Below are 264,242 nucleotides of genomic sequence, written 5' to 3'. Positions count from 1 at the left end.
GCCAGGTAAAACAATCGTTAATTTCTAACGATAATTTGTTTTCCCTTAGTCCTAACAGTGGCACATATGAGGTATTTTGCCCCCGTGGAACTGGTTAGGACCTGTGGAATTTTAATGACATACCAAGTAATTAAGTTTTTTAGACCCTCCCACCCTCTCCATATAAGGAGGAGAACACCCAGACCCCTTGTGTTGTAGCAAGTAGAGAAAAAACATATAGGGAGGGATTGTTGTGCCACTGTTAGGACTAAGGGAAAACAAATTATCGTTAGAAATCAGCAATTCCCTTACGTCCTAACCAGTGGTAAATATGGGGATTTAGCAAGCAGATATCCCACTCATGCCTGGCGGAGGATAGAACCGTCCGCCCAAATGAGGAATAGCTAGCTATTCTGGAATCCACTCTATAGTGTGAGATAAAGGGGGAGTGAGAACTCCAAGAAGCTGATTTAAAGATGAGTTCCAAAGGAATCGAGCTTCTCTCTGCAAAATAAGTAGCTACTGCTCTAGTAGAGTGAGCTTTAACAAATTCAGGGGGCTCCAGACCCTGAGAAACATGAGACTCCCAAATAGCTTCCTTAATCCAGCGACTGGTAGTTGGTTTGGAAGCATTTTGGCCCTTATGGCTACTAGAAAAGAGGATAAGAAGGTTTTCATCCTTACGGAACTACTTGGATCGATCCAGGTAAATCCAAAGACATCTTGATAGGTCGAGGCTATGAAGGCCTCTGTTTTCTTCCGAGGAGGGTAGTGGAGCTAACACAGGAAGAGAAACAACCTAGTTGATATTAGTAAAAGTTGGCACTTTAGGAATGAAGGATGGCAAAAACTTCAAAAGAACCCGGTCCGGGAGGATCTGAGTGTAGGGCTCAAATGCTGAGAAAGCTTGGAGTTCTCCGACTCGTTTTGCAGTGGTAATGGCCAACAGGAAGGTAATCTTCAAGGTGAGATATTTTAGATCCACCTCCTCCAAAGGCTCGAAGGGGGGAGATGATAATCCCCTGAGCCCGACTGATAAATCCCATGCAGGGATAGGTTGAATGATTGTAGGCTTGATTCTAGAAGCTCCTTTAAGGAATCTTTTTTTTTTTTTTTTTTTTTTTTTAATCAATTCTTTATTTTCAAGTTTAAAACAGTACAAACCAACAAACGATTCACAGCAATATGAAACACACGTTAGGAGAATCATGTACGTCATATGATATACAAGGAAACCCTCTTGATAAACATTTGGCATATATAGTAATTTAACGGTCAGCCAAAAGAAAATCTGAGGAGGATTATCAAACTCAAGTGGGAGTAGAAAAACGAACCGTTAACTCAGTAGAAGGGACCCTTTAGGCAAATAAGAAAAAGCAAAGCATACACGAGGACTTCTAAGCAGAGTGAAGTAGCCACCCCCGCCTTCCCAGCAGAACAGGGGCTGGCTGTGGTATAAATACCGGTCGAGCTGTCGACCAGCTAGAAAAGGAAAGGAACCAAAGAGGGGTAAGAGAGAGTAAGAAGTAAGAGGGGGAGAAGGAAAAGAAAGCGGACAAGAGAGGAAAGCAGTTAGGGGCAAAAGGAAGAAAACAGAGAAAACATTAGGCAAAAGAAAAGTAGAAGTACATAAAAGGTGAAGGTCAGGAGAGGAGAAAAGGAATAAGGATAAGTGGGGGGGGGGGGGACGTTAGAAGAAGTAGGAGCAGAGAGATTTGGCCAGAGCAGAGGAGGAGAAGGAAGGGGGAGGGGAAAGGACGAGAAGAGGTTGGGAAGGGGAAGAGGAGGGTGGCCGAGAGGGGGGGGGGGGCCTTGGGGGTAGAGCTACCCACTAATATAGAATATCTAGAATATCCCAGTAGAGTTTTTTGATACTTCAACCAAAGCGACCAGATTTTTAGAAAGCTGGCATGGTAGTCAGTGCTCCAACTCGCCATCTCCTCCATTCTACATAGTTCGCGTGCCTTCTGGTGCCACTGTGGCAGCATGGGAGCATTCGCCTGCAACCAGTGTAGTGGGATCAAGGCCTTTGCTACAGAGAGCAGGTGTGCAATCAGAGAGTTCTTGTGCATATTACAGCTAGTAGTGGAGAGCCCAAGCAGCACCAGGACAGGCGATAGTGTAATGGTCGCACCCATGATGAGAGATAAAGTGTTGCCTACCTCCACCCAGAATGGCGCTATAACCGGGCAAGACCACCAGATATGGAGGTATGAGCCAACTCCTGTGTTACACCTCCAACATTTATCATTGGTCGATAGACCCCTATGATATTATAATTCTAGTGTACGATACCACCTGGAGAGGAGCTTGTAGTGGCCCTCCTGCAGTCGAACACATCTAGAGAAACCGTGTGAGTGTCTCAGCAACTCCTCCTGCTCCCCTGCCGTTAGAGAGACTCCTAATTCCCTCTCCCAGGAGAGCAGGAAAAGTGGAGTTAACGAGCCCTCCTCTTTCGACATAGTTTTATGGATGAGATGTAAGGTTCGGTTCGGAGAGGGGGCCACTAGTGCCAGCCTCTCCAACCAATGTAGTTCAGCAGCCAGGACACACACCTGGAGCATCGAAACATGAGCTCTCCTGATCATGAAGCAGTGGAAGAAATTTGGTGGGGAGGATGGGAACAGAGCCTGGATATGTCCATTCGAGGGGGGAGTATCATTTGGACACAGGTCCCCAAGCGGGATTCGGTCCAGACGCGTCCAGACGTCATCAACTACCGTCGACTGTGGGTGGGAGAGAAAGGGAACCAAGGAAATAGGCCTACAGCTATGCGAGTCCCTCTCCCCTTGTCTGTCAAAAGACCGTTTAAGAGTAAGTGTGGCGTTCGTCAGTGGGTTCGTCACCATCTGTGTCCAATGTTTGGAAGGGAGCCAAAGAGCTCGGGAGGCAAGGCCAACCGTCTGTCAGTTTGTGTAATTCTAATGACCCCGGTCCACAGGGGACCTCGACTGCGCTATCAGTTCTGCCCTCCTCTGCAACTGCACCTCTCTATGTAGGCGAGAGACGTCCGGGACCCCCAGACCGCCCTCGCCCTTGTCTCTAAGAAGGAGGGGATAAGGTAGGCGCGGCTTCTTGCCCGACCACAGGAATGCACTGAACAAACGTTTCCACTGAAGAAGGTACCCCTGGGGGAAAGCTATCGGGACCATCCTTAAAGTATATAACACTGTCGGAAGTATGTACGTTTGTAGTAGGTTCCTCCTGCCTATCCAGGAGAGATAGGGTAGCTTATATTGTTCCATCTGTGCCCGCAACTTGGCAAGAAGAGGAACATAGTTAACCATAAAGAGGTCATCTAATGAACTAGAAACTGTGATCCCTAGGTATTTTATCCCAGACTGTGGCCAGCTGACCTTAGAGAGTCTGCCACTCGCCTGGGGACCAAAATGTTCAGTATCTCAGATTTTGTGTAGTTTACTTTAAAGTTGGATAAGCTGTCATAAAGTTCTAGAAGCGATTGTATTTTAGGGAGGGAGGTGCAAGGGTTGGATGTCATGATCAACAGGTCATCTGCGAACGCCGCTATCAAATGTGTGCGCCCCCCTATGGTGAGTCCTTCAATGTCCCTGTCTTGCCGAAGAGCCTGGAGGAGCATCTCCATAACTAGGATGTAGAGGGTCGGGGACAAGGGGCAACCCTGCCTCGTCCCATTCCTAATCTGGAAGGGAGGGGACAGGGTGCCGTTTACTCTAACTCGTGCTCTGGGGTCAGAGTAAAGTGACAGCACCGCCCCAATAAACGCAGGGGGGGAAACCAAATTTCTCCGGCACACCCTGTTGACTTTCTTCTAGCAGCAGTAATGGGGTGTTTGAGTGGTGAGCATGATGAATGAGATGAAAGACCCTATGTGCATTATCTCTACCCTCCCTCCCCTTCACAAAACCTGTATGATCTTCATGAATGAGCCGGGGCAGTAGCGACCCAATACGAAGTGAGAGAAGTTTAGCCCACACCTTGGGGCGATAACCTATGGGGCGATAACCTATGGGGCGATAATTTGAGCACATCGTCGGGTCCTTGCCTTCCTTGGGAAGAACCGTGATTTGAACCTCCAGGGACTGGGTTGGCAAGGGCGTCCCCTGCAGCAGGGCATTACACCACGCGGTCATCCAGGGGAGGAGGGTAGTCCGGAATGTTTTTAAATATTGAAGGCTTAGACCGTCTGGCCCTGGGCTCCTTCCCACCGAAAAGGAAGTGAGAACTTTCCCAACCTCCTCATCCGTACATGGGCGAAGAAGATTTGTCCTCTCCTCCACCGAGAGACTGGGCAGGTCCAACCTGGACAGGAAGGATTGGATGGCCCATGACCTATCTGGTGGATTCATGGCAGTCGGATCGATGTTGTATAGTGAGGCATAGTAGTGTGAGAAGGCTCTCAGTTCCTCCAAGGTCCCTAGCAGCCAGCGAACAGTGTGCTTGTTGGGAGGGTATAGTGAAGCAAAGGTGTATATCCTGGCGCCAGGAGGCGGAACGGGACATCCCTGTGGAAGATGATCGAGACATCTCTAGAATAGGAGTTACCGCTGCCACTGTGATACCAAAGAGAAAAATAATTAGTAGACAATTTGGGTATACGTCCAACTTTAAAATGCGTTTCCTGCAGGAAAACCACTGAAACCCCATCCCTTCGCAACAAAGAGAATACACTGTGTCGCTTGGCTGGAGAGTTAAGGCCTTTTACATTGTATGTTAATAATTTCAAGGAGGCCATAGGACACTAAACGGATAGCACAAGGGAGAACCCCCAAGGGAAAGGAAAACGGGTGAGGGAGGCCGGGCCAAATCAGAAGGAAGCAGAAAGAGTGAAATGAAAAGCAAGGAAAAGCACAAGGGAAAGTAGGCAGGAGGAGGAGGAGGGGGCAGGAAGAAAAGAGGGGGATAGGTAGGAAAAAGATCAGAAACAAGTAGAGGGGGGAAGACAAGAAATGGAGGAAAGAAAGGAGAGCAACCTGCGGCTAGGCAGCCAAGCAGGCAAACAGGAAGGTAAACAAATAACCTAAAGAGTGCTAGGGAAAAGGGCACTCAACGGTGAACGGCTGTAATCCCGAACAGACAGCCACCCCGAACCTGCCACAATTAAAGTAGCCCAGGAAGGGTTACATTAGGAAACATGCCACCACCCACTAGTAGAAAATATTCACGTAGAAGGGATAATCAGGTGAATAGGGTAGGAGGGGGGGGGGAGGAGGGTAGGGGGGTGAAGAAAAGAAAGGTGGGGAGTTGCAGAAGGGAAGGAAGGTGGGGGAGAGAGGTAGTGGGAAAAGGGGCAGGAGGGGGTCAAGGGGGGGGGGGAGAATCATGGAGAAAAGAATCATTAACAGTAAACGATTGAAAAACTACAATCCCTAGAACATCATGCCTCCCCTCCACACAGCCTATCTAATCAGAATTGCAATAACAAATTGACTTTAAAGAAATCAAGGGGCAGCCGGCCCACTGGGAGCATGTAATCATGGGCACAAGCACCAGCCAGGCCGCAGTCGGTCTCTTCGGGGATCATCACAGACAAGTTTGCAGTCCACTCTCCTGCAGATAAACCCCAGCCATCAGCATGGACGTCTCCACCTTAGTCACTGTTCACGGGTGACAGGGGGGGGGGGGGGTCCCCGCCAAGCAGCATCGTGAATCTATGTAGAACTGTCACCGTCCAGGAGGGGGGAGAGGCAATATAGTAAGCAACTTGGGATCTCGGGATAAGGGGAGCGATGTGGGGAGACGGTCGGGGTCAGGGCAGGGGGGGGGGGCAATAGCTAGTGCAGTCCATGTGAGTGGGCTTAATGGGCAAAACAAAGTCCATAGAACTGATGAGGAAGATAGAAAACTAGAAGTGAATGGTCAAGGGGAGCTCAGGGGCTCCAGTGTAACAGGGACATAAAGCAACAAGTCACCTCAGGTCGGGTCCCTCACCGGGTGCCCCTGGTTCTTCTTGCAGGCTTAGGCGACTTCTGCTTGTCCAACGTGGACCATGGTGTTAGAGTAGGCAGCGGAGGCAGGGAGCCCAGCTGCATCGGTAGCCAGGACGAGATGTCCATCGGCGGGATGCCCAATAGAACCCACAACTTCTCGAGGTCCTCCGGAGATCTAATAGCCAGGCGCATACCCTTCTTATTGCAGCAGTGTCCACAAAGCTGAGGAGGCCGCAGATCACGTCTCTCGGAGGTTCCGTAGGAGATGGCTTTGGCCGCAGTGCCCGTGTACTCGTTCGACAACAATGGAGGCCGCTCTGTCAGAGCCCAGAAGTGAAGCGAAGAGCTGCTCGTCACAGACCGCCTCGGGAGTGTAGGACTCAGGTAGGCCTCGGATGCGCACATTCTTCATCCTGCTGCGTTTCTCCTGGTCTTCCAGGAGGAGGAAAGCTTTATTCAGGTGTTCCTCATGTTGCTTCATCTGTTGGGCCGTGGCACCGCAGAACGCCACCGTCTCCGATATGGCGCATTCCAGAAATTCTGTGCAATGTCCAGTCTGCCGGATATCGGCCTTAATCTCAGCTAGTTCTTGTAACACTGGGGTCAGGGCCCCCTGGAGGGCCTTCGTTACTGCCTGCTGGACCGTTTTCTGGATCATGGAGCGGGAGAAGATGCCCCGGGTCTCCTCACCTCCCGAGTCCACGCGGCTGCTAGGCACACTCTCTGCATCTGAGTCTTCTTCTCTGTCGGCCGGCGCCATCTTGGGAGCGCGCGCTGGGCTCTGAATACTCTTTCGGCCGAAGTATTGTGCCACGTCCGCCTGATTTTTGGGAGTTTTCCCTTGACCTGCAAGTTCCCCTGCCTTTTGTTTGTCTTTGTTGCCCATTTTTAAGTGGGTGGACAGGTAAGATTAGGCAGGAAGAGGTCCGGCTGTGGAGAGCTGCTCTCTCAAGCTGCCATCCAGCTCAGCGGTCAGGCTCCGCCCCTCCTTCTAACCAGGGGATCTTGAGAAAGAGACCTGTGGAGAAAAGCTGAGATGGCAGTTGCACTCTTAGGGTGGAAGGAGATAACCCCTTGTCTAGTCCGTCTTGTAGAAACTGAGGAACTGCAGAAGTGGCAAGATTCTTGGCAGACACTTGGCATAGCTGGCACCAGGATGAGAATATATTCCATATTCTTTTATAGGATCTTGATGTAGCTTCAGATCTAGTGTGCAACAAGGTCCTCAAGACAGCCCCTGAAAGTCCTTCTACATTTGGAAGGGACTGGTCAACCTCCAGGCTGTCAGGTTGAACATTTGGAGATTGGAGCAGCTGTGAGTGTCCCCCGACACTAGTGCTTGCTCTGGGGGAAGCCTCCAAAATTGACTCCGACTCATCTGAATGAGCTGGGTGAACCAAGCTCTTTTGGGCCAGTATGGAATGATGGCTATGACAGAGACTTGTTCTTGCCTGATTTTCATCAATACCCTCGGAATCAAGGACATTGGAGGGAAGATGTAGGCCAGCCTGAACCTCCAAGGGATTGACAGGGCATCTACCGCCACAGGATTGTCCTCCCTGTAAAGGGAGCAAAACCTTTGCACCTTGGCCTTGAACCTCGTTGCCATGAGATCGATCTCTGGCATGTCCCACCTGAGCGAAATCTCCTTGAAGATGTCTGGATGGAGAGACCACTCTCCGGTAGGAAGACCTCTGCTCAGGCGATCCGCAATCACATTGTGAGTGCCCCGGATGTGGACGGCCGACAAATGGGTGAGGTTCATTTCTGTCCAATCCAGAATCACACCTATCTCTCTCAGGAGACTTTGTGACCTCGTGGCTCCCTGCTTATTGATATATAGAACAGTCGTCATGCTGTCTGATTGAACCTTCACCGCCTTTCCTTGGATGTAAGGCGCTAAGTGGAATAGGGCTAACCTGACTTCCCTGATGTCTAGGAGATTTGAAGACAGCATTTTCTCTTGGGGTGACCAGGACCCCTGGACTGTTTTGTTCAACAAGTGCGCTCCCCAGCCTACGAGGGATGTGTCTGTGGTAAGTATGATCCAATCGAGTTTGATCAGGGATCTGCCATCCTGGAGATGACTCCATCTCAGAGAGGACCGGACTAGAGGAGGCATGGAGTGCAAGGAATTTAGTCCCTCCGGACTGTGATCCCACTTGGCTAATACTTCCGCCTGAAGCGGACATAGGTGCCAAAATGCCCAAGGAACCGCTTCCGCGGTTGCTGACATTAGTCCCAACATTCTCCTTAGATAACGGAAGGTTACCCTCCTGGGAACTAAGAGAAATTGGTCTGTTTCCTGAACTCGCAGCTTCCTTTCGGGAGTTAGATGAATAGTCATGGCTACCGAGTCTATCAGGAACCCCAGGAATCCCACTGAGGTGGCTGGTTAAAGATTGGACTTGTTCCAACTGATTATCCATCCTAGTTGATGGAGGAAGGAAATGAATATGTGGGGACAGGATCGCTTGAGAAGAGGCTTTGAGAAGCCAATCATCTGGATAAGGGACTATACATAGTCCCTGAAGTCTTAGAGATGCCACCACAGAAACGACCACTTTGGTAAAGGTGTGTGGGGCCGAAGAAATTCCAAATGATAGGGCAATGAACTGATAGTGCTTTAACACTCCCTAAATTTGGACAGTGATCCTTAAGAATACTCTGGACCCAGGATGGATGGGAATATGAAGGTAAGCAGCCTTGAGGTCCAAGGTTGCCAGGAAGTCCCCTGGCATGAGAAGATTGATGACAGACTGTATTGTTTCCATCCGGAAATGTTTGCGTCTAGACCGACTGAAAAACCTTAGGTCTATTATCATTCTCCAGTCCCCAGTGACTTTGGGGACTAAGAACACAGGAGAATAGATTCCTGCCCCCTACTCCTGAAGAGGAACCTCTTCCAGGGCCCCCTTTTGGAGATATTCTAGGATGTAAGCTTCCAAAACTATTTGTTTGTTGGAAGGTAAAAGTCTGGTCCTGACAAACTTGTCTGGAGGAATGCTGTCCAACTCTACCTTGTACCCTTCTGAAATTATCCAAAGGACCCAAGGTCCCTGAATATGAGCTTCCCAGGAAGACAGGAAATGCTGAAGGCGACCGTCCACAGGAATGGAAGGGAAAGGGAGTTGAGACAGAACAGGAGCACTGGCAACAATCCAAGAGCCTCGGACAGGGCGCCGAGGACTTTCCGCCCTTGGAACCCCTGGAGCGTCTGGCGCCCCTTTGTCTTTAGGACCCCCAATCTTTCTGGGTTTGGTTTTGGGAGCCAGACCTGGCTCTGTACAGTCTTCCTTGCCCACGAAAGGACTGCTGAGACAGAGATTTCCCCTTCCTATCAGACAGCTCCTCCATAATACGGTCAAGTTCGGTTCCAAACAGAATGCCAGGCTCATACGTCATAGCAGATAGAGTATGCTTAGAGGAAGTATCTGACCTCCAAGGTTTAAGCCACAGAGGGCGACGGCCCGCGACAGAGAGAGCCATGGATTTGGTGGCCAGCTTTAATTGCTGAGGAGCCGCATCACAAAGGAAGTCAATCGCTAAACTAGCGGTCTTACAGGAGGCAAGGATGCCATCTCTTGAGACCCCTTGGTCTAAGTCAGACTGGATTTGAGAAAAACGGTTTCTCAAAAATCTAGCTACCTCAGTAGAAGAAATAGCCACCGGAGCAGCAGATGAGGCAGTAGAGCAAGAGCGCCTAAAGGCACAGTCGGCCTTACCGTCCATCGGATCCTGGAGACTCGAGCCATCACCAGATGGCACCAGGGTCCATTTGGATAGTTTAGAGATGGCCAAATCCACCTTAGGAATAGGTCCCCAGGAAGACACCCGGCCCTCCTGAATGGGAAACATACTTTTGAACTGTTTGGTTAAAACGGGACCTTTCTCCGGTTTCTTCCACTCTGTCTTCAAAGACAGGAGGGAATCATCTGCTTTAAAGGCCCTAGGCCCCTTAGAGGCAGAAGTAGAGGCTTCACCCCCGTCAACATTATGGTCCCCCCGACCTGATGGACCTACGTAGCCGCTGGGTATTTTTAGGAAAGAACATATATTGGAATTTATCCTCTTCCTCAGACAACGAAGACTGGGAGTCTTCTAGAACAGCTTCCCCCAACACCTCCATGGACCTAGGTGGAGACGATGGTCTGGCACGCTTGGAGGACACAAGTTGTTTCAATTCTTCAATGGAGGCCCCCATGGTAGACATGTTGGATGAGACAAAGTCTTTCACCCAGACGACCATATCCTGCATGGTCGGCTCCTGCTGGGCCTGATTTTTAGCATGGCAGGACAGGCAACGGGAGTATTCATAGTCTTCCTCCAGAAGCCCCAGGCAGTCGTGACACTGGAGATGTTTCCTCTTAGAGGTAGCTTTCCTAGAGGAAGCATCCCTAGACCCGTCCGCAGAAGACATGCTCTGAAAAGAAGAGCAAGAATGGTTAACAGGGAGAAAAGAAACGGAAAAATATAAAAAAAAATTCCTGAGAAAAAAGTTTTACCAAACAATTGTACGGAAAAATAGCACACAAGCTACTATAATAGTAATAGCAAGGCTACAGCACTAAGGACTCAAGGTAAGTGACAACAAGAAACTTGCAGCACCGCTCCAGGAGACCTAATGACTGCCTCAGCAGGTTTAAATAGCCCAAAGTATAGGAGAGGCTCTGAATCACCCAGTTCCCAATGACCCGAGCAACCCAAATGGCACGTGATTACCACGGTGTGAGTTGAAAATGAATAATGGAAATAGACATTGAGGCTCAGGGTCTTGAATATTTGGTTAAAATAATGTATTAATTTATTAAACATATATATAATGTATGCCAATCTCACAGGGCCCTTGTGAGTTAGGAAATATACAATAAAATCAAGATTATAACATAGATATTGCAGAAGGCAAAAATAAAACTAGTATATAAGATAAAATAGATAAAAATAGGAATAGTTAATATATAAATGAGGTATATAATTTGCATTCAAATAAGGTGCATTTAATCAGTGACTTCGCATCTGTAATCCAGCCAAATGTGCTATGCGCATATGACTGCTTTCAGCCGGTAAGAGGCACTAAGTGCCTGACTTTGATCTATTTTCCCTCCTGTACTTTGTCCCTGTGCCGACGGGGTATAGAGGATAGATCTTTAGCGCTATTGCGCATACAAGTATACTCAGTGGGCTCGTAACTACAAGCCTCCAGCACTGCAAAAACTGTTTATTGGATATGTCCTATTACATACATTGGACTATAAACCCCCACCATTGTCCCACCGTTTAAGTGCAATATTTTAATGTCATGTTTTAAATGTTTAGAACTAACTTTTACCATTCTATTTTAGTGAACTGTCTGCGGCAAGGGCCCTGCCTCAGACCTCACAGTATTATTCAATAAATGTAATTATATTTTATATCTTATTATCAGACACTTACTTTATTTCTTATTTATCTCTATTTATTCTGCCTTATTCTAAATTTTCTTCCTAGCCTAGTGGCACATGGGTATGTGCAACACAGTATCCTCGGTTTAGGTCTCTTATATTTTACGTAGAGCTCCCACACTTGTACATTAAACCTTTTTTCTTATTTTAATGTTCATACAGTGAAATATGGTGGAGGTTCAATGATGTTTTGGGGTTATTTTGCTGCCTCTGGCACTGGGTGCCTTGAATGTGTACAAGGCATCATGAAATCTGAGGATTACCAACGGATTTTGGGTCGCACTGTACAGCCCAGTGTCAGAAAGCTGAGTTTGCCTCTGAGATCTTGGGTCTTCCAGCAGGACAATGACCCCAAATATACGTCAAAAAGCACCCAGAAATGGATGGTAACAAAGCGCTTGAGAGTTCTGAATTGGCCAGCAATGAGTCCAGATCTAAATCCCATTGAACACCTGTGGAGAGATCTTAACATGGGAAAAGGTGCCCTTCTAATAAGAGAGACCTGGAGCAGTTTGCAAAGGAAGAGTGGTCCAACATTCCAGCTGACAGGTGTAAGCTTATTGATGGTTAAAGGAAGCGACTGATTTCAGTAATTTTTTCCAAAGGGTGTGCAACCAAATCTTAAGTTAAGGGTGCCAATAATTTTGTCCAGCCCATTTCTGGAGTTTGGTGTGACATTATTTGCTATTTTTCCTCCCTTTTTTGGTTTAGCTCCAATACACACAAAGGGAATAAACTATGTGTATAGAAAAACGTGTTACTGCAATTCTTTTCTGTGAGAAATACTTTATTTTCGTTAAAAATTTCAGGGGTGCCAACATTTATGGCCATGACTGTATAGTATGAAATAGGTTCAGTGAGCCTGCCCCGGACTTTATCAGTGTCGTTTTCAGTTATATTGGTGGCACAAAAGTATTGGGCATTGATCAATTGATATTACAGCAGGGCATAAGATACTGTTACGCTGAGCGCTCCGGGCACCCTGCTTACCTCTGCTCACAGCGTGTGTCCCCAGGCAGCGCTCCGGTCACCCGGTCTCAGCGTGCGCGTCCCCGCTCTATAGGGCGCGCGCATGCCGGGACTCTTAAATTTAAAGGGCCAGTGCACCAGTGATTGGTGCCTGGTCCGAAGTGGTTTATCTAGGGTTAAAGGTTCTGCTTTGACTTAATTAGGCCTGCACCTGTGCACTGCCTATAAGTACCATCTCCTCCCACAGCTTCCTGCCGGATCTTTGTTGCCTTAGTGCCCTAGAGAAAGTGTTTGTGTGTATTCCCTGCCTGTTGCTGAACCTGTTGCTATTGACTACCGCCTGAGAACCGTTGCTGCCTGCCCTGACCTTTTGCTGCATCTGACCTCGCCTCTGCCTGATCCTCTTGTACCTTGCCTCATCTCAGCAGCCAGAGAGGTTCAGTCATTACTGGGTGGAACGACCTGGGGGTTACCTGCCGCAGCAAGACCATCCCGCTTTGCGGCGGGCTCTGGTGAAGACCAGTAACTCCTTAGACTCCGTTCCCCTGGTACGGCCCACGTGATCTCCTCTTTGGCACAGCGGATCCACCTCCAGCTCCTGCTAGCTCCTGCCAGTCCGGATCCTGACAGTAAGATCCGGCCATGGATCCCGCTGAGGTGCCTCTACCTAGCCTCTCAGATCTCACGTCCATTGTGGCCCAGCAGTCGCAGCAGATTACCCAGCAAGGTCAACAGCTGGCTCAGTTGACCGCCATGTTTCAGCAACTCCTGCCAGCTCAGCAGCAACCGTCACCTCCGCCTGCACCTGCTTCACCACTACTGCCAGCTGCCATCTCCAGAGTCCGCTTGTCCATGCCGGCCAAGTATGACGGTGATCCTAAGCTGTGCCGCGGATTTTTGTCGCAATGCTCCCTCCATCTTGAGATGTTGGACGACCAGTTTTCCTCTGAGCGTGCCAAGGTCGCGTTTGTAGTCAGCCTGCTTTCTGGGAAGGCCCTGGCCTGGGCTACACCGCTTTGGGACCGCAACGATCCTGCCACTGCAAGTGTCCAGAGTTTCTTCTGGGAATTCCAGAGTGTCTTTGAGGAGCCAGCCTGGGTTTCCTCTGCAGAGACTGCATAACTGAACTTGACCCAGGGGAGTTCTTTAGTGGGCGATTACGCCATCCGTTTCCGTACCCTTGCTTCTGAACTCTCCTGGAATAATGAGGCGCTCTGTGCCACGTTCAAAAAAGGCTTATCCAGCGATATAAAGGATGTCTTAGCCGCACGAGAAATGCCTACCTCCCTGGGTGACCTCATCCACTTGGCCACCAGGATTGATTTGCGTTTCGCTGAGAGATGTGAGGAACTTCTTCAGGAAAAGGGAAGTGTTCACCCCAGACGCTCTCCTCGTTTGGCTCCTGTTCTCCTGCATCCACCGCAACCCTCTACTGGGCCTCCCGCCGAGGAAGCCATACAGATGGATCGGTCTCGCCTGACCACTCAAGAGAGGAACCGCAGCAGAAACGAGAACCTCTGTTTGTACTGTGCTAGTACAGAGCACTTCCTAAAAGACTGTTCTCTCCGTTCACCGCGCCAGGGAAACGCGCGCACCCTAGATAACGTTGGAAAGACGTTGCTAGGTGTGAATACCACCTCTCCACGGCTTACTGTATCCGTGCGGATTTCAGTATCTTACAAGAGATCCTTTGCTGCCACCGCCTTTCTGGATTCCGGCTCCGCTGGTAACTTCATAGACGCCTTGTTGGTCAGCAAGTTCAACATCCCTGTGGTTTGTCTGCAAAAGTCCTTCTTCATCTCTACTGTCAATGGAGAGAGACTTGACGGCACTGTGCAGTTTCGTACTGAGCCCCTCCAGATGGATATTGGAGTCCTGCATTCAGAGAAATTGGAGTTCTATGTGTTACCTCACTGCGCCTCTGAACTTCTTTTAGGACTGCCTTGGCTCCAGCGCCAGCGTCCCATTCTGGATTGGTCCTCCGGAGAGGTCCAAAGTTAGGGCTCTTCTTGTTTCGGCAGATGTTTCAAGCTGGTTCAAGCCAAGTTTGCACCTGTTGTCTCTCCTCCTCCAGGCCTGCCTGAACCATATATGGACTTTGCGGACGTTTTCTGTAAGAAACAAGCAGAGGTGTTGCCTCCACACAGGCTATATGACTGCCCCATTGACTTGCAGCCTGGTAACACTCCGCCTAAGGGAAGGATCTACCCTCTTTCTCCTCCAGGGACTCTTGCCATGTCTGAGTACATTCAGGAGAATTTACAGAGAGGGTTTATCAGGAAATCCTCCTCTCCAGCCGGAGCTGGATTCTTTTTTGTTACCAAGACAGACAGCACTCTTCGGCCGTGCATTGATTATCGGGGACTTAACAGCATTACCATCAAGAACCGTTACACTCTTCCCCTGATTGCTGAACTCTTTGACCGTCTACAAGGCGCCAAGTTCTTCACTAAGTTGGATCTTAGAGGGGCCTACAATCTTATTCGGATTCGAGAGGGTGACGAATGGAAGACCGCTTTTAATACCTTATAAGACCTTTTGCTATGTCTGACCTCGCCTCTGCCTGATCCTCTTGTACCTTGCCTCATCTCAGCAGCCAGAGAGGTTGAGTCGCTACTGGGTGGAACGCCCTGGGGGTTACCTGCCACAGAAAGACCATCCCGCTTTGCGGAGGGCTCTGGGGAAGACCAGTAACTCCTTAGACTCCGTTCCCCTGGTACGGCCCACGTCATCTCCTCTCTGACACAGCGGATCCACCTCCAGCTCCTGCCAGTCCGGATCCTGACAGATACCATGTTCCTCTGGAAAAGGTGCTTTCTAAGTACTGGAACGATTAAGATTTTTTAATAGAAGTAATTTACAAATCATTTAACTTTCTGGCACCAGTTGATTTAAAAAAAACATAATAATAATAATAAGTTTTCCACCAGAGTACCCCTTTAAGGGGTTACATATAAAAACTTACAATGCACTGTTTCAAATTATTACACACAGTGGCCTTCATTTACTAAGAATGGAGTGTCGGTTTGTGTTTTTGCAAGTCCTTTACTCCTTTTTTTTCTGATGCTATTTACTAATCTGTCGCCCAATTTCCCTTTCTTTCTGTCGCAGGTTTCTTTTCTGTCGCACAAAATGTATTCTGTGCGACAGAAAAAAGTCTCTGCAGGAGATGGACGCGTGAGCTGCAGCTCTCCGGCTACACGTGGGCGTAGCGCTTATATAGCCAGCATCTATTACCCGAAAATGGGGAAAGTGGGTCGCTACATCCCAGAGGACCCGGTGGATTCGCCCAAAACCACTAAAGGTCAGGCTGGAGTCGCCACTTACTTCAAGAAGAAGGGTGCAGCTTCCCCGGCGCGAACCCACAAGATGGCGCCTGAAGCGAGCCTACAGCGTGACTCTGAGGACGAGGAGGATCAGGGAAGTGAGGAAGGCTTGCCTCAATCCCCGGCTATTACACAACAGTTTCTCAAAACTTTCTTGAAGAAAGCCTTGTCCCAAGCCATCAAGCTGGTTGTGCAGGAATTGGCGGAAATAATGGCTGAGGTACACTCCATAGGAACCAGAACGGAGGCCCTGGAGAACAACGTTGCCGACCTTGCTTCTTACTCCGCCGCACATGCTATGCGGACGGAGCTGCTTGACGAACAACTCAACACAGACTTCTTCCTTATAGAAGACCAAGAACACCGTAGCAGGTGTAAAAATGTTAGATTTAAGGGCTTGCCTGAGTCCTGGGCGCCCTGCCACGCATTGCGGGTGAGATCTTCGCGGGCCTCCTAGGAGCTGACAAAGCGAAGCGCATCATGATAGAGCGCATTCACAGGGCCTTACGCCCGAAGCCCAAGCCGTCTGACCCGCCGAGTGATGTGATTTGGGCCTTCTCTCCTTTGTAGATACAGCTGCAATCCTCCAAGCTGCTAGGGAGAAGAGGCCGATCCGCTATGATGAAGCTGAGGTCTCTCTATATCAGGACATTGCCCCGTCCACCCTGTCAAAGCGACGGGTGATGAAGCCGCTGCTGGAGCAACTGCGGGAACGAGGCCTACAATATGCCTGGCTTTACCCATTTGGAATCTCTATCAATAAGAATGGCAGAGGCATCATTGTTTGCTCACCTGACGACCTGGCTGGGGCGTGGAAGGCTCTCAATATCCCGCCAGTTGAGGTACCGTCCTGGATGCCCATGTCGGCTTTGCCGCTGCTGCCTCCGGTTCCGCGATTCCAGGAATGGTCGCAGGTTGTCCGTGGCCGACAGACTGAGGCAAAGAAGACGCCGACCAAAGATCCTCCACGTTGATGTCCTCCAGAGACCCCCTTCGGGATGTTGACTATCCACTGTGAGTCTTGCTAACCCCCCGGAGAATTTTCTGTTTTGACCCCCGGCTCTTAGTCACCTGCTCGGACCCCTGAAGTCCTTCCGAGCAGACCCCTTGTTTCTCGCCCCAGCTGAATGGTTTTTGTTCTAGTGGCCCCACAACACCGGAACTGTTTATTGTGCTTACTCCACTGGTGGTTCCCTATCCAGAGCTACCCGGAGGACATTGCTTACTTAGCTTGTCCGCTCCCATCCTCTGCACTGGCTTTCGAGGATTCCGCTGAAGCGTATGCTGGGGATCTTGAAAGGGATCTTTGGCTTCCCCAGGGACCCCGGTTGCGGAGGGGAGGCAGAAACGCGCTTTTCTCCGGAACTCTATCTGTATGGCCATCTCTATCTCCCACTCTATCCCCCTCTGTTTCCCCTCTTCTACCTTCTAGCCTTTTGCCTGTGGTCGTGGGGTGTGACGAGGCTACGTATCGCCCTATGTGGGATCGATTGAGGAGGATCCCTCTCTCCCAACTGATCTCGGTTGGACGGAGACTCACAGATGATGAAGTAAGAGCACTGCTACCCAATTGCCCACTAACGTTCTTACATCTCAGGCACTTTCACAAGTGCTGCTCCAAATTCTTGGATAAATATTATCCTATGAGATCCCCTACGGATTTTGAGATCTCCCTCCAGTCCCTTTCACCTAAGTCTAGGAAGCTATCCACAGTTATGAAGCTTCGAGTCCCCCTTGCTGCGGTGACGCCCCTGGGCTTCATCGCGTCATTGGAGAGGGAACTGGGGCGTACTTTCACGGATGACGAGACCTCTATTATCTTGAAAAACTGCCATGGTGTCTCGAGATGTGTGCGACTCCAGGAAACACAGTACAAGTTAGTCTCACGGTGGTATAGAACCCCAGACTTTCTCCATACACATAATTTGTCTTACTCTAATTTATGTTGGTGATGCGGTTCCGCTGTTGGCTCTCATTTGCATATATGGTGGACGTGCCCATTGATTGTGCAGTACTGGAAAATGTCTCTCGCGCTATAGCGCGGATGGTGGGGGTGAATTTGCCCTTTTTGCCAGAAATATTTCTACTAGGCTGTCCCTTCTCCTCTCTGAGACGTTGTCACAGTACATTAGTCGCCCATCTCCTGGCTGCTGCTAAGTCCCTAATACCCTTGTACTGGCTGCAATCCTCCCCTCCTACCCTGAGAGAGTGGATTAGTAGGGTTAAACAGATCTGCAGATTTGAGGAACTTTTAAGTAAACCTACCAGAACATATGCACAATTCTCTGAGACATGGTCCCCTTGGTTAAGCTCCACTCTCTCCTCAGCATAGTTATACCCCCCCCCCCCCCCCCGACTTCATCCCCACCATTGCCTGGCTACACATCTGTACTTTGGTTTATTATTCTATGCATATACGTTAGGATTGTCCTGACCTTAAGGAGAAATAACTGCAGGAAGAGAACAACCATGATGCTTACTCTTACCTCCACCCTACCCTCTCTTCACTCCTCATTCCCCCCCTCCCCTCCGTTTTCTCCCCATCTACCCCCCCCCCCTGCCTCCTACTCTGCTGTCACCTCATTTTCCGCTCCCCCCCTTTCCTAACCTTTCACCCTTTCTGTTGCTTCCCCATGATATACTGTTTTCCATCGGACCCGAATGCTGAATCACAGCGCTGTTTACCTTAGATGCCTGCTGCGACAGGCTCTTGACTTGTATCTTTTGTTTCTTCATCTTGCTATATGGGATTTTAGCACTGTTTTGTTTTATGTGAGTATTGCTAAAAACTAATAAAATTTTTAAATAATAAAAAAAAAAGAAAAAAGTCTCTGCAAATTCTGACTACATTAGTGCTTGTACTACTACCCACATCATGGAACAGGGTCTGTTCCATGTTGGGGGTAGTAGTAGAGGGGCTGAGGGATTGATCGCACCGGGTTTCACTTCTGAGACCCGATCCGATCAGATGTTATTAAGCAGGGGAGCGGGCGGCATGTTCCGATCCCCTGCAATGTACAGTAAACTTTCATTTTTTAATTCCCCACCAGGAGCCCTGAATGGCCGGGACCGAGGAGCCAATCAGGACTCCTGGCAGGGTTTTAATATAGAAGCGCTGTGGTGGGCAAAGATATATAGAATCGCGGTGGGGGGGGGGGGGGGGGGGGTATATATCTGGCCCCTCCAGCTTTTGTATATATTTTTCCCCCTGCTGCGCTATATCAAACTTAGTGCCCGCTGTGCTTGAATAAATGTACTGCCCCCCCAGCACTATTAAATATCTATACTGACCCCAGCTGCGCATAATATTAATATTCATATTTTCTCCCTCCCCTGGCTGCCAATGAATGAAAACTCTATTAGCGGCGGAGCCGGAGGCTGCTTCCCGCTCACGCTGCTAAGAGTTTGTCATTCATAGTGGGCAGCAGCTGCATATCATGCCGTGGGGGTCAGACATATGGATATATGTCTGACCCTCACATCATACATATACAAATGCCGACTCACCGCTATGAATGACAAGTAAGCTATAAGGAGCAGCAGCGTGAGCCTCCCTGCACTGCTTTACTTGTCATTCATAGCGGTGAGCCGGCATTTGTATATGTATGATGTGAGGGTCAGACATATATCCATATGTCTGACCCCAGCAGCATGATATGCAGCTGCAGCCTTCCGCTCCGCCGCTAATGGAGTGTTCATTCATTGGCAGCCAGGGGAGGGAGAAAATATGAATATTAATATGCGCAGCTAGGGGGGATCAGTATATATATAAATATGCGCAGCGGGGGGGGGTCAGTATATGCGCAGCAGGGGTCAGTATAGATATATAATAGCGCTGGGGGGGCAGTACATTTATTCAAGCACAGCGGGCACTAAGTTTGATATAGCGCAGCAGGGGAAAAATATATATAGAAATGCTGGAGGGGCCAGATATATACCCCCCCCCCCGCCCCCGCCGATTCTATACATCTTTGCCCAACACAGCGCTTCTATATTAAAACCCTGCCAGGAGCCCTGATTGGCTCCTCGGTGGGGAATTTAAAAATGAAAGTTTACTGTACATTGCAGGGGATCGGAACATGCCGCCCGCTCCCCTGCTTAATAACATCTGATCGGATCGGGTCTCAGAAGTGAGACCCGATGCGATCAATGCCTCAGCCCCTCTACTACTAACCCAAACATGGAACAGACCCTGTTCCATGCTGGGGGTAGCAGGATTCATTCCGTTTTGAGGAATTTACCGAAAGCTCTGAGCTGTCGGTTTTCTGTGAAGCAAAACTCATAGGTTTTCCTGTGAGTTTTCTTCACACTTGGAGTGTTTTTTCTTTTTTTGTCAGGAACACACCCCTTTTGTCGGGAAAAATGCCCCTTTTGTTGTTTTTTTTTCACTCTGAGTGATTTTGATTTTGTCGGGTTATGCGCCAGATTCTGGCGCAAATTCTGGCGCAGACAGAATTCTGGTGCAAAACCCGACAAAAAGTGTCGGGATCCTGTTAGTAAATGAGGGCCAGTGAGTTTCAAAACACATTATAGGTTGTAAGGAACTGAAAATTGTCATTTGTCGTGTTTGCAGCATATTTACTGATATCAAAAGCTATTTCAATCAAACTTTCAACAACATTTTAACTTTTTAAACATTTTAACAGGTCACATTACATTTTAACATAGGACCCCATATTTGATAGCAGCTCCACAAGTCTTGCATCCATTGAACTTGTTTTTGGACAGTTTCTGCTTGAATTTGTTTGCAAGATGTCCAGAATAGCCTCCCAGAGCTGCTGTTTGGATGTAAACTGCCTCCCACCTTCATAGTTCTTTTGCTTGAGGATGCTCCAAAGGTTCTCAATAGGATTGAGATCAGGGGAGGATGGAAGCCACACCATGACTTTCTCTCCTTTTAACCCCATAGCAGCCATTGATGCAGAGGTATTCTTTGCAGCATGAAATGGTGCATTGTCATGCATGAAGATGATTTTATTACGGAAAGCATAGTTCTTCCTTCTGCACCAGGGAAGAAAGTGGTCAGTCAGAAACTCCACATACTTTGCAGAGGTCATCTTTACATCTTTGGGGACGCTAAAGCGGCTGACCAGCTCTCTTCCCATGATTCCAACCCAAAACATGACTCCACCACTGCCTTGCTGACGTCGCAGCCTTGTTGGAACAGGGAGGCCGTACACCAACCATCCACTACTCCATCCATCTGGAACATCCAGGGTTGCACGGCACTTATCAGTGAACACAATTGTTTGAAAATTTGTGTTCATGTATTTTTCTGCCCAATGCAGCCGTTTCTGCTTGTGAGCATTAGTTAGTGGTGGCCGAATAGAAGGTTTATGCACAGTTGCAAGACTCTAGAGGACTCTACACCTTGATGTTCGTGGGATTCCAGAGGCACCAGCAGCTTCAAATATCTGTTTGCTGCTATGTAATGGAATTTTAGCAACTGCTCTCTTAATCCGATGCATAGATCTGGCTGAAATCTTCCTCAATAAGCCTTTATCTACACAAACCCGTGTGTGCTCTGAATCAGCCACAAATCTCTTAATAGGGTGATTATCACGCTTAAGTTTTCAGGAAATATCTAATGTTTTCATATCTCGCCCAGGGCATTGGACTATTTCACTCTTTTCGGCAGCAGAGAGATCCCTTTTCTTCCCCATATTGCTTGATAATGGTCCTCTACTTAATAATGTGGAACACCAACCTTTAGTAGTTTTTCCTAAAATTGGGCTCACCTGGCAATCTAATTATCACAGGTGTCCGAGATTGTTTTCAGTGATCAAAAGAGCCCTGTGACCCAATGCCATCCAAGAGTTAAAATTGAAAAACAAAATAGAATTTGCATGATAATTTGGAATAGGGTGTAAGAGCTCCACTACATAGAAGATCTTCCCACAGAGAAACAGAGACAGAGAAATCTGCCAGATGTAGCTTCCATCTTCACGATGTCTCCAGCTTGTGGGGACAAGAATCAGGAGTTTTGACACCGCCATACCAGTTCCAGGGGTAGGAGCCAGATTCTCTTGTTTTTCTGCGATTTTTCTCACAACCTAGGACTCTTTGATAAGCTACATCGTTACCAGGGGCTCCTCTCTCTGGAACTGGCCAAGCTACCCCTGCATGTTTTCTTCCTCATTGTAGGCAGTCCCCAGGTTCTTTCTGTACCATCTGAAATGCTCTGGAGTCTACTCCAGACTCTTTTCAGATCCAAAGAAAGAAGGCTCATGCAGGTTCGTTATAGACCTGACGTGTTTAACCCAATATCTGCACAAAAAGAGGTTTAAAATGGAATCCATCCAGTATGTACTAATTAAAAAAAAAAAAAGCCTCTGAGAAACAATGAATGACAATCTCATTGGTAGCTATTGGCAGCTGCACCCCTTTTTTCTCTGCACAGGTTTTGAAAAATATCCCTTTCCATTTTGTCCCTTGGCAGCACACTAAAGTGTTATCAGCTCCTCTTTTTCTACAAGGTACAGAAGAAAAAAAACAACACAACTGATAGTAATCAGTGCCACTAATTAATTTATTAATGAACAGTTAGGCAGACCCTTCTATAAATATTCCTCAACATGGGAAATAGGCATGTTTTTTCTCTTTTGTTCCTATAGGTTGTGTTTATCTGGCATACTGAGGTACTCCTCAGTTCAGCTGCGTCAGTCAGTTCCTTGAGGGGTGACAGCAAAGAAGGCCCTATATAATTTCGTACAGGCTTCACATCATGTGTGTCCATCAAAGCCGCTGCTACAATCCTTTATGCAAACCCATTGGCCTAAACTAGACAAAAAATGCTCTTTGGGATCCAGATTCAAGGCCATGTATAGATCACTCCTGTTCAAGTGTCTGGGATAAGCCGCCTAAGGTAAATTTAGCTGTGGCCAAATTCTCTAAAAAGCCCTGTTTTCTTCAGAAGAGTCATCGCTGCTCAAGGATCAGATGGACGGAGAACGGAATCATCTCTCAAAAGGTACTAAGCATGCAAGGCCTCAATGGCAGCTGTACTGGTGGCTAGAGCTCTGCATATTTGGCTTTCTTAACTGATGCAAGGTCTTCAGGGAGAAAGGTCTCGAGGGATAAAATACTTAAGTCTCTGCAAGACATCAGGTTGGCCTCAGGGTTTCTGTTGGACTACCCTTTGGACTCGGCTCCAAAAACATGGCATTAGACACCTGGGCCAGAAGAGCTCTCTGTATGAAGGAATGAAAAGGGGACATTTCTTTAAAGAACCACTTTAATAATCTACCCTTTAAACTGCACAGTCTCTTTGGTTTGCAGTTGGCCCCTAATCTAGAATCTCTAAATGAGAAAAAAGGAGTGGGATTTCCGCCGATACCCAGAACACCTTGATTCAGGCCCTTTTGTGGGCAACCTAGAAGATCTCCTACAAGGAGACCAGTCATACAATAGGGCAGGATACAAAGAACCAAGAAAATTATTCCTCTTCCTTCAAGAAGAAGCCCTTTCAGGGTTGAAATGCCTTTCAACATCTTCTTAAGCCCAGAAAACCGCATCATAGAAGTCTGATAGAGGAGTTTATGGGTAAAGGAGCGGTCATCTCAGTACTTCCGAAAAGCAGTTTTTATGGCCACAATAGACTTAAAAGATGCCTGCCTGCACGTACCAATTCTACCATCCTATCAGAGATTTCTGCATCTAGCCATTCAGAGGAAGACTCATCAAGAACACCTGCAGTTAACCTGCCTACCATTCGGGCTCTCTCCTGCCCCCAGGGTGTTCACCAAGGTCCTGGTAGTCCTGGCAGTGTAGCTATGATTGCAAGGTATCTTTATAGTCCCGTACCTGGACAACTGCCTGATCATGGACAAGAAGACACGGATTTATCCTTATCTATTAAAAATCGCAACAGCTCCCATACAATCCGGTTCTCTGATTCATAGTGGACTCAGTGAGAATGAGGCTTTTTCTCTCACAAGACAGGATCCACAAGATGTCATCAGCAATCTGTTCCCTCCTTACCTGTCAGTCTCTTTCAATCACATCAGCCATGTCTGTCCTAGGCCTGTGCGCATTTCTGACCTCTCCAGGTGTAGAACCAGCACCAGTCAGGCCTTGACGTGACTATGCTATCTCCAGGGACGATCTCAGATGTCCTATGGTGGGTGCTTCCGTATACCCTCAGGGCAGGGAAAGATCTGAAGTGCAGACCCCAGATGTTGCTTACAACCGATACCTCTGGGCTGGGATAGGGAGCCCACCTGCACTCCCATTGGGACCAGGGAAAATGGTCAACGGAGAAGGTTGGATTTTCTTTGAAACACAAAGAGTTGCATGCGGTACGATTAGCTCTGGCCCACTTTGAACCATTGGTCCCTCACAAAAAGGTTTGGTTTATTTCAACAACCTACCACGGTGTTCTGTGTGAACAGGGGGGAACCAGATCCAGACACCTAGATGTAGTCTTCTAATGTTATGGGCGGAGGAACATCTCGAGGAGATTCAAACAGTCCATATGAGAGGGATTCAGACAGTCAAAATGGACTGGTTGAGCGAGAATCAAGTGAGTTCTGCAGAATAGAGTCTGCCTCCAGGTGTTCCAGGAAGGAGGTTCGGGTATCCTGCTACACATTTTATGGTGACCAGGGAGAACAGCCAGGTGATTGTCTTCTGCTCGATCTTCAAGTAAGACCAACCAGAATACCTGGACAGGCTGTCCATTTTCTGGAAGGGAAGGCTAGTGTATATCTTTCCACCCTTTCCTGTCATTCCGAGAGTCCTCAGTAAAATCCTGTAGAAGGAAGCCTTAGCTATAGCCATACTACTATTCTGGCCTAGGAGGGCAAGATTTCCTCTCGTATTGAATCTTTCGAAAGGGCAGTATTGGAGAATTCCAGCCAGACCAGACATCCTTCTTCAAAATGGGCCTGCTCCATCCAGCCCCAGACAATCTGCATATTACAGCATGGAAACTCAGCTGAGTTGAGGTCTTTTGGTTTCTCGGATGAACTGATTAACGTTCTTCAAGCCTCTAGGAGACCATCCACTGCAAAAGTTTATGACCAGATCATCAAGATCAAGATTGCAGTCCTGGTGTATTGACAAAGTAGCAATCCAGTATTTGTAAGTAAATAGCATCCTAGAGTTTCTTAAAGATGGTTTCCAGAAAGAGCTCAGGCTCAACACTTAGGAGGTCCATTTTTCGGCCATCAATTCTTCTCTTCAAGGAAAAATTTCCGCCCACTGGTTCTTCTAGGCAACCAAGAATATACAACCTGAATTTAGAGTGTTGGTGTTCTTTTGGGATCTTCCGTTAGTCTTGGAGGCCTTAACTCAGGCCCCATTTGAACCTCTGCTAGAGATTGAGATTAAATTCCGGACCCCAAAGAGGCATTCTTAGTGGTGACTATTTCAGTTAAGAGTCAGCGAGATGCAGGCATACCCCTTCAAAGAACTTTATCTTAGCATTTCAGGATTGCCTCATTCTGCATACTCAATCTGCAAACTAAAAAAAATACTTTTTGCCGAAAGTTGCATCTATTCAGAATATTAACAAAGAACAACAGTTTAAATGGTACTCTTTGGATGTCAATAGGGCAGTTCTCACTTACCTATAAAGATCTGAGGCATTCAGCCTATCAGAAGCCTTGTTCCTGCAATTTGCTGGGCCGAATAAAGGAAAGACAGCCTCTAAGGCCTCTCTCTCCAGGTTTCAAGATACGAGTGCAGCCTCTACCTCATGGGTTGTATTGGCTCAGGTATCTTTGGACAAGATTTGCAAACAGCATTGTGGGCAACACCAACTTCGTTCATAAGACACTATAAGGTGGATGTAAAGGCTTCTTGGGCAGTGTTCTTCTTCATGAGTGCAGTTGGTACCCACCAACTCAACCCACCTTTTCTCCTTATAGTTCCTCAAATTCCTTAACCCCTTAATGACAATGGATGTAAATGTATGTGTCACGATTCGGCTGGCAGGAGGTGGATCCTCTCTGCCAGAGAGGGATTGGCGTGGACCGTGTTGGTGGACCGGTTCTAAGTTGCTACTGGTATACACCAGAGCCCGCCGCAAAGCGGGATGGTCTTGCAGCGGCGGTAGCAACCAGGTCGTATCCACCATCAACGGCTCAACCTCTCTGACTGCTGAAGATAAGCGCGGTACAAGGGAGTAGACAAGAGCAAGGTCGGACGTAGCAGAAGGTCAGGGCAGGCAGCAAGGATCGTAGTCAGGGGCAACGGCAGGAGGTCTGGAACACAGGCTAGGAACATACAAGGAAACGCTTTCACTGGCACAATGGCAACAAGATCCGGCGAGGGAGTGCAGGGGAAGTGAGGTATAAGTAGGGAGTGCACAGGTGAACATACTGATTAAGTCTGCTGCGCCAATCAGTGGTGCAGTGGCCCTTTAAATTGCAGAGACCCGGCGCGCGCGCGCCCTAAGGAGCGGGGCCGCGCGTGCCGGGACAAGACAGACGGGGAACGGGTCAGGTACGGGAGCCGGGATGCGCATCGCGAGCGGGCGCCTCCCGCATCGCGAATCGCATCCCGGCTGGGAGTGATATTGCAGCGCACCCGGTCAGCAGGTCTGACCGGGGCGCTGCGAATGAGAGGATGCTGCGAGCGCTCCGGGGAGGAGCGGGGACCCGGAGTGCTCGGCGTAACAGTATGTCATGGTGACGTGGTACTTAGCGCACCATGACGTACATTTACGCGCCGCCATGATCGTGAGCACTGGAGCAGTGCTCGCTTCATGCCCGGCAGGTCCCGGCTGCTATCAGCAACCAGGGACCCGCCGGTAATGGCGGACATCCGCGATCGTGCGATTGTCCGCCATTAACCCCTCAGATGCCGTGATCAATACAGATCATGGCATCTGCAGCAGTGTGGTACTTTGCATAGATGATCGGATCGCCCGCAGCACTGCCGCGGGGATCCGATCATCCAGCATGGTGGCCGGAGGTCCCCTCACCTGGCTCCGGCCATCTCCCGGGGTCTTCTGCTCTGGTCTGAGATCAAGCAGACCAGAGCTGAAGATGACAGATAATACTGAGCAGTGCTATGTCCTATACATAGCACTGCACAGTGTTAGCAATCAATTGATTGCAATGAATAGTCCCCTATGAGGACATGAAAAGTGTAAAAAAAATAAGTAAAAAAATGTAAAATAAAAACAAAAAAAATTTGAAAAATCCCCTCCCCCAATAAAAAAAGAAAAACATCTGTTTTTCCCATTTTTACCCCCAAAAAAGCATAATAAAATTAATACACATGTTTGGTATCGCCACGTGCATAAAAGTCTGAACAATGAAAATATATTGTTAATCATCCCGTACGGTGAACGCCGTAAATGTAAAAAAAAATCAAAAATTGCTGCTTTTTTGTCACATTTTATTCAAAATTTTTTTTTTATAAAAAAATGTATAAAAAGTTAAACCTAAGCAAAAGTGGTAGTGATAAAAACTATAGATCATGGCGCAAAAGATGAGCCCTCATACCACCCCATATACGGAAAAATTAGAAAGTTATAGGTGGTCAAGATATGGTAATTTCAAACATACTAATTTTGTTAAAATGGTTTGATATTTTTTTTTAAGTGGTACAATTATAGAAAAGCATATAACATGGGTATCATTTTAATCGTATTGACCCACAGAATAAAGAAAACATGTAATTTTTACCGGAAAATGTACAGCGTGAAAACAAAACCTTCAAAAATTTGCTAAATTGCAGTTTTCTTTTAAATTTTCCCACATAAATAATGTTTGGTTGCGCCGTACATTTTATGGTAAAATAGGTGATGTCATTACAAAGTACAGTTGGTGATGCAAAAAACAAGCCCTCATATGGGTCTGTGGATGGAAATATAAGAGTTATGATTTTTAGAAGGCGAGGAGGAAAAAATGAAAATGCAAAAATAAAATTGGTCTGGTCCTTAAGGCCAAAATGGGCCTGGTCTTTAAGGGATTAAAGGGGTACTCCGCCCCTAGACATCTTATCCTCTATCCAAAGGATAGCGGATAAGGTGTCTGATCGCGGGGTACCTGGCACTGAGGATCTCTGTGCTGCACCCGATGCTCCTTTAGAGCATCGGGTTCAGCGCCGGAGGCTCATGACATCACCACGCCCCCTCAATAGAGCTGTCACTCCCCCTCCCATAGACTTGTATTGAGGGGGCATGGCATCACGAGTGGGGCGTGACAGTGAGGTCACGAGCCTCCATCCCATATCGCCAGTCATCCGGCACGGAGCAAAGTTTGCCCCATGCACCGTATGTCTGGGGTGCTGCAGTCGAGATTGCGGGGTCCCCAGCAGCTGGACCCCCGCAATAAGACATATTATCCTTTGGATAGGGGATAAGTTGTCAAGGGGTGGAGTACCCCTTTAAGTGTGCTTCCCAGCGATAAAATGGAAAGTTTAAATTTACTCACTGAAGTTTCTTCTTTCCATGAGTCCCAAGACGGCACAACGTTCCCACCCTAATAACCTTATTGCTGCATACACACCTATTTCCTGTGCTGGGGTACCTTTATAGGATAGTCTAATTGTTCATTAATTAACTAGCGGTACTGATTATTATCAGTTGTGTTGTTTTCTTCTGTATCTAGGAAGATCCCCACCCAAAAATAAAAACTGTTATATGTTGCGCAGTTCCTCATCCTGATCATGTACATTTGATGTTAATGTGTTTATGACTTATATTTCTCTCAGAATTACCTTTATATACTCGCCATCATTGCTCAGGGAGGTTTCTGTCCATACAGAGGCAAAGGGGCACATCCCTCTCTTCTCCTCACTGTGATGACTCCTCCCTCACTCTGCTCTGACTCACAGAGGGCCAGGAGCAAGCACAGCAGCTCTGAACTTGTCTGCAGCCCTGTCAATCACTCATGGTGTACATGACCACTGTACACTTTAGGATGGTATGTGTCCCAGGAGGCCGGGGGTCCCCTAGTGGACACTTTTTGGACTGGCTTTTTCAGTATAAAATACTCAAAATTTTCTGCAAAACATATTGTTTTTGCATGCTTTAAATCATATCAAAAGTTATTGTATCTGACAGTGCCCTTTTAAAGTCAGCCATTCCATATCAGAAACCTTTTTAACCATTCTTTAATGCCTTAGCATCTGTGTTTACATTCTCCTGTTCATTTTGAAACACCTTTTGAATTCATTGTCCTCTGAAGGGTTGTGAATTCAGGCCCCGACACAGCAACAGCCCCAAACCTTGATGGTGAGGTTTTAGGGTATGGTGTTTATCATCTGAACATAACATTGCACATTTGTGCTAAATAATTCCTTTTATTGTCCATCTGATGTTTGCCTAAGACCACCTAAATGTTCCACAATGCTTCTAATAAAATGTTTATGGACAGATAAGACAAAAGTTTACTTTCTGTGGAGTTATTAGGCTGCTTTTCGACTTGGCAGTTTTTTTTTGGGGGGGGGGGGGAAACCTACCACTGCAATTTTTTGAGCCAAAGCCAGAAGTGGATCCAGCAGCAAGAGAAAGTACAAGTCTTTCCTTTATATTTCCCATTCCATAACCTCTTAAGAATCAAGGACGTACCGGTACGTCCTGCGTCCTTTCCCTTTCTATAACGCGGGGCCACAGCATAGCGGGTCGGGCCCAGCCTCTAACCACGTCCGGGACCCATGGCTAATAGCGCGCAGCACTGATCGCAGTGCCGTGCGCTATTAACCCTTTAGACGCGGCCTTCAAAGTTGAACGCCGCGTCTAAAGTGAGTAAAACAATGCCTGTTAGCTCAGGGAGCTGTTGGGATCGCCGCGGCATCCCGAAGAGCTTACAAGAGAGTCAGAGGATCCCTACTACCTGCCTCCATGCTGTCCGATCGCCGAATGTCTGCTCAGTGCCTGAGATCCAGGCATGAGCAGTCAGGCAAGCAGAATCATTGATCACTGGTTTCCTATGAGAAACCAGTGATCAGTGTTCAATGTCAAAGATCAGTGTGTGCAGTGTTATAGCCCCATATGGGAGCTATAACACTGCAAAAAAAAAGTGATAAAAAAAAAGGGAATAAAGATCATTTAACCCCACCCCTAATAAAAGTTTGGATCACCGCCCTTTCCCCCATTAAAAAAAAAAAAAGTGTAAATAAAAATAAACATGTGGTATCGCCGCGTGCGGAAATGTCCAAATTATAAAAATATATAGTTAATTAAACCGCACGGTCAATGGCGTAAGCGCAAAAAAAATTCCAAAGTCCAAAATAGTGCATTTTTAGTCACTTTTTATATCATGAAAAAATGAATGAAAAACCGATCAATAAGTCCTATCAATACAAAAATGGTACCGCTAAAAACTTCAGATCACGGCGCAAAAAATGAGCCCTTCATACCGCCCCATATGCGGAAAAATAAAAAAGTTATAGGGGTCAGAAGATGACAATTTTAAACGTATACATTTTCCTGCATGTAGTTATGATTTTTTCCAGAAGTACGACAAAATCAAACCTACATCAGTAGGGTACCATTTTAATCGTATGGACCTACAGAATAAAGATAAGGTGTCATTTTTACTGAAAAATGTGCTGTGTAGAAAGGGAAGCCCCCAAAATTTACAAAATGGCGTTTTTTTTTTCAATTTTGTCACACAAAGTTTTTTTGTTTCCGTTTCGCCGTAGATTTTTGGGTAAAATGACTGAAGTTATTACAAAGTAGAATTGGTGGCGCAAAAAATAAGCTATCATATGGATTTTTAGGTGAAAAATTGAAAGAGTTATGAATCTTTAAAGGTAATGAGGAAAAAACGAAAATGCAAAAACGGAAAAACCCCGGGTCCTTAAGGGTTTCATAACACTTTTATATTTTCATCCACAGACTAGTATGAGGGCTTGTTTTTTGCGCGACCAGTTGTCAGTTGTAATGCCATCACTCACTTTACCATAAAATGTATGGTGCAACCCAAAAAAAAAACTATTTGTGTGGTGAAATTAAAAAGAAAACTGCAATTTTGGAAGGTTTTGTTTTCACGCCGTACAATTTACAGTAAAAATGACATGTGTTCTTTATTCTATGGGTCAATACGATTAAAATGATAGCCATGGTAACATACTTTTCTATTACTGTTGCGCTTAAAAAAAAAAATCGCAAACTTTTTAACCAAATTAGTCCTTTTTAAAATCCTCCTAATTTGAAGACCTATAACTTTTTCATTTTTCCGTATAAGCGGCGGTATGAGGGCTCATTTTTTGCGCGGTGATCTGTACTTTTTATTGATACCATATTTGCTTATATAGTACTTTGAATCCATTTTTTATAAAAAATTTTGGGGGGAAAAATGTTATAAAAAAGCATCTCTTTTGGACTTTTTTATTTTTATGTTCACCGTACGGTATCATTAACATTTAATTTTAATAGTTCAGATATTTATGCACGCGGGGATACCAAATATGTATATAAAATATTTTTTTTAACACTTTTTGGGGGTGAAATAGGGAAAATGGGACAATTTAGGTTTTTATTGGGGGGGGGGGGGAGGGGGTTTTTCAAATTTTTTTCACTATTTTTTTTTTACACTTTAATATTCCCCATAGGGGACTATTTATAGCAATCACTCGATTGCTAATACTGGTCAGTGCTATGTATAGGACACAGCACTGATCAGCATTATCGGTCATCTTCTGCTCTGGTCTACGGGAAGGCAGATCAGAGCAGAAGACGCCGGGAAGGCAGCGGAGCCAGGTGAGGGGACCTCTGTCTGCTGTGCTGGATGATCAGATCGCTGCGGGCGATCCGATCATCCATTTTAATGACCGCGATGCTGCAGATGCCGTGATCTGTATTTATCATGGCATCTGAGGGGTTAATGGCGGACATCGGCGGGATCGCGGGTGTCCGCCATTACGGGAGGGTCCCTGGCTGCGATCAGTAGCCGTGACCTGCCGCGCATGATCCGGGCATTGCTCCGATGCTCGTGGTTATGCTTAGGATGTAAATGTACGTCCTGGTGCGTTAAGTACCACCTCACCAGGACGTACATTTACGGTGCTCGTCGTTAAGGGGTTAAAAGGTAAGGAGGAAAAAATGAAAGTGCAATTGGAAAAAACCCTGGTCCTTAAGGGGTTAAAAATACACTTCTGGCTTTGGTTCAAAAACTGCAGAGGAAGTTTTCCAAATAACTGCCATGTGGAAACGCAGCTTTATTTGTGCAGTTTTGTTGCATGGATACATTAACCTCTTAAGGACCAAGGATGTACCAGTACATCCTGAGTCCTCTCCCTTACTATAATGCAGGGGTTTCGCCAGTGGCTAATAGCGCGCGGCACTGATCGTGGTGCCATGCGCTTGTCAGGCCCAAGGCCTGATTATGGAAACATACATGTGTTTTATAATTGTATCTGTGTATAAACTAAGACCTGGGGGTGAGGGTCATTCAGACTGTGTACTTGTTTATTGCATCTTATTGGGGGTCTGGCTGTTTGGTATCTCCTTTGAAGTCGTGCATGCTTGTCCCATCATATAATCAAACAGATAAGGGGTCAGGAAGAGAGATGCCACACCTGGTGGGATCAGAGGGGAGGGGGGGGGGGGGGGGATGGAGTTTCCCTCCAAAGAAGCAGAGATAAGATTTAAAATGCTGGACTCAACTGTTGTTCAAGGCTGTGCTAAAGGCTGACAAGGACTGCTATATCATCATCCTGTAAGAACTTCATCTTTTTTTCTGAACTTGTCTTGCCAAACTCTTTTATATATTTTTGTAACTGTATGTCCTTTGTTTCTGTATATAGCACTGTGATACCTTTTATCAGATTCAATGTTTAATTAATCAGCTCTGGTCTTTGATCTCTAAATATATGAGCTATCCTTTCTGAAGGGAGCACTGGTGAAACACGTTTATCTAAGGGTTAATTTGGTGACTTGCTGGGATTAGTAGTGGATACCCAGAGGTCTGGTGGCCTTAACCCTTGCACCATCACACTCTCTCTAATGTCTTGGCTGGACCGATAGGGTGTAATCGTGACAGCGCTATTAACCTTTTAGATGCGGCGTTGAATGCCATGTCTAAAGTGAAAGTAAACCAATGCCGGTTGAAATCACGGCATTCCAAACAGCTGTAGGACAGCAGGAGCGTCCCCTTACCTGACTCCTGTTGTCCGATCGCCGAATGACTGCTCAGTGCCTGAGATCCAGACATGAGCAGTCAAGCAGCAGTATCATTGATCAATGGTTTCCTATGAGAAACCATTGATCAATGTAAAAGATCAGTGTGTGCAGTGTTATAGCCCCCTGCGGGAGCTATAACATTGCAAAAAAAAAAAAAATAATAATAAAATAAAAAAAAAGGAATAAAAAGACCATTTAACCCCTTCCCTAATAAAAGTTTAAATCACCCCCCTTTTCCCATTTAAAAAAAAACTGTGTAAATAAAAATGTGGTATTGTCGCGTGTGGAAATGCCGAATTATAAAAAATATATAGTTAATTAAACCGCACGGTCAATGGCATACACGCAAAAAAAAAAAACATTCCAAAGTCCAAAATAGTGTATTTTTGGTCACTTTTTATATCATGAAAAAATGAATAAAAAGCGATCAAAAAGTCCAATCAATACAAAAAATTGTACCACTAAAAACTTCAGATCACGGCACAAAAAATGAGCCCTCATACCGCCCCTTACGTGAAAAAATAAAAAAGTTATAAGGGTCAGAAGATGACAATTTTAAACGTATACATTTTCCTGCATGTAGTTATAATTTTTTCAGAAGTACAACAAAATGAAACCTATATAAGTAGGATATCATTTTAATCATATAGACCTACAGAATAAAGATAAGGTGTCATTTTTACTGAAAAATTTTCCTCGTAGAAACGGAAGCCCCCAAAAGTTACAAAATTGTGTTTTTCTTCAATTTTGTCAATGATTTTTTTTTCTGTTTCATCGTAGATTTTTGGGTAAAATGACTGATTTCATTACAAAGTAGAAACAACGGAAAATCCCCTGATCCTTAAGGGGGTTTAAAAAAATAAAAATAAATGAACACTATATAAAGGCAGCTTTATAGTATATAGTATCAATAGTCTTGTTAATCTCTTTTACTCATGCACCATTTGTTGGCAAAAGAATGTCTGTAGTACAACAGGGACATTGAAAAAGTGGTGCAGTAAACATCATCAACACATCACAGAACAAAAGACTTGCTTACAGTTATGTTAAATAGTTCAAGGAATGTGTTTATAGATCTACTTTTCTTATATGGTAATACCATAAAATCATTGGCACTAAATAGGATTCATGCATGGAGCCATAATACAGCTATGTTCATGACAGGTTACATAGTATACTACACAGTCAACATAATTTTAAGGCCGGGTTCATACTGCGTTATTTCCACGGGTGGCGCTAGGCCCACGCGGACTGCATTGCCATCCCCGTAGACGGCAATGCATTTCTAAAAGGATCCACTCAGAAATGCATTGCCATCTATAGGGATGGCAGTGCAGTATGCATGGTTCTAGTGCCACCCACAGGATCTCCTGAGATTTTGCAGTGTGTAAGTGTGGTGTATATGACAAAAGTAAAAATAAAAAAAAATACTATTTGCAGGCAGGGTTGGGGAATTGTTTAATTTTCTAAATCAACATTACATTCCAGTGAAACACGGGAATTCAGGATTTTACATCCACACTATTTCTATTGCTTTCTGGTCAATTAAGAACTTTATAGTTTCAATCTCTTAGAGATGTAAAGATATAAAGTCTTCACAAGGACAACATTTCTACAAGGAGAAATTACGAAAACACTGTCTTAGGCAACAAATGCATGAAGCCCTGTGTCAAGGCATCAACCAATATGGCTTAAGGGGAGGGGCAGGATGGTCATCTCCTGGGACATATTAAAAAATATTTTTTGTATTTCTCAGTTTTTAGTTTTTGGAGTGCATATGGAAGGGAAATTACCTAAAAGACATCTTGTCTTTAGTGTCACCTGCACTATCCCGTTGGTTCAGGCTGTATCTGATTAAAACAATACTTACCTATCTCCGGTCTGTGGCATGTTAACCATTATTCAGGCGGCAGGCATGGTGCACGGATGGCGCTCCAGGAGCACAACAACGTCATCGCTGCAGCTTCCTCACTCGGCCCGGCTGTGAGCAGGCTTAAAGCAGCACTGATGCCAACATGATCTTTGAGTGAAACCCGTGCATCATGATTGATGCTCGAATAAGGATGATAACAGGAGACCAAAGTGATGGATTGAGGATAGGTAAGTATCATTTTCATCACTGATGCCAGATTACCTTAAATATTCTAGGTTTTAAAATTGTGTGAATTTTATGTTCTGTGGGTAAAAAAAAAAAAAAAAAAGTGATCTTATAATCAGAAACACTATGGTTTATTGGGAAATGTTCATCACATACAGAATACATTATGCAGACTCTCCTTGGTCAGGAAGTGGCAAGTGAACTGGAAACAATGTCTGGATTAAAGGTCAATTCACCCCAAAATGTACATTTCCATATCTTGTTTAGAACAGGATTTCTTAGGTTTATGCTGATCTTCTTGAGTGATGTAAGGGCACGATCACACATAAGGTTTGCTGCATCAATTTTTGTCCCTGCCACATTAATCTAAATAGAGATTCTAAAATTCCATGCATATTCTGCAGAAACAATCCCATTCAGATCTATGAAACAAATCTGCTGTATCTGAACATACCCTTACCACAGAAAATTTTAGTTTCCATAAATTTCCATAAAGCACCAGATGTACATTTTATTTTGCTGAATGTTCAAAGTGTATTACACTGAAGAAAAAAAAAAAAAAAAAGCTTAAAGTAAAATACAATAGATGCCCATACGTCATCTCTGGAAGGGATCTTGTCTAAAAGGTGTAAGGCAGAAAGAAAGAACAAAAAAAAAAAAATAATAATAATTTATACAATGTTGTCCTACTCAATGCACCTTTCTAAATTGACAGTATTTTGCCCCAGCTTTTTTGCCCTGTAATGTTTGTATATAAATAAGGATACAGTTCCTTCCACTCTGGATAATATCATATACCCTTGAAAAGGAAAAAAAAAAATCTACCCAAATTCACCAAACTGCACATAAAAATGTAAAAAGCAGATATCAAATGGCAACAAATATATTAGGATCACCCGAGGAAAATGCTATAAAGCTAAAAAAGGGAAAAAAAGTACATTGTACAGTAAAATATTACATCTTCGTTTCTAAATATAAACACTTTAGGAAAATGTGAAACCATGTAGATTGTGGGTACTAGATGGGAGGTTCTGGACAAATAAAACACCCAATTTCATTAGGCACCATCAGCAATCTTGACGCACCTGACTTTGCACTGGCAATAACTCACTTATTAGGTACTTCTATCTATATAATGCTGCTATATTCTATAGTGTATCCACTCATCAGTTCTAATGCTGGTGTTCACACTCTATTTTCCATATCTAAAAACACATACACTAAGTTCAATGGCCATCTTAGGAGATTGGACTATCAGTACTGTAGGTTTCGGAGTGTGGACTAACAAGGGCACAGTTGGCAGAACCAATGTAAATGTCTTGGGTAAAATCTGGATGGGTTATGTGAATGTAATAGTGATTGGTCATACAAGCTGAGAAGTACTAATAAAACTGAAGCTGTGTCTGGCACGCAATTTTCTTTTTCTGGTTAATTCTCTATTTTTTTGGCTACTTTATACATTACTCATATGACACTTTAATTCAGCTTGTTTTGTCTCATTCACTTTGAAGAACAGAAACTTTAAAAACACGACTGCTAAAGAAATGTAAGGAATACAGGTCTTAAAAATGCATTTGTTATGTTCTTGTGAAGAGCCAACATTACATTCAATTCTTTTTCTAAAGATGGGGCTGAGAAAGAACATTAATGGGGAGAAGTAACTTTAAAGCTCTTTGCAAAATCTGTAATAGTGCCCCTTTCCCCAAATGCCATCTATTGGCGTCCTTCTAGGTCAGTGTTTCCAAGCCAGTGTGCCTCCAGCTGTTGCAAACTATAATTCCCAACAGCTGGCTGGGAAACGCTGTTCTAGGTAGTAAAGGGGCCATATGGTGCACTTAAGACACTAGGGCCGAGATGTAATTGGAACCTCTGCAACTCCTACTGGCACACCCCTGACCGTAAGCATACATCTTTATGAGCAAAATTAGATTACAGAGAAAAATAAAAAAGGTTAAAATATTCAGTAGGCAGTCAATGCTTGGTGCAATGCAACTGAAAGCAGCGCACATTAACAACTCCCACCACAAAAGGCATAATCAGCTTGCTCTGCTTTTATGTAGGTTCCGCACTCACATTCAATATGATGCATTTGCAAAGTACTTAACCTCATATTTCATCTTTGTGCAATATAATATTTTCTAAGAAATTATTTTCCCCAAACATTGGTTCCTCTGTATACTAAATTCCAAATGAAAAATCACCATTTTGCGATTCTCTACTGGCTGAAGCATCTTCATTACAGATCTGCAGCACGGTCTGTGTAACAGCAAATGGAAAAACATATGAATATATATATATATTATATACACACAGCATGTGTTTATCAGGCAGCATAGTGTATGTAGGAAGGTCACGCTAAAGGAGGCCATGTTTATTCACCCAATAACATTAAATCATAAGTAGCATCAATAAGAACCTTTTCATTCAGGTCAGGCATAACAGTTTATTGCATCTCCATTATAGGCTGCAGTATGTGCACTGCTTCTCTAACGTCTGATGTCATGTTAGAGGCTATGGCTGGACATGCGCACAGAGACAATGAAAGACCCCGTCGAGACGAAAGAATTTAACGATGATGAATAATTAGCGACCCCCTTAAGAATGGCTCACATGCCTAAAAGCCACATTTCAACTGTGTTCAGTGCATAAGGAGCTTCTATATAGGGTCCAACAAGTTGCATCATAAGGGTCTTCTGTTCATCATTGGAGGTGCATGTTATGCATATATAATTATATATATATGTGTGTATAAAATGCTGTGGTCTTTTTTTTAATTATTTTTAATTTACCCACACAACCGCCCAAGCCCCAAAATTGCCCACAGGTCCCATGCTGTTGGCGTGAAAGGGCCTTATTTGCAGTAATGATGTGAACAGCGTTGTCTGTCCTGATTAGCATTGTGGTATTTATTTCTTCTTGAAGAAACTAAATCGCTTTTCTCTGTCCTTTTCTTTTCCTTCCTTATTACGCAATGTCACATTACCCTCTGTGGCGCTATTGGGAGACACAGGAGGCATGGTCATAGCTCGGGTCATACCCTTGGTTACACCTGGGGAATGGTCTGAAGTATCACTAGTCGAGGAAGACAGCGAAGCATTAATCACCCGCATCCAACTGCTCATCTCAGCCTAAAGTAAGAGAAAACAGGAGGAGACCAGGTTACAATTGGGACTCTAGTTATCTAGGACATATAAATGTATTCAAGGGTTAACCATGAGAAAATACATAGACCAGAGCGGGGAAGGAGAGTATGGGGGAGTTAATTATTACCTAGCAAGCAGTATTTTTCCAATCTATTAAGCACCCTTTTCACTGGTAAGGTCTACATAATGCTGAAAAATCTGTACGTTTTTTTAGAAACCGTGGCCCAGATTGATCCATCTTTTTAAACCAAAACGGTCAAATTTTTTTCAATAAAAACCATGTTCAGCTTTCATATCTTATGTGAAAAATCACACTGTTTTGGTTTTAAACAGATTAATAAATCTTGGCCGGTGTTCCAGATTTTTCAGCTTTGCGTAGACCAGTGGTCTTCAACCTGCGGACCTCCAGATGTTGAAAAACTACAACTCCCAGCATGCCCGGACAGCCGTTGGCTGTCCGGGCATGCTGGGAGTTGTAGTTTTACAACATCTGGAGGTCCGCAGGTTGAAGACCACTGGCGTAGACCTTCCAGAAATGGCTTTTTCTCCCTTCACTTTCCAGCTTTTTGTGTGGCTGCCCTATTTGGCAAGACAGGGGTTCAAGTAACACCATTTTGTCCTCACAAAAAGATGGAGATCCCAGAAGTGGACCCAATCAAGCAAACTTTTAAAGGCATATCCCTTAGTTTGCCCAAATTATCTAAGATGCCCAAATTGTCTAAGATGGTAATACCTCATTTGTACAGTGCTCTTTGGCAACCCTGGCTCCATATCATCCATTTTACACACAATCAATATATACATACAGTGTTACTTGCAAACTACTTACTTCATCTTTTGCCTGGAAAAGATACTCTTTGCCATCTGATAAACTGTGGAAATATAAAAAAATAAAATTGTTAGGGTGTTTATCTACTGCAGATTTCACATATCTTTGTCAGGAAGACTATGGAAGAGGAATGGATCAGTTACTGTGGTCGCTCATCGGACCCTGTTCCTGATAAATTCTTACCCGAGTTTGAAGACATTCTTGCGTTTCTTGTATTCATGTGCCACACTACATTGTGCTCCAGCAAGCTGGACAGGAACCTCACCATGATAAGGTATGCCACTACTTGCACTCTTTGCATCTTTATAGAATCCCAAACTGCCTTTTTTCAGAACGCAGTAAACATTTTGCCAGGACCTGTATGGCAATAAAAATAACAATATTATCTGGATAAAATTAAAATCCACAATGACAGTAACTGTCTCCTTCATCCAGTTCCCTTATTGTTTAATTAATTGGTACTAATAACAGTCTACACCTAATGCTAAAGAAAGCAGTGTGAACCCCTTAAAGACCCGGGGTTTTTCCCTCCTTACCTTTAAAAAAAATCATAACTCTTTCAATTTTGCACCTAAAAATCCATATGATGGCTTATTTTTGCGCCACCAATTCTACTTTGTAATGAAATCAGACATTTTACCCAAAAATCTACAGCGAAGCAGAAAAAAAAAAATCATTGTGAGACAAAATGGGGAAAAAATGCCATTTTGTAAGTTTTGGGGGCTTCCGTTTCTACACAGTACATTTTTCGGTAAAAATTACACTTTATCTTTATTCTGTAGGTCCATACAATTAAAATGATACCCTGCTTATATAGGTTTGATTTTGTTGTACTTCTGGATTTTGTACTACTTCAATGATTCTGCAGCTTGACTGCTCATGCCTGGATCTCAGGCACTGAGCAGTCATTCGGCGATCGGACACCAGGAGGCAAGGTAGGGACCCTCCAGCTGTCCTGTAGGCTGTTGGGGATGCCGTGATTTCGTGGAGGTGATCCCGAACAGCCCCCTGAGCTAACCGGCAAAGTTTTACTTTCATTTTAGATGCAGCGTTCAACTTTGAACGCCGTGTCTCAAGGGTTAAGAGCGCGCAGCACCGCGATCAGTAGCGGGCTCGACCTGCTATGACATAGGGCCACACCGTGGCCCCGCGTTATAGGACGGGAGCGGACTCATGATGTACCGGTACGTCATGGGTCCTTAAGGGGTTAATGTAGCTGCCGTACAAGCATTTCTCACCTGTTGGCCGCTTTCTTGGCATGAGATTCCATTTCCTGTTTGCGGTGAAGCATTCCTTCCATTTGCTCTGAAGCCAATGGTTCAGAAATGCCAATTGGTAAAGTGGAAGTCTGAAGGTTTATAGGTGAAAATGTTGGCCGCGATTGGAACAGTGGTGAGGGGGGTGGGCTACCGTCCTTTGGAATTACGTCTGCCTTTGCTCCATTAGCAGCATCTGATATATCGTATCCCTATAGAAATAGAAAGGTATTGTCTGTTTTCGTCAACCAAACACCATTGGCAGTACACAATTTCCACAATATAGTAACACTGAGAATCTAACTAGTCCTGCAAATAAACAAGCTCTTATCAAGTTACGCTGACAGAAAAATAAAATAATAAATGGCTCTAGTACGGTCCCAAACTAAAAATATTTTTCTTTTTGTGGGTGTCTTTTCTCCCCCAATACATAAAAAAATAAAATAAATACAAGCTATCAATTGGTTATACTGTAGGTGCCCAAAAGCAATACAAATGAGAAAAAAAAAAAGCCCTCAAACAGCTACGCCAACAAAGATACAGAAGATAAACAAAGTTTTGCCTCTTGGAGTAAAAAAAAAACAAAAAAACAACAACAACCAAATATTTCCGGCCTTTATTCTAGGAGGTAAAAAAATAAATGAAAGTTGCATGTGTCATGTCATTATGGCTCAGGTGATTGCCATAGCTCAAATGAGCTGTAATCCATGTTCTTGAGTTGCAGAGATCCATATAGTCAAGCTGCCTCATGAGTATTTACGCTAGCTAACCAATCCTGCACTTTTGACTCCATCACAAGACCAGGACAGACAGATAAAAAAAAAAAAGTAAGTTTTTTTTTAAATAAAGTTATATATATATTTTTTGTTATCTGTTTTTATTTTCTGATTGTAGATTTTTTTTGTACCTGGTTATGAAGGTATCCATCTTGTCCGAGCTGCTTTTAAAGCATTCAAAGATATATGCATTAAAGGGTACCTCTCATCAAAAAAACTTTTGATATATTATAGATAGTGTATGCAGAATAACTTTACAATTGCATGTTATTAAAAAATATGCTTCTTTCTATTTAATTTTCCACTTTGAAGAAATGACCACTAGGGGTCTCCCTACCAGTCTTGGCAGCAAGCATTTCAGACTCATGCTGGAGTCCTAAACACTACGAGCTGCCAGTCTGCTTTGTTCACAAAGGAGAACACTCAGAGCTGCCAGCCTGCTTTGTTCACAGCCTGTTTGGCTGTGAACAAAGCAGGCTGGCAGTTCTGAGTGTTTAGGACTCCAGCATGAGTCAGAAATGCTTGCTGACAGAACTGATCGGGAAAAATACAATAGAAAGAAGCATATTTTTCATTAACATGCTATTGGAAAGTTATTCAACATTCATTAATCTAAAATATATCAAAAGTTTATTTGATGAGAGGTACCCTTTAAAGCAGCTATATGAACATATAATCAGGAGCTGACCTATTGACTTATATGAAACAGTTTTTCATAGATCTGTGCAGACTGCATGTGGAGGAGGGGAGCTGTGACCATCACCTATTGTAAATGGCCTTATTCAGTCTTATTCATATTTAGGTGTTTGCATAGTTATTCTGCCTGTGATAATGAGGAGAATGCAAAAAGTAGTATCTACAGAACAGGAAGTGTCAGCCTCAGCAGCCAGAGTGAAAACGTCAAGATTTCAGGGACATGAAAAATTGAAAAAACAAACAGCAAAACAACTTGGCCAATGGTCCAAGCTCGATCCCCTTATTCTAAATGTTTTTGAATATAAGGTATATATAGGATATATTCATTTATTATATCGAAGCAATAGTACATAGGTCTTTTGTAACAAAAAACAAAAACAAAAAAAATTTGTCCATTTAAAAAAATAAAAAAATTTATATTACTTGCCTGATTTTCAGAGAAGCTGTCATCTATCCGTCTGGTATCAGTTGACGGCTGTAAAAAACAAAAAATAATTTAAAAAAATTAATTTATTCCATTATATTAAAATATATAATCCTAATATAATTCTTTTAGATGTAAATAATGTATGTTTTGTAGAGGTTTTTCCAATATTCCATTTTTCTTATATACTTCTTTCAGAGTTTCTTACATCTCTGTTACCAGTCAATGGAAACACTCATTGTCACGTAATAGAAGTTGCAGTACAGTTATCATCATTGTGCAGCTGTATATCATCCGCATTACCAAGATGGATTTATTTTATCTATTGGCTATAGTTCCTTCAGGATGAGAGATGCTCTACTTTAGCTAATCATGATCCTGAATGGGGAACCCCCCCACCCTGACCCCTCTGGTAACAAATCAATTTTGAAATACTGTGTAAGTAAAGTAACACCCTTTTAAAACACTCACACAGCTAAAGCATAACTGGTCATCCTATGATACATTCTATACAGGTATTTTAAGGTCTACATAGGAAGAATTAAGATGGTGAAGTAAAAGTCCTTCACTATCGGACAGTTAGGGACTTACAGTCACTCCCTAGACCTAGGGTATATACACGGCATACATACCTGCGGAGAATCAGAGTCTGTATACAGTCCATTGACTGAAGCCTGTTCAGTTTGCAAGCTTTGTAGCCTAAGATGAAAGGATCACAGAACAGTAAAAGGCTTTAATTTTAAGAAATAAACATTTAATCATATCAAAGGTAATTTCATAGCACTGCAATTAGGATTTATCAAAACCAACAATTTTCACAGATTCAAAACTATAAGTAAAAGTTTAGCAAATCATAGGAAATAAATAAATAAATAGTAATCATGGTGGGAGTCTTCCTATGAAAGTAGGATAGAGCACAGGGTACACTGGCTATTCTGAAACCTCATAGAACTTTACCTAACATCATCCAACGTAACTTACAATTAAAGACAAGGGGCAAAGTATGGAGGTTTAACTTTAAACTGTAAAAGGATAGTCATCTTATCCTTTTAGTACTTCTGATCCCAGCCAACTACTGTCCTCTTAAGATTAAAGGATTGATAAAAGAACAACACAAAAAGTAATTGGTAACTTGTCTGAAGACCCATCCTGAGGATAGGCCTTTAATGTATAATGCCTGGAAAAGCCCTTTTGGGTATGTTCACATGAACATGTTTTGCTGAATTCAACAGGCAGCAAAATCTGCAGCAAAATATACACAGGAAACTGATACAGTCCCTCCCATTCTTGGGTTTCATATTTTGCCCTTGCATCCAGTAGTTACAATATACAATTGATATAGCAGTTACAATTGATATGGCAGCATATTATGTCATCTGTAATGACAATTGTGAAATTATAATGAAGCAGGAATCTAACCTTTCTTGTAGAACATTGGCAGGGATTGAATGGTCTTCCATAGTCTGATGATTCACTTCCTGCAAAATCTCTTCTCTTTTTGGCTCAGGTGGAGGAGGAGTCGGAGGTCTTCGCTTCCTCTCCTCTTCTTCCCTTCTTCTTCTAAGTTCATTCTCTTCCAACTACAAATAAAATAAGAAATAAAGACAAGAATAAAAAAAAATGTCTGCACTATTAGGCCAGTATAACAACCAATGTTCTGAAGATATTCACAAGATGCAGATTCCCCCATAGTTATTGTATTGGCTTACCGTTGTTAGCTTTTCTAAAAGATAGAATCTTTCATCCCAAGTGGCAACTGATTTTTGGAAAGCTTCATGCCTTTTTATCAGGTTTTCCACCTCATCTACATTGGTTCCCAGCTCTGAGGACCGGACAATAGGTTCCTGACTGGAAAGCCATGACTCTGCAACATTTGCATCTCTTCCAAACATCAGCACCTCAAGTACTAAATAGACAAAACAATGGTTGAGTGGGGAGCTTGTTGGCTGGACTTTCACGGCATAGCTTCCAAAATTGCATTAACACTTACCTATTTGTAACCATTCCATTTTATCTTTCCATTTGTTTTCGGTTTCTTGCCGCCTTTCTTGCAGCTGTTCTAGTTTTTCAGAGATCTGAAATTGACATAGAAAACCAGAATGTAATAAGATAACGAATCCAATATTTTATTGAACCTGTGGATATACTTTCCAAACCTAAACAATATCTCAGTAGAATCAAATTGGCCATCCATTCTGCTAAATAGTGGTTCTTATAAGTGTTATGTCATAGTATTTAAGCTTTAGACAAGTCAGTCGGATGCTAAAAGGGAATTTGGTTCTATGTAATGTTTCAGTAGCAAGGGGAGACACATCTGAATTAAAACATAACTTAATTGTTCTAGATAAAAGACATTTATAAATACCCCACTGACATGACAATAATGGCCGATTAGGCTGGTCACTAGCCAGACTAAATATCAGGAGTACACAAAGTTATCATGAATTGTGATTATTAGTAACCAGTGCTCAAGTAGGAATAGTCAGTCCTTACATAAATGAGTTGCTGCGTCACGAGAGAAGACTGGTGCACATCCCAAGAGAAGAAAGTCCACCAACATGGCAAAAAATGCAAGGTAGAAATGAAAAAAAATAAATAAATAAATAAATCACTGGAAATCCGTGTGTGTGGAGTGGTGTGGGCTAAACCCTGCTCCCACAGGGAACCAGCAGAGCATCCGCCCTAATAAGGGCGGCCCCTACCCCTATCCTTGGAGAGTTGCCCTGGAATACCCTAAATATGTGATGTATAGTGTACCCCTTAATGAGATATGATATACCCCTACACGTTTCAATTTGCGTTGGCATAAGTCATCAGGGGGATAAAACATGAAAATGTATAAAAGGTAAACACAGTAGGGAGTGAAAGCAATGGGGTAACTCACAGTTATTAGCAAAGTGATACCCTCAGATGCAGGGCGCCGTTAGTACAAGGGTAGCACTCCGGGACATCCCCTCCCTGGTGCGGGAGGACTTCAGGCTGGAATAGAAACAGTAAAACAGTGGTCCAAAGTAGGAGGTGCCGTAATGTAATGTAACCACCGCACTGCGTATGGCTACCGGGCGATGTCTGTGTGTAGCGGGGTTAAATACACAGGCTTACCAGACGTGCACCGGCAGACACACTACCTCGGACCACTGTCCTACTGTTTCTATTCCAGCCTGACATCCCCGCACCAGAAAGGGGACATCCTGGAGCGCTACCGTTGTACTAAAGGCTCTCTGCATCTGAGGATAGGGGTATATTATATCTCATTAAGGGGTACGCTATACATCACAAATTTAGGGTATTCCAGGGCAACTCTCCAAAGATAGATCGGGGCAGGGGTCGACCCTTATTAGGGCGGGTGCTCCGCTGGTTCCCTGTGCGAGCAGGGTTTAGCCCACACCACTCCACACACAGGGACTTCCAGGGATTTTTCCATTTTCCCCTGCCTTCTTCCTTGCGTCTTTTGCCCTCTTGTTGAACTCTCTCCTCTCGGGATTTGCACCAGTCTTCTCTCGTGACGTGACGCAGCAACTCATTTAGGTAAGGACTGACTATTCCTACTTGAGCAATGGTTACTAACAATCACAATTCATGATAACTTTGTGTACTCCTGATATTTAGTCTAGCTAGCGTCCAGCCTAATTGGCCATTGTTGTCATGTCTGCGGTGTATTTATATACGTCTTATCTAGAACAATTCACATTTTTGCAAATATTTTATTATAATTTTTCATGTAACTGAAGAACACTGAAGAAGTGACACTTTGCTACAATGTAAAGTAGTGAGTGCACAGCCTGTATAACAGTGTTTAATGTAGTGTCCCCTCAAAACAGCACACAGCCAGTAATGTCTAAAGTGAGTACACTCCTAAGTGGAAATTTCCAAATTGGACCCAAAGTGTCAATATTTAGTGTGGCCACCATTATTTACTAGCACTGCCTTAACTTGTTAACCCCTTAAGGACGCAACCCATTTTGGCCTTAAGGACGCAGAAAATTTTATTTTTAAAGTTTTAATTTTTTCCTCCTCGCCTTCAAAAAATCATAACTCTTATATTTTCACTACACCAAAAGACAGAATTACTGTAAAGAGCACACCACAAATTATGTAATACATTTATTGAAAATGTTATATTGTGAACTCAATAAATAACGCACAAGACAAAAAAGGGCTAAAAACAATTAAAAAGCTCTAGCCGAGCATACCTCTACAACATGGGAGAGGGGCCATGAACCCCCTTCTCACCAAAGTCCCTCTCCTCTGATGGTCAATAATATGGCTGCTATGTAGTGGTGCTGACTATAGAATAATAGCACATACTGTAAATGAATAGATAAACCTCTACACTACACCATCAATACATGCAAACACCAAATAATATTTAAATAAATGAGCAGTGTACAGAAAAATAAATAAGTAAATAAATTAATATCACCAGTGCAAAGCAACCACAGAACAGAAGAGCCAAAATAATAGATGGTGGGATGGGACCCCTAAGCCTAAGCCTTAGGGGTCCCGTCCCACCATCTATTATTTTGGTGAGAAGGGGGTCCATGGCCCCTCTCCCATGTTGTAGAGGTATGCTCGGCTAGAGCTTTTTAATTGTTTTTAGCCCTTTTTTGTCTTGTGTGTTATATTCTGAACTCAAATAAAATTTTCTATACATTTATTACATAATTTGTGGTGTGCTCTCTTTACAGTAATTCTGTCTTTTGGTGTAGTAATAGTGTTTTTTTTACTGAGTAGTAGCACCCACCACATATATATCTTGGTGAGCCCCCCTTTTGTTTACAATATTCTCACTTATATTTTCATCCACAGACTAGTATGAGGGCTTGTTTTTTGCGCGACCAGTTGTCCATTGTAATGCCATCACTCACTTTACCATAAAATGTATGGCGCAAAAAAATACTATTTGTGTGGGGAAATTAAAAAGAAAACCGCAATTTTGCTAATTTTGGTAGGTTTCGTTTTCACGTCGTACAATTTATGGTAAAAGTGATGTGTGCTCTTTATTCTTTGGGTCAATACGATTAAAATGATACCCATGATAACATACTTTTCTATTACTGTTGCGCTTAAAAAAAATCACAAACTTTTTAACCAAATTACTACGTTTAAGATCCCCCTATTTTGAAGACCTCTAACTTTTTCATCTTTCCGTATAAGCGGCGGTATGAGGGCAAATTTCTGTACTTTTTATTGATACCATATTTGCTTATATAAAACTTTTAATACATTTTTTATACATTTTTTGGGGAATAAAATGTTATAAAAAAAAGCAGCTATTTTGGATTTTTTTTTTTACGTTCACGACATTCACCGTACGGTATCATTAACATTTTATTTTAATAGTTCAGATATTTGCGCACGCGGCGATACCAAATATGTATATAAAATATTTTCTTAACACTTTTTGTGGGTGAAATAGGGAAAATGGGGCAATTTACGTTATTTTGGGGGGGGAGGGGGTTTTTCACATTTTTTTTACTTTTATTTTTACACTTTAATAGTCCCCATAGGGGACTATTTAAAGCAATCATTCGATTGCTAATCCTGTTCAGTGCTATGTATAGGACATAGCACTGATCAGGGTTATCGGTCATCTTCTGCTCTGGTCTGCGGGAAGGCAGATAAGAGCAGAAGACTCCCGGAAGACAGCGGAGGCAGGTGAGGGGACCTCCGGCTGCAGTGCTGGATGATCGGATCGCCGCGGCAGCGCTGCGGGCGATCCGATCATCCAATTAAGTGACCGCGATGCTGCAGATGCCGTGATCGGTATTGATCACGGCATCTGAGGGGTTAATGGCGGACATCCACCGTATCGCAGATGTCCGCCATTACCGGCGGGTCCCTGGCTGCGATCAACAGCCAGGACCTGCCGCGCATGATCTGGGCATCGCTCCGATGCCCGCGGTTATGCTTAGTACGTAAATGTACGTCCTGGTGCGTTAAGTACCGCATCACCAGGACGTACATTTACGTCCTTCGTCGTATGGGTACCTGCACGTCCTGGTTCTGTTACTGGTGTTTAAAGTCCACTATGTCGCAATGGTGTTTAAAGTGCACAAAGTCGCAATGTCCCGATTAGCTAAGAGGATGGCAGAAGGGCCCTTACCTGCCTCCTCGCCATCAGATGGGTGATCCTCTGCTGCCTCCAGCCTCCGCAGACTGGAGCAACAGAGCATCGATAACACTGATCAATTCTATGGCATAGCATTGAAGATTGTGTGCAATCGAAAGATTACATATTATAGCCCCCTAAGGGGGCTGAAAAGAAAGCAGAAAGTAATAAAATGTGAACAAGCCCCTCCCCTAATAAAAGTTTGAATCACCCCATTTTCCCCATTTTTTTTTTTTTAAATAATATCAAAAATAAACATAAAAATATATGTGGTACTGCCACGTGTGTAAATGTCCGAACTATTAAAATATAAGGTTAGTTAAACCGCACGGTTGTTGGCATACACGTAAAAAACACCAAAGTAAAAAAAAATGGGCTTCGTCCTTAAGGGGAGCATGGAGATCACCAGAGCGTCACAGGTTGCCACTGGAGTCCTTGTGAGGACATTATGGAGCCGATAGATGTTACAGACCTTGTGCTCCCCCATCTTCTATTTGAGGATGCCTCACAAATTCTCAATAGGGTTTAGGTCTGCAGACATGCTTGGCCAGTCCATCATCTTTACCTTCAGCTTCTTTAACAAGACAGTGGTCTTATGTTGGAATGCTGCCCAGCGGACGAGTCTCCAAAGGGAGGGGATCAGTATGTCACAGTACATGTTGGCATTCATGGTTTCCTCAATGAACTGCAGCTGTCCAGTGCCAGCAACATTTATGCAGCCCCAGACCTTGACACTTCCTCTACCATGCTTGACAGTAGGCAAGAAAAACAGTTTCTTTGAACTCCTCACCTGGTTGACGCCACACACTCAAGTTTATTTTGGTCTCTTTGGACCACAGGATATGTTTCCAGTAATCCATATCCTTAGTCTGCTCATCTTCAGCAAACTGTTTGAAGGATTTTTTGTGCTTAATTTTTAGAAGAGGCTTCCTTCTAGGACAACAGCGATGCAGACCAATTTGATGCAGTGTGCTGTGTATGGTCTGAGCACTGACAGGCTGACCCCCCCCCCCACACACACACACTTCTTCAACCCCTGCAGCATAGCTGGTAGCACTCATACGTTTATTTCCCAAAGACAACCTTTGGATATGACGCTGAGCATGTGCACTTAGTTGACATGGTGAGGCCTGTCAGGGTGGAATCTGTCCTTTGTAAATGCTGTATGGTCTTGCCCACTGTGCTGCATTCTCAGTTTCAGGGTCCTGGAAATCATCTTTTAGCCTAGGCCATCTTTATGTAGAGCAAGAATTCTTTTTTTTATTTTGATCCTCAGGGAGTTCTTTGTCATAAAGAGTATTTAAGAGTGTGAGAACGATGATACCAAATTTAAGACACCTGCTCTCCATTCACACCCGATGTGGTAATACTAATGAGTAACATGACAATGGGGAGGAGATATGGCCAATTGGGCACAATTGGGACATTTCCACTTAGCTGTGTACTCCATTTGATTGTCAAGGTTTAGTCATTAACCCCTTAAGGACCAAGGACGTACCGGTACGTCCTTGGTCCTGCTCTTCTGATATAACGCGGAGTTACACAGTAACCCCGCGTCATATCATGGCGGGCCCGGCGTCATAGTGAAGCCGGGACCCGCCTCTAATAGCGCGCAGCGCCGATCGCGGCGCCGCGCGCTATTAACCCTTTAGCCGCGCGCTCAAAGCTGAGCCGCGCGGCTAAAAGTGAAAGTGAAAGGATAGCGGGCTGTTCGGGATAGCCGCGGCTAATCGCGGCATCCCGAACAGCTGACAGGACAGCGGGAGGGCCCCTTCCTGCCTCCTCGCTGTCCGATCGCCGAATGACTGCTCAGTGCCTGAGATCCAGGCATGAGCAGTCATCCGGCAGAATCGTTGATCACTGGTTTCTTATGAGAAACCAGTGATCAACATAGAAGATCAGTGTGTGCAGTGTTATAGGTCCCTATGGGACCTATAACACTGCAAAAAAAAAAGTGAAAAAAAAAAAGTTAATAAAGATCATTTAACTCCTCCCCTATTAAAAGTTTGAATCACCCCCCTTTTCCAATAAAAAAAAAAACACAGTGTAAATAAAAATAAAAATAAACATATGTGGTATCACCGCGTGCGGAAATGTCCGAATTATAAAAATATATCATTAATTAAACCGCTCGGTCAATGGCGTGCGCGCAAAAAAATTCCAAAGTCCAAAATAGTGCATTTTTGGTCACTTTTTATATCATTTAAAAATGAATAAAAAGTGATCAATAAGTCCTATCAATGCAAAAATGGTACCGTTAAAAACTTCAGATCACGGCGCAAAAAATGAGCCCTCATACCGCCCCATACACGGAAAAATAAAAAAGTTATAGGGGTCAGAAGATGACAATTTTAAACGTATTAATTTTCCTGCATGTAGTTATGATTTTTTCCAGAAGTCCGACAAAATCAAACCTATATAAGTAGGGTATCATTTTAATTGTATGGACCTACAGAATACATATCAGGTGTCATTTTTACCGAAAAATGTACTACGTAGAAACGGAAGCCCCCAAAAGTTACAAAACAGCGTTTTTTTTTCAATTTTGTCGCACAATGATTTTTTTTCCCGCTTCACCATAGATTTTTGGGCAAAATGACTCACGTCATTACAAAGTAGAATTGGTGGCGCAAAAAATAAGCCATCATATGGATTTTTAGGTGTAAATTTGAAAGAGTTATGATTTTTTAAAGGCAAGGAGCAAAAAACGAAAATGCAAAAACGGAAAAACCTCCGGTCCTTAAGGGGTTAAAGGGGTACTCCACCCCTAGACATCTTATCCACTATCCTTTGGATAGGGGATAAGATGTCTGACCCCCGCGATCTCCCTGCTGCACCCTACGTTTGTTTAAAGCGCTGGGTGCAGCGCCGGAGCACCTGTGACTAGTGACATCACAGCCACGCCTCCTCAATGCAAGTCTATGGGAGGGGGCATGATGGCCGTCCCCAGCCTCGGCCCCACATCGCCTGTCATCCGGCACAGAGCGAAGTTTGCACCGGATGTCTGGGGTGCCGCATCCGAGATCAGGGGAGTCCACAGCAGTGGGACCCCCACGATCAGACATCTTATCCCCTTTCTTTTGGATAAGATGTCTAGGGGCTGAGTACCCCTTTAATGACTGTGTGTTAAATTATTTTGAGGGGACACAACATTGAACACAGTTATACAGGCTGTGCACTCACTACTTTACATTGTAGCAGAGGGTCATGTCTTTAGTGTTGTCCCATGAATAGATATAACATAATTAAGAAAATGTGAGGGATGTTCTCCTTAACGTACACAGATACACTAATGTTAGACAATGGTTTCATTGAGGGACTAATAACACAAAACAAATTAGCAGGCTGAACCTGATGCACCCTGGTCTATTCTCAATACAACCACGTTCAGGTAGTAGTTACCTTGTCCGATGCATAGTGATTCTTCTCTAGGAGAGAGTTTCCAAGGTTTATGCAGGTAGTAAAGCTGTCTGCCCGAGCATCCACCTCTGCTTTAATGCTTAAGTGATTTTTAATGACTAAATCAGCTGATGATACATCCCTATGTATGTAAAAAAAATTAAATGTTAAGGATGGTATTGAATCTAGATAACATTAAAAAAAAAAAAACATTAAAACGGAGTCTAACCGTGGTTTTTCTTGAGCATCAATCTGAAGGTTGACATCATCCATCCATAGCATAAGATCTCTAACCATCCTGAAAAAGCGAAATTTCTCCACAGTGTCCAAAAGCAGCTGTCGGCGTGTGCTACTTGCATCTTGCAGTTCGCCCCAGGCTTCAGATACTGCCTGTTCATGCCTGTTGATGTCTGCAGCCTTTTCACCGGCGTATGCTTTCTGGAGCCGAGCAGCATCCTCCTGAACCTGTTTTACCTTTAAAAAATAAAATAAAATAAAAACTATTAGAAATTATTACAATTTCAATTCAACATTTAAAGCATTTGCCCAGAATAAAAATATTCTGTATTATAAGATAACATGATTACTCTATGAAACACAAGCAAGAGAGGGTTATAAAAAATATTGTGGATCAGTTAAGTGGGCGTGGATATAAGCTCCTACGTGTACTATAATGCTAATAGAAGTTAGTTAACCTTGTGGTGGTGGGTAAAATAAATATCTAACTGTACATTACAAACTTTAGCGATGGCTTACCTGTGCACTAAGAGCTTGTATGTCATGTTCAAATGTGGTGTGCATGCGTTGCATAGCCTCTGCTGTGTTGAGGTCTCTTCCAGTCTCTTCTGGTATTTGCTTTTGTTTGTCCTTTATCTGACCCAAAGTTTCTCTGGCATCCTGGTAGAAGCGGTGAAGCTCATAGGAGGCTGCCAACATCTGGCTACGTGTATCAATCATTTCCAGAAGGTCAGCCCAGGCTTCATTGAGTCCATCCTTCCATTCAGCCACAGTGGCATTTTCAGAATGTCCAGAGGAAATGAGATCATCAGCCATAAGGTTGACGGCATCTACACGTTCCTGTCCAATGTTACTTGTGTCACGAGAGAATTCACGGAACTTATCTCTTAGCATCTGGTTGAGAAAACAATATTATACAATAAAATAAATATTTTAAAAATATTGATAAAGCTGCACCTGAAATGTTATCTTAATGAGAGTAATACAAATTTCAGATGTTACGACGGTAGGAAAAATGTCCCTACCGTTACATGCTCATAATCCTGTCCCAACTCATGAGAAGCCGCCACAACTTCACGCTCAGAGATCCAGTGCTCCAAGTCTTCTACATCTCTCCTAAGTTGGCAGAGTCTCTGGTGTTCCTGCAGCTTCCCTCTTCTCTCTTCTGCCAGGTCTTTCAGACTAGCATATAGCTTGTCAACTTGCCCCTGGCGCAAGGTAATCCGGTCACTATGAACAAAGAATATACATTTCTTTAAATTGTTATATCACTCCATATTACTGCGTATGCACATGTTAACTAAAAGCAAACATGAATACAGTATTTTTTATTTTATTTTTTTGCATGAAACAAGAAAACCTGTTTTATCATTGTAAAAAATAAAAATTTCTCTAATATACTTTATTTGTCACTTCCTCTCCATTGTATCCTGTCTAGGCAATTCTCCGCGAGCTACTGAAAATATATCAGCAACAACTCTACAAATCTTTCTGGTAGTTTGCTACAATGTATCAGTCTTGAGAAAAGTTGTAAATGTGTCCCTCCAGATGTATTCTTCCACTGGTTTGACATCAGGTGTGGATAGATGCCTGTGCACACTGGGTGGTAATAGTTGTCAAGGCACGAGTAGTCAGAGTTTTCAGATGCAAATTCATTATTGAAAATTGGTCAAACAACCGGCTTCAAAGATCCAGGACAATGTACAAGAAATTTCTTTTGTCTTCAGAAGTATATTCTGCATACACCATGCCCTCTCCCTACCTGTCTCTTCAGGGAGGGAGACCTGAAGGTTAAGTACGATGTAGGATGACTGCCCCAAAAACGCTATGAGAAGCCTACTACACGAGCTCCTGCAGCTACAGCACTTATCTTTTGACACCATTACCGTACATTATCCAAAGCTCTTGGTCCAGGATCTCTCCTGTTGAATTGTGCATAAGTCGCAGAGGGCAGAACAATGATAAACAATAAAATTATACAAATCTAGTTACCTGCAGTTCTAAACTACTTAAATGTGTGATTAAATGGACACAAAACGAGTAAATAAGGAAAAAAATTAGATAGAAAATTAATATTTCTATATTAAAACTCAACATCTCATATGTATATGGAATATTAGAGCAATATCATAGAACTTCATAGAAGGTTAGCTTGTGACCTCCCTCTGTCAGATTGGACAGCCACTGCCAAGCGTAACTTTTGCCTTGTGGGAATCTGAAACATTCAGTAAATGCTGTGCAAAAAAGGCTAATTATTCTTAAGTAGGCCAAGCCATGTCCCATATACAGACTAATAATACCAAATTACTTTCTAAAGTAGGGTAACCTTAAAAAAGTATATTTTCTTCCAAGACATTTAACAGGTTCACTTCAGCTACTTAATGAATTTTACCAATCAAAAGAAATATATGAGAAACTACACCAGATATAAAAATGAGGGATCGACCGATCGATGTTTTAGGGCCGATACCAATAATATGTGAACTTTGAGGCCGATAGCCGATAACTTATACCAATATTCCAGTATAAGTTATCGGCTATTGAACCTCCCCCCCCGGCCCCGCAGAAGCCGCTGCAGATCAATGATTCAAAGCGGGCGCTTTAAATCAATGAACTGCAATGGCTTTTGTGGGGCCAGAGACCGCCGCTGCCACCCGCTACTCTCCCCCTGCCTATCCTGGGGTCCTCCCTAGTCCAACCACCACCACTGCCCCATCGCCTCCCCCATCCCCGGTTTTATAATTACCTGTTCCCGGGGTCCGCGCTACTTCTGGCTCCGGCGGCGTCCTGAGCTGTCACTGTGCGCACTGACGGTGACGTCGCGTTGATTACGTCACTCGTCATTGCGCAGCGCATAGCAATAGCGAAGGACGTCGCAGGAGCCAGAAGTAGCGCGGACCCTGGGAACAGGTAATAATAAAACCGGGGATGGGGGAGGCAATGGGGCAGAAGCGGTCTCGGGCCGGGGCACTATCGACAAGGTAATTGCCGATACCGATAATGTAAAAAAATCGGGAATATCGGCTGATAATATTGGCCAAACCGATAATCGGTCGATCCCTATTAAAAATGCATTCTAAGATCACAGTTCATGTTCATTCACATTAACAATGTACATCCAATAATATTATACATTTTTGGCAGCTCAAGATTTACCTTTCTGGGTGGCCTCTGGAGACCATGTCTCTGCTGGAGTTGGCTAGTTGGTGAATGGTTTCAGCATAATCATCAAGAGCCTGCTCCATAACCAAGTGTTTCTTTAGCATTGCCTGAGCGCCAATCTCATCCTGTACAAGAGTAGGCAAGTAAGTTCAGGTGTCATTGCAGAACATATACACAGAGAGTTATCAAAACCTGTCCAGAAGAAAAGTTGCTGAGTTGCCCATAGCAACCAATCAGATCGCTTCTTTCCTTTTTGAAAAGGCCTCTGAAAAATGAAAAAAGCAATCTGGTTGCTATGGGCAACTTAGCAACATTTCCTCTGGACAGATTTTGATAAATCTCCCCTGTTTTGTTTGAAGCAGCAATTATAGAGCATGAAAATGATCTAAAGAATGGCGTCAGGTGGGGATTACTGTAACAGGCAGATATACGTCAAAGTATATAATAATCGGAATGTACTTGATGGAGAAAGTGTCTTGGAGAAGATGGAGCATTTGTCTTCCTTCAGGGGAGCTTTTACAAAAGAATAGAAAGGCTGCAGATGCCAGAAAAGCCTGACAGTGATTTACCTCAGGGTCCTTTAACCCCTTAAGGACTGAGCCCTTTTTCACCTTAAGGACTGAGTTTTTTTTTGCACATCTGACCACTGTCACTTTATGCATTAAATAACTCTGGGATGCTTTTACTGTTCATTCTGATTCAGAGATTGTTTTTTCGTGATTCAACTTTAACATCATGGTACATTTTTCTCAGCACCCCCCTCGGAGATGTGCCGGGATGCCTGGCAGGGGACCGAAATTCCCACCTGTACGCCCTCAGTCCTTAAGGGGTTAAAGAAACACTCATTTGGACAAACTATTTCTATGTTGTCCAGCTATGCCCTGAGATCAACTGCAATCGGGAGTTTCAGCCGAGTGAAGCGCACAGCAGTGTGCGCCACACTCATCCGCTGTCACTTAAACCTGGCTCATCCCCCAACTGACAGTATAAAGGTATACTAAAGGTAGGATCACACTTAACTGATCCGCAGCATATTTTATGCTGCGGATCCGCTGGTGATCCGACCCATAATGTGCCTTCAGCTGTTGCCCCAGCTCTCGCCCCACTCCCTGGCCTGCTCACAGTGGAAATCTGCCGCTCCAAGCAGCCACACAGGGGGCCTGCGAGTCCCAGCGCGTATGTACAGCGTACAGCTGCTCCGCGATGTCTGAGTAAACTAAAGTGCACTCGGTGACTCGAAGACCCCTGTGTGGCTGCTCTGAGCGGCGCATTGCCACTGTGAGCAGGCCAGGGGGTGGGGTGAGGTGAGGCAGGGAAACAACTGGTTACCAGCGGGTCCGCAGCCTAAAATACGCTCTGGATCCATTACGTCTGACCCTACCCTTAATGTGTAATCTGGTAACACAGGGCACCAAGTATGGAAAGGAACAGGTAATGCTATTGTGTGAAAGCCTTTACAATTCAGTGCAGAATTGTATGAACAAATTGTGTATGGTCTCAGGTGTTTAGCAGTGGGCCTGCACCTGACAGCTAGGGAAGCTATGATGTATAGTGACTAGACAGACAAGAACGTCATTTGTACTGTTGATGTGAACAGCTTTGTCTGGATGAGAAGCAAATAAAACTTGATGAAGCCAGTTTAAACAGAAAGCCCAAGCTGAGAACTAAAATGTTGGCGTGCTGGTGTACCAAAGAGCCAGCTAAGCCAGGAGACAGTGTTTCATGTGAGCTAATTCCTCCTGATAATGTTATGTTACCTATAAGTAACCAACCTTGGCCTTCTCTTCTGACATCATGTGCAGCTCCTGTTCTCCCATCCATGCTTCAGCCTCTGCAGCATCAGCATAAAACTGTTGTGCAGAAAGGGATTCTTCAAGACGAGCGTGCCGCTTTGCAGTTTCTGCTGTAAGCTCTTCCCATGTGCTTCCCAGCAATTCCAGCCTTTCTCCTATTTCCTGAGCATCTAGAGCACTGTTCTTAACCATAGATTTCCCCCTTTCTAAAATATCGTCAATCCGCGGCTGATGTCCTTGAATCTCCTTTTGCAGTGTCTGTGGGACAGAAAAGCCAAAAATTACATCATATAATTACATCAATAATTACAGCAATAATAAAAGGAGCGTTTATTAATTCTGGCCACGTACTGTGCAAGGAAAAAAACCAAAGTGTTTCATTGCCAAACTAATCTGCTGCCCCTTCACTCTCAAGATTGAGAGGGTCCAGGCCATCAAAACCCCACAGATCAGAAAGCAAAAACAATTCCTAGCTATATGCCACCATATTCTACGATGGAAAAACATCTAGAATTATTCTCACATTGTTACTTAAGTTAGCCATACACATACAACATTTTGACAGGTAAAATCAATGTGTATGGATGGCGACTACCTAATGAGAGAGGTCATGGTAGAGAAGGCGGCTGGATTTCAACATTGCTGATCCTTTTGTTCTCAGAGGAGATAAGCCGCAACTAGGTGTTTGGCAGCTGCTTTCTTCAAACTGTTCTTCAAACCGCAAGCACACTCACACTTGACTGAACTGAGCATGCATCTTTATGGGGAGTTAGGAAAGACAGCAGTCTGAAGTGTATGGCCAACTTTATTAAGAGACGTTTTATGATGTTTAAATTACACCATGCAAAGCCATGAAGCTAAAAACTTAACATAAACAATGAGAAGTTAATGCTTTACTAAATCATCCTGAGAATGTGTGTCCTCCATGTATTGACACTATGATTATTTGAATAAAGAAACACTTTTTTTGTGTTATTAATTTCTTAATAAATTTGTTATTTATTTCTATTTAAGTTCTGGTAACATCCCAGTATGGTTTGGTGAATGACCATAAATGTTTATGGTGGAAAAGCCAATGTAACTATTCCCCGTGTTAATAACTTTCTGCAGCTTACCTGGTTTTTCTTTATAAGTAATTGTACAGAAGGAAGATCCTTCCCATGTTCTGTAGAAATGGCCATTGGCTTCCTTTCCTTTACCCAGAGCTGTGAGAAAACAAACAAATAGTTAATATCAGTCATGTACTAATATGCAGTTTATCAAAAAAGGAGAAGCTTTAAAGTAGATGTGGCATTCCTTACTATTTCATCTTCCAAATCTCTATTAAATTGGTGTCCCTCCTTCGATGCCAGCAACAAATTTTTCCGCTCATTCAGAGGCGCACGTAGTTCTGTGAATTTGGAGGCGACTGTCCTGTTCTTTGAGTCTACTTCTACAATGTTTGCATCTTCTTGGCCAAGTGCCTGAGCCTGGCTCTGGATAGCCTCTAGCTCTTTTTCTCTGACCTCCATCTGGTTCTCCAACATCTGAAAACATAGTAAAAGAAAGGTGTGAGCACCAGGAACACCTGACCCGACCACACAGTGCTGGCACATCTAGGACATCCTGAGCTACTGCCTGTACACAGCTGAGTATAGGTAGTAGCCTAAAGGGGTTCTCCACTGCCCTGTCTTCCGGAGCTCCGCTCGTAGCGTCCGGAAGTTTATTACTCCGGACGCTGTGTGCGGGCTTCCGTCTTCGAGGCCGCCCCCTCGTGACGTCACGCCCGCCCCCTCAACTAAAGTCTATGGGAAGGGGGCGCGACAGCTGTAAAACTTCCGGACGTTGCGAGCGGAGCTCCGGAAGACAGGGCAGTGGAGAACCCCTTTAAGATGACATAGCTGCACCTGCACTGAGATTCTATAACAGAAAGGGGCCAATAAGGTGAAATCAATAAATAAATATAGATTACAACCCTAAAATTTTGTAAATAAAAATATGGTATAGTCACAGTTAGGCTGCATTCACACCATGTTTTTGCAGTACAGTTCCTGTATACCTTTTCAATTTGAAAACCGTATGGAACCGTATTGAAAACCGTATGCATTGACTCTACATTGAAAAACCTATGCCAAACGATGCATCCGGTTGCATTAGTTTTGCATCTTGTACGGTTTTGTCCATTTTTTTTCCCGTACCCAAAACCGTAGCCTACCACAGTTTTTGGTCAGAGTGAAAAACCGTATTGAAACCGCATATGTTTTTTTTAAAACATGGGAGTCAATGGGAACAGTAGAGAACCGTATGTGCGCACAGTTCCATCCGGTTTGCACCATATGGTTTTTGGCTTTGCAGTTTTTTTCTTGAAATTTTAATCAAACAAGTAAAACTTTATTCATAACGGAATGAAAAGTTAAAAACCTATATGTTTTTTTCTTTTAAAAACGGATGCAATTTTTCAAACCGTATATGGTTTTTAACTGTATACGGGTTAAAATTTGTACACACATTTTGATACAGTTTAGTACGGTTTTAAGGAATAATTTTTTAATCAAAAACCTGATAGAGGAACTGCATTGCAAAAACGTGGCGTGACTGCACCCTTAAGCTAAGTTTTTGGCCCCTTTGGCATTTTTTTCAAAATTTGATGGGTACCCAAAGAAAAAAAAAAAAAAAAGGATGCAGTAGGGATGGGAAAATATGTATTTAACAAAATTTGTATTTATTTTTTATACCAAAATTTTTATAGATTTTTAATTAAGTGTGTGTCACTTTTTTCTCTCTATTTTTTTAGGTAGTACTACTACTCCCAGCATGGAACAGACTGTTCCATGATGGGAGTAGTAGTACCTGTACTAATAGACATATTGCCCGGGGTGTCACTCCTGACACCCAATGCGATTCCCCTATCTATTGCAGAGATGCGGAGCAGCTCTGTACAGCGCTTTGCTCTGTACTCCGGCCAGTGATGTGAACAGAACATCACTCATTCATATTTTCCGCCCAGAGTGGGGATTGGCCGGATGGTGGCAGCCAATCACAGCTCTCAGAGGGAAATATGAATCAATTATGTTCTATTCTTATAACTGGCCGGAGTACAGATCAAAGATGCGGAGCGCAGGAGAAAGCCGCTCCGCATCTCTGCAATAGATAGGACGATCACATTGGGAGTCAGGAGTGACACCCGCTATGATTTATCCTTAACTGCAGGTACTACTACTCCAAACATGGAGCACACTCTGCTTCATGCTGGGAGCTGTAGTACCTGCATTAATAGACAGATCAAAGCAATTGATCTGTCTATTAATGCAGGTACTACAGTTCCCAGCATGGAGCAGAGTGCGCTCCATGTTGGGAGCAGTAGTACTTGCAGTTAAGGAAAGATCACAGTGGGTGTCACTCCTGACACCCGCTGTGATCCTCCTGTATAATTTATAGATGCAGCCCGCCGCTCTTCTATGGTCCCCTGCACTGACGTATATATACACATATTCATATATCCCACAGAGAGTTGTGATTTGCTGGAACCATCTGGCCAATCACAGCTCTCTGCGGGAAATATGAATAGGTGTATATATATGTCAGTGCAGGGGACCATAGAAGAGTGGCCGGCCGCATCTATACATTATATAGAAGGATGGCAACGGACCCGGGGTGATCTGTCAATTAGAACAGGTACTACTACTCCCATCATGGAACAGTGTGTGTTCCATGCTGGGAGTAGTAGTACTACCTTATAAAAAAAAAATAGGGAAAAACACCCACCCAAACACACTACATTTTTATTGTCAGCTACATTTTTAGTTGCCTGCCCGCCCACATCCCGCCCACATAAATTGATCAGTTTAAAAATTTATAAAAATTTCGATATAAAAAAAAGATACATTTAGTTAAATACAATTTTTTCCATCACTACTGTATCTTTTTTATTATTATTTTTTTATGGTACCCTATAAAATTTGATAAAAAAAAAAAAAAAAAAAAAAGGTAAGTCCAAAAAAGAATATAAACCGCCTGCAAAAACGTCAAGATTTTAAACCCACATGGCGTTTTTCTTGGCTTTTCTTTTACTCCCATAGACTTCTATGGGAGAAAAACGCCACAATTTCAGAGAACAAAATGCCATCGGCTCAACGGTTTTGCTTAACAGACAAATTTCTAATTGATTTATAGCCAACATCTGGCCGCAGTGTTTTTTGGCCGAAAAAACGCCATGCGGCAGAATTGGTGTTTCCCCCCCCCCAAAAAACAAGAGGAATTCCAGCCTTACACTAATTTTAGGGAGCATAAGTAAAAAGCAGTCTAAAAGTTCCTAGATTAACAACACATTTTTCATCTTATCATGTGTATTATTTCTTCTCCTCATGGATAAACAAATGAGAAATCAGCCATGTTTTTCATTCTTGTGACGTTCTCAAGAACTTACACGAAAATTGAAAGATAGGTGCTAACAGGGCACTTTCATTACAGTAAACTCATGGGGGGACATTTATCAAAGCATTTAGTAGGTTTTTTTGCTTACAATTGTCGCAAAAAAGTCGCATGCACGACTACTCTTATCTTTTGTGCGACTTTTTGATTGTGCAGTGCCCTAAGACTTTTTGATTGTGCAGTGCTCTAAGCAAAAAAAAAGCAACATAAAAATAAAAAATTGCTTACCAAAGCAAAAAGTAACTTTTGCCCTTCAGTGGTCAGAGATTTATCAAGTGCGAAAGTCGCAAAAAAGTCACATTGCATGAAAAAACCTACTAAATTTACTCCAGCTCAGACATGGAGCAGAAAAGCCACTACCAGAGCAAAAAAAAAAATGAATTGCTTACGTGAAAGAAGTTTATCAACAGGCTGAAGCAAGATGATAAATAAGTCGCGCGTAAGCAAAAAAAAAATAAAAAATTGCAAGGAAAAAAGAAATAAAGAAATACAAAAGCAAACATTGATAAATGTCCCCTATGGTGACTATTCCAAATGGCTGCATGTAACTTCAAATGCATTTGATGACTTATTGGGAATACCAAGAAGTGGTATGCATCAAACATATATCATATAGAGTCTAGACCAGTGTTTCCCAACTGGGGTGCCTCCAGCTGTTGCAAAACTACAACTCCCAGTATGCCCAGACAGCAACAGCTGTAAGCACCCTGGTTGGGAAACACCGGTTTAGCATGTGTCCAGCCGAAAGTCAGATAAGTACGGATCATTTTCAGACCATGAGTCACTAGCTTACTCTGTCCGGCTTTATGGATTTAAAGGGGTATTCCAGGAATTTTTTTTATTTGACTATGCTACAGGGGCTGTAAAGTTAGTGTAGTTCATATTATAATGTCTGTACCTGTGTGTGACTGTTTTCTCACAATTATTATGTGATTTTCACCACAATATTTATTTTTAACAGCATACAAAATGACTGTTGTCTCGGATTTTTCCCAGGTTGCAATGTGGCCGAGACCTGACTCACTAGTCATCTGATGACAGGGAGCCTGTCTGCCTCAATGGGTGGAGGGATCGCTTGGTGGGAGAGAGATCAATCTGTAACTAATGCAACAGCTGTAGGCACCCTGATTGAAAACCACAGGTCTGCAGCTCATTTATGTTTCAATGGGTGGGGTGGCTGATGTGCGAGAGGGAGGAAAATGGAATTGCGGGATTTGTAGTCAAAAAAAGAAAAGTCTAACAGGAAATGCAAGTTCACAAAAAGCTAGCCACAGTGTTATGGTAATCTCACAACATAGCCATTTAGCCCCAAGATAAGTGCAGATCGTTCCAAAGCATGTCCATTACTGTCTGCCAGGTACGTACTAAAATCACCTTATGGTGGAGAACCCCTTTAATGGGGTATGTCAAGTGTCTGGTAGAGATATGGCAGCAGATAGTTTTGAAATTCTCCCGCCAGAGGCTCAAAACGTGGTGTGAATAAACCCGAACTTCTACTTTCTTCAAAACTTCTAGTGTCACAAAATCTGTAAATGTATTTACCGCCCCCCCCCCCCCCCAAATAAATAAATAAATAAACCATACAGAGATTACACCTAAAGACATCCCCTACCTGTTGCTTTTTTAATAGTATGTTAACACTGGTTAGATCTTTCCCATAATCATCAGATTGGAGCTGGCCCTCCAGATTTTGCAACCAGCCTTCTAAAGCAGAGCAACTCTGTGTGAACAGCTCTGCTCTGTTGGCATCAAACAGACACTGTGCTTTACTTTGCGTGGTGGATTCCAGTTCATCCCAAAGAGCATGTAAGGAATCCAGTTTCTCTCGCACAACTGCTTCTAGTTCTGGTTTTTCTGCGATAAGCTGCTGTCCTTCCTATAAGAAAAGATTTTTCAAAGGGAGAATGAAAACATTATTTTTGAATAAAACAAGAAGAAATCAGCATCAATGAGAATAAGTGCATAGTGGAAGTTACCAACCTCACACACTTAAAGGGGTACTCCACCCCTAGACATCTTATCCCCTATCCAAAGGTAACGATGCTTCGGCCCCTGTATAGCCCGTCATCAGACACAGAGTGCGTTCGCTCTGTGCAGTGATGACGGCGGGGTCACGGGGGGTCCCCAGCGGCTGGTCCCCTACGATCAGACATCTTATCCTCTATTCTTTGGATGAGGCAGTTGCAAATTGTCTACATAGTCAGCTGGTTGTTAAGCTAATGAAAACAGGGGCCTCCACACCAGGTGTTTGGGCACACTGGACTTTGACATGCCTGATTCTTTTTTCCCTGGAGGTCTGGTAATGAATTAGCCCCTCCCTTCCCATTAAAATTAACATAAGTGTCTCCAGTGAAAACATATTGATGGCCTATTCTCAGGCTGCCGACATCAGGAACACCCCACTGATCAGATGTTCTGCAGAGACACCGCACACTCGCAACACAGTGAACAAGCAGAAGGCTCCGATCATTGTGCAGTGGCCATGCTGGGCTATTGCAGCTAAGATGCCATTCACTTAAAAGAGCCATTGTAATTTTGAGCTTTTTCCAAATGACAGCAAGACTTTACTGGCAACCCACTGATCAGATATCGATGGCCTATTCTGAGGTCTTCTAAAAAGAGTTGGCCAGTACAGTAACCCGCCGACATGCGATGGCCCCGACATATGATCAAATCGACATACGATGGCCTCTCAGAGGCCATCGCATGTCGATGTCAGCATCGACATACGATGCTTTTATATGTCGGGGCCATCACATTAGCTGCTATCCAATAGCGCAAAATGCTTAAGCTGCTGTCGGATAGCAGTTTAAGCATCCCGGACAGGTTCACTTACCTATCCCCGCTGCTCCGGGTCCACTTCGCGATCCTCCAGTGTTTTCTGCATCTTCTCCGGGGTCCGGGCCTTGCTTTCCGGCGTCGTTATTACGTCGCTGCACATGCCGTCCCGGTGCCGCAACGTAATAACGTCGCCAGAAAGCAAGGCCCGGACATCGGAGAAGATGCGAAAAAAGCTGGAGGATCCCAAAGAAGACGCCGGAGCAGCGGGACAGCATCGGGAGCCCCTGGGACAGCATCTGGAGCCCCTGGGACAGCATCGGGAGCGGTGAGGACCTGGTCCGGAGCGGCAGGGACAGGTGAGTACAGCTTCCTATACTTTACATTGCACAAATCCCTCAACATACGATGGATTCGACAAACGATGGGTCGTTTGGAACGAATTACCATTGTATGTTGAGGGACCACTGTATATATAATGGCCCTTATTTACTAAGAGTGTTGTGTAGGTTACTTTGTGGGTTTCAATTCCCTACAATTTATTTTCCACGGTATTCACTAAGATTTTCCTTTTTTTTTTATACACATGCTCTGATCTGTCTGGTTTTTCTCAGCTGAAATCCACCACATTTTCTGTGGAAACCTTAGTAAATTTGTTTGGTTTTTGTGAAAATGTCGGGAACACGCCCCTTTTCCAAGCAACCACGCCCCTTTTTTGGGTTTTCGCGAGTTAAGCAAGGTTTTTTCAATTCTGGCGCAAAATCGGGCGCAGACAGAATTTCTGGCGCATTGCGACAGAATCTGGCGCAAAACCAGGCAAAACCTGTCGGGTTTGCAATAGTAAATGAGGGCCAATGTATGTGGACTGAAAATCTGTCACACAAAACGTGGTGTAGATAAGGGGGTGGTCTGCTCAAAGAGGTGTTAGTTTTAATAGGAACAAGAAACACACAAAATATAAAAACAAAAACACACATGTGGTAGTTGAAAGCTTCTTTGCTCCAGAGATTATATCTGGTGGATACCTCCTCAAGTCCTAGTTTTTATAAATAGTATTCGAGTGTTCTACTTCAGTTTCAGAATGGTATTACTTCTATGTACCTTGTCTATTTTGTCCAGCCAGTCTTTATTTGATGCCAGCTCAGCCATAAATGCTTGATGCTTCTGCCATTTGCTGTGAAGGTTACGAGCTTCATCATAAGAGACATCTTGAGCTGTCAACATCTTCTCATTAATCCACAGAGTCAACTGTAAGGAAGGTCACAATATATTATTCTAGATCACAACTATGCAGAACATTTAGTGTATGTCTGAAACACAGATTTTTAAACTTGTTTTATTGAAAAGTGAATAAATAGACATACAGCGTAAACACAGAATATGAAAGCATACGACAAAATAACATTCAGTACATCATGATGTAACAGACCCTATCTTTAAGTGGATCTCCACCTCAGGTCATCATAGGTTCATAGTTCTGTGACGTTTCAGTTCTTAAAGGGGTACTCCACTGCTGAGCATTTGGAACCAATTGTTCCAAACGCTGGAGCTGACGCCGGGAGCTCGTGGTGTTATAGCCACGCCCCCTCATGACATTACGCCCCACCCCCTCAATGCACGTCTATGGGAGGGGGCGTGATGGATGTCTCAAGGATTTCACAGATTCAGGAAGATCGTAGAAAACATATAGTTTATTCAATAATGACACGTTTCGGGTTGGAGCGCCCTTCTTCAGATTGGTATTAACAATGAACAGACATACAGTGTATTTATAGGCAAATAAAACCCCCAAATTGCAGGTAAAATGGAGGAGGGGTAAAAGGTCACAGAAGTGATGTAGATAATACAGGACAGGTGGAAACAATCACATAAACACAAGAAAAGTATAAATGCAAATACATTAAACTGTATACAAGCTATGAGTTCTTATTGGTCTGTAACAGAATATCAAATAGAAGCCTTGTGATCTGTGAATCCGGGTGCGCGATGGCACCGAGGCTTGCAGCACATGGATGATGCGCCATAAGATGAGTGGTCAGTCTATGTTTACATGCCGAGCGGGGCTTGAACAAAGAGCCGTGGAATAAACATAAACTGTGGAGAAAAGAGAACTGTAAGTAACATACCTCCTTAGGAAGAACATAAGGATCGAGATCGGGAGAAACGCTTCAATGATGCGCAGCGTTTGGGTAGTGAGCGAGGTGGCCGCCAATAGGGGAGCGATGTGTCACCCCTATGACGCATCGCTCCCCTATTGGCGGCCACCTTGCTCACTACCCGAATGCTGTCATACACTGCGCATTATTGAGGCGTTTCTCCCGATCTCGATCCTTATATTATTCCTACAGAGGTATGTTACTAACACAGTTGTTCTCCACAGTTTATGTTTATATCATGGCATATAAACATAGACCGACCACTGATCTTCCGGCGCATCATCCGTGCGCTGCAAGCCTCGGTGCAATCGCGCACCTGGATTCACGGATCACAAGTCCTCTATTTGATATTCCGTTACAGACCAATATGAACTCATAGAATATATACAGTTTAATGTATTTGCATTTATACTTTTCTTGTGTTTATGTAATTATGTTTCTACTTGTCCTCTATTATCTACGTCACTTCTGTGACCTTTTACCTCAACCGCTCCTCCATTTTACCTGCCTTTTGGAGCTTTTATTTGCCTATAAATACACTGTATGTCCTTTAATTGTTATTCCAATCTGACGAAGGGAGCTCCAACCCGAAACGAGTCATTGGTGAATAACCTATATGTTTTCTACTATCTATATCACCTACATTCTCCCAAGGAAAGATTAAATACTCATTTACCACTAGATAGCAACAACTACAATATAATAAACCTACACTTACCAATAAAGATATACTCAATTATCATGAATCCGAAAACTTTATTAAATAACATTTTACATAATTATCAAAAAACTGCTCAAAAAGGACAGACACCCCTAAGCCATAAAAAACATGCACCCCAGTAGGCACAGTGTCCCCAGCCGTTTAATCATCAAGAAAATTGCAACACACTTATATAAGATAGTAAATCCTCCTCCGTATGTATATACACAATATGCCAGGTAATGCTAGAGTAACATATATAACATATTAATACACATAATAACATGCATTACCTGTTCCTAGTATGTTACCAGCGGCCATTTGGGGACCCCTGGGCACCCTCGACGGACGTCATTTCGTGGGCTAACCCACTTCATCAGGAGATAGTGTAGTTATGCTCACCCGGCTATTTATGTTCTGTTCTCTCCTATCGGTGTACACGCCGATCCCCGGAAACGGAAGCCATACCCCGCGGCGTCACAGGCTTCAGCTGGCATGTGACCATGACAGCTTCCGCCCAGACTAGCGGTGTGTGCACTCCGGGAACAGACATACAGTGGTCCCTCAACATACGATGGTTTCAACAAACGATGGTCCATTTGGAACGGATTACCATCGTATGTTGAGGGATCCGTGCAATGTAAAGTATAGGACAGTGGTCTACAACCTGTGGACCTCCAGATGTTGCAAAACTACAACACCCAGCGGCTGTCTGGGCATGCTGGGAGTTGTAGTTTTGTAACATCTGGAGGTCCGCAGGTTGAAGACCACTGGTATTGGAGGTTATACTCACGTGTCCCTGCCGCTCCGGACCTTCACCACTGCCCTGGATGTCGCCCTCCAACGCTGTCGCCACGTCCCCGGGGTGTCCTCGACGCTCCGGCAAGGCCTCTGCTTCCCCGGCATCCTCGCTCTCCATCGCCGCCATCACGCACGCCGCTCCCATTGGATGACGGGACATCGTGCGCAGCGACGTGATGACGATTATGGAGAGCGCCGACGAAGCAGGGGATCCCGAAGAGGACGCACCAGAGCCCCGAGGACAGGTAAGTGATCGTCAGTGGACCACACGGGGCACCTTAAACGTCTATCCGGTGGCAGCTGAAGCAGTCTGCACTGCCGGATAGCCGTTTATGCGATGGCCCCGACATACAAAAGCATCGTATGTTGATGCTGCCTTCAACATGCGATTGCATCTGAGAGGCCATCGTATGTTGAAATTATCGTATGTCGGGGCCATCATAGGTCGGAGGGTCACTGTATACTACATGTAAGAAGTAGCCATACAATCTATAACCAAAATATGAATCAATTGTTCCCCAAATGGCCCCTAGTTGAGTATTAACATACTGGAACAGGCAATATCATGTTTTAAACACAATTACAATACTGAATATAAGTAGAATCTATTCCTAATTCCTATCATAGAGGTCACTTCTCAAAATGTCAAACAACTTATTTTAAATACAATCCCTTTATTATTAACATAAATATACTGTTATATATCATTCTAAAATCCTTCTTTTTCATTTTTACAAGGGGAAAAAGGAGAAAAAGCCACCAAAATGTGTAACCTAATTTCTCTCGAGTAAGGAAATACCTCCCATGTGTATGTGAAGTGTTCTGTGGGTGCACTAGAGGGCTCAGAAGGGAAAGAGCGACATTGGGCTTTTGGAGAGCGAATTTTACTGAAATGGTTTTTGGGGGGAATGTCGCATTTAGGAAGCCCCCTTGGTGCCAGAACAGCAAAACCCCACCCACATGGCATACTATTTGGCAAACTACACCCCTCAATGCACATAACAAGGGGTATAGTGAGCCTTAACACCCCACAGGCGATTGACAAATTTTCACTAAAGTTGGACATGAAAATGAAAAAAGGAGATTTTTGTTTACTTACCGTAAAATCTCTTTCTCAAAGGATCCATTGGGGGGACACAGACCGTGGGTGTATGCTGCTGTCTCTAGGAGGTGTGACACTATAGTAATAAAAAAAAGTCGGCTCCTCCCAGCTGGATATACCCACCTTCAGTCTCTGAGCTAATCAGTTTAAGTTCCAGAGCAATAGGAGGAGACCAACAGGTCAAAGAAAAACACAAAACTGTCCGAGAACCAGAAGAAAAAAACATAACTGAACACACCCTCGGACAGAGAACCAAAGGAAAATCCCAAAAAGGCCTGGAGCTGTGTCCCCCAATGGATCCTTTGAGAAAGAGATTACGGTAAGAAAACAAAAAAACTCCTTTTCTCTATTGGCTCCATTGGGGGACAAAGACCGTGGGACGTACCAAAGCCGTCCCTTGGGTGGGCAGATAAGCAGTCAGGTAGACGGCCGATCCACTGCCGCCTGCAACACTTTACGACCCAGACTAGCATCAGCCGATGCGAAAGTATGAACTTGGTAAAACCTCGAGAAAGTGTGCAAAGACGACCAGGTAGCCGCCTTGCAAATCTGCGAGGCCGAGGCTCTATTCTGGAGAGCCCAGGATGCCCCAACAGAATGGGTAGAATGAGCCACAACCCTGAAAGGAGGAATCTTCCCCTTACAGCGATAGGCTTCCGAAATGGCGGACCGAATCCACTGAGAAATGGTGGCCTTGGAAGCAGGTTGTCCCTTGCGACGACCTTCCGTGAGGACGAAAAAGGAATCACACTGATGAAACGAAGAAGTGATGGAGAGACAAGACCGAACAGCCCGAACTACATCCAGCTTGTGTAGTAAGCACTCCTTAGAATGAGAAGGAGCCGGGAAAAATGACGGGAGGACAATGTCCTCATTGAGATGAAAGGCCGAGACCACCTTAGGCAAAAAGGAACGTTCTGACCGGAAAACAACCTTGTCCTCGTGGATCACCAGAAACGGAGAACGGCAGGAAAGAGCTACCAACTCAGACACCCTCCGGATGGAGGTGATAGCAACAAGAAACGCCACTTTCCAAGAAAGGAGGCGGAGAGACACCTCTCTAAGGGGCTAAAAGGGTGCACCCTGGAGGGCACTCAGAACCAAATTCAAGTCCCAAGGGGGAGAGGGTGACTGATAAGGAGGAACAGCGTGCGCCACTCCTTGAAGGAAGGTCCGGACATGAGAATTAGAAGCCAGGGGCCGCTGGAAAAGAACAGCAAGGGCCGAAACCTGACCTTTAAGTGAACTGAGAGACAACCCCAGTTCCAACCCCGACTGCAAACAGGAGAAAAGACAGGGAACACCAACAAAAATAAGACCGCCAAGTACGGTGGTAAATTATTGCGGTGGAGGGCTTACGAGCCTTGAGCATGGTGTGAATGACTTGGGAAGAGAACCCGCGGGCCATCAAAATCGCGGTCTCAACCGCCACGCCGTCAAATGCAGCGACTGTAAATTGGGGTGGCAAAGAGGACCCTGAGAGGGCGGAGCGGAAGGCGCAGTGGCGCGTCGTCCAGGAGCCAGACTACATTGGCGTACGCTGGAGCTACCAGAATGGCGGGGACGTCCTCTGCCTTGAGCTTCCTCAGCACCCTGGGAAGGAGCGGAAGAGGAGGGAACAGATAGGGTAGGCAAACCCTGCCCAAGGAATCACTAGGGCGTCCACGGCCAGAGCCTGAGGGTCCCGGGACTTGGACACAAAAGGAAGGATCTTCCGATTGTGCCGGGACGCGAAGAGGTCCACGTCCGGAATGCCCCAGAGGTCGCAGAGCTGCGCGAAGACCTCCGGATGTAGAGACCACTCGCCGGGGTCAGGTGAGGACCGACTAAGGAAGTCCGCTTCCCAGTTGAGCGCTCCCGGAATGTGAATCGCCGAAATGGCCGGAACCTTGCTCTCCGCCCAGGTGAGAATCTTGGTCACCTCGGCCATGGCTGCCGAGCTGCAAGTGCCGCCCTGTCGATTTATGTACGCCACGGCCGTGGCGTTATCTGACTGAACGCGGACAGGACAGGACTGAAGACGGGACTCCCAATGAAGAAGACAAAGAAGAATCGCCCGTAATTCCAATATGTTTATTGGAAGAAGGGTCTCCTGGGAAGGCCAGAGTCCCTGAACCATCCAATCCCTGAACACGCCGCCCCAGCCAGAGAGGTTGGCATCCATTGTAACAACCTGCCAGTGAAGGGGAAGAAACGACCGCCCTTGGAGAAGAAGGGGGGGAGCGGAGCCACCAGAGCAGAGACTGACGGACCCTGCAAGGGAGAACAATCTAACGATTGAGGGACAGAGGAGACCTGTTCCATCGAGAGAGAATCGCCAGTTGAAGGGGGCGGTAATGAAACTGGGCAAAGGGTACGGCCTCCATAGTTGCCACCATCCGACCCAGGACTTCCATACAAGTGCGGATGGAGACTGATACCTGGGTCCGATGGGAGCGGACCCCCGACCGGAGCGCCAGACGTTTGTCCGGCGGAAGACAAATTCGGGCAGAGGCCGTGTCGAATCAAAGTCCCAGGAAGGTTAGAGACTGGGTAGGACGGAGGACTGACTTGTCCCGGTTGACCATCCACCCGAAGCGAGTCAGAGTGTGGAGAGTGACGTCCAGATTCTCCAGAGTCTGGGCTCTGGTTGGAGCCTTGATGAGAAGGTCATCCAGATAGGGTATCACCGAGATTCCCCTCGACCGTAACAGGCCCATCACTGGCGCAAGGATCTTTGTAAAGACCCGAGGAGCCGTGGCTAGACCGAAGGGGAGGGCTACAAATTGAAAGTGCACCTCCGGAACCGCAAAGCGGAGGTACCGATGATGGCCTGGAAATATTCGCACATGGAGGTAGGCATCCTTGATGTCCACCGATGAAAGGAACTCCCCTTGTTCCAGGGACGCCACCACCGAACGGAGAGATTCCATTCGGAAGTGGCGGATGAGAAGGTGACGGTTGAGACGCTTGAGGTCTAGGATTGGTCGCACAGAACCATCCTTCTTAGGGACCACAAAAAGATTTGAATAGAAACCCCGAAACCGTTCCCCTGAAGGAACGGGAACGATAACCCCCTGGAGAAGCAGAGACTGGAGAGCCGCTCGAAATTGCTTCGCCAGAGGAGACCGGGGGGCCCGGGATCGAAAAAAGCAATCCCTCGGAAGGGAAGCGGATTCGATTTGGTAACAGTTGGACACCCGTCCCTGACCCAAGAGTCCTGAATGTGTGAGGTCCAGATGTCTTGAAAAAGCAAGAGACGACCTCCCACCCGAGAAGAAACCGCGGGTGGGGGCCTCACTTCATGCAGAAGTGGGTTTGCGGTTGCCTGATTTGGGCGCATAATGGCCGGACCGGTTGGAGTCCGACTTCCAAGAAAGGCGTGCCCGGAACGAGGGAGCCTTCTTGTCCCGCGAGGGCGCCTGCCCGGACCCTTTGCTGGAGCCAGAGGTCCGAAAGGACCGAAAGGAAAAGGATTTCCTTTGGGAAGTAGGGCAAGCCTTATTTTGAGGTAACAAGTAACTCTTACCTCCCGTTGCCTCAGAGATAATCTCATCAAGGCGTTTGCCAAAAAGACGGCCACTCGTAAAGGGAAGCTCAGTGAGAGAGAGACCTTTTGGAAGCGGCATCCGCATTCCAAGCTTTAAGCCACATAGAGCGGCGGAGAGCCACTAGGTGACCCACAGCAAAGGCAGAACAACGGGCTGACTGCATGGAAGCTGCGCACAGAAAGTCCCCAGCTTTAGAGCATTGGAGAGCCAGAGCAGATAGATCCTCTGAGGGGGATCCCGCTAAGATATCCTGATGGAGCTTTTGGCACCACTCCGACAGGGCCTTGGACACCCATGTCGAGGCGAAGATGGGAAGAAGAGAAGAGCCAGCTGCTTCATAAGCAAACTTTGCTAAGGATTCTACCTTCTTGTACGTGGGATCCTTGAAGGCAGCGGCATCTGCCAGAGGCAGTGTAGTCGCCTTAGAGATCCGGGAGATTGGTGGATCCACTGAGGGAGGGGAAACCACCTTAGCGACAAAGTCCTTGTCAAATGGATAACGTTCTTGAATTGTCTTGATTCCCGGGAACCTCTTGTCTGGATGTTTCCATGCAGATTCCAGAATGTCTTCAAAGTCAGCGTGAGAGCTGAACCTTTGAGGTGCTGGCTTAGCACGATGAAAGGATACTCCTGGATTGACATCCGAAGATCCTGGGTCCTCTAAGTGAAAGGTGTCTCTTATGGCTGTCACCAATGAGTTCACCGTTGCAATCGAGTCCGAGCGGTCCTCTGAGTCAGATGCCGGCTCGGAAGCCTCGTCCAACAGTTCACCAGGGGAATGTGAATGAGTAGAGGCAGTCCTGGAGGGGGGCGACGCTGACCGGGTACGCGGCTCTGGAGTGGCAGAGCGGCGACTCCGAGAACGTCCTCTGGAGGAGCGACGTTTGTGCCCAGATGACAGGGGGGGCGGGACCCACAAGGGGAACGCTCACGTCTATCTGAAGACTCAATGGAAGAGTCAGACGAGGCACCCCTAGTACGCTTGTGAGAGAGTGAAGTATGTGGAGACGAGGAGCGGGCCCTCTCAGAGGTCCTGTGCAGAGAAGAGCCCTTCAAGGCGGACACCACTTCCCGGGAGGCCTCAGCCACCGAACGGGAGACTTGGGTCAAGTCAGCCATATACTGGGTCATGGAAGAAACCCAGGCTGGTGGAGCGGCTGAACCCACCGGGACCGAAAGGGCATCAGGGGGTAAGTGGGCTCAGCAGAGCCAGACATCTTGGTATTACAGTGCTTACAGACAAAATAAGTAACTGAAGTTCCAGGTTTCTGTTTAGAGGGAGGAACAGCTCTGGGTACGGACAGAATGTGGAAAAAGACAGGAACTTTCTCACCCTAGTCTGGGTCCCCTGTCAGCTGCAGTGAGGAGAACCCGCTCCGTGCAGCTAGAGTGATGGAACAGGCCAGCCAATAGGAAGAGAGGGGCACGCCTGAAGCAAGGCACTAACTAACTGACCCCTTCTTACTGAAAATCGCGCCTACGGCGCTGATTGGAGGCTGCTTCGCGCCTCTGAGAGCTCCCAGCCCTGTGGGCTGAGCTATAGAACGGACAAGAAGAACTGTAATGGTGCCCGCTCCTTGTCCCGAGCGCACATATCATCCGCATCTGCGCTCGGGGGAATAGAGCGGGCGGCCTAAACGCAGGCAGAGACTGCCGGAGAAAGTGAAAGTAAGCCGGTGCTGAAAGCCCCCGGCCCGTACCAGCGTCGCGACTGTCAGCCGCGTATAAGGCGCTGCCGGCAAAGTGAAAGCAAGCCAGCGCTGAGAGTGCCCGGCCCGTCCCAGTGCCGCGGCTAACAGCCGCATATAAGGCGCTGTGGACATAGTCTCACTAAACACACACATAAAGTGAAGTGCCCCATATATTACATGCCCCCTCAGGTGCCACTGCTCCCCCAGAATAAAAGTGCAGTCCCTGTATAAACCAGCCACATAACCTGAAAGGTGGGCCAAAAACAGGCGGTCTCCAGAGGTTGCAAGTCTGTACCTATAGAGAAAAGGGGGGGAAGTACTTACCTCAGTCAGAAGAACTTATCTAATGGAGTTTTCAGTGAAGTCTTCATTCAGCTTTAGTTACCTGTACCATGCCTGGCTGCTATGCGCAAGCGAGGCGAGCAGGGAAATAGGGGGACCCAGACCCATGAGGTACCAACCCAGGCGCTGACCGTTGGCGAGGGGGGATGAACAGCACATATACGCAATGTCTGTGCCCCCTTACTCGCATTGGGGAAACAGGGAACCGGAGTCCCTGAGTCCCCACCGGAAAACAGAAAAGAAAAAGGAATAAAAAACTAAACACGTCCCTATACTAGGAAAAAAAAAATCAGAAGACCTGGTCTGGAGAATTCCAGACCATGTCCACCTCCTTCAGACACTACGCTTAAACTGATTAGCTCAGAGCCTGAAGATGGGTATATCCTGCTGGGAGGAGCCGACTTTTTTTTTTTATTACCATAGTGTCACACCTACTAGAGACAGCAGCATACACCCACGGTCTGTGTCCCCCAATGGAGCCAATAGAGAAATTAGATTTTTTTTCACTAAAATGTTGGTGTTGCCGCAAATCTTTCATTTTTACAAGGGGTAATAGGAGAAAAAGCCCCCAAAAGTTGTAACCCCATTTCTTCTGAGTGTGGAAATCCACCATATGTGGATGTTAAGTGCTCTGCGGACCCACTACAGGGCTAAGAAGAGAAGGAGCGCCATTGGGCTTTTGGAGAGAGAATTTGGTTGGAATAGAAGTCAGGGGCCATGTGCGTTCACAAAGCCCCCTGTGCTACCAGAACAGTGGACCCCCCCCCCCCCACATGTGACCCTATTTCGGAAACTACACCCCTCACGGAATGTAACAAGAGGTGCAGTGAGAATTTACACCCCACAGGTGTCTGACCGATTATTTTTTTTTGAACAGTGGTCCATGAAAATGAAAAATAAAAATGTTCCAAAGATCTGTCAGACACCTGTGGGGTGTAAATGCTCACTGCACCTCTTGTTACATTATGTGAGGGGTGTAGTTTCTGAAATGGGGTCACATGTGGGGGGGGGGTCCACTGTTCTGGCACCATGGGGGCTTTGTAAATGCACATGGCCTTCAATTCAAGCCAGATGTTGCAGAACTGCAACTCCCAGCATGACTGACTGTCCAGGCATGCTGAGTTGTAGTTTTACAACATCTGGAGGGCCACAGTTTGGAGACCACTGCACGGTTGTCCCAAACTGTAGCCCTCCATATTTTGTAAAACTACAACTCCCAGCATGCACTGACAGCCGAAGGGCAAGCTGAGAGTTGTAGTTATGCAACAGCTGGGAGGGGCACAGTTTGGAACCCAGTGTAGTGGTCTCCAAACTGTGTCCCCCCAGATGCTGCAATACTACAACTCCAAGCAAGCCCAGACTACTGCCCAGGCATGCTTAGAGTTGTAGTTCTGTAACATCTACGACTTCAGATGTTGCCAAACTACAACCCCCAGCATGCCTGACTGTCTATGGATGCTGGGAATTGTAGTTTTGTAACATCTGAAGGGACACAGTTTTGAAACCACTGCACCTCCAGGTGTTGCAAAACTTCAACTACCAGGATACCGAGACTGTCCAGGCATGCTGGGAGTTGTAGTTCTGTAACATCTTGCCCTTCAGATGTTGCAGAACTAAAACTCGCAGCATGCCTTTGGCTGTCTGGGCATGCTGAGAGTAGTAGTTTTGCAACATCTGGAGTACCACAGTTTGGAGACCACTGCACAGTGGTCTCCAAACTGTGGACCTCCAGATGTTGCAAAATTACAACTGCTAGCATGCCCAGACAGCCAAATGCTTTCTGGGCATGTTCGAAGTTGTAGTTTTTAGAACTTTTACAAGGACGCTGTGAAGATCACTCACCAACGATCTTCACTGCCACCTGCGGTCTCCGCTGCCACAACCGTCACAGCTGCTGATCACAGCAGCCGCTGATCACACCTGCTGATCACCGGTAAGCAGCCCTCTGCCACCCCGACTCTGAACTTTAACTCTCCCACCCCCCTCCTGCCATTGGTCAGTCAGTTCTGACTGACCAATGGCAGGGGATAGAAGGAGCTGGCACCCCTGCCACCTGGCTCCTATCCTTCATGGTGATCAGGCCATCTCTGAAATTATTTTATTTAGAAGAAGCTGTGTACCTCTTGACAGTCCTGGAGGAAATGTTGTAGATCACGATTGTCCTTTAATCGAGATAGAACATCATTAGCTGCTGCTCTGTTTTTCTTGTGTCTAGGGAGGATGAAAAAAGTATAATGAAATATTAAAACATAACACAGAAGGATAACAAATAAGTAAAATTAGGTAAGGGCCATGTCTCAAATTAGTCCAATATCAAATACAGATGATATTGACACAAAAACAAACTATACCTTTATACAAACACATTTCACAAGTATTTCTCACAGAAAAGGATTGCAGTAACACATGTTTTGCTATACACATGTTTATTCCCTTTGTGTGTATTTGAACTAAACCAAAAAAGGGAGGGGAAAAAAAGCAAATTGGACATAATGTCACCAAACTCCAAAAATGGTCTGGACAAAATTATTGGCACCCTTTCAAAATTGTGGAAAAATAAGATTGTTTCAAGCATGTGATGCTCCTTTAAACTCACCTGGGGCAAGTAACAGGTGTGGGCAATATAAAAAATCACACCTAAAAGCAGATAAAAAGGAGATAAGTTCACTTAGTCTTTGCATTGTGTGCCTGTGTGTGTCACACTAAGCATGGACAACAGAAAGAGAAGAGAACTGTCTGAGGACTTGAGAACCATAATTGTGGAAAATTATCAACAATCTGAAGGTTACAAATCCATCTTCAGAGATGTACATTTGCCTCTGTCCACAGTGCGCAACATTATCAAGAAGTTTGCAACCCATGGCACTGTAGCTAATCTCCCTGGGTGTGGACGGAAGAGAAAAATTGATGAAAGGTGTCAACGCAGGATAGTCCAGATGGTGGATAAGCAGCCTCAAACAAGTTCCAAAGATATTCAAGCTGTCCTGCAGGTTCAGGAAGTAGTGTCAGCGCGAACTATCCGTCAACATTAAAATGAAACTCTATGGCAGGAGACCCAGGAGGACCCCACTACTGACACAGACATAAAAAATAAAGACTACATTTTGCTAAAATGAACTTGAGTAAGCCACAATCCTTCTGGGAAAATGTCTTGTGGAAAGAGGAGACCAAGATAAAGCTTTTTGGTAAAGCACATCATTTTACTGTTTGCCGAAAACGGAATGAGGCCTACAAATGGAAAGAACATAGTACCTACAGTGAAATATGGTGGAGGTTCAATTATGTTTTAGGGTTGTTTTGCTGCCTCTGGCACTGGGTGCCTTGAATGTGTGCAAGGCATCATGAAATCTGAGGATTACCAAAGGATTTTGGGTCGCACTGTACAGTCACGTATCAGAAAGCTCCGAGATCTTGGGTCTTCCAGCAGGACAATGACCCCAAACATACGTCACAAATCACCCAGAAATGGATGGCAACAAAGCGCTGGAGAGTTCTGAAGTGGCCGTAAATGAGTCCAGCTCTAAATCCCATTGAACACCTGTAGAGAGATCTTAAAATTGCTGTTGGGAAAAGGCGCCCTTCCATTAAGAGACCTGGAGCAGTTTGCAAAGGAAGAGTGGTCCAATATTCCGGCTGAGAGGTGTAAGAAGCTTATTGATGGTTATAGGAAGCGACTGATTTCAGTTATTTTTTCCAAAGGGTATGCAACCAAATATTAAGTTAAGGGTGCCAATAATTTTGTCCAGCCAATTTTTGAAATTTGGTGTGTGCTTATTTTCCTCCTTTTTTGGTTTAGTTCCAATACAGACAAAGGGAATAAACATGTGTATAGCAAAACATGTGTTACTGCAATCCTTTTCTGTGAGAAATACTTTATTTTCTTGAAAAATTTCAGGGTGCCAACATTTACATCCATGACTGTAGGTCATCAATATCAACACACCAGTCGCAGATCGCTACATACATTGTGTAGTGGCCATTCTAGGTTCCATCAACTTAGCTCCCACTAAAGTGCATAGGAGCTGCAGTAACCGGTCACGGCCACTACACAGAGAATAGAGCTGTCTTCCGGAGAAGGGGGGAAAAAAAAAAAAAAAACTGACCCTTAGCCGAGTGTGACCCAAGACCCACCGTTAATGCTGGGCATCGCCGATCTGGCCGATGCCTGACATTTACCCTTTAGACATAGCAATCAAAGTTAATTGCAGAGTCTAAAATGCGGAGTTAAGGGTGCTGGTTAGTTCAGGGCAGCTGAGGAAAAAACTAAAATGCAAAAACTTAAGGTCTAAATGGTCAAAAAGTCAAAACTTAAGGACCTCCTTAAGGTCAAAATGGACTTGGTCCTTAAGGGGTTAAAACATGTATATATGTGTGTGAGTGTATATCTATCTATATCTATCTCCATCTCTCTATCTATATGTATCTCTCTATATCTATCTATATCTGTCTCTCTATATCTATAGATAGATAGATAGAAAAACTTGTCAAGAAAACCAATGCCTTGACCAATTGGAAGTAACTTGACATGAGTTTACGTCCAGAGTCCAAGTCACTCAATTTACATACAAATATCTGACTTAACAGGTGCCTCCATCTAACGGATAACCGCTCACCTTTCATCAATGGATGTGACTTTTTCCTGAATCTTCTCAGAGTTGACATTGTCCTCCAGAATGAGCTTCTTCCCCGATTCTACTAGACCACGTATTTTTTCATCGTTCGCATCCATGGTGGTCATAAAGTCCTCATGGCGCTTGATAGCCGCTTCAGCTGCCTGGAGGGTAGAGGGCATTTCCGTATGGGATAGGACATACTCCTAAGAAAAAGTAAAATGGAACATTGTTAGGTCATTAAAAAAAGAAGACTACAGGTTATTATTCTCACTTTGCTATATGATTCTAGAAGTAAATGTTTGAGCAGACCGATAAGTACTTGTCAGACGTATTTAGGAATTAAAAGGCTTGTAAATCATCAAAGTGGAACTCCAGCATTTTAAATCTTATCCCCTACCAACAATATAGGAGATAAGTGTCCCCAGAACAGCTTTTCTGGCTTCCCTGCATGGAAAGGGGTCAAACACACCCTCCATACATTCTGTATAGAGACAGCAGAGTACAGCACCCCAGAAACCCGCACCCTCCACCACCAAAATAAAACATAAAAAGATCAGACAGGGGATAAGATTTAAAACACTGGAGTGCTTCATTAAAGGGTTACTTTAACATTTAAAAACTTAAAAGGGGTACTCCAGTGGAAAAAAAAGTCATATCACCTGGCTCCAAAAAGTTTAACAGATTTGTGATTACTTCTATTAAAAAATCTTAATCCTTCCAGTACTTGTCAGCTGTGTATACTACAGAGGAAATTAGTTGTTATTTTCTGTCTGCCCACAGTGCTTTCTGCTGCCACTTCTGTCCATGTCAAGAACTGTCCAGAATAGAAGCAAATCTTCATAGCAAACCCCTTGTGCCTCGGATAGTTCCTGACATGGACAGAGGTGTCAGCAGAGAGCACTGTGGTCAGAGAACAGAACTACTTATCAGATGCTGTATACTACAGGGGAAGTTGAGTACTGGAAGGATGAAGATTTTTTTTTTTAACAGAAGTAATTTACAAATCTGTTTAAAAGGAAATCTGTCACCAGTGTCACCTGCACTAACCTGTCAGTACCGACAGATGCCGCTGTGAGAGAACAGCAGCAGTGATGTCAGTAAGCTCCGCTCGTGCCCCACGCAGGGTGCCCAGGGCCCCCCCCCCCCGGCCACGGAACAGGACAAGGTAAGTACCGTTGTCATCAGTGTCCCCTGCACCCGTACTGACAGCTGATTTCCTTTAACTTTCTGGCACCAGCTGATTTGAAAAAAAAAATTTAAAAATAATAATAAATGTTTTCCACCAGAGTACCCCTTTCCCTTTAACTACAGGGTAAGGGACATGTTTTCATCCCAGGAAAAGATGGTGAAGGAGGTTACAGGGCTTTCAGACCCCTTGAACCCCCCCAATCTTGAAAACAGCAACCCAAATCTTCCTGCTGCATGGAGTGCAGGGGTCGGCATGCGCTACATGCAATATTTATGGGAGCACCAAAGATACACAAGCACTCCCATGGAGAAATGCATGGAGTGCGCGCCGACCTCGCACTTCATGCAGTAGGGGTTCCTGTGGGTAGGGGATACATTTTTAAATGCTGGAGTACCCCATTAAATATGAAACATGATCGTGTAATATGCAAAAAGTACAAAAGTATTAAAAATCAAAACAAAAAACAAGCCAATTTGTCTCACCTGGTTATTTAGGAAACCTTCCACCTGCTTGGTGTCTCTTAGGAACACCTGGAAACTGTATCCCTGAGAAAGCAGCTGGTGCCTGTTTTCCCACATTTGTCCCAACTCATTCCAGCCTGTGTCCAGTGCTTTCAATCTCTGCTGTAGAAACATATATTGGGCATCTGTCTGGCCACGAGTTACCTCCTCGCCAACCTCTCTGATTATTTTGTATTCTGCTCCATAGCGCTCAATTTCATTTCTAATGCTTTCATGCTGTGCAAGTAAACGCTCTGCCTCAACTAGATCAGCGGGGACATCCTCAGATGCAACTGCAGTTTGTGCTCGAGACAACCAGCTCTGGAAGTCATCTAGATCACGCAAAAAGCCTTGCAACTTGCTTGCTTCGCCCAAAGTTTCTTCTCTTCTTTTCATTGTATCCTTCAATTCGTCCCATGTGTCATCTATCTCAGACAAATGACCAGTAATAGCTGCGGCTTTCTGTGGGTGTCCTGAAGCAAGCTTCTCTGATTCCTCATGAAGGTCACCTACTTTTCTCTGTATGGCTTCTAAATCACGTTCCATTCCAGTAAGTTTACGCTGGAGAGCAGTGACTCCTGCCAAGTCATTTCCTAGGCTCTGTGTGGATTCAATGATCTTCGTTTTTTCTCTCATCCAGCACACGGTCTCATTACAATCCAGATGATAGTTCTGGATTTCAAGTGCAGAATCCAAAGCGTTTTTCTTCTGACTAACAAGCTGGCGGAGCTGATTCCATCTTTAATAAAAAAAAAAAATAAAAAAAATTAGCCAGGACATTTTAAGTGCAGGAGTTTACATTTAAAAGGAGAACTATCATGCACAAAAATGTATCCCTTATCTAAAAGGATAAATTTTGTCCCGGCTCTTCTCCGGGACAACACGTGTGGACCCCCCACACAAAGCAGCGGACGACACACCCCCTCCATGTATCTCTATGGGAGAGCCGGAGATAGCTGAATGCTGAATCTCTGGCTCTCCCATAGAGTTACTTGGAGGTGGAATGTCGGCCGCCACTTCCTGCAGGGGTCGACAAGCCCATTCCCAGGCAGAGGAGGTGTCCCATGCAGAAGATCGAGGGGGGTCCAATCTAAATCCCCATATTCAAAAGATGAGTTTGTTTTGTACATGATAGTTTTCCTTTAATGAACTTCCTGGGTCTAGGCAAAGTCTACTGTAGTGAAGATGACAAATCATCCTAGTTTAATGTATGGGCACATGGGTGGCTATGGTACATCCACCCAGAATATTATAATAACTTGTTTATTATACAACGTTCAGTGTCTGTTTATTATGTCCACACACTTCTGTGCGTGTGGTGAAGACATAGGAAACAAATATCACAATACGATATCCCTTGAATGTGCATATCACAATAATATTCTGCCAGATGGGGCTCTCCAACACCACTTGGAGCCCTGATGGCATTGCAGAGGCTTAAAGTGCATCTGTCACTTTACTTAATCCTATAAAACTGCCCATACAGTATAGCAGGGGTTAATGTCCTCATGCTAATCATACCTTTGCTAGGTAATTTGGTGGCTTTATTCTGGGCCACGCCACCGTTTGACAGACAGGGCTCACAATGGGGATTATGGCACAAGCGCGGTGAGTTGACACCAGGTATAACTAGAGGCAGAGTGTTTACTTCTTGCCCCTTGAGACAGGTCAGCACACGCCACCAAGTTTTAAAACCAATCAAGAAAAAAGGCTCTAAGTCATCAGGGCTGTCCCAAACAGCTTCTCCCTACCACCAAAGTCTTGATTGATGGATCTCTTCCTATACCTGAACAGGGAGAGAGCTATTAATCAAGGCGGGAAGGGTAGTTAGGAGATACCAGAGAACGCCCCATGTTCCCAGACAGCTTTAGAACTGATACCTCTGAAATACTGCAGTGTTTTAGAGTGAATCATGCATTATTGCTGTTGCCTGAACCATGTGCAAGCTTCTTTATTACAAAGTTATGACAGGTTGAAAAGACAAAGGATTGTGTGTGTGCGTCTTTCCCGTGTTTCTCTATTTATAGATCATGAAAAATAATGAATATATTAAATATAAAAAAAAATATATATATATATATATATATATATATATATATATATTTTTTTTTTTTTTTTTTTAAAGCACTATATTTTTCTATATTTTTATATAAATATATAAATTTGAGTAGCCATATTAGGCCAGTGATGCAGATGCAAATCAAAAAATGTTGCAGTATCTTGTAATACCTTTATTATTGGACTAACAGCATTTTGTAGAGACAAGCTTTCGGATTCCTCCCTTTATCAAGTCCAAAGCAAATCTAAGCTCACAAGCAGAAGACACAGGTTACATCTCACAAATATGCAGGGGTTAAGATTCCATCTATTCTCTTAACCCCTGCATATTTGTGAGATGTAACCTGTCTCTTCTGCTTGTGAGCTTAGTTTTGCTTTGGACTTGATAAAGGGAGGAATCCCGAAAGCTTGTCTCTACAAAATTCTGTTAGTCCAATAAAAAAAGGTATTACAAGATACTGCAACATTTTTTGATTTGCATCTCTCCCTCTCTCCCTCTCTCTCTCTCTCTCTCTCATTCAAAGAGTTTTCTTTATTTTCATGACTATGAAAATTGTAGATTCACATTGAAGGCATCAAAACTATGAATTAACACACATGGAATTATAGACATAACAAAAAAGTGTGAAAAAACTGAAAATATGTCATATTCTAGGTGGAAAGTGTCCACAAGTGCAGTCAAAAACCATCAAGAGCTACAAAGAAATTGGCTCACATGCGGACCGCCCCAGCAAAGGAAGACCAAGAGTCACCTCTGCTGCGGAGGATAAGTTCATCCAAGTCACCAGCAATCTCAGAAATCGGAGGTTAACAGCAGCTCAGATTAGGGGCGGCCGCACCGGGCGCAACATCTGGGGGGCGCGCTCTCCGGGATAGGAATACTTCTTTTTATGTGCCCGGGCCGGCTCCCGTGTGTGGCTGCAGGCGGGGGCCGGCCAGCGCATATAAAACCTAATACTGTATACTAAAAACCAGGGGGCCTCCAGCTGTTGTGAAACTACAACTCCCAGCATGCCCGGACCGGCAAAGTCTGGTTTATAGTATACAGTATTAGTTTTTATATGCTCTGGTCGGCCCCCGCCTGCAGCCACACATGGGAGCCGGCCCGGGCACACAAAAAGAAGTATTCCTATCCCGGACATCCCTGGGTCCCGAAAAATATTTTCGGGACATAAGGATGTCCGCCGGTCACTCACCATTCCCCGGCGTCCTCCTGCGGTCCTTCGCTTCTCCGCCTCTATGGTCGTATGCACGGGACGTCACTGACGTCCCGTGCATACAACCATAGAGACGCATGGAGGACCGCAGGATCGTCGCAGGAGAACGCGCGCTGGCCGGGGCCTGGTAAGTGACCGCGTCATCTTCTTCAGTGTTCCGGTCACCGCTCCTCCAGTCCCGGCACCTACTTCTATGGTCCATGGGCCATAGCAGTAGATGTGACCCCGGGCCGGAGGAGCGGTGACCGGAACACTGTGGGGGCAGCAGTACAGACATACAGCCTCCAGCCATACACTGTATATGGCTGGAAGCTGTATGTCTGTGAGGTGGGGGGGAAGCTGCCTACTATTGTGGGGGAGCTGCCTACTATTGTTGGGGGGCAGCTGCCTATAAATGTGGTGGGGGGGGGAGCTGCCTAATATTGTGGGGGGGAGCTGCCTAATCTTGTTGGGGGGGGGGAGCTGCCTAATATTGTGGGGGGGGGGGGCTGCCTACAAATAAAGGGGGGAGCTGCCTACAAATAAAGGGGGGAGCTGCCTACAAATGTGGGGGGAGCTGCCTAATATTGTTGTGGGGAGCTGCCTAATATTGTTGTGGGGGAGCTGCCTAATATTGTTGTGGGGGAACTGCCTACTATTGTGGGGGAACTGCCTACTATTGTGGGGGAACTGCCTACTATTGTGGGGGAACTGCCTACTATTGTGGGGGAACTGCTGACCTAATGTGGGGGGGAGCTGCCTAATATTGTTGGGGGGAGCTGCCTAATATTGTGGGGGAACTGCTAACCTAATGTGGGGGGGGGGAGCTACCTAATATTGTTGGGGGGAGCTGCCTAATATTGTGGGGGAACTGCCTACTATTGTGGGGGAAATGCTGACCTAATGTGGGGGAGCTGCCTACTATTGTGGGGGAGCTGGCGACCTAATGTGGGGGAGCTGGCAATCTAATGTGGGGGAATCTAATGAGCGGAGCGCTGCATTTTACTAGAAGACGGGGAGAAGTCATTTTCGGTTTCGGTATCGGCGGACATTTTTTTTTTTATTTCGGTTTCGTTTCTGAAATTTCCATTTCGGTGCACCTCTAATAAATATATATATATATATATATATTATTATATATTTTTTTTTAAATGCCACCACCCACAGTCCTCCCATGTCATCATCAACCATTCTACATAGCAAGATTTATATTAAAGGGTTACTCCACTCCCCAGCGTCCGGAACATTGAGTTACGAATGCAGTGTGTGGGCTTACGTATTCACGACTGCCCCCTCAATGAAAGTCTATACACATTGAGGGGGCGGGACGTGATGTCACATGAGGGGGGCGGGACGTGGCATCACATGACGGGGCATGACGTCACAAGGGGGGCAGGCGTGAACACCGAAGCCCGCACACAGCGTTTGAGTTCTTTAAACTGTCCACATTCTCCTATAATAATGCACTTGAATCACAATGTATATCAACCCGATGCCACTAAAAATATCATGCTATTCCCTATTTAGCTGACCCACTAGTCTCTTTATTCTAAAACCTTCCATAAAATGTTCTAAACTTGTCCTCTGCTATAGAAACTAAATTGGGACTTACACATTGACATTCATTGTTTGACAGTAAAGATTATAACAAATACATTCTGTCAATACAACAGGTGTTCTAGTACAAAAACATATACTCAGTTGTAAAATGTTGGAAAGAAAGAATTTCTTGAATTCTATATAGAAAATGATGCCATATTTCCACCACTTTTGCCTTAAAAAGGGTAGCTGTAATGTTCCATTCACTTATGAAATATGACTACAGTGCAGCACTGTGCATCAGGAAACTGCTTTACCTCTCGGCCTCCATAGAACCAGTCTCCAGTGCGAAACCCAGTGCCATAGAATCGCATTATGCTTGGTCTCATGCTGGAGACAGATACTCTGGAGCAGTGTTGTCCCAACCAGTGTGCCTCCAGCAGTTGCAAAACTACAACTCCCGGCATGCCTGGAAAGCCATAGGCTGTCCGGGCATGCTGGGAGTTGTAGTTTTGCAACCGCTGGAGGCACACTGGTTGGGGAAACACTGCTCTGAAGACTGAGTTAGGAGTGGCAGCGGATAAGAGAGTCTCTGTTAAGGTATTTAGGCGACTGATTTAAAACAAAAAAGGTAATTTGGAAAGATTACTATTGTGCAAAGTGCTGCACTATAGTCATTTTTCATAAAACATTACAGGTACACTTTCAGTGAATGAACTCTCATAAGTACCTATGATTTATTACAATACCAGGGGTAATGTACTCTATTATCATCTTTTAAATCACATGAGCTAATAGGAACTTGGGAAACATCCAATGAAACCAATAAGGATGCTTCCAAAAGTAGCTATAACACTGGCGCAATAGGAATCTATCCAAGCTGCCCTCATACAACAAGGTGGATCCCTGTAGTTCCACCCAAAGTGGTTTACTAAATATAACGTATAAATTATTCCATCTGTATCAAATAAAGAGACATTGGAGAGAAGGGAGATTATGTGGTCGCAATGTCCAGAGCAGAAGGCAGATGGATATTTAACCTTAATTCAATGACCCCCTATGGTCTGATTACGGACTTTGAACGGTTTGCTACTTTTCCTCTGGACAGGTTTTGATAAATCTCCCCATATATGTATTCTACAAGTGCGCAGAGTTGACCATAGCAACCAATCAGATCGCTTCAATCATTTTGCATAGGCCTTTTCAAAAATGAAAGAAGCAATCTGATGGGTTGCTATGGGCAACTGGGCAACTTTTCATTTGGAACAGTTTTAATAAATCTGCCCTAGTGTGCATATATCCTCCTTTTAGGGACAATAATGTTAATTTTTGGGATACTTTTAGTTGAACCTAATTCACACTATGCGCTTATGGAGGTGCGTTTTTGAAGCGTTTTTTTATGCAGATGTTGCCGTTTTGGATCACTAAACAAGAATTAGTCTGAGAAATCTGCTAATTATAATCAGGATGCAAATGCACTATCTAGTATTGTGAACAATAGATGATGGGCAGAATGAACATAAATAGCCGTGACCTAGCAGGGCCAGCTATCTCTGAGGAAGGAAAGAATTCTTTCTGAAACGCGTCAGATAGTTTTTTGGCCCTGTGCTCCCACAGTAGTGACGTCACTATCCACTTGGGTCACGGCTCTTTGCAACCAAGTCAGTGAAGCAAGCCTGTGAGACGCTTCCGGCAGGGGAAGATCTCCCGGCGTATAAGCTTCCCGACACCTTGGACTCCAGTAACAGTTCACCTACTTGTGTGACGTAAAATGCGCCGCAACACAGCAGACGGAACGGACTCAGCAAGCGGAGAAATACAGCAAGTATTTGGTATGTGCATAAGGCACTGACACTTGTATGGGATGCATGAAGGAGGGAGATTATCCAGAGAAATTCTAAATACTAAAATGATTTATTATTTGCACAGCCCTGGAGTAGAATAACGTAATAACTGCCTATAGGACAAGCAGAACTATGCATGACATACTGTATGTATGTATACTGAGAAATATGAGACTGTTTTCAGAGTAAGTGTCGCTAGATTTGGAGGTGGTACTCCCATCTTGATTAGAGGGTGAGGTATGTATGTATGTATGTATGTATCTCTATCTATTTTTCTAGTGGATCACACTGTATCTCTGTTCCTGGCATCGATCTTGTATGAGTTTTTCACCAGAATCACAGTTAGTGCTATCAATTATTATAACTTTTATCCTCCATAGCGCTGATACACAATTTATACATTATATTCAATAAGGATTCTTACCGTGCATTTAACTGATCTTGCATATCCCGGATACTTTCCTCATTCCTGTGGTCCGTATTCAGCAGCTGCCCGGCCACTTCATTTACTGAGGCTATTCTTGATGCCAAATTGTTCATCTCTGCCTCAAGTGTTTCAAACCTGCAACAAAACAGATTCATCAGAAAAGCTTTGTCTGATCAGTAAAAGCAGTCTATCAAAATCTACTTTCCGGAGGTAAAGACATATGCACATGGAATTCTAATTCCACCACATATTCACATTGGGGACATTTCAGTGTCAGTGTAGGTAGATTGATTTTATAGTGATGTATAAGCACCAAATTTAGGGACAGAGCTTAATATGGGGCTAGTACACATTTTTGTGAAATTTCACTTCAGAACACCACTTCTCTGCGACTTTTAGAAACTGCTGTCTACAGCCAGTTTTGTAAGCCAGGTCTTGGCTGGTGTATGTTTATTGTGTAGTTGAGGACTGTGTGATAAATGTCCATAGAAAAGCCATGTACAAGCCTTGATAAATGTCCCCCACTGACTTCTAGTTCCAACTCTAGATAAGAAAAAAAAAAATGATAAAAATATTGTTCATAAAAAAATGTAATTCATGTGAATGAATAACTGGGATAGAGGTCAACTGAATGTCATGTGTTACAGTATATGTTATCACTGATGTTTTTATTTACTTTTTTAATGTATTTCCTGGACATTTTGTATGCCTTAACAGCCCACACAAATTACCTTTGCTGAACTACTTCAAGATCTTCAAGTTTTTCTGGGATCTCCATTCCATTCAACCACTGCTCTTTTTCATCTATCCAAAGGATACAAGCATCTGCTTCACTAAACATTTTATAAAGAGCCAGAGAGTCTTGGAGGGCCTGCTTACGATGGGCAGCCAAAGTTACGAGCTCCTCATACCGTTGCTCCAGAGCAGGAAGTCTTCCATCAACTTCAGGAGAATGAGCGTATGTTGTTGGCAAACTACTGGCCTGTTCATGCAGGGCATCGATTCCTGGTCGGTGGTTGAGTATCTCCTCTTCCACATCTTTGTGCTTTCTTATTAACCTCTGTGTGGAATATTCATCGTGTCCTACATCATTGCCTGACACCAGCCTCAAAGTGTCCAGAATCCAAACCTCTGCGTCATTGGCATCAGCTTGGAACTGGTAGTAACTGTAGGCTTCCCTCAATTTGCGTTCCCGGTCTTCAGCCAAAGCTTCAAGCTCCTTCCATTGGTCTTTAACTTCCAACATTTTTTCTTCAATTTCTCCGGCTCCAAAGTGCCCCTGTGCTACCAGTTCTTCACCTTCAGCTACCGTCTGCTGCAGTGGTCCGTGCCGCCCGCTCATTTCTCCCCGAAAGGCGTTATGCTTACTGATTAGCCTTAAGGAGCTGGTGATGTCTTTACCATAGTCATCAGACATTAGAAGACGACTTTGTTCTCGGATCCAAGCTTCCTCTTCACCCATATCCCAGAAAAACTTCCAAAGTCTCCTAGACTCTTCTAGCTTTGACCTTCGAGCTGCAGATAAATTGCACAATTCTGCATACTGTTGCTCTAAAAGCTGTACACGCTTTCGCACCAACTCTGGGTCAAACGGTTTGTAACCTAGGGACAAAAAAAAAATATTTGCATCAATTTCCCCAATCTTCATTGTGTTAACCTGCCTATTGCTTGAGTTTAGGATATACCAATAATGATAATTCTAGTGAAAAGCATTTGCTTGTTATATATACCTTCATCGTCCGACGTGAATTTTTGGGCAACAGCGCTGACTGATTTTACACGTTCTGCCTGCACAGCAATGTCAGCTTCCACGAGAGTGTGAGTCTGTAGAAGATCTTCCACACCATGAAGGTGCTTTCCATAATCTTCCGACTGTAGACGGCCCTGATTAAATTGAAGACGATAAGTGTTATTTTATAACCTAACTTTTCTGTATTACGGATTAGGAATACTCTTTATTTCATACCTTCATATCCTCTGTCCAATCCATGAGATACAGCAAATCTTGGAACATTCTTTGAAGTTCTAAGTTCATCAAGAGTCTTTGGCGCCTGGCTGCAACCAGCTCCCTTAAATAATCCCATAAACGTGTGACATTACTCTTGCGAGCCAATATTCTTCTGATGTCATGATAATTCTCTGCCTCAAGTTCATCAGCAACTGCGTTTACCGCTTGTACGCGCTCACTGTATGCAATAATATCTGTCTCAATAGCTTCATGTTTCCGCACAGCAGCTTCAACTGCTGCAAGGTCCACACCAAAGTTATCCTATGACGTAAAACAGAAGAAGATTAGCTCCAGCTTTTAACAACACAGAATAATGGGACTTTTGTGTGTGGATTTTAGAAAATGCTAACAATAACTGGATACTTCAGTAGCAGAAGATTATATATTCAATAAATGTAACCATAAGATTACAGCGCAACAAATATTAAATTCAGAAATAAATGGTAAAAAAAAAGGCTAGAAAAAAAATACTCATGTGACAGAGCAATGTTAAGTACCTGGGATACAAGGCGCTGGTTCTCACTGAGCCAGGTTTCTCTCATGGCAGCCTTACGATCAAACCTAGCCGCCAATTGCTCCAACTTCTCCTGCCGAATTAGCTCATTGCGCAAGGCAAGCTCTCGTTCATGTTCTGCCTTCTCCAAGCGCTCCCAGGCCTTGAATTAAAAATACATTTTTAAGATTTCAGAAATAGAAAATGTACAGATAAAACTATAATACACAAGCACCAGGTACCAGTCTATTTATGTATCTCTCCTCTGCTGCCAATTGTCTGTACTGGGAAACCTCGATTACCACAACTATATAAATCAACACTAGAATATGTACAACAGTGACCACCTGTATAGAGCCTCACAGTGTCTCCTTTTTTGACACTGTGTTGCATATATTCTACTGCAGAAAAATGAACAGAACTTATGGAGCCAATGATAAAATGATATAAAGTAGTACAAATGATAAATAAACTATACCTTGTTTATATCCGATATAAGTTTTCCTTCCCTTGGAGTATAGACCTTTTGATTGTTTGCTCTCATTTTACTCTGAATGGTAAAGAGGAGAACCTCTAAATTTCCTTTCTCTGTGAACCTGAAACCACATAGCAAGATACAAGTAATGTAGCACAATTGTAACAACAACAACAACAACATTAAAAGTATTCTAAGTATATATAAGAACATTCTCTTGGGACAGTATAATGTTGCACAATTTTGCTTAATGGGATCTTGTCCTAGGAGTCATGCAACTTTTTTAGCTTTCTACAGTAGAAAATAAATAACTTTAAATAGGATATGTCTTCAACTTCTGATTGGTGGGCAGACCCCACCGATAACATTGGGGAGGGGATGAGAATGAATGGAGCTCAGCGCCAATAGTAGCCAGATCCATCCACTTGTGTCCCCTTCATTCTTATGATAGGTGGCAATCCCAGAGTCATGGCATATCTGAACAATTTGACTGATCGGCCATTTCAGTGGACGAATATATCATGTGTATGGCCAGCTTTAAAATCAAGGCTAGACCAATTCCAGAAGCCAAGTAGCTAAAGTGCCTAAATTGCTGCTGTGCTTAGTTTTGTAACAAAAATTTTTACTTACATTTACTTACTAACTTATTTACTAACTCTATGGTTAAAATATGAATTTAAAGTGGTACTCCAGTAGAAAACTTTTTTTTTTTAATCAACTGGTGCCAGAAAGTTAAACCGAATTGTAAATTACTTCTATTAAAAAAATCTTAATCCTTCCAGTACTTATTAGCTGCTTAATACTACAGAAGAAATTATTTTCTTTTTGGAACACAGAGCTCTCTGCTGAATCACGAGCACAGTGCTCTCTGCCGACATCTCTGTCCATTTTAGGAACTGTCCAGAGTAGGAGAAAATCCCCATAGCAAACATATGCTGCTCTGGTCAGTTCCTAAAATGAACAGATGTCAGCAGAGAGCACTGTGGTCATGATGTCAGCAGAGAGCTCTGTGTTCCAAAAAGAAAATTTCTTCTGTAGTATTCAGCAGCTAATAAGTACTGAAAGGATTAAGATTTTTTGAACAGAAGTTTTTTTTACAAATCTGTTTAACTTTCTGGCACCAGTTGATTTAAGTTTTCCACCCGAGTACCCCTTTAAGGTTTAGGGGCTCGTTCACACTGCCATTGTGCTCCAGTAAATTAAGCTCCTTCGGCTAGTTGAGTGAAGAAAATACAGCGCATGTCCTAATTTTTTTGTCTGCTTAACTCCAGTTAAACACAGGATTCCCTGACAAACACCAGTCAAGTCAATAGGATCCATCAAGACCCAGAGGTATCTGCTGTGCTCTGACATGTTTTGGGTACATTCTGTGCAAGAAAAAAAAAAGCAAGAGCCGAATGGACCCAGAATGGGCCGGAGCACAATGGCAGTGGGAACTTAGCCTTGCAAAATATTTGTTAGAAACTGTAGCAGATCATATTACTGGAGACTTCAGAAGTTTAATGACAATAACATTCAAATTTGTAATTTTTTTCTCATGCAGAAAGATTGGAAACATCTAAGAAGCAACTAGAAAGAGGTGAAAAAAAGCAAAAAAAATTCAAGAAGAAGATTCCAGCACAGAGGAAATGCTTTTGTTATCTCTAAGAAAAGTTTTGGCTCCGCTGAGTGCCCAGGATTATGAACAGATGGCTGTATGCGTTGATGAAAATTCTCTTAAACACAGGTAGGATGTTGACTCAGGCAGCCATCCAAAATCTCAAGTCAGATAAATCCCTCTCAGAAATATTCAAGTATTGTACAAATTGCTCCAGTTGGGTGATCTGTTTGCATTTCTAGGCCGTTCAATTGTAATTGGTTGTTTGACACAAGAGTGTTACATTGTAATCAGCTGTAATACAAGTGTTTGGTAACTGTGCTGTATTTAATAGGTTACATCACAGAACTTACGGATGAGAAAAATCCCATAATACCCATTTCAACCACAGGGTCTTAGACACATTTTAACAACCGGTTTATTCAATACCTTTGGATTTGTAAACCCCAACATGAAGACATCGTTCAGAAGAAACTGAAAACACCACGAATAGAAGTAGAAGGATTACTGACATGGCAGTTTTTTTTTTTTTTTATGGGATCATTTCAATAAACGTAAATAATTACTATACTTTGTGCATGTTTATGATAAGCACTGTGTCCTATGATGGGCCTGAAATCTGCCAAGAAACAGTCTTGTTTCCTATTATTTAATTATATTGAAAAGTGTAGTTGACAGTGCTTTTTAACGTGCATGGATCCAACAGGCAAATGTGGTGCGATTGAAAACTTGGGGCCCATTCACACTACAGAATGGAGTGGAGAAATTCTGCTTGAAAATTCAGCTGCAGCAGTCGCCAACTGTTTTATATGGGATTCTGCTGCATCCTGCAAAATTATGGAAATACCGCCTTTGAAATTTTTAACTCTGCCGAAAGAATGAATTTTTTTTGGGAAGAATCTGCTCGCAAATGCATTGCAATCTATCAAGTAATCCTCAGAGTAAGAAATAAGATGCACTCACCCAAGCCTATGTCTTTTCGGCAAACTTTATTCTTAGGACATTAGAAGCACAGCGGGTAGATACGGCAGGAGCAGCCTCACAGCGACAGAACAGTTTCTTGTGCGCCAAGCGCACTTCCTCGGGCTGCCGATCATAGATCGGCAGCCCGAGGAAGTGCACTTGGCGCGCAAGAAACAGTTCTGTCGCTGTGAGGCTGCTCCTGCCGTACCTACCCGCTGTGCTTCTAATGTCCTAAGAATAAAGTTTGCCGAAAAGACATAGGCTTGGGTGAGTGCGTCTTATTTCTTACTCTGCTGTATTGCTGTATTGCTTCTCACGAGATTGCATCCCCGAATAGCCACCCAGGTGTTATTACCTAGCTTCAGTCTCCCACAGACTTTACTCGTCGATTGCAGTGCCGGACTTTCCCTCCTTCTTCTATTTTGCGGATTGCATTGCAATCTATGGCTGCAGCGCATGGCCGTGTGGTCCTAGCACTGACTGATATTAGCGGCTGTTGTTGCCTATGGAATATCTACCCGTAATGGATGGATATTCTGTATTGTGAATGGGCCCTTAAGTTTCATGTGTATACATATGCACAACAATTTAATTTATATTGTAATGGCATCATCTCAAAGGAAACCGCAACATTCTTGCATTTATAACCATACAGAAGCATGTTGCTCTGAAGGCAGTAGGACTTAATACCACATTGTATTGACTTGACTCAATAGGTGCTGCACAACAACAAACAACACAACATTAGTTCTGCTAGGTGAAGAGAGGTTTCACCAAAATAGGGAATTTTCCCGGTGCGACAATCCTTTTTAATTAACAAAAACCCTCAGTCAGAAAAATATTTAAATCTGCACCGTAGACAGCAAGCATGAAAAAAAAAAAAAAAGCAACTTACTTGGGAGGCTTTTCTACCGTTCGGTAAGTGTTGAAGGCTTGAAGCTGGTTTTGAACACCACTCAAGGAGTTGGCCAACTTTCGGTCATTGAGTGTAATGATCATCTGTTCGATCCACTGGAGAAGCTCAGACGCCAGACGCTCATAATTTTCGATAAGTTGGTCTGCTTCAATTGCATGGTCTAGTACCTACAAATTGCACATTAGAACAAAGTAAGAAGCAGTTCCTTTAAATATGCTTATTTTTGTTATTTCACATAGAAGACGTGGAGGTAGGATTTTTTTCTTTAATGTTGTGTTTACATTTTGGTCAGTATTTCAGCCAAAACCAGGAGTAGAATAGACACAGAAAAACTAGCAACAGGAGAGATTTGTACCTCTTTCTGCGTTTGCTTAACTCCTAGTCTTGGCTGAAACACTGACCAAAATACCACGTGTGAACATAGCCTTAAAGGGGTACTCCGCTGCTCAGCACTTGGAACAAACTGTTCCGAATGCTGGAAGCTAATGATGTCATAGCCCCACCCCCTCAATGCTGTCACGCTCCCTCCCATAGACTTGCATTGAGGGGGTGGGGTGTGACGCCACGAGCTCCCAGGGTCAGCATTCGGAACAGTTTGTTCCAAAACGCTGAGCCGCAGAGTACCCCTTTAAGTGGCAAAAGGATCAGGCAGTATAAATCAGATATGCTTGATCTGTCTGGGTTAATTTGGGAGGCCACCAATAAATTAGGCAGCCGCTGGTCACACCAATATTTAACCAATCTGTGCAGGGCAAGCACTTAGGAATGATTATAGGATTGCGGATCATGGACAGAACGCACCAGCAGCTGGAAGAAGTGATTCAAATAATATTTCAAGTAGTTCATTTTTAGTGGCTCTTCATGTAGTTAACCTGTTATATATATATATGAAAAAATAAATTCCTGGATAACCCCTTTAATATATCAACTAGCTCCAGAAAGTTAAACAGATTTGTAAATTACTTATATTAAAAAATCTTAATCCTTTCAGTACTTATGAGCTTCTGAAGTTAAGGTTGTTCTTTTCTGTCTAAATGCTCTCTGATTATGCCTGTCTCGGGAAACGCCCAGTTTAGAATAGGTTTGCTATGGGGATTTGTTTCTAAACTGGGCGTTTCCCGAGACAGGTGTCATCAGAAAGGACAACCTTAACTTCAGAAGCTCATAAGTACTGAAAGGATTAAGATTTTTTAATAGAAGTAATTTACAAATCTGTTTAACTTTCTGGAGCCAGTTGATATATATATTTTAAAAAAAGTTTTTTCCTGGAATACCCCTTTAAAGCCAAATACTGAAATAACCCTGTAGAATCATATACAGAGTTTACAGATTTGCAACATTCTCTAAAAACTTTCCACTCCTATATCCTCTAATATTGTTGTAATGCAGATTGCGTCACAACATAACCACATATTATACACCTGAACAACAAAATAGGAGACATGCCAAAACAGACACTCCCATGCCTTATGACACAGACTACATAGCTTGTTTCCTTAAGCCAGTACCTTGCCAATCCTTTTCCCTTCCACTGCCAGGGCCTTCATCTTTGAGAAGTAGTGGTAGAACGTTGCCACATAAGTGATTATGGACTTCTCGTCTGGTTGGTCTACGTTTACGTCTAAAGAAACAAAGTGTAAGTGTTTTAACTAAATCCAGTCAGACAAGCATCAAAGAAGCAGATATAGCCCATAATATAAAAAAATATATACACTCAAAACACGTTAATCTTAGCTAATCAGTATTGAGATCCCTATACCTGACGTAACCCATGGTTCTGCTGTACACAAATAAGAGCTGAATATACAATTCAGCCCTTATTTAGAGCAGAGTGGGCTGTAACATTTTTTGCACCTTTTTTTTTAAAAGAAAAAAAAATTGCATCCAGATATAAACTTCATGTTTTGGTTTCCTTCATTATGTGTCAGTGGATTTTTCTTTAAAATGCAGTATGGATGAGGTATGGCTTTTTTCTCCATAAATTTCGGGATTAAAAAATACAGTGGTCCCTCAAGTTACAATATTAGTCGGTTCCAGGATGACCATTGTATGTTGAGACCAGAACTCTATGGAAACCTGGTAATTTGTTCTGAAGCCCCAAAATGTCATCCAAAAAAAAAAGGAAAAAAGTGAGGATTAAAGAAAAATAAGTAGTTAACTAATAGAGATAAAGCAAATCCTTACATATAAAAGTAAGAAAAATCCGCTGGAAGCTGTAAATCACTGTCTATGTTAGTGTTTCCCAACCAGGGTGCCTCCAGCTATTGCAAAACTACAACTCCCAGCATGCCCGGACAGCCGTTGGCTGTCCGGGCATGCTGGGAGTTGTAGTTTTGCAACAGCTGGAGACACCCTGGTTGGGAAACATTGGTTTATGTAGAGGACAGGAGCTTCTTCAGGGTCCTATACAGTACACACAGTGTCCCAAATGGAGCCGCCCTTAGTTGGTGTCCAAAGGAGCAGCTAAGTCTGGCACGGTTAAGGAGTAGTACAGAACTTGTAGTTCCTCCCTGTACTGTAGGGGGCGCTACCAGACAGCCAGTCAGTGCAGGCACTTCAGTAATACAGGTGATTTACCAGTAAAATGCCATTCTGATTGGTCCGTTCCTCCAGTTGTGACAGGTATAACAGATCTGGACTGTCTAACATTGTATGTGGAGTCTGGTTTCAAGTTACAATGGTCCAGAAAATACCATTGTATGTTGAAACTATTGTATGTTGAGGCCATTGTAAGTGGGAGGGATCACTGTATGCTTTAAAAAAGGTAGGGTCAAAAGTGACGTATTTTTCAACCCTTTTAAGTCAATGGGTAACAAAATCTGCTGCATATTTTGCTATCCATTGACTTCAAAAGGGTAGGAAAATATGCAGCAGCAAAATATGGCACGTGTGACCCTACCCTAAAACTTTAAAATCCTGCACCATTGACCAAACTCCCAGTAACCGCTATGGGAGTTATGTTAACTCCATAAAACAGACTGTTCGGCTGTTTTCACAGCCGAGCAAAGTCCAAAAGGGCAGAAGAAGGTTATAGAAGGCCCATGATCTGAAGATAGGATAAAGATCTTAAAAAAAGAAACAAACATATAAATAAAACACAAATAATGATCTTAACCATGGACCATGCTGCTAACTCAATAAGATCTTATGTGTTTTAGATAGTTGCCTTTTTATGGTATTTACAATGCAAGATAAAAAAAAAAAAAAACTCAACTCAATGAAAACAAGAGGTTATTAATAGAGATGAGCGAACTTACAGTAAATTCGATTCGTCACGAACTTCTCGACTCGGCAGTTGGTGACTTTTCCTGCATAAATTAGTTCCGCTTTCAGGTGCTCCGGTGGGCTGGAAAAGGTGGATACAGTCCTAGGAGACTCTTTCCTAGGACTGTATCCACCTTTTCCAGCCCACCGGGGCACCTGAAAGCTGAACTAATTTACGCAGGATAAGTCATCAACTGCCGAGCCGAGAAGTTCGTGACGAATCGAATTTACTGTAAGTTCGCTCATCTCAAGTTATTTACCTTCAGGATCCAGAAGCTTAGTGAGGCCTAGCTCTCGTTCAGCAATGTTAAAAGCATTTTGTAAGTTGTGGTGAGCATTAGATTTCTTCAGAGTGTCAAAGTCAATAATATCTGGCCTAGATAGAATGAAAACAAGATCAAACCATAGAAACACAAAAAGGACATTTTAGCCATTCCAGACAACTCTGCTCTTCCTCATTTATGGTTTGAATATTGCTAGTAACAGAGGGACCTGTATTTCATGTGGATGTACATGCAATTCTCTTCCATTAGGCAATGCTATCCTTAAATATATTTTTTCAGTGTTTATCACTTTTCAGTTCTGCATTTTTAGGGCATCTTGAGGGCACAGCTATGATCAGTGCAGTTTAGCTGCATGGTCAAATGTAAATTAATGTAGGTTGAATTCTGTATTCTGCCTCTATATAAGTTGAGGCTGGTGCTCTGTCTCCTGTGCTTTAGGCTGGTTTTTACAGCTGTTGATTCAGGTCATCAGAAATAAAGTCAGGCCGGTACATTCGTAATATGGATGCAAAAAAACGCTTGTAATGTGCTCATGTGAAAAACAGCCTTGCACTTAAGAATCAGATTGGCTGCTCAAAGGGGATAGTGACTGCAGTCGGCTCATTTTTAGACCATATCCAGTTTTGCTGCTGGACGAAAAACCACGGTCTGCCACATTGTTTAGTCCAGCAATAAAACGGATATGGTTAAAAAACTAGCCTACCGGAGTCACTGTCCGACTCCGGCTCATTCAAATTAAAGGGATGCTGCCCAGGTCCAGCAGGGCTATGGCAAGGGCTGGTTTTTTAATTCCCCCACAGCAGCCAAAATTAAAAAAATAAGGTGTGAATGCACGCTTAGGCTAGGTTCACATGGCTGCTTGCATCCCAACCGTTAAGGGACCAATCAGCTTTTTTTTTTTTGTTTAAACGGGTCAGATGCAAATGGCTACTGCGGTGTCCCAACGGCCCCCATTCACTTGCACAGGGTCCGTTGGTGACACGTTAATTTTACAGTATTTTGGCAGAGAAAAAAATAAATAAATAGTGCTTGCACGGTAAAATAGGAAAAAGTGACTATTTCCATTTTTATTGGGGGAGGGGGATTTTTCAAATTTTTTAAAAACTTTTTTTTAATTTTTGTTTGTTTTTTATACACTTTTTATGTCCCCATAGGGGACAATCTATAGCAATCACTTGATTGCTAATACTGTTCAGTGTTATGCATGAGGCATAGCACTGATCAGTATTATCAGTGATCTTCTGCCTTGGTCTGCTGGAAAGCAGATCAGAAGATGCTGGGAAGGCGGCAGAGACCGGTGAGGGTACCTCAGTCCGCCATGTTAGCTGATCTGATCCCCGCGGCTGTGCCGCAGGCGATCAGATCATCCTAAAATGTAGCCGCACTGCCGTGATCTGTATTGATCACAGCATCTGAGGGGTTAATGGAGGACATCCGCGCAATCGTGGATGTCCGCCATTACCGGAGGGTCGCTATCAGAAGCCGGGACCTGCCGTGCAAGACCAGAGCATCGCTCCAATGCTCGCGGTCATGTACAGGACGTAAATGTAGGTCCTGGTGCGCGAAGTACCGCTGCTCCAGGAAATACATTTACGTCCTTTGTCATTAAGGGGGTTAATTATTTACCCTTACAATTTCAACATCTACCATTCTTAAAAACATCATCATACCTAGCAATTCAGAATAAGCTGTTAAATAAGGTGATAAACTCTACATCTGCAACAGATTGTGATTGCATTCGCATACACACATTTTTTTACTAGTTACAAACCTGTGCTTGTGCACTATGGCATTAAATGCTAGCCCATCACGCCAGCTTGTTGTGAAGTTGTGGACGTTAACATTTGGATACCTTAGAAAAAGGGAAAAAAAATATTAATTCATGAAAGGTCAACTCTTTTTGACCTCATCCACGTTTTCCCTCTATAAAAATTATGGAAATAGGTCATTCCTCAGCTCACCTCTTCAGCCAGAGATCTGGCGCACGGTACAGTGTGAACCAACACCAAAGTGATCTAAGAAAGTAGAAGACCAGCGCAGGAAATTATGCAAATTAAAATTAGATTCTTTATTCAAGCCACGAGACAACAGGATACAAAGTACTTTGTATCCCGCTGTCTCGTGGCTTGAATTAAGAATCTACTTTTATTTGCACAAGATCCTGAGCTGGACTTCTACTTTCTTATAAAAATGATTGTCATATTGGAAAGAGATCTCCGGTTGTGGTTCACATCTGCATTGATGGGTCGGTCAGATCCTCTATCACAATTTTAGTCACATTTGATGGGAAGAACAGCAGTGCTATTCTTCCTGTCAAAATAAGAGACATCTCAGTATAAGTCAAAGGGATCCACTGGGCCCTCTTGGTGTTTACTGACCAGCAGATGTAGCACTCCCTTTTTTTCTTTTCTCTTCTTTTATGACAAAACAGAAAAAAGGACAATCCACAATGCAAATATGAACAGGGTCTTTAACTGGAGTGAGAGAGTTACACATTAAATTATCTATATTTTTTGTTTCTGTATGCAGATAGTTTGCAATGGAAAATATGGTGTTAAAGGGAAATTGTTAATTATTTTATGCTGCCAAAATCACAGACAGCATGAAAAAGGGACAAGAACCCATGACTACAATAATTTAGAATATACTATGTAATGCTGAAGTGAACCATAACATTGGTCATGGACAGGGCAGTCCCTGGGGTGATAGTTCTCTCCTTATACATAAACAGGGAGAGATGGGGAGGGGGGAGCCTAAACAGGATGACAGGTTCCCAGGTTAACATTTACATGGCTCAATATGGGTTCATTCCTCTTCTTTGTAAAATTTTTGACTTATAGGCAACCTGTTGCATTGAAAATCTGCAGGCACCATGTTATAGAGGAGGATAAACTGAACAGATTGATAAGATTTTGTAGAAAAAGTTCCAGAATAACTTAGTTTGTTTATTTAAACCTCTACTCGTTTTGGGCTAAGTAGTCATGTGGTGATTGACAGCTATCTGTGTATAGAAGTGTGCATATTAAGAGAGCTCACAATGATCGCCCAAATCACTATTTAGCCCAGAAAGAGCAGAGATTTATGGGGGAGATTTATCAAAACCTCTCCAGAGGAAAGTTGCTGAGTTGCTCATAGCAACCAATCAGATCGCTTCTTTCATTTTTGAAAAAGGCCTCTGAAAAATTAAGGAAGGAATCTGATTGGTTGCAATGAGCAACTCAGCAACTTTTCCTCTTGACAGGTTTTGATAAATCTCCCCCTATGTGAATAAATGACAAGTTATCCTGGAACTATTCACACCAAATTATATCTGATCAATATCAATCTGCTGAGCTCCTCCCTCCCTATAAGATGATGCCTGATGATATACATTTGGAATATATCAGTTTATGTACTGACATATTGGGTTGATATTACAATTCCAGAACAACAACTTATTATTTCATGCTCACCCAGCAGTCTTCATTTGACACCATAGTAATAAGGCATCCTTGGCTGACTTCTTTTCTTTATTATCTTCTGTCTCAACACTAATATCTTGAATCTGCAAAGGAAACAACGTTTTATTTATACCTGGAGTCTTTTCTCCTGCCTATCGAACTCCGTTACTGATCTTCATTCTTAGACTTCATGCACACCCACACAAAGAAATTATATGTCAAGCCTCCTAGTGACAGCAGCATACACCCATGGTCTGTGTCCCCCAATGGAGCCGATAGAGAAGTTATGTATTACACCAGTATAGTAATGAATTGTTCACCAGTGACCACTACTAACATACACAGGAACAACCTTCTGCATCATGTTATTGACATTTTCTACCACCCTTCAGCTCAAAAATGTAGCCATTAAAGTATTTCATTTACATAAACTTTTGGCGAGTGTTTAGATTGCACCAGGTCTTAGCCCACCGATGCACTCCATTATAGATTATGACAGACAGCAGGGAAGTAAAGCACGCTTATCAGGCCAGATGAAGCACTAACCTGTGCGAAACGGCTACCGTTGCCTGCTGTACCCCCCCCCCCCCCCCACTTATCATCCCTCTCCTGTAACCACTGATGTGAGTATCTAATAAAGAAGTTAAGAAGACCGGTGAGTTGACGACTTTCATTCATTCCTTTTTGGATTGTACATTTTGGAACTGTATATCATTTAGCCAGAGCACCACCTATCTTCACAAGCCACAAACTCTTCACTAACCTCTACTAATCCATAGTGGTCTCTATATACACCCTGCAGTTGCCGGACTCTATTCTCTTTTTTTTTTATACACACCCAGTTATACGACTGCATCCCGTCTCAGGACTAAGAACTGTTATGTGAAATTTTTTACATATCTGGATGACAACATGTCAAAAATAGAATAAATGTCAGTAACTCTTTAAAGCCAACCTCTATAGAATTGTTCCAGTATCTAAACATTAAGCAAAAGGTTGGTTGTTCTTTGTAAGGCTATAGTTACATGCGTCAGATTTAATGTAGAGATTTCTGCGACTAAAAATTTGTCTTTCTTGGGCAACAAACAAAAAATATATAATTTTACCTGGAAGCGGAGGATGATTGTCCAAATGAGTCCTAGTGTCAGTCTGTGGTTACCATCCACAATATCATGGGATCCCATGTTCTCTAGATGGACTTTTTGTTCCTTCAAAAACTGTAGTGCTTTGTCCACATTTTCAAGGCAATGAATACGCATACGACCTTTGGTGGGCTTGGGCTGTAACAAATCAAAAAGGCAAAGTCTTTAAGTCTACGTTTTACACAGTTCTTTAAATAATAATATGTAATTGCAATAACAAGCGGTGGAAGAAAAAAAAATAAAATAAAGGTGCAATGTGACGAATATGCTGCACCATTGCTTCCGCATAATAAGCAAACTTTTAGGCAATGTTTACACCATGTAAAAGCAAAACAAAATAATGGGTGTAAAACATGTATTAAAAAAAAAACACTGTCTTTTTAAAATCTAATAAATGTCTTCGTCTATAGAAAAGTGTTTGCCAGTGCACCCATTTAAAAAAAATATAAAGATGGGGAAAAAAAAAATATATGGTAGTATTACAGAATTATGCCTGTTTTTTTCCCCCACAATGCATTGATGTCTCCTAAACTTTTTTACACTAACATAATTCAGACCGTTTTAATTTTTTAAGTAACCATTTAGTCAGATGCATATCAATTGTTTTTGGGGCTAAAGCAAATGTTAATAAGCAAATTGTAAACCAATCATTTTTGGTGATGTAAACAGCACAAGAAGCATTTAAAGGAGTACTCCGGAGCGCTGGTACTTAAAAAAAATAAAAATAAAAATAAGTTGACCTCATCTGATAGCTCTTTCAAAGACCTTTCCAACGATACCTCATTTGTCAAATTTGGCCCAGTCAGTCTCTTGTAATTGCCACCTGTAGCAGTAAGCAGCCGTGTCATAAAGACTACATTTCCCATGACTCCCTGCGCCAGCTTCCTGTTAGCTGCTGCTCTCTCCCCCTCCTCTCCCCCCCCCAGGAAATTATAATAAATTATAATAAAGTGACGCCCACAGCTCCTTCCCTTGTGGTCATCTCCTCCCATCCTCCCCCTTCCAGCTCATCAGCCCTCTCCATGTGCCCACTAGCCCACTGACCCACCCATCCATGTGCCCACTAGCCCACTGACCCACCCATCCATGTGCCCACTAGCCCACTGACCCACCCATCCATGTGCCCACTAGCCCACTGATCCACCCATCCATGTGCCCACTAGCCCACTGATCCATGTGCCCACTAGCGCAGTGTTTCCCAACCAGGTTGCCTACAGCTGTTGCAAAACTACAACTCCCAGCATGCCCGGACAGCCTTCGGTTGTCCGGGCATGCTGCGAGTTGTAGTTTTGCAACAGCTGGAGGCACCCTGGTTGGGAAACACTGCACTAGCGGTGTCACAAGAATGACGCAGCACTACGCAAACAGCGTAGAGCTAACGTAGGCAGCGATAGGAGCCTAGCGTTAGCCCTACGCTATTTGCGTAGTACTGCGCATGCGCAGAATAAATTAACTTTGTGGGAGTAGCCGACTCCGGGCGGGGAGGCCGGCACAGCCCGCAGTGACTCATGGGAGCGATGAGTCACCGGGCGAAGATGGCGGCGGATCAAGAAGAAATACAGGTCGAGCGTCATCAAAAGACCCAGCTTCCGGCCGGAGAGAAAAGCGAGGAGAAGACCGGGAAGAAGACCATATGGAAAACGTGAGTATATTAGAATGTTATATAACTTTGCCTCATGCTACAATTCCCCCATAAAAAGGTTAGCTCCGGAGTACTCCTTTAAAATTTTTCATTGAATTTAATACAATTTAGTGTGGGGGGGAAGTTTTTGTGGCGTAAAACTGATCGTTTACATCTTAAAAGGAGTCACAAAAATACTTATACTAATGTAAAATGATGGTTTCCTCAGAATTACGTTGCTTTAGCTTCGTTACCCGAGTTGGGCTGTACGTGTTGTTTAGCAAATGTAAACAAATATAACTATAAACTTTTTTTGGGCAATTGTTTTTTGTAATATTTTTTGAATTGTCAAAACATAATGATGTTCATTTATAATCATAAAAGCAGGTTATCTACATAAACTTGGCAAAACAGATCTATAGAAGGTAAATCTCTAGTGCCACTCTGTACGAGGAGCAATAAAATGACTCCGTACTGCCTACAGATGGGCGTCTCTAAGCCTGGAAACATGGTTTGGGTTATTTGTCACACCAGACACTGACTTACAGAATAGTGACCTATAGGGGGAACCAGAGAGACAGTTCTCTTACTGGAATAATTTTTTCAAGGGAACCTTGTACTAAAATGTCCCTTACAAGGGGCGCTACATTGTTGCTACAAATAGGACACCTGCTACTTTCACCTTCATTTGATCCAAATAATTTTAAATCCCAACTTAAGAGTAACAAAACAAGATGCACCATGTGCACTCCACCCTCCGAAGGCTGCATATTAAATATGGGAATCATACAGCACCCAGAAGGGTTGGGCACATGAGGAATTTGGTTTATATTTGACCTATATTTCTTTAGAAATTATATTACAGGTCATACATATATGTAAATGATTGTTTTTAATAAAAGCGATCTCTCTATAGAGAGCAATGCATTACCAAGCGGATTCCGGAGGCCGGAATTGGAATTTCCGCAGCAGATGTGCGCAGTGCAACAGAATCCCATTAAAAACAATGGGACTATGATGCAACAGAATTTCAGAGCTGGATATTTCAGTCGGATTTTTTCTTGGAAATTCCGCCATGTGAACGAGGCCCAAGGGTACTTTTACAATGAGGAAATGTAGCGAGGAAAATGTTTTTGCTGAATTCCACTTTGGATCCGTGATCTTCCTGCTCCAGCAGAAGTTATTAGGATTTGGTGCTTTTGTCTGCGGCAATTTGACTAATTGGACTTTTCTAGTGGATTCTGACTGAACATGTTTACTTTTTCGCCGGGATCCAATCACTGTAAGGTTTTGTAGCAGAATTTCCACAGTGCACACAGCACCGAGATAAACATTGTAGTCCAATGAATTCCTCACCGATTCCGCCTTGTGAACATGTGAAATGGTAAAAAAGCCTGATGACAACTTACAACTTTTCTTATGCAGTAAACTCTGCTCACATATGACTGCATAATGTGGCGAACTTGCCAAGTTTATTACAGGGTCTATGGTATATCTATAGTAAAATATATATGTTATGTGCACAGTCTTGTTTAGATTATTAAGACAGAAAACATGGTCACAATTTTAGGAAAATTACTATAGTGATCATCACTGTAGGAAAACCTGTAGCAAAATGATGAGAAAAGTTCTTGATGTGGCATGTTCAACATAAGAAGAATGAATAGGGAACTCACCATGCTGTTGATCGTTCGGTAGCAGTTTATTGAAACCAATCAATTACACATCAGTGTAAATGTGTAGGACGAACACGAGGGGGTTACTTTAGCAGACGATGGTGCTGTTTTGAAATGGATCAGTCGATGCGCTGATGTTGCACAAAACGGCACTGTTGCCTACTTAAGTGACCCCCTCATTGTATGTTCATCCATCCTGCACATTTGCACTGACGTGTGAATGATGGGTTTCAGTGCAAATGTGCAGGACAGATGAACATACAACGAGGGGGTTACTTTAGCAGGCAACAATGCCGTTTTGCGCAACATCAGTGCTTTGACCAGCCCATTGGGCTAGTGGAAGCAACATTGTTGTGCAAAACTGCACAGTCATCCACTAAAGTAACCCCCTCGTATGTTCGTCCGTCCGGCACATTTACACTGATGTGTAATTGGTTGGTTTCAGTAAACTACTACCAATAAACTACAACTGCATGGTGAGGGCCCTATTCATTCTTCTTATGTTGGATATTGGATATTTTTGATAGTGAGCACCATCATGGATACAGTGTGGTATTATGTTGTCCGGATTGGAACAGGATTTTATAGTTATATAGCTGTGCCGAGTGTGTTCTCATTCTAAAGAAGTTGTGGAAAAGTTCTCGGTGTTTTTTTTCTTAAATTCAATTAAACATTTTTTAAATGTATTTACTTAAGCGTCAATGCTGTGCCATAAAAAAAAAATCTGCATCTAAAAACCATGTGGAATTTATAAGTGGATTTTTCTTCCAAACTCATCTGAAATTTTACTTTTCAAAAAAACAACAAAAAATATTAACCAACGCTTGACCACTCACCAGCTGTTCCCCAGAGAGTACTTCCAGTAGTCGGATCAGCATCCTTCCATCTCGCAGGTCATTGTACAGATCAGAAATCCTACAAGTGACCCGGGCAAGGTGAGAGTTGACCCATTTGGTGAAGGTTTTCTTCTGGACTGCTTCACGTTCATCTATAGAGTTGAAAAGAGACAAAAAAATTTAATTTAAATAACTATTTCAATATAAAAATTCTTAGAAGGAAAAAAAAAGAAAAGAATATCATATAATAAAAAGCACTTGTATTCTGTTTGGGTAAGTGCAAGTCAAGAAATGGAACAAAGTTTTTATTAAATAATTTACAAAACCAATGGCTTATCCTCAGTATGGCCATCAATATTAAATTGGTGGGGGCTTATCTTCTAGCACTCCCACCTGTCATCTTTCTTTTAATGGGCCGCAGCCTTTATTTATTTATTTTTTAATGTTTACCTGCATCATCGTACCATAAGTAGTGGAGGTATAATGTACTGCAGCATTGCCCAGTTCACCTGGTTGAAACAAATATATTCGCACCTCCGCTACTAATATGGTAATAAGCTAATAAGTATGGAGATTCAGGCATGATCAGTGGTAAACAAATCTGTAGCACTAACAGGGGTGCCATGGTCAAGAGCTTGTTGGCGAGATGCCATGAGTCGGACCCCCGTTGATCTAATATTGATAGGATATCCTGAGGATAAGCCATTAATTTTAGAAGGCTGGATAACCACTAGTACAAACTGTGGCTTTCTGCTTCAGCTACTGTACATATAAATGTGAACTGTGACTGAATAAAAAAAAATAAAAAAATAAAAAAAAAAAGACAAAAATGTAAGTTGTCATTGAAAATATAATACCTTTAAAATATGTCACCCCCCCCCCCATTTCCCAGGTCTTTTGTAACAAAAAGACTTTCAGAAATGGATATTACAATGGATTCAATTACTACGTTCAATGTACAACATTGGCTCTAAAGCATTAGTCTTAAGATACTGTAATGATCTACGTGGTCTCTGCCTTAACAAGAATAGCTGGATGTAAGGTTTTGACTGGGCTCATAAGTTTGTTCATTGTGTAACATAAGATGTGACCCTGTGACACATCCACTGTCAGACAGATCCAACCGGTCACTGACCCCAATGACCTTACCAGGGTAAGGTGGGGATTATGTGACTGCATAAGCAGCACTACAGCCTATTCTTGCCATCACCAAATGTCAAAACCCATATATCACAAACATGGAATCCCGATGGAAGTGTGAATAGAACCTTTACTGTACGTAACTTTTTTTGTTTTTATGTGAAATTTATTTACTTACAATATGTTGGCAATGTATTAGAAATCCTAAAAGGAGTAAAAGCCCTTACTGTTGTCTACTAAAAGCTACACAGCAGCACAGATTGAAAATTTCCTTGATCAGGGATAGTCTTCTCTGAGTTCCTACACAAGAGATCAGACAAAATTCCACATTCTGACCACATAGAGAACAATGTGCAGCTCCTCCAGTCTCTCCCAGGACTCATGTTTATGATCAGTGCACAGAGAGGACAGATGGAACTATCAATGTACAGCCAGGACACCAGGCAAGAAGGATCATACAATTCCTGCAGAATTAGAGATTTTAAAATGAACTGAGCCCTAGACCACCAGGGATACTGGCTGTAACCTCTCCTGTGCCCTAGACCACCTGGGATATTCCCGGATTTTTTTCTTCTTCAGACTTTGAGCTCATGATGCCAAGATATAATGCTGTTTAATCTGCTTTTATTACTTCTGTGCGCCACTCTGTCCGTTTTTATGCATAGGACTCCCAGTACGGGAGTTGTTACCCCGTACCCTTGCTGCCTTGTCAGGCAGCATCCCTGCAGTGTCACCTGGGCCCCCTTATGTATATATTGTTTGCCATGTGTTATACTGTATAATGCATATAGAAAGGGTTACTTTAAGAAAAGTTAACATGTGATCACCAGTTTTTATGCGAGTTGTCATGTGGTTGTAACCCAGGAGGTATCAGTGACCATGTGACTTAAGGGATCCCACCAGAGTCTCCCCTATAAAAGCCCTGGAGGAGGAGTCTCTTCACTCTTATGCTTCCTGCTGAGTTGCAGTACAGTCGAGTCCTAGAGTGTGTCTGGAGTCATAGGAGGCCACAAGCTACAAGTCTACAGCTACGAGCTACAAGTCTACAAGTAAGCTAAAGTCACAGCTTAGTCAGTCTCAAGTCAAGTCAGTCACTGTCATCTATTATCAAGTCAGAGTGGCCTGCACTAAATTGTCCAAATCTACTGCAAGTCCCAGTAAGCCCTTTAGATTTCTGAAGTCACTGGTCACCTCCGTGGGCCTAACTTTTTCCCCTGTCTAAACTTAGTAAAGCTACCGTTGTCCGTAACTTGGCGTCAGAGTCATTATTGTCCCTGTGCCTAGCCCAGGATCCAGCAATATACCTTCGGATGGTATTAAACATAAACCATGCCCTGGAGACATGAATACAAGGGGTTAATGCCATCTGCCCCTAGGGTAACCGTAAAATAAAAAGTAAAATAAAAAGACTTGTCCTACAGCAATTTCAAGTGATGGTCCTGTGCATGAAAAAGGGACAAAGCAACACACAAAAGGTAATAGAAGCATATTACACAGTATTATGTTATTACAATCATGGACTTCAAGGCTGAAGAAGAAAAAAAAAAAAAAAAAGAAAAAAAAAAAAAAACACAACACGAATACCACTTTAACTCCTTCTTTACCCTAGTCCACCAGGGACTTTGACATTGCAACAAGATCCATGTCACAGTAGGGGATATTGTATGCAGTGTGGAGACCTAGAGCAGGGAAGGGTGTAAGACCTAAATCTTTTCCCCTAGACCTCAGGAATGTTATCCTAAACCAATTAACTACTAATTGTGGCAAGTTATTTCCAACGATACATATTTTCTACTTTATTTGCTCACTAGCTACATAGGCTTACAGGGGTACTCCACTGCCCCAGCGCTCTTAACATCTTGTTCCGAACGCTGGGTGAGGGCTGCGGGGGTCGTGACATCAAGGCCATGCCCCCCCCCCTCCGTTATGTAACAGCACATCCCTCAATGCAAGCCTATGGGAGGGGGCATGGCAGTTACCACGCCCCCTCCCATAGGCTTGCATTGAAGGGGGGTGGTGTGACATCACGACCCTGGCAGCCAGCGTTCGGAACAAAAATGTTCTGAACGCTGGGGCAGTGGAGTGACCCTTGAAAAAGGGAACAATGCAAGTCAGCTACCATATATATGATATACATACCCACTCACATTTTTGGGGAATTTATTAAGTCTAAATATTAAAAGCGCACTGCTTTTTGCTTCCCTGATTTATGAACAGTACACACTCCTTAATAAATCAGGCAGTGAGGTGGGTCGTGCACCATGCCTCTGAAATCTACTCAAGCTCTGAGCTAGCGTGTATATTTTAGCTACAAAACTACCTCTGGAGCATAAACTGTAATAAATCCGGTGGTGCATGAAGCCACATTGCTAAACTGAGGCTTGCGCAAAAATATTGCGACTTTTTGCAGTCTGCTTATAGTTCAGATAATGATAAATGGCTGCTGGGCACCAACGATATTTATATCAACCAATGAGGAATCTCTGAAGTCAGTCAATAGGTTGTTTTCGGATTCACTTGCTGCCCTTGTAAACATGTAAGAGCACAAAAGGCAATCAGACTATAAAAAGAAAAAAAAAGGATAAGGTGAACAAAAAAAAAGCAACGTCTCCATACTAAAATTAATGCATGGATATTGAAATAACCAGCGAATTGCAATGATGGGCACTTGTGTATATAGTGACAGATATAATAAAGCATATAAGAAAGAAGTCTAATACAATGTCATGAACCATGATATTCTTTTGGATGTTAATGTCTAGGGGTGAGAAACAACATTCAATGTGGTTTACAGACAAACTGCATTTGGACAATGGGCATCTCATGTGTTATCAGCTTGAGGAAGGGGCAGAATTTACCTTTCCAGGGTTTAATGTTACAAAGTAAAGTCAACCCCTTATTTTCCGGCAAAATGCATTTGACTTTTGTGATGCCATCTAGGTCACAGCATTAAGCTGAGCAGGACATTGCTATTAATATGATGTAAAAGCTAGCCATGCGTGACCCCCTCCCCTTCTGAAAGTCAAATCAAATTGCATCAGCCATGTTCTGCCAAAAACCAGAAATACAGGTTCATGTACAAATCACATGTGTCGCTTCATAGGGAGCGGTCATGGGGGAGGAGAGCAGGACGAGGCTAGAGAGTTCTTAGAAACTTGTCAGGTAACGCCATCCATAGTGGCAGAAGAGAGAGGACTCACAAAGGGTGGCTGAAAAGTAACTAATAATCAGAGGTGACATGACACGAACCCTCAGTCCACCCTTGATAAGTACAGTGGAGGATATAGAGGTGTCTATGGGAGGAGGAGACGAGGCTTCAAGTAGTAATTGAGGCGAATAATGTACAGACAGTGGATGACAAGTCTACTGCCATATACCGAGGGAGGGGGAGAAAATACAGCACAGTCAAAATAAAGAACCACATAGTGCTGATGTCAGGGCTGGAAAGGAGCCATTATAATGAATACCCAGTGTGATGCTATAAGAACAGGTTCGGACAGGGCATCCGAGTGGTTTCCTGAGCCCATGATAGGTCTTGTTTTTTTCCCCTATTGACGTCAGCGACTTTACAAAGGCAACGTATGCGAAAGTGGCAGAACAAACTTTGTACAGAGAAATATGGCAGCGAAGAAAACTGAAGCATGCAGAAAGGGGCTGCTACTATCATGTACACATAAGTATTCAACCCCTCCTTTCCGAAGGGTCCGGCTAAAAGAGACCTTGAAGTGAATTCTGGAAATTCCAATGGTTTGCGATAATAATGTTGAATGGCCTTAAATGGAATGTATTGCCTAGAATTTTTACCTACATATTAGAAGCAGATAGTTTTTTCTATTCTGTCTATTTTCTAATGGTATTTTTATTTTATTTCACTTTTTGTACATTAGTATGGGGGCAACCATCCTGCCCTATATTTAAAAATATATTTTACAACAAGCCCCATGGGCACAATAGACAGTAGCTGTCCTACTTACAGGAACGGGAAAAGTTACTGGGCATACCCTGCGACCTTTGCATTTCACAGGGAGGGGCAGGCTGAGCTGTGAGCTTTATCTACTATATTACCCATGTACTAGTGACACCTTTCGCTGTAATGCTGTACCGATTACTTTCCAGTGCCTCCTCCTTATCACACAGAAGAGGACGTCTCAGCTTAGTTTTAGACTTAGTGGTGTAAATGAAAACTGCAGGATTACAGATTGTATAACATAGATAGTATAGATGTAAAGGAGGTATCCAGCTCATATACGTTGTTTATTTTTGGTGCCATGGCTGTGCTAATCGAATGATTGGCGGTGGTGCTGGGTATCAGAACCCTGCCAGTAATCTAGGGATGCCCATCAATTTTTGGTCAGAAAGGTGCCTGTACATATAATTTAAACCTGTTCATTTTGGCAATCCTGGCTGACCATATAACTTAAGGGCTTTGTTTATGCATAATGTGAACAAGTGCCCCAGTGATCATGATGCCAGGGTTCAGTGGCACAAGAACTGAGTGCTGTCTCAATGTTAGAGTTGGGACTGGTGTAGGAGCATGGCTATCAATTACACAGGATATACCGTATTTTTCGCCCTATAAGACGCACTTTTTCTTCCCCAAAACTGGGGGGGAAAAGTCGGTGCGTCTTATAGGGCGAATACACCCCTATCGCGGCGGTCCCTGCGACCATCAACGGCCAGGACCCGCGGCTAATACAGGGCATCACTGATCGCGGTGATGGCCTGTATTAACCCTTCAGACGCGGCGATCAAAGCGGACCGCCACGTCTGAAGGGAAAGTGACACTAACCCGGCTGTTCAGTCGGGCTGTTCGGGACCGCCGCGATTTCACCGCGGCGGTCCCGAACAGCCCGACTGAATAGCCGGGTTAGTGTTTACAGGACACCGGGAGGGACCTTACCTGCCTCCTCGGTGTCTTCTTCGTTCAGGGATCCCCTGTATGGCCGGCGCTCTCCTTCCTCGTCATCACGTCATTGCATACGTGCGTCGGCGTGCGTAACGTCGCGATGGCGGTGACGGAGAGCGAGGATACCCGGCCGGCAGCAGAGACGTTCCCGAGCGACTGGGACACGGCGACAGCAATGAAGCGACATCCAGGGCAGCGGGTCCGGAGCGGCGGGGACACATGAGTATTACCATGCAGTGGTCTTCAATCTGCGGACCTCCAGATGTTGCAAAACTACAACTCCCAGCATGCCCGGACAGCCAACGGCTGTCCGGGCATGCTGGAAGTTGTAGTTTTGCAACATCTGGAGGTCCGCAGGTTGAAGACCACTATTGGGTTCAAAATCTCTCTTTTTTTTTTTGATTTTGCACCTATAAATTGGGTGCGTCTTATTCGCCGGTGCGTCCTATAGGGCGAAAAATACGGTACATTTATGTCACGTGCAGTAAAAATGTTTGAGGAATTTTCAACTTGAGATATACAAAAATAAAATAGATACAATAGTGACCTTGAGAGGGGACACAAGTTGTTTTAGTCCATCCCTAAAATAGGACACCTGTAGGACACCTGTATGACAATGTGAGAACCAACACTCCCCATAGAAGTATTCCCCTTCGCGATTACTCTTATATCATGTGACATTATTCCATCTCTCCCGTATGTCGATAATATATGGCTTGAGGAGTTCTGCAGAGTATAGGAATGTGCTGCGTGTACAATGTTTACAGCACATGGACATGTTACACATTCCAAGCGAAAGTCCTATAAGATTAATACATTTCATTAGAACAGAACATTGTAATGCTGTAAACTTGATAAACTATCCCGCCAAAACCACAGCTCAGTTAAGAGAAGACATTTCGGGAGGACTGTCATGGCTGACTGGCAAAACTATGTTATTTGTACTGAATTAAACCTTTTGTATAGCAGTAGTCAGTGACTAAATTACAAACTTACAAGCTATTTACTGTTAATGTCACATGCACAGAGATGACATTTTTTCTCTCTAAAGCCCAGTCCCCTTTCCCCTTCTTGTGAATTTGGAATATTTGAGCTGTAAAAAGTCAACGTACTTCAATAATCTGAAGAGATAACTGTACACGTCTCCACGATTTAGGCATCCACAGTCACTGCTACTCTAAAAGAGTCAGCTTATAAAGTTCTTTGAAATGTATCTAAACTTTCTAACAACTTTTGACATGTCGTAGAAATCTCATAGATGTTTACTACTTCCATACACTGAACATTTAAAGGGGTATTTTATCCCCTATCCAAAAGGATAGGGGGATCAGATGTCTGATCACGGGGGGGCCTGCTCCCGAGACCCCCCCGTGATCTCCCTGCAGCACCAGCATTCTATGCGGGTGCTGAATCTCCAGTTTCGGAAACCTCCAGGTTTCCAGGACTGGGGATGTGACGTCACGCCACACCCCCCTCCATTCATGTCTATGGGAGGGGGCGTGACTGTCGTTAACCAGGGTGCCTCCAGCTGTTGCAAAACTACAACTCCCATAATCATTATGCCTGTTTTAGATTGAGAAAGGGTCACAGACACCAAACGCGTTTGTTTTAAGGCTCATTGGAATAAAGGACTTCTTCTTAACCTACACCACTTTCCTTGTGTCTGAGCGGTTTGGCGACGAACTTAACCGGTAATTTTTTCTGCTCCACATCCGTGGAACACTCGTCTGGATACTGCACCCCTTGGCCACGAGGCTCCTGGATCCAAGTACTGGTCGGCTGCACCGCATTAACGCAGCAAACGCTGTTGAGGTAGTTGTTTCCATATACACAACTACAAAAAGGCGAGAACCTTTCCACTCACCGTAATTTCATGCATGTTACCACATTTTGCTTAATATACTGCCCCATGAGAAGCTCTGCTGTTTTTTGTTTTGCCTTAGTACTACACAATATATATATATATATATATAGTGTGACACCCCCCCCTCTTTGGATTTTTCTGTAGTATGGATCAGTATATAAGTCCTGTATTTACACAGTTACGCTGCTTGTCATGTGGATTCTATGTATAGAAAATATTCACAAAGGCGGATGTGCACTTTAAGATTGTTGCCTAAGATAACAGAGTTCAATAGGCTTTATAATTTCGGCAGGCATTTCACTCTAGGAACATCCAGGTGTCCAACATGACACACTGCAATTTTGGGGCTACACAAGATTTTATTTATTTATATATATATATTTTTTTTTTATAAAACTTGTTTGAAGTTTATTAAATCAATGTAAGAAAGATATTCTAGAATTGCAAGTGCAGTTCAATTAGTCACAATATAAAACATCAATGTAGAAGACTAATACCTGAAGAACTGATACAAACAATCCAAAAACAAACCATTAAACCGAACAGACGGAAGGTTGCTCATGTGTCTTACTGAAAACAGGGATTCAAAAGAAGAGTGAATGAGAAACAAGAGGGAAGACAGAAGAGAAGTCCGAGTTACAATATTTGGGCACAAGTCAAGCAACACTATCTGTTAATACCTGGACAAAGGACAAAGGTAAGCGTGCATTCACACTATGTAATTCCCGCTGAATTACGCACGGTGAACTTTATCATCAGTGTGAATGGGTCTTCCGCGAGACCCATTCACACTGAGCAATTTCAGCGGCGGACAATTTCGCCGCTGAAATTGTTCCACGCAAAGAATGAACATGTTCGTTCTTTGAGCACAATTCCACGAGCTCTGCATAGCAGTCAATGGTGACGGTGCAGTGCTGCGCGGACCGCTGCCAGGCTGAAGCTCAGTGAGATTTACGAAGTGTGAACGCACCCTTAGGCTAGGTTCAGACTACGGAATTTCCGCCGGAATTTTCGCTTTGAAATTTCCGGCAGAAATTCTGCTTACTATAATGCATAGTGTAGTGAATGGTTTTCCGTTCACAAATTCCCACTTCGGATTTTCTGCTTAACAAATTCCGGATGAAAAATCTGCTAGAAAATTTCCGCCTGAAGAAAGGGGTTGCTCTTTCTTCAGGCGGAAATCCTAGCGGAACACATAGCAGTCTATAGGAGACTGCAGTGTCCGCGCGGTCCTAGCGCCGACTAATTTAGTCGGCACAGGCGGAACTGGGAATCTCCGGCCGGAAATTTTCTGCCCGGAGATTCCGTAGTCTGAACCTAGCCCTAAGGGTCTAGTCACACAGCAGAATTTCCGCGTGCAAAATTCTGCCTCAAATTAAAGCCCATAGACCTTTATGAGATTCCGCACTACCATTCACACTTCTGAATTTCTGTTTGCTGAATTCCGCAAGCAAAAATTCAAAAGTGTGAATGGGAGTGCGGAATCTCATAGAAGTCTATGGGCTTTAATTTGAGGTGAAATTCTACAAGCGGAAATTCTGCCACGTGGATAGACCCTCAGGCTAAGTTTACACTAGGGCATTTCCGCCTGCAATTCTGCTTTTAAATTGCAGGCAGAAATTCTGCTTACTAAAAATGTATAGTGCAGTGAATGGGTTTCCGTTCACAAATTCACACTTCGGAATTTGTGAACAGAAAATCTGCTTGAAAATTTCTGCCATTCTTCAGGCGGAAATACTCGGGGAACACATTGCAGTCTATTGGATACTTTAAAGCAATGGTATTGTGAAGGGTGTCCCAGTGTAAGAATTGAGGCTGTCCCTGAAAATTTTAGAAGGTGTTGGGGAAATGGTGTGATTCTCCCCTTATCCAATACTCACCAACTTTAGGCTAGGTTCACACTACGCAATCTCCGGGCAGAAAATTTCCGCCCGGAGATTCCGAGTGCGGCCAGCGCCGACTGAATACGTCAGTGCTGGGACCAGAGAAACATAGAATGTGTCGGCAGATAAGAACCATTTGGCCCATCTAGTCGGCCCAATAATCTGAATCCTATTAATAGTCCCTGGCCCTATGTTGCCTGATGAAGCTGCGCATGCGCAGCGAAACGCGTTGCATCTAATAAATCCATTGATTTTACTTGGCTGCCTGATGGTTCCTCTCTGCGCCAGACTAACTCCTGACTCCCTGGTCATTCGGTTTTGATTTTACTCTTACCCAGGAGGGCTGCAGTGGACCTTCTTCCATATTTCTTCTGCACTTTACCTTGTTGTGTGTGGGCGCACAACCAACTTTGGTAAGCGGCTTGGGAATTACCGTCCCCTACCCCCACCAACAAGATCTACTGATCCCGCACATGAGGCGCCTTCCTCCCTCCCTCTCTCTAGATGGCCCTATGTTATATGAAGGATAGCCTTATGCTTATCCCATGCATGTTTAAAGGGGTTATCCAGGAAAAAACTTTTTATATATATACATATATCTCTATCTATCTATCTATCTATCTCTCAACTGGCTCCAGAAAGTTAAACAGATTTGTAAATTACTTCTATTAAAAAATCTTAATCCTTTCAGTACTTATGAGCTTCTGAAGTTAAGGTTGTTATTTTCTGTCTAAGTGCTCTCTGATGACACGTGTCTCGGGAACCGCCCAGTTTAGAAGAGGTTTGCTATGGGGATTTGCTTCTAAACTGGGCGTTTCCCAAGACAGGTGTCATCAGAGAGCACTTAGGGTGCGTTCCCACAGGGCGTATACGCAGCGTATTTGACGCTGCGCAAAATGTATGGCAGCATCGGGAAATACGCTGCGTATCCTTTGCTCACTATACACACAGGGCTTTCCGGCGGCAGCCCTATGTGTGTAGTGAGTTTTGGAGGCGGGGCCGCGCGTCACAGATACGCCGGCACACGGCCCCGCCTCCAAAACTCACTACACACATAGGGCTGCCGCCGGAAAGCCCTGTGTGTATAGTGAGCAAGGGATACGCAGCGTATTTCCCGCTGCTGCCATACATTTTGCGCAGCGTCAAATACGCTGCGTATATGCCCTGTGGGAACGCACCCTTACACAGAAAAGAACTGTTACGCCGAGCACTCCGGGTCCCCGCTCCTCCCCGGAGCGCTCGCAGCGTTCTCTCATTCGCAGCGCCCCGGTCAGACCTGCTGACCGGGTGCGCTGCGATATTACTCCCAGCCGGGATGCGATTCGCGATGCGGGATGCGCCCGCTCGCGATGCGCATCTCGGCTCCCGTACCTGACCCGTTCCCCGTCTGTGTTGTCCCGGCGCGTGCGGCCCCGCTCCTTAGGGGGAGCGCGCGCGCCGGATCTCTGCCATTTAAAGGGCCGCTGCGCCACTGATTGGCGCAGCAGGCCTAATCAGTATTCTCACCTGTGCACTCCCTACTTATACCTCACTTCCCCTGCACTCCCTCGCCGGATCTTGTTGCCATTGTGCCAGTAAAAGCGTTTCCTTGTGTGTTCCTAGCCTGTGTTCCAGACCTCCTGCCGTTGCCCCTGACTACGATCCTTGCTGCCTGCCCTGACCTTCTGCTACGTCCGACCTTGCTCTTGTCTACTCCCTTGTACCGCGCCTATCTTCAGCAGTCAGAGAGGTTGAGCCGTTGCTGGTGGATACGACCTGGTTGCTACCGCCGCTGCAAGACCATCCCGCTTTGCGGCGGGCTCTGGTGAATACCAGTAGCAACTTAGAACCGGTCCACCAGCACGGTCCACGCCAATCCCTCTCTGGCACAGAGGATCCACCTCCAGCCAGCCGAATCGTGACAAGAACAACATTAACTTCAGAAGCTCATAAGTACTGAAAGGATTAAGATTTTTTAATAGAAGTAATTTACAAATCCGTTTAACTTTCTGGAGCCAGTTGATATATAAAAAAAAAAAAAAAGTTTTTTCCTGGATAACCTCTTTAAACTCCTGCAAATACAGTGAAGGAGTTTAAACATGCATGTGATAAGCATAAGGTTATCCTTCATATAAGATAGGGCCAGGGACTATTGATAGATGGGCCAAATGGTTCTTATCTGCCGACACATTCTATGTTTCTATGGTCCCAGCACTGACTAATTCAGTCGGCGCTGGCCGCACTCTGAATCTCCGGGCGGAAATTTTCTGCCCGGAGATTCCGTAGTGCGAACCTAGCCTAAAGGAGTATTGGGTCAGGGGAGAACCATTTCCCCCAACACCTTCTAAAATTTTCAGAGACAGCCTCAATTCTTACACTGGGACACCTTTCACAATACCATTGCTTTAAAGTGGTGCTCCAGAGAAAAACATTTTTACAGTTCACCTGGTGTTAAAAAGTTAAAAACAGATTTGTAAATTATTTTTATTTGACCTTTTAAACCTTCCAGTACTTATCAGTTGCTACAGTGTATACTGTAGGTCTTTACAATCTGACCACAGTGCTCTCTAATTTCTCTTATTTAGAGACGCAGATGAGCTATTGCTAAAAGAGCTAAAAGTCTCAAGCAGGAACCTAGGAAAGTTGGGTGAGATAGGGAGGATATGAATGAGTTTTTACCCAGCTTTTCAAGACTCCTGACAGGTAAATGTATTTAGTTAACGGCTGTCCTGGTATGTTAGGAGTGTTTTGCAAAAGCAGGAAGACAACAGGTTAGAGATCACAGCTATAAAAGGGAGCAGTTAACCAGATGTCACCCAGCTTTCCCAAGAAAGATTATTTGTTGTATGGTACCATATGCAGTGATACACCTAAATGGTTATACAGCAATCATGTGATACCTGCGTACTATGTCCCTACAACCATCCCCATCTTACATATTTTCAGTAGCAGCATACCGGGCCAGGGAAATGAGGAGAAATTTTAGTTTTTCAGCACTATACAGGGACTTCCAGTCAATTGCGCAAATTTTTAAAGTAAAATGAGCCAAATAATACTTTTTACACAGCAACTGGGAAAACCACATGCGTGAGAATAGAAAAAAAAATAGCGCTAATGATGAATGAATAATGAGTTTAATGTAATCTGGCCTAGTGGGCATTAGGTCCTCCAATGTAGGTGCAATACTGTGTGACCTGCTTACTTTATACACTCGTACAGCTCCACCTGCTCAACAACAAAGTCTCCGTGAACATTGTTTTCCTACGATAGCACGAAGGGCTATAATCAGAAAACCTTCTCTATGGTGCAGTATAATCACAGGCATCCATAAAGTATATATAGTAGTGATGCACGCAGAGATCTGTACAGGCAGGTAACACATTCCCTTGTTCAGGCATCCGATCAGAGATAAATTACACTTGTCTTATTTTAACTGGGAAGACAAACCCGTCAATTTAACACATTTTTCCTTAAGTGCATGTCAGGGCAGAAACTCATTATCCCCTATGGCAAAGGAACAGGTTACGCCCAGAAAGCAGCATCTATGCAGTGCTGAAATTTACAATGCAAATCCCTGTTGTACTAACCATCGAGTAGGAGCGCTTCCCACTGACTGATACATGTATCATACTGGGCTAGTCTGTAAACTAGAGATCAAAAGGTTAGTGCTACCTACCGGATCCTCACAAGTTAGGACCCTGTCCACATCACACTTCAGTAACCAGCACAGATTAGGATACGTTAAAGGAGTACTCCGGAGGGTTAAAGTTTTATTTTTATTTTTTTAAATAAGTAGGTGCTAAAAAGTTATACAGGTGTGTAAATCACTTCTATTTAAAAATCTTATGCCTTTCAGTACTTATCAGCTGCTGTATGCTCTAGAGGAAGTTGTGTAGTTCTTTTCAGTCCGACCACAGTGCTCTCTGCTGACACCTCTGTCTGTGTCAGGAACTGTCCAGAGCAGGAGCAAATCCCCATAGCAAACCTGGACAGTTCCTGAAACGGACAGAGGTGTCAGCAGAGAGCACTGTACAAGCATCCTCTGGAGCATACAGCAGCCAGTAAGTACTGGAAGGATTAAGATTTTTAAACAGAAGTAATTTAACTATTGCGGCACACTTTTAATGCATGTGTATTGGTTCAGTAGCACCGTGGGAGGTCTGGGTATGTAGCCACTTTATGGCTGTCTGCACCCGGATTTACCATATTGTTTCTAAGGGAAGTTGGAAAAAACCACACACACACACACACACACACACACACACACACACACACACACACACTTAATTCCTTGGAAGCCGGCACGGAGCAGGTCTAGCAGTCACCTATTCACATTACATCACCGGCAGTCCCAGCCAAACACAACAGGATCTGCTGACAAACTATTCTTACCATATTACTAACAAATACGACTTTGGAACTTAGACATACTACACTAATAAAGACGCCAGCAGCAGAGTACTCACTGGGAAGATCTCTGATCCTGATATGTAGTACTGTACTGCATTTCATGGGAAAGTGAGTTTATATTTTTAGTGTATTTCAGGTTGTAGTTATTTATTTTTTTTGTTCTTTTTGTTAAAGGGGTACTCCAGTGGAAAACGTTTATTTTATTTTATTTTTTTTAATCTGCTGGTGCCAGAAAGTAAAACAGATTTTTAAATTACTTCTATTAAAATCTTTACCCTTCCAGTACTTATTAGCAGCTGTATGCTACAAAAGGGAAATTCTTTTATTTTTGAATTTCTTTTTTGTCTTGTCCACAGTGACACCTGATGCCTGCATCAGGAACTTTCCAGAGCAGGATAAAATCCCAATAGCAAACCTATGCTGCTCTGGACAGTTCCTGAGGTGTCAGCAGGGAGCACTGTGGACAAGACAAAAAATAAATTAAAAAAGAAAATAATTTCCCTTTTGTAGCATACAGCCGCTAAAAAGTACTGGAAGGATAAAGATTTTTTTTAATAGAAGTCATTTACAAATCTGTTTAACTTTCTGGCACCAGTTGATTTAGAATGTTTGTTTTCCACCGGAGTAAAAACAGAGCATTTATGTGCATGACGCCTTATTCCATATCGATATAGAGCCTTAAAAGGGGAACTCCGGTGGTAAAAAAAAAAAAAAAAATTCAAATCAACTGGCTCCAGAAAGTTAAACAGATTTGTAAATGACTTCTATTAAAAAAAAATATCAACTTCCAGTACTTATAAGCTGAATAAACTACAGATATTACAGAGAAATTTGTGACGTTCTTTCCAGTCTGACCACAGTGCTCACTACTGACACCTCTGTCCGTGTCAGGAACTGTCCAGAGCAGGAGAGGTTTTCTATGGGGATTTGCTTCTACTCTGCACAGTTCCTGACACTGACAACGTTGCCTCTGTCCGACTGGAAAGAACTTCACAAATTTCTCTGTAGTATATAGAAGCTGATAAGTACTGTAAGCATTAAGATTTTTAATAGAAGAGATTTACAAATCTGTTTAACTTTCTGGCACCAGTTGATTTGAAAACATTTGTTTTCCACCAGAGTTCCTCTTTAAAGGTGGTTGTGTACATGACACCTTATTCCATATAGGTACAGATCCTTGATATATTTGTGTACATGACGCCTTTTTCCGTATAGGTACAGATCCTTGATATATTTGTGTACATGACGCCTTTTTCCGTATTGGTCCCTGCTGTATTGTTGTCAGTAAGGGCTTGTTTACACTACAGAAATTCTGTGCGGATTCCACCTGCATTGCTTTCTATGGGAATTCCGCAACTCCATTCACACACACATCGTGATTTCTGCTGTGGATTTGAGTTTCGCCAGAAGAATAGCAAGCAAAGTCTCAATGCAAAATGGGTGCAAATTCAGAACAGCGCATAACTTCGTGGAATTTTCTCAGTATGAACATACCCTTAGGGCCTCAGACAGGAGAATATCCGCCCGCAATCTGCGCCACCTCCATCAGTCAGCGTAAGGACCGCACAGACGTGTCGTCTCGATTGAGAGCAATGCATGTCCAAGCTGATCCCACTGAAGGAATTCACAATATCATTCAGAATTAGAATTTCCGCGTTAAAATTTTCCACCACAAAATTCTCCTGTGTGCACAGTGCAGCAGAATCCCATTAAAAGCAAATAGGAGGCTGCTGCACCCTGAATTTTTCCACTGGATTCCTTTCAAATATATTGTGCTGTGTAAATGGGCCCTTAGGGAGCCAAGTGGGGGCAGGATTGCTGCAATGTAATTGACAGCTCATATCAAACATACTATTATAAACCATTTTTTACCCATATACATGCAGTAACATAGGCAATATCTGTCCATATTTTGTGGCTTGAAGGTGGTTGGCAGACCAGCAGAATGAAGTCTTTCCTCCACCAACCGTAGTCAACTTACTTGGGTACTAGAAGTGAACAATGTCAGGTCACAGACACAGAGCTTTGCATATTTAGGTAGTTCACACAGTGTAAAATAAAAGCAAAAATATCGTCATAAAAATAGGTCTGTGTTTTTAATCTAATAATATGCTAAATAAAAGTCTATGAAAAAGTGGCTTTGATAAATCTGGCGCATTTCAAGAAATTCCACTGTGTTGGTACTAATATATCAATGAGAAAAAACAACAAGAGGTGCGCCCCTAGTGAGGACCGTTTATATAAAATGAAAGAGATAACGCAAAGATGGGTTCTTACCCCTAGGTGTTGCGCTCAGAGCACAACACCTACAGTAGCGTCTATATGCAGGAAATCAAATGGAACCGCTGCCACCAGGAACTTCCCGGTGTGACGTCAGTCAGTCCGGTGGATAGCAATGGAAAGAGATATGTGAACAAGTTCCTCTAAAGAAGGCGCTGGTACCCGAAGATGAAAGTAAACTTCTTTATTAGCAACGCGTTTCGATCCCGAACCGGGATCTTCGTCAGGCAGGATGCCTGACGAAGATCCCGGTTCGGGATCGAAACGCGCTGCTAATAAATGAGTTTACTTTCATCTTCGGGTACCAGCGCCTTCTTTAGAGGAACTTGTTCACATATCTCTTTCCACTGTGTTGGTACTGTTAGGCCATGTTTACACGGCGGAATTTTCAAGCAGAATTCCACAGAAATATTCTGCTCGGAAATTCCGCTGCAGCAGAGACCTAATGATTTCCTATTGGGATTCTGCTGCACTGTGCACATTTGGGATTACCCAAATCCAGATTTCAGCATCCAGAGAAACAATGAACATCTTTCTGCGGATTCCGTTTGGAAATGCATTGCCGTCTATGAAGACGACGCATTTCTGAGCAGTCCCAGCATTGCCAGAACATGCAAATGTGCGAAATGTCCGCCCGTGATTTCCAGGAGGACAATCTGGACATTTTCGTCAGTGTAAACATAGCCTTAGAAGGAAGGCCCAAAGCTGCTCAGACATGAGATACCGATCATCCAGGCAATCATTCACGATCTACCTGTTTACTCAGATTTTAATTCAAGGTTTACTCAACTAAGGAAGAATCCACTGACAACTTAAAGGGTACCTCTCATCAAATAAACTTTTGATATATTTTAGATTAATGAATGTTGAATAACTTTCCAATAGCATGTTAATGAAAAATATGCTTCTTTCTATTGTATTTTTCCCGATCAGTCCTGTCAGCAAGCATTTCTGACTCATGCTGGAGTCCTAAACACTCAGAGCTGCCAGCCTGCTTTGTTCACAGCCAAACAGGCTGTGAACAAAGCAGGCTGGCAGCTCTGAGTGTTCTCCTTTGTGAACAAAGCAGACTGGCAGCTTGTAGTGTTTAGGACTCCAGCATGAGTCTGAAATGCTTGCTGCCAGGACTGGTAGGGAGACCCCTAGTGGTCATTTCTTCAAAGTGGAAAATTAAATAGAAAGAAGCATATTTTTTTTATAACATGCAATTGTAAAGTTATTCTGCATACATTAATCTATAATATATCAAAAGTTTTTTTGATGAGAGGTACCCTTTAAAGTGAAATTCTTTTGTACAGTTCTGTGTTTAAGGTTTTCTTGCTTGGGTCAGAAATGAATACAATTTTTTAAAGCAAATACAATAAAAATAAGTGCGAAAAAAGCCCTAAATTTTCGCCAATCCTGGTCACTGGATGATACGTTTCACCTGTTTACAGACGTTCATGTTGGATTCTTCTCTTATTAAAGGCTTAGTGGGATTTTGAGATTAGAACTGAAAATGCCCCATTGTTTGCTTTCAGCTGTGTGCACAGATCCATGTGTACTCATTGGTAGACTGCCAGGCGTACTGTAATACAAGCTGTGCCAAAGTCACAAACACTACAGAACAGTGCAGTTTATCATTCACGTGATGGAATCATTTCACAATTCACGTAATAAGCCGTCTTTATATCTTTAGGAAGGAGCAGACAACATACTCTGCTTATGCTTTATAATACAGTGGTCCCTCAACATACGATGGCAATCCTTTCCAAATGGACCATCGTTTGTTGAAACCATCGCATGTTGAGGGATCCGTGCAATGTAAAGTATAGGACAGTGGTCTACAACCTGCAGACCTCCAGATGTTGCAAAACTACAACACCCAGCATGCCCGGACAGCCAACGGCTGGGTGTTGTAGTTTTGCAACATCTGGAGGTCCGCAGGTTGTAGATCACTATTAGAGGAAGTTGTACTCACCTGTCCCCGCCGCTCCGGACAGTCACCGCTGCCCGGGATGTCGCCGTCCATCGCTGTCGCCGAGTGTCCGAGTTGTCACCGACGCTCCGGCAAGGCCTCTGCTTCCCCGGCATCCTCGCTCTCCATCGCCGCCATCACGTCGCTACACACGCCGCTCCTATTGGATGACGGAACGGCGTGCGCAGTGACGTGATGAGGTCGATGGAGAGCGCCGACGATGCAGGGGATCCCGAAGAGGAAGCGCTGGAGCCCCAAGGACAGGTAAGTGACATCACCGGAGCTCACGGGGGAACCGTAAACGACTATCCGGTGGCAGATGAAGCAGTCAGCGCTGCCGGATAGCAGTTTATGCGATGGCCCCGACATACAAAAGCATCGTATGTTGAAATTATCGTATGTCGGGGCCATCGTAGGTCGGGGGGGGGGGGGGGGTTACTGTACAGGGTTATCTCTCATACAAGAGGTTTTCAGGTTGGTGTACAGAGTGGCTAAGCAAGGTATATCCCCCCCCCCCCCCATTCTGTGGCAGCAATGTAACAGGAATGGGACGCAATTACTTCCCCAGGGTAGAATAAGTGATGAAAGGTTCAAGACGGATTTCCTAAAGCTTTTAAACACCTCACGAAACAGCGGAAAAACATTCTGCATCATTTGCACAGGCCAATAAACCAATCCTAGTAATACCAGTAGGAAAAAAATAAAAAATAAAGTTCCCTAAAACACAGGAAATGTGGGGAATGCACCACTGCATTATTGCAGAAAAAGGAGTTCTCCACTTTAGAGGGGAAAGTATGAGCCTGATGCACCGATTTTTAATAACCAGGGATATGGTTTATAACGCAAACACAAAAAGGTGAAGAAGATTTACTATAAATTAGGGCTGGGTGGTATACCGGTTCATACCGAATAGAGATGAGCAAACTTACAGTAAATTCGATTTGTCACGAACTTCTCGGCTCGGCAGTTGCTGACTTTATCCTGCATAAATTAGTTCAGCTTTCAGGTGCTCCTGTGGGCTGGAAAAGGTGGATACATTCCTAGGAGACTCTTTCTTAGGACTGTATCCTCCTTTTCCAGCCCACCGGAGCACAGGAAAGCTGAACTAATTTATGCAGGAAAAGTCAGCAACCGCTGAGCTGAGAAGTTCGTGACGAATCGAATTTACTGTAAGTTTGCTCATCTCTAATACCGAATACTGAAATTTTTGTGCTGCACGATTTTAACCCGTACCGCAATACCAGTTTGGCCCCTCCCCCTCGAGAATGAATGAATGAGCCCAGCGCTGCGCTGTCCCCATCGGGGAACTAATCCTATGTGACCCGCGAGCGCTGTTCTGCCACCCCCCCCCCCCCCCCCAATTAATTATTAGCCCAGCCCAGCGCTGTCCCCATCAGGGTACTACTCAAATGTCACCCGCATGCGCTGCCCTCCTCGTCCTGTTTGTTGCGGCCGCCGGCGCTGACACTCTATACCAGTGGTCTCCGACCTGCGGACCTCCAGATGTTGCAAAACTACAACTCCCAGCATGCCCGGACACTCACAAGAGCAAGCGTCTCAACAAATAACTGTACATGGTCAGAGATGGACCAGTAAGTACTAGACTAAATTCAGTCCACTTGTCACTGTGGTATATGACCGCAAACCAGTCTGCTGATGTACACCATGGGGGAGAAAGAGTGGTTGCAGTTGCCCATAGCAACCAGATTGCTTCTTTTTTTTTTTTTTTTTTTTTTTTTTATAGGCCTCTTGTTATGGGCAACTGCACAACTCTGTCTGCACAGGTTTTGATAAATCTCCCCATATGAGTGTAGGCTACATTAACTTAAAAAGGTATAAACCACTTTTTATCATTTCTATCATAGAATGTGCCAAAGGGATCATGCACATGACTAACTCCATTAGGCTTAATTTACATCTGCCTGTGTTCACCCAACAGGTGCTCTATGTAGGGAGGTCCTGCCTCGGAGGCTTATAGCACAGTTTAGACAACAAGGGCTCTCTCTGTGTTGCACGCTGATCTCTTTCTTTATGAGACGCAGTCCAAGTTTAATGTCAAAGCACAAGGTTACAGGACAGATGTCTTTTATGACAACCTCCTAAGGCAACCAAACATACATACATAGATGGTTTATTGCTTCTATTGATAATCTTCATACACAGCACATAATGCCGGTATCATCAACTGTACATTTACATTATATAGCCCTAATAAATATAGAAAGGATAGCACATAAAAGAAGCCTACCTCTCTGATATAACCCCATAGGATGATGCCGGAAACCAGTCACCACTGAATGTTCTATTCTAGCATTAGGCCTTGTTCACACAGCCCAAGATTAAACTGCTTATTTTAAACATGAGCATCTTCGTCTGTCAGTAATAAAAAAAGAAGTAGTTCTGTTATGTGAACATAGTCTCAGGACAAAGAAAAAGATGCGGTATCATGTCATTTACATTTCGTTATCCAGCGTGAGAAAGAAGAAAGACACTCACATGCCGGAAATATTTAGAAGTTTTAGCACGCCAAATAATTATTTTGGTTACTTAAATATCTGTCAGTGGAAAATTTGCAGTATGTCTACCCGGAAGACAAAGGCGGTCATTCCACAAATCTGCATGTTCCGCCGGCGCCAGGAGGGCGTGGAAATGCACTAGGGATCGAGAGTATCGTTTTTTTTTTTAGGGCCGATACCGATAATCTGGGGAGGCGATATTCCGGTATAAGTTATCGGCTATTTATCCCCCCGCAACACCGCTGCAGATCATTGATTTAAAGCGGGCGCTTTAAATCAATGCACTGCAGTGGCTTTTGCGGTGCCTTAGGCCACCGCCGCCACCCGCTTCTCTCCCCCTGCCTGTCCGGGGGTCCTGAGACCTATCACTGCCACCACTCCCCCCACCACGCCTAGGGGTGCCTCCAGCTGTTGCAAAACTACTACTCCCAGCATGCCCGGACAGCCGTTGGCTGTCCGGGCATGCTGGGAGTTGTAGTTTTGCAACAGCTGGAGGGCCTACTGTAGGTATAGTATATTATACAGACCCCTGTCCATCCCAGAACCCTGAATCACCTTCCCAGTTGCTGCAGGGACCGTCCGGGGAGGGTGGTCCGGGCCATCCATCCTTCCTGTAGTGTCCGGCGGCATTCCGGGTGGAGGGTGAACCGGTCCGGGCTGTCCTTCTCCGGGGGTCCTCTTCTCCACTCCGGGCAGGCTCCGGCCTAGTAACGCTGCATAGACGCTGCTGCGCAGCGACGCACCTGACGTCACGGAGTAGCGGCGTCTATGCAGCGTACCAGGCCGGAGCCTGCCCGGAGTGGAGAAGAGGACACCCGGAGAAGGACAGCCCGGACCGGTTCACCCTCCACCCGGAATGCCGCCGGACACTACAGGAAGGATGGATGGCCCGGACCACCCCCATTACAGGTAAGTTTAATTTTTTTTATTGACTCGGACGGTGGGGGAGGGGCCCGACCGGTATAGCGGTATGGGCAGAAATCCATACCGTGGGAGAAAAAAAAAAAAAAACGGTATCCGGTTCATACCGGTATACCGCCCAGCACTACGGTGGGGGGTGCGACGCGGTGCGGTGGGGAATTATCGGCTTATTGGCAAGGTAATTGCCGATACCGATAATGCCCAAAATCGTGATTATCGACCGATAATATCGGCCATATCGATAATCGTTCGATCTCTAAAATGCACCATCTCCTAGAAAGCAGCAAAAAGAATAGACAAGTATAGAAACATCTGCTGCGGAAATTCCACCGTCTGAACAGTGCAGCAGAATGTCTGCGTAGAAAATTCCAGCAGAATTATGCACAGACAGTGTGCCATGTGAACATAGCCTTAGGCGGGGTTCACATCACGTTTTTCCCCAGACGGGAGCGCATACGGCAGGGGGGAGCTAAAAACCTGCGCTCCCGTATCCTGCTGTATGCGGTCCTGTATGTAATTCATTTCAATGAGCCGACCGGAGTGAACCGGCTCTTTTTCCCCGCATGCTGTTTTCTACCGTACCTAAAACCAGGGCTGTGGAGTCGAGGAGTCGGATGAAATTTTGGGTACCTGGAGTCGGAGTCGGCAAACAATGCACCGACTCTGACTCCTACAAAATTTAGATTGGAATAAAAAAATAAAAAATAAAAAAAACAGCAAGTTTAAATGTCCCAATTCACAAAAAGTTATAATTAATGACTTCTCTACTGTAAGAATAAAGACCAATGCATGCAGTGCCTCACGTAACCGCAAAACGAACATGATAAGTGACCATGAAGAAGCTTTTCATGTGCTTCACTATATGGCACGCAATGCACAATTAGGAGCCGCAATACTTATACTTTCCATAGTGTTGTGTTCTGCTCTTACAGGGAACCCATGGATAGGGGATAAGGATAGGGGATAAGATTTCTGATCGCGTGGGTCCCGCCGCTGGGGACCCCCGCAATATAGCACCCGGTCGGGAGCCAGACCCTCCAGCGCTTCTGGAGCAGTAACAGGTGGGTGCTGCGTGCTATATTGCGGGGGTCACCAGTGGCGGGACCCCCGCGATCAGACATCTTATCCCCTATCCTTTGGATAGGGGATAAGATGTCTAGGGGTGGAGTACCCCTTTAAGTAAATATGTTTTTTGCAGGACTAGAGACACTTGAATAAGTGAAGGGAATGGAGGGTCAATAGTTTAAGACTGAAGCTGTAAACCATTGGAAAAACTGCTGCCATTTAGCTAAGGCTATAAAAAACTTGTCAACTCCAATTGTTAGCTTAAACTTTAAACATGACTATGGGATTCTACCAGGGAAATCCTGTTCTATAATAAATGCCCCTTCCTGGATCCTCCCACTGCCCTATCTTCAGCAGCAGATCAGCACACAAAAAGGAGAAGGCAGCAGCTTCTGCCCAACTACCTCTCTCTGCTAGAAGAGCTTAGTGGAACAGCTTCTTGGATTCAACTGTAAGTTTTTATTAATACATTCGCATATTAATACAGAGGAGTCGGAAGTACAAAAAACTGGGGAGTCAGAACATTTATCTACCGACTCCACAGCCCTGCCTAAAACCGTAGTCAACCATGGTTTTAGGTCCGGTAGAAAACAGCATGCGGGGAAAATGAGCCGACCGATTCACTCCAGTCGGCTCATTGAAATGAATTACATACGGGACCGCATACAGCAGGATACGGGAGCGCAAGTTTTTAGCTCTCCCCTGCTGTATGCGCTCCAGTATGGGGAAAAACGTGATGTGAACCAGCCTTACTCTGGAATTCCACTGAGGAAAAAAAATTAATAAAAAAAATAAAAATAAAAAAAAACACAGCATCCAGATGTTACCTGCAAGTCAATAGTAAACTGCAAAATGCCAGATCCACTTGCCATTTTTCAGTTTGGTGTTTTTTTTTTTTATATCCTTTTGGCGTTTTTCAGCTATTTTGGCTCAGAGGCTGGTTTTCCAAAAAGCCCTACAAAGCCTAGTTAAGCGTTTTTTTGTACAGAAATCGTGGCATTTTCCTCCAATAGAAGTCTATGGGAGAGCAAAATAGCCAAGAAATTTTGTTTTTAACTTTGGCGTTTTTTGACGGCGGTTTTTATTATTTTTTTTGGACTTAAAAAAAGTGGATCGAAAAAAGTGATGGAGATACCTTTTTGTATTAAAATTTCGTAGGGTACCATTATACTCTGGTCAGTGATATGAATAGAACATCACTCAATCATATGTCCCTCAGAGAGCTGTGATTGGCTGCCACCATCCGGCCAATCACCACTCTGGACAGAAAATATGAATGAGTGATGTTCTATTCACATCACTGGCCGGATTACAGAGCAGAGATGCGAGTGCTGTATAGAGCCGCTCCGAATCTCTGCTATATTATGGACGATCGCATCGGGTGTCAGGAGTAATACCCAAAACAAAAAAAACGCCAAAGGGGCAAAAAAATTGCAAATTCCACACAAAAGTAAGAACGCCAAAACGCATGGGAAAACAGTGCAGTTTTCCTCCTGCCGTTTTTAAGGCTAAGAAAAAAAAAAATCTAAAATATGAGAGAACTACCAGGATGATTCAGAATGAGTTGAATGCTTAAACAGGTCAAGGTCTTCCAGCTGATCACAAAGTAAAAATTGTGGAAATTAAATTTTTCCCTGCACCAAGTCTTGTGGAAAATATTGTACAATCCTTTTGCACAATTATAACAGATCTGTGTGATTTGATTTGGATTTATCTGCAGAAATACTGCATGTTTTCCACTGTCAAAAATTTGAATAATAATAAAAAAAAAAAAAAAAAGTACAGTGGTCCCTCAAGTTACAACATTAATTGGTTCCGGGACGACCATTGTATGTTGAAACCATTGTATGTTGGGACCAGAACTCTATGGAAACCTGGTAATTGGTTCTGAAGCCCCCAAAATGTCATCCAAAAATAGTTTAAAAAAAAGTGAGAATTAAAGAAAAATAAGTAGATAACTAATACAGATAAAGCAAGTCCTTACATATAAAAGTAAGAAAGATCTGCTGGGAGCTGTAATCACGGTCTATATCAGTGTTTCCCAAGCAGGGAGCCTCCAGCTGTTGCAAAACTACAATTCCCAGCCTTTGGCTGTCCAGCCTCCAGCTCCAGCCTCCAGCTGTTGCAAAACTACAATTCCCAGCCTTTGGCTGTCCGGGCATGCTGGGAGTTGTAGTTTTGCAGCAGCTGGGGGCACCCTTTTTGGGAAACACTGGTCTATGTAGAGGACAGGAGCTTCTTCAGGGTCTTGTACAGAACATGCAATGTCCTAATTAAGTAACATGGAGTCGCCCTTACTTGGTGTCCAAAGGAGCTGCTAACCCTAGTACAGGTAAAGTGTACAGAACATGTAATACCTCCCTGTACTGTAGGGGGCGCTACCAGACACCAGTCAGTGCATACGCTTCAGTAATACAGGGGTTTTACCAGTAAATTGCCCATCCTGATTGGTCGGTTCTTCCGGCCATTGACACATTTCATAGATCTGGACTGTCTGTACATTGTATGTTGAGTCTGGTTTCAACTTACAATGGTCCAGAAAAGACCATTGTATGTTGAGGCCATTGTAGGTTGAGGGATCACGGTATAGAGCCCCTGATTCTCAACACATGGTTACACTAGAATCCTAAATATTCACATAATATAGACAGAACCTGTGAAGTTAACAATAAGCACTGATCAAATTTAAGACAATACAGCACAAAAAGCTGGGATTACGGTATGTTAAAAACATGAAAGTTTTTTTTTTTTTTTTTTTTTTGCGGCTATTTTTCCACTGGTTACAGATGAAATTATGTGTGAACATACCCTAAGCCAATGTTACCTATAAGTTTAGATTTGTGTTACTACCACATTATGGTTCAAAAGCAATATATAGTTTATAACCTCAATGTGTCAAACACACAAATACATAAACTTGTCCATGACTACTGCTGATTTGAAGCACAATGGGGGAGATTTATCGAAACCTGTCCAGAGGAAGAGTTGCCTAGTTGCCCATAGCAACCAATCAGCTCACCTCTTTCATTTTTAACAAGGCCTCTGCAAAATGAAACAAGTGATTTGATTGGTTGCTATTTTTCAACCAACTTTTCCTCTGCACATGTTTTGATAAATCTCCCCCTATGGCCCTGATTAATCAATCAATCTGTCTAAGGCTACATTCACATCTCGTTTTTGCAATATGGTTCCCGTATCCGGTTTCAGTGTAAAAACTGTATGGAACCGTATTGCAAACCGTATGTATAGACATGTCATTGAAAACCGTATGCCAAACGTAGCATCCGGTTGTGTACGTTTTGCATAATTTACGGTTTTATCATCAAGTTTTTTTCCCGTACACAAAACCGTAGTCTACTACTGTTTTATGTCCGGGTGAAAAACCGGATACAACCCGTATACGTTCTTTTTTAAATGGTGGTCTATGGGAACCGTACTGAACCGTATGTGCGTACGGTTCCATCCGGTTTTGCTGTTTGCACATGCGCAGTGAACACCGAAAGTTCTTCCCACAAATAGAACTTTATTTAATTGAGGACAAAACATAAAACCGTATTAGTTTTTTTCAAAAACGTATGAAACCGTATGCAACCGTTTTCAAACCGTATACAGTTTAAAACCGTACAGAGGTTGTACATGGTTGCATAAGGTTTGGTCCGGTTTTGAGACTTTTTTTTTTTTTTATTACATAAAACCTGATACGGGAACCGTATTGCAAAAACGAGATGTGAATGCAGCCTAAAGCTGCAGCTCATAGACATACATTAAATACTGTTCTCGAATACGGCGGCCGCAATTAAGCCCCGCCCCCTCCTCCCAGCTGTATATGGGACCGTATTTAACAAAACGAGATGTGAATGCAGCCTAAGACAGAAACTGGAGTGATTTTCCCAAGCAACCAATCACAGCTCATGTTTTATATCTTAATGAGCTCTGGTAAAATGAAAGCTGAGCCGTGATTGGTTGCTATGGGCAAATCGCTTTAGTTTTTGTCAGATTGATAAATCTGAGCCAATGTTTTGTCCGCACAGGGGTGTCCATCAGTAAAAGGGCATTTGCTAGTGAAAACAAAGTTAAAAAAGACGTAAAGTTTTGGAAAACGTATGACGCAGGTTCTGGAATGTTCGCGCTTTGACATTCTACAGGGATACATTGTATACATTGCACAGCAAACTGAGATAAGAGAACAAACCATTTAAGTGCGGAGGTCTGCGTCAGCGAATTATAGACAGAATTACACATTTACTGTGTCATAAATTTTAACCTTTGAATTTTGGTTGCTTTATGTGTTGTGGCTTGAACTCTGCGGGACTATTGCCAAGTAATGTACACACGCACGCAGGTTGTATACTTTAGGCACATGTGTGCTCTCTTGTCAGTACATAATAAAACTCCATTACTCCCGGCTCCCCGACCCTGTGGCAGTAAACAAATCATCTTACTCCTGTTCATACCTAATGATAGTAAAGAAGACACAGGGTGTGGCAGAAAGGGAGGGCCCCGAGACAGAATAATAAAAAGTCACCTTTCATCCATTGCCAGAATGGCTATTCATCTTTCCCTGGCTGCATAAAAGGCCCCTGAAGACAGCACAAATGTTCAAGACTAAAATAATAAAAGGAAAGGGCGCAGAGACTTCAAAAGGGTTTCTATACAATTTATTCAGATAGAAATGATGGCACATGTTAATCTTTCCCTTCTATCTAGGCTGGGATTGCAGCGGCTGTGTGTGTAGGTCTTTGCTATGTAGGTTCCTATGAGATCATCCATATAAATCTAATAGACAGGTGTGGACCTGTACATGGGAAGAAACACAGAACCAATGAGAAGTGGTCTGCACAAACCATTGAACATAGCTAACAAAATCATTACTAGGGTGGGTTTGCACCCGTTTAGTCATATCTATCGCCATCCTGCCAAAAACGGGACATGATACTGTTAACTGGAGCAGCGGACCCCATTGATTTCTACAGCTGAACAGAGTCACCAAGTGACCCAGATCAGCATCTATGCTCTTTTAAAGGGGTACTCCACTGGCCAGAATTCGGAAAATTTTGTTCCGAACCCTGTGTGCGAGCTGTGTGGGTCAGCCACGCCCCTTCATGACGTCACACCACGCCCCCTCAATGCAAGTCTATGGGGGGTGTGGCCACCGTCACACCCCTCCCATAGACTCGCATTGAGGGGGTGTGGTGTGACATCACGAGGGGGCGTGACTGACCCCGCAGCACGCACACACACACACATCGCTCGGAACACAATTTTCCGAACGCTGGGCAGTATAAATTTTTTTTTTTTTTTTTTTTAAATCAACTGGTGGCAGAAAGTTAAACAGATTTGTAGATTACTTCTATTAAAAAAATCTTAATCCTTCCAGTACTTATTAGCTGCTTGATACTACAGAGGAAATGGTTTTCTTTTTGGAACGCACAGAGCTCTCTGCTGACATCATGACCACAGTGCTCTCTGCTGACATCTCTGTCCATTTTAGGAACTGTCCAGAGTAGCATATGTTTTCTATGGGGATTTTCTCCTACTCTGGACAGTTCTTAAAATGGACAGAGATGTCAGCAGAGAGCACTGTGGTCATGATGTCAGCAGAGAGCTCTATGTTCCAAAAAGAAAACCATTTCCTCTGTAGTATTCAGCAGCTAATAAGTACTGGAAGGATTAAGATTTTTTTTTTTCTATAGAAGTGATGTACAAATCTGTTTAACTTTCTGGCACCAGTTGATTTCCCATTAAAGTCTGCTTTAGTCTCCGCTTAAAATATCACAAAGGTCCCGAAAAGAGTCCCTAGGAGACTTCATTCAGGCATAGAAAGCAATAGGGTCTGCAGCTCTTGTTAACAGTACATGTGGGCACCCCGTTTTCAATACAACTAATGGCCAACATAGCATAAGCCTTCGGTACACAGAACATTTCTGTGGCTGCCCCGTGTGTCTCACATGGATACAAACAATTGCAATCTTCTAATGTAAATGTTTTTGTAATATGTTAGATAATATGTGGAAAGGTCAAGCTTTACATTAAGCATCTGCTGTTCACACTGTTGAGTCGGGGGGGGGGGGGGTTGGCGGATCTGTTTTGTACCCATCCATGGAGCTAAATGGTTTCTGCTTCATTACTTTTATCACCATGTAATGGTTACCAGGCAGACTTCAAAGTGCTAAATTACACGCAAGGTCCTAAAAGAAAATGACCATTATGTAGATCAGCCAACGGCTGTCCGGGCATACTGATGTAGAGATAGATAAAATATATATATATATATTGTCAACATTAACAAAACTGCTACAATATAAGTAACAATACCTATACTATAGCTGGCCCATCCATACGGATCACATCCAAATGAAACCATTTATAATACGGATATACAACTATGTGGCAGAGGGGTTTTATGGGCATCACAGCAGCCGTCACACAAGGGCCTCAGCACAAGAAAGGTTGTTGGAACTCTTTAGGGCCCATGCATCATGGCCTTATAATTCTGGCCACTAGAGGGCTCCCTTCTGGTCCAGACTGCATTCAGTCTGTTCAAAAGCACAGACTTTGGTCTCCTGCTGGACTGGCAAGAGACCAAACTCAGGAAGCGCTCTCTGCCTGTGTATGTAGTAGCCAGATTTAGAAGGCCATGAAATTGACAGAGACTATATATATTTTTTATTTATTTTTTAAACAGGGAGTAAATTAAAAATCATATTTATTTTACCTGCTTATAATATGACAGGATGACAGTGACCATGTAAAGATATCAGCAAATTCGTCCCCAAATCTTTAGTGGAAATCTGGAAATCTGCATGATGGACTGAAATTCAATTCGGGAACAGTGTGGAATTTTGTGCTGTAGAAAGTCAGTACAGTGATGCCTCAACATACAATAGTTTCAACATACAATGGTCTTTTCTGGACCATCGTAACTTGAAACCAGACTCAACATACAATCCTACAGACAGTGCAGATCTGCAAAACGTGTCAATGGCCGGAAGAACCGACTAATCAGAATGGGCATTTCACTGGTAAAACCCCTGTATTAGTGCGTGCATGTAGTACTGAAGTGTATGCACTGACTGGTGTCTGGTAGCACCCCCTACAGTACAGGGAAGTATTACATGTTCTGTACTACTCTTTACCTGTGCCAGGGTTATCTGCTTCTTTGGACACCAAGTAAGGGCGGCTTCATTTTACTTTTTTAGGACATTGTGTACTGTACAGGACCCTGAAGAAGCCTCCGTCCTCTACATAGACCAGTGTTTCCCAACGAGGGTGCCTCCAGCTGTTGCAAAACTACAACTCCCAGCATGCCCGGACGGCCAAAGGCTGTCCGGGCATGCTGGGAGTTGTAGTTTCTCAACAGCTGGAGGCACCCTGGTTGGAAAACACTGATATAGACAGTGATTACAGCTCCCAGCAGATCTTTCTTACTTTTATATGTAAGGACTTGCTTTATCTGTATTAGTTATCTACTTATTTTTCTTTAATCCTCACTTTTTCCTATTATTAGATGACATTTTGGGGCTTCAGAACCAATTACCAGGTTTTCATAGAGTTATGGTCTCAACATACAATGGTTTCAACATACAATGATCGTCCTGGAACCTATTAATATTGTAACTTGAGGGACCACTGTATTTCTGCAGCGCTTGCCATTTGCCCATGCAATGGGGAAACTAAGTGCGGATCTTAATCGCAGATGCACCATTGATGTCACCCCAGGGAGGAGATCGGTAATATGGGCCGCCCGGGGAGGAGATCGGTAATATGGGCCGCCCGGGGAGGAGATCGGTAATATGGGCCGCCCGGGGAAGAGATCGGTAATATGGGCCGCCCGGGGAGGAGATCGGTAATATGGGCCGCCCGGGGAGGAGATCGGCAATATGGGCCGCCCGGGGAGGAGATCGGCAATATGGGCCGCCCGGGGAGGAGATCGGCAATATGGGCCGCCCGGGGAGGAGATCGGCAATATGGGCCGCCCGGGGAGGAGATCGGCAATATGGGCCGCCCGGGGAGGAGATCGGTAATATGGGCCGCCCGGGGAGGAGATCTTTTACATCTTGTAACCTGCACTGAATGGTGTGAGGCCTACAAATCATCGATGGGATGTTTATAATCTTAATAAGGCAGAGGAGCGCGCATATTTCATTACAGAAAGGCCAAACATCATCTCTCTAGCAGCTGGAATGTACATTGATCTAAAACCTGGTTCATGCTGATAATACAAAGTACAATAAATGTTACATTATAGTAAAAATAGGCGGGGACCAGCAGAAATCTTTATTGTAGTATGTGTGTGATCAGTGTATTTAGGTGAACGTCTTTGGAATCGCCTGTCAGAGCTAACCAAACTGCATGACAGGTGTGTAGTCATATTTAGCCATACACAACAAAAGATCTATAAACAGGATTTAGCCAATAACTGAAAACATATACAGGCTTCACTGTGTTTATGGCAAAAACAAGCTTGACCTTTTTTGTGCTTCTTTAGGGCACGTTCCCACTTGGTGTATACGCAGTAGGGATCGACCGATTATCGGTATGGCCGATAATCACGGTTTTGGGCATTATCGGTATCGGCAATTACCTTGCCGATAAGCAGACAATGCATCCGCCCCCCCCCCCCTCCCCCGACCCGCCGCGTCGCTCCCCCCACCGTAGTGCTGGGCGGTATACCGGTATGGATTTTTGCCCATACCGCTATACCCGTCGGGCCCCTCCCCCACCCTCAATAAAAAAAATTAAACTTACCCGTAATGGAGGTGGTCCAGGCCATCCATCCTTCCTGTAGTGTCCGGCGGCATTCAGGGTGGAGGGTGAACCGGTCCGGGCTGTCCTTCTCCGGGGTCATCTTCTCCACTCCGGGCAGGCTCCGGCCTAGTACGCTGCATAGACGCCGCTACGCCGTGATGTCAGGTGCGTCGCTGCGCACGGGCGTCACTGTGCAGCGGCGTCTATGCAGCGTACTAGGCCGGAGCCTGCCCGGAGTGGAGAAGATGACCCCGGAGAAGAAGAACAGCCCGGACCGGCTCACCCTCCACCCGGAATGCCGCCGGACACTACAGGAAGGATGGATGAATGGATGGCCCGGACCACCCTGACAGGTAGGGGGAGAGAAGCGGGTGGTGGCGGCGGCGGCCTATGGCACCGCAAAAGCCACTGCAGTGCATTGATTTAAAGCGCCCGCTTTAAATCAATGATCTGCAGCGGTGTCGTGGGGGATAACTAGCCGATAACTTATACCGGAATATCAGTATAAGTTATCAGCTATCGGCCCTAACCTCCACCGATTATCAGTATCGGCCCTAAAAAAAAAAACGATATCGGTCGATCCCTAATACGCAGCGTATTTCACGCTGCACAAAATCTGCAGAAGCAGCGGGAAATACGCTCGATTTTCCTCGCTCACCATTCACACAGGGCTTTCCGGCGGCAGCCCTATGTGTGTAGTGAGTTTTGGAGGCGGAGCTGCGCGTCACAGTCACGCCGACACACAATCCCCACATCCAAAACTCACTGCAGACATAGGGCTGCCGCCGGAAAGCCCTGTGTGAATGGTGAGCGAGGAAAATCGAGCGTATTTCCCGCTGCTTCTGCAGATTTTGTGCAGCGTGAAATACGCTGTGTATACGCCAAGTGGGAACGTGCCCTTAAAAAGGGAACTTGTCCTTGCGTTTTGCGGTATTAGTCAGATCCTGACGGCTTCTTCCCGCCTCATCAGCCTCGTATGAAATATTTTTACCTGTACCCAAACAGACCAGGTTGGCAAGGCCGGGAGAAGCCACCAGGGACCGCACCAAAGACTTGTACTCCAGGTAGCATAAAAGTGATGACAGGCCGAGGAAGAGAAGTGTTTGAAGGCTCCGTCGGTGGTTGTGATCAAAGAGGAGACTTTAAAGGGGTATTCCATAAAAATAAAATTAAAAATAAAATTTTCATATCAACTGGCTCCAGAAAGTTAAACAGATTTGTAAATGACCTATTACAAAATCTTAATCCTACCAGTACTTATCAGCTGCAGAAGTTGAGTTGTTCTTTTCTGTCTGACCACAGTGCTCTCTGCTGACACCTCTGTCTGCCTCAGGAACTGTCCGGAGCAGGAGAGGTTTGCTACGGGGATTTGCTCCTACTCTGGACAGTTCCCATGACAGACAGCGGTTTCAGCAGAGAGAACTGTTGTCAGACAGAAATAGAACAACTCAACTTCAGCAGCTGATAAGTACTGGTAGGATTACGATTTTTTAGAGAGCCATTTGATATGACAAAATTTTTTTTTTATTTTAAATGGAGGCCGGTTTCATCTTTCATTTCACATAGTCTGTGTTCTGCATTTGACATTGCACATGCGCATTGCACAGACTATGTGGCCGCAGCATAAGTGAATGAGACGGGAGCAGTCTTTATTCTCCAATGACCTGCGATTGCCGTATAGCAGTGGTCTCCAGCTGTCATAAAACTACAACTCCCAGCATGCCTGGAGTTTAAAGGGGTTATCCAGGAAAAAACTTTTTTTTTTATATATATATATCAACTGGCTCCAGAAAGTTAAACAGATTTGTAAATTACTTCTATTAAAAAATCTTAATCCTTTCAGTACTTTTGAGCTTCTGAAGTTAAGGCTGTTCTTTTCTGTCTAAGTGATCTCTGATGACACATGTCTCGGGAAACGCCCAGTTTAGAAGCAAATCCCCATAGCAAACCTCTTCTAAACTGGGCGTTTCCCGAGACGCGTGTCATCAGAGAGCACTTAGATAGAAAAGAACAACCTTAACTTCAGAAGCTCATAAGTACTGAAAGGATTAAGATTTTTTAAATAAAAGTCATTTACAAATCTGTTTAACTTTCTGGAGCCAGTTGATATATATAAAAAAAATTAAAAAAAAAATAAAGTTTTTCCTGGAATACCCCTTTAAGTTTTGCAACAGCAGCAAAGGCACAGTTTGGAGGCTTGACATATATCATCTGTCTAGATGAGTGTTTCCCAACCAGGGTGCCTCCAGCTGTTGCAAAACTACAACTTCCAGCATGCCCGGACAGCCTTTGGCTGTCCGGGCATGCTGGGAGTTGTCGTTTTGCAACAGCTGGAGGCACCCTGGTTGGGAAACACTGGTCTAGGTATTGTAAAGTGACAATACATAAAATGCTATAAGTAATAGCAGTCCCCCTGTACATCCATCATCATTTCATAAAATGATAAATACATTATCCTAAAACAAAAAATACACAATACAAAAAGACATGATTTTATTTACTTAAAACTATTTTTTTTTTTATTGTGACACATTCCTTTTAGTAACAGGTACAAAGGGGCCCACAATAGGGTCTGGATGTAAAAGACGTACAGAATACCAAGCACACTGCTAGGGTGAAAATGGTCATGTGACACTTAAGCGTGCGGCGGCCATTCTCACGTATTACAATAGTGACCGGATCTTTATCAGGCATTGGAACAAGTGTAATGTTCCTGGCCTGGGTGACATTGAGGGGATTCACTGTTTAGCTAAAGGGGTATTCAGGTGAAACATTTTTACTTTTTTTTTTTTATTTAAATCAACTGGTGCAAAAAAGCTAAGGGTGCGTTCACACGCTCTCTGTTTTTGCGGGTTTTCCGCAGCGTATTTAAAAGGGGCGGGCTCTTCTTGGCTGTCCATAGCAGATTGTCTGCAGCGGAATTTACGCTGCGGAAAATCCGCCGCAGTCCCTACTGACTTCAATGGGGCTTGCGGCGGATTTTCCGCAGCTTAAATTCCGCCGCGGACAACCCAGAAGAGCCCGCCCCTTTCAAATACGCTGCGGAAAACCCGCAAAAACAGAGAGCGTGTGAACGCACCCTAAAACAGGTTTGTAAATTACTTCTATTAAAAAAAAAATCTTAATCCTTCCAGTACTTATCAGCTGCTGTTTACTACAGAGATAGTTCTTTTTTTTTTTTTTGAATTTCCTCTGTCTGAGCACAGTGCTCTCTGCTGCCACCTCTGTCTATGACAGGAACTGTCCAGAGTAGGAGCAAATCCCCATAGCAAACCTCTCCTGTTCCGGACAGTTCCTGACATGGACAGAGGTGTCAGCAGAGAGCATTGTGGTCAGGCAGAAAGGATATTCAAAAAGTAAATAACTTTCTCTGTAGTATACAGCAGCTGATAAGTACTGGAAGGATTAAGATTTTTTTTTTTATAGAAGTAATTTACAAATCTGTTTAACTTTCTGGCACCAGTTGATTTAAAATAAATCTAGTTTTTCAAAGGAGTACCCCTTTAATAAAATGTTGTTATCAGCAGCTATTTTATGTATATTAATCAGCCTTGTGTATTCGATTTAGTGATTGTTTCACCATGAGGACGGCACCAGGTGCCAGGGTTTAGTTTATACCAAGTCATTGTCTTTTTATTTACTTTCCAAACAATGGCCGTGCATATGTAAGTAAATCAGCAATAACAAAACCTGGGCGGCTATTGTCCTACATTCTATAAACCAGCAGGTGTAAAACTAAAATGGCAACATGTCGATTAGTAGAATGAAGGGCAGACAGATACAGCACACTGGGTATACAGAGTGTTCCTTTACTAACACAATATAACACTATGTGGGCTCAGATAGCCGGCAGAATTACTTTACTCATCTATGCAAAGATGCCACATTAATCTAGTCATAATATATATATATTGCACATACTGTACAATAGGCCTAATGTGGGAGTGGGGGGGGGGGGGTCTCCATTGTTCCAGGAGAGTCACTTATTGTTGGTCTAACTAGGTAACATGATCAGACACCCCCAGGCAACTTCAAAAGGGACTCTGGCCATATAGTCTCCCCCTGTAGAAAGTAAGGCCGGGTTCACACCACGTTTTTGTAATACAATTCCCGTATATGTTATCAATTTGAAAACTGTATGGAACTGTACTGAAAAACCGATTGCATTGAAAACCGTATGCCAAAAGATGCATCAGGTTGTGTCAGTTTTTTTCCCGTACCGAAAACTGTAGCCTACCACGGTTTTAGGTCTAGTTGAAAAACCGTATTGAAACGTATACATTCTTTTTTAACATGGGAGTCAATTGGAACCGTACAGAACCGTATGTGCGTACGGTTCCAACAAGGGATCGACCGATCTCGATATTTTAGGGCCGATACCGATAATCGGTCACCTTTCAGGCCAATAACTTATACCGGAATATTGGTATAAGTTATCGGCTATTTCAACAACCTCCCGGTGGGGCAGAAGCCGTTGCAGATCAATGATTTAAAGGGGGCGCTTTAAATCAATGAACTGCAGCGGCTTTTGCCGGGCCAGAAAACGCTGCCGCCACCCGCTACCCTCCCCCTGCCTCTCCTGGGGTCCTGAGTCTAACCACCACAGTTGCTGCCCCCTCACCCCCCCCCCCCATCCTCTGCCCACATACCGCCGCCTCCCCCCATTCCCGGTGTTATAATTACCTGTTCCTGGGTCCGCAATACTTCTGGCTCCGTCGGCGTCCTGCGCTGTCACTGTGCGCACTGACGGTGACGTCGCCTTGGGGACGTCACTCGTCATTACGCAGTGCACAGCAACAGCGCAGGAGCCAAAAGTATCGCGCACCCTGGGAACAGGTAATTATAATACCGGGGATGGCGGTATGTGGGCAGAGGATGGGGGGAGGCAATGGGGCAGCGGCGGCGACGGTCATCTCTGGCCAGGGCATTATTGGCAAGGTAATTGCCGATACCGATAATGTCCAAAATCGTGTTTATCGGCCAATGATATCGGCCAAACCGATAATCGGTCCATCCCCAGATCCAACCATATGGTTTTTGACTTTGCACAGTTTTTTTCTTGGAATTTCAATCAAACAAGGGAAACTTTAGTTATAATGGAGTGGAAAGTTAAAAACGTATACTTTTTTTTTTTCTTAAAAAACGGATGCAACGGGACATCATTTTTCAAGCTATATATGGATTAAAATTTGTACACACGTTTTGATACAGTTTAGTCAGGTTTTGAGGAATCAGTTTTTTACAGTTGATACAGGAACTGTATTGCAAAAACGTCGTGTGAACCCAGCTTTACTGGGAATCCAGACAATAAATAAGCAGGATTTCATGGAGGTTGAGACTGAGCGCAGTCATCATTTTTCCCTAATAGTCTCTCAGATGTGTGAAATCCTTGTATTAAAGAGGTACGCTGGTGTAAAACTTTTATTTTATTTTATTAAATCAACTGGTGCCAGAAAGTTAAACAGATTTGTAAATTACTTCTATTAAAAAAATCTTAATCCTTTCAGTACTTCTTAGCTGCTGTATAATACAGAAGAAGTTCATTTATTTATTAATTTATTTTTTGTTTGATCACAGTGCTCTCTGCTGACACATCTGTCCATGTCAGGAACTGTCCAGAGCAGGAGAAAATCCCCATAGCAAATATCTCCTGCTCTGGACAGTTCCTAACATGGAAAGAGGTGTTTAAATAAGTTAAAATAGAAATGTTCTTCTGTACTATGCAGCAGCTGATAAGTACTGGAAGGATTAAGATTTTTTTAATAGAAGTCATTTACAAATCTGTTTCACTTTCTGGCACCAGTTGATTATTAAAAAAAAAAAAAAAGTTTTACACCGGAGTACCTCTTTAATACAAGGATTTCACATATCTGAGAGACTATTAGGGAAAAATAATGACCGGAGTACCCCTTTAACCTCCCTGCGCCCAGGGTCATTCCAGGTCGGTCACAGTGACTAATGACAGCCAGGACCCTGGGCTAATAGCGTGCGGCACCGATCGTTGTGCCGCATGCTATTAACCCTTTAGACGCGGTGTTCAAAGTTTATCGCCGCGTCTAAAATGAAATTCCAGGCAGCTCAGTCGGGCTGATCGGGACCATCGCGGTTAAATCGCGATGTCCCGATCAGCTAGAATGCGAGCGCAGGCCCCCTTACCTGCCTCCGTCGCGTCCGATCGGCAATTGATTGCTCCGAGCCTGAAATCCAGGCTTGAGCAATCGACCGCCGATAACACTGATCTTTGCCATGTCAATGCACAGCAATGATCTGTGTATGAGATCGGTATTTGCATTGAAATAGACACCAGGGGGACTATAAACACTGCAAAAAAAAAATAAAAAAAAAAGTGTGAAAAAAGTTAAGATCATTTTCCCATTTCCCATTAAAAAAAAACGAAAAAAAAAATAAAAACGTGCATATCAAAATAAACATGTGGTATCGCCATGTGCGGAAATGTCCGAACTATAAAAATATATCGTTAATTAAACCGCACGATCAATGTCGTACAAGCAAAAAAATTCCAAGGTCCAAAATAGCGTATTTTTGGTCACTTTATAATGAAAAAATGAATAAAAAGCGATCAAAAAGTCCGGTCAATATAATAGTACCAATAAAAACCTCAGATCATGGCGCAAAAAATGAACCCTCATACCGGCCCGTACGCAGAAAAATAAAAAAGTTATAGGGGTCAGAAGATGACAATTTTAAAACATATAAATTTTCCTGCATGTAGTAGTTTTTTTTTTTTTTTGAGAAGTACGACAATATCCAACCTATATAAGTAGGGGATCATTTTGACCTATAGGATAGGTCATAGTTAGCTGATCGGTGTTATGTCTGACCACTTTGACCCCTACTGATCAAAAGAACACAACTCGACTGCCTCTCCACTCACTTAGGGGACAAGTGACCTCCATCTCTGGAATCAGTGAAGGTCCCAGTAGTTGAACCCCCACGATAAGGAAATTAGTTTTCCTATTCTGTGGATAATCCTTTCACAATGCTGCCGCTTGCTTGATTCCGAGGTTTGACCGACAGGCGTGTTCCAATACATGTCACCTTTATGGGAGTTATGTAAACTGTGTAGAACATTGCGTTATACGTGTGATGAAATTCAGCAGGAACGGCAAATGATGTGATGTTTATAACAGGGTGGAGGAGCTGGAGACCGAAGTTTGACTTAAAGTGTTACTGTCGCTTTAAAAAACTTTTTACATGCCCCAGAGACATGTCAAAAGTTTTGACTGGTCAAGATTAGAGATGAGCGAACTTACAGTCAATTCGATTCGTCACGAACTTCTCGGCTCGGCAGTTGATGACTTATCCTGCATAAATTAGTTCAGCTTTCCGGTGCTCCGGTGGGCTGGAAAAGGTGGATGCATTCCTAGGAAAGAGTTTCCTAGGACTGTATCCACCTTTTCCAGCCCACCGGAGCACCTGAAGGCTGAACTCATTTACGCAGGAAAAGGCATCAACTGCCGAGCCGAGAAGTTCTTGACGAATCAAATTTACTGTAAGTTCGCTCATCTCTAGTCAAGATCAGTGTTTAGACTCAACCAATCACTAGATAAGGAGGGGGCCCTTCAGCTGTCGCAAAACTACAACTCCCAGCATGCCCGGACAGCCTTTGGCTGTCCGGGCATGCTGGGAGTTGTGGTTTTGCGACAGCTGGAGGCACACTGGTTGGGAAACACTGCGCTAGACAGAACTCAGAGAAAAGCAGGGCTGACTGAGACAATCCCATAGACTTACATTGTAAGGCTGGGTTCACATCACGTTTTTGCCACTGTTTTCAATCAGTTTTTCTAAAGAAAACCGTATGGCAAAAAATAAATAAATAAATAAATAAATAAAAACGGATGGAACAGTATGGGAAAAAGTAAACCATATGCGTTTTTAAAAGTGCATACAGTTCCATCCGTTTTTATTTTTAAAAAAATCCTTTTTTTTTAATTTTGTCCATTTTTTATGGGAGGGGTGTTGGGTCGGGACTTTAGGATGCAAATGCACATGTGCAAAGTAAAAACCGTACACGGTTTCCCATATGGAACTGTATACATGTGCGTTTCCCATTGACGTCCATGTTAAAAAAAAAACATATGCGGTTGCAGTACGGTTTTAAACCGGAGACAAAACCGTGGTCAACTACGGTTTTGAGTACAGGAGAAAACCGTATCGCAAGCAAACCGTACGCAACCGGATATATACGGGTTTTCAATTATTTGTCAATGTATACAGTTTTCAATATGGTTCCATACGTTTTCAATAATGAAAACATATGTGGGAAACGTACTTGAAAAACGTGGTGTGAACCCAGCCTTAGCGTGCTCTTCTGGCTTGTTTTAGCGATCAGTCAGGGTCCAGGCATTCAGACCTTGACCCTTCAAAACTTTTGGCACGTCTCTACAACATGTCAAAAGTGTTTTAAAGCAACAGTGTCCATTTAGACAGTGCCCATTTGCAAAGACATGGCAAAGTTGTAATCTGTCAGGGTCCGAGTGTACAAACTCCCATTGATCATTAGATATAGCCAGGGGAAGCGTGCAGCTGAGCGCTTCTCCCCCTATGATCTCCATTTTACCCCATAGGCTTATAATGGAGCGTGTCTCCTGCAGTGAAATGGAAATGGTACTCTGGTTTAGGAAAATGTATCTCCTACTCAAAGCATAGGAGAAGAGTGTCTCAGCGCAGATGGTCCGACCACTGATCCTGTGCACGACACTCTGGCTTTCATCGTGCACGGAGCAGGGTTCGGCACGCCCCCTCCATGCATCTCTATGGGAGAGCCAAAGACTGTTCTCAGTACCCATTTAACTATTTAATTTGTAAGTGGTCCTCCTGACTCTCCTTTGACACATGACATCGGGGGAGAGAATAATCAGACATGTTGAATTTTAGGTGTCTAGTAGCAATTTCTTCCTCGGCAAAATGATCATGCACAGCTGCCTAATTCTGGCGTACGTTCATGTAGATGTATGTGTGACCCCTGAACACGTGTAGAGGACAGACCTAAGCAGAGGAAGTTCAGTGCATGGAAAGCCTACAATTGCACGCAGCATATATACGAGTCTTGGGTGGCATCAGTGATTGGCACAGTTACTTTACAAATGCCCCTCTACCAATAGGATAATTGGCATAGAGCACCCACCGTACGGCTGGGTTCACACCACATTTTTGCTATTCAGTTCCCGTACCAAGTTTTTGATTTGTTTTAAACGGATTCCCCAAAACCTGACGAAACTGTATCAAAACGTGTGTACAAATTTTAATCCGTATACGGTTTGAAAAAATTGTGTCCGGTTGCATCCGTTTTTTTTTAAAGAAAAAAAAACATATACATTTTTAACTTTTCATTCCATTATGAATAAAGTTTCACTTGTTTGATTGAAATTCCAAGAAAAAAAAACTGTGCAACGTCAAAAACCGGATGGAACCGTACGCACAGACGGTTCTGTACAGTTCCCATTGACTCCCATGTTAAAAAAAGAACGTATACGTTTCAATACGGTTTTTCCAACCGGACCTAAAACCGTGGTAGGGTGCATTCACACCAAGTTTTTGCAATACAGTTCCCGTATACAGTTTCAAGTTAAAAACCGTATGGAACTGTATAGAAAACTGTATGCATTGACTTAACATTGTAAACCGTATGTCAAACGCAGTTTTGCACCCCATACGGTTTTGTCCAGTTTTTTTTACCCGTACCCAAAACCGTAGTCTACCACGTTTTTTGGTCCGGTTGAAAAACTGTATTAAACCGTATACGTTTTTTATTAACATGGGAGTCAATGGGAACCGTACAGAACTGTATGTGCATTCGGTTCCATCCGGTTTGCACCATACGGTTTTTGACTTTGCACAGTTTTTTTTTCTTGGAATTTCAAACAAACAAGTGAAACTTTATTCAAATACGTATACATTTTTTTCTTTAACGGATGCAACCGGACATCATTTTTCAAATCATATACGGTTTTTAACTGTATACGGGTTGAAATTTGTACACACGTTTTGATACAGTTTAGTCAGGTCTTGAGGAATCCATTTTTCATCAAAAACCTGATACAGGAACTGTATAGCAAAAATGTGGTGTGAATGCAGCCGTAGGCTACAGTTTTGGGTACGGAAAAAAAAAAAAAAAAATGACAAAACCGTACAGGATGCAAAACGGATACAACCGGATGTCTCTTTTGGCATATGGTTTTCAATGGAGAGTCAATGCATATGGTTCCGTACGGTTTTCAAATTGATGACATATACGGGAATTGTATTGCAAAAACGTGGTGTGAACCCAGCCTACCCCAGGAAATGGTGTTCAGGAGTGCTGCCGGTGGCTTCTAGAGATGAGCAAACTTACAGTAAATTCGATTCGTCACGAACTTCTCGGCTCGGCAGTTGATGACTTTCCTGCGTAAATTAGTTCAGCCTTCAGGTGCTCCGGTGGGCTGGAAAAGGGGGGGGTACAGTCCTAGGAAAGAGTCTCCTAGGACTGTATCCACCTTTTCCAGCCCACGGGAGCACCGGAAAGCTGAACTAATTTATGCAGGAAAAGTCATCAACTGCCGAGCCGAAAAGTTTGTGACGAATCGAATTTACTATAAGTTCGCTCATCTCTAGTGGCTTCCATAGGTGGCTGATGAGAAGCTGAGCTTGGCCACTCATATCTACAAGTTGCATGTACATAAAATCTCATCGTCCCATGACTATCTCACTTAAGCCAAGATCACCCAAACCGGTTTCGGCGTGAAACGTGACAAGTATTTGTAATATACCATAAACTGCAAACAGAGAGGTGGGAGGCGGCTGTGGATGGATCACTGCTTTCCTCTACACACCCATATATAAAGCAAAGGCTATAGACATGAAGTGTACTATATAAGGGTTTTCTGACAATTGTAAAGTCTCCAACATATCCAAGTAATAAAACAGGCATAAAGGGGCACTCCGTCCCTAGACATCTTATCCCCTATCCAAAGGATAGGGGATAAGATGTCAGATCGCCGGGGTCCCGCTGCTGGGGACCCCAGGGATCCCCGCTGCAGCACCCCGCTATCATTACTGCGCAGAGCAAGATCGCTCTGCACGTAATGACGGGCAATACAGGGGCCGGAGCATCGTTACGTCATGGCTCCGCCCCCGTCAATACAAGTCTATGGGAGGGGGCGTGGTGGACGTCACGCCCCCTGCCATAGACTTGCATTAAGGGGACGGGCCGTGATGTCATGAGGGGCGGAGCCATGACATCACACTGCTCTGTCCCCTGTATCGCCCGTCATTACGCACAGAGCGAACTCGCTCTGTACAGTAATGATAGCGCGGTGCCGCAGCGGGGATCCCCAGGGTCCCCAGCAGCGGGATCTAACATCTTATTCCCTATCCTTTGGATAGGGGATAAGATGCCAGGGGCGGAGTACCCCTTTAAGGATGTTCTAGTAAAAAAATATATATATATTTTATTATTAATAATAATAATAATAATAATAATAATAATAATAATAATAATGTTTCTCATGTCAACAGGCTCCAGTAAGTTAAACAGATTTGTAAATTACTTCTATTAAAACCTTCCAGTACTTATCAGCTGCAGAAGTTGAGTTGTTCCTTTCTGTCTGACCACAGTGCTCTCTGCTGACACCTTTGTCTGTTTCAGGAACTGTCCAGAGCAGGAGAGGTTTGCAATGGGGATTTGCTCCTACTCTGGACAGTTCCTGAAACAGACAGAGGTGTCAGCAGAGAGCCCTGTGGTCAGACTGAAAGGAAAAACTCAACTTCAGCAGCTGATAAGTACTGGAAGCATTAAGATTTTTAAATATAAAAAAAAAAATCTGTTTAACTCTCTGGCACCAGTTGAAAAGAATGTTTTCCAGAGGAGTACCCCTTTAAGGAAAGTCGTCTCTCCCTCTGGTGCCATGGTCCTGGCATGATGGGGTGAAGGGAACATTGTGGATCCCGTCTACTACTGTATGACAGATCTATAGGAGACAGGTCATTGCGGCAGGAGGGGACAGAATTATAAAAGTAGATCCAATACTAAAGTATAACTAATCACCATATATCCATATAGTTCTGTATAGTCTTTACAGTAAATAAATCAGATTGAATATAAGTGGACATTGTGTATGCCAGTCTGCTGTATAAATGCCAACGGGCTGGGGCACATCATAGCATGGCACTAGATACAACATCGAATAGAATCAGGAATAAAGTTCACATGTTCATTGAACATCAAAATTACAACTCTTACCATGTCCCGACACCTGAAGGTTGTCAGTGCATGATGGTAGTAGTAGTAGTAGTAGTAGTAGTAGTTTTGCAACCACTGGTTGGGAAACACTGATCTAGGATATGCTGGACGTCAGTGTTTCCCAACCGAGGAGCCCCCAGCTGTTGCAAAAGTACAACTCTCAGCATGCCCGGACAGCCAAAGGCTGTCCGGTCATGCTGAGAGTTGTAGTTTTGCAACAGCTGGAGGCCCCCTGGTTGGGAAATGTAGCTGCTATGCAACAGCTGGAGAGCTACTAGTTGCAAAATACTGCCCTAGGACATGCTGGGAGTTGTAGTAACAAAGGATGTAGAGGAAATGGTTGGGGGGGGGACACTGCCCTAGGACATGCTGGGAGTTGTAGTGACAACAGATGGAGAGCTACTAGTTACAGAACACTGTCCTAGGACATGCTGGGAGTTGTAGTAACAAAGGATGTAGAGGAAATGGTTGGGGGGAACACTGCCCTAGGACATGCTGGGAGTTGTAGTAACAAAGGATGTAGAGGAAATGGTTGGGGAACACTGCCCTAGGACATGCTGGGAGTTGTAGTAACAAAGGATGTAGAGGAAATGGTTGGGGAACACTGCCCTAGGATATGCTGGGAGTTGTAGTAACAAAGGATGTAGAGGAAATGGTTGGGGAACGCTGCCCTAGGACATGCTGGGAGTTGTAGTAACAAAGGATATAGAGGAAATGGTCGGGGAACACTGCCCTAGGACATGCTGGGAGTTGTAGTAACAACAAATTGAGCATTACCAGTAACAGAACACTGCCCTAGGACATGCTGGGAGTTGCAGTGACCACAGATGGAGAGTTACTAGTTGTGTAACAGTGCTATAAGAAATGCTGGGAGTTGTAGTAGCAACAGAAAAGAAACCATCTAGTTGAAGAACACTTCACGACACTAGCTGGGAGTTGTAGTAACAAGAACTGTAGAGCCCCAGGTTGGAGACCACCACCACCCCCAGGACTTGCTGAGAGTTGTGGTACCAACACCCGTAGAACCACTTCCTATGGACACGCTGGGAGTTGTAGTAACAGTAGCTGCAGAAGGGGTAGCGAGCAGCAGGTGGCGCTGTCCCGGAAGCGGCTCCGTACACGTCAGTACTGGCCCATTATAGCTTATATCAGGCGTCCTCTCACCTTGGAGCTGCTTGAACCTTCCCTCCAGCACGTTGGCGTACTGCACCGAGTTGACGAAGGCTGCGGGGGAGAGGAGCGGGGACGAGGGCCGGGGCACCTCCACGTACCCGGGGTCAAACTGGAACATGGTCCCGGCTGTCACCACACGAAGCTACCCGCCAGGTCACAGGAGGAGGCAGCCGGCCATGAGGGGCTGAGGCGGGAAGAGTGAGCCCAGGTGTTCGCCTACCATCCAGGCGGGCTCCTATCACGAGTCCTCAGTCGCGATAAAGTCGGTTGTGTGCAGGTAGAGATGCCGGGCACGTGTGAGAGGAGTGTCGGTGTGCGGACCCCTCCGGTCCTGGCCCCTCACTCACTGGAGCCTGAAAACGATCAGATTTCAGGAATTCCTGAGATTCCTTCCGCCCGGGGAGATGGACGCTCCCGCCACCGCCGCTCCTCCTGCACCTTGATCCTATTACAAGTCTCCGGCAGGTTATACTGAAGGCTGGTGCCGGGGTGGGGATCCGCGCGACGAGGGGCAGGTTGGGTGGAACCACTGGGAAAGGTGTGACGGGGGAGGAGAAAGGTGGTGCGGTCAGGAAAGTGAAAGCTACCGGCGGTGCGCGCCCTGCTGGACAGGCACTGGGGCGTGTATGAGGAGCACTTACCTGACGGCACATAAGTGATCGCATTTGGTGCACTGCTTTATATTCACTGCTCAAAAACATAAAGAGAACACCTAAACAACACAATGTAACTCCAAGTCAATGACACTTCTGTGAAATCACACTGTCCACTCAGGAAGAACACTGATTGACAATCAATTTCATATACTGTTCACATATAAATTATAGGCAATTAGCAAGGCACCCCTAAAAAAATGAGTGGTTCTGCAGGTGGTGACCACAGACCACTTCTCAGTTCCTATGCTTCCTGGCTGATGTTTTGGTTACTTTTGAATGCTGGCGGTGCTTTCACTCTAGTGGTAGCATGAGACGGAGTCTACAACCCACACGCGGGAAATATGAATGAGTGATGTGAATTTATATTCACATCACTGGCCTGCAGGAGTACAGAGCAGAGATGCGGAGTGCAGGAAAAAGCCGCTCCTCATCTTAGGGATGAAGGATGAAAGACGATTGCAGCGGGTGTCAGGAGTGACACCCGCTGTGATCTGTCCTTAACTGCAGGTACTACCACTCCCACACTCTGCTCCATGCTAGGAGCTGTAGTACCTGCATTAATAGACAGATCGTTGCAAGTGTAACTTCTGACACCTGTTGCGATCTGTATATTAATGCAGGTACTACAGCTCCCAGCATGGAGCAGAGTGTGCTCCATGTTGGGAGTAGTAGTACCTGCAGTTAAGGAAAGATCACAGTGGGTGTCACTTCTGACACCCGCTGTGATCCTCCTGTATAATGTATAGATGTGGGTGGCCGCTCTTCTATGGTCTCCTGCACTGACATATATACACCTATTTATATTTCCCACAGAGAGTTATAATTGGCTGCAACCACCTGACCAATCACAGCTCTCTGTGGGAAATAGCACATGGTGTTTTTCTTGGCGTTGTTTCACTCCCATAGACTTCTATGGGAGGAAAACGCCAAGATTTTCCTTAAAAAAAAATTAAAAAAAACGCAAAAGTCTCAACAAAAGGTTGTTTTTTAAAAACTGCCAAAAATAGCTGAAAAACACAGAAAGGATTAATTAAAAAAAAAAAATCAAACTGAAAAACGCTAAGTGGATATGGCATTTTGCAGTCCCCTATTGACTTGCAGCTAACATCTGGCAGCAGAGTTTTTTCACAAATAAATGCCATGCGGCAGAATGGGTGTTTTTATTGGCGTTTTTTGCCCCCAAAAAACAAGTGGAAACCTAGCCTTAAAAAGGTAAATTGTAAAGAGGTGCGGGTGCATCTTGTTTTCTCTCTTGTTTCGATTACTTGTTTTTACTCCTTCTTTAAATGAAGAGGAATGTGGGTGGAATGAACAGACGTCTCCCTTCCCCCTTTGCAGCAGACCCCCAAACAGTGACTGTGCAGCTCACACCTCATCCCACATCAAAAAATAAACAGACCTTTTGTCCTGCAATTGTTGAGCAATTTACCCTGCCTCAAACAGCCCGTCACAAACACAGGGTGAGGGGCAGTGATGTCCTTGGCCATTGGCTGTTTTACTGCCAAACATCAACAATATTACTGTTGCCAGAACTACAAAGTTTTGCAATGGGTTAGAATGGCATGAAGGGACGTACAGACCTCTGGTATCCTTACTGCTATTACTGTCTATTCCTGCAATTCTGTGGTGTGTCTATAAATCCCTATGAGGACCTAACTTCTGTAAGATGTTTTAGCATTTGTTCTGTTTGTGTCAACTTACACTTGTAGACATTTAAAGGGGTACTCTGGGAGAAAAATAGTTTTCAAATCAGCTGGTATCAGGAAGTTATAAACATTTGTAAATTAATTCTTTAAAGGGGTACTCTACCTCTAGACATCTTATCCCCTATCCAAAGGAAAAGATGTCTAATAGCAGAAATCCCGCTGCTGGGATCCCCGTGATCTCTGTGCAGGCGGCGGGGGTTGTGATGTTACGGCCACACCCCTTGTGACGTCACATCACGCCCCCTCAATGCAAGTCTATGGGAGGGAGCGTTGCGGCAGTCAGGCCCCTTCCCATAGACTTGCATTGAGGGGGTGTGGTGTGACCTTATGAAGAGACGCCACAACACCCGCTCCAAACGCTGGGTACCCCTTTAAGTACTTATCAGCTGCTATATGCTCAATGGGATATTACACAGTGTTCTCTGCTGCCACCTCTGTCCATGGTCAGGAACTGTCCAGAGAGAGATCAAATTCTAATAGCAAACCTCTCTTGCTCTGGACACAGAGAGAAGTGGCAGCAGATAGCACTGTGTTTGACTGGAAAGAATGTCATTTCCTCCAGAGCAGTAATGGAAGTGTTGATTTTTTTTATTTATTCTTGGCTAGAAGTATATATTTTGTGTATTCTATTATCTGTTGAATGGAAGAAAAAAAAAAAAAAGAAAATAACACATCTGCGGCTAATACAGAGCCCCACTCTTCAGCAATGCTGGTTTTGGTGATGTGACACAACATGCCTGCTTATCCGATCAACATGCGCTGCGATGTCTTGCCTCTGCTGTTGTTTTGCTGAGCAAGTGTGTGACATAATGTCCACAAACTCAGAAGGGCTGGACCGCAGGGAGGGGATCAATCCCTCTCTTATACTGGCACTGGCGTTGGAGCGGGAAAGGTAAGAGAGAGTTCTATATATATATTTTTATTTTATTAATACTAACCCCCTCTCTGTCCATATTTTAAAGATATTTTTTTGCAGAACTTCCCCATCAAGATTCTGGGTTTAGGACCCCACAAAAGTCAGCCAAACACACTGCTTTTGTCTTGTCTGACCAACTGTCTAAGGCCAGTTTCAACAATTTGTTTCTCAGTATTTTACATCAATATCAACAGTCATGGCCGTAAATGTTGGCACCCCTGAAATTTTTTTTTGAAAATGAAGTATTTCTCACAGAAATGGATTGCAGTGACACATGTTATGCTATACACATAGTTTATTCCCTTTGTGTGTATTGGAGCTAAACCAAAAAAGGAGGGGAAAAAAGCAAATTGGACATAATGTCACACCAAACTCCAAAAATGGGCTGGACAAAATGATTGGCACCCTTTCAAAATTGTGGATAAATAAGATTGTTTAAAGCATGTGATGCTCAAAATTGTGGAAACATTTCAACAATCTCAAGGTTACAAGTCCATCTCCAGAGATCTAGATTTGCCTTTGTCCACAGTGCCTAACATTATCAAGAAGTTTGCAAACCATGGGACCATAGCTAATCTCCCTGGGCATGGACGGAAGAGAAAAATTGATGAAAGGAGTCAACGCAGGATAGTCCGGAGGGTAGATAAGCAGCCCCAAACAAGTTCCAAAGATATTCAAGCTGTCCTGCAGGGTCAGGGAGCATCAGTGTCAGTGCGAACTATCCGTCGACATTTAAATGAAACTAAACGCTATGGCAGGACACCTAGGAGGACCCCACTGCGGACACAGAGACACAAAAAAGCAAAATGAATGTTACTTTATGTGCGACGGCAGCACACGCTGGCTGTGAGCACATGGTCCCGTTACCTACTGCTGCTGGCGGGGCTGGGATTCGCATCGCGGGATGCGCCCGCTTGGGAATCCCTGTCCATCACTCACCTGAAGCTTTTCCTGCCCCCACCTCTGCCTCTTTGCTCTGGGCGCATGCCGGAGCTTTAAGATTTAAAGGGCCAGTGCGCTCATTAGTCAAGAAACACGTGACTCCTTAATAAATTCCTCCACCTCCCACACTTCCCTGCCTAACCTTTGTTGCCCTAGAGCCTGAGAGAAAGCATTCCTGTGATTGTCTTGACGCATATTATACCCTTTGCTCCGTGACCTGACCTTGCTCATTTGCTACGTTCCTGACTACGCTACTGTGCCGCCTGCCCTGACCTTCTGCTATCCTGACCATGAGCTGCCTTATTCCTCCTGTGCCTCAAATTCCTCAGCCGTGGCGGGTTCTGGTGAAAACCAGCCGCACCTTAGACTCCGCTCCCTGGTACGGTCCGAGTCATCTGCCACACAGGTCCAGCGGATCCACATGTTCCTGTCTTCTGAAACATGAGTGTTTTACAATGAACTTGAGTAAGCCAAAATCCTTCTGGGAAAACGTCTTGTTGACAGATGAGACCAAGATAGAGCATTTTGGTAAAGCACATCATTCTACTGTTTACCAAAAACAGAATGAGGCCTACAAAGAAAAGAACACAGTACCTACAGTGAAATATGGTGGAGGTTCAACAATGTTTTGGGGCTGTTTTGCTGCCTCCTGAAATCTGAGGACTACAAACGGATTTTGGTTCGCACTGTACAGCCCAGTGTCAGAAAGCTGGGTTTGTGTATGAGATCTTGGGTCTTCCAGCAGGACAATGACCCCAAACATAAGTCAAAAAGCACCCAGAAATGGATGGCAACAAAGCGCTGGAGAGTTCTGAAGTGGCCAGAAATGAGTCCAGCTCTAAATCCCATTGAACACCTGTGGAGAGATCTTAAAATTGCTTTTGGGAAAAGGCACGCTTCCAATAAGAGAGACCTGGAGCAGTTTGCAAAGGAAGAGTGGTCCATCATTCCGGCTGAGAGGTGTAAGAAGCTTATTGATGGTTATAGGAAGCGACTGATTTCAGTTATTTTTTCCAAAGTGTGTACAACCAAATATTAAGATAAGGGTGCCAATAATTATGTCCAGACCAGTGACAGTAGTGGAGTTTGTTGTGACATTATGTCCAATTATCTTTTTTTCCCTCCCTTTTTTGGTATAGGTCCAATACACACAAAGGGAATAAACGTGTATAGCAAAACATGTGTTACTGCAATCCTTTTCTGTGAGAAATACTTCATTTTCTCGAAAAATTTCAGGGGTGCCAACATTTATGGCCATGACTGTATAAGCCAAAATAAGAAGTGGAAAATACAGTGACACAAATATAATGGACATTCCTGTACATTCTCTGTATTTTGGATCCACTCGTGGTTTTGGATTACAAACACTGGTGTCTGAAACTAGCTCAATGTGTATGGCGCCTTCCCAAAAAGGAAGTCATGTTGGACTTTCCCTTTCTCAAACATTTTGTTCTTGAAGAGTAAGCCGCTGCCATCATTGTAATAGACCTGTGGCATCCAAATACAGTAATGGAAGCAAAGTGCTGCACATACGATCCATCGAACGTTCGTTCAGCTCTGCCCGCCCAATTGTCGAGCCTTGTAACAGGCTATGACATCAGTTGTCGGTGTTTGTTGGCCCCTAGCTTCCAGTGAGGGTCTGACTCAACTAAAAACTCAGGAGTTCTGTGACCATATGAAATTACAAGACCCATAGATCAAGTGTATTTATCTTGGAACGCTGATATTCGTATATATTTTATAACACACACCATAGCTGCTTATCAGAAAGATGTTCTGCAGCATCTTAGATTTGTTTTATGCTTTGGGACATATTACTTTATAATGCACACTGCAGCTGCTGAAGAACCCATTTTTTGTTGTTTTTAAGAAGAAAGGAAGCGCAATAATTAAAAGTGGAAAATTTCAATGTCGTTAGCTGTAATGTACAAAACTCTGCCGCTCAGTATTACTTATCCAGGTTCTTATTATAGCTACATACAAAACTAATGTCCAAGGCCTGATGTCCGCTGCCTTGAATGTCAGTTTCTTTGAGGTTTGTCCTTGAGTTCCTTTAGTTATTATAACGTATTCAAATAGCAATAACCTGACACATCCGGCTTTGCCTTGCATATTCCTGGACCTGTAGAGTATAGGTCAGGATAATGCTTCACAATACCTTACATACCAGTCATAGTTTCAGCAGGATTTTCAGGCTTTCCTTTACATTTTGTATGTTTTAGGAGACAATAGTGTCTATAGTTTGACATTGTAATTCAATAACCCAGGACATAAACATAACTTCCATCATCACAGCAGAACAGTACTTGGAACCCGTGTCAAGGGTCCTCAGTATCTTGTGAGTCCCTACACCATTGTTTCCCAACCAGTGTACCTCCAAACTACAACTCCCAGCATCCCTGGACAGCCTTTGGCTACCTCAGAAAATGGGACAAATATCACTCAAATTCCCGCTTTATTCAGGCAGAACTACTGTAGTCACCTAGTAAGAAAAATGCTACTAGGTGAGTATGTTCTCTATAACATTTACTAGTAAATTCTAGGGCTGCAGCTAACGATTATTTTAATAATCTATTAGTTGTCCATTATTTCCTTTAAAAATCATAACCCTTTCAATTTTGCACCTAAAAATCCATATGATGGCTTATTTTTTGCGCCACCAATTCTACTTTGTAATTACATCAATAATTTTACCCAAAAATCTATGGCGAAACGAAAAAAAATAAATCATTGTGTGACAAAATGGAGAAAAAAAAATGCTATTTTGTAAATTTTGGGGGCTTCTGTTTGTACGCAGTACATTTTTTCATTAAAAATGACACCTTATCTTTATTCTGTAGGTCTATATATGATCAAATTTATACCCTACTTATATAGGTTTGATTTTTTTATTACTTCAGAAAAAAATAACTACATGCAGGAAAATTTATACTTTTAAAATTGTCCTCTTATGACCCCTATAACTTTTTTTATTGTTCCATGTACGGGGTGGTTTGAGGGCTAATTTTTTGCGCCGTGATCTGAAGTTTTTATCGGTACCATTTTTTTGTTATGACTTTTTGATCGCTTTTTATTCATTTTTTTATGTTCTAAAAAGTGACCAAAAATATGCTATTTTGGACTTTGGAATTTTTTGGCGCATACCCATTGACCACGCAGTTTAATTAACAATAGATTTTTATAGTTCGGACATTTACACACGTCACGATACCACATATGTTTATTTTATTTACACTTTTTTTTATGGGAAAAGGGGGATGATTCAAACTTTTATTAGGAAAGGGGTTAAATGATCTTTATTAATTTCTTTTGTTCACTTTTATTTTTTTTTGCAGTCTTATAGCTCCCATAGGGGACTATAACATTGCACACACTGATCTTTTACACAGATCTCTGCAAAGCCATAGCTTTGCATTGATCAGTGTTATCGGCGGTTGATTTCTCAAGCCTGGATTTCAGGCTTGCAGCAATCAATTGCCGTTCGGACATGCAGGAGGCGGGTAAGCCACCCTCCTGCTGTGTCCTAGCTGATCGGGACATCGCAATTTTATCGCGATGTCCCGATCAGCCCGACTGAGCTGATGGGATGCTCTTACTTTTAGACACGGCGATCAACTTTGATCGCCACGTCTAAAGAGTTAATGCCAGACATCTTCCTGAAAGGCCATGTACGGCATTAGCCACGGGTCCTGGCTGCTGGTAGCAGCCAGGACCGTGCGGGTATGATGCAAGCTCAGCTCCTGAGCTCGCTTCATAACCCTCCTGTGCCGCAGCGCCGGGTACACATGGCTTTCTGCGGCAAGGGGTTAATTGGAAAAAAAATTTAAATGCCAAAAAAGGGATTCAGCTGATTCTACTTGAAAAATGATGTACAGGGTGGGCCATTTATGGATACACCTTAATAAAATGGGAATGGTTGGTGATATTAACTTCCTGTTTGTGGCACATTAGTATATGTGAGGTGGGAAACTTTTCAAGATGGGTGGTGATCATGGTGGCCATTTTGAATCCAAATTTTGTTTTTTTAATAGGAAGAGGGTCATGTGACACATCAAACTTATTGGGAATTTCACAAGAAAAACAATGATGTGCTTGGTTTTAACATAACTTTATTCTTTCATGAGTTATTTACAAGTTTCTGACCACTTATAAAATGTTCCATTGTGCTGGATTGTCAATGCAACACTGTGCAGGGGGGTGGGATATTTACTCACACTGGGGGGGATGTTGGGTGCTGCTGGCCTGGGACTGCGCATCCGAGGGGGGGCATTCAGCAGTCGGGATTGCCCCTATGAAAAGTGAAAAATCGGCCCTGCATATGTGATTGGTAAGCAGTGGGGTCAGCCCTAGTAAATTCCTTGATAAGGATCATAATTGTTAAACTCTGACAGTGCAGATAAAGCATGTCCTTCAGAATTTTTAAAGGGAACCTGTCCGCAAGTAAATGCTATCTAATCTAACTGCAAGGTTTAATAGAGCAGGGCCGACTATTCTATAACTGTCCTTCAGTATAACTTGTAAGTTATTGATTGAAATTCTTTTTCTTTCTAGGGAATGTGTCGTGTGGCATATGATGAGTAGTGGACGTTAATATGTCACTTGATGGAGCAATGTAACTTAAAGTTCCTCTTTAAAAACCACAATGGCCTTTTTCAAAAGAATCTGTTCCCCTTACACAAAGCTCAGGAAAAGACTTCTGATAGGGTTTCGATGAACAACTGTAAACTTTTCTTGCCTAAAGCAGGTCCATACATTCAAGATACTTTGAAGGCAACCTGGATTTGTACAGTTCTTGGTAGTACAACATTGGTTTGGGGGATTTATCATTTTTGTCTCTTGAAAGTATACTTTGAAATCATTTATATTTGCTTTGGTGCACCATATTTATCATACTATCGTAGGGAAGGTTGATAAATTTGGTACACATAAGCAAAAAACAATAAATCACTTCAGAACACCACTTTGTACGATTCCTCCTCCTTGCTACTGTCCTGCACATTTGTGCGACTTTTTGTAAGTGCTCTCCAAAGGCAGTTTTGTGAGCTAAGTCTGGGCTATGTAGATTTGCAGTGTTTTGGAGGGGTTTGAGTCTTTTCCTGCGACATTCGCACTTGATAAATCTGTTACCACTGCAAAGTGAAAACTTTTATAGTGAAATAGACTTTTGTAAGATCATTTGTAGCTTTTTGCTTACAGATAAAAGTCTAAAAAAAAAAAAAAAGTACAGTCCTTAAACAGAAAGGCACACGGCACTGTTGTGTAGCCGTCCACTGAAACCGCTACCGCTGCACTCTGTCAGACCTTCCCGGTGCTCACATCAGGTAAGTGTAATAGCAAGTCCACAATAAGCAAAGAAGAAATGGAGCACGGTCCGTGTTTGCGCACGTAGCGCTTCGTCAGGCCCCAGGGGCCTGACGAAGCGCTACGTGCGCGAACACGGACCGTCGGCCTTAGCCTCTCCCCCACCTGTCTGTACTGTCCGCTTTCCCTTTCGTGTTTATGTGTTGTCAAGCAAGATGAAATAAAGAAGCTTGAATTGTCCCTCAAGACCTGGTGAGTGCTCCATTTCTTCTTTGCTTATTGTGGACTTCCTAAAAAAAAAAAAAAGCTTTGGGGCATGGGCACCTTTCATGTGCCAAATATAAACAAAAGAAAAAAAAAAACTCTAAAGACAATGATAAAAGTTGTCCAATGTGTTTCTTTAGTGCTTTTGCAAGTCGTCTTGTATATTTCTATAGTAAATGTAGATGACTCTGATGCACTAGCTTGTGTCCTAATTTATAGAGCTACTGTGAGGATTGTCACGGGAGGAGAGAAGTTCAGTTAAACTGTTTAGTTTGGCCTAGGCTCACTATTGCAGTCTCCTTGTGTGGTATAACAGGAGCTGCAGTACTCGTCAGGAGTTGTGTTGAGCGCGAATATTCGAAATGCTAACTTTTACCGTGAATATCGGCACTTCACGATTTGAAAAATATTTAGTATATAGCGAAATATATTTGTAATGATGAATTTTCTTTTTTTTTTTTTTTCACAGTACACATCACAACAATGACGTGAACTGTGTAAAAAAATCATCCCTCCCTGCTTCTAGCTTGTGGTCCAAAGAAAGCTTCAATAGTATTTACTGTGTGAGTTGGTGTGGGGCGCGAATATTTCGTATATATGCCAATATGCAAATATTTGCAGATATCGGCACTTCCAAAGGACACTGATCCCTCCCTTCTTTTAGGTGAAAGATATATAATCGCGTATGCGCACTATAAGAATTTCTTTACAAATGGGAAAAAAAGTTCACAAACATAGCGAATTTTGCGAACATCGGATGAATATTCGTCCATATATTCACGAAATATCGCAAATTTGAATATGGCCCCTGCTGCTCATCACTAGTCAGGGGTAGACTCACTGGAGAAAACTAGAACCACTTCTTCAAAGGCTAGGGGATGGAGTTGCGACATCTGCATCTATTGACCAGGAGCTTGACATGGGACTGGATTCCATTCTTTTCATATTTCACAAATGCAATGCAAAACTTTAACACTCTGTACCCTGTAAGAAACTTGGCGTATGCATATTTTACCAATATTACATATGTAATATAGAAAAGACAGTTATATAGGGGAGCAGAACTTGAAAATTATTTGACTGCCAAGTAAACCTTATTATTTCCCCCAAAGATCTATATACATCTACTCTGCTCCTACTGTTCTATAACATGATGCTGTCATGGTAGACCATGTACAGTGTGACAGGTTACTTTGAAGTGCCCATACACCTTAAAGGGGTTATCCAGGAATCGAATAACATACCTGTTTTCTTTCCAAGACTGCTCCCTGTCTGTCTCCAGGTTGTGTGTCCTATTACAACTTTGCTCCATTCACTTCAATGGAACTGAGCTGAAGAACCAGACCCGACCTGGAGACAGACAGGGAGCTGTCTTTGAAAGAAATTATTTCTGTTTTTCAATTCCTGGCTAAACCCTTTAAAATACCTAATGCTCGCTCAGCTAACAACTTTTTCTTCCAACCTCCACATACAAGCTTGAAGGTTAAAGGTGTTATCCAGCAATAGAAAGGCAGAGCTAAGTTCTATAAACAGCACCACACTTCCCCCCAGGTTATGTGTGGCATTACAGCTTGGCTCCATTCTCTTTGACGGAACTGAGCTGCAATACCACACAACCTTAGGACAGGTGTGGTGCCGTTTTGAAGGAAATCAGCTCTGTTCTTTTAATGCTGAATAAACCTTCAACCATCCATGTGTTTTTAATGTGGAGAAGGAGGGAAGCTGCTGCCAGCCATCTCTGGTGACAGCTTTTCTACAGTGTGAACAAAAGGATCAGGCATTACAACTAATCATGCTTGACCTTTCTTTTCCCCAAAATGATCTCTCAGGGAAGAGTCAGGAGCAGCAGTGGGTTTGGTTGACATTTCTTTGGTGTGTATGGGGACCGTTATGTTAAAATTCCACTAAAATAATCTGACTTGAACTTCAGACATGCAAAGCTTTTCCTCCCTGATACACTGACCTCTGATACACTTAAAAGGGTTATCTCATGAAATGCATATAAAAATAAAACGCTGGAGTAATACACATCACTATTCTAACATTATTTATACAAAATTTTCATGTTTCTATTTAAGCACATAAAAGTTACTGCCAAAGGAAAACAAAAACCTTTTTCTCATTCATTGATGATACCAAAGAGTCAAAGCTTTTCTTCAAAAAATGTATATCTACTCAATGTGGCCAGCAATCTGGATCTTAAAGCTGCACAAAAAGATGAAAGAAGTTCACGGGGTGGCATATTTGCTATACTTCATACCAGTTACTGGCATAAACTATTGCGCAAATCTATGCTGGCTCATTATGGGCTTGGACAGCAACTGAAGTGCCAGGCTTATTACAGGTATGCGCCTCTTAAAGGGGTACTCTGAGTCTTAACAACTTATCCCCTATCCACAGGAAAAGGGATAAGTGTCTGATCGTGGGTGGTCTGACCGCTAAGACCCCCGCGATCTCCTGCCTGGTGCCGCTGCTCTCCCCATGCGCTAAGCTGACACTGCTCCATGCAAGAATATGTGTCAACCTCTGTACGAAGCAATGGTTGGCAAGCCCCCTTCATCTATCTTAATGGGAGAGCCAGTGATCAAGCGCTCGCGAATCTCCAGCTTCCCCATAGAGATGCATGGAGGTGGCGTGTTGACATAGCTTTGTGCATAGAGCGATACCCACTTAGTGCATAGGGGGAGACGGGGCGCTGTGCAGGATTTTACAGCGGGCCCCCTGTAATCAGACACTTATCCCCTATCCTGGGAATAAGTTGTTCAGTACTGGAGTACTCCATTAATCAATCTGCTAAATCAAATGGCAACGGGATATAACTTAAGACCAATGTGCAAAACAGTGATCTTAGTAAATTCTTCATATATTTTATATATATATATATATATATATATATATTTATTTTTATAATTATGCTTTGATACAAACTTGCATAAGAGAACCAGTGAGTATAAAGTCATGGGTTGCATTTCAATTCTCTACTTTGAAAAATATGAAGGTATAGGATTTTTTTTTTTTCTGTTTTATGCTAGAAAGCTCCCATGCTAGGAAGTGGCGTTTCTTAATACTTTAGCTTAAGCAGAAGTAGGAGGATAAGTGGAACACACCAGTTTGAGAAGCTTCAAGAGTAGGTGAGTATGACTTGGGCCCTGCTTCTTTCCTCTTTCTCAGACTACTTGCCTTACTTGTTTCTGGAGGACAGAAAGCAGCAACACTATAACACACCAAACTGAGTGGCTACCTTGGGTGTATAGAAGCAGCCCTGTTGTGCTGCTTATTCTACAAAATATTTGCCATTATAGTTGCTTTTTCTTGCTTCAATTATTGGAATAAGGAATCCACATTTTGGTGATAATCACTGCAGTAACCTGCAACCAACGGTGATCTCCTGCCCTGTAATGACAAGTCCCGTAGACCACACTTTTCTGCTCCATATTGGTATAAAATTTGCCCTCACAAAAAGGTTATAGACCATTAGCACACAATGAATTAACACAATTCCCCTCATAAATAACAGACCCCACGCAGGAACTATATTTATGCACAAAGGAAAAACAAAACATTTAGGGAATCCAAAATTACTTTATTGATACATCATATAAAAACACATAAAATCATGGGCATGCATTTCCTGATGGACAGGGATGCAAAGAGATAACCAGCATGAAACTGAAAAGAAGTGAGGGCTCACATCATAGAAAAGTACATAGTGATACACAGATACCTGTATGCAGGTGTAGTCAAAAAATGGACAAAAAGAAGTAAACAGCATAAAGTGCCAAAATAATAATTACCAAGTGGTGTAAAGAAGTAGTAAGAAGCGGGCCGTCACCACCCGATGTTTTGCCAACATTTGGCTTCTTCTGGGGCATGATCAATGTGCAATCTGCCCTTTTATAAAATTTTGCAGCCGGCAGGTGGGGTCCGGTCTGTTTGCCTCAATCTCCTTGGTGAAGTGAGGTTCTGGTTCCTATCTTGACACTGGATTCTAGCGACTGGATGTATGTCATTATTGTGTGATGCATTTACTCATGTCTGCTGACTAGTCTACTCAATGTGGATTGGTCCATGGGCGATATTTATAGAAAGACAGATTGCACATTGATCACGCCCCGGAAGAAGGCAATTGTTGGCGAAACGTGGGGTGGTGACGGCCCACATCTTGCTACTTCTTTAAACCACTTGGTAATTATTATTTTGGCACTTTAATGCTGTTTTCTTCTTTTTGTCCATTACACGCACTTATATTAGTTGTTTGACTACACCTGCATACAGGTATCTGTGTATCACTATGTAATTTTCTATGATGTGAGCCCTCACTTCTTTTCAGTTTCATGCTGGTTATCTCTTTGCATCCCTATCTATCAGGAAATACATGCCCATGAATTGATGTGTTTTTATATGATGTATCAATAAAGTAATTTTGGATTCCCTGAACGTTTTATTTTTCCTTTGTGCCTAAATACCATTAGCACACAGTAGTAAGACAAACCAGTAAAGAATACAAATTTGGTATCGTATTTATACTGACCAGTAGAATACAGTTAATATGTCAGTTTACCATACAGTGAACTGAAAAACTATTACCCTGGTTTTCCAATACATTATATAGTAAAATGAAGGGTGCCAGTTGCAAAAAAAGTAATCATACAGATCAGGTAGGGCTTAAAGTGTCCCAGTGTCAACAGTGTTGGTTCGTCGAGGTCTCAGTGCTACGTGTTCTAACAATCACGTGACATCAAAACTTTTTTTTTTTATTACAGGGACACCTGCCCCTGCTCCTACTGCATTGCTTCATTCTGCTAACCACCCAGCTCCGGTCCCAGCGCTGCCATTTTGATCAGCTGTTTCACAAATGGGGTAGTGTGAGAAGCGGAAGTCACTTCCTCTCGTTTATGGAATTTTATTGTGAAATTTGTAAATCCCACCCTGGAATTTACTTCTAGTGACACAATGGCTGGCATTTATCATTGTAGGTGTAAGTGAACCATTTTCTACACCTTTTTTTTGTGTACTGGTAATGTGTAGGAGCACCAAATTTATTAAATGGTCACAGAGCATTTGATCAATTTTGTGCAGGTCACATTTTCTAAAATTTCTCTCTTCACATACACCAAAAAGCTAAGCTAAGTCTGGGCTGGTGTAGTTTTAGAGTCTTTTCAGTGGCTTTGCGCCTTTTCACAAAAAGGCACAGTTCATAAAAACCTTCCATATCATGTGTATTGCCATAATCAGTGGATTGCAACTCAAAATCAGCAAAAATTTTAAAAAACAAAACAAATTTAAAGCGCAAATAAACACTGCTTGTGCCTTTTTTTTGCGTCTTTTCTAGACACAAAAAAACTGTCTAAAGTCAATGATAAATGTTGGCCAATGCATCTACACGTGACCATAGGCCTGATTGTCACAGAATTACACAGTAATGGAATTTGGACCAGCGATTTCATGCGGTCATATCTTTCCAAAAATAATTTAAAACAAGGTATTCTTGTACGATTTTGGGTTGATCTTTAATGAAGTGACTACAAACAAGAGCTTTGCTCTAAGATTGACTATTTAAACTCATACGCACAGAAAGGTAAAGATGTTTAATGAGGATTATATTCTGGTGATTAAGAGGTTTTATTGTTTTAAGCTGCTAGAAGAAATATTTCAGTTATTTGGGTATTAATTCGCTTTATAAGAAGATTTCAGCAGAATGTGCTGTGTCATATTACAGAATGGAGAACTAACCTTTTTCTGTTCCATGATGAAACGCTTTGTTATTAAATTAGTTCAATATGTTGCATGATGTAATGGTGTAAGACACAACTTTCTTACATAGTTTGAATGGGCAATAAAATGATTGCATTATCTAGTGGAGGGAACAAATTGGCATTGTTAAGAGGGTATTCCCCTCTGTGATATTTATGGCATATCCAACCCTGGTACCTGCATCTATCTTGAGATTGAGGTTGCAGTCACCAGAGGGAGTTGAGAAACCAAAAACTACTGAATGGGCTGTTTTACGTAGTTTACACAACCCTCTTTGACATTAAAGGAAAACTGACACTTAACCCATTCTGTGTGGCTGTTGCAGATATATAAAGGAAATTGTATACATGCTTTACAAAAGCTAGTAGTGGGGGCATTCCCATTGCTCTTTTAGCAATGCTTATGGTGGCATCTCCTTCCTCTGCAGCCCGCCACCTTTATTATTATTATTATTTACTGCTCTCTCTGCTGACTCCGTATCGCTACCCACTTCCGTGTGTAGCAGTTCAGTGGTGCACAGGGGCAGCTGCAGAACAGATTACGCAGTTTATGGCTTGGCTCTGATGTTAGCAAAGAGAGCATTGAATATTAATGGGCTGGATGGGAGGGAGATACCACTGTGAGAATTGCTAAAGGAGCAATGGAAACACCCACATTGCTAGTTTCTGTGAATTAGCATGTATAGAAATAGTAGCTGGCATAGGATTAGCCACTGAATCTCTTTCGTACCTTGACTGGCAACTGAGATCGATGTTCCTCAATTATATGTTATATCTTAACCCCTTAACGAAGCAGGACGTAAATGTACGTCCTGGTGAACTGGTACTTAACGCACCAGGACGTACAGTCACGTCCTATGCATAACCGCGAGCATCGGAGCGATGCTCGCGTCATGCACAGCAGGTCCTGCCTGCTGATAGCAGCCAGGGACCCGCCCGTAATGGCGGACATCCGCGATCGCACGGATGCCCGCCATTAACCCCTCAAAAGCCGTGATCAATACAGATCACGGCATCTGCAGCATTGCGGTACTTTGAATGGATGATCGGATCACCCACAGCGCTACCGTGGTGATCCCATCATCCAGCATGGCAGCCGGAGGTCCCCTCACCTGCCTCCGCTGCCTTCTATGGGTCTTCTGCTCTGGTCTGCAATCGAGCAGACCAGAGCAGAAGATGACCGATAATACTGATCAGTGCTATGTCCTATACATAGCACTGAACAGTATTAGCAATTGAATGATTGCTATAAATAGTCCCTATGGGGACTATTAAAGTGTAAAAAAAAAGGGAAAACATTTTGAAAAAACCCCTCCCCCAATAAAAATGTTGATTGTCCCATTTTCCCTATTTTACCCTCAAAAAGTGTAAAAAAATTAAATTATTCTATTCCCAACTATTAAAATAAAATTTTAATGATACCGTATGGTGAATGGCGTGAACATAAAAAAAAAATCCAAAATGGCTGCTTTTTTTATAACATTTTATTCCAAAAAAAATGTATAAAAAAAGTATTAAAAGTTTTTATAGAAGCAAATATGGTATCAATAAAAAGTACAGATCACGGCGCAGAATATGAGCCCTCATACCGCCGCTTATATGGAAAAATGAAAAAGTTATAGGTCTTCAAAATAGGGGGATTTTAAACATACTAATTTGGTTTAACAGTTTGCGATTTTTTTTTTAAGCAAACAGTAATAGAAAAGTATCATGGGTATCCTTTTAATCGTATGACCAAAGAATAAAGAACACATGTCATTTTTAACGTAAATTGTACGGCGTGAAAACGAAACCTTCCAAAATTTGCAAAATTGCGATTTTCTTTTTAATTTCCCCACACAAATAGTATTTTTTGGGTTGCGCCATACATTTTATGGTAAAGTGTGTGAGGGCATTACAACGGACAACTGGTTGCGCAAAACACAAGCCCTCATACTAGTCTGTGGATGAAAATATAAAAGAGTTATGATTTTTTGAAGGCGAGGAGGAAAAAACAAAAATGTAAAAATAAAATTGTCTGAGTCCTTAAGGCCCAAATGGGCTGAGTCCTTAAGGGGTTAAGGACACCAATTAATTTTACAACTTCTGGAGAGCCACCACTGGGAGCAAGAGACCAACTTTGCTAAAGTTCAGAAGAAGAGTTTCCCTTATTTGTAAATTACCTCAATCAAAACCTAAAATGTAATGATTTTTACCTTTTAAAGAGTACCTCTCATTAACTTGATACATTTTATAATCCTCCCAGTTCACTTATTTTTTTATTATTTTTTGGTTTCTACTTTGATATTGCTCTGTATTTTCTGCTCAGCCTCAGGTTCACAGACTGGGAAGGGGCATTCCCCAGCAGGCGTGACATCATCTGAAGCCATACAGGAGAGAACTTCCTCCCTTACTCTGCAACCAACTGCAAACGACAGTTAAGTGTGAGAGGAGCTATGATTGGATAAGGTTGGACACCCCCGCTCAGCTCTCCAGACTGCATTTCCTCGATTTGGACTTCTGCCAGGCCAGCAGGAGTCCAAAGTCTGTGCAAAAGATGGGAGGAAATGTGCTCTGGACAAGTAGGGAGACACCTAGTGGCAGCATTTTTTTTAAGCACAAATAAACCATAGAAAACTTTTTTTTTTTTTTTTTTAAACAAAGTATATTAGAAAGATATTTTTTATTTACCATAAGGAGTGCAATAGCAAAAATTTGTTTTAACAAGAGTGCCCATTTAAATTTGATACCAGCAGAATGAAATGGTATAAACAAAAAAAGTAAATAAAAAACCCATCCCCATCCCCTCCATGTAAAATAAACAACTATTTCATATGGACAACTCCTCCGCTTGAACAGTGACAATAAAGTTTTTGAGAAAAAAGCAATGTCCTACTCAGCCAATGGGCAGCTAAAAGACATCCAGAAACCCTTCTATCCGAAAGCCCAAAAAAGTGAATGAGATCCATAGGAGAGATATCTTAAAAAAAAAAAGAAAAAACTTTAAAATGAAAAATGCTCAAGAAAAATTTCTTTTGTCTTCTCCTTCAGATTTAATCCCCATGCAAAAGTTATTATGCGATATACACACATTGGAATATTATAGAAAAGGACAACAAACTAGCACTTGTTGGTTTTGTTCAGACAGAGCCGCAGTCTAAGTGTAATGTCCTGGTCAGCCTTAAAGGGGTTCTCTGGCGCTTAGACATCTTATCCCCTATCCAAAGGATAGGGGATAAGATGCCTGATCGCGGGGGTCCCGCCGCTGGGACCGTATACATGTGCGTTTCCCTTTGACGTCCATGTTAAAAAAAAAAAAAAAACCTGTGCGGTTGTAGTACGGTTTTTAAACCAGAGTCAAAACCGTGGTTGACCACGATTTTGTCTCCAGTTTAAAAACCGTACTACAACCGCATACGTTTTTTTTTAACATAGACGCCAATGGGAAACGCACATGTATACGGTTCCATACGGGCAAAACGTATACGTTTTTACTTTGCACATGCGCATTTTAATCCTAAAGTCCCCACCCAAGACCCCTCCCATTAAAAATGGACAGAATGGTATGGTTTTTTTTCTATAAAAACTGACGGAACTGTATGCACTTTTAAAAACAGTATACTGTTTAAAAATGCAAACGGTTTACTTTTTTCCATACTGTTCCATCCGTTTTTTGCCATACGGTTTTCTTTAGAAAAACGGATTGAAAACAGTATGGCAAAAACAGTGTGAACCCAGCCTTACATGGGATACATTGTAGCAAACTAAAGCCTAGGAAAGGGATTTGACTTCTTATGTATTAAGCTCACAAAGGATTGCCTAGACTAGATAAATTGTAGAAAACCCTCAAATGAATTGTAATAATTTTCATGTGCATTGACACATGAGATCTGCTATTGAAAACTGCTCAACCGTTGCATTTTCCAGGCACTGAAAATAGCTGTATCTGCAAAAACCTTAAAAAAATAATAATAAATAGAAAGAAAACACCCAGTGAGATTTAACACCTTTCTATTAATATAACCCAGATATAGTACTATGGCGCTATTCTGCTCCACATGAACATTCTGGATATTCCATATGCACTTCTTTACCAACTCTAGCAAATAATTCCTTCCTTAAGCCAAATTGCAAAACATTTCTAAAATTAATTAAAGGGAAATTCCGGTGGAAAAAAAAATGTTTTCAAATCAACTGGTGCCATAAAGTTAACTAGATTTGTAAATTACTTCTATTGAAAAATCTTAAAGGGGTATTCCAGGCCAAAACTTATTTTATATATATCAACTGGCTGCGGAAAGTTAAACAGATTTGTAAATTACTTCTATTAAAAAATCTTAATCCTTCCAATAGTTATTAGCTTCTGAAGTTGAGTTGCTGTTTTCTGTCGAACTGCTCTCTGATGACTCACATCCCTGTGCAGTTCCTATGGGGATATTCTCCCATCATGCACAGCTCCCGGGACGTGACATCATCATTGAGCAGTTAGACAGAAAACTTCAGAAGCTAATAACTATTGGAAGGATTAAGATTTTTTTAAGTAATTTACAAATCTGTTTAACTTTCCGGAGCCAGTTGATATATATAAGTTTTCGCCTGGAATACCCCTTTAACCCTTCTTGTACTTATCAGCTGCTGTATACTACAGATATACAACAGAGACATTTGTGAAGTTCTTTCCAGTCTGACAACCGTGCTCTCTGCTGACACCTCTGTCTGTGTCAGGAACTGTCCAGAGCAGGAGAGGTTTTCTATGGGGATATGTTTCTAATCTGGACAGTTTCTAACACGGACAGAGGTGTCAGTAGAGAGCACTGTGGTGAGACTGGAAAGAACTTCACAAATTTCTCTGGAGCTGATAAGTACTGGAAGGCTTCAGATTTTCAAATAGAAGTAATTTACTAATCTGTTTAACTTTTTGGCACCAGTTGATTTGAAAACATTTGTTTTCTACTTGTTTCCACCAGAGTTCCACTTGAAGTTAAAACACGGTACAACCCATGTATGTGTTAAAATATCTAACGAACTGAAGATGACAAATACCCTTATCACTTTTGAAGTGGGTATTTTAGTGTTAATGAGTTGGTGAACATGTTCAATAAAACCCCTTCTGGAGCACTTCACTATAGAAGCGTTGTCTCTTTCAACCCTGGGTGACGTCTCTTTGGACACTATGCCTTAGATGACAGGGCATTATCTATACATTGGTAGATTTTAAATCACGTACTTTTTCTTTTCAAATAAAGTTTAGTCTTGTTTTGTAAATGAATCCCATCTACTTAAAATAATGACGTAACTCCAGTTATCTATATCCAGGATCCTAGTTATAGATAAAAGATGGAACATGTGGAAGGAAAGGCTTCAAATAATTTTGAGTCCAATTCTGGAAGAAAACAGCACAAACAGTGGTTTGTGTAGACCTACTATATAGCTAGAGTATATCTGCATGGAGCTGACGAGCTGACATTGTTGTCCTTGACTATCTGTTCATATATATAATATATATATATATATATATATATATATATATATATATATATATATATAGTAGAAACTTGGCAAGTTCCAAAGTGATAAAGTGCTTCTAATATTATACTTCGTAAATTTCTTTCTTCTTTCCCTAATGTTGCTTATTTTAGATTTGGAAACTTATTTTTCAAATATACTATTATCATTAGCAAGAGAGGAGAATTGCTAAGTTTTTCACCCTGGCGGACACAGTAGTGTTGCTTGCGAATATTCGCGATGCGAATTTTATTCGCGAATATAGCACTATATATTCGTAATTACGAATATTTTTTTATTTTTTTTTCACAGTGATCACACCTCTCTGCTTCCAGCTTGTGTGGTGTAAAGATGGCTCTAATATCACTGTGTGAGACTGGCGTGCGAATTTTCGCATATGCGAATTTTCGTTTATACTAATTTTTGTATATGCTAATTTTCACATATGCTAATTTTCGCATACGCGAAAAGAAAACGTGAATATTGCGAATTTAGTGAATATATGACGAATAATCGTCCATATATTCGCGAAATATCGCGAATTCGAATATGGCCTATGCTGCTCAACACAGCACATCATGCATCACACAGACAGCTCATTGACCTAAAAAACGAATTAAAGGAGTAGTCCAGTGGTGATTCAGTGGTGAGCAACTTATCCCCTATCCTAAGGATAGGGGATAAGTTGCAGATCGCGGGGGGTCCGACCGCTGGGGCCCCCTGCGATCTCCTGTACGGAGCCCCGACAGCCCGCGGGAAGGGGGCGTGTCGACCTCCGCACGAGGCGGCGGCCGACACGCCCCCTCAATACAACTCTATGGCAGAGCCGAAGCGCTGCCTTCGGCAATCTCCGGCTCTGCCATAGAGATGTATTGAGGGGGCGTGTCGGCCGCCGCCTCGTGCGGGGGTCGACACCCGCTATCTCGGCGGAGAGCCGGGGCCCCGTACAGAGAGATCGCAGGGGGCCCCAGCGGTCGGACCCCCCGCGATCTCAAACTTATCCCCTATCCTTAGGATAGGGGATAAGTTTTTCACCACTGGACTACCCCTTTAAACCATCAAATCTGGATCCTCAAACATTACAAGCCAGGGGTCTCTGCAACAAGAGACCCTTAGATTAACCTTTTTTTTTTTTTTTTTGGCAGGAGGTCCTTCTAACAAAATATAGATACGGTGCGCTTTACATAGTATGGTTCCCTTACAATCCATCCGGTTAATAGATAGTAAATAAATATACTGCGTATAAATTGGCAAAATTTATCTCACCTGCTAAAAATGTTAAACAGACTAGACTCCATCCTTGATTGATTTAGGTCTCTTTCAGATGACTTTAAAGGGGTACTCCGCCCCTGGACATCTTATCCCCTATCCAGAGGATAGGGGATAAGATGCCAGATCGCCGCGGTCCTGCTGCTGGGCAGCCCCGGGATCCCCGCTGCTGCACTGAGCTATAATTACAGCACCAAGAGAGTTCGCTCTGCACGTAATGACGGGCAATATAGGGGCCGGAGCATCGTTACGTCACGGCTCCACCCCTCGTGATGTCATGGCCTGCCCCTTTCAATACAAGTCTATGGGAGGGGGCGTGGCGGTTGTCACACCCCCTCCCATAGACTTGCATTAAGGGGACGGGCCGTGATGTCACGAGAAGCGGAGCCATGACGTCACGCTGCTCTGTCCCCTGTATCGCCCATCATTACGCACAGAGTGAACTCACTCTGTGCTGTAATGATAGCGGGGTGCCGCAGCGGGACCGCGGCGATCTGACATCTTATCCCCCATCCTTTGGATAGGGGATAAGATGTCTAGGGGCGGAGTACCCCTTTAATGAAGCTGCTTGTTAGTATCTGTTTTATGGTAGTAAGTCCTAGCCCAACAGTAGGTCTCTGTGATGATGTAAGTTCTATCCTTTATATCCTTAGTAGAGCCAGGATACAGATGCTAAAATGTGATTACAGTATGGTCACTTGAATGAGGCCTTTCCCTCCCCACAGGATCTTAGGGGGAGAAAAGGACCAAGAAAATGTAATCTCAACTGCCCGATTCTTTAAGTTTTCAGGTAGATAAGCCACCACCACTAGGCCGACTTCTCTGTCGCATACAGACCCTACAGTAGAGATGGGCTGCACCTCATTGCTTATGGTGCAGCTGTGCTTGGGGACAAGATGGCCAGAAGGGTGAAAGAGGGCATAAAATAGGCAAGGGGGGCTTTAATATAGAGGTAATTAAACCAGGGGTGAAGTGGCGGAAGGAGGTAGATCACACACAACTGATAAGAAGAAAGGACATATTAAATAAAGATGTATGTACACGAATGCCAGAAGCCTCACTAATAAGATTTGGGAATTGGAACTAATAATGTTGGAAGAAGACTATGAAGACTAGTGGGGATAAATGAGACATGGCTGATACGAAATATGACTGGGCTGTTAACATGCAGGGTTACAGTGTGTTCAGAAATTATTGTACAAGTAAGAAAGGGGGAGGGGTTTGCTTATATGTAAAATCCTGTGTTAGGCCCATTCTGTGTGAAGACATCTGTGAGGGAGAAAGAATAATAAATGACTGATAGGGGTTTGTTATAAGTCGCCAAGTATAATGGAAGCAGCAGAAAAACTAATAAGACAAATAGATTGGGGCAGCAAAGAAGGGGGAAGTAATTATTTGGGCACAACTCGCACAAGTGGGAAGGGGGGGATGCATCAGGAGAGGCATAGAGGCTTGTGGCAAGGACATAGTTTTGCCTCTGTACAAATCATTATTCAGACCACATATGGAGTATTGTGTCCAATTTTGGGCACCTGTATATAAGAAGGACATGGCTGAACTGAAGAGGGTGGAGAGGAGGGCGACACAGATAGTTAATGGTATGGGAGGATTACAGGACCAAGACAGGTTATCAAGCTTGGGGTTATTTAGTGTGGAGAAAATATGTTTTAGGGGCCATTTGACCACATTGCACAAATATATGAATGGACAGTACAGAGATCTTTCTAGTGATCTTTTTATACCTAGGCTGGTAACAATGACAAGGGGGCATCCTCTACGTCTAGAAGAAAGAAGGTTTCACCATCATCACAGACGGGGATTCTTCACTGTAAGAGCAGTGAGACTAGGGAACAATCTGCTACTTGTAGTGATGTTAAATGGGCACAAATGAGCAAATTATTTTTTTCATTTTTATTCATTTTACCTGCTGTATCATATGCCAAAAATAATTTTAATGACAGTGCGCATTTAAAGGTGGGCCTGGATGTTTTTCTGGAAAAATATTCTGATTGTTATATTGGAGTCGGGAAGGAATTTTTCCTCTTATGGGACAATGTGCATCTGTCTCAAAGAATTTTTAACCTTCCTCATGGATCAACTTGATGAACTCTCCTCTGGTTATATAGCAATAGCTATCATTTGTGTATGCCTATTTTAGGGCACTGCTCAACTATAGTGCAACCTATTGAATAGCAACTTTTGCAACAATTTGTCCCTTTTCAACTTATCAGTGCAGGTAGTTGAAACATGATTATAGCTAACAACAGAAAAGCTGCTTTTGTCTATCACCAACTTGCTTGTCTTGTGTGAATGTACTGGATGAAGTAGGTGGTGGAGGTCACTAGGCAATTGGTTGCATTGCCCTCCTTTTTTACCCCCTTTTGACACATGCCATTTGGGGAAGAATACAGCATGCTCAGGAGCTGGGCCTTCTCCATACCCATCAGATGTCGGCTGCTGTGTGCAGCTGCTACTCTCCTCCCTAAGAACGGACTGGAGTTCAGTAGCAACCATGGCATGTTGGAGGTTATAAGACAGGTGCCGTTACTTTTATGTCTCTGGTCAGCACCCTTATGACAGAATTAAATGATGTTGATTGGTTGTCATGGCAGCCAGGGGCCTTTTGAAGGCCTCTGTGGCTGCCATATTAGATCTACTATGACAGCGTGCCATAGGCAAACATTAATAATAGACTGCAGATATGACAGCTAACTGAAATATAATGCTATTGCAGTGCACTGTATAAGCCAGTCATTCCCAACCAGGGTGCCATGAGAACCCACCAGGGGTGTCATGATACTCTAGCACCCCACTCTACAAAAGAAAAAACAAACAATGTATCTCTAGCTGCTACTAGCCGATGTACTTAGCGCAGTTGTAGGACCTCTGCCAACCATATTGATTGGATGTTTCCACTCACATACACACAGGGAGATTTATCAAAAACTGTGCAGAGGAAGAGTGGTGCAGTTGCCCATGGCAACCAATCAGATTGCTTCTTTCATTTTTCATAGGTCTCTTTAAAAGTTAAAGAAGCAATCTGATTGGTTGCCATTGGCAACTATACCACTCTTCCTGCACAGTTTTTGATAAATCTACTCCACAGAGTTTAAATATTGTGTAGTAGCCATTCACTTCTATAAGAGACGAGTTAGAGTAATCCAGCAAGGCCATTAGACAAGGTACAGGGTTCTTGCAAACAGCGGGTTGGTGGGGATGCCAGGCATCAGACCTTCACCAATCAGATTTTGATGGCCTTTTTAAACAGTAACCCCACCTTTTGCAAAAAGCCTTTTTTTTTTTTTTTCTCCTTTTTTATCACTATTAAAAAAAAATGGTATACCATTCCTCTTTGCAAAATTGCTTTAACAGAGGCACATTGATTTTTTTGGCTTCAACTTCTTATTTGTGGTTCAGCTCATCATCTCTATCTGGTTCAAATCAGGACTTTGACGATACTAGTCCTAAACTTTTATGTTCTTTAGAAAATCAATGTGGATTTGTGCTTCTGCGTCATCCTATGCACAGATGACCTGACTCCTTCATGAGTTTTCTGATACAGTACAGAAATCATGACTGCATGAATAATAGCAAGTGTGTCTGGTGCTCAGGATGCAAAGTGTTTCACAACCAGTTTGTGAAAGACTGATAGGAAACATTTGGTAGCTTGGATTATAGTGAGCACTTGTTTAAAGGAACCATTTGTTAAGTTTAACTCCTTCACTTGTGTGTTGGATAACTACGGTATTTCCTTTTTAAAGCATTGCTGTCACTTAAAGGGGTTATCCAGGATTTTATATATATATATATATATATATATATATATATATATATATATATATATATATATATATATATCAACTGGCTCCAGAAAGTTAAACAGATTTGTAAATTACTTCTATTAAAAAATCTTAATCCTTTCAGTACTTATGAGCTTCTGAACTTAAAGTTGTTCTTTTCTGTCTAAGTGCTCTCTGATGACACGTGTCTCTGGAACCACCCAGTTTAGAAGCAAATCCCCATAGCAAACCTCTTCTAAACTGGGCGGTTCCCGAGGCACGTGTCATCAGAGAGCACTTAGACAGAAAAGAACAACCTTAACTTAAAAAGCTCATAAGTACTGAAAGGATTAAGAATTTTTAATAGAAGTAATGTGCAAATCTGTTTAACTTTCTGGAGCCAGTTGATATATTTTTTCCTGCATAACCCCTTTAAAGACTCCGCTGCTCAGCGTTTGGAACAAACCCCCGACTAATCAAAACTTTAGACATGCCAAAAGTTTTTTTTTTATATCTAGTAATTAAATGGGGGATTCGGCACCAAGACCCCGACTAATCAAAACTTTAGACATGCCAAAAGTTTTTGTTTTTTTTAAGGGGTACTCCGCTGCTCAGTGTTTGGAACAAACTGTTCCGAACACTGGAGCCGGGAGCTCGTGACATCATAGCCCTGCCCCCTCATGGCATCACACCCCGCCCCCTCAATGCAAGTCTATGGGAGGGGGCGTGACAGCAGTCACACCCCCTCCCATAGACTTGCATTGAGGAGGCAGGGTGTGACATCATGAGGGGGCGAGGCTGTGACGTCACAAGCTCCCGGCTCCAGTGTTCGGAACAGTTTGTTCCAAACACTGAGCAGCGGAGTACCCCTTTAAAAAAAAAAAAAAACATTTGGCATGTCTAAAGTTTTGATTAGTCGGGGTCTTGGTGCCGAATCCCCCATTTAATTACTAGATATAGCCTGGAGAAGTACATGTCTGCATGCTTTACTTCCTAACTTACAATTGAGTGGCAAGCTGGGGAGTGAAGCACACACCCAGCACTTCTCCCAGCTATATCTGGTGATCAGTTGGGGTCCCAGCACCGAGCCCCTGATCAATTAAAGTAATGTTTAATTCATACAGTCATGGTATCTGGCGACTGATACAATTAGTTTTTTATACAATTTGCTACGTTAGTATTTTTAGATTTTCTAGTCAGATGTTTCTATAGTATATTGAAGTACTCAATATAATAATTTATATACGTTTTTAAAAATTTATTGATAAATACATCAAGTTTATGCAAAGACTCACTAATTAAAGTGCTTACCCTTTTTTTTTTTCAAGACTTCTGCAATTTGCCCTAACCTGTTGGATATCAACTTCTGGGCCAAATCCTGACTTATGACAAACCATGAATACCTTGTTTTGGACCAAAGTCTTGGACTTTATCTCAATTTTTATGTTCTTGACTTGTTTGTCCACCCTCTTTTTCAGGATTGACTATAGGTCCTCAATGAGATTGAGATCTGGGGATTTTCCTAGCCATGCACCTAAAATGTCAATGTTTTGTTCACAGAGAAACCTAGTTATCACTTCTGTGTTGTGACATGGTCTCCATGATGCTTTAAAAAGCATTGTTCATCACTAAATTGCTCCTGGAGAGGCTGCCTCCAGCCAGCGTTACACATAGGTTATATGATATCACCACCCACCTTACCATCATCTTGCGTTACAGTTTAAACTTTGTATTTTATTAGTTTAAATCCCATAAATGCATGCTTTAATAAAAAATAAAAAAATAAAAAAACGTGTTATGCATATTGTGGAGAATGTTTGCTTAAGAATAGGGTGCAATTTGAAGAGGTCTCCATGGAAACATTGTGATTTTGACAAAGAAAAGTGCTATTATTGGAACACATTGCAAACATTTAATTATGCTGTGAAATCAGCTTGCACACGTGCAACTTGGTCCTAGAGGATGATTTAACTCTTCATGTTTCTTTAAAATTTACTGAGACCCTCAATTTACAGGAGACCTCAACCAGAATCACGTGTTATGTGTGGGGGTTATCCAAATATTGTTAAAGAGGTTTTCAACACATTGAGAATGGGTGTCCATGGTCCCTTGAGTGAATGTAGCCGCAGTGCGAATACTTGACCACCACTTCACTCACTCTATATAGGATTTCCAGATATGAGAGCATTTCACTCATAGAAAGTGAATAGAGCAGTGGATGAGCATGCTAGTTACTGTACCATGCACTTGGGGGACAATAGATCCCCCATTCTCTTGAAAAGTGGATCCTCACCAATCAGATACTCTTACCCTATCCTTTGGATAAAGGATAACCTTATAACATTGGGATAAGCCCTTGTAGGCCTAATGAAGGACATTTCTACCAACTTTTACCGATGCTTATGGGCAGCTGTAGAGTACTCCATAGTAGAAACCTGGCCCATGCCTTTATAATGGAGGCTAAATACCATACATGTGCTAAACCATGGCAAAATATAGAGGCATTCTTCTCCAGAGGCACTCCGTCCACACTTTCATATTACAGAAACACTTTTAGTCACCATTATTTCCACAATCTATTAACATATATTTTAGGGTGTATGGCGGCCTACTCTTTGCTGCCTCTGCTCTTTACTCCTTGCTGCTTCCCACCATTCTACTAAGGTTTGGGCACATGCACACATCTTGAAAGGCGCATGTGCCAAATTTAAATGCCGTTAGGCATCAGCCAATGTTCTGGGGACCTGGACTTTATAAAAAAAAAGACCCTCATCCTTTTAATTTGTGCCCAATTTAAATGCTGTCAGGCATCAGCCAATGTTCTGGGGACCTGGACTTTATAAAAAGACCCTCATCCTTTAATTCTTTCACTCTGGGCCAAAGCAATAGCCCATTTGCTTCCAGTTTAGCTATGTTACTGTTAGTACTGTGTCTGTTCACATATTAGATCGCTTTTAATTGTCTGCAGCCTGCCCTGACCCCCGCCTATCTACTATTGCCAATGCTGATCGAATGATGCCTGACTATGATTTTGGCCTGTCAACTTGGTACTGTTGACATGGTGTCATCTATTAAGCTTCTTGTTTGCTGCTGCTAATCCTGGGATAACAACTGAGAGCAAGTTTGTGGAAAAGTCTAAAACCCTTTTTGGGTGTTAAAGGAAAACTGTCAGCTTGCTCCTGGCTGGTAGTGCGGGGCATGCTGATCAGTTTGATGCCTAACATGCTCTTATCCGCCGCGCCGTTCACCCGTTGACGTCAGCACCGCTGCAGCGCCACCCAGCTCAATATTACTCACCACCTCCACTTCACCGTCTTCTCCCCGCTCTGTAATAAAGAGGGAGAAGTGGAGCGAGGGGAGGAATATTGATGAGCTGGGCAGCACTGTGGCCAGCAGTGCTGACGTCAGAGTGCCAGTTACCCCGCCTGTGCCAGTTACCACCTAATTAGCATATACTGAAAATCCCACTCCCAGGTTTCACCGTAAAAGACCACTCCCAAGACCACATCAGAAAAAGGTAAATAACCCATTGATTTTGGTTATTTAAATGGGCACTGTCATTAAACAGGGTTTTTAATATTTGATTCTTTATGCCAAATTAATAACTTTTGTAATATGCTTCCATAAAAAAAAGTTTAGTTTTTCTGCTGTATACTTCTGACCACCAGGGGTCTCCCTTCTTGGCCAGAACACATTCCGTCTTGTAATGGCAGGAGATCAAACTCAGGAAGTGTTTCTCTGCAGTGAGCTTGATTAACAGCTGCACAGACTGAAAGCTGCAAAGAGCATCACGGATACATACACAGACTGAAAGCTGCTGCACAGAGCTTGAGGTCTTCTATTCATCATAGCACTTCAACCATGTGAGGGCGAAAGTGGTCCCCCAGCAGGCTTCAGTAAAGTCATGCCTGCTGGGAAACACCCACTTTCTCCTTCTGGGAGATTGCACTATGTGAGCAAGAAGAAAGGTAAGATACAGAGCTTTTTAAAGCTCTGTAATGTTTTTTAAGGGTGGGAGGAGTGATAGGAGTAGTTCGAGAACATAGCCTGAGCTAGTTTAGAAAAGTTTATTTGGTGACAGGTACTCTTTAACAACTCTCCCCAAAAGATGTCAGGCAGAAGGCATGATCAAACATGTTGAAATTCAATGCCAGATCCTTTTTTTTTTTTTTTTGTGCCGTAGAGATGAGCCTCTGTAAGCTGTGAATGTGTATTGGGGATTGGGAGAGGTAGCATTTGGCCAACAGTTTTCTTATATGTATGTATGCCCAACTTTATTGCTAGGCTTACCCACAGATAACAGCTGTTTGATGGATGCTCCATCAGGGAGACACAATCTGCTTTTTTCACACCATGTTCACACACTATACTTTTGAACCATAAAATACCCCTTTACAGTTACAAAATTGGTTTAAAAATCCGCCAGTTTCCTTTTAATAATACTGGGATAGTAGAAAAAAGGATAAGACCGCACTACTGTAAGTTCTAATGTGCAAATCTTGTCGGGAGTATTCCATGAAAGGAGAGGTGAAATCCGTTGAATAGGGCTGCGAGATGTTTCAAAGGGTACCCCTCATCAAAAAAACTTTTGATATATTATAGATTAATGTATGCAGAATAACTTTACAATTGCATGTTATTAAAAAATATGCTTCTTTCTATTTAATTTTCCACTTTGAAGAAATGACCACTAGGGGTCTCCCTACCAGTCCTGGCAGCAAGCATTTCAGACTCATGCTGGAGTCCTAAACACTATGAGCTGCCAGCCTGCTTTGTTCACAAAGGATAACACTCAGAGCTGCCAGCCTGCTTTGTTCACAGCCTGTTTGGATGTGAACAAAGCAGGCTGGCAGCTCTGAGTGTTTAGGACTCCAGCATGAGTCAGAAATGCTTGCTGACAGGACTGATCGGGAAAAATACAATAGAAAGAAGCATATTTTTCATTAACCTGCTATTGGAAAGTTATTCAACATTCATTAATCTAAAATATATCAAAAGTTTATTTGAGGAGAGGTACCCTTTAAAGAGAAGAAGACATCTGTATAGATTCCAAGTAGAATAATCACATCTGCACTCACCTGTAAAATTAATTCCTTTATTGCATCATCACAAGTGGATAGGAGCCGGCTTTGGTGGGGTCGGGAATGGAGCGCAACAGCGCTCCATTCCCGACCCCACCAAGGCCGGCTCCTATCCACTTGTGATGATGCAATAAAGGAATTAATTTTACAGGTGAGTGCAGATGTGATTATTCTACTTGGAATCTTCCTTTTTAATAATGTTTTCCACTGTAGTCAAGGGAAAACTGTCTGTGTAGTTAAATATTGGATGTAATTTTGATAACCCTTAAATATATTTGGCTAAAAATCTTTGTTTTTCTTTTCTTTTTTTTTATTCTCAGTATTTTCATCCATTAAAAAAGTCTGCATTTATGCAAAAATGGCAGGAAATGGTGTGTTAACATGGTCTTACCAGTAAGGAAGTGGACAAAGTTATGTTTTATGGGATATGAATAAGGAAAAAATGTTTTGGAAAACTTGCATTGCTCCTTTTTCTTCCCCTAAAAATATATGGGAATGTAATAATAACCAGTGGGCTTAAAGCGGTACTCCGGTGGAAAACGTTTTTTTTTTTTTTAATTAACTGGTGCAAGAAAGTTAAACAGATTTGTAAATTACTTCTATAAAAATGTTTTAATTAATCCTTCCAGTACTTATTAGCTGCTAAACACTGCAGAGGAAATTCTTTTCTTTGTGGAACACAGTGCTCTCTGCTGACATCTCTGTCCATTTTAGGAACTGTCCAGAGCAGCAAATGTTTGCTATGGGCATTTTCTCCTACTCTGGACAGTTCTTAAAATGGACAGAGATGTCAGCAGAGAGCACTGTGCTTGTGATGTCAGCAGAGAGCTCTGTGTTCCAAAAAGAAAATAATTTCCTCTGTAGTATTCAGAAGCTAATAAGTACTGGAAGGATTAAGATTTTGTAATAGAAGTAATTTACAAATCTGTTGAACTTTCTGGCACCAGCTGATTTAAAAAAAAAAAAAAGTTTTCCACCGGAGTAACCCTTTAATGGTCCCTAACATGGAATGAGGTTTTAACATTTTAACATAGAATGGGAGTTACCATGAGGATGAGTTCACACATTAAAACCAAATCACAAATCCGTCTCACGTTGAAATAATCGTAGGAAAAATCATGGTTTTATGGTGACGTTTGCACTCTCCCTTAACCTTATTTCATGCTCACCTGCAAGCGCTTTAATTCTGGATCTCTCAAACAGACGTGCAGAACTATTTTCATTGTCCCAGTCATCATCGTTGGCTAGATCCCATCTGTTATTGATATCATTATATTGTTGTTGAATTTCCAAGCTGTCGTAATCCGTTGGTGAAAGTGGGCTACTCATGACTGCAGCGACGTTACCAAAGGAGACGGCAAAATGATTGACGTTCACTCAAAGCTGAGCCATCAGACTAGGAAGAAAGAAAGAAAAGTATGGTAAGTGTGAGCTACTTTTAGAAAATTGATCAAGCTATGGTTACTTTTTTAAGGTAAAAAACGATGTGTCCCAATATTAGCTGGGAGTTAAAGAAGAAGAATAAGGCATAAGTTTTAGATTGCGGGGATGTCCGACGGCTGGGGCCCCCGCGATCTCCTGTATGGAGTCCCGGCTCTCCTCCACGACCCCCGCCCGAAGCGGGGGCTGCCATGCCCTCTCCATATAGCTCTATGGGAGAGCAGTTTGGCTATATTCGGCTCTCCCATAGAGCTATATAGAGGGGTTCGGGTAGGGTTCTTGACACGCTGCTGTGGAGGAGAGCCAGGGCTCCATACAGGAGATTGCAGGGGGCCCAAGCTGTCGGACCCTAAGCGATCTAAAACTTATCTCCTATCCTATCCAGATTTATCAAAAACTGTGCAAAGGAAAAGTTACCCAGTTGTCCATAGCAACCAATCAGATCGCTTCTTTCATTTTGCATAGGCCTTGTTAAGAAAGTAAGAAGAAAGCTGATTGGTTGCTATTGGCAACTGGGCAACTTTTCTTCTGGACAGGTTTTGATAAATCTCCCCCTACCGTATATACTCGAGTATAAGCCGACCCGAGTATAAGCCGAGACCCCTAATTTCAACCCAAAATCCCAGGAAAAGTTATTGACTCGAGTATAAGCCTAGGGTGGGAAATACCTCATCCCCCCCTGTCATCATCCAGACCCGTCATTAACATCCTCATCATCCCCTTGTCATCATCCCACACATCCCCCCTTCATCATCCCCTTGTCATCATCCCACACATCCCCTTATCATCCCACACATCCCCCCTTCATCATCCCCTTGTCATCATCCCACACATCCCCTTATCATCCCACACATCCCCCCTTCATCATCCCCTTGTCATCATCCCACACCCCCCCCCCCCCTTCATCATCCCCACCCCCCTTCATCATCCCCACACCCCCCCCCCTTCATCATCCTCTTCTCATCATTCGCCCTCAGTGGTCTTCAACCTGCGGACCTCCAGAGGTTTCAAAAGTACAACTCCCAGCAAGCCCGGGCAGCCATCGGCTGTCCGGGCTTGCTGGGAGTTGTAGTTTTGAAACCTCCGGAGGTCCGCAGGTTGAAGACCACTGCGGCCTTCAACATGCGGACCTCCAGAGGTTTCAAAACTACAACTCCCAGCAAGCCCGGGCAGCCATCGGCTGTCCGGGCTTGCTGGGAGTTGTAGTTTTGAAACCTCCGGAGGTCCGCAGGTTGAAGACCACTGCGGCCTTCAACATGCGGACCTCCAGAGGTTTCAAAACTACAACTCCCAGCAAGCCCGGGCAGCCATCGGCTGTCCGGGCTTGCTGGGAGTTGTAGTTTTGAAACCTCCGGAGGTCCGCAGGTTGAAGACCACTGCGGCCTTCAACATGCGGACCTCCAGAGGTTTCAAAACTACAACTCCCAGCAAGCCCGGGCAGCCATCGGCTGTCCGGGCTTGCTGGGAGTTGTAGTTTTGAAACCTCCGGAGGTCCGCAGGTTGAAGACCACTGCGGCCTTCAACATCATCCAGCCCCCTCTCACCCCCTTTAGTTCTGAGTACTCACCTCCGCTCGGCGCTGGTCCGGTCCTGCAGGGCTGTCCGGTAAGGAGGTGGTCCGGTGAGGAGGTGGTCCGGGCTGCTATCTTCACCGGGGGCGCCTCTTCTCCGCGCTTCCGGCCCGGAATAGAGCCGTTGCCTTGACAACGACGTATCTGCGTCGTTGTCAAGGCAACGTGACTATTCTGAGGCCGGGCCCGAAGCGCTTAGAAGAGGCCTCCCCGGTGAAGATAGCAGCCCGGACCACCTCCTCACCGGACCACCTCCTTACCGGACAGCCCTGCAGGACCGGACCAGCGCCGAGCGGAGGTGAGTACTCAGAACTAAAGGGGGTGAGAGGGGGCTGGATGATGTTGAAGGCCGCAGTGGTCTTCAACCTGCGGACCTCCGGAGGTTTCAAAACTACAACTCCCAGCAAGCCCGGACAGCCGATGGCTGCCCGGGCTTGCTGGGAGTTGTAGTTTTGAAACCTCTGGAGGTCCGCAGGTTGAAGACCACTGCGGGTGGGGGGAGTTCACTCGAGTATAAGCCGAGGGGGGTGTTTTCAGCACGAAAAATCGTGCTGAAAAACTCGGCCTATACTCGAGTATATACGGTATGTTTTTTTCTTCTCCTTTTTTTCTTCTCCTTTAATAAGGAAATATGAAATACCATACCTACAATACACTTAGAAAGTTTTCAGACTTTTTCATTTTTTTGCATTTTGTCATGTTGCGTCATTGTACTAAAATAAAAAAAAGCCCCCCCCCATTATTGTACACTTAAAGGGGTACTACCGTGGAAAACTTTTTTTAAAAATCAACTGGTGCCAGAAAGTTAAACAGATTTGTAAATCACTTCTATTAAGAAATCTTAATCCTTCCAGTACTTTTTAGGGGCTGTATACTAAAGAGAAATCCAAAAAGAAATGCATTTCCTGTGATGTCCTGAACACAGTGCTCTCTGCTGACCTCTGCTGTCCATTTTAGGAACTGTCCAGAGAAGCATATGTTTGCTATGGGGATTTTCTCCAGTTCCTTAAATGGACAGCAGAGGTCAGCAGAGAGCACTGTGGTCAGGACATCACAGGAAATGCATTTCTTTTTTTGGATTTCTCTTTAGTATACAGCCCCTAAAAAGTACTGGAAGGATTAAGATTTCTTAATAGAAGTGATTTACAAATCTGTTTAACTTTCTGGCACCAGTTGATTTAAAAAAAAAAAGTTTTCCACGGTATTACCCCTTTAAAAGATAGGGGATAAGATGTCTGATCACGGGGGTCCCGCTGCTGGGGACCCCCACAATCTCTCCTGCAGACCCCCGAGTCATCGCTGCACGGAGCTAAGTTTGCTCCGTGCGTGATGACTCACGCTACAGGGGCCGGAATATCGTGACGTCACGGCTCTGCCCCCTCGTGACGTCACGCTCTGCCCCCTCAATGCAAGCCTATAGGAGGGGGGTGGCAGCATTCATGCCCCCTCCCATAGACTTGCATTGAGGGGGTGGTGCATTATGTCACGAGGGGGCAGAGCCGTGACGTCACGATACTCCGGCCCCTGTATCGTGAGTCATCACGCACGGAGCAAACTAAGCTCCGTGCAGCGATGACTCGGGGGGGTTATGTCCCCCCCCCAGCAGCGGGAGCCCCGTTATCAGACATCTTATCCCCTATCCTTTGGATAGGGGATAAGATGTCTAGGGTGGAGTACCCCTTTAATACCCCATAAGGAGAATGTGAAAGCGAAATATTTTTACAAATTTATTATAAAGGGAAAAAAGTTTCCTTTCAGACCATTTGCTAAGACACTTGTAATTTAGCTCGTGGGGTCTCCCATTTCTCTTGATGAGTGGTCTCAAACTGTGGCCCTCCAGATATTGCAAAACTTCAACTCCAAGCATGCCCGGACAGCCAACGGCTGTCCGGGCATGCTTGGAGTTGAAGTTTTGCAAGATCTGGTGGGCCACAGTTTGAGACCACTGCTTTTGATCATGAGGTTTCTACATTTTGGTTGGAGTGACCGGTTCATTGGACATGATTTGGGCGAAGAACTATCTATATAAGATCTCACAGCTGACAATGCATATCAGAGCAAAAACCAAGCCATGAGGGGGGAAACTGGCTGTAGAGCTCAGAGACAGGATTGGGTGGAGGCACAGATTTGGATAAGAGTACAAAAAAAAAAAAAAAAACAGCATTGCGGCACTGAGCACAGTGACCTCCATAATTCATAATAACCAGGACTCCTAGAATGGTCTGCTCAATCGGATTGTACACTGCATCACACCCTTTATTTTGTTTCTTGTATTTGTATTTCCAAAGCTAAATAAAACATTTAATGAAGTAATAAAATCAGTTTACTTTCTGCTATATGGACTTTATCAGTTAATGAGAAATGAGTAAACAGTTAATGATGTCCTGTGAAAAGAAAAATCTGTAGAGCTGAATAGAATAGTAAGCAAGGGTAAACCGTATATAAGGCTGGGTTCACACCACGATTTTGCAATACAGTTCCCGTATATGTTTTCAATTTGAAAACCGTATGGAACCGTATTGAAAACCGTATGCATTGACTCTGCATTGAAAACCGTATGCCAAAAGATGCATCAGGTTGTGGCCGTTTTGCATCCTCTACAGTTTTGTCAGTTTTTCCCCATACCCAAAACCGGAGCCTATTTGGGTCCAGGTGAAAACCCGTATTGAAACCTATATGTTTTTTTTTTTTTTAAACATGGGAGTCAATGGGAACCGTACAGAACCGTATGTGCGTACAGTTCCATCCAGTTTTCACCATACGGTTTTTTACTTTGCACAGTTTCTTTTCTTGGAATTTCAATCAAACAAGTGAAACTTTATTCATAATGGAGTGAAAAGTTAAAAACTTATTAAAAATTTTTCTTAAAAAACCAGATGCAACCGGACATAATTTTTCAAATCGTATACGGTTTTGAACCGTATACGGATAAAAATTTGTACACACGTTTTGATACAGTTTAGTCAGTTAATGCGAAATGAGTAAACAGTTAAGTATATCCTGTGAAAAGTAAAATCTGAATAGAATAGTAAGCAAGGGTAAACCGTATATAAGGCTGGGTTCACACCACGTTTTTGCAATACAATTCCCTTATATGTTTTCAATTTGAAAACCGAATGGAACCGTATTGAAAACCGTATGCATTCACTCTGCATTGAAAACCGTATGCCAAAAGATGCATCCGGTTGTGTCCATTTTGCATCCTGTACAGTTTTGTCAGTTTTTTTTTTCCCCCGTACCCAAAACTTTAGCCTACCACAGTTTTTGGTCCGGGTGAAAAACCGTATTGAAACATATACATTCTTTTTTTAACATGGGAGTCAATGGGAACCGTACAGAACCGTATGTGCGTACGGTTCCATCTGGTTTTCACCATATGGTTTTTGACTTTGCACAGTTTTTTTCTTGGAATTTCAATCAAACAAGTGAAACTTTATTCGTAATGAAATGAAAAGTTTAAAAAATTATACTTTTTTTTCGTAAAAACGGATGCAACTGGACATTATTTTTCAAACCGTATGCAGATAAAAATTTCTACACACATTTTGATACAGTTTAGTCAGGTTTTGAGGAATCAGGTTTTTTTTAATCAAAAACCTGATACTGGAACTGTATTGCAAAAATGTGGTGTGAACCCAGCCGAACACCCCTTTTGGGGAACTGCTTACTTTGTTTTGTTGTGTATAAGCCACAACCACATTATAGGCCTTATTTATCTTCTAGGGTTCCATGTAGTGCTGCCTCCTAGTATAAGACAGAATAGCTCAATCCTTCAATATACAGTATATATGGTTCCAACAGAAAAACTGAGTCTGGATAGTTGTCTAAAACCACAGCAATCGTATACCAATAGTATTGGTTTTTAGAGATTTCTTTTATTTAGTAGCTATCACCATAATGCATTTCTAGACCAAACGTAGCCTCTTCTTCAGATGTTGAATAGCATATAATATCCTTCTGGGTCAACTCCTTGAAAGGAAAACGGTCATCCTGTTCACCCACATTAACTCCAATACACGGGGTTATAGTGGGGGTACAGGTTCTCTGACCTGTCCTGTCTTGCTGCTTTATATGTAATATGTTTACAATCAGCTCATATGATAAGTTTAGTCATAAGTAACTGCATTAATTATAGCACTGTCACTGCCCTGTTGTGTGAGTTTTGTACATCCGCACACTGCTATGTGAATATAAGCTGGCACTTACACCTTTGATGACTCAGTGATTTAGTGCATTCTCCTGGTGTTTGTCAGTCTGTAATTTTATCTGAGCATTCATTATATATGTAATATTACTCATATTAATAAAGATATTCATTTTATTATCCTAATTGCTTATCAATTGGTGTTTTTTCATGGTATATATAGGTTATTCAAGTTGATAGAGGATGCAATTCCTCGAGATTAGTCCAGTACTGGCCCCATAGCATTATGTACATTATAGGTCATGGAGTAAGGCGGAGAGGCCTAATGGAACTTTTTGTGTATATAATGTGGGTAAACATGTGGGATAATTCTGGGTCTCTGACTCTTATATATATATACCTTGTGTCAGGTGCCCGGTCCCTCTGAAGATCCTCTTCTATCTTTGCTGAATTGCGCGCTGGTGGCAGACCCGCCGCATGAATTTGAATATTGAGCACTTACATGACCAGCAACCATGAATATTCTAATTTAGCCGGTTCAGCGAAGATAGAAGAGGATCTTCAGAGGGATCAGGAACCAGACAAAAGGTATGTATATGAATCAGAGACCCCGCATCGGTCTTCTGTTCACCCACATTATAACCCGGTGTATTGGGTTTAGCGTGGGTGAACAGGATGACAGTTTTCCTTTAACGCAGAGAAGAACATTCACAGACTAGTGAGTCAAAATTATATTACATGCTATTCCACATCTGAGGAAGAGGCTATGGTTGGCCTAGAAATGCGTTATTGTGACAGATACTAAAATAAAGGAAATCTCTAAGAACCCATACTAAGATTGCAGTGGTTTGCATCAACTATCCAATCTCTTTTTCCGTTAAACAGTTAAGGAGGCAGAGGAGAGGTGGCTGATAAGTACAAAAAATAAGTATTTTTTCAGTAACAAGATCTATTACAAAGTTTCTTGTTTTGTTGATTTATGGAAAGTTGTTTATAAGCGGAGGTACATTTTAAGGAAAGTTACTTTTTCAGATGGCTGATATTAAATAAATAAAATGTAATTCTAAGATTGTATTATTTGTGTTATTTGTATACTCACTACCTTTGTATAGTATTACATAGTAACATTTCTTTTTCCATGTTTTATGTTTATGAAGGATATGAAATGAAACATAAACCAAAGTGGTCTTTATCAAATGCAACCTTTTAATTTACATTGAGAATCTCTGTTTCTTATTATTTTCTTCTTGTACCAACACATGTATGTAAAAACACTATTTTTTGTTTGTTAGTTTTTAGCTATTGTATAAGAACACAAATATTTTTAATGTTTATATAATAGTCGCTAATTAAAACGTTTTGAAACATTAAGCTGGCGCTTTGTCTTTGGTACGGTAAGAAGCGCAACTCTTTTTTCTAGAGGTCCTCTTTTTTCTAGGAGGTTGTGTCTACAGTTGTTGCCAAAAGTTTAAAGACTGACACAAATTTTGGTTTTCACCTTGTTTGCTGCCTCAGTGTTTTTAGATCTTTTAGTCGGATCTTTCTATGGTATATTAAAGTATAGTTATAAGCATTTCATAAGTTTTTAAACTTTTTTTTTTTTTAAATACATAAAGTTTATGGAGATAGTCAATATTTACGGTATTGACCCTTCTTTTCCAAGATTTTTGCAATTTGCCCTGGCATGCTGGATATCAGCTCCTGTGCCAAATCCTGACTGATGAAACTCAAAACCTACAGGTGAAACTCGAAAAGTTAGAATATCGTGAAAAAGTTAATTGCAACTTGGAAGAAAAGAAAGCATGAAGTGCTCCAAAATCTCCTGGTAGACGGATGCGTTGACCCGAGACTTAATGAAGCACAGTGGACTAACACCAGCAGATGACATGGTTCCCCAAATCATAGTAATTTGGGGGTGGGGGCTTTGGGGTTTTCATGAGCTATAAACCATAATCATCACAATTATGACAAATCATGGCTTGAACTATCTTGCTTTGCATGTAATGAGTCTCTTATATATTAGTTTCACTTTTTAAGTTGCATTACTGAAATAAATGAACTTTGACATTCTAATTTTTCGAGTTTCACCTGTATTTTTGCCTAGTCGGTGCTTGGAGTTGATCACAATTTATGTGTTTTTATGTGTCCACCCGCTTTTGTTGATGACTGTGTTCTCAATGTGATTGAGATCTGGAGAGTTACCTATCCATAGACCCAAAATTCTCTCTAGACTATTCAGGAGTAATTTGGTGATGAACAATTTATTTTTATTTTTTTCACTATAATGGAGCACCATGTCACAATGCAAAAGTTATAACTAAGTAGCCTAATGAAGAAAACATTGACATTTTTGGTCTATGGCCAGGAAACTCCCCAAATCTGTATCTCTTTAACCCCTTAAGGACTCAGGGTTTTTCCGTTTTTGCACTTTCGTTTTTTCTTCCTTACCTTTTAAAAATCATAACCCTTTCAATTTTCCACCTAAAAATCCATATTATGGCTTATTTTTTGCGTCGCCAATTCTACTTTGCAGTGACATTAGTCATTTTACCGAAAAATGCACGGCGAAACGGAAAAAAAAAATCATTGTGCGACAAAATCGAAAAAAAAACGCCATTTTGTAACTTTTGGGGGCTTCCGTTTCTACGCAGTGCATATTTCGGTAAAAATTACACCTTATCAATATTATGTAGGTCCATACGGTTAAAATGATACCCTACTTATATAGGTTTGATTTTGTCGCACTTCTGGAAAAAATCATAACTACATGCAGGAAAATTTATACGTTTAAAAATGTAATCTTCTGACCCATATAACTTTTTTATTTTTCCACGTACGGGGCGGTATGAGGACTCATTTTTTGCGCCGTGATCTGAAGTTTTTATTGGTATGATATGTTTTGATCTGACATTTTGATCACTTTTTATTCATTTTTTAATGTTATAAAAAGTTACCAAAATACGCTTTTTTGGACTTTGGAATTTTTTTGCGCGTACGCCATTGACCGTACGGCTTAATTAATGATATATTTTTATAGTTTGGACATTTACGCACGCGGCGATACCACATATGTTTATTTATTTTTTTTTTTTACACTGTTTTATTTTTTTTTATGGGAAAAGGGGGGTGATTCAAACTTTTATTAGGGAAGGGGTTAAATGACCTTTATTAACACTTTTTTTTAACTTTTTTTTTGCAGTGTTATAGGTCCCATAGGGACCTATAACACTGCACACACTGATCTCTCATCCTGATCACAGGCGTGTATTAACACGCCTGTGATCAGCATTATCGGCGCTTGACTGCTCCTGCCTGGATCTCAGGCACGAAGCAGTCATTCGTCGATCGGACACCGAGGAGGCAAGTAAGGGCCCTCCCGGTGTCCGATCAGCTGTTCGGGACGCCGCGATTTCACCGCGGCGGTCCCGAACAGCCCGACTGAGCAGCCGGGATACTTTCAGTTTCACTTTAGAAGCGGCGGTCAAAGCCGCTTCTAAAGGGTTAATACCGCACATCGCCGCGATCGGCGATGTGTGGTATTAGCCGCGGGTCCCGGCCGTTGATTAGCGCCGGGACCCACGCGATATGATGCGGGATCGCGGCGCGATCCCGCTTCATATCGCGGGACCCGGCGAAGGACGTAAATATACGTCCTGCGTCGTTAAGGGGTTCTCCATTGCCTTAACCTACTTTTGGCAGTTAGTTAGTTCTGTTGCTATATGTTATTATGGCTTTTTTTCATGCTGCTCACGGTACTGTATGTGGTGTTTTACTTACCTTTTTTCCAGACCCGGTAGCTGGTTTCTTCATTTGCTTCCTGCCTTGCCTCGACCACTTTGTTTCTTTTCTTCCGCCGCCATCGGGATGTCTCCGAGGAGGGTGGTGTGTTGGAGGCCGGCCTGCCCCTTGCTCCGTACATGCCCGCCTCCCGCGCGACGGAATCCTCGGTCGTCATCAGCGCGCACCCTCCTTACTTTCAGCTTCTTCTAAGCTGAATGCGGATTGGGCTGCTTTCGGCGAATCGGATGCCGTGATGGGCGCATGCGCAGTTGGTCCTCGCTCCGGAGGATCATCTGCGCATGTGCCATAGTGATGTCAGCATCGGGCCTGACGCGCTGGAGGATTGTTAACCCTAACCTGGCCAGAGGTGAGTCCCGGAGCGCTGGACAGCTCCTGAAGGTTTGCTATGTCAGTGTTTCCCAACCAGGGTGCCTTCAGCTGTTGTGAAACTACAAAGCCCAGACAGCCTTCGGGTGTCTGGGCATGCTGGGAGTTGTAGTTTTGCAACAGCTGGCGGCACCCTGGTTGGGAAACGCTGCCATAGCAAACCTTCAGGAGCTGTCCAGCGCTCCGGGACTCACCTCTGGCCACGTTAGGGTTAACAATCCTCCAGCGCGTCAGGCCCGATGCTGACATCACTATGGCACATGATCCTCCGGAGCGAGGACCAACTGCGCCTGCGCCCATCACGGCATACGATTCGCCGAAAGCAGCCCAATCCGCATTCAGCTTAGAAGAAGCTGAAAGTAAGGAGGGTGCGCGCTGATGACGACCGAGGATTCCGTCGCGCGGGAGGCGGGCATGTACGGAGCGAGGGGCAGGCCGGCCTCCAACACACCACCCTCCACGGTGACGTCCCGATGGCAAGATGGCGGCGGAAGAAAAGAAACAAAGTGGTCGAGGCAAGGCAGGAAGCAAATGAAGAAACCAGCTTCCGGGTCTGGAAAAAAGGTAAGCAAAACACCACATACAGAACCATTAGCAACATGAAAAAAAGCCATAATAACATATAGCCACAGAACTAACTAACTGCCAAAAGTAGGTTAAGGCAGTGGAGAACCCCTTTAAGAACCTATGGTAAATTTTGACAAAGAAAAACACAGAAATGTTGATGAACTCCAAGCGCAGACTAGGCAAGAACAGGTTATCATCAGCCAGGGTTTGGCCCAGCAGCTGATATCCAGCATGCCAAGGTAAAATGCAGAAGTCTAGAAAAAGAAGGGTCATCAAATATTTGCATTATTGTTATGTATTTGTCAATAAACAATTAAAAACATATGAAATGCTTATAAATGTACTTCAGTTTACCTTAGAAGCATCTGACTAAAAGATCTGGAAATTACAAGCCACAAACTTTGTGGCTTTTCAGCAGTCTCAACCCCTTTTTATGACCCATTGCTGTCTGACAACAGAACACACAGTTCCCCCTTTAACCCCTTAAGGACTCAGACAATTAAATTTTTACGTTTTCATTTTTTCCTCCTCGCCTTCTAAAAATCATAACTCTTTTATATTTTCATCCACAGACTAGTATGAGGGCTTGTTTTTTGTGCGACCAGTTGTCCTTTGTAATGACATCGCTCATTATGCCATAAAATGTATGGCGCAACCAAAAAACACTATTTTTGTGGGGAAATTAAAACGAAAAATGCAATTTTGCTAATTTTGGAAGCTTTCGTTTTCACGCCGTACAATTTATGGTAAAAATTACGTGTGTTCTTTATTCTGAGGGTCAATACGATTAAAATGATACCCATTATTACATACTTTTATATTATTGTTGCGCTTAAAAAAAATCACAAACTTTTTAACCAAATTAGTACGTTTATAATCCCTTTATTTTGATGACCTATAACTTTTTTATTTTTCCGTATAAGCGGCGGTATGGGGGCTCATTTTTTGCGCCATGATCTGTACTTTTTTTTGATACCACATTTGCATATAAAAAACTTTTAATACATTTTTTATAATTTTTTTTTATAAAATGTATTAAAAAAGTAGGAATTTTGGACTTTTTATTTATTTTTTCGTTCACGCCGTTAACCGTACGGGATCATTAACATTTTATTTTAATAGTTCGGACATTTACGCACGTGGCGATACCAAATATGTCTATAAAAAAATTTTTTTACGCTTTTTGGGGGTAAAATAGGAAAAAACGGACGTTTTACTTTTTTATTGGGGGAGGGAATTTTTCACTTTTTTTTACTTTTACTTTTACATTTTTTTACATTTTTTTTTTTACACTTGAATAGTCCCCATAGGGGACTATTCATAGCAATACCATGATTGCTAATACTGATCTGTTCTATGTATAGGACATAGAACAGATCAGTATTATCGGTCATCTTCTGCTCTGGTCTGCTCGATCACAGACCAGAGCAGGAGACGCCGGGAGCCGCACGGAGGAAGGAGAGGGGAGCTCCGTACGGCGTTATGAATGATCGGATCCCCGCAGCAGCGCTGCGGGCGATCCGATCATTCATTCAAATCGCGCACTGCCACAGATGCCGGGATCTGTATTGATCCTGGCACCTGAGGGGTTAATGGCGGACGCCCGCGAGATCGAAAAGTCAAAAAGTCCCATCAAAACAAATATGGTACCGTTAAAAACTACAGATCACAACACAAAAAGTGAGCTCTCCTACAGCCAGTATATGTAAAAATAAAAAAGTTCCAAGGGTTAGAAGAGCACAATTTTAAGCATACTCATTTCCTTACAAAAAGTTCAATAGTTTTTAAAGCAGTAAAATAATCAAATGTATAAATATATACATATATAAATTGTGTATCATTGTAATCATATTCACATACAGAATAAAGATAGCATGTCATTTTAACCCTAAGGTGCATTGTGTAGAAACAAAACCCCTCAAAATGTAGAAAATTTATTTTTCCCCCTACTTTTGCCACACAAATATTGTTTCTGGCCTTACGATAGATTTTGTTATTAAAAAATTATGTTGTTACAAAGTACAAGCCTTTGTATGGGTCTGTAGGTGAAAGACTGAAAGAGTAATGTTTTTAAAAGGCGAATAGGAGAAACCAAAACGCAAAAAAAAAAAAAAAAAAAAAATGGCTTGGTATTAAAAAATCTTAATCCTTCCAGTACTTTTGAGGGGCTGTATACTACAGAGGAAATGCTTTCCTTTTTGGTTTTCTCTTCTGTTACGACCACAGTGCTCCCTGCTGACCTCTGCTGTCCATTTTAGGAACTGTCCAGAGCAAAATAAAATCCCCATAGCAAACATATGCTGCGCTGTGAAGTTCCTAAAATGGACAGCAGTGGTCAGCAGAGAGCACTGTGGTCATGACAGAAGAGAAATCCAAAAAGAAAAGCATTTCCTCTGTAGTATATAGCCCCTAAAAAGTACTGGAAGGATTAAGATTTTTTTAATAGAAGTAATTTACAAATCTGCTTAACTTTCTGATTTAAAAAAAAGAAAAAGTTTCCACGAGAGTACCCCTTTAAGCATGCTGCTGAATATTTACCTAGACAAACTGGAAAAGCATGTTAGACATTCTAATTTAAAACGTGTTGACCTTCATGTAACATAAAGGACCCTCATGAATTCCTTAACAGTTCTTGTAAGTGGGTAGTTGGTAGCTCAGTAGTGGTCGTATACTGTATTATTGGTATTAAAATGAAAAAGGCTTATCTATGTCTGTATATGTTAAAGGGGTACTACCGTGCTGACAACTTATCCCCTATCTAAAGGATAGGGGATAAGTTGCCTGATTGCGTGGGGTCCCACCGCGATCTTGCACGCAGCACCCAGCTCTCACCGGGTCTGATGACTGCCGATCATGGGGCCGGAGTATCGCGACAGCTGTCTCGCCCCCTGCCATAGACTTGCATTGAGGGGCGGAGCATGACGTCACATGGGCCGATGCTGTGACGTCACGATGATCGGCCCAGTCATCAGACCCGGAGCGGATGTTCACTCCGACTCCGGGGCCTCATGAGAGCGGGGTGCTGCGTGTGAGATCGCAGGGGTCCCCAGCGGTGGGACCCCACGCGATCATGCAACTTATCCCCTATCCTTTAGATAGGCGATAAGTTGTCAGCATGGTAGTACCCCTTTAATTCTTTCTATACTTATCTGGATGACTTATCAGAAACCATACATATTTGTAGACAGGTCAAAACCATTTGGGTTTGTTGGCAGTCTAATTTGTATAGGAGCTGCATGGCTGTCCTTTAATATGAAATGTTTTGATGGGGTTTTATAGGGTACCTCTCATTTACCTCCGTTCTCTGCCTCTAAAGTTAGTGATGTATGGAGTCCCAATGTAAATATAGGGGACTTCTGGCAACATCCTTTTAAACGCTCTCTATATTGTGCATTCTCTGTTTTAGAAAATAAAAAAGATTTAGGCCAGCTTTGTACAGAGCATTCAGTAGAGTACACACAACTTCCACAGTGCCTCCATCTTTTTATAGAGGTAGACAAAGGTATTTTTCTGTGGGAATGCATTAGAAATAAAATGGGGCATTCTCAACCAGGTGCTGCACTATTTGAATGCAGCCTAGTACTTAAATCAGTGAGGTTAGGGGTATCCTTGAAAAGTTTGTGTAATAGAAATGAGTTCCGCATTCTGATATTTGGGTATCCATTGAAATAAATCATAAGATATGTAAGTAATCAATAGGTGCCCATGGGTGGGAGATTCATACGTTTCAGTACAGATCTATGACCTCAGCTGTCACAAGTTATTCATTTCCACTCTAATTAACTTCCTATTTTTGAAACCCTCTAATTAGCTTTTCTTGCCATGTGACCTAATTAACAACTCTCCAATTATCTCATCCGGAAAAAAATAGCAGAGGCTGAGAGAAGTGGCGATGGCATGGACCGCCAAAGTAGTTTTCTCTTCCCATTCAGCATAACAGGTGTGTTTTAGTTTTAGTCTTCTGTATTAATATTAGTCAAGCTGTTATTATTGCACTTCACTTTATTTTCTTCTTATTATGCTGAGCAGCAGAACAGGCATGGACTATACTCATTACATTACATAATGTTTCTTTTGGCAGGTGGCACTGGCTCCGGATTGCTCATATATCCTTGCAATGTGGTTGGAACCCATAGGCCATGGTAGACAAATCACATCATTGATGCAGGATTCTGTGTCTTTTTGTACTTTATCTATGTATGATATGATTTGTTGTTATTATAAGACTAATTCCCTATTTAAGATCACACACAAAGACCATTGCTACTTAGCATCTTAAACAGATTCAAGATAACTAATTCATTGAAATTCCTGCATTATCTACTTCTTGGAGTCCAGTGGGTGGTCTAAATAAATGAATGACAGTCGTACTTAAATAAATGTGTATACAAGCTGTGAATCACTAATTAGGATTGCTCACTAGATTCCTAACCCCAAATAAGCAAAAATTTAATAAATAAAATACATGTTATACTGAATGTTTTCACACCAAGGGTCATGAACGCAAGATGGCTGATTGACAAGACTGCAGGAGGAACACAGCTTGCAGCAACATTGCTGTAACACAGAGTTTCACCAAACATGTGCCTTCAGCTGTTGCAAAACTACATCTCCAAGCATGCCTGGACAGCCAAAGGATGTCTGGGCAAGCAAGAAGTTGTAGTTTTGCAAATGCTGTAGGCACACAGCTAAAGGCAACACTGCTGCAAAAAAAAGAGTTATCCAAACAATGTACCTCTAACTATTCCACAAATATAAGTCGCAGCATTACAGGACTGGCAAAGAATGGTACACATAAATGACATAGAAACATATCTAAAATGTATGCATAAAATAACACTGTACTTTTGCCACTAAATCTTTGCATTAATTTAGGAAGATGTAAGTTATACACTCACCATATTGTCTTTGCAATCTCCAATAATCATTGTGTGTGTGTGTGTGTGTGTGTGCACAGCATAAAACCAAAGGACAGGGTTAGAGAACAGGTCAGCCAGGCTCGCTCCCAGCAGTGAGTCAGCAGAGTAAGGGAGGGGAGGAGTCATCACAGTGCAGGCAAGAGCGGGACACGACCCCTCCCTTTGAGAAGATGGAAAAGACATTGAGCAGCTGTACTATGCTATTTTTTTGTGAAATATCGGTGAAAGAGACATAAAAACTATATATACATGATCAGGATTAGGTACTAAGTAACATATAGCAGTTTTTGTTTTATTTTTTGGGATCTGACAGGTATACTTTAAACCAAAATTTGTGGTAGGAACAGTCTTTTAAAAGGGGTTTTCCAGGGAAAGAAACAACCTGTGTATGGTGTCAAAAAGTACAGGGTGGGCCATTTATATGGATACACCTTAGTAAAATGGGAATGGTTGGGGATATTAACTTCCTGTTTGTGGCACATTAGTATATGTGAGGGGGGTGACCATGGCATCAAGATGGGTGGAGACCATGGCAGCCATTTGAAGTCGGCCATTTTGAATCCAACTTTTGTTTTTTCAATAGGAAGAGGGTCATGTGACACATCAAACTTATTGGGAATTTGACAAGAAAAACAATTATGTGCTTGGTTTTAACGTAACTTTATTCTTTCATTAGTTATTTACAAGTTTCTGACCACTTATAAAATGTGTTCAATGTGCTGCCATTGTGTTGGATTGTCAATGCAACCCTCTTCTCCCACTCTTCGCACACTGATAGCAACACCGCAGGAGAAATGCTAGCACAGGCTTCCAGTATCCGTATACACTGCTATGTACTACTATATACACCGCAGGAGAAATGCTAGCACAGACTTCAGTTCAGTATCCGTAGTTTCAGGTGCTGCAGAATGGGCAAAACAAAAATTGGAACAGGACCCTCAGTTTAAGCAGAAGATTTTGTTCAGTGATGAGGCAAACTTTTATGTGAATGGTGAAGTTAACAAACAAAACCACCGCTATTGGTCTGACACTAACCCACATTGGATAGATCCCTCCAAGACTGTTGGAACACAAAAATTTATGGTATGGTGTGGTATATGGGGTACAAACATAGTGGGGCCATTCTTCATCAATGGAAACCTCAAGGCCACTGGATATGCGAAATTGCTACATGATGTTGTGTTTCCCTCTTTATGCACTGAAGCTGGCACGTTCCCTGAGTTTTTCCAGCAAGATGGTGCACCACCACATTATGGGTGTCAGGTCCGAGCATTCCTAGATGAAGTTTCCTGGAAAGTGGATTGGTCGTCGTGGACCAGTTGAATGGCCCCCAAGGTCTCCCGATCTGACCCCCTTAGACTTTTATCTTTGGGGTCATCTGAAGGCAATTGTCTATGCTGTGAAGATTCGAGATGTGCAGCACCTGAAACTACGGATACTGGAAGCCTGTGCTAGCATTTCTCCTGCGGTGTTGCAATCAGTGTGTGAAGAGTGGGAGAAGAGGGTTGCATTGACAATCCAACACAATGGGCAGCACATTGAACACATTTTATAAGTGGTCAGAAACTTTTAAATAACTCATGAAAGAATAAAGTTATGTTAAAACCAAGCACGTCATTGTTTTTCTTGTGAAATTCCCAATAAGTTTGATGTGTCACATGACCCTCTTCCTATTGAAAAAACAAAAGTTGGATTCAAAATGTCTGACTTCAAAATGGCCGCCATGGTCACCACCCATCTTGAAAAGTTTCCCCCCTCACATATACTAATGTGCCACAAACAGGAAGTTAATATCACCAACCATTCCCATTTTATTGAGGTATATTCATATAAATGGCCCACCCTCTATAATAAAGCAACTTGCTTATATTATGTAATTAGCCATAGTGCACGGATCTTCCATATAAGACAAGTCGTCTGGTTTGTAGCTGTGATTTCACATCAGACTTTCTAAATGCAAAGCTCCCATCCCTGCTCCCCCTTCCCTCTTGTCTGTTCAGGACAAGGCTAGTAATGTAAAGGGGGAGCTCATATTACTGCTCATATTACGGCAGCAGGAAGCCTTTCTCAGTCACTCACTGCTGTCTTATGTAAAATATGATAAATGTAATAGGCAGTAATACAATCCCCCCCCCCCCCCCCCACTGCCCTCAGATCGGGGAGTGGGAACAAGGACGGGCTGCACTTACAGCCTGTGACATGATGTCACAGCTACAAGGGAAAGAGAGGACCTGATAATGGAAGATCTGTGCAGTATGGCAAAAACATTATATTAGTAAGTTGCTTTATTATACTTTATAAAGATAAGTAATTAAAGGAAAAAGTAATTATGGGTAAGAGTTTATCAAACATGTTTGTGAAAAAATGATTTGGGGTGATCTTATCAATGTATACTTCTATCCATCTGTCTATTATTTTTTATATCTAGGCATGTATTTATAATAATGAAGACATTCACTTTCGACAGGAAAGAAAGTTTCATCATCTTCATCATCATCGATAGGGATTTTTTACTGTAAGAGCATTGAGGCTGTCTGCCACCGATCATTGTGATGGTTAATCTGTTGAAGAAAGGGCCAGGATATCTTTATTGAAAGATATAGCAAATGCTGTGTGTCCAAATCTGATTTGTGCCTACATTCAGTAATAAGAAGCTTTTTTGTGGCACCACTTAGTATAATTGGCCCCTATTTGTGCACTCCACACAGTAGTTAGCCTTACAAAGTAGTTGAGACCCTCTGTGCCCCTACACACAGTAGTTTACCCCCTTTGCCACCAGTAGTTTAGCCCCTTTGTGCTAAGCAGATACACAGAGAACCTTCTTGCAACAGCATATTTGTGTCATAAACCTACTCATCCTTGCTTCCACACCATGTCTGCTCCCTGCAGGGCACCACCCAGAGCATCCTGGGGTCTTTATGGTGACCGTCTCTGCTTGGTGCACCATACTGCTGACCAATCAATAGGTGGAAGCACCAGGCCAATCAGCTGTGGCATCGGCACTCACACTTCCTAAAGGTGGGATATTTAATCCTTTAAAGGAAAACTGACAGCAAGGTCACCCATACTATTCTGAATAGACAGGTAGACTGTGCAGGTGACCCCGCTAATATGGTGTTTTCTTCTCAACTGCACTGGAGGTGGGCTGTTGCTATATGTGCAACCCTACGGCGATAACCTTGCTCCTTCACTTGATAACTCCACCTCCTACAAAATATTAATCCCCCTTACTCAGCAGGTCCGTGAAGGGAAAGGGGGCCGATGGGAGAAAGCATTGCATATACAGCAGCAGCCAAACTCCATTACAGTTAAGAAGTAAGAACCATATTAGCAACAAGATGAGTATTTCCTGAACGGCTGCACCAATTTTCACCTGGTAAGAAGCGTTAGAAACAGGGTCACCTGCACTACCTACCCGTAAAATCAAGTTAGTGTGGGTGACCCTGCTGTCAGTTTCTATTTTTAAGATACGGCTCATTTTAGCCTTGAGGACACATCCACAGACCCACATGGGATAAAGTGAGCCTTTATACCCCACAGGTGTTTCACAACTTTTGCAAATGTAAAAAAAAAATTATAATTTTTACCTAAAATGTTTGTTTTCCCAAAAATTTTACATTTTTAAAAAGGGTAATAGCAAAAAATACCCCTAAAAATTTGAAGCCCAATTTCTCCCGATTCAGAAAACACCCCATATGGAGGTGAAACGTGCTCTGCTGGCGCACTACAGGTCTCAATAGATGAGTAGTCACATTTGGCTTTTTGAAAGCAAATTTTGCTCTGGGGGCATGCCGCATTTAGGAAGCCCCTATGGTGCCAGGGCAGCAAAAAAAAAACCCACATGGCATCCCATTTTGGAAACCAGACCCCTCGGGGAACGTAACAAGGGGTTAAGTGAACCTTTATACCCCACAGGTGTTTTACGACTTTTGCATATGTAAAAAAAAATATATATATTTTTTCCCTAAAATGCTTGTTTTCCCAAAAATGTTACATTTTTAAAAAGGGTAAAAGCAGAAAATACCCCCCAAAATTTGTAACACAATTTCTCCCGAGTACGGCGATACCCCATATGTGACCCTTAACTGTTGCCTTGAAATACGACAGGGCTCCAAAGTGAGAGCGCCATGCGCATTTGAGGCCTAATTCTATGCCAGTGATTCCCAAACAGGGTGCCTCCAGCTGTTGCAAAACTCCCAGCATACCTGGACAGTCAACGGCTGTCCGACAATACTGGGAGTTGTTGTTTTGCAACAGCTGGAGGCTCCGTTTTGGAAACAGTGGCGTACCAGACGCTTTCATTTTTATTGGGGAGGGGAACGGGGCTGTGTAGGGGTATGTGTAAATGTAGTGTTTTTTACTTTTTATTTTATTTTTTGTTAGTGTAGTGTTTTTAGGGTACAGTCGCACGGACGGGGGTTCACAGTAGTTTCTCACCGGCAGTTTGAGCTGCGGCAGAAAATTTGCCGCAGCTCAAACTTGCAGCCAGATACTTGCTGTAAACCTCCGCCCATGTGAGTGTACCCTGTACATTTACATGGGGGGCGGGGGGTAACATCCAGCTGTTGCAAAACTACAACTCCCAGCATGCGCTGACAGACTGTACATGCTGAGAGTTTTAGTTTTGCAACAGCTGTAGGCACACTGGTTATGCATCACTGAGTTTGTGACCTTACTCAGTGTTTCAAAACCAGTGTGCCTCCAGTTGTTGCAAAACTACAACTCCCAGCATGTACGGTGCATGGTGTAAGGTGACTGCTGGGAGTTGGAGTTTGCAACAGCTGGAGGCACACCGGTCGTGAAACACTGAGTTAGGTAAAAAAAAAAAAACTCTGAGTTTCACAACCAGTGTGCCTTCAGCTGTTGCAAAACTACAACTCTCAGCAGTCACCGACAGCCAACGGGCATGCTGGGAGTTGTAGTTATGCAACCAGCAGATGCACCACTACAACTCCCAGCATGCACTTTAGCTGTTTGTGCAAGCTGGGAGTTGTAGTTATACAACAGCTGAAGGTACACTTTTCGATAGAAAAAATGTGCCTCCAGCTGTTGCAAAACCATAAGTCCCAGCATGCCCATAAGGGAATGCTGGGAGTTGTGGTGGTCTGCCTCCTGCTGTTGCATAACTACAGCTCCCAGCATGCCCCTTTTGCATGCTGGGAGCTGTTGCTAAGCAACAGCAGTAGGCTGTCACTCACCTCCAACGATCCTCGTCGTCGTCGCCGCCGCCGCTGCTCCTGGGGCCCCGATCCCAACATTAACGCCGGGGATCAGGGTCCCCAGCACCTGGGGTGCACGTCCCGCACCCGCTCACGTCCTCCGGAAGAGGGGCGGAGCGGGTTGCGGGAGTGACACCCGCAGCAGGCGCCCTGATTGGTCTGCCGGTAATCCGGCCGACGAATCAGGGCGATCGTGAGGTGGCACCAGTGCCACCTCACCCCTGCAGGCTCTGGCTGTTCGGGGCCGTCAGAGATGGCCCCGATCAGCCAGTAATTCCGGGTCACTGGAGACCCGATTGACCCGGAATCGCCGCAGATCGCTGGACTGAATTGTCCAGCGATCTGCGGCCATTGCCGACATGGGGGGGCATAACGACCCCCCTGGGCGATATGCCGGGATGCCTGCTGAACGATTTCAGCAGGCATTCGACTCCGGTCCCCAACCGGCTAGCGGTGGGGACCGGAATTCCCACAGGCGTATGGATACGCCCTCGGTCCTTAAGGACTCGGAATGCAGGGCGTATCCATACGCCCTATGTCCTGAAGAGGTTAAATCAACTGGTGCCAGAAAGTTAAACAGATTTGTAAATCACTTCCATTAAATAATCTTAATCCTTCCAGTACTTTTTAGGGGCTGTATACTAAAGAGAAATCCGAAAAAGAAATGCATTTCTTCTGATGTCATGACCACAGTGCTCTATGCTGTCCATTTTAGGAACTGTCGAGAGAATGATCCCATAGCAAACATATGCTGCTCTGGACAGTTCCTAAAATGGACAGCAGAGGTCAGCAGAGCGAACTGTGGTCATGACATCAGAGTAAATGCATTTCTTTTTTGGATTTCTCTTTAGTATACAGCCCCTAAAAAGTACTGGAATGATTAAGATTTTTTAATAGAAGTGATTTACAAATCTGTTTAACTTTCTGACACCAGTTGATTAGAAAAAAAGTTTTCCACGGGATTACCCCTTTAAAAAGAGATATAGTGTTGCCAGCCATGGAGACATACGCTGCATACGTACCTCAACGTACCCTTCGCATCCTGTTTGTTTTAACAATTTTTCTGTACAAAAAATTGTCCTAATCTGACCCCTCTTACTTTTTTTTTTTCTGTATAAGGGGCTGTATAAGGGCTCATTTTGCGCCGTGATTGGTACTATTTTATGTTTTGTTTGATCTTTTTAATAGCTTTTTATTAATTTATTTATGACATATGGTGTGACCAAAAATAAGAAATTCAGATTTTTGTTATTTTTACTTTTATGTTTACTTAATTTATTGCATGGGATCAATAGCATTGTATTTTATTAGTTCAGACATTTACGCACACGGCAATATCAAATATGTTGTTTTAAAAAAAAAAAAAATGACATGTTTTTTGGGGGAAGGGGGTGATTTATATTTTTATTTTATTCATGAAGTCTCTTTTGGGGACTATTAATAGCAATCATTAGATTGCTATGTATTGTTAAGTACTATTTTATATCATAAAACTGATCAGCACTAGTGGCAATCTTCTTGTACAGCTTGGCTCTGCAGGATGCACAAAAAGATCTGGCATTCTGCATGATAGAGGTGCAGTAGCAGACCTCCGGTTGCCATTTGCGCTTATCGGACCCCCGTGATTACACTGTGGGCGTCCGATTTGCCTATCCAAACCCACGAGCACCTCCATTTTGCCTATAGGTGCCATGAACTGCATTGGCTCAGTGCAGCACCGTACATTTACACTGGGCATTCTTAAGAGGTTAAACTGGGCACCTGTGTTTGAGGTTTATTCTGTCACTAGCGCTGTATCCTGACATATTATGAACTGATCTCTGCTTGTTCCCCAACTTTCCTCTTGTCTGCTGATTTTGTACTATGCCACCCTCCTGGTTTGACCCTTGCTTGCTCTTATTCTGTCTCTTGTTCTGATTTTGTACTACGCTCCACTCTAGGTTGCTAACCTGATGCCCCAGGCACTTAGTGAGTGTAGGGACCGTCCCCCGGTTAAGGGCAGATTGACCAAGTAGGTAGGGACAGTGGTTTGGGGCATCCTAAGACCTGCACTGCTCCCTTCCGGACATGAAAGTATGGAAGTGGCATCCTGGAGGAGCTGAATTACCTTTACAATGTAAATGGGCACGTTTGTGGTCACCACATGTAAAAACATTATCTTTTTGGGGGTTGTCTTGCTGTTGCACCTGTTACTATTTATTTTTCACCAAAGAAGGTGATGTTGATTCATAATCGGTTATGCTCCCTAACTAAAGATGGGCTGATAACCCTAAAGTTTAACTGACTTGGGGATTTACTGTTACACTGTTTACTTATTTTTTTGAGGAGTGCATTCATGTACAGAAAAACTGTAATACTGAATAATCAGAAAATAAGAAAACGATTAAAACAAAGAACATGTACTAGTATATAGTAATAATAAGCAAAAAGAAAATACAGATGATACATTAAATTTCATTTAAACCTATGAGAGCTTGTCCTGTATAATATAAAGATAAACTTACACTGCTGATTTGCTTTGTGTATTTTCCAACACCGATTCTCAATAAACTATGAGCCAGAAGACACGAGCCTGGTTTGTATGACCTGACAACCTAATCAGATGAAAGGTTTCCATAATAAATCTTCTCTTATACAAACTCTTTTAAAGTGGACGCATTTGATGGAACCTACTAAATGCAGACATTAGTCTGAATAGCAGTGATGTGTTATTTCTTTCTTTATGATAATATAAATGTTTTTGAGAGGACATACCTAAGTACCTTTACTTAACCTACTTTAGTTTGCCTTTATCAGGATTTTTTAGTTAATCTATTTTATATACTAAAATAACACTAGGTGGTTGCCAGATGGAATGAAAATGTATGCATCTCCCAAAAGTGAGTAAAAACACAATTTTAACAAGAGTTAAAAACAGCCAAACATATTCAAGGAGTTTACGAGGACCATTGTCCCATTTCAGGGGGCGGGACCATGACTTTGCCAGTCATACACACACAGGGCTTCCTTTCCCTTACTTCTCTGGTCAGTCACACCACATACTCTTCTCTGCTATGCCGTGACATACTCAGGGCTGGTCTCCTAGTATATACAGTTGTCCCTCAACATATAATGGTAATTGGTTCCGGGAGGACCATTGTATGTTGAAACCATCATATGTTGAGTACATATGACTATGGAAAACTGGTAATTGGTTCCGGAGCCCCGAGACCATCATATGTTGAGTACATATCTCTATGGAAAACTGGTAATTGGTTCCTGAGTCGTGATCTGAAGTTTTTATTGGTACCATTTTTGTTTTGATCTGACTTTTTGATCACTTTTTATAAAAAATTTTATGGTATAAAAAGTGAACAAAAATATGCTATTTTGGACTTTTGAATTTTTTTGCATGTACGCCATTGACCATGCGCTTTAATTAATGATATATTATTATAGGTCAGACATTTACGCATGCGACGATACCACATGTTTATTTTTATTATGTTTATATATTTTTTATATGGAATTTGGGAAAAGGGGGTGATTTAAACTTTTAATAAGGAAGGGGTTAATGTGTGTGTTTTTAAACTTTTTTCCTATTTTTTGACACTTTTAGGAGGAATCATTGGATTCCTCATACAGATCAATATGGTTGCACAGAACCATATTGATCTGAGTGCTCTGTGCTCAAGTGATAAAGCCTGGCCCTGCCAGGCTTTATCATTCAGAGCACAGCAGCCAGCATGGAAGCAGAGGTACCTCCACAGTGGATCGCCCCCCGCAATCGCACTGCGGGGGGGCGATCCACCCCACTGGACCACCAGGGAGCGTTCAAAGCTTCCTTTAGACGCTGCTGTCAGCGGCGATCTAAAGGGTAAATAGCCAGCCATGGCGATCGCCGCATGTCAGCTATTAACGCCGGCCCCCAGCTACAGGAATCAGCTGGGGGCCAGCCGGTATGGCGCGGGCTCCAGTCAGGAGCCCGCGCCATACCCCGTTAACAGGTTGAGGGGTTCGGGGGTTAATGCGCTGGGGAGAGGACTCCCCACTCGGCCCGCAGTCACTACGCGGCAATGTCATGAGACAATGTAACGTCACATGACATTCCCGCAAGATTTGAAGCTCCGCTCCTCCGCTGTTGAAACAGCCCATCACGGCGGCCTGGTGGCAGCTGTAGCAACCAGTGCCGCCGGAGAACCCTTTATTTTCCTGATGGCCCGACAAAAAGTATCGTATGTCGATACTGCTTTCAAGATACGATGGCCTCTGAGAGGCCTCGTATGTTGAAAATAAAGTATGTCGAGGCCATCGTATCTCAAGGGGGTTACTGTATTTAGGGCCAGCATAATGATCATACCTGCAGTCGGAGGACGGCCCACCTGGGGAACTGGGACTTATCTCCATGTGCAAGTGTTGCTTTCAACAATGTACATGTCTATAAGGCACAAAGACAGTTGGAAGCTATCCAGTCATGGAACAGTGAGCGTGGTCCTCCAGCACCTGCATGTACCATGCTTTCTGTGCCTGAAATGCTCTAAAGACTGAGGAAATTGTGAGGGAGCAGTGGGACAGGTGAGTAAGTTTGGGGATTTTTTTTTTTTTATTACTATATGGGGGCACAGGGGTAACCTATACTATATAGAGGCACAGGAGGGGCCTATACAATATCGGGCACATTGTGGGGCTTAATGCTTAGCTTACTACTACTGCTTAGTTTAGCTTACTACTAAATGAGTGCACAGTGTGGAGTCCTGTACAATATGGGGGCACAGAGGGCACCTATAATAATATATGGTGGCTCAAAGGTATCCACATACTCTATACATACTCATATATATAACAGCACTTTGCCAAGCTAAATTTTTTTTTTTGCTAAACACTTTCAAAAACAAAAATGCAATGATGGCTATGATTTGTCATCAGTGCAACCGGAAGATCAGAAAACAACCATTTTTAGTTCCCGATGCCTCTAATGTTCAAGCTCATGGCTAACAGCTCAATCAGATATCTGGGATTGCACATGTTTAAATGATACCAAGAAGAAAACACAACCAGCTTCTTTTTTTTAGTGATTTTACTTATTTAAGCTTATTTACCTATACAGCCTTTATACAGTAAGGGGAGCTAAATGCGGTGAGGATGGGCCACTACTTAGGTATAGTGCTGTGTACTTGCCTCCAAGGTTTAACTTGCCAGCTAAGCCTTAGACATAGGCCCTCATTTACTATTCTAAACCCGACTTGTTTTGTCGGGTTTTTTTGGCGCATCTTTGTCTGAGACATGTCGCAGACATCGTGCGCCAGTCTGCGACAAGATGCAAATTTTTTTCCCGACGGACCCGATGTGGATTCTCCCAAACCCGAAAAAGGGGCGTAACCCGACATTTCTGAGCTTTCCCACGTATTTATAAAGGTTTCCAACCCGAATTTGTTGAATTGTTGTGGATTTTTTCCCGACAACTCAGAGGAGTTGGAAACCAAAACCAACAAAACCCACATGCGACAAACAGGATGCGACATAATAATGAATATCAGGGGAAAAAAGCAATCGGGTAAGAAAGCAACATAGACTTACAACCCGATTTTCTAAGTAAATGAGGGCCATAGTGCTATCTCTTTGTGAATTGCAATTTTAGTTACTTTTTTAGAGTGTTCTGCTAGTTGCAGTAGGGATTTTCCCTCTCCTGTTTGCCAGTATAGTAATCTATTTCAATACATCAGATCGTATTGTTACAGTGATCTGTCTTTTCTTTATGTTTTACTGAGCAAAAGGTTATAGAAAGGTTAAAGCCTGATAAAACCCTAATACAGTGACCCCTCGACCTACGATGGCCCCGACATATGATCATTTCAACATATGATGGCCTCTCAGAGGCCATCGCATGTTGAAGGCAGCATCAACATACAATGCTTTTGTATGTCGGGGCCATCGCATAAACGGCTATCCGGCAGCGCAGACTGCTTCAGCTGCCACCGGATAGCCGTTTATGGTTCCCCCGTGAGCTCCGGTGATGCTCACTCACCTGTCCTCGGGGCTCCGGCGCATCCTCTTCGGGATCCCCTGCATCGTCGGCGCTCTCCATCGACGTCATCACGTCGCTGCGCACACCGTCACGACATCCAATAGGAGCGGCGTGCATAGCGATGTGATGGCGGTGACGGAGAGCGCGGTTGCCGGGGAAGCAGAGGCCTTGCCAGAGCGTCGGGGACGCGGCGACAGTGATGGACGGCGACATCCAGGGCAGCGGTGACGGTCCGGAGCGGCAGGGACAGGTGAGTACAACTTTCTCTAACAGTGGTCTACAACCTGCGGACCTCCAGATGTTGCAAAACTACAACACCCAGCATGACCGGACAGCCAACAGGTGTCCGGGCATGCTAGGTGTTGTAGTTTTGCAACATCTGAAAGTCCGCAGGTTATAGACCACTGTCCTATACTTTACATTGCACGGATCCCTCAACATACGATGGTTTCAACAAACCATGGTCCGTTTGGAACGGATTACCATCGTATGTTGAGGGATCACTGTATATAGATGCTGTTATAAACACAATGGAGCAGATTTACTTATGTGAACCATGTGAGAGCGAGACAGGGGCCAGGCATCTGCAGCATATATAAAGGAGGGCAATGATTTCCTGACACTGACCACCAATACAAGGCACTACACCAATTCATTTTTTTATATGTCCACTCTATGTTTCTCTGTGGATAGGATGCGCTCCAATGCAGACCATGTGACAAGGGAGAGGTAGGGGGGGAGAGAATAGGTGTAAGTAAGAAGGAATAACCCCAGCCAAATAAGTAATGCCCACAGCCAGCAGCAAAACTTCAGGCACAGTGAGTACCTCTAAAGAGAAGAAAATTATGTATTTTAAATATAAAATATGCATATTAATGTGCATAATTGTTTTAGAGATAATTACTACACCTGCTTGAAAATTTTTGATATTTTATAAATATTGACTGATAGTGAACAGGGTTGAAAGAATCTTTGGAGGGCAACTCACATAGGATGCAAATAGGGAGGAGAGCAGACAAAAGGTAGTTTGCAGGGGATAATCAAATAGGCCACGTACAAGCATAAACAGAAAATACAGTGACCCCCCCGACCTACGATGGCCCTGACATACGATAATTTCAAGGCAGCATCAACATACAATGCTTTTGTATGTTGGGGCCATCGCATAAACGGCTATCCGGCAGTGCAGACTGCTTTAGCTGCCACCGGATAGCCGTTTACGGTGCCCCGTGTGGTCCGGTGAGGGTCTCTTACCTGTCCTCGGGGCTCCGGCACGTCCTCTTTGGGATCCCCTGCATCGTCGGCGCTCTCCATCGTCGTCATCACGTCGCTGCACACACCATCCCGTCATCCAATAGGAGCCGCGTGCGTAGCGTCGTGATGGCGGCGACGGAGAGCGAGGATGCCGGGGAAGCAGAGGCCTTCCTGGAGCATCAGGGACACCCCGGGGACGCGGTGACAGCGATGGAAGGTGACATCCAGGGCAGCGGTGACGGTCCAGAGCGGCGGGGACAGGTGAGTACAACTTCCTATACCAGTGGTCTTCAACCTGCGGACCTCCAGATGTTGCAAAACTACAACTCCCAGCATGCCCGGACAGCCAACGGCTGTCCAGGCATGCTGGGTGTTGTAGTTTTGCAACATCTGGAGGTCTGCAGGTTGTAGACCACTGTGCTATACTTTACATTGCACAGATCCCTCAACATACGATGGTTTCAACAAACGATGGCCCGTTTGGAACGGATTACCATCATATGTTGAGGGACCACTGTATAGCTTACACAGAAAATTGTCCAGGCTGTAGAACGAAACTAAAGACATAGGCCGACATTTATCATTGTCTTTAGACTGTTTTTTGTGACTACAAAAGGCGCAAAAAAGGCGCAATCAGGGTTTATTTGCGCCAACGAAAGTCTATGGGAAGGGGGCGCGACCGCTGTCATGCTCCCTTCCCATAGACTTTGGTTGAGGTGGCGGGCATGACGTCACGAGGGGGCGGCCGCGAACATGGAAGCCCGCACACAGCGTTCGGAGTAATGAACTTCCAGACGCTGTGAGCAGAGCTCCGAAAGGCAGGGCAGCGCACAACCCCTTTAAAGAAAATCCACTACCACAGATTTAGCTGCAAATAATTTATTTATCCAAAGCAAATTACACAGGTAGCCATTTATATATTTTTTTACTTTTTACTTTTCTTTTAAGTGTTCACAGAAAAACCTCTAGATGCAAATCCACACTGGAATAAGCATGATTCTATGTGGTATGTCTTTTGGACTTTTCTTCCAGTTTCCTGCAGATTTTCTGTGGAAATAATGTACGTAAAATCTGACCTGTGTGAATGTACTCTTTCCCTTTATACATATTTATGCTTAAGTAAAACTCTTTACACATGCCTTCAATGTTCTTCATCAAGTGCTTCCGTTGGCACAAAATGTGGCATAACAGAGCTAACAGCTTCCCATTAGCTAACATACATAACTCAATCCATTTGACAGCAAAACACTTTGTGGGCATCCACTAAACCTTGAATGCCCACTTCCTTTATACATTCAACCATCACTATTTAATAATACACTGTTCAAAAAAATTAAGGGAACACTAAGATAACACATCCTAGATCTGAATGAATTAACTAATCGTATGAAATACTTTCATCTTTACATAGTTGAATGTGCTGACAACAAAATCACACAATTATCACAAAATTATCAATGGAAGTCAGATTTATCAACCCATAGAGGTCTGGATATGGGGTCACACTCAAAATCAAAGTGGAAAACCACACTACAGGCCGATCCAACTTTGATGTAATGTCCTTAAAACAAGTCAAAATGAGGCTCAGTAGTGTGTGTGGTCTCCACATTCCCGTATGACCTCCCTACAATGCCTGACCATGCTCCTGATGAGGTGGCGGATGGTATCCTGAGGGATGTCCTCCCAGACATGGACTAAAGCATCCATCAACTCCTGGACAGTCTGTAGTGCAACGTGGCGTTGGTGGATGGAGCGAGACATGATGTCCCAGATGTGCTCAATCGGATTCAGGTCTGGGGAATGTGTGGGCCAATCCAAAGAATCAATGCCTTCCTCTTGCAGGAACTGCTGACACACTCCAGCCACATGAGGTCTAGCATTGTCTTGCATTAGGAGGAACCCAGGGCTAACCGCACCAACATATGGTTTCACAAGGGGTCTGGGGATCTCATCTCGGTACCTAATGGCAGTCAGGCTGCCTCTGACAAGCACATGGAGGGCTGTGCGGCCCCCCAAAGAAATGCCACCCACACCATTACTGAATCACCTCCAAACCGGTCATGCTGGAGGATGTTGCAGGCAGCAGAACATTCTCCGCGGCGTCTCCAGACTCTGTCACGTTTGTCACATGTGCTCAGTGTGAACCTGCTTTCATCTGTGAAGAGAACAGGACACCAGTGGCGAATTTGCCAATCTTGGTGTTCTCTGGCAAATGCCAAACATCCTGCACGGTGTTGAGCTGTAAGCACAACCCCAACCTGTGGACATCGGGCCCTCCTACCACCCTCATGGAGTCTGTTTGAGTGGACACATGCACATTTGTAGCCTGCTAGAGGTCATTTTGCAGAGCTCTGGCAGTGCTCCTCCTGCTCCTCCTTGCACAAAGGTAGAGGTAGCGGCTGCTGCTGCTGGGTTGTTGCCCTTCTATGGCCTCCTCCATGTCTCCTGATGTACTGGCCTGTCTCCTGCTAGTGCCTCCATGCTCTGGACGCTACACTTACAGACACAGAAAACCTTCTTGCCACAGCTCGCATTGATGTGCCATTATGGATAAGCTGCACTACCTGAGCCCTTGTAGACTCTGTCTCATGCTACCACTAGAGTGAAAGCACCGCCAGCATTCAAAAGTGACCAAAACATGAGCCAGGAAGCATAGGAACGGAGAAGTGTTCTGTGGTCACCACTTGCAGAACCACTCCTTTATTGGGGGTGTCTTGCTAATTGCCTATAATTTCCACCTGTTGTCTGTTCCATTTGCACAACAGCATGTGAAATTGATTGTCAATCAGTGTTGCTTCCTGAGTGGACAGTGTGATTTCACAGAAGTGTGATTGACTTGGAGTTACATTGTGTTGTCTAAGTGTTCCCTTTATTTTTTGAGCAGTGCATATGCTTCACACTAAAACCTCATTGTGTGTTTCAGTGTGGCTTGTGCTGCTTTTTGCTAAGGGCTTTTTCAGCTATTACAAAATTCACAATCGCAGCACAATATTGTGGCACAAACATCCTGTTACATTCTAGGAAATGATTTCAGCACAAAATTACAAAAAACTACTCATAAGAATGTATTCATTTTAGTGTCCCTGCATTCCTTGACCCATATCCATTTATTTGTATAAGGCTGTATGATTTTTATATTTTTTGTAGGAATTATATTGTTTTCTATTTTGTCACATTTTTTTTTTATATACAATTAATACAGGTCACAATCAAATGAATAATTTGTAGCTATGACTGTGGTATCGCAAGGACAAAAATATACATCCAGTTTGCACACAGGGCTACTTTACTAAAAATATAGATAGATTTATTATCAACGATACTTTGCTTTTCAAGGGTTTTAAAAGCACTGCCAGAAACTATATAGACTTGGTAGTTTTAACCCTTTAAGGACCCAGCCCATTTTCACCTTAAGGACCCCTGCATTTTTTGCAAATCTGACCACTGTCACTTTAAGCATTATAGGGGTATTCCAGGAAAAAACCCTTATATGAACTGGCTCCAGAAAGTTAAACAGATTTGTAAATTACTTCTATTAAACAAATCTTAATCCTTCCAGTACTTATCAGCTGCTGAAGTTGAGTTGTTCTTTCCTGTCTAAGTGCTCTCTGATGACACCTCTCTCGGGAGCTGTCCAGAGTAGAAGCAAATCTCCATAGCAAACCACATGGATTGGTTTGCACTGGATTGTTCCTGAGACAGTCAGAGGTGTCAGCAGAGAGCACTGTTGTCAGACAGAAAAATTTAAGTAATAGAGTAATTTACAAATCTGTTCAACTTTCTGGAGCCAGTTGAACTAAGTTTTACCTGGAATACCCCTTTAAGGACGCATGGTTTTTCCATTTTTGCATTTTCCTTCTTTTCCTCATCACCTTCTAAAAATCATAACGCTTTAAATTTTGCACCTAAAATTCCATATGATGGCTTATTTTTTGCATCACCAATTCTTCTTTGCAGTGACATTATTCATCTACGGCGAACAGAAAAAGAATTCATTGTGCAACAAAATGGAAGAAAAAATGCCATTTTGTAAATTTTGGGCTCTTCCATTTGTACGCAGTGCATTTTTCAGTAAAAATGATACCTTATCTTTATTCTGTAGGTCCATATGGTTAAAATGATACCCTACTTATATAGGTTTGATTTTGTCGTACTTCTGAAAAAAATCATAACTACATGCAGGAAAATTTATCCGTTAAAAATTGTCATTTCCTGACCCCTATAACTTTTTTATTTTTCCGCGTACGGGCCGGTATGAGGGCTCATTTTTTGTGCCGTGATCTGAAATTTTATTGGTACCATATTTGTATTGATAAGACTTTTTGATTGCTTTTTATTAATTTTTTCATGATATAAAAAGTTACCAAAAATATGCTATTTTGGAATTTGGAATTTTTTTGCGTGTACGCCATTGACCGTGCAATTTAATTAATGATATATTTTTTATAATTGGGACATGTACGCACACGGCAATACCACATGTTTATTTTTATTTACACAGTTTTTTTTTTTAAATGGGAAAAGGGGGGTGATTTAAACCTTTATTAACTTTTTTTTTTCACTTTTATTTTTGCAATGTTATAGCTCCCAAAGGGGGCTCTAATACTGCACACACTGATCTTTTACACTGATCCCTGCAAAGCCATAGCTTTCATTTGCACAAGGGGTAATAGGAGAAAATGCCTCCCAAATTGTGTAACCCCATAGCTTCTGAATATGGAAATACCCTACAGTGGGGATCAAAAGTTTGGGCACCCCAGGTAAAAATTTGTATTAATGTGCATAAAGAAGCCAAGGAAAGATGGAAAAATCTCCAAAAGGCATCAAATTACAGATTAGACATTCTTATAATATGTCAAAAAAAAAGTTAGATTTTATTTCCTCATTTACACTTTCAAAATAACAGAAAACTAAAAAATGGCGTCTGCAAAAGTTTGGGCACCCTGCAGAATTTATAGCATGCACTGCCCCCTTTGCAAAGCTGAGACCTGCCAGTGTCATGGATTGTTCTCAATCATCATCTGGGAAGACCAGGTGATGTCAATCTCAAAGCTTTTAAATGCCCAGACTCATCTGACCATGCCCCAACAATCAGCACCATGGGTTCTTCTAAGCAGTTGTCTAGAAATCTGAAACTGAAAATAGTTGATGCTCACAAAGCTGGAGAAGGCTATAAGAAGATAGCAAAATGTTTTCAGATGTCAATATCCTCTGTTTGGAATGTAAATAAGAAATGGCAGTCATCAGGAACAGACGGAACAGCTCCCAGGATTGTGAGAAAAACAATTCAAAACCCACGTTTCACTGCACAATCCCTCCAGAAAGATCTGGCAGACACCGGAGTTGTGGTACACTATTCCACTATAAAGAGATACTTCTACAGATATGGTCTTCATGGAAGAGTCATCAGAAGAAAACCTCTTCTACGTCCTAACCACAAAAATCAGCGTTTGAACTTTGCAAATGAACATATAGACAAGCCTGATGCATTTTGGAAACAAGTTCCGATGAGGTTAAAATTGAACTTTTTGGCCAGAATGAGCAAAGGTACGTTTGGAGAAGAAGGGGAACATAATTTAATGAAAAGAACCTCTGTCCAACTGTTAAGCATGGGGGTGGATCAATCATGCTTTGGGGTTGTATTGCAGCCAGTGGCACAGAGAACATCTCACGAGTAGAAGGAAAAATGGATTCAATAAAATTTCAGCAAATTTTGGATACTAACTTGATGCTATCTGTGAAAAAGATGAAGTTAAAGAGAGGATGGCTTCTACAAATCCACACCTCGAAATCCACGGGGGATTACATCAAGAGGCGTAAACTGAAGGTTTTGCCATGGCCTTCACAATCTCCTGACCTCAACATAATTGAAAATCTATGGATAGACCTTAAAAGAACAGTGCGTGACAGACAGCCCAGAAATCTCAAAGAACTGGAAGACTTTTGTAAGGAAGAATGGGCAAAGATACCTCAAACAAGAATTGAAAGACTCTTGGCTGGTTACAAAAAGCGTTTACAAGCTGTAATACTTTCCAAAGGGGGCAGTACAAGATATTAACTCTGCAGGGTGCCCAAACTTTTGCAGACGACATTTTTTTGTTTTCTGTTATTTTGAAAGTGTAAATGATGGAAATAAAATCTAACTTTTGTTTACATACTATAAGAATGTCTAATCTGTAATTTGATGCTATTTGGAGATTTTTCCATCTTTCCTTGGCTTCTTTATGCACATTAATAACATTTTTTACCTGGGGTGCCCAAACTTTTGATCCCCACTGTATATGTGGACGTAACATGCTATGGGGGCGCACTACAGGGTTCAAGAGTCATAGAGCTAAGTTTGCATTTGATGCCTATGACATATCAGTAGCTGACGGCTACATACATTCAGCGAAAAATAAAAGAAAGGAACACCCAAATGCATGGCTGCCATCAGAAATTTTGGGGTCCTTACACAGCTCAAAGCCTGGGCCCCCGACCTCTTGTAGTCACCCCCAAGGCACGACTGCCCTCTTCCCCATCATCCATTAAAAAAAATGTTTGAAACACAGGACAAGAAAAACAACAGGAGTTCAATGAGGAAGGAAAGAGGAAATATCACCATACTATATTACCATCATACTGTTACTGATCAAATCCTGTATACTACAGAGCTTAAAGGGGTACTCCCCTACCTTACTTCTTATCCCCTGTCAGGATCCGGGCTGGTATGCAGGAAGAGCACTGAAGTGGATCCTCTGTGTCAGTGAGGTGATGGCGTGGACCGTACCAGTGGAACGGAATCTAAGAGGTTACTGGTTTTCACCAGAGCCTGCCGCAAAGCGGGATGGACTTGCTGCGGCAGGTAACCCCCAGGTCGTTCCACCCGATAGCGACTCAACCTCACTGACAGCTGAGACAGGCGCGGTACACAAGGACAAAGCAAGGCGAGGTCAGACGTAGCAGAAGGTCAAGGCAGGCGGCAAGGTTCGTAGTCAGGGGCAACGGCAAGGGGTCTGGATACACAGGCTAGGGAACACACAGAAACGCTTTCTCAGGGCACAAGGCAACAAGATACGGCAAGGACAGGAAGGGGAAGTGGGATTATATAGTGTGGGGAGTGATTGGAACTGATTGGGCCAGGCACCAATTAATGGTGCACTGGCCCTTTAAATCAGAGAGACCCGATGCGCGCGCACCTTAGAGAGCGGGGCCGCGCGCGCCGGGACTGAGCAGGCGGACGGGGCAGGTGAGAGGAATGGGATGCGACCCGCGGGCAGGCACGTCCCGCCGCACGGATCGCATCCCTGCCGGGGGACACAGAGCAGCGCTCCCAGTCAGCAAGTCTCACCGTGGCGCAGCAAGCAAGAACAGAATGCTGTGAGCGCTCCGGGGGAGGAGCAGGACCCGGAGCACTCGGTGTTACAGTACTCCCCCCCCCCCCCCCTTGGGTCTCCCCCTCTTTTTAGAACCCTAAGATTTATAAATGAGTTCCTTGTCCAGGATATTGGCTTCAGGCTCCCAAGACCTCTCTTCGGGGCCACAATTCTCCCAATGTACAAGAATTATTTTTTTTTACCTCGGATGACCTTGGAGGCGAGGATCTCTTTCACTGAGAAGACATCAGAGGACCCAGTGAATGGAGCAGGAGCGGTGACCTTGGGGGAATGACGGTTAAGTATGAGGGGTTTGAGAAGGGAGACATGGAAAGAGTTAAGAATACGAAGAGAGGGAGGAAGATGGAGCTTGTAGGAGACAGAATTAATTTGATTTTTGATTTTAAAAGGCCCGAGGTAACGAGGGCCCAGCTTTTAGCTAGGGACCCGGAACCGAATGAATTTTGCAGAGAGCCATACTTTGTCACCAGGGGCAAAGACAGGAGGAGTTCTTCTCTTCTTATCCGCATGTTTCTTCATGTGAGACAAGGCCAGTGAGAACGACTTTTGAGTCTCCTTCTAGATAGATGAGAAGTCCTGAGTTAATTCATCAATGGCAGGAACTCCAGATGAAATGGGAATGGGAAGGGGGGGGCAGCGGGTGACGGCCGTACACCACAAAAAAATGGAGATTTGGCGAAAGACTCAGAATTCTTGAAATTGTACGAAAATTCGTCCCAGGGCAGCAGATCAGCCCAATCATCTTGACGGGAGTAGACAAAATGTTGCAGGTAGTCAACAAGAATTTGATTCACCCTCTCCACTTGTCCATGGGATTGGGGGTGATAGGCGGACGAGAAATTTTATTTGATCTTTAATTGAGTGCAGAGTGCTCTCCAAAATTTTGAGATAAATCAGAGACGATATGTGTGGGAAGCCCGTGGAGACGAAAAATCTGCAGAAAAAATGCTTTGCCAACTGTGGCGCAGAAGGAAGGCCAGGAAGAGGGACAAAATGAGCCATTTTGGAAAACAATCAACGACCACCCAAATGACGGTGTTGCCATGAGATGAAGGAAGGTCCGTGATGAAGTCCATGGCTATGTGGGACCATGGCTGTTCAGGCACCGGCAGGAGGTGGAGAAGACCTGCAGGCTTCTGGCGTGGAGTTTTATCACGTGCACCTACTGTACAGGCCCGTACGAAATCAGTCACATCTTTTTCCAGGGAAGGCTACCAGTAGTGTCTGGAAATCAACTTTATGGATTTTTTAATTCCAGCGTGACCAGCAAGATGGGAGGAATGACCCCATTTGAGAGTCTGGAGGCGAAGACGTGGAGGAACATAAGTCTTTCCTGGAGGAACTGGCACCAGAGAAGCAGGAGCAGAGGAGATCAGGCACTCTGGAGGTATGACGTGCTGAGGAGGGGTCTCGGCTTCGGAGGCATCGGTGGAGCGTGATAAGGCATCAGCACTCTGGAGGTATGACGTGCTGAGGAGGGGTCTCGGCTTCGGAGGCATCGGTGGAACGTGATAAGGCATCAGCCCTGATATTCTTATTTGCAGGACAAACATGAATTTGAAAATTGAAGCGGGCAAAGAACAACGACCACCTGGCCTGGCGAGGATTTAAACTCTGGGCAGACTGAGGATAGGACAGATTTTTATGGTCAGTGTAGATGGTGATGGGGTGAAGGGACCCTTCCAGGAGATGTCTCCACTCTTCAAGTGCCAACTTGATGGCCAACAGTTCACGGTCTCCTATGGAATAGTTCTTTTCAGGAGGAGAAAAAGTTTTGGAGAAAAAAACGCAAGTGACGTTTTTCCCTTTAGCGGTTCTTTGAAGAAGGACAGCCCAGGCTCCTACAGAGGAGGCGTCAACCTCAAGGAAGAAAGGCTTAAGTGGATCTGTACTAGATAAGACTGGTGCAGAAGCGAAGCCGGCCTTAAGGCGAGTAAAAGCTTCATCCACTTGGGAAGGCCAGGATTTCGGATTCGCACCTTTGTTCGTCAGTGCCACAATAGGGGCAACGAAGGTGGAGAAGTGGGGAATGAACTGACGATAGTAGTTGGCGAATCCAAGGAAGCGCTGGATAGCACGAAGTCCAGAGGGGCGTGGCCAATCCAAGACCGCGGAGAGCTTGTCAGGATCCATTTGAAGACCTTGTCCAGAGACCAGGTATCCCAAGAAAGGAAGACAGCTACGTTCAAAAAGGCATTTTTCTAATTTGGCGTAAAGATGGTTTACACGAAGACGCTGGAGTACCTGACGGACATGGAGCCGATGTTCCTCAAGGTTGGAGGAAAAAATTAGGATGTCATCTAGATAGACCACTACGCAGGTATACAGTAAGTCCTGAAAAATTCCGTTGACATAATCTTGAAAAACTGCAGGGGCATTGCAAAGTCCAAATGGCATGAAGAGATATTCGAAGTGGCCATCTCTGGTATTAAAAGTGGTTTTCCACTCATCTCCTTCACGAATTCTGACACAGCCTGGACTTTGCGGCAGCAAGAGCAGACCATATAGTGGCTGAATAACAGAGCCTGGAGTTGGCGGCAGCATGAGGAGACCATATAGTGGCTGAATGATACAGCCTGGAGTTGGCGGCAGCATGAGGAGACCATATAGTGGCTGAAAGACACAGACTGGAGTTGGCGGCATGAGGAGACCATATAATGGCTGAATAACACAGCTTGGAGTTGGCGGAAGCAAGAGCAGACCATATACAGTGGTTGAATGACACAGCCTGGAGTTGGCGGCAGCATGAGGAGACCATATAGTGGCTGAATGACACAGCCTGAAGGTGGCGGAAGCATGAGGAGACCATTTAGTTGCAGAATGAGACAGCCTGGAGGTGGCAGCAGCATGAGGAGAACATATGGTAGCAGAATGAGACAGCCTGGAGCTGGCATCAGCATGAGGAGAACATATGGTGGCACTATGAGACAGTCTGGAGGTGGCATCAGCAGCATCAGGAGTCCTGAAAGTGACCCGATGACATAGTGGGGTGGTGCATGGCAATATCAGTACCCGGTGACGAAGGTGGGTGAAAAAGGAGAACTTGGCATCAGATGTGTGGTGGGTAGCAGGATCAGAATAGTAGCTGAGGCAGATAGGCAGAAGAAAACGGTCTCTTTTGTAAAAGTGTGCACAAGTTTGTATTGATGATATGCATTATGTAAAACATAACTTTAAAGGTTAGTGTTAACAATCCCCCAGCGCGTCAGGTCCGAGGCTGATATCACAATGGCACATGCGCACATGGCACAATGACCCTCACGATCGAGGACGAACTGCGCATGCGCCAATCACCGGAGCCGATTCGCCGCAAGCAGCCCAATCAGCATTCAGCTTAGAAGAAGCTGAAAGTAAGGAGGTGCGCGCTTATGTTGGCAGAATTTTCATTAGCGAGGGAGGCGTGCACAAACGGAGCGAGGGGCAGTCCGGTCTCCCACACAACACCCTGCAGGGTGACGTATCGATGGCAAGATGGCGGCGGGAGAAAAAAAAAAGTGCAAGCCAGCAAACTAAGGAATTAACCAGCTTCTGGGTCTGTTCAAAGCGGTAAAAAAAAAAAACACATATAGTAGTGTTAGCAACAGGAAAGAAAGCGTTAATGACATATAACCACAGTACTAACTATCTGGCCAAAGAAGGTTAAAGCAGTGGAGAACCCCTTTAATAATATTCTTAGGATAAACTATATGTACTCAAATTGTTTTTTAAATCAAACAAAAAGAAAAGAGTGCAAAAAACACCATGTGCCACCTACACCACCAAGTATTGATGTGATGCAAAGACCTCTAAAAGGTGGAAGGGAACAACGTATGGTTCATTGTAACCGGTGGAGGTAAAAACTTCCCCTGTAAGGCCCTACTCTCGCATTATTAATTCCCTTCTTGGCAAGTGTTACTCGCCCTAAAAAGGGCATCCCCACACAGGAACCTCTCCCTATTTCCATCTGCAAACACTGCCATTTCCCAGGGTTTTTAAGGTGGAAATATGGAGAGGTTCCTGTGTGGAGCTGCCCTTTTTAGGGCGAGTAACACTTGCCAAGAAGGGAATTAATTAAAAGAATTAATTAATTAATTAATTAAAAGAATTAATCTTTTGAAGACGAGTAACACTTTCCTCGAAAAGGTGGAAAGGAACAACGTATTGTCCATTATAGCAGGTGGGGGGTAAAAAAATCCCCTGTAAGGCCCTCTAGCCCTATTAATTCCCTTCTTGGCAAGTGTTACTCACCCTAAAAAGGGCGGCCCCACACAGGAAAATCTCCCTATTTCCACATAAAAACCCTGTGAAATGGCAGTGTTTGTAGGTGGAAATAGGGAGAGGTTCCTGTGTGGAGCTGCCCTTTTTAGGGCGAGTAACACTTGCCAAGAAGGGAATTAATAATGCGAGAGTAGGGCCCTACAGGGGAAGTTTTTACCCCCACCGGATACAATGGACCATACGTTGTTCCCTTCCCCCTTTTAGAGGTCTTTGAATCACATCAATACTTGGTGGTATAGGTGGCACATGGTGTTTTGTTTGATTTCCAAAAAATTTTGGGTAGACATATTTTATCCTAAGAAAAGTTAAGTTTTAGCTAATGCATATCCTCAATACATACTTGTGGTACTTACAGGAATGTCTGTAACTGGGGAGCAGCACCTTAAATATGTTTTGCACTATCCATATTTGTGAAGTGTTGGTGTGGCACCATGGTCAATGTACTCTCATGCATTAGGCATTGGGGGGCAAAAATCCTGACTGATCCATGCCTGATTCATCTTCACAAAGGTCAGTCTCTTCACATTTTTGGACAGACGAGTTCTCCTTGGGGTTACTATGGCCCCCGCCGCACTAAACACCCACTCTGATGGCACACTACTGGCCGGGCAGGACAGCTTTTCCAGGGCAAACTCTGCTAGTTGCGGCCACAAATCAAGTTTGGCTGCTCAGAAGTCCATCGGATCTTCAAGGTGTGTTGGCATGGTTATGTCAAGGTATGCCACCACCTGCTGGTTCAGGTCTTGCTCCAGGTCTATCTGCTGCTGATGAGTTGCTTCACTAGGCGGGTGAAGAAAGCTACTCATCAGCGTCTGTAGACTCAGGCTGCTGCTGTTGAAGCTGGCACTGCTCCTGCCACCCTACCCCTCCCCAGCCATGGCAGTGGAAGGTGAGCACAGAGACACCCCCGAGTCAGACCTGGGAGAGGATAGACGATGGCGCAGATAGGCATCAGCCAACTGACTACGTAGGATGTCTCTGTAATAGGTCAGTTTGTGCTCCCTCTCAGTGGGTGTAAAAAAAGCCCCCATTTTGTGCTGGTTGTGAGGGTCCAATAAGGTGGAGAGCCAGAAGTTATCACGGTGCTGAATGGTGACAATTCGGCGGTCACTACGCAAGCAAGTGAGCATGCATTGTGCCATTTATGCAAGTGACTGGAGGGACTCCCTGCCTCCATCTACACTGCATACTGCCACGGTGTGTCTAGGTCCTCTGTCTCGCCTTCCTCATAACCCTGTAGCTCCTCTAGCTGCTCCTCCTCTCCTGTCAGATGACTAGAAAAACCACCCATCTCACGAAACTCAAACTGTGCTCCACTGTGCCCCTCCCCCTCCTCCTCCAGTTTAGCCCCCACAGGGCTCATGTGGCCGTGAGATGTAGGTGCCACGTCTCCAGTGCCCTGACCAGCCATCATTTCCAACACGTGTTGTAGTAAATGCAGCAGTGGAATTGCGTTGTTCATCCAGTAATCCTGGCGATTGAATAATAACATGGGTTCCTCAAAGGGCCTGAGCAAATGGCAGGTGTCACATATGAGCTGCCACTGGTTGAGATTGAAGTTACACAGGGGAGTTCCCCTATCTACTTGGATCATCAAGAAATCGGTGATGGCTTTTCTCGGTTCGTATAGTCGGTCCAACATATGGAGGGTGTAATTCCAACGTGTGAAAACGTTGCAAATCAGACTATGTTGGGGATACTGTTGTGACGCTGCAGCTCAAGGAGGGTGTGCTTTGCGGTGTATGAGTGGCTGAAGTGCTTGCAGACGTGGGGGAACACTCCAGGAACCGCTTGACAACCAGATTGAACACGTGTGCCATGCAGGGGCGCATGTCTCAGGCTTCCTTGTCGCAGCGCAGACAAGATGTTCTTCCGATTGTCGGTCACCATGGTTCCCATTTCCAGTTTTCATGGAGTAAGCCATGATTCGATTTCTTGATGAATGACTTTTAGCAGTTCCTCCCCTGTGACTCCGGTAACCAAGGCAAACCATGTGAAGAGCAGTGTGACACCACTGTGCCCTGCACACATAGTATGCTGGAGGGGCACTGAGACTTGTGGAGGCTGAGTATATGGTGGAGGATGAGGAGGCGGAGTCACACACTGTCACAGGACCAATGGCCTGAGATCGTGGAGGCGGAAGCGGTGTGACCTGTCAAAGTTGCTGTTGTGGCTGTGCAGCAACCACATTCACCCAGTGGGCCGTAAAGGACATGCATTGTCCCTGACCGTAGTTACAGCTCCACAGGTGCACTTTGGAACACACCGACAGGCTCAAGGACTGGCCCACCTTCTGTTCCACAAAATTGTGCAGAGCTGGTACTGCCTTCTTCGCAAAGAAATGACGGCTTAGGACTCTCCACCTCGGCTCGGCACAAGCCATCAGTTCTTTGAAAGGTGCAGAGTCCACCACTTGAAAAGGAAGGGACTGCAGCACCAGCAACTTGAACAGGAGCACATTCAGCTTCTGCACCGTTGGATGAGTGGCCGCATACTGTTATCTCTTGGACATGGCTTCGCAGATGAATTGCTGGTGGAGTTTGACACACAGCTCCCTACAGCTGAGGTGGTGGAGCCTTGGCTGGCTGAAACATGGAGCGGCGTGCCACTTGGTGATGCAGCAGGCTGGACCACCATATCAGAGCCACGGTTCTCCCAGGCTGCTTTATGGTGACCCTGCATATGTTGACACAGGACTGTGGTGCCAATATTGGGACCCTGGCCATGCTTCACCTTCTGTCGACACATCTTGTATGTGGCCAGGTTAACATCCTCCGGATGCTTGATGAAAAACTGCCACACCGCCGAGCAGCTGATTTTCCCACCGCATTGATTGACTACTACTGCCACTGACTCCAGGAACCCCTGTTCCACTGCCTCCCGGGTAGGTAGGCTGCCGCAAAGCAGGTTGTCTACCCTGGGCACTTTTGACTCCAGACTTTTCACTTCTGCCACCATGCTGACTGCCAACCATACTACCACCTTGCTGGCTTGGCTGATGCCTCACAGGCAATCTGCAAACCTCTTCTCCTGAGGATGATGAAGCCCCTTCTGCACCCGGCTCTCAAGTGAGATCGGCTTCATCATCACCGAGTTGTATCTGCACGTCACTGATGTCCTCCTCAGGGTTTCTCAACAGTGTCTGCTTCACAGTGAACGCTCTCAACACCACCTCCCACACCACTCTCCTCATCACTACTTGCCTGCCTAGTGGAAGAAGCGGCGGATGTCTCTACTTCTTGGCTGGGCAGTAGCTGCTGACTGTCTTCTAGTAGATCGTCCTCACTAAATAGTGGAGCTGAACCCACAGCATAAGATACTTCTGTGGGGGAGGGAACAGCATAGGACAGAGGCAATGGGAGGACAGGGACTGCTCCCGGGCCATGCAAACTGAGGGCTGTGTCTGAAGAACCCACTGGTCGAGACATGGCCACTAGCTGATACCGCGAGCTCAGGCCTCTCGCTGCGACTCCTGCTGCCACTCGCCCCTAGTGTGATGCGACCTCTGCCTGAAGGATTTACACCTCTGCCACTCCTCTGTGCACATCCTGGCACTTCTCTACCTGAAATACTTAGTGCGTATATGAGGGGAGTACAATATGCTCATCTACGCTTTAAATCAGTATTTGTCTACAACACCAGCAGTTGTGTACTTTTAACTGCCTTTTACAGTATCTAGGCCCTTAAGATTTTAACAGGAACATAATGGTACACCACTTAGATGTACGCATGTGGTATGCACTTATGAGGGAGGACAATGCGCTCCAGTATGCTTAAAACAGTATTTGTCTACAACACCAGCAGGTGTGCACTTTTGGCTGTCCTTGAACAGTGTCTAGGCCCTTAAGACTTGAACAGGAACAAAATAGTACACCACTTAGATGTATGAATATGGTATGCAGTTAGGAGGGAGGACAATGCGCTCCAGTATGCCTAAAACAGTATTTGTCTACAACACCAGCAGGTGTGCACTTTTGGCTGGCCTTTAACAGTGTCTAGGCCCTTAAGACTTGAACAGGAACAAAATGGTACACCACTTACATTTATGTATGTGGTATGCACTTATGAGGGGAGAACAATGCGCTCCAGTACCCTTAAAACAGTATTTGTCTACAACACCAGCAGGTGTGTACTTTTGGCTGGCCTTTCACAGTATCTAGGCCCCTAAGACTTTAACAGGAACAAAATGGTACACCACTTAGATGTACGTATGTGGTATGCACTTATGAGGGGAGGACAATGCGCTCCAGTACGCATAAAACAGTATTTGTCTACAACACCAGCAGGTGTGTACTTTTGGCTGGCCTTTCACAATATCTAGGCCCTTAAGACTTTAACAGGAACAAAATGGTACACCACTTAGAAGTAGGCACAGGTTACACTTAATAGAGAACAATATGCTTTTAGTGCTCTGCTCACCCTAACTGACTGGCTACAATTAGCTTTTCAGTTGTTGTACACACCAGTGCTGCAGCACACAGTCGCTGTGTACTACACCCAAAAATGAACTTTCTCTCTCAATCTCACTCCTTCCCTATCAGTGCTTCTAGGCTGGATTTGGGCTTGAGGTGAATCGCTGCTGTAAAAAAGCTTTTCTGTGCAACACATACTGCTCTCTGTCCCTCTCTCTGCAATAGAATGCTGATGTGACTGGGAGGGGAATCGCTGCTGTAAAAATGCTTTTCTGTGCAATATACACTGCTGTCTGTCCCTTTCTCTCTGTAATAGAACGGTGATGTGACTGGCTGCAAGATGGCTTCTGATTATATAGGGCTGTGACATCACAGGGGTGGCTGGCTGCTGATAGGCTGCATGCTGCATGTGATTCAGGGTCATCCCGCCAACCCTTGTTCCCGCCTTCCCAGGATTCCTTGCCCCATGTCCTCACATGTGGATCCACCATTTTAGATGCCTGGCCCCTGGAGCCTGGACCGCACTAAATGGAGTTTAATTAAGTGATATGCGCGATCGAATTGCGGCGATATTCATATGTGTTACGAATTGAATCTCACCTGAAATTCTTAACGAATTTGGATTCATCAGATTCGATTCGCTCATCCCTACCTGTTACTGTTGCATCTTTTTTGTGTCCTTGTATTTATATGAGATTTTCCCATTGCACTGGAATAAAGCCCAGAATACAACTATTAGGAAATGGTTCTGTTGTTCTGGGGTTTTTCCAGTATGTCAATGTACAAATTACCAGTGACAGTCTCTGGTATCTGCTGACTACAGTTTCTCAAAAACCTTACACCAGAATTTTTGATGAAGCCTGAACTACGTAGCAGACAGTGTCCAGACAGAATTGTTCCTCTGACAATGTACAATGTTCTTTTAGGGTAGAAAACCCAACATTTCTTGCAATTTCATGGCATTCAACAGTTTGGGTTTTTGCTGCCCTAACAATGACCATATGTACCCTGAGGGCGCACAATCTCAAGTTACTGTAGATTTTAGGATTATAAGAATGGATTAGCTAAAGAGTTTGTTTTGTTAAGAGAATAGAAGCCAGGATGACAATGAGCTAGTTGTCACAAGTCCATCTTCACCGATCAGATGTTATTGCTATGGGAAGTTGTAACAGGTTGTAAAGTAGATCAAATAGATCAATCATTTAGGTCCACCAATGACAGGAAGTTGTGTAGTACTCTCATTTTCAATGTTGTGTTGTGTTGTGTTAGCAGCTGTCTGGCTCCTCCCTTTCTCCAAGAACAACACATCATCTTCTTCTGTCTCATGAGGCTAGGCTGGATCTTGTCTCTGAGGTCTAGCTCAGCCCCTGAATGATGTCATCATCTCTAATCAGCTCTGTCAGCTACATCACTATCTCCCTGCCATATACATATATATCTTTATTGAGACCTTAAAGGACGAATAATGTGAATTTATCTATGCTGCCTAGTCATGAACAAATGAGCAGATGGAATAAATACAGCTGCAACATTACTGACTGGCCTACTGACAGGTGTGCTGTGGGAGTGGAGTAGGCAGAGTTGGACGACTATGATAAAGAGCTTATGAAAAAGCAATATAATATTGGGAATTGTAGTACTGAGCAACAGCAAGACTAGGAAGAACAACTAGGAAGTACCAGACTGTGGAAGACATGAGCGCAATGTTTTTGCTTCTGCAGTATTTTTATTTTTTTTACCTGATGTTGGTATACCCCTTAAAAATTGGTCTATTGTCTCTTGTGACAAAATAAACCTCAAAATATCTAATTTGCACCCATAACTACTTGCATTTCTCTATCCCCTTATACGTCTGCAGGTTTTCGCAGCATGAACATAGGGAGCCTGTGTCACGATGCCGGCTGGCAGGAGGTGGATCCTCTGTGCCAGAGAGGGATTGGCGTGGACCGTGCTAGTGGACCGGTTCTAAGTCACTACTGGTGTTCACCAGAGCCTGCCGCAAAGCGGGATGGTCTTGCTGCGGCGGTAGTGACCAGGTCGTATCCACTAGCAACGGCTCAACCTCTCTGACTGCTGAAGATAGGCGCGGTACAAGGGAGTAGACAAAAGCAAGGTCGGACGTAGCAGAAGGTCGGGGCAGGCAGCAAGGATCGTAGTCAGTAAGGTAATAGCAGGAGGTCAAGTACACAGTAAGGACAACACAGTAACGCTTTCACTAGGCTCTAAGGCAACAAGATCCGGCAGGGGAGTGCAGGGGCAGAGGTCAGATATAGTCTGTGAGCAGGTGGAAGCCAATTAAGCTAATTGGGCCAGGCACCAATCATTGGTGCACTGGCCCTTTAAGTCTCAGGGAGCTGGCGCGCGCGCGCCCTAGAGAGCGGAGCCGCGCGCGCCAGCACATGACAGCAGGGGACGGGAACGGGTAAGTGACCTGGGATGCGATTTGCGAGCGGGCGCGTCCCGCTGTGCGAATCGCATCCCCGACGGCCATGACAGTGCAGCGCTCCCGGTCAGCGGGACCGACCGGGGCGCTGCGGAGAGAGAGACGCCGTAAGCGCTCCGGGGAGGAGCGGGGACCCGGAGCGCTAGGCGTAACAGTACCCCCCCCCCCCTTAGGTCTCCCCTTCTCTTTGTCCGGTAACTGCCTCCCCTGGGATGAGGACACCGGGAAAGAATGGAGGGATTCCTCAACGGCAGGCAGTACAGCAGGAGTGGGAATGGGGAGGGAGGGCAGAGGGCGAGGCCTGGCACGGGGCAGTGTGACACCAGGACGGGGGCCATGAGGAGGCACCGAGGCTTGCCTGACTGGACTGGGAGGGGGGGAGAGGCACTTCTTATGGCAGGCAGAGTCCATAAAGACCTTAGGGAGACCGGATACAGGGGGAACCACAGGGTCACGGCAGGGAGTACTGGGCACCGGTTTAAGGCAGTCCTTGAAACAAGAGGTACCCCAGCTCTTGATCTCCCCTGTGGACCAATCCAGGGTTGGGGAATGGTGTTGAAGCCAGGGTAGTCCAAGGAGAATTTCGGAAGTGCAATTGGAGAGGACCAAAAACTAAATTTTTTCGTGATGAGGTCCGATGCACATTAGGAGGGGCTCCGTGCGGTAACGCACGGTGCAATCCAAACTGACTCCGTTGACCGCGGAAATGTAGAGTGGCTTGACGAGACGGGTCACCGGGATGCGGAATTTATTCACCAAGGACTCCCGAATAAAATTCCCAGAGGCACCAGAGTCCAGGCAGGCCACGGCTGAGAGGGAAGAGTTGGCTGAAGGAGAAATCCGTACAGACACCGTGAGACGTGGAGAAGCCGACTTAGCATCAAGAGACGCCACACCCACGAGAGCTGGGTGCGAGCGTGCGTTTCCCAGACGTGGAGGACGGATAGGGCAATCCACCAAAAAATGTTCGGTACTGGCACAGTACAGACAAAGATTCTCTTCCCTACGGCGATTCCTCTCTTCCAGGGTCAGGCGAGACCGATCCACTTGCATGGCCTCCTCGGCGGGAGGCCTAGGCGCAGATTGCAATGGAGACTGTGGGAGAGGTGTCCAGAGATCTAAGTCTTTTTCCTGGCGGAGCTCTTGATGCCTCTCAGAAAAACGCATGTCAATGCGAGTGGCTAGATGAATGAGTTCATGCAGGTTAGCAGGAGTTTCTCGTGCGGCCAGAACATTTACTGTTACGCCTAGCGCTCCGGGTCCCCGCTCCTCCCCGGAGCGCTTACGGCGTCTCTCTCTCCGCAGCGCCCCGGTCGGTCCCGCTGACCGGGAGCGCTGCACTGTCACGATGCCGGCTGGCAGGAGGTGGATCCTCTGTGCCAGAGAGGGATTGGCGTGGACCGTGCTAGTGGACCGGTTCTAAGTCACTACTGGTGTTCACCAGAGCCCGCCGCAAAGCGGGATGGTCTTGCTGCGGCGGTAGTGACCAGGTCGTATTCACTAGCAACGGCTCAACCTCTCTGACTGCTGAAGATAGGCGCGGTACAAGGGAGTAGACAAAAGCAAGGTCGGACGTAGCAGAAGGTCGGGGCAGGCAGCAAGGATCGTAGTCAGTAAGGTAATAGCAGGAGGTCAAGTACACAGTAAGGACAACACAGTAACGCTTTCACTAGGCTCTAAGGCAACAAGATCCGGCAGGGGAGTGCAGGGGCAGAGGTCAGATATAGTCTGGGAACAGGTGGAAGCCAATTAAGCTAATTGGGCCAGGCACCAATCATTGGTGCACTGGCCCTTTAAGTCTCAGGGAGCTGGCGCGCGCGCGCCAGCACATGACAGCAGGGGACGGGAACGGGTAAGTGACCTGGGATGCGATTCGCGAGCGGGCGCGTCCCGCTGTGCGAATCGCATCCCCGACGGCCATGACAGTGCAGCGCTCCCGTTCAGCGGGACCGACCGGGGTGCTGCGGAGAGAGAGACGCCGTAAGCGCTCCGGGGAGGAGCGGGGACCCGGAGCGTTAGGCGTAACAGCCTGCATTGCTTCTTGAGGACATTTAGCCTCAAATCTAGCCATATTTTTCACAACCATCCTTACACTATTCTCATGAATGCACCTGACTGTAAACACCATCATAGCTCCTGTATACTGTGGTCTTCTCCCTCTTTTGGCTTTTAGCAATATTAAGTCAAGGTGCCTCCTTCTATTCACAATGCCCTTACAATGTGTATGCAATGTTTAGCAAAACTGGCAATAAGTAGGTTGTAAAATAGAAAATAACCAATAATACATAGATAACAGAGAGAAAAATTATTCCTAATAGGCTCACCTCCCCCACTCCCTGCACAATAACCTTAGCATGGGTCACAAAGCATGTCTAGAAAACTTTTTAATGAGTCCCCTCAGTCTATTCTTTTCTTCATCTATGTAGCTCATGTAAAGCCAAGGGCGGACTGACTGGCTGGTTCGAGGGCCCGGCCGGTAAAGTGCCCGTCACCACTGCTGCTTCTACTGAGGATCCAACACACTCGTATCGGATCCCCAGGCACACAGCGCTGCTTTCTTCTTTATGCGCGGCTCATGCACATACAGCAGAAAGCCTCCTCTCTGTGTGAGCCGATTCTGTGGCCTACACTGAAAGGAGATGTATTGTGGAGGATGGAAGATGTTGGGGGGGGGGGGGGGGGACTGTGCCTATACCTACTGTTGGGGAACTCTGCTGCTTACACCTACTGTGAGGGAACTCTGCTGCCTACACCTACTGTGGGGGAACTCTGCGGCCTACACCTACTGTAGGGGAACTCTGCTGTCTACAGAATGTGGGGGACTATCTACTATGTTCCTGCCTAGCTAATATGAGGACAAACTACAAAACTAATTGGAGGGCTACCTACTACCTACAAATGGGGGGGGGGGGTTCATACAAGGGGCAGCTATATGGGGGATTTACCTACAGCGGGCATGACTACCTACGTGTGGGACCTTAAGTCCTTGGGGGCATGATCTACTAGGTGCCACTACCTCCTGGGGACACTACCTACCTTCGGGCATTACCTACCTGTAACTTCCATAAGCAACACCTTACTTTCTGTCGGCTAACACAAAATACTCTGATAGTTCCCCTCCCGAGACTAAACTCTGGATCCGCCACTGGGTGGAGGGGGTAGCTGGCTACCTACTTGACTAACTGCCTGGCTACCTAACTTAATACCTGGATACCTACCTAACTACCTGCATACATGGCTTCCTAACTACCTACCTACATATCTTGCTACCTACCTACATACCTGGCTACCTAACTATCTAACTATGTACATACCTGGCCTTCATATATGGCTGCCTAACTACCTTGTGTTACGCCGAGGGCTCCGGGTCCCCGCTCCTCCCCGGAGCGCTCGCTTCTCTCTCGCTGCCGCAGCGCCCCGGGCAGCTCCACTGACCCGGTGCGCTGCGATACCGTCTCCAGCCGGGATGCGATTCGCGATGCGGGTAGCGCCCGCTCGCGATGCGCATCCCGGCTCCCGTACCTGACTCGCTCTCCGTCTGTCCTGTCCCGGCGCGCGCGGCCCCGCTCCCTAGGGCGCGCGCGCGCCGGGTCTCTGCGATTTAAAGGGCCACTGCGCCGCTGATTGGCGCAGTGGTTCCAATTAGTGTGTTCACCTGTGCACTCCCTATTTATACCTCACTTCCCCTTCACTCCCTCGCCGGATCTTGTTGCCATTGTGCCAGTGAAAGCGTTTCCTTGTGTGTTCCTAGCCTGTGTTCCAGACCTCCTGCCGTTGCCCCTGACTACGATCCTTGCTGCCTGCCCCGACCTTCTGCTACGTCCGACCTTGCTTCTGTCTACTCCCTTGTACCGCGCCTATCTTCAGCAGTCAGAGAGGTTGAGCCGTTGCTAGTGGATACGACCTGGTCACTACCGCCGCAGCAAGACCATCCCGCTTTGCGGCGGGCTCTGGTGAAAACCAGTAGTGACTTAGAACCGATCCACTAGCACGGTCCACGCCAATCCCTCTCTGGCACAGAGGATCCACTACCTGCCAGCCGGCATCGTGACAGTAGATCCGGCCATGGATCCCGCTGAAGTTCCTCTGCCAGTTGTCGCCGACCTCACCACGGTGGTCGCCCAGCAGTCACAACAGATAGCGCAACAAGGCCAACAGCTGTCTCAACTGACCGTGATGCTACAGCAGCTACTACCACAGCTTCAGTAATCATCTCCTCCGCCAGCTCCTGCACCTCCTCCGCAGCGAGTGGCCGCTTCTGGTCTACGACTATCCTTGCCGGATAAATTTGATGGGGACTCTAAATTCTGCCGTGGCTTTCTTTCCCAATGTTCCCTGCACTTGGAGATGATGTCGGACCAGTTTCCTACTGAAAGGTCTAAGGTGGCTTTCGTAGTCAGCCTTTTGTCTGGAAAAGCTCTGTCATGGGCCACACCGCTCTGGGACCGCAATGACCCCGTCACTGCCTCTATACACTCCTTCTTCTCGGAAATTCGAAGTGTCTTTGAGGAACCTGCCCGAGCCTCTTCTGCTGAGACTGCCCTGTTGAACCTGGTCCAGGGTAATTCTTCCGTTGGCGAGTACGCCGTACAATTCCGTACTCTTGCTTCAGAATTATCCTGGAATAATGAGGCCCTCTGCGCGACCTTTAAAAAAGGCCTATCCAGCAACATTAAAGATGTTCTGGCCGCACGAGAAATCCCTGCTAACCTACATGAACTCATCCATCTTGCCACTCGCATTGACATGCGTTTTTCCGAAAGGCGTCAGGAGCTCCGCCAGGATATGGACTTTGTTCGCACAAGGCGTTTTTTCTCCCCGGCTCCTCTCTCCTCTGGTCCCCTGCAATCCGTTCCTGTGCCTCCCGCCGTGGAGGCTATGCAGGTCGACCGGTCTCGCCTGACACCTCAAGAGAGGACACGACGCCGCATGGAGAATCTCTGCCTGTACTGTGCCAGTACCGAACACTTCCTGAAGGATTGTCCTATCCGTCCTCCCCGCCTGGAAAGACGTACGCTGACTCCGCACAAAGGTGAGACAGTCCTTGATGTCTACTCTGCTTCTCCACGTCTTACTGTGCCTGTGCGGATATCTGCCTCTGCCTTCTCCTTCTCTACTATGGCCTTCTTGGATTCCGGATCTGCAGGAAATTTTATTTTGGCCTCTCTCGTCAACAGGTTCAACATCCCAGTGACCAGTCTCGCCAGACCCCTCTACATCAATTGTGTAAACAATGAAAGATTGGACTGTACCATACGTCTCCGCACGGAGCCCCTTCTAATGTGCATCGGACCTCATCACGAGAAGATTGAATTTTTGGTCCTCCCCAATTGCACTTCCGAAATCCTCCTTGGACTACCCTGGCTTCAACTCCATTCCCCAACCCTGGATTGGTCCACTGGGGAGATCAAGAGTTGGGGGCCCTCTTGTTTCAAGGACTGCCTAAAACCGGTTCCCAGTACCCCTTGCCGTGACTCTGTGGTTCCCCCTGTAACCGGTCTCCCTAAGGCCTATATGGACTTTGCGGATGTTTTTTGCAAAAAACAAGCTGAGACTCTACCTCCTCACAGGCCTTATGATTGTCCTATTGACCTCCTCCCGGGCACTACTCCACCCCGGGGCAGAATCTATCCTCTGTCCGCCCCAGAGACTCTTGCTATGTCGGAGTACATCCAGGAAAATTTAAAAAAAGGCTTTATCCGTAAATCCTCCTCTCCTGCCGGAGCCGGATTTTTCTTTGTGTCCAAAAAAGATGGCTCTCTACGTCCTTGCATTGACTACCGCGGTCTTAATAAAATCACGGTAAAGAACCGCTACCCCCTACCCCTCATCTCTGAACTCTTTGATCGCCTCCAAGGTGCCCACATCTTTACCAAACTGGACTTAAGAGGTTCTTATAATCTCATCCGCATCAGAGAGGGGGATGAATGGAAAACGGCATTTAACACTAGAGATGGACACTTTGAGTATCTGGTCATGCCCTTTGGCCTGTGCAACGCCCCTGCCGTCTTCCAAGACTTTGTTAATGAAATTTTTCGTGATCTCTTATACTCCTGTGTTGTTGTATATCTGGACGATATCCTGATTTTTTCTGCCAATCTAGAAGAACACCGCCAGCATGTCCGTATGGTTCTTCAGAGACTTCGTGACAATCAACTTTATGCCAAGATAGAGAAATGTCTGTTTGAATGCCAATCTCTTCCTTTCCTAGGATACTTGGTCTCTGGCCAAGGACTACAAATGGATCCAGACAAACTCTCTGCCGTCTTAGATTGGCCACGCCCCTCCGGACTCCGTGCTATCCAACGTTTTTTGGGGTTCGCCAATTATTACAGGCAATTTATTCCACATTTTTCTACCGTTGTGGCCCCTATCGTGGCTTTAACCAAAAAAAATGCCAATCCCAAGTCTTGGCCTCCTCAAGCGGAAGACGCCTTTAAACGGCTCAAGTCTGCCTTTTCTTCGGCTCCTGTGCTCTCCAGACCTGACCCATCTAAACCCTTCCTATTGGAGGTTGATGCCTCCTCTGTAGGAGCTGGAGCGGTCCTTCTACAAAAAAATTCTTCCGGGCATGCTGTTACTTGTGGTTTTTTTTCTAGGACCTTCTCTCCGGCGGAGAGGAACTACTCCATCGGGGATCGAGAGCTTCTAGCCATTAAATTAGCACTTGAGGAATGGAGGCATCTGCTGGAGGGATCAAGATTTCCAGTTATTATTTACACCGATCACAAGAACCTCTCCTATCTCCAGTCTGCCCAATGGCTGAATCCTCGCCAGGCCAGGTGGTCTCTGTTCTTTGCCCGATTTAATTTTGAAATTCACTTTCGGCCTGCCGATAAGAACATTAGGGCCGATGCTCTCTCTCGTTCCTCGGATGCCTCGGAAGTTGAACTCTCTCCGCAACACATCATTCCTCCTGACTGCCTGATTTCCACTTCTCCAGCCTCCATCAGGCAAACTCCTCCAGGGAAGACCTTCGTCACTCCACGCCAACGCCTCGGAATCCTCAAATGGGGTCACTCCTCCCATCTCGCAGGCCATGCGGGCATCAAGAAATCTGTGCAACTCATCTCTCGCTTCTATTGGTGGCCGACTCTGGAGACGGATGTCGTGGACTTTGTGCGAGCCTGCACTGTCTGTGCCCGGGATAAGACTCCTCGCCAGAAGCCCGCTGGTTTTCTTCATCCTCTGCCTGTCCCCGAACAGCCTTGGTCTCTGATTGGTATGGATTTTATTACAGACCTACCCCCATCCCGTGGCAACACTGTTGTTTGGGTGGTCGTTGATCGATTCTCCAAGATGGCACATTTCATCCCTCTTCCTGGTCTTCCTTCAGCGCCTCAGTTGGCTAAACAATTTTTTGTACACATTTTTCGTCTTCACGGGTTGCCCACACAGATAGTCTCGGATAGAGGCGTCCAATTGTGTCAAAATTCTGGAGGGCTCTCTGTAAACAACTCAAGATTAAATTAAACTTTTCTTCTGCATATCATCCTCAATCCAATGGACAAGTAGAAAGAATTAACCAGGTCTTGGGTGATTATTTACTACATTTTGTTTCCTCCCGCCAGGATGATTGGGCAGATCTTCTACCATGGGCCGAATTCTCGTATAACTTTAGAGTCTCTGAATCTTCCTCCAAATCCCCATTTTTCGTGGTGTACGGCCGTCACCCTCTTCCCCCCCTCCCTACTCCCTTGCCCTCTGGTTTGCCCGCTGTAGATGAAGTGACTCGTGATCTTTCCACCATATGGAAAGAGACCCAAGATTCTCTTTTACAGGCTTCATCTCGCATGAAAAAGTTTGCCGATAAGAAAAGAAGAGCTCCCCCCATTTTTGCTCCCGGAGACAAGGTATGGCTCTCCGCTAAATATGTCCGCTTTCGTGTCCCCAGTTACAAACTGGGTCCACGCTATCTTGGTCCTTTCAAAGTCTTGTGCCAAATTAATCCTGTCTCTTACAAACTTCTTCTTCCTCCTTCTCTCCGTATTCCTAATGCCTTTCATGTCTCTCTTCTTAAACCACTCATCATCAACCGTTTCTCTCCCAAATTAGTTTCTCCCACTCCTGTCTCCGGTTCTTCTGACGTCTTCTCAGTGAAAGAGATACTGGCCTCCAAGACGGTCAGAGGAAAAAGGTTCTTTTTAGTGGATTGGGAGGGCTGTGGACCTGAAGAGAGATCCTGGGAACCTGAGGACAACATCCTAGACAAAAGTCTGCTCCTCAGGTTCTCAGGCTCTAAGAAGAGGGGGAGACCCAAGGGGGGGGGTACTGTTACGCCGAGCGCTCCGGGTCCCCGCTCCTCCCCGGAGCGCTCGCTTCTCTCTCGCTGCCGCAGCGCCCCGGGCAGCTCCACTGACCCGGTGCGCTGCGATACCGTCTCCAGCCGGGATGCGATTCGCGATGCGGGTAGCGCCCGCTCGCGATGCGCATCCCGGCTCCCGTACCTGACTCGCTCTCCGTCTGTCCTTTCCCGGCGCGCGCGGCCCCGCTCCCTAGGGCGCGCGCGCGCCGGGTCTCTGCGATTTAAAGGGCCACTGCGCCGCTGATTGGCGCAGTGGTTCCAATTAGTGTGTTCACCTGTGCACTCCCTATTTATACCTCACTTCCCCTTCACTCCCTCGCCGGATCTTGTTGCCATTGTGCCAGTGAAAGCGTTTCCTTGTGTGTTCCTAGCCTGTGTTCCAGACCTCCTGCCGTTGCCCCTGACTACGATCCTTGCTGCCTGCCCCGACCTTCTGCTACGTCCGACCTTGCTTCTGTCTACTCCCTTGTACCGCGCCTATCTTCAGCAGTCAGAGAGGTTGAGCCGTTGCTAGTGGATACGACCTGGTCACTACCGCCGCAGCAAGACCATCCCGCTTTGCGGCGGGCTCTGGTGAAAACCAGTAGTGACTTAGAACCGATCCACTAGCACGGTCCACGCCAATCCCTCTCTGGCACAGAGGATCCACTACCTGCCAGCCGGCATCGTGACACCTTGAAAATGGCGGTGTGAGATTGCTGAAACTTTGTCATATTTCCATGAAATAAAAGCACTTGATTTTGCAAGTACTTTGGTGTGCTGTCTACATTTATCCATGCCTAACTACCTAGCTAGCCACCTACCTAAATGCCTGGCTACTTACCTACCTACCTACCTGGCTAGTCACCTACCTACATATCTGGCTTCTTGATCTACCTACCTAGTTACCTATTTACCTGGCTACCTACCTACTTGCCCTTTTACTGTGCAGGACACCAAGGAGGGCATTATTACAGTTTGTGGGCCTATAGATGGGAAGATTGTGTAGAGGAGGGGAGGGCACTGGAAAAATGCAGAGTCTAACATGTTTGTCATGCAGATGTTAAGAGATCGACATAGCGGTTGATCTGGACGGAGAAGAAAAGGAAAGAGTGTGCTGCTAATCAGAAAAGACATAATTATGAGTCACTAGATTTAACTGTAAGCACTTATACAGATCCTGTATATAAGGATACAGGTCCTGTATATAATCACTTGTTCTATACAGAAATCTGTACAGCTGGCATCTACCACTATATGGGCACTGTATATAATTGTGGTAGCCCTTGGGGGGGTGTATGGTAGTTGGGGTGTTAAGGTTAACTCTATAGTTCGTGACGCCAGGCTGAGGGCTAGTATGCTGAGGTAATTCTCCGGCCTATCGCAGCCCTTCCCAGTAACGATAGGTGCATGCATAAAATGACTGATGGTCCACAAGGTAGTTGAACTTGAACTTGGATAACTTTACTTAAATGCATGTGGTACATCCAATGAATAGTAACAGTCTCAGGAATACAGTCTCTATATAGTTCAATGACTGACAGTTGTTGCGGACCTTGACTTATGATATAGTCTGAGAATTTAGGGTAATTTGCGAAGATCCGTCCGGATTTAGGGGATAGATAAGGTCCGGTGATCTTGCAGAGTGATTAGGGATTGATACACTCACGATTCTGAATAGATCAGCCATTGCTGCAAGGCTCAGGCCTAACTCACTGCGGAAGACAGCTGCGCAGATCCTGCTCATTTGACAGCCCAGGAACAAGAGAGAGAATAATGGCCGCCGCTCCTTATATGGGCAGGGGCAGGGCCGCTTTTACTGGTCCAAGCAACTGTCACTCACCGTTACAGGGAGTGATGGACGAAATACGTCACAGGGACCTCCAAAGGTCCTTAAGCATAAAAACCATAGAGTTTACCTGATCACATGACCTGTAGGTCCTGCTACACTCCTTACAGGTAATTAACCATTTATATACATTTGTACAATTATATTTATATAAATCCTAAATAACTGCTAGATAAGTAAGACCTAGATGAGAGGTGACAAGGGGTGGACTAGATAAGAAGAACCCCGACGTCCTAGGGACTCTGGCTATGGGGACTTCTACACAGGTACCGTATAGGATGCGGTACCGGGACACCACATAATCATTTATATAGTATACTGGTCTGTGAATAGTGGTTTTATTCAGTACAGAATAGCGATATTAGCCAGTTATTGTGTGGTGGTATATATTTACTCCTTGTATACTGGTATTATTGGTCATAGAAAATTATTCTATCTACCGTAAAGTGTTTCTTTTTATATATGTGTATATATATGTAAATACAAATTTTTGTTTATTTTGTGTGTTGGGGTGGTGGAGAGATTTGGGTGGAATCGGGGTGTGGCAGAAGTGTGACCAGCAGTGAAGCCTCGCAGGGGGCCCTTTCAGTTTTCCACTGGAGTATCGCTTTATAGGTAAAGTAAAAAAAAATCCATAAAGTTCAATCCAAAACCCTACTGTGCTGATCCAGAGGAAGGAAAAAACTCTATAAGGCCGATGACAATTGTCCTGTGACAGAGGAAAAATACACGGCTCCAATATGGCATCATGTTCTATCCCCATAAATCTAGGCCCCCCTTGAACTTGTTTTTGAGTCTTCACAATATGAGAGTTCCATAGTGGTAGTAGTAAAGATCTGTGACATATCTGTCTGTGATGATGAACTAACAGAAATGGTGCTGATATACACTATAGATGATAGCGCTAAATATGAGCCCTACAGTTTGGTAAGAGGGGGGAAAAAAATAGGTAACATTTTTGAAAAGTAGTAAAAATAAAAGAAAACCTATATTTAAAGTTGATTATTACTGTAATCACACTGACCTACAACCTAAAGGTGTAAAGTGTGTAATTTTTACTGTAAAGTACACTGCATTAAAACAAAAAAAAACAAAAGTTGCATTATTGCATTTTTTTTATTTGCCCCACAAATATATATTTTTTACTTTTGCTGTAGATTTTGTGGTAAAAAACAGTGATATCATTGCATAGTTCAGTTGGTTCTGCATAAAACATTCCCTCATATGGCCCTGTAGATAAAAAATGTAGATATTAACTCCCCCCATGACAGTGTCAAGAAGAGGTGGAGTATGGACGACATTAAAATTATGCCCCCCAAGGCTCCAAGATCCCAACCCCGCTAAAAAATTCTGTGGATGCTCATGTCAGTACCCTTATATTTCTGCCTTTGGAACTATTCATATGTTTAACAAAAAAATAAATGCTTGTCAAAAGTTCCAATAAAGCATATTTCCACTTTTTGACTAACTTCTGACATATCGTTAAGTTATCATGCCAGTAGGTAGCATTTGTTTGGGGATTGTTATCTACAACCCATTGCTAGTAAATAGGGGATTATGGTGCTGCCAAGTACCTAAGCCCCTTCAGCTGTGCCCCTTCCACTATGTTGACGGCAGCTAAATTGAAATCAATGGAAGTGTAATCCATGTGCATTTAGGAACTAAAGCAGAATTATTTACGCTTATGTCAATTCCGGGAGGTTACTACACAGTCATTGTGATTGTATAGCATTGTGTAACCAATGTTTAATTCCCAATACAACATTATCTTCATGCACTATCTATCTTCTATTTTAATGCTGGTAATAGCTGTATTAGTTTTTTGCCTTAATATTAATCCTTCCATCTTTACCTTGTCCTGATCATAGCACCTATCTCACTGGATAAATGACTTGCTCCCTCATGCTATAAGTAGGACTTTCTGTGCTGAAATTTTATTTAGGCCAAACCAGTAATAGAAGGATGTAACATTTCCAGTGTATTTTTAACTTTACAATTATTAATGGAATCGTGCACACCTTTCGTATCCACTTGTGTTCCACTTTCTTAGGGTAAGAACACATGGAACAGCAGCAGCCCCCTGCCTAGTACTGTAATCTACTGCAATCATACCTGCAAAAAGCCTCACACAGGTCCATGTGCACTCAAAGCAGTCCCACACTGGCGTCTTCCCCCGCAAGCTCCAGAATGGTGCCCCAAATTCTCCCCACTTGATGGGGCATGGGGTTGGCATGCAATTAATTTATTCTCTATGGGAGTGCCGGAGATCCCTCTGTGCATAGGGGATATGTTTTTAAATGCTTACTTCTTTAGAATAGGGTCACACATGCTGTATTTTGCTGCGTATTTTACTACTTGTTGAAGTCAATGGGTAGCAAAATGCGCAAAATTTACTTTAATAGGTAGGAAAATACGCAGCACAATACGGCATGTGTGACCCTACTCTTTCAAAGCAATCTATCACCGAGAAATCTGATACATAACTGCCAAAACGATTATGTAGCACTGGTAATAATGAAAGCACTAATGGCGCATATGTGGTGAGACAGCAATACAGATGTATGGCGCGTACATGGGATTTTACTAGTGCTTGGAGAGCCCTGGATGTCAATCATAGGAGAGTTGCAAGCCAGGAGAGAAGTTGCAGTCTGGGCCACCTCAAACTGCTAAAAGGTATGTTAGCCACCTGTAACACACCTCTTTGACTATTCAGACCAGCAAATAAAAGTATATATTTTTTTTCGGTTTCATAAACATGCTGCAATAATCATTATATTGACAACTTTAAAGAGGGATTGACAACTTTAAAGGGGCAGTTAAAAATAAAGAGATATATACCTTTCTTCGCTCCCCCGATGCCTCTGGTACCCCCAATCCAGTCTCGATTGGTGCCGGGGCCAAAAACGTCACACTGCCGCTCAGCCTATCGGCGGCCTAGTCGGGACTTTACTGCGGACGGGGATTGGTGAGTGCAGTATGACTCACCGACCACGGCAACCAGGAAGAGGATCACGGCGGAGACCGGAGTGGGTTACCGGAGGCATCGGGGGAGCGAAGGAAGGTATGTATCTCTTTATGTTTTTTACTGCTGGCAGTATGGAGGACAATTTTTCCATACTGGAGTACTCCTTTAATTTAGCTGTTGCAGAAAAGTTGAAAAAATGTGTAAATTACCTTTATTTAAAAAAGCAAAAAACAAAAAAAAAAGTACCTATCAGCTGCTGTATGCCCCTGAGGAAGCAGGAGAACAAAGAAGTTTGTTCTAGGGTTTTGCTCTTGCTCTGGACAGGTCCTGACATGGACACAGGTGATATCAGGGAGCATCATGTGGTATTGGAAAGTAGTATATTTTTTATGTGACTGGCTATACCTGTACCTACATGCATTAGGCTAGTACCACATGGTGATAAATCTTATTGGACAGCAGAACGCATCCAAGTTGCTTGACCAAAACATTCTCTGCAATTTTTCAGGAACTTGCTGTCCAGGCAGCTTGTGTAATTGTGATTGTTTTACCAATCTGTGCCAGGTGCTGACCTTAATATAGGAGTTTGTCTGTCTTTTTGTACCAATAAAGATTTTTTTTAGTTATCCTTGTACAGGTTATGTACATCTGCATCTAGAGGAAAGAACATTTCACCAACATCACAGGTGAGGATTATTTACTGTAAGAGGATCTTAGTCAGGCGCAGCTACAGTAGAAGACAGATGACGATATCAGATATCGTCATCTGTCTTCTACTGTAGCTGCGCCTGACTAAGATCCATTTTTTTCTGAAATGGTTGCTGTTAATAATAGCTGGTGAGTGAGGACCTGACCGGAGGATCGAGGCTACACACAGATTTCTATTGTCTACATGCAATATGGTGTTGTGCCCTGAGCGCAACATCTTCTGGTAAGTGTAAATCTACATTTTGCCAAAAACTCTTTAAAGTACCGCACTAGGGGCGGGTGTGTTTTTTTTCTCATTTATCCTATTTACTGTAAGAGGAGTAAGACTATGGAACTCTCTACCACATGGTGTTGTGATGTCGGACTCAATTAATAAGTTCAAGGGGGGCCTGGATCTTTTTCTGAAAAAGTAAAATATTACAAGTTAGGGATACTAGATTAATAGGAACAGAACGTTATTCTAGAGATTTATTTTATTGCCTTATTGGAGTTGAAAAGGAAATTTTCTTCTGTTTTGGGACAATTGGGATCTGCTTCATAGGGTTTTTTTTTCTTTCCTCTGGATCAACACAGTTGTTACACAGTAGGGTTATAGGATGAGCTTGATGGAATCTTATTTTTTTTATCTTATGAACTATATAACTCTTTCCTCATTTTGAATTCAAGTGGAGAAAACAGACATGGTCGCACATCTACATTTTGTACTTTGATCGAATTGCTTCACAGCATAAATTCAAAAACTAACAGGTTGGTAGTATGCATTTTGATCGAAAGGTACAAGCCCACTCGCCACGTCAAGTGAGCTTTTACACCTTGTTCACACTGGTGTGGTGCTGTGCGGCATCCATTGCTGCCGTAGCACCGTGTCTGTGGGGAGGTGCGGCCCAGGGACTGGTTTGCGTGGCATTGGGGCTGTTCTGCCAGTGGGTCGTTCCCCCTGTGGGCACTGTTGTTGCGGCGGTGGTGGTCATCCCTAGCATAAAATAGCGTAGCACTGGGTGGCGACCACCACTGCCGCAACACCAGTGCCTACAGGGGGAACGACCCACTGGCAGAGCGGCCCCAATGCCACTCAAACCAGTCCCTGGGCTGCACCTCCCCACAGACATGGTGCCACAGCACCACACCAGTGTGAACAAGGTGTAAAAGCTCACTTACCATGTGCTCCCAGTCAGAATGGGAAGCTGCCAGAAATGAAAGGGCCCTGTGTAGCTACCTGCTACTTTATATAGGGTTGGGCTGAGGGGGTGGGGCAGAGTGCAGACCAAGTGAAAGCAACAACAAAAAAAAAGGAGGGGTTAGAAAACACAATGTGAATTCAAGTAGAGAAAACAGACATGGTCGCACATCTACATTTTTTACTTTGATCTAATTGCTTTTCAGCATAAATTCAAAAATTGACAGGTTGTTAGTATACATTTTGATCAAAAGGTACAAGCCCACTTGTCTCGTCAAGGCCACCTATTAGTTTTTGAATTTATGCTGAGAAGCAATTAGATTAAAATACAAAATGTAGATGTGTGACCATGTTTTCTCTACTTGAATTCACATTGTGTTTTCTTTTCCCTCCTTTTTTGTTGTTGCTTTCACTTGGTCTGCACTCTGCCCCACCCCATCAGCCCAACCCTATATAAAGTAGCAGGTAGCTACACAGGGCCCTTTAATTTCTGGCAGCCTCCTAGTCTGACTGGGAGCACATGGTAAGTGAGCTTTTGCACCTTGTTCATACTGGTGTGGTGCTCTGCGGCATCCGTTGCTGCCGTGGCACAGTGATTGGTTTGAGTGGCATTGGGGCTGCTCTGCCAGTGGGTCGTTCCCCTGTGGGCACTGGTGTTGCGGCGGTGGTGGTCGCAGCCCAGTGCTACGCCATTTTATGCTAGGGGCCTAAATAGGTGGCCTTGATGTGGTGAGTGGGCTTGTACCTTTTGATCAAAATGTATACTAACAACCTGTTCGCTTTTAAATTTATGCGGAGAAGCAATTATTTATGTGCATAATTTTGTGCAAATATACTCCAGTCAAGAGCAGACATAGAGTTCATACACATGGGTGGGTTACCAGCGAGTTTCCCCTAAAGGGTTTTCCACATCAGAATTTCCGCAGTGTAAAATTCACTTATTTGCTGGGATTTTCCACACAGAAATTCCACTGCGGTAAATCCAAATTGAAAACCTTATACCCACAATGGGAAACTCATCAGTAAACTGCCCATCTGAATGTACCCTAACATAGAAAGTCTGATGTCAGATTTCTGGGGGTAGGGTGGGAGTCTGGCGGCATTTTGGTGGTTGGAAAGGGGAGTCTAGAGGGATTGGAGGGGAAAGGCTTGAGGCAGTTGTAGAGTGGGAGGCTGGAGGCAATCGTGGGGGGGGGGGGGGGGTTTGGGAGGCTGGAAACAATTGTGGGGTCTAGAGGCAATTGTAGGTGGTCGATGGGGAGAAAGATGGAAGGTAATTGTGGGGGTGGGTGGGGTGTAAGTCTGGGGGTGATTGTGGGGGTCTGGAAGCAATTCTGGGGGTCTGGAGGCAATTGTGGGGGGTTGGTAAGTTGGCTGGAGTCAAGGTGGCTGGAGTCAAGGTATTGTGTGTGTCTGTGTGTGTAGTATTACAATACATATGATTGGATAATAAGAACTTCTAAAGTACACTACACCCATTGTTCTGGCTTTTTACATTGTTATGTAACAATAGCGGTTAGCTGAGTGCTACAATGTATGTACTTCAAATAAAAACATATTTTCCTATTTTTACCTATTTACAATTTTTCCATATATTGATACTTCTGTTTTAATAAGCAATATTGTACTTTTCATTGGAAATATTGCATATTGTATTTTCTGTGAATGAGGCTCTGCTCTAGACTATCAGAGTATACAGGGGAGGTGAACAAAACTTAACTTTTAATTAAATAATAGAATAAAACACACATATATAGTGAATGTTCTATAGATAGTGCCAAGTATACAAAGTATGTCCTGTAAAGAGAAGAGGATTCCTACAAGAAACAAGACAGGACACAAATGCCTAAACTGTGAGTAGGAATCATCTTCTCCTTACAGGACATATGATGAACAGCAGAGAACCCAGCCTGATTGTATATTGTATGTTATTTCTTTTACAGGACCGCATATGCCGGGTCAAAGGCCAACTCTTGTCCAATATACCTGTGCCTGATGACTATATGAGCACAGGACATTTTAATGGGGCCGCTACTGTATCAGCGACCCCGTGCAGTATCATAATGCAAACTAAGCATATGGTAGGAGATTATTATTTTTTTCAGGCTACTTTCTCCCACCTAGCCCCTGAGGAGGTCACCTGTACTGGTGTCCGAAACGCGCTGGGCAATTTTTTGGGCACCATATTTTTCTTGGGATAGTGACTCTATTTCCGCTATATACTATTCTAAGCTGTATCTATATATTTAACAGTGTGTAAACTACTTGATTGTGTCAAATTTGATGATAGTGCCTATACTTGACACTATCTATAGAACATTCACTATATAAGTGTGTTTTATTCTATTATTTAATTAAAAGTTACGTTTTATTCACCTCCCCTGTATACTCTGATATTAATAAGATTGGGAGATCTGCTAATCCTTGGTTGGTAGATACCTATACCATATCTATAATTCCTATGATCTGCTCTAGACTACCAAGATAGAGCTTAAGTCAACACTTGTAACTAGGCACTCAAATTTTTGTTGTGTGTTTAATCCACTTAGTAGATATTTTTTCTTAACAGCTTCCTCATGTTTATACTATAAATCCTGCTTGCCGCTGCGATTACCTCTCAAGTGAAGACCCTCATTTAAACAATCCTGTAACCATATATCGTGCCTGGGATTTTACACTAGAATCACGCACGTTTTTCCACCTCCATATAAGGTGTCATACTTTATAGGGTTACATATAAAACCTGTCGCCTAAGCTCATCTGGGGTTTGTCTTCTAGGGGCTTAGCCTACAAGTATCAGACAAGTAGAGAAAAAAAAATACTGGACAGAAGACTATCCAGATACTTTGCATTCCAGTATTCTGAAAATTTGCCGTAGAGCGAGTGCAGATCCACAGGACATCATCTTTACTTCTCTCTAACTTCTACACCCTTTACCCTTTTTATCCACTTATTGTTCTCTAAAATACTAACAAAGTTTTCTAGAATCTATCAGGAATCAGCTGAAAAAATAGACACTATAATGAAAAAGATTTACTAAGCAGAATTTGCAGAAATGTTGTCTTTCATTAGCCCAAAATATAGAATACATGGCATGTGCAAATGTATCTTGTGTTTTAAGGCCCCTATACATATTATTAAAAAGTTGTCCAAATTGCTGAATTCAGCAGGACCAGTAGACCGTCTAATGTGTATGGGGGCATCCCGACAGACTTGTTGATTTTCAACTGCCTGACCCTTTTGTTTTCAGGGAGATAAGGTGCCAGTCAGAACATATGGTTGCTGAGCTGAGCTGATCGCTCATGTATATGGGGTGAATGGCAGATATAGCTCTAGGCTAAAGGAAGGTTTGGCCAACAGCTTTTGAAGGTGCATGGGCCCCTTTAGACACTTAACTTGACAGCTATGTTACCAGTCAAAAGTTTAGTTGCACCTTTTTATTCAATTTTTTCTCAGTTTTATTCTAGATTAGTATGAAAGATATTAGAACTACGAAGGAACACATACAAAATCAAGTAGAACACAGTGTTAAACAAACCAGAATATGTTTTAGGTTTTAGCCCCTTTTTTGCTTTGATGACAGCTTTGCACACTCTTGGCATTCTCTTTATCATCTTCATGAGATAGTCACCTAGAATGGTTTTCAACTAACAGGTACGTTTGTCAAGAGTTAAATGGACACTCTCATTAAACATTTTTTTGCTGTTGCACTTCTTTTGGTAAATAAAAAATCTTTCTAATGTACTCTTGTCCAGAGCACATTTCCCCCTATCTCTTGCACAGACTTTGGACTCCTGCTGGCCTGGCAGAAGTCCAAAATCAGGAAATGTAGTCTGGAGTGCTGAGGGGCGTGTGTGCAGCATTAGCCAATCAGAGCTCACCTCATACAGTAAACTGCTCTGGGCTGTGTGTAGCAGAGTAAGGGAGGAAGTTCTCTCCTGTATGGCTTCAGATGATGTCACGCCTGCTGGGAAACGCCCATTCCCAGTCTGTGAATCTGACTGATACTGAGCAGAAAATACAGAGCAATATCAAGGTAGAACACTAAAAAATAATAAAAATAAAGGCAGGGGTGGTTTATCATGATGGGGGCAGTGTACTGGGAGGATTATAAAATTTTACAAGATCATGAGAGGTACCCTTTAACTTGTGCAATTCCTTGCCTTCATGATGTGTTTGAGACCTTTAGTTGTGTTATGTAGAGTTAGGATTCCATACAGTGTTAAGCCCAACAACTAACCTATCTCAACTTTTGCCAAGAACAAATACTCAACTAAGTAAAGAGAAACAACAGTCCATCATTATTTTATTCAGCTTTTTTTTATTATTAAATTATTAAAATAAATTATTACATTTAATATAATAATTTAATAATATTATATAAAATTCTGCCCAGGCTGCCGTAATAAAAATAATAAACTTAAACTTACCTTCTGTCGCTCCCCTGGTGCCGCTAAAATTACTCCTCTGTCCTCTGGCCCCAGTCTTCTGCGGGTTTTGGGGTCGATACGTCAAACTGCGCTCAGCTAATTGCTGGCTGTGGCGATGTTCCGGTGATAAGCTGAGAGGCAGTGTGATATTATGTGCCCGGGCACCAGGAAGATGCCGGGCTCTGGCCAGTAACATGACACAAGCCTATCAATGGCCAAGGAGGGACATTGTTGTACAGCAATTTGCTGAGCGCAGTGTGATGTGTTGGGCCCCAAAAGCATAAAGATTGATCAAGGCTGGAGGATGGGAGAGCGATTCCAGCACATAAGTGGTTCCCACCATGAAGAATGAAAGAGGAGGGGTGATGGTATTGGGAGCTCTGCTTGTGACACTGTTGGAGATTTTTTCAAAATTCAAGGCATACTTAACCAGCATGGCTGCCACAGTATTCTGCAACAACATGACATCCCATCTGGTTTGTGTTTAGTGGGATCATGATTTGTTTTTCAACAGAACAATGACCCTAAACACACCTCCAAGCTATGAAAGGGCTATGTAAGGAGACAGATGGATGACATGGCCTCCACAATCACCTACCCTAACCCCAATTGAGATAATGCTCAGCCCCATTGGAAACTTGAAGATTGTTGGAAAACCCTTCCAGGCAACTACCTCATGAAGATAATTCAGAGAATGCCAAGAGTGTGCAGAACTGCCATCAAAGAATAAGACTGCATTCACATCTCATTTTCAGCCTACGGATCCGGCTGGGGGAGGGGAAAACCGGGTGCTCCCGTACCCCAGCTGGACCGGTGCTGAAATCCATTTACTTCAATGAGTCGACAGGAGTCAAACCGTGACTCCTGTTGGCTCATTTTTTACCCTTATCTGGTTTTGTGACCGGACCAAAAACCGTAGTATACTATGGTTTTAGGTCTGGTCAGGAAACCGGATATAGGTCAAAAATGAGCCGACCGGAGTCCCCCAGCCGGATTCGGCAACCGTAGGCTGAAAACGTGGTGTGAATGCAGCCTAAGAGAGTTACATAAAAGAATTTAATATATAAATAGCATATTCCTGTTTCTTTAACACTTTTTTGTTTACTGCTTAATTTCATACGTGTCCCTTCATAGTTTATGTCTTTATTATGAATCTAAAATGTAGTAAAATAATAATAATAAGAAAAAAAACAATAAAAACCATGAAATGTCCATTGTCTAAAAAGGCCCAGCATCTTACAATGTAATACATTTATTAAAGTGCAGTGACATTAAACGGTTTATTATTAATATTTGTATACATGTATGCCAGTCATGGGATGGCATTAGGATAAGTCTCCCTAGCTAATTTGGCCAATTTTTGTATTATGTTAATTTTGATACATTTTGCATACTCCCTTTTTTCTAGCTCTTGACATTATGCACCTTGAAAAACTATTTTTCAGAAAAATAATTATGTTTTCCTTGCCACCAAATTGCCAATGTAGACACTCCAGATTTATCTATATACAGCCAAGTCTGCCCTCCTGACACTAATGCAACCTAAAATATATAAACAACTACATAATACTAAGTATTTTTACTAGTACTGTGTCCATACGTATAAACTGTACATGATGTCTTTGCTGTTTAACACAAGATATAGTATTTACTTCAACAGCAAAATCTACTCATGCTTAGGTTATGTTGTAACATTATTACATATTGTTCTTAGGTGGCAAACCCAACACTATATTAAGGGATGTCTTGTAAACTAAAGTATTGCACTGTTACAAAGAAAGACTTTGATACATTATTCATTGTGAAATATGATAATTATATATTTTTGTTTTACACATAAATAACTGGCTGGGCGGTGTGATTATCAGGGCTTGTCCCATACAATCTTACTGCACCTGTTAACAGATGTTTTTCCTATGAGTTGCGTTAGGGTGTGATATGGCTATGCCATGACAAAAGGCACCAGGTCTAGAAAAATACAATATGCATGAACCCTTTTAAATTCACTCAGAGAGAACAGATTTTCTGTGCGAGATACATTTTTGCCATGCTATATGCCTGCCTACTATATTGTAACTAACCTTAATATTGGGTGTGACTAGTTACCGAGCAAAAAAAACGTAAGCTGAGAACACCTAAGTGTATGGGTGAACGGGAATAGAATTTTAATTTTGGTGACTAATGTCCACGGATGCACCAATGGTGGCATATGGAACATTTAACTGTGAGTCACACTATGGTTTTCACATGTACACATACGGTCTTTAGAGTAAAGCCATGAATAGATATTTGAAATGATATGTGAGTACATTTTTTTCAATTTGTTCAGCAGGAAGAAGTATAAGTTGCTATATGTTGTGTTTACACACTGTTTTTGAAATTTTCAGTGTGTAAAAACTTGGGATCGACCGATATCGATTTTTTAGGGCTGATACCAATAATCTGTGGACTTTCAGGCCGATAGCCAATAACTTAAAGCGATATTCCGGTATAAGTTATCTGCTATTTCTCCACCCCCCATCCCCCGGCCCAGAAGAAGCTGCTGCAGATCATTGATTTAAAGTGGGCGCTTTAAATCAATGAACTGCAGCGGCTTTTGTGGGGCCAGAGACCGCCGCCCGCTTCTCTCCCCCTGCCTGTCCTGGGGTCCTCCTAAGTCCAACCACCGCTGCGGCCCCCCGCCTATCCTCTGGCCAGAGACTGCTGCCGCCCGCTTCTCTCCCCTGCCGGTCCTTAGTCCAACCACCGCCGCTGCCCCATTGCCTCCCTTATCCCCGGTTTTATAATTACCGGGGCCCGGGGTCCACGCTACTTCTGGCTCCAGCAGCGTCCCAAGCTGTCACTGTGTGCACTGGTGACGTCACGTTGAGGACGTCCCACATCATTGCACAGCGCAGCACACAGCAATAACGCAGGACGCCGCAGGAACCAGAAGTAGCACGGACCCCGGGAATAGGTAATTATAAAAACGGGGATGGGGGAGGCAATGGGCAGCAGCGGCAGCGGTCTCTGGCCGGGGTGGTGCTGTGGGCTGTGCGGTGGGGGGGGGGGGGGTGCGGTGCGGCGGGGCGGTGCGGGGGGCAGGGCATTATCGGATTATCGGCAAGGTAATTGCCGATACCAATAATGCCAAAAATCTTGAATATCGGCCGATAATATCGGCCAAACCGATAATCGGTCGATCCCTAGTAAAAACCCTCTGAAAATAATTTAATTATACAGGGTCTGAAGATGGATTTCTGTGCTTATGCAACTCCCATCAATGTCAATAGAGGTTACGTCAATTGCTTAAGATTTTTTTTTACTTCCCTACCATCTCTGGTTAGCACAAGTAGGCTGGAGATGGCTGGGAAACTATGTTTAGGCTTTGTGGATTTATCTGAGAAAGGCTTTCTTCTGCCTTAAAATGAGCACGCTCCCCTCTTCACATCACTGGTGGTGTCCTGAACAGACAAGAGGGGAGGGGTGAGCAGGGAGCTCTGTTTTCAGAGAATGTGATGTGATGTCACAGTAACAAGTCAGACAGCAGAGCTGATAATGGAAGATATGTGCAGTATGGGTAAAAACATTAGATTAGTATGTTGCTTTATTATACTTTTTGACACCACACACAGGTTCTTTCTTGCGTTGGACAAGCCCTGAAGGGCCTTCCTTTTATACATGTTTAGGCCATCATGGTAAACTATCAATCTAGACTGGATGTACTGCTTCTGTCTTATCTAAACAGGTCCAAACCCTAAAGGGGTATTCCAGGAAAAAATATATTTTTATATATCAATTGGCTCCAGAAAGTTACACAGATTTGTAAATTACTTCTATTAAAAAATCTTAATCCTTCTAATAATTATCAGCTGCTGAAGTTGAGTTGTTCTTTTCTGTCTAACAACAGTGCGCTCTGCTGACATCTCTGTCTGTCTCGGGAACTGCACAGAGCAGAATAGGTTTGCTATGGAGATTTGCTTCTACTCTGGACAGTTCCCGAGACAGGTGTCATCAGAGAGAGTTTAGACAGAAAACTCAACTTCAGCAGCTCCTAAGTACTGAAAGGATTAAGATTTTTTAATAGAAGTTATTTACAAATCTGTTTAACATTCTGGAACCAGATTATATATATATATATATATATATATATATATATATATATATATAAAAGTTTTTTCCTGAATAACCCCTTTAAATATCAATAATAGTTGATGAAAACAAAAATGTAAAATATGGATGTGTGAGATACAAAATGCATATTAAACTAATTCCATTTGACAAATTAATCTCTTACATGTTTTCATTATGGCAATGTACTAAAAGGCTGCATAATAGCGTGGATTCGTAAGTGATCGTCATGTTATGTTCCAAACACAGAATAGAAAACAAATGTAGCTGCTCTAAAGTTGATCAGTCAACAACTGATGTGTCACTGAGTCACTGAATGAAAACCCAGCAAGCTCTATGAACTCGTCACATTCATTAATCCTATTAGGCAAATCCTTAGACAGACAGAGGTTGGCAGGTCACATATAGCTGAAGGAACCTCACCCATCTGCCTTGCTACATTACTAAAGTGAACATACACATTAAATAGATGTCAACCAAATGCACATTCAACCAAGTGTTATTCCTTTTGACTTCCCTCCATACACATGCATGTTGAGCTCGACCAAGAGTACATGTGTTCTCATTAGGAGAGAGAAAAAAGCTGAGGTTAGATTGCTCTGGAGGTGGCTTATCTTTTATGAGAACAAAAGTTTGGTCATGTTGAACTCTAACATGCGATATTCTACATGTCCCAAGCATAAGGCATCGGGGAAAAGTAAGGACACCATCATGCAGTGGTCAGTTCCACTGAAATTAGCAGGTTCAGTCTATGTTCATCTATTGTGTATGGCTACTTATCTCTTAAAAGGGGTTTTTATCATGTAAAGGTATCCTCTATCCACAGGATAGGGGTAATTATCTGATCACAGGGGGGTTCAATAGCTGGGGCCCTTCATGATCTCGAGAAAAGGAATCCAAATTTACTACTCATTCTCTGTGGGAGCTGCCGGAGATATCCTAATACAGGGTTTCGTTGTCTCTGCAGTACTCATGGAGCATAAATGGGGCATAAATGGAGCATAAATGGAGCAGCGTCGTTCATCCATGGCCTGCCACTCCATTCTAATGCAATCCAGTGAACTTCGTAGGTGGCAGGGAATTCTATGGCGCTGACCGGGACTGAGACAATTCAGGTGAGTAGGTTCAGGTAAAAAGCTTTATTCAGCCAAGATGCAACGCATTTCACTGCGCAAGCGCATCTTCCTCAGGCCTGAGGTAGCTGCGCTTGCGCAGTGAAACGCGTTGCATTTTGGCTGAATAAAGCTTTTTACCTCAACCTAAACACCTGAATTGTCTCTGCCCTGGTCAGCGCCATAGAATTCCCTGCCACATACGAAGTTCACTGGATTGCACAAGTTTACATGGGAAGGCTACAGACGGACAACAAAGAATCCTCCATTGTTCAATACGTGCTAACCATTGTTGTGTATGTAGGTACACAACCGGAGCGGGTAAGAGACCATCTTGACCCCCATCTCTGTCCAGCGTTAGCACGTGTGATCCTCCACAGGGAGTGCCTCTGCTTTGTGTTTTTAGACTCCATTCTAATGGAAGACTTGTTCCTCACTTTCTAGGTGCCGGTCCCCTACGATCAGATGGTTATCCCCTATTCAGGGGATAGGGTATTACTTTACAAGATGGGAAAAACTTTTGTGCCCACATGAGGATATATCAACATAAAAAAACAAGGGGGGCAAATGTATTGTCTATTCACAGGACATGCCATTAATATAAGAATGGTGGATGTGAAACTCTACGTGACCCAAGCAATCAACTGTCTAAAGAGGCCGTATTTTTCTTTTGAGGGCCACATTCACTTCATAGTTTACAAGGCACAGCTCCATACTTTTTAAAGACTGTGCTTGGTATTACAGCTCACCACAGTTTCATAACATTGAAATAAAATGGTCTGAGCTGCAATACCAAGCATGTCTTTCACTAGCAATAGGGAACTTTGCCTGGTAAAGCGGGAGTGCCAAAAATCAGACCCTCACTAATCTAATAGTGAAGGCCATACAATTTTAAAAGTTTTGGCTAATCTATGAAAAAATTCTCAGACTAATTTGTTTTTTATTGACACTGTCACTACTAATGCTAGTGATCTCAAATAGATGGGGTTATTTTATCAGAATTTGCTCTATTTGAATTATTTACACTGTATTTCATCACTTGTTATCTTTTCTTGGCAATTCAACAGCATACAAAAAAATGTTTCGGGTAACCTAGCCCAACAGTTTTTAGAGATGTATAAAATAAAAAATAAATAAAAAACAGTGCAGTTTATGTCGAATTACTCCAGCAATGTACTTACTCTTGAGTTGATCCCAGTAACTTACCTCCTTCTATCTTAGATGGGCAATTTGCCAATCATCGAATTGTCTATCTATGATAGCTGGATGCTATGATATAGTGCTTCTTAAGAATGATCATTAAGTAGGTTGGGAATAATACATTTCTCTGCTGACTCTCAGCTTCTGATAAATGCAGTCAAGCTAACTGCTAGTACATCTATCCAAATCTGGCCTAAGGATGACGCCAAGCAATAAAGATTTTCCATTTGAATTTAATTTAATCAAATTCCATGAAATTATTGGACCTGTAACATTGTTTTTAAAGGGGAACTCCATACTTAACAACTTATTCCTATCCACAGGATAGGGTATAAGTGTCTGATTGAGGAGGGCGACCGTTGGGACCCCCCCACGATCTCCTGCCTAGCTCTCCCCATGCATCTAGTGGTCACCACAGTGCTCGTGTATCTCCAGCTCCACCATAGTGATGCATAGAGGGGGCGTGTCAACCACATCTTCGCATGATGGTTGACACATGTCTTTGCACGGAGTGGTGGTCGCTCAGTGCATAGGTAGAGCCATCGGGAACTAGTCAAGCCATGGGGAACTAGTCACCAGTTTTATGCTTCCTAAACCGCGGGCAGCATGAAACAGGTGAAGAGAGTGGGTCCTAGAACAGTTTCTGAAATGTTCTGGGACCTAAATAAGTAGTTACAGAGGGGGGTCCCTGTAGCTGCTCTCTGCCCTGTTGGCCTGAAGTGATGTGTCTCTCCCTATCCCCACTTGAGACTCGTTTCCATATAAACTAAATGGCTTATATCTCTGTACTTTAAAAGGACTATGGCAATAAAAGAAAAGGTATGTCCAGAATTATGATTACTAGCTCTATCTAGCCAAGTGCTTATTTATACCCGTTTTCCTGTTTCCGTTTTAATGGTTTCAGTGCAATTTTAGGGGGCCTTCTCAAAAAGGTTTCCCTGCAGATGACAATTATCACATATGTACAGTAGTACAGCCATATGCCAGGAACTTGCACAGTAGGACATAAAGTCCCTCTCTATCCACAGTACATAGTGATGAGCACTCAATATGCTGCTGTATAATGACCCTGTACGGCTGGATATTGTTTCTACGGGAGAATACCTCCATTATACAGCATGTAATAGAATCCGTGAGAAAATGTATTGTTCCATTGCTTGCTTCTTTATGACACTGTAAGCATACAGAGGTACAGTATAGGCCTTGTCTATTGTATCGAGTTATAACAAAGGGAAATCCTGCAAATGGATTTCTATGGAAAGGTTGCTCACAGCTCCCAAATATCACCTCTCAATATTTAAACAAGTAGATTTTTTAGCAGATAATTCCTTCCACAAGTAACAGCAGGAGGCTTAGTAGCTACTGTCAGTGACACCATCAGCTTTCATCTCATCCAGCTTTCATGTGGAACCACATACCAGTCACAAATGGATTCCACATGGAATTCCTCTATATAGAGAGCCATGTGCCATCGTCTTGCACATGTATCCAAATAAAATGTTCTAAATACTTTGCCAACTCTCATGTAACAAAGAGGCTTTATATGTAATATTAAAAAGAGATGAAACATACATTCATTTCACATTGAGACAGATCACCCAATAATGGAATACTTGGCTGAAATCTGCTTTATTTCATTTTTATACATAATTCTATTAACAGGAAGAATTACTAAATCTTTTGAAGGATTTACATAGAGTAAAACCACCCAGGCAGAATTAACTAAATAAGATTAAATGTAACAATTTAAACCCTTTTTGTGCTTGTGGGGTCTTAGAACAGCTGGATATCCCTCCCTCCAAAGACAAAGTGGATTAATATTCCATAGATCACTTATCCCGTAATGTTATAACTTGGAGGCACTCATCACTTATCTGTGCGGCTCTTTCTATTTATGAGGGAGCCCATGTGTTTCTCATTTACGTGGACGTGTAGTGAACAGGAATTTGTCATTTAGGACAATTTGTCATAAGATCAGATTGTGGTTATATTGCTTTTACATGGGACTGCAGGTAAACCTAACAGAAAACATGCAAAAACAAGACAGTACTGCTAGTCTAGCTTTCCTCCATTTGGGGTTGCACGTGAATATATTCTATTATTATATGTTATCAGCCATTTCAAGCTGAGGAGAGGATGACTTTTGAGTCCTTTAATTGGATTATGGACAGGAAGCACAATATATATATATATATCGGCCTCCAGGATTCTCTATTGTGGGGTTTCCCAATCAGGGGGCCTCCAGCTGTTGCAAAACTATAAGACTGCTCTGTCATATAACTTTTATTTACATACCATGAATCATAAGAGCAGCTTGTCTTATACCTCTGTACTTTAATAGGATTTCTTACGTTTAACATTACATTTAGAATTTCTGACGTTTCGGCTCCGCCATATCTGATTATATAGAAAAGTGTAAATAAACATCTGCATTGACCAATTGATGCCTAGAAAAGTAGAACTTGCTCCAACCATTAAATCGATTATAAATCAACCCATTCAAACAATTTACATGAGCAAAATCCTGGATATAAAATTCTTACTTACAGAACATCAACATGTTGTATCAGCTAAATAATAAAAATAGATATTTGCCTGAGCTTATGCTTTATGGAGGTAACATGTATGGCTAATGAAATTGCACTAAGAAATGAGATAGGAGCCTTAATAAATCAATTGTAATAAATATTTAAATAAATAAAATAAAAAACAGCAAAAGGCTCCATTCTATCACAGGTTTATTATGAAAACATCAATTTAAAGTTAAAACTATGTCGTAAATAAACCTAAGATTCCGAGATCACAACTTGAAATGCTGCAGCCACCTTATAGCCTTTAGCGTTCATTGGTGATTTGCTAACAAAAGATGCATCCCCATAATACTGTACATGGGTCAGGGGAATGACACTAATTGCTTGTTTGACAGCGAACCCCAGAATGGAGAGCAGAAGGATCCAATGTGGCAAATGTCTAATCCTAAATAAGCCCTATTGTTTTTGCATCAATAATACATGAATGAACATACACAGACAATAGGAGTTCTGCTTCGTAATGTTTGCTGTTCGTAAAATTAACCTGTATCTATAGCCTATAGAGTGTTGCGGGCTAAATGCAAATGACATACAGTATTTCGATTCCACAGAAGAATTGAAAAAAGGTACAACACATGCGAGGAAGGCCACTGACTCTAATCTAGGAATGGCTGAAATAGCCAGATGAAACCTACCTTTTGCATGTAGAATGAAAGGCCTGTTGGTTACAAAAAGAAGAGGCGGTATACATAGAGATGCATCCTAAAGGGGCTTGGCTGGAACATCGGGATGGAGAAAATAATAGAAATAAAAGAATAGGATATTAAACGTGCAGGCAGAGCCTGTTTATGAGCCTGGTACAGAAGCAATGGAGAGGGAGGGATTGAATGAATCAGATGTCATAGCTTCTGTAGAGAAAGGATGGAGGGGGTAGGGCCGCTGTGAGGATGAAGGGGGAGAGGGAGGGAGAACAAGATGGATAGAGAAAGGGATGCAAACAAAAGTGAGGGATAATATAAAGCAGAAAATAAGCTACAGGAGAGGGAATGCTGCACAGATGTCTATTGTGTTCACCTATGGACCCATACCTATCAAATATTATTAGACTTTACAGTACAAAATATACTGATCTCTATATGCAATGACATCAGCAATTTATAGCAATATCTATGCTCACGTGTTACTCAAATGTTCAGTGCCAGGGCCGGACTGGGACCAAAATTAGGCCCGGGCATTTTACAATAAGCAGCCCATTTTAACTATGGGTGTGGCTATGTGGAGGCGGGGCCACAAATGGGAGGGACCAGATGTTAATCGTAGTTGGGTATAATAGGGTACATAATGGGAAAAAATAACAAATAATTTTAACAAACTAAGTATATATAAGTGTGTATATATATATATATATATATATATATATATATATATATATATACACACACACACACACACACACATACATACACACGCTATACAGGCTATGATCACACAGTATATTTTAAGCGTATTTCATTTTAAAAAATGGATCCGCAAAATCGCAGAAAGATTGTGTACTTTTTTCTTATATTTTTTGTTATATTAACAAAAATATTGTACATAAATACATTATATTAGAAATTGAAGAACAATATTTCAGTTCATGCACAAATATACATACAAAATGTATGTATTTTTAATATAAATGTGCTTTTTGTAAGTGTATGGGAAAGTACATGTTTTTTACAGCCGTGTAAATATGTGACATGTCACGGACGCTAACATTTTTTCTATTTACATATTTTGTGCAAAACAACCACTTTTTCATAGACTTACATAGAGCATATTAACATTAAAAATACTGACACAACCTTTCTCCTTACACATTTTTGGATTTTGTGGACACATTTTTTTTTTAAATAAAATATGCCTAAAATACACATTATGAACCTAGCCTGTTAAGGTAAGACAATTTCCCATGATAAAAACCTCTAAATAAATCATACAGTTACAAAATAACACCAATATATAAGGAGAAATATTATCACCATACATATTACCATCATATTGTTACTGACCAAATCCTGTATACTGAGACCAATATTACCAATAATATCAGTATAAAAGGAGTATTATCACTATACATATCAACATTATACTGTTACTGACCAAATCCTGTGTACTGAGACCAATATTACCAATAATACCGGTATACAAATAAGAATAACACCGCTACACCATGACCACTACCATTACCACCACATAGTGACTGTATAAAAACTACAGAAAATAAACCAATATCCCCAATACAAAGCCCATAGAGTAGTGACCCTGACTCTTTACAGGCACTGCAGACCGTATAAGTGATTACAGTGCAGTTACATCTACTGACTCACAGAAAGAGTCTTCTTGGAGTCGTTCTCTTATCTTTTCTTCTCTGTCTTGCTTAGATCGTCATGAATTCTTCTTCCAATCATGAGTTGTCACCGCAGAATCTGCCAGGCAACAAATATATAAGGCTCCACACTTTTTAAGCACATTCCCCACCTGTTCCCTACCTGTGCCCTAGGTAATGTAGGTAGGTAGAGAATCTCCCCAATAAGGTAGAAGCCCCCAGTAGGTTGGTAGTGCCCCCAGTACCTAGGGAATGCCCTTCGTATTGCTCCCAGGGAGGTAATGCCCCCAGTAGGTAGGTTGTAGGTAATGCTACCAGAAAGTAATGCCCCCAGGTAGGTTATGCCCCCAGTAGGTACCAGGTGATGCCCCTAGGTAGGTTGTAGTTAATGCCCCAAAAGGTAGTAGGTAATGTCCCCCAGTAGGTAGTACCCCCGCAGGTAGGTAATACCCCCAGTAGGTAGTAGGTAAGCCCCAAGATAGGTAATGTTCCAGTAGCTAGTGCCCCCCCAGGTAGTTAATGCACCTTGTAAATAGTGCCCTCAGTAGGTAGTGCCCCAGGTAGGTAATGCCCATAATAAGTAGTGCCCTCAGTAGGTAGTACCCAGGTAAGTAATGCTCCCAGTAGATAGTGCCCCCAGTAGATAGTGCCCCCAGAAAGTAGTGCCTACCCCTGGCAGCCCCTGTGCTGGCTTTAAAGTACCCGCAGCCCATCCTGCAGTCTAAGTGAATAGAGGTTTGGGGCTAGACTTGGGTTAGGGGCTGGCAGCGGGCCCCCTTTCTGCCAATTAAAGGAAAACTGTCAGCAAAGCACCCGCACTAACCAATGGTACTGGCTGGCAGTGTTGGTGACGCTGATTAAAATGATGCTAACCTTGCCCGGATCCGTCGCCTCGTTGCGCTGTTATATTCAGTTTTGTGATTATGGTAATGAGGACCAAGTGGCACGGGCAGTGTTAGAAGCTTGCCTTCAGGCACTGTGACATCGGCCGGGCTAATGAATATTCATTCCCTCTCCTCTCCGCTTCCCAAACACGTCTTCTGCTCATGTGCCGCTTCCTGGGCTGTACTGAAGCTGCACGGAGGCCACTTCCGGGTGTACCCAGGAAGCAGCACATGTGCAGAAGACGTGTTTGGGAAGTGGAGAGGGAGAAGTGGAGAGAGGGAATGAATGTTCATTAGCCCGGCCGATGTCACAGTGCCCGAAGGCAAGCTTCTCACCTCGCCTGTGCCACTTGGTCCTCATTACCATAATCACAAAACTGAATATAAACAGCGCAACGAGGTGACGGATCCGGGCAAGGTTAGCATAATTTTAATCAGCATCACCCACACTACCAGCCAGTACCAGTGGTTAGTGCGGGTGCTTTGCTGACAGTTTTCCTTTAAGTATGCTATGAGTAAATGAAAAAACAAACAAAAAAAACGTCTGTCCCCCTCTCAGGAAAGTCCCTGAATATAAGATAGATATAAGATAAATAGAAAAAGACAGACAGATATAAGATAAATAGATAGAGAGATAGATATGATATAAGATAAATAGATAGATATGAGATAGATAGATAGATATGAGATAGATAGATAGATAGATAGATAGATAGATAGATATGAGATAGATAGATAGATATGAGATAGATAGATAGGGGGCTGCCCACCCATTTGTGACTCCAACAAGGTGCTGTCACTTCTCCAGTGACAGGTAGCACACCGGTACTCTGTGTTGACTGCCTATGGTGGCCACCGGAGTTGCCCTATAGGACAACTAGAGAGCTGCGGTCCCCGCGACACTCAGGTTTTGCCTTGTGCAGAAATCACCCATCAGGAGACTGCCGTGAGACACCGGAGCCCACACATACCTCTTCCAAGATGGCGTCGTCCTCGCTCCTTCCAAGTGTGCGCATGCGCCGCACAGGACGCCCTGGTCTCCAGGATCCAGTGCACAGAACAGCCCACATGGTGTTTGTTTATACACGTCACTTCCGCACGCTGCATGAAGCTCCCGTACATGCCTGAAATGCCTAGGTCTATGCCTTCACGTCACGCTGCCTCGCCGGGTGAGTGACCGCGGCCCCCCGCCCACTTGTGCATCTAGATTGTAGAACTGGCACCTTATTTCATTGTCACATCATTTTCTCTTTGTATAATCTGTGCGCCCTTTCTATGCACACCACTTACACATGTATAATGCACTGTATTTTATCTTTGATCGCTGTAATTGCATACCACATGGATTTGTTTACATGTCAATCCTGATTAGGAGGGCGGTCCTGCGTGACCTAGAAGTACCCTCCTTTTCCACCATTTTGTTGCTTGACAAAGGCAGCGGGAGGCTGCCGAAACATAGCTCACTTTGGAGTAAATAAAGACATCACTTTATTTCACCAACCTGGAGTGCCACTGCTTCTACTTTACTAGATATGAGATAGATAGAGATATGAGATAGATAGAGATATGAGATAGATAGATAGATATAGATAGATATGAGATATATAGATAGATATGAGAGATATCAGATAGATAGATACAGTGGAAGGCAACTGCAGCACACCAACTAAGTTGGTGTGCTGCAGTTGCCTTCCACTGTATCTACAAGTATTGGATCCAGGACCGGGATCCCTGAGACCGCTTGCACCCATTTACTTTTACTTCAACCAGGGAGTGGTGCTCTACAATTCTTATCTAGATAGATAGATATGAGAGATATGAGATAGATAGATATGAGATAGACAGATAGATAGATCAGTGTTTCCCAACTAGTGGGCCTCCAGCTGTTGCAAAGCTACAACTTTCAGCATGCCCACACAGCCAAAGGCATGCTGGAAGTTGTAGTTATGAAACAGCTGGAGCCCCCCCCCCAATCCCTGTTAGAAAACACTAAGAGATAGATAGATTGATAGATCAGTGTGTCTGAACCAGGGTGCCTCCAGCTGTTGTAAAACTACAACTCCCAGTATGCCCACACAGTTTAAGAGCAGGCAGGGGGACGGCCCGGCCCACCGGGAAAATGCCTGGTGTGCCCAATGGGCCTGTTCAGTGCTAATATATATATATATATATATATATATATATATAAATATATATATGTATACATTCGGATCACGACTGAATTTAAACTCCTCCCACATGCACATGAACCAGTTTGTTAGTGAAGCAGTTGATAGAAAGTCCAATAGAACAAATCTAGTTAAAATCCTCTTCATTTGCAACACATTAAGAACATTAAAAACAGAGATAAACTAACACACATTTCGGGGTTACCCCATTAATCATACATTA

At 43.6% G+C, this 264,242-nt stretch overlaps 1 protein-coding gene and 1 long non-coding RNA gene across 4 annotated transcripts; one reads left to right on the top strand and one right to left on the bottom strand.

Annotated features, from left to right (window-relative positions):
- Positions 1–34,914: 34,914 nt before the first annotated feature.
- On the bottom strand, positions 34,915–259,489 carry SPTBN2 (spectrin beta, non-erythrocytic 2). 3 transcript variants are annotated; one of them, XM_056527360.1, is made up of 39 exons: positions 259,292–259,489; positions 183,627–183,853; positions 161,983–161,990; positions 151,298–151,415; positions 106,224–106,375; positions 102,055–102,228; positions 100,961–101,052; positions 99,280–99,360; positions 97,485–97,600; positions 95,469–95,581; positions 93,940–94,127; positions 90,488–90,605; positions 90,014–90,172; positions 89,475–89,777; positions 89,239–89,392; positions 88,240–89,110; positions 87,506–87,643; positions 80,427–81,183; positions 78,756–78,958; positions 76,263–76,353; positions 64,922–65,068; positions 62,655–62,918; positions 57,934–58,158; positions 57,748–57,837; positions 56,612–56,890; positions 54,834–54,964; positions 52,703–52,907; positions 52,197–52,571; positions 51,670–51,914; positions 51,444–51,582; positions 43,920–44,004; positions 43,639–43,835; positions 43,349–43,509; positions 42,562–42,628; positions 41,933–41,980; positions 40,016–40,245; positions 38,961–39,134; positions 38,778–38,820; positions 34,915–37,933 (listed from the first exon to the last, which is right to left on the bottom strand). In XM_056527360.1, exons 2-39 carry the CDS (start codon positions 183,784–183,786, stop codon positions 37,712–37,714), a joined length of 7,323 nt encoding a protein of 2,440 aa, XP_056383335.1. In that variant the 5' UTR covers positions 183,787–183,853; positions 259,292–259,489; the 3' UTR covers positions 34,915–37,711. The 3 variants fall into 3 exon arrangements, with proteins under 3 accessions (XP_056383335.1, XP_056383333.1, XP_056383334.1); XM_056527358.1 differs by lacking the exons at positions 151,298–151,415; positions 161,983–161,990 and having other exon boundaries at positions 259,292–259,488; XM_056527359.1 differs by lacking the exons at positions 161,983–161,990; positions 183,627–183,853; positions 259,292–259,489 and having other exon boundaries at positions 151,298–151,749.
- On the top strand, positions 183,768–198,756 carry LOC130277079 (uncharacterized). The gene is made up of 3 exons (XR_008845364.1): positions 183,768–183,878; positions 198,158–198,286; positions 198,428–198,756. It is a non-coding gene; the product is annotated as an uncharacterized LOC130277079 (long non-coding RNA).
- Positions 259,490–264,242: the final 4,753 nt, after the last annotated feature.

Source organism: Hyla sarda, chromosome 6 (assembly GCF_029499605.1).
Source record: "Hyla sarda isolate aHylSar1 chromosome 6, aHylSar1.hap1, whole genome shotgun sequence".
NCBI lineage: Eukaryota > Metazoa > Chordata > Amphibia > Anura > Hylidae > Hyla > Hyla sarda.
This window is presented reverse-complemented; position numbering and strand designations above follow the sequence as displayed.

Bases quoted from the DNA above. Each gene is read 5' to 3' on its own strand.
- SPTBN2 (XM_056527360.1), bottom strand. From the start codon at position 183,786: ATGAGTAGCCCACTTTCACCAACGGATTACGACAGCTTGGAAATTCAA. The intron at 95,582-97,484 runs GTAAATAACTTG...TTGTTTCTTTAG, and splicing joins TAAGCTTCTGGATCCTGAAG to ACGTAAACGTAGACCAACCA. The intron at 39,135-40,015 runs GTGAGAAATGCT...ATTGCCATACAG, and splicing joins GCCAAGAAAGCGGCCAACAG to GTCCTGGCAAAATGTTTACT.